General features: G+C 43.0%; 1 protein-coding gene across 3 annotated transcripts; it reads left to right on the forward strand.

Annotated features, from left to right (window-relative positions):
• The first annotated feature begins 63154 nt into the window (after positions 1-63154).
• Positions 63155-240825, forward strand: SPTBN1 (spectrin beta, non-erythrocytic 1). 3 transcript variants are annotated; one of them, XM_081157102.1, is made up of 36 exons: positions 63155-63533; positions 113709-113903; positions 179704-179855; positions 189834-190007; positions 194410-194501; positions 195075-195155; positions 195509-195624; positions 198123-198235; positions 199003-199190; positions 200183-200300; positions 201301-201459; positions 202078-202380; positions 204156-204309; positions 204776-205646; positions 205727-205864; positions 206642-207398; positions 208207-208409; positions 213307-213397; positions 216150-216296; positions 217177-217440; positions 218795-219019; positions 219488-219577; positions 219754-220035; positions 220590-220720; positions 221950-222154; positions 222529-222903; positions 225546-225790; positions 227003-227141; positions 228130-228214; positions 229043-229239; positions 230018-230130; positions 230820-230883; positions 235246-235484; positions 236650-236823; positions 238650-238692; positions 239525-240825. In XM_081157102.1, the coding sequence occupies exons 2-36, from the start codon at positions 113756-113758 to the stop codon at positions 239741-239743; spliced, it is 7095 nt and encodes a 2364-aa protein (XP_081013228.1). In that variant the 5' UTR covers positions 63155-63533; positions 113709-113755; the 3' UTR covers positions 239744-240825. The 3 variants fall into 3 exon arrangements, with proteins under 3 accessions (XP_081013228.1, XP_081013229.1, XP_081013230.1); XM_081157103.1 differs by lacking the exon at positions 63155-63533 and adding an exon at positions 63973-64254; XM_081157104.1 differs by lacking the exons at positions 63155-63533; positions 113709-113903 and adding an exon at positions 142281-142817.
• The last annotated feature ends 16601 nt before the right edge of the window (positions 240826-257426 follow it).

The following is a 257426-nucleotide window of genomic DNA, read 5'->3' on the forward strand; positions in this document are numbered from 1 at the left end:
GGTGCAGAGTCAGCCTGTGCCAGTGCCTTGCCCAGGGTCCCCCAGCATGAGCTACACAGCAAACCGTAGGTGGCTGCTACTTGTGCTGGGCTTGGCAGTGTCCAGGAGAGGCCAAGCTATGAACCAATGCAGCTGCCGCCAGTGCCAGGCCTGGGGCCGCTTAACAAGCTGTATGGGGCCCGCTGCTGCTTGAGAGATTTTAGGAAAGTCCTAAGCATGAGGCTGGAGAGGCCACTTGCATAGAAAAGCCCCTGGAAACGGCCTGGATGAGCTGCAGGTGGGGAGGGCGGGGCCTCCGGGAATCACGGGGCGGGGACACAGCTGTGAGTCAGGCACTGGCAATTCAAACATGGCGCCTGCCTGTGGGCTGTGTGCGGGGAGGACTCGCCAAAGGAGCCATGGCCTCTGCCAGCCCTTCTGCCCGGGAGGAAGCTGCCCCTCCAGCTCTCGCCCGGATCTCAGGCAGGTTAGTTCCTCCCCGAGTGTCCCGGGTCCTTTCAGGCTGCTCCCGGCGCTGGGCTCAGAGGGAGCGTCCGAGTGAGTCCGCGCCGGGCCCTTTAGAGGAGCTGCTGGGGCTCCCGCAGCCCTGCGACTCTCAGCCACAGTCCCCGCTGGCTTCACAGCCTGAAGGTGTGAGGATGTCTCTTCCCAGCCTAGAGCCCTGGGATGGGGGCCTGCTGTGGGGCTGGGACCCCTCACTGCTCCGGGAAACCTCCGCCATCGAGATGTCCTCCCGGATTTAACCCGCGGCACCGGGTGTGCGCCCCCGGCCGCGTCTCCGCCCCTCCTACGGTCTCAGTGCTTCTTCAGCTCCCTGGTTGTGGGGCTTCAGTGCAGCCAGATCTCAGGAGGTTCTGAGTGATGGCTGTTCTGTATTTCAGTTGTGATTTTGATGTGGTTGCGGGAGAGGGCGGGTGCAGCTGTCACCTATGCCACCATCTTGTTTCTCTGGGAATCCCATTTAAAACAAGGTATTTTAAGTAATTAAATTTGAGCTCTTTGGTTGAGGAATGGTATTTAATCAGTTTGGGCATTCACAATTCCTTTGGTAATTGACAGCACTTAAAAAAAAAAAAAACTAGCTCAGGGCAAAAGGAGCATAAGGATTTTAATATTTTAAGTAAAGGCAAAATAATGCTTAGAGAACCAATGAATATACCCTAAGTTTCTCAGAGAATAACTGATTCCTTCCAAAATAATAGCATAGTTTGTTTCCATTTAAAGAACTTAAACATGAACCAGATCACACTTTGGTCCCTTTAGAGAAATGTTATGTAGAAAGAGAAAGCTGGGATAAGCCCAAGGTGGAAAGTAGTGGTTACTTTTCAAACACAGAGCACTGAACAGATTTTAATTATCTTTCTATTCTTTTCACACAGGGTAGATAAAGACAGATTAAGCCAGTGCAAAAGTTTGGCTCCAGAGCAAATGAAATATACATGTCAGGACACCCCTTCAGTTTCCTGTTTGGCTCTCTCCCCACTCTACTGCATGTTTGTGGCACTCAGAAGGCTCAATGCAGTTTTCTACTCTGCATTCTCTTCCTTGATCTGTAAAAAGCATTTATTAATCTTATTGGAAAAAATATTTTTTGTTTTTCTTCAATACCTAATAGAAGATCTAGTGAAATATTAAGTGCTGGCTATCTTTTTATGACACTGATAAGTCAAACTTTCAAAGCTGTTTTTTTTTCTCCTTAAGGCTTTCCAATTACCTTATCAGCATTTAAAAATATCAAAAAGAAACCCCCCAAAACCCAGAAGCCATGAAGGAATAGATCGGATTTATCCATAAAAGAATGTAAAATATTAATATGGACAAAAAATATAACTTTAACAAAGTTAAAAGATAAGTGGAAGAGTGAGAGAAAATATTTGTTGTATATAATGAAATAGTAATATCCCTAATATATAAAGACATAAAAAGCTCTACATAAAGACCTCATACAAATCAGTTAAATAAACTCAAGTTAAATGGAAAATGAACAAAGGGCATGAACAGACCATTCAAAGAAGAAATACAAAAAAGGAAGCAAACAATGTCCAATAATTGCAAAATAAGAGCAAGATACAAGTTTTCACCTCAGATGGGCCAGAATTTAAGATGGTTCATATTAAGTGTTGGTAAGGATGAGGGGAGAAGTAGGTACTTTACCATAATGTTGGGGGGCTATAAACAGGCACAGCTCTTTAAAGGGCACTCTGACAAGGTATCAAGATCGTAAATGCGCACACACTTTCCACTCTGTATCTGTAGTCCTTGTCCTACAGAAGTATCTGTGCAAGAGTGCTTCTGTATGGGCGCTTATTTACTACATTATTTTACTTGCAAATAGCTGAAGAAAACTTCAAAGCTCTTCAGTGGGGAGCTCTTTAAATACATTATGGTACATGTGTACAATGGAATTCTCTATTACACTATTAGCTTTATACTACTGAATATTGTCGCAATTTCTTACAGTAACATAAATTGTTTTTTCATTTTTTTTCTTAATTTATCTTTACTGTTGAAAGTTTTACAGATGTCTCTTTCCCCCCACTGACCCTCTTTTTAATTTTTTGACAAACAATTGGAGAAGTCTGACTAAAAAATATTAACTATATTACTGTCATAAGTATCAACTCATTAAGCTTTGAGGATCCCTAAAAGACCATACTTACTTTCAAATTTCAAGTTCACTTTATGGCCCCTTCTCTTGGCATTGGAATAGAGATACATGTTTTTGAGTTTTGTTTCTGACCCTTTTCCTAATTATTTTGTCTTACTCATTTCCACACATCACATTCCCATGGAAGTAAATCAGCCCTGCCCAGCCGGGCGTGGCTCAGTGGTTGAGTGTCGACCTAGGATCCAGGCGATCGGTGTTTGATTCCCGGTCAGGGCACATGCCCGGGTTGCGGGCTGCAGCCGATCAATGACTCTCATCACTGATGTTTCTGTCTCTCTCTCTCCCTCTCCTTTCCTCTCTCTGAAATCAATAAAGATATATTTAAAAAAAAAAAAAATCAGCCCTTTGGTGACAGTCATACAGGATAAATCAGTGTACATGGTCTGGGGCAATGGGCTGGAAGTGCCTGAGTCAGAAATCATACAGAGTGAGCTCAAGAAAGCCAGCCAGATACTGCACCTGGTGTGTTACCTGCTGTGAATGTGTTTGCACACCTCCCCAGCCAGGGCTAGCATCGTGGGCCCAGGAAGCAAGAGTATTCTAGAAAAAAATTAGCCACACCCCAGGGCTTCTATCAGCTGGGCACTGTAACCACAAGAAATTAGGCTTGGTCTTCCTTGAGGGCAAAGATGCTGCCTTCCAGGATCACTGTGAAGCTCACGCAAGGGTCTGTGTGCCACAGTTTTGTGAATGACAGAATGTTCTGATGTAAGGGGTCTTTCCTACTCACCAACGTTCCAATATACTTTCTGTTTTTCTAATTTCTACTCTCCTGGGCAAGTCTCTATTGAGTAGACAGGCTCTTGGGCTTACAGAAGACATTCATTAGCCCTTGTGGACTGTGCATTTCCTTTTTTAGGGAATTCATCACAACATCTGCATAGATACTGCCCAGTAGTGTGTTGGTAAATGTTTAAAACCCAGATCTCCTGGAGAAACTATGTCCTGGTTTGTAATACTTACCGATTTCTATAGTGCAGCTACAACTCTGATGGCCAATTTAAGACACCAAAACAATGTCACTGAATGTCAGTTGGGAAGAGTACACAAGAACATCCATTATATAGTACTTCCTACCTCAAGAGCAGAGGTAAGAGTAAAGAATAATAGAATATTTAGGAAGTGATGAGCTGTATGTATAACATCTTTATAATATAATTTATTTAATCATAAGTTTATATAATTTAATTTCTAATCATGGCTAGGTTTAACCACCAGCTCACAGAATTCCTGAAAATTTAACAGCTATCTCTTGCAAGCCAATACAAGCTGGGTCCAGCATGCCTCTGACACTACCATACTGCAAGATATTATGGATTCTTTTTCCTGGAAAAACCTGTCATTATTTCCTTAACAGAAACCTAGATCTCCCTATGTTTTGGACAATACGTGTGTCTGTATGTAGACAGGTGTCTGTATGTTGATGCACGTGTCTGTATTTATACCTCCTGGCTCTTGGTGCAGGATGAGGAAAGGTATGGGTGTTAAAGTCAAATAGACCAGTGACTGCTGTGTGTCAATGTGCAATTTAATTAACCTTGAGCTCTTAATATGTTTTCTGTTACATATTATATAACAATATTACCTATGAGACTGTTGTAAAAAGAAAGAGATAAAACAAGTAGAGAATATACTTAAACTCAGAGCAGGTGCGAGGTTTAAGGATTCATATACATAAAACACTTGGCACACAACAAGAGCTTAACACATGTTAGCACGTTTCTCTCTAACAAACATCTCCACAGAACCCAAGGTAAGTCATTGGAGCTATTTAGAGAGACCTGCAGGATTAGGCAGGCTGAACCCAGCTCACCTTTTCTTTTTCACCTGAGCTGGGAATGAGACTGGGAGAAACATGGCTTTATCATCCCGGTACCTGGCAACGGTCTGTAGTTTAATCCTGCCAATTTGAGTTGCCATTGTGGGACAGAAGCTTCTAGACATAGAAGCGTCCTGGTTTTGTGATGATAACACTCCTCTGAGTCACAAAGGCTGGATAACCAGCATTGCTCCTTCTTGGGAAAAATCTGAGCCTCACACAGCTGTGCGGCTGTGCAAGCTTCTCCAGGGTGCTAGGCCTGCCCCTAACTGAGCCTGAAAGGAGTTTTTAAAGCTTTAAATAGGAAAACTATGTATTGCAGCAACTTGAAATCTTCCTAATTACTTAATCAAATCACATGCTTTATACACATTAATGGGTGTGTGTTTTTTTAGAACATCAGAAATTCATCTTAAAATGTTTTAGGGAAAATACGCAGGTGAGATTATAAAAAAAATTGTCTAGAAAGGAAGAAATACAGGAGTGACCACGTTTTCCAGGAAACAAAACATAATTAACAATAAAGTGCAAGGTACTGATTTGAAAAACAAGAAAACTTAGTAACGTATTTAAAATCAGACTAAAGGATACATAACAATTGACAAAACAATAAATAAAAAAGAACTATTCAATGAAGGGGTGAAGCTGGAATGCCCTCCCCTTGCTCGATCTGTTTCAATTAAAGCCCCTTTTCAAATCCCAGTTTCCCGAAGGCTCCAGCAAAGCTTTACGGACACACATCTGAATTGCTGCAGCTATAGAGCCTGTTGTCGATACTGCTTGGTTTGTCCTTTCTTTTCATTCTGTACTGTTGTCCTTTGTAGAGATTCAAATAGTCATATTTAACATTTGTCTTTGAGGGCAGAAAACATGTACTGTACTTTTACGTAACTTCATGTAACAGGCAATTCAATTCATGAATGAATAAATGAACCAAAGAACCAACAAATGAATGAACAACTATGAATCTAGACAAAGTATAACTTCTCTGGCCCTCAGTGTCCTCATCTGGCCTTACACAAGGAGATTACATCGATTCAACTTAAAAAAGGCTTTTGCTATAAATGTGGTTTATTGGAAGTGATCTGGCTGCTCCTAACAACCCCTCCTCACCCACTTGTAAAATCAAGTAGCCAGGAAAGGAGCCCTGGTATTTGAGATCTTACCCTTTGATCTTTATTTCTTCTCTAGTTCCTAATTTCTCCAGGACAGTTTTCCAAAGTGTGGCTGTGTGATCACCTCATCAGATCACCTGTGGCCCTAATTAAACATGCAGATTCCTGGGCTCCATGTACAAGCTATTGGAGCAGATTCTTGGGGGTGAAGTGAGGTCAGGCCTGCATCACCCAGGTGACTCTTATGTACTCGAAAGCTTGCGACTTACTTAGGAGAGGGAAGAGAAATGTGTTGTGTGTCTCCTATATGCCAGGTACTTGTTTTTATTCTCATACCACCACTAACAGTAGATTTTATTTTCTTTCAGTCCTAAGTCTCAGACACTAACATATTGATAGACAAATTGTCAAGGACCCCATGGTGAGTTAGAACTAAGGCTGGATTCCAAAGCAAGTCCATCTGACCCATGTCCTCAGTTCTTTCCATGACAACACAGTACCTACCCCACTTCTACCCAGACCATCTTCTATTTGTATGCATTCGAGAGCCCAGGTTCCAGCTGATGATTTTTATACTGACCCAAAATGACCTCTGAGATGCTACTCCACAGCTCATTTTCCCTAAGAGCTAAAATCTCAAAAAGCAACTCAATTTACTTCCAACCATCAGCACTGTTTATATACTCTGGCCATAGCTTAGAGACGTATAATTCAGTTCAGATCAGCCAGTCATTGCTAGGCCCTAAGCCAAGCACTGGAATCTGAAAGAAACATTGACGACTGCTTTCACTAGGTCATGTGGCAATGTAAGAAGACTCTCTTGGCAAGGGGTGCAGCACTGCAGGAGGATGAGAGCAACCTTGCCAAGCCTGCCCTACCAGGGGCGGAGTGTTGGAGGCAGCCTCTAAGATGGCCCCCTAATGTGGAATCTCCTTTCCTTGAGCATGGTCTGGATTTAATGACTTATTTCTACTGAAAAGATGATGGCAGAAATGATGTTATTTCTGAGATTAGGTTATAAAAAGACTGCTGCTTCCATCTGGTGTATTAAAACAACAGGACTTGATGAGGCAGGAGGAGCAAAAATGTCCAGATTTTTGGACTGAATACCTGGATGGACATGGCGTCATTTACTAAGATGCTGAAGATTACATTAAAATTGTTTAAGAAGGAATATATTCTTAATCATTTTAGATTTGGATGTGAAGTTGGAGATCTCTATGTGAGAGACAAATAAAAATGTCTGCTAAGCGGGTCAGATTTAGTTCTGGAACTCAGAAAAGAAGTTTGGGCTTCAGTATAAATTTGGGAGTTTTCAGAAGAAAAGAAAAGTTCCTGGGAATTTCTTATCCACTTGTGAGATACTACAGGGGGACCATGTGCTTATACCCTCTCCCCCAACTGCAGTACCTCGTGAGCTAGGTATGGGTCCTCCACACTTGCCCCCCCGCACAATTACATCCATGCCATATGGATGTGATCACCCATATAGACAGATACTGCCATGGGAACATGGGCACAGAATACGTAGCTGGTTTCCTTCTTTCCTTTATAGATATTGTCAAAAATGGGTTTCTCTGGTGATATCTTTTTTAGTCTCCTTGTTTCCCTGACTACAGGTTGAGAATGATGAAAAGCCTCTGGGTGTTTTTTTAGTAGATATTTCTCCACTGAGCTTGGTGGCTGAATGACTATTCTCCTAGTCCTGATTCAAAGACTATTGTATTAATTGTATCATTCATCACTTGCAACTGAATCTCAGAATATGTCTGCATAAAACACCACCCTGCCCTAGAATTTAAGATCCTTTTCACTGCATCAAGTTCAAGCTCCTCTCTTGCTTTCTTGGGCTGAGGTTGCCCCACCCATCTCTGCCCAGACCTTCCTCTGCTACCTCTGTTCCAGACCCAGGTGATATTTCTGACCTTCATGCCTTTGTTCATGCTGGTTCTAAGGTGAGATTCCAATCCAATTACTAACTAAATTACTATGTAATTTTGAGCAAGTTGTTAAAATTCTTCATTCACCATAAAGAAGCTCTATTGATCACTGGAGCTACCATTTACTGCCCTAAGTATTTTATGCATGTTTTCTCAAATCCTCCTAACATGCATCAAAAGGGATATTATTGTTCCCATTGTACAGATGAAGAAACCAAGACTGAGAGAGGCTAAGTAAATTTCCCAAAGGTACACAGCTAGTGAGAAGCAAAGGACTTAGAACCTGTGAAAAGAAAACATGTATTCCTCTACTTCTCTACTCACTTCTGTGACAGATATGTGGGGTTTTCTCCCACACCTGCCAATCTCCAAAACCAGCTGGGCATCCTTCAGTTGGATCTAGTTCTGACAGTAGACTTGGAATCAGCATTTGGCTCCCACAAGGTGAGGGCTCTGTTCCACAAGACTCCCCCACACTTTGGGTGCCAACTGCACATCCCAGGTTGTCATCCACACTTCTGACTGGCTATAAATCAGGGTTTCCATGACGCCCTCCTTGGGTTCAATAATTTGCTAGAATTGCTCACAGAACTCAGGGAAACACATTTACCAGTTTATTATATTATAAAGGATATAATAAAGGGTATAAACAGCCAATGAAGAGATGCACAGGGCAAGGTCCTGAAAGGTCCCAAGCACAGGAGTTTCTGTTCCCATGAAGTTGGGGTGCAACACTATCCTGGTATGTGGATGTGTTCACCAACCAGGGAGCTCTCCGGTCCCCAGACCATATGGATTTTTATGGGGGCTTCATTATGTGGGCATGATTGGTGATTAACTCAACCTCCAGAACCTCTCCCCTCACTGGAGGCTGCTTTTATTGTTCTTTACCACATAAGATAATTATTTGCATAAATGTTTTTTGTTCTAGTCTACAAGTTACCTTCCTTTTTTAAGTAAACATCAAATGTGTGATTAGAGTATCCTTGGTAGTATGAGTTTTGCTAGAATATCTCAATTAATTCTCACAATAACCCTATAAAGCTGATTCTATTATTTTTCTGATTTTTCAGATGTGGAATCTGAGATAGAGCGGTTAAGTGACTTGCTCAAGATCACATAGCCCAGAAGAGGCAAAGCTGGTAAGTGTTCTGATCCTCAAATTCAAGCACTTAACTGCTCTGATCTGCTCCCTCTTGTGATCCTGTATCCCATGCAGCACCCAGCAAAGTCTCCTGCATACAGTTGTTTAATTAATGCCTGTGACTGCATGAATAAGTGAATGAACAAATGGTAGCATGTTATGAGGGGAAATGTCATGAAAGTTCACAAATAATCAAAATACTCTGTTGTCCCGTAATATTTTTTCCTCTTACAAATGCCCCTTTCTACTTGTATGCATCTGAACTTTAGGGTGTTAGTGGTGAGGACATATAAAGAGATTCATTCACTGGATGAAAAGCATGCTTAGGGAATTCTTCATAATGGCTGTATTTTCAGAAAAAGAGCTACAAGTGCTTCAGGACATCAAACAAATTCAGGACTTCTCTGAGGAGCCGACTCATTAAGGCAAGCTGCTGAAATCCACAGGCACCTTCTAAGGAGAGGACAGTCACTACTGTACCGAGGGTGTCCATCTCACCAGAAACCTGCATTCACTCAGAGGGGCTGGCCGGGAACCTCGGCAGCATGACAAAGGCCCAATTGTTCACTGCAGAACAACACGATAGTGCAGTTGAAAGAGTGGGTGCCCTGTGTACTGATGGAAAAAGGCATTAAATGAGTCCCTGGCACCACCACAACAGGTCAGCCTTAACAAAGATGGGGACAGAACTCTCTGCCAAAAAAACGGTCTCAGCAAGCTTGCTCTATGAGTGAAAACTCTATCAGATTTAAACTAAGAACAGCTAAAGTTCCAAAATATGCAGCCAGGGCACCATGGGAAAAAGAAGACTATCCCTTCCTAGGGAGGGTAGATAAGGAATGAATAGTCCCCAACTCTTTTCATGAAAGCAAAGCCTAGGTCTTCCTTTCTAACTTGTTCAGAAAGGCATTAGCTTCAAGTCACCACCCTGTTTCCACCTCAAGTTCACACCTATGTCTCTTCCAATTCCCTCAAAGGAGAGCACAAACTTTCCATACTGCAAACTTTTTTTTTTTTTCTGAAGTGAAAATTATTGAATGTGGTTAGCTTTGGGGAGAGGAAGCAGGATTGGAGCAGAAGAAGGGAGACATTTTTTGTCCCTTTTTTACCATGTGTACTTATTAATTTCATTTTTATAATGTTAATCAGAGCGAGGGTTGACCATTTGTGTCTTAATTTTTTATGATTGTTTCAAAAGAAATCAAATATTTTTTTAAATACAAACCTCTGCCTTAAAACAATACTTATTGTTCCTGTAAACAAAGCCTTGCTTGTCAGAGAAAAGTGCATTCAAGTGTGTGTTCCTTGGAACAGAGTATTACAGAACACCTTCACTGAACAGGAAAAATAGGGGGTAATTGAGGGGTTTTGATTTTAGTATTGCTTAACATGGTATACCCATATACTACTCTTATATATAGATTCATGGTTTCCAACTCAGGGTGATTCCCACCCCCAGAGGACATCTGGCAATGTCCAGAAGCATTTTTGATCATCATGACTTGGGGGGGAGGGGGGTCCTGCTCGCATCTAGTGGCCAGAGGCCAGGGAGGCTGCTAAATATCCCACAGGACAATTCCCACAACAAACAATTACCTGGTCCAAAATGCCAACAGTGCCCAAGTTCAGGAACCCTGATATAGGTATGATGATTCCATTGTAAATATATAGAAATTCACCCTAAAGTTGTGCTCATGGAATTACTGATGAGATGGGGGAGAGAGGGGATCATGTCTTCATTGTCTGAATGACACACCTAGTGTGAGGTTGAGATTGGTCAGATTTGGGGACAGCTGTTTGTGTTCGTTCTTCCTGGTCATACAAGGCACTGGATAAATGCTTTGAAATAGAATTGAATCTATCCTTTATTCTTTGCTCATTTTTTTAAACAAATATATGTTGAATCCCTGCTATGCTATCAGGTGAACACAGCTTTTAAGAGAAATCACTCTTCAATTATGAGCACATCTATTCTTAATAAAAAAGAGAAGTAACTAGGCCATGTCTGAGTATTACAATCAATAGTTTGGCCAGGAAATGTCTCTGGAGATCTGATATGAAATGAGAATGAAACTGAAATGTTTAGATATCTTACATACTAAACCTGCATACAATTAATTTACGCCTGGCTGATTTTGGTGTTGCAGTCATTATAAATAAACTCCTATCCCTTTGGGAAACCAGGTCCACATAACACATCAATACAGGGGGCTATAGGAGGCTAAACAAACCAAGTAAGAATTTAGGCCTGAGACATGGCCGGCAAGAGCTTCTGATACTTTCACTTTATATTTCTGACTGGTCCCCACCCTAACCAGTTGTCTCCAGACAGGCAGTGCTCTTGAACTTCCCTCCACAGCTAGAATAGCCGGAAGGACATGAGTGTGTAGTCCCAGGGGTTGGGCCTGGCTCCTCACTCTGAATGGAGTCATTAGGGAAGTTCCAGAACTTTCCCTACCTAAGCAATCATTAATCCACACTTAATTCTTCCCCATTGAAGTAAGCCTCATAAAAATAGTCTCCCTTAAATGTAAAGAAACCACAGCAGGATGAATTCTCTCAGAAGTTATAATGATTGTAGCATTACTGACCCATGAACAATTGAATTATTTGAATTAGTGCCTAAGAACACAAAAGAAGCCCCTGTACTTTTTCACAAATCCCTGTGGAATTTCCCATTCCAACAAAAGCAAGTTACACTTTTTTAAAAAAATTAGTAAGAGCAGCATTTCCAACCACCAGTGTAATCACTTGATAAGCCTTTCTGTTGATTATAATTCAGAAAAAAAAATTTCTAATAAAAAAGAAAAATGCAGCTACAAAGTACTAAGATCAGAAAGATATATTTGCAAAAATTATATTGCAAATGTAATTCTCTGCAGTTTTTGGTTGCCTTCAAGGAACACTTTAAGTTGGAAGAGCAGCACTGACGTCAACTCAACTGAGCCCAAACCAAAGCTGAGCCAGGATTAGCAAAGCCCACTGAACTGAGGTCAGAGTAGGTCCAGCCTGACCTCCTGCTAGGCAGGAGTCTTAGTACGATTCTGTCTCAGGCAGTCCTGGCTGTGACTGCCTCTGGTTGACCCTAACCTCCCACCCTCAATAGTGCTTAGCTTAGAGCCTACCTCCAGTTCTAAAGGTGACCAAAGCCCTGGTCAGAGCCTACAGCCTACTGTCAGTCTCAGGGTACAGGATGCCCTGATCTGGCCTGGAAATAGCCCAGACCCTTTGGGGCCGTAGCAGTGGATGCTGGGTCCAGGGCCAGCCAAGGAGTCCCAGATCAATCCCACAGCTACTCAAATCCAAGAGCTTTGACTGGAACCAGAAAAATTATGGGAATGCAGCAAACCACTGCCTACCTTCATCAGCCCCGGGTCCATCACAATAGGTGTTCAGAACCTCTGGCCCTATGTAATCAATCAAGACAGACAACTTCTACTAAGAACTAAAAACTTGGACAGGCTGTCTGGCCTTAAATCATGCCTTGGTCACTTTGGAACTATGGAACGAGTTAAACCTCAGCATGCTCCTTGACTTTAACTCATTCCAGTTTCTCCAATGAGAACAAAGATAACAGAAGTTACCCACCTGCCGCGCAGCTCACTCCATGCTGGGCTAAGCGATGTGTTTTCGCCCTTCCCTCAGAATTCCCTTTCACTTATAGGTTTAACGCAAACGCTGTTCTTGTTAAATGATGGCACACATATTTCCTTTAGTTAATTTACTATGTGTTGGGCAGTGTCCTAAGTGCTTTATAAACACGAGTGTATTTATATATGTACATATATATGTACACCTACCACAAATTGTATACAGGATGGGATGCACAAATTCCAACAAGGGGTCAAAGTTTTTTTAATATTTTTTTGCTAAAGTAATGTGTTCCAATTTTAAGATAAAGTTTCTTACAGAAAAAGTAAATCCTCTTGCCCCCTTCCAGATCCATCCGCCTGCGCAAACACCACGGTTTAGAGAGTGGCAGAAGCCTCCTGAGCAGAGCACGATAAAAAGGTCTTTAAAAAAACCCAAATCTCAAAGCAAACAAGTAGCATGAGATAAACAACATTTTTTCAAGTAAAGAAAAAATTAAGAGATGAAGTGGGCCGCAACGAAGGAAGAGGCTCATGAAAAAGGCTTGTGGAAGAGGCAAATAGCGCAGCTGTCGCTGAATTTTTAATTAACTCTGTTGCGGTGGGAATGGGGGAGAGCCAACCATCAGTCAGCGCAGACCTGGGGGACAGTGTGAGACTTCAGGCCTTCCAGAATTGGTTAGTGAGTTTCTAATAGTAAAATAGGGATGGAGAGCACCTAGCACTTCCTTTCAGCAGACATTTCCTTTTAAAAGTTGAGTCACATGTCCTTTTGAAAACAGTCCAGTCACCTTCTGTTCATGTACCCCAAGGGTCCCCGGGATTGCACCTGAGCAGACTACCAATGCAAAAGGGAAACCTGGAAACAGTTTGTCCTCTGAGACCCAGCATTTTCCAAAAACCTCTGTTCTCCGGGGAGGTGTGCAGGAGACATTTAACCCCACCTCCAGGAAGGTTTCAAAGCAAAGGGAAGCGCACAGGTGCCCTGGAGAATGGGACCTGGGGTGGTCAGCACCAAAGGGGTCTTTTGTGGAGCCAAAATGCACATAACATAGTGGAGAAGATTCTGAGTAGAGGGATTAACTGGAAATTAGAGAGGGGAGTATCAGGACAGACATGTGCTGTAAATCCTCCAGGATCACCACTGCAGCCCGCAGAAAGAGGAAGGCTTCAGCCTTCAGGGACCACTCTTCCAGCTGCAAAATGTTACAGACTGAGTGTCTTTGTCTTCCAAGGAAACCAAAACAAAGATCAAATAATGGAGGGGGTGGGGAGTGGGCATACAGACTCCTTAGCTCCTTGAACTTAATGTTGCATGTGATTTGAAAGCTTTGTTGTATCACAGAGTAATCAGTCTCTTGGCCTTTTAAAAATACATGCGTTGTTATTTCATATCTTCATAAAGAACTCTTAACCACTCCCCATAGCTAATTAATAATTCTCAGTAAATTCTCAGGTGTTTTGACTTAAAGTTCAAAGTGTTGGAAATAATCATGGGACATGATTCAGAGGGTGTTTGTCTAGCAGGGGTGGGGAACCTTCTTTCTGCCAAGGGCCATTTGGATATTTATAACATCATTCGAGGGCCATACAAAATTATCAACTTTAAAATTAGCCTGCTATCTTTGGTCAAACATTTAATTAAGTCACCCTTAATGTGATGGCTGGAACTGCTTCTCTTTGGTGAGGCCTTGGCAGAGGCAGACCAAATGATTTCCTGAACCATATATGCCCCCAGGTCTAAAGCAATGGTTCAGCACCCTGGCTGCACATTAAAATCACCTGGAGAGATTTAAAATATTGATACCTGGAATCCACCCTCAAAATTCTGATTTAATTGTTCTGGGGAAAGGCCAGGTGATTTGAATGTGCAATAGCAACGAGAGGTCTCTGATCATTGGGATCCTAATCCCTTCCTTAATAACCACCCCTTTCTATGAGGTACACAGAGAAGAAAACAAAACAGCCCTTGGTCAGGAGCTTCGGCTCCCAATCTCACTGCAGCACAGTAGTGAGCTAGGCTGGACCTAATGAAGAATGCTGCTGCATGTACCCGAACAGCCGAAACCAAAGCGAAACGAAAAGCTAACTCCCCCGTCCATCCCCAACTCCAAACCCAAGCCTCAGTTGTTGCCACTCCAACAAGAGGGGCAGCCACGTGGACATATTTGCAACTCATATTTCCAACCAAGAAAGAATGAGTCTCCCAAAACAGAAGGAAATACAAGTCAACAAGAAAAAGGCAACAACCAATGGAAAAATGAGCAAAGGATATAAATAGTTAATAAAGGAGAAGACTCTAAAGACCAATAAACATATGAAAAGATCCCCAACTTCTCCAGCAATCAGGGAGACGCCAATTGTAATCACAAATGAGATAGATACCATTTCACACTTATCACAAGGATTAAAATCCAAAAGTTTGGAAATACCAAGAGTTAGCAAGGATGTTGAGCAATAATTTCTCTGATATATTACAGATGGGCTATAAATTTACACAACCACTTAGAAGAGCAGTTTTGCAATATATGCCAAAAAGTGTGCATCCCCTCTGAGGATTTGATTTCCCCTTCAGGTATTTAAAGCTCAGACAGGTACAGAAGGAGATATACACAGGGTGTTCATTGCAGCATTGTTTGTAATGGGAATAGGTTGGAAGGGTTAATATCCTCCAACAGTGGAACAGCTAATTGTGGTTTCACCACCATACAATGAAATCATATACTCAGTTAGTTAAAATGCATAAAAAACAGCAGCTACATATTCCAACACAGATTAATTTAAAACATAATGCTGAACGAGAAGTGCAAGTTACAAAAGTCATTTTCAGTATATCTTTTATGTAAAACACATAAACAAATATGTAGAATTATAAAAACAGCAGGAAAAATGCACATGAACAGTAAGTTATTACCTTTGGGAAGAGGTAATATCCACAGTCGAGATTGGGAAGGCATATCAACTGCAACTGAAATGTTTTCTTTCCTTCCTTCCGTCTTTCCTCCCTCCCTCCCTCCTTCCTTCCTTCCTCCAGCCTTCCTTCTGGTTTTTCTGTTGTTTTTTATCTGAAGCACATGTAGCCAAATATTAACAATTTAAAAACCTGGGTATAGGTCAACGTATGCTCTTATATTTTTATCTTTATCTTACTGTACATCTGAAATACTAATTAACTTCTTAAAAACTTTGTAAGAGAAAAGAAAAAAGCCATGAGCATCTCTTTCAGTAGGTAATTGGATGTGTTTTCTCTCTTGCTTTAATACTGAGATTGCAAATAGCTGAGGTGCAGCCTGCTGCTGGGCCAGGATGCACTTGCTGATGGGGCGGAGACTTCAGAGGCCCAGGTGACCCGTCCACAGTCATCAACTACTTCAGGCTCCTGCAGCAGCATCAATGTGCGTTCATTAACTCCGCTTTGTTACTCTGACTTTCAGAGTAACACACAAACCCTGGAGTGAAGAAATCTCTTTACTTATATAATTGGTGTTTTATGTGGGATAACTATTTGAGTTATATTTAACCAACATTTGATGTGTTTCAAATGCTCTGGCCCCTATAAAAGATCAGGTTATGAGTCATTCACGAGCAAGTCAAGGGAAAATTGGAAGCAGCTGGGGAGCCAGTGCTGCGGGGCATCTGCTGGACGAGAAAACCGAGAGGAGAGAGGCAGTGGGCTGGTCAGAGCCTGCAGCTTTGTCATTGCTGGGGACATGGCCTTGGTCTCTTGAATCCCTGCCCAGTGTTTGGGGACCCCAGGCTGCCAAGGTGTTCCTTTTTATGGGCAGATGAAACATCCTCTGGGGAGAAAACTAAAAAAAGTTGAAGCTTTTTTGCCCATCTCTTTTTCTCTATATGGCACTGTTTCATTTCTAAAAATTATAGAAACTATGCTATTACACATTTAGGTAACCAGTTTATTTAAGAAGCCTCAACTTTAAGAAAGAAATATAAGAAAATGGCATTACATATTTTTTTTAATCACTGCTTTCAATCATGTCTTGTCAAAACATCCTTTCCATCCCTCAGTGTCATTTTAGGTAGATTTGATGTCTCTTGGGTCACTTTTAGTTAACAAAATTTGTCCAATCATATCTCATAAGGGATTCAAATCTCTTCTAGCCTTCTCCAGAGTAGGCTTGGAGTGTGTGTGCATGTGTGTTTGGTGGAGGGGATGGGACCTGCCAGCCCCTTGATTCTCAGGAAGTTGTGACAGGGGAGGCTCCGGAAATCTGCTTCTGTGGCTTGTGATCCTCTGTTAGGGACGGGGAGGGGGGTCACCAGTATCACACTGTTTTGTTGTGATTCTCTCTGAAACTGGAGGCCTCTGTTAATTTCAAAGCCCATATAGTGTCTGGGCCAATTAAAAACAGGTGCCCCAGGGAACCCTCTGGAGTGGTGGGAATATTTTATACCTTGTGCTGCTCTCCCCTAAGGCATCAACAGGAATAGCCCAGGCTCTTCAGCCAAGCCCCTCAAGGCCAAGGGTACACACACATGGATTTTCCAGGCTCTGCTGACATCCAAGCATACAGGGCACCTGGACACCTTCCCTGATTCAGCGTAGCTGCAAGGAGGTTGAGTAGTTCACAGACTCAGTTAAGGCCTTGCTTTTACTATGAGAGGAATCTGTTTTATTTTATTAAACCAAGATGCCTTTGAATCCCAATGAATAATTTATCAGCAACTGCATCAATGTTCTTCAGTGGGGGAGCTAGGCAAAGAAGGAAAAGGAACAATGGGCCTCGCCCATCCAGGTGGTGGTGCCTACAGGTGAGAAAGGAGGCATTCAGAGCATTCACTCAACAGCTATTTTGTTTGGTTGGAGGGAGGAAGGAAAAGAGTACAAGGAAGTAAAAATGACTGTTCTAACAAAAGAGCTTTTTTTAAAGAAAGAAGGTCATGGCCCTGGCTGGTGGCTCAGTTGGTTAGAGCACCGTCCTCGTAAACCAAGGTTGTGGGTTCAATCTCGGTTCAGGGCACACACAAGAATCAACCACTGAATGCGTAAATGAGTGGAACAACAAATGCATAAATAAGTGGTCTCTCTCTCTGACCACATCCATTCTCTACAGCCTTTACCGATTACCCGACTCACTTTTTTTTAAATCAGTCGTTTTTATTGAGTACAAAGAAAGCAGTATAGTTGCAAATGTTGACCATTCATAACATTACATAAAAACAACAGATTAAAAAAAACACACACATCAAAATATGCTTATTATTTTCGTCTCAAATACTACTTTAGATTTGGTTTAATTAAAAATCTTGACTCTTTATTGGACAAAAATCTCATCTTAAGTACTAAAATATTATGCTACTGCCTAGATATAATAAAACTGGTTTTTTAAAAATTGATAATTGTATTCCAAACTGAAGGGTTTGACATGCAATAACATTGCATGTTTAGGCACCCTGGATTTTGGTGCCTTGATACATTTATGTTTTTGCCTTTCATAAGTCAATGAAAAGAGGATCATATTTTAAACCCTAGGTGTGGAATTAAAATTTACGTCTTTAGCAGAAAAACGTATCTGAGGCCCCGACTCACTTTATGAAAGCTCTGGGTAGTGATTCTGTCTGTGGCTAGCCTGTGTTTTAGGTTCCTTCATGCCAAGAGAGATGTGAGCATTCTACCCCTGAAAGGAACCCGTCCTGAAAGAATGCCATTCATACAAAGGGGCAGGTTTGTTTGGCTCTTTGGGCGTTGTAAGAAACCTTCTATTTCAGATGAAACTTGAGAAAGCTTAAGTCCTTTCAATTTAGAGACCTTAAGCAGTTACAAGGCTCCATTTCTTATGAGCTTTTATTTAAAATTCTACTTTTAGTATCCAAAATTTTAAACCTTAGAAGGGTGGCCAAACATATCTCTGGATAGCAACTGATTTGAACTATAAAGATCTTGAAATAATCCATGGACTACTTTGGTTAAGCACTTCAATCAGTGTATTAATGTCATTTCAGTATTTTTATGTTGCTGAGATATTCAGTAATAGATGTGTTCTGTGCTCTGAAGATGTTTTCAGTGTGCACTGCTCAGCAGTTGCAGAACTGACATGCAGTCCATATTAATTACACTTACACCTAGTAAATGTAAAGAGCTAGCTCTGGCAAACATTGAAAAGAATGTTCTGGCCCTGGCCGGTGTGGCTCAGTTGGTTGAACATTGCCCCATGCACCAAAATGTCACTGGTTTGATTCCTGGTCAGGGCAGATACCTAGGTTTGGGCCTTGATCCCCAGTTGGGGAATGTGCTCCCTTCTTCTCCCTCTCTTAAAAAAAAAAAATCAATAAAAACATAAAGAAGAAAGAAGAAAGGGCAGGGCCGGGAGGGGACGGGAGGGGAGGGGAAGAATGTTCTGAAGGTAATTCAGGATATCCAGGGATAAATATTTGTTTCTTTATAAGGTCAACAAGATACCTTTTTACCAATTAAAGCATATATTTAATTTTTTCCTGTTAGTTAAAATTTTCATGGCATTAATTTCCCTTTCAAATGTGCAATCATTGTTTACATTTTTATGTCATTCATATTAATTAAAATTCCTCTCCCCTTAAAATATTATTATGAAAACCAAAGTATAATGAGTCCCGGCTTTCTATTCAAGTTGTTAGGAGCAACCTGGCTTGCAATGCAGAGAGGAAAGGATGAATCACTATCATCTTCTCAGACAAGAAGCATATGGATCTGAAATATGTATAACAAGGGCAGGTCACGGGTAAGTGCACTATAGGGTGATGGTATGTATGCAATTAGCAGGATGCACAGCCTAATGATATATAGACATAGTGACAGTTGCAAATAACATAAACCTCTGCAGCTAAATATACATCTTTCAAATGTCTCTGAAACGTTTCAGAATGTCTGTCATCAGCAGTTATCACAGTATTGGTTCTAAAGAACTACCATATCCCTTTGTGAAAGTGAGCAACTGGTTCATTCCACCCATCCGAATGGGATTCAAGGCTCGAGTTTCCCATTAGAGAAAATATGAGAGGGTGGGGGAAGGGAGAGAGACAGAGAGTGTGTTAGGAATTCTAGGAAGCCAATCAGAAATCTACCACTGGGACCCCCAAGCTGCTAATGATATGATACTAGCAGATCATGGATCACAGTACATCCTTCAGTTTACCCTTTGGATGATTTAGCAGAGGCACCTTCTGTAGAGACATGGAGATGCTGAATCTCTTTCCTTCATAGGGAGACTATGAAGATAACTCCCTGGTTTTATCTCCTGCAATATAACCCCGCTCCTCACTCCAAGGGATGTCAGTGTAGACCTGAACGTCCTCTCATCTGGAGCTATTGCTACTAAAGACACCTCAAGGAAGCCTTTCCCTTCCTCAGGACAGTTCATATGCCTTTAGCACTTTTATTCTATTCAAGGTGTCTATTAATTTTCTCAGTATCTTTTTAATATTTTGAAAAATTTATGCTGGGCTCTTGGCTGTTATAGACTCCATCTTAGATTCTTTTTGTCATGTAAAGTGAAAATGCTTGCGTTTTCCGACCCTCAAGTAGTCTGGCTACTTGACTTTATTTTTTTTAAAACATATCTTTATTGATTTCAGAGAAAGGAAAGGAGTGGGGGAGAGAGAGATAGAAACATCAATGATGAGAGAGTCACTGATCGGCTGCCTAACCCACAACCCCGGCACGTGCCCTGACCGGGAATCGAACCCCGATCTCCTGGATCCTAAGTCGATGCTCAACCGCTGAGCCACCCCTGGCCGGGCTACTTGACTTTAAAGTACATTCAGTTTTCCTTCTGGAAACACTAGCGAGATACTAGTGTTTCTGCAGTTTACCTCGCTGCCTTCTTCCTCTCCGTGGGGGATGTGCATTGTGTCAGTTTAGCTACGCTGGGACTACATTTCCCAGAATTCCGCTCCTTTCTCAGTTGGCTTGGGTCAGAAGAGAGCTTCCGTTTCAGATTCAGAAGGCAAAAATGAAGCGGCCATATTCTTTTTGTGCTCAAAGATTGCTATTGGCACGGGGTACAGTTGCGACCCACAGATGTTATTGCAGATCTGGTGGTTCCACTGGGTGGTGTGGAGCACCCACAGCTCCTCCAGGGCCCAGTGCACTCTTCTCCGTGCGAGGGTCACCAGCGTATCCTGCAGGTCACCTGCATCAGAGACCTGGAGGCTTGTAGATAGTTGAGAGTCCAACTGGAGGCCCAGGCATCCTTGCAGCTTCTGCCTCATCCTCACACATCTATGCTTCCCCCACTTCACGTCATCTTTCCTTCCTGACTGCCTGTCTGCAGACTTCAAGTTCCAGTGCCAGAGGCAGAAGCAAAGCCTCACAGAAACTATTTAATTGGCTCCCATAATTGAATACAGTCAAATCCCTAAAATAAGTCCCTTACGATGTCACCCCTAGCGATTATGCTTCTCTGGTAAAACCTGGATGGATGCACTAGCTTTACTTGATTGAGTCCATTTTGGCAAATAAAGGAAAAAGTATTTAGGCTACCACTGTTAAGGTCAAACTTACCTGTCCCTTAGTCTCACCCGAATGGGGAATCCCCCATCACACTTAAAACATTTCTATTTGGGCCAAACACCTAGAATTTGAACCAATGTCATCTGCTTCCTTTCTTGAGCTCAGAGAAGTTTAAGGTTTTTCAGCAACTTTGCTTTTGGTTCTCTGATGTGAGCATTGAGTGGCCAGGGTATAACCATCTTTGAGTGCCCGCTGACAGTCTTTCATTAGAGCTAGGCAGTTCAGGAGCCCCAGGGCCCCCTGATCTGCTCAGTGAGCCTCTCTAAATTACTTGGCATGTTAAGAGGCCTTCTTGTCCGACCAGAGTGGCTCAGTTGCTTTGGTGCACTGTGGTCGTCCTGTGCACCAAAAGGTTGCTGGTTCAATTCCGGGTCAGGGCACATACCTGAGTTGTGGGTTTAATGTTTCTCTCTCGAATCGATGTTTCTCTCTCTCTCCCCTCCCTTCCAAGCCTTCTTAGGAAAAACAATAATCTCTTTGGGCAGCCAAGCAGTGAGAATTTATTTGATTCCTCTATATGGGTGGGTCTGTTGATTTTAAAGGATATGTTTTAAATTACGAGAGCTGCCCAGAAGCCACAAAACTACATTTTGGTTACATGCATGTTTATGCACAGAGAATTGGTGAGATCTGGAAAACACTTTAGGAAATCTTGGTATTGTTCCCATGGTTGAACTTTCCTGAATATAATGCCTTTTTTTAAAAAAACGATGAGTTTCTTTTGGATCAGACTTAGGTATATAGGTCATGACTTGTACAGGATCTTAAATAACCCCAAACCTAGATGAGTAAGAGCTGTTTCCAAACACAGCTGCTTGACAATGAAGATCGCCAATGTTCTTTTTACGAGGGGAAGGAAAGGAGATTTTCAGCAATCTGTTTTCTTTCCTCTGCAGTTTGTTTTTCACTCAGTCCAAGGATGAAGACTTATTTTTTGTTAACTCCAAATATCCATTCTTGAAGTAATTTTTGGGTGGTCTTACTACCCCTATCATCTTTACACTTTAGCTAAATTATGTTGGATTCACTTTGTATAAGTTCAAGCAAAGAGACTAATTAATATCAGTCCAGCTAGGTTCAACTATATAATCCTGGCAGGAAAAAGGTGACAAAAATGGAAGCCAAACATTACCCGAGTAAAGGAGACTACATCTTTTGATGTTATCTTCCATATTCAAGTTTATCGGTGTGGATCATCAGAGCCTTGAGAGTCCCTAGGCTATAGCAGTCTGGGGATACACAGGGGCTCATGCATGTAGGGGTCCTGGGGTGTTCATACATATTACCTATATTTTACTGATCTGAGTTCAACAATAATTGCTTGGCACAGGTATCAGATAAATGAAGGTCAACATTTTTGGCTTTCTTACTGAGAAAGGCTGTTAGAGAACATAGCTTAGTTGTACAACAGGCATGTTCCAGATTGTCCCCAGTCACAGGCACAGCTGGACAACCTCAGCCCTTACACACAGGGTCAAGGACTGTCCAGCAAGCTTCCTGCATGATGAGGAACAGATGAGTCAGGAGTGGAGAGAGAAAAGGAATGAGCCGGGTATGCCTCTCCTGGGGCATGCACTACTCTTCTGGGAAAACGGGAGTAAGAGGTGGGGAGAGAGGCCACGGTGTTGTTCTAGGGAATTTCCTCCCCATGCATACTGCTGACCTTCCTGGGCTCTGCTGCTGTCTCCTACCAGGTTCCACCATGGCTTCTGGAGCCCTCAGGGAACCTGAAGTGGCCCAATAATCTTTAACAAAGCAGGAGAGAATGTTTTCATTCTTTTTATATTTTTGTGGTGGCATCTTGCTAACAAAATCCCAATTATGCTCAGGCTGGCAATGTAACAAGCTAACTATTTTCTTCCCCAGCCCCCTTGCATGAAGGGATGGCCATGTGACACAATTTGGACCAATGAATCATAAACAGAATTCTCTTGAATTTTTCTGCTTTCCAGATTTTAAGTGCATATATAATTAGTAGTGGCCTCTCCTCTAACTCACCTCTTCCTGACTTAGATTGGGAATGACTGAGTTATAGACACCTTGAGGAGTCAGGGATGAAAACTGGACATTAAGGATGGAGCAGCAGATATATAGAAAGAGACCAGGTGCCTGGTGGTAATGTTGAACAGCTGAGCTAACGAAGCATTAGCCTACTCCTGGATTTCTTGTTATGTGAGAAAACAAAAACCAAATAGAAAGGCATTTGTGTAAGACACTTTGAAATGGGTTTGCTGTTAGTTTCAGATAATTGGGATCTGAACTGATAGCAACCCCGTTTCCCCAAGCAGCTTCAGGGGGGAACTTCATGCAGCAGAAAAGGGTGATGGAGGCCCCTCACCCTGTCTCTTCCCACATCCCCCAGCCAACCCAAGCATCCAAACCAACACCAGTGACCACGGGGATGACACATGTTGTGGCCATTTCACCCCTATCCCTCATCAATTAATGACACTGTGGGGGAGAGCCAATTTCTTCACTCTTATCACCTTTGGGCTATTTAAAATCCACTCTTGCAAGCCAAGGATTCACCACCTCATTGACAATAATCACAGAATCCATTCTCCGGGCTTTCTTGTTTAACCTAAGAGTCAGCTAACTTGCTACGTCATTTACCATTTAGAAAAAACAGAATAAGTGAGAACTGTGTTTCTAACAAAGCTTTCACTTATAACAAGCTATTTTGTCACCAACTTCTCCAGCTTTTAGGCAATCAATTCCCTTCTCAGCAAACTCAATAACTAATTATCATCTTCAAAACCAGATTTGTATTGAGTAGAGACAGAGGATGAGTTGAAGGGATTCCCAATACTAGATCAATAAAGAAATCACATTCATTCCCTAGGAAGCACATCCTCAAACCCCAGAGAGCTCCAAGTCACATAATTGATCAGTATTCCATGCTAATGAAAGAAGTCAGAGGGTATCAGGAAGGAGAAAAACAACCGCCATATCATAACCTAATTGACTGCTTTTACAAACTTGAAAAAGATTACAAGCCAAAAAAGACATTTGGATTCTTGTCTTATTTTAATCCAAAATATTAAATAATAGTTGTTTTACCAAGAAATATTAACAGATTCAGGGAACCTTACAACAAATAATTACATAATAGGTTTTTTATTTTTCACTTCCTTCTGTAAGAGCATAACATTCTTTTAAATTAATCTGTATTTGTTTTGATGTTTCCTGTCACTTTGTGGTTTCTATATACTTGGATATCTCTGTGCACCAGTGAGTCTTATTTTTGTCTGGCTTTATCAATTAGAATGTTTATCAATCAGAATGCTTTGAGCTGCAAGTAACAGATAACCTAATAGTGCTTCAAACCAAAAGGACATTTATTGTTTAGTCATCAAGAAGTCTTGAGACAGTCTGTCCTTGAATTCGTTCAGTGACTTGGTGAAGTTGTCTAGTACTAAGGGTCTTCTTATCATTCTACCCTGCCCTCTTCAAAGAATTGGTGATATTGCCAGACGGCTGCCACAGCTTCCAGAATCTGTCCTCCGAAGCAAAAAGTGAGAGCAAAACAGCAAAGGCAAAAAGGATTTTGTTCATGGGTCTCACTTCTTTATCAGGGAGGAAATTTTTTTTCAGCAGCACTCCAAAGGCTTACCCTTGGATTTCACTGTCTAGGAAATGGGTCACATGGCCAGAGTTGACAACAAAGGGGGCTGGGACATCCAATATGGCATTTTCAATCTTTTGTATGGGAGACAGGTGAAGAGGAAGGGCGTTGGGAATAGTTGAGTAGGCCGTGAACATCTCTGCCACAGAGTATAAACTTTTAGAAATCAGTAATTGCATGTTTTTATTTTCTGTGTCCTTTTGCAATAAAACAAAAAATATATCAAAACAATAGCAGTAAATATATTCAAATAGTACTTTTAAAAGAAAAAAAAAAATCACCCATAATTCTATTCCCCTGTTTTTTCTTTTTTGGGTATTATCTTCTCTTTCCATACTCCATATTCATAAATATTTTTACCTATTTACCACCTAATTCTGTATTTCTTTGTTTACTATGACATAATAATAATTTTTCTACGTATTGTTCATAATTATAATTTTTAATGGACAAATAATTTTCATTAAGGTTTATATATCACAATTTACTTAACCATTTCCCCATTACTGAGCTCATAGATAATTTTCCATATTTTGGCTAAAATAGACTATACTACAATAACATCTTTTTGCATGTAATTTTTTTCTGCCAGTAGATTATTTTTTAAAATACATTTTTATTGATTTCAGAGACAGAAAGGGAGAGGGGGAGAGAGAAACATCAATGATGAGAGTCATTGATCGGCTGCCTCCTGCATGCCCCCTGCTGAGGACTGAGCCCGAAACCCAGGCATGTGCCCTGACTGAGAATTGGACCTCGATCTCCTGGATCATAGGTCAATGCTCAACCACTGAGCCATGCCAGATGGGCATAATAGATTATTTTAAGTGTAAGAAAACCCTATGAATATATTTATAACATAAAATATTGTCACAGTCTCATGCAGCCAGAATGACTGCTATAGTTTAAAATTCTACTAGTGATATATATATTTGAAAATTTTATCAAAACCTCACTACTATGGTGCTAATCACTCTTGACATGCTTTTCTTTTTCTTTTAGCTGATTCACCAACTATAACATGCTACATTGTATTTTATTTCTATTATTTTCCTTTTTCCTGCCTGGGAGACCAAGAGACTAAACCAGACAAGGTAGATTTTATATGACCATAGTTGGGGCAAGATAGTTTCTTACTCAGAGCTAAGTTAAACTAAAATGCTAATAGTCATTTGAAAGGTATCCTGAAGAGTGAGAGAGATTTTTATATTCTACCTGTTTTTTTTCTAACTATAAATTGAAACCTTATTACTTTGATAATGAATATAAAGCAATTACAATCTATTATTTTACTTTTAATGAGCTGATGTTTGATAGTACTACTCCCACAGGTGTGAGAATGAAGAAAAGGGTCCCAATAGGTCATCAAAACATGAATGACAGGAATACAGAGAGGAATATACAGCCAAGGTTTGGGGAGTGCACAGAGATCAGAACATGAAGCAACATGCTAATCGAGCAGACGGGACACTTGAAACAAGGGCCTGCAGGCAGCTGGTTCTCGTGAGCTCCTGAGCAAGGTAGGAGACAAACCGGACTTGTCCAAGGCAGAAGGGAGAACAGGTTATTCCTCTGATTGTTTCTTCCAATATGTTTTCTTACGGGTACTGATTCATCTTGAGTGAATTATCTATTTACATCCTAAAATGTGCATTTGTAATTATAATATTTATTCATTCACTCCACAAAAACTTACTGAGCACCTCCTGTATACACAGCATTGTTGTAAGCACTGGGATGCAGCATTCAACACAACAAACTCCTTAACCAGAGAGGAAGGTTACCTGCTGTGAAGAAATGAAAAGAAGGGTAAGGACAGAAAGAATGTGTGGAAGAGGAAACCTCTCTCAAATAGCAGGTGGAGATGGCTTCTCTGATGGGGTGACATTTGAATGGAACTATGAAGTGAGGAAACGAGACATGCAAATATCTGGGGGAATGGTTTTCAGACTGAATGAAGAGGTGAAGAGGTGCGAAGACCTGAGCATACTGGACGTGTTGGAAAAAAGAACAAGTCCAGTGTGCCTGGAGTGAGGGACAGAGTGGTAAGGGACATGACTGGAGAGAAACCTGGAAGCAGGATCCCACAGGCTCTCATAGGCCAACATAAGAACTTGGGATTCTGTTCCCAGTATGAGGTAAGGTAGTTGGGTTTGCAATGACTTACATTTTAAAGGAGTCACAAGTTGCTGTTTGGACAATAAATTTGCTGGGGATGTTGGAGGCAAGACTGAAAGTTGAGACCAGGTGGAGGTTACCGTGGTAGTCTAGGCCGCTTGCACGCCCCCCCTGCTGGGGATCGAGCCCGAAACCCTGGGATGTGCCCTGACTGGGAATCGAACCTCGATCTCCTGGATCATAGGTCGATGCTCAACCACTGAGCCATCCCAGCCGGGCATCTTCTACTGCTTTTGATTAAAACACTTCTCCTGCCCAATGGAGTTATTTTAGTCTAGAAGATTTGAAATCCTTAAAGTCAGATTTTCTTATTACCTTATTTCTTTACAAGCTTCTTCTAGCTTTGAGCAGTCCCTTTGACTTGTAAAGCAAGTGACAGTATTGTCAAATCAATCACTTGTTATCTTCTGAAAAGCGAGAAATCTAAGACGTTAAGAACAGCAACAAGCACATGATTCTGCATCTAAGAGCACCCACAATTAAAAGAGTAGACCTAATATACACTATATATACATGTGGAATTGTGAATGTTTTGCTATGGAGATTTCATTGCACAGCACAGATCTGAAACTCATGGAGAAAGTCATCTTGAATGGGTGTTATCTTTCCTTCAGCAGTTCAGAGTATATATGGAGCTCACATATATTTAGTTACTATAATAATTTGTATTTCTGTAGCATTTTTCCATAGAGAAACTCTGAACATCATTTCATTAAACACCGAAATACTCCTATGAGAGATGAGGAATGAGTATTATTCCTACTCTATAAATGAGAAAACTAGTATCCCAACACGTTGACATACCCAGACGACCTGTATGAACAGGACAAGTCCCTTTTCCTCTTCTCCTTCTCACCAGGCAGTCTTTTAGACTCATCCAGGAGTCTGAATTTAGCCCTCAGTATTTCAGCTGTTCCCGGAATAGAGCCCGCCAGAAAGTAAAGCCTGATTCCTGATGTTCACAAATCCACCCTCGACTTTACCATCACTAGTAACCATGGGCTTAGCCTCTGCCTACCTCTAGGGTCATGTGGTCTCCGGTGCTACAACCGCCCTGGATCTACCACATTTCACTATTAAATGTAAATTGCCAGTCACTTACATTTTGTCTAACCTTGTTAGAGAAGCTGAGCTGTGCATCTCTAGGGAGTACAGTAGCAAATAACAGAGCAGCAAAGGATTCCTTCTTGCTTAATCTCGATTTTGGTGCCTGTGAGTGATGAGCGATATTGCTGGATGTTAGGCATGTGGGATGTTCTGGAGGAATAGCTGACATCTGGATAATTACAGGGTGGTTGGGAGGATTCAAATGAAAGGAAGTATCACATGTGAAGTGTGTTGGTACTTGCTCAAAGAAAATGTTCAATAAATGCTAGTGGTTGCTATTAGTATTTGTAGGTTAGCTGGTAGAATTTGGAAAGAGCTAATAATGGTTATCGTGGTTACCATTTATTAAATTAGACTTATATCTCACAGTAAGGTTACAAGGTCATTATCATTTCCCCTGTTGCACTGATGAGAAAATGGCAGACTTAAGATTTGACAAAGTTTTCTCTGATTTTAGCAAGCTCATTCATTCATTTGCAAATACTTACTAAGCTACTGTGTACTAGACACTGAGCTAGGCTAAGATGTGAACAAAAAAGACATGGTCCTTGCCCTCAAAGGACTTGGAGTCTAGGGAGGAGTACAGACAAATCTCAAATGTCATGAAGTCCCAAAGCCCACCCATTCTTGCCCTGCCACCTCGAATGCACCTCTGCCCTTCTCTGCAATCTCCTAAAATAAATTCACTCTATTAGGCCAGGAAGAAAAGGATATTTTACTGAAGAATGCAGAGGTGAAGGGGTTCAGACTTCACAACACACAGGATTCCTCTCCCTAAGTCCCCCAGAACATCTTTGTCCTTCCAACCACATCAATCTTTAATCTCCTCACCCCACTCTACCCCCAGACTCCCAGTCCAGTGGCAGGCCCCTGGCCCAGGGCTGCCCTACGGGCACTTTATAGCTCTTCCTTCCTGATCAGAGTACTTAAATCTTACATCTCAGATGTCAAAGGTCCTCCTATTAGCAAGATATCCCCTCCTTGGAAGATGGCCAGGGGACTGTAAATACATTATATTTTTCTTCTGGTCCTACAAGTAAACAGGCAGATCTCCTGGGGTATGATTCCTGTGTTAGAAGAGCACACAGAGGGACTTGGAATCTGAACTTAGGGCAGCAGGGCAGGTGTCCTGGAAAAAGTGGACCTACCTCGACGTCCATTGTCCAGCTCTTGGTAATTACTTTAACTTGCTGGTGGAGATTGGAGAAGGGGAGATACTCACACCTTCTACATGAAGCCCATATGTTTTTGGGGGGGAACAATTCTACCCTCCACAACTCAAGTTTAAGCTAAATAGCACAATTGCATCCCTAGCAACAGTTATTGATTCAGGGGTGAGCAATATTGGTTCAGAGGTTAAAAAGATGTGGAACAGAGAGAGGCAGGGGACGGAGAAGTCCTGGAAAAGAAATGCTAACGTTTCTTGAATGAACAGGAGTAAGGAAGCCCACCAGAATTATTCAAACTAGTCAGTCTTAAACTGTTGCCCTGCTTTGCCTTGCCTTTGACTTTCCTGTGGAAACCCCAAAAAATACACTGGCCTAGGCTTTTCCTAACTCCAGCTTCTGAACAAAACCGGATGCAGCCCGGCCGGGCGTGGCTCAGCGGTTGAGCGTCGACCTGGGATCCAGGCGATTGGGGTTCGATTCCCGGTCAGGGCACATGCCCGGTTGTGGACTTGATCAATGACTCTCTCATCATTGATGTTTCTATCTCTCTCTCTCTCCCTCTCCTTTCCTCTCTCTGAAATCAATAAAGATATATTTTAAAAAAAAAAAGTGGTTCCAAAAAAAACAACAACAAAAACCCGGATGCGTCTCCTGTGGTCCTACATGGCATGGTGGAGCCTCTTTAATCAGGAAACGTAAGTACTAAATTCTTTCTTCATTGGCTTCGATCTCTCTGTGTTGTCATGTCACTCTACAAATTAAGATCCCACAGGTACACTTCAGGACAGCTACCAACCTCTGGACTTCTTGTAAAGTGAGAATAGACCCCTAATTTATTTAAGCCACTGTTATTTGGATTTCTGTTACTTGCAGTCACATAGTCATAACTGATGCAAGGAATATTTGATACGAAGTATCAATTTTAAAAATAGCTAAGTACTCAATATATTCCAAATGGATTGAGTTAATTTTTTATTATGAGAAAAGTACAGAATAGTGAATAAAAGATTTAGCACATCTGTGAAGAACTTTTTTTCCTTGAAACTTTATAAGGAATCGTAAAAAAAGAGATAGGTAAATGCATACATAAATTTTAAACTTCTGTACAATGAAAAACAGTAAAACATAAGAAAACAAAATGTAGAATATTAAAAAAATACGTCAAATATGACAGACTATAGGGTCATAAATAAAATATAAAGGGATCTTATTCAAATTTATTAGCTATATTTCTTCACTCTGATAGATAAATGGGCCAAGAATATGAACAAGCAATTCCCCAAGAAGAAATAGAAACAGTAAATAAACACCTGAGAAAATGTTCAGCCCTGGTAGTAATGGAAGAAATGCAAAGTAAAGCAACCTTGAAATGTCACTTGACACCTACTAAATTAGCACTGTTTAACATGATGGGCTGGCAAGGTGACGGTAATATCTGCACACTCAATCATTTCAGGTGGTGCTACAAACTAGTCCTACCATGAGAAAGCACTATGGCAAGCGTGGAGAAGCATCCCTGCAATGTTTCTTTTGACCCAGTAATTCCAGTTTTTGCAACTAGCACTAAGGAGGGTAATTCAACAGAAGCAATGGGACACCCTCAGCACTGTTCTCCAGACTCTTAGCAATTCAATTAAATTCAATTAACATATATTTTACACCTTCCACCTGCCAAGCAGAGGCAACAGGGAATCAGAGATTAAAAAGACACTGTATCTGACCTCAGGGGGCTCACAGTCTGGCACAGGAGTCAGGTAGGTAAATAAATACATTACAAAATAGTACACTAAGTCCAGCAATAAAAACAGATGAAGTTGATGAGCCAGGTCTTGATGGTGGGGGTGAATGAGCAGAGAGCAGTCAGGGTTGAGAGGCGACGTACGAAGGGGACAAGGTGTACCTCTAGAAGAAGAGGCACAGAGAGCTAAAACAGGGACAGTGAGTACCGTGGGAATAGAGATTCCAGGAGGAAGCTTGTGGATAACTAAGATTTGTGGCAGAGTGGAATGAGAGCTTTATTGCCTTTGTTTGACACCTATAATAGCAAAAAATGGAACATTCTTAAATCACCAACATTGGAAAGCTCTCATTATGAATTATAATTCACAGTGGACTTTATCCTACCATAAGAATGAAAATTATGAAAAGTATATAAAAGACTTTAAAACATTTACCATAGGGAGGCAAGATAGCTGGAGGGAGAGCAGCTGGTCTTGAAAACCCTAAGCATTGCTCCAAAATTCACCTTTGCTTCTCTTTTTTCTCAACTTTTATTGAAACATAATTCACATACAATAAAATCCACTTATTTAAAGTATACAAGTCATTGCCTTTAATATATTCACAAAATTGTGCAACAATCACCACTAAGTCCAGAACACTTTATCACCTGAAAAAGGAACCCATTGGCAGTCATGTCCCACTCCTCCTGGCCTCTACCTGCTGTGTCTGTAAGATTTCCTAGCCTCACCTTGCCCTTTGAGAAGCCTCCTGAGCCCCTGCCGTCCTCCCTGGGCCTGAGTATGTAGGGGCAACACCTATCCAGTGCTCTGGCCCCAGTGCTGATACTGGCTCTCCCCCGGGTGCACTTACTGAACACAGGTCAACACCACTCTGCTAAAGGCTCAGACATAACACAGGAAATTAAACACAGACTCGTGTAAAACTAAAATATCTGCTGTAAGAACGGTAGCTTGCTCTGTGGGGCTCTCAAGGTCACCATCCTAACTTGAACCCCCTCCAAGGCGAGCACCGCCTTAGCTCCCACCTCCCAGCGTCCCTCCTTGATGTCTAGAGACAAGAAGACAGCAGGACCAGTGACAACCAGCCTGAGGGGAGCCTGGGGGAGCGGGGGGGGGGGGGGGGGGCGGGAAGCACCCCTTCCGGACTAGCGCACGCAAAGGAAATCTGGTGGTGCGGTTCCACCTTCCACGCCGGCACTCGCAGGAGCACGGTTGGTGTGGGGGCCGGTCTCTGGCTGCCTTCGCCCAGTTCATTATCTCCCTTCCTCTCCAGCCTTATCGCCTGCAAAACACTGTTTGGTTCCTTTCCCAGGGACACTGAGTGTAAAGGCCGCAGTTCCCTCTGGAAGTGACCACAGACGAGTTTCCTCGCAATGTGTGTTTACTGTGATTTCCTGACAAGCTAAGGAGGAAGTCGCACATTTGCCAGTGAAGTTTGACCTTTTTGTCACCACGGCGCATTCTCTTTGGCGGTCTCGGTGGTTAGAAGAATTGATACCTCTCTCCCCATAAACCGCAGCAGTGACTCATGGCCTGACTCGAAGACTCCTGACACACTGTGAAGTGAGACGGGAGGACCGCAGCGTCGTGTCGAAAGCACAGACCCAGGGCAGCGGGTCATGTGTGAGGAGGAGACTGACCACACATCAGGAGTCAGGCCATGTGGGTTTGGGCGTAACCTCTGTTCGCAGTTCTCTCATTAATAAAGCGAGAGCTGGCATAGAAAGAGGCCCCAGCAGCTCCTGCTAGAATGAAATTCCCCGGTTTCTCTAAATTAGTAAGGTGAGGACCAGGTCTCATTGCTTACTCGATGTCTGGCCTCGGGGTCCTGGTGAGAGAGAAAGGAAAGGGGGGAGTCACAGGAGGGGAGAGGTGGGAACAAGGGGAGGGAGAAAAGGGAACAGAATGGGATGAGTGGAGAAAGGAAAGAAGGGAAGGGAACTGGAGGGGGGGAGGGAGGACAGGAAGAGAGAGAAGGGGAATGGAGGGGAAGAAACAGAAATAGGGAGGGGACAGGGAGAAGAACGGCAAATTATTAAGAAAATGGAAAGAAGATGGGAAGAACACTAACACTTCTGATGTCCTACTAGATAGATAGCAGTGCTCAAAACCACCTTCAAAGTAAGTACTGATACTGCTCTTTCACCAACGAGGACCTGAAGTTTCTGATTCTTCATGACCCTCTCCTGCATGTGGAATAAGGTATACGCCCTCCCCCAAGGGATTTTGATGCAGCTGGACAGGCTTTGAGACAAGCTGGGCTAAGTAATTTACTCAAAGTCTCACTGAGTTAATCATGGTGCTGAAATTCAGACTCAGGCCCATCCAGTTCTGAGACCTGTGTTCTTTCCACTCTACTGGGCTGAGAAAAGAAAACAAAGAGAAACGAGGAAAGGTTTCAGAGTGGATACCTCTCCATGCATGTAATAAAAAAATGGGGTAAGAAACCCTCTCAATGAAATCCACTGTCAAAAATTAAAAATTTTTTTAAAAGGAGGAAGGAAAAAGTAGGCTGAGTTAAGTAAACTCTATTCAGTTCAAGAACAGATTTAAGATGAAATCTCGGAGGCATTCTAGGTATAGCAAACCTGATCCATAATTAACATGTCACCCTCTGCACTGGGTTGGCAAGTACTCTGCCTGCCTTCTTCTTTAATAGGGACATAGGTTTAACAGTTATGCCTTTTCTTTTACAGCACATTCACAATCTCTATAGCATTTTCACGGCTGTGCTTCCTTTTGACTCTTAATAACAATACTAATAGGTGGAGTTCAAACTGAGATTTGAGAGGAAGGCCTCACTTTAATTGCCACACTGCTACTTGTGAGCTGTGTGACCTTAGGCTGGTTAAGCATCCTGAGCTTCAATCTTCTGTCCTCTAACATGGGAATTTTAAAAAGTTACCTACCTCGCCCTGGCTGGTTTGGTTCAGTGGTTAGAGCGTCAGCCCGCAGACTGAAGCGTCCCAGGTTTGATTCCAGCCAAAAGGCATGGACTTCAGTTGCAGGCTCGATCCCCAGCCCCAGTCTGGGTGTGTGCAGGAGGCAATCAATTGATGTCTCTCTCTCACACCGATGTTTCTCTCTCTCCCCTGCTCTCTCTCACTTTCACTCTCTCTGAAAAGCAATGGAAACCAGTATCCTCAAGTGAGGATTAAAAAAAGAAAAAAGAAAGGAGTTCATCACCACCAGACCAGTACTACATGAAATGTTGAAGGGTCTTCTTTAAGAAGAAGCTAATGAACAAAAGAACCTGACAAACTAAATAGATCCAGAGACATTGACACAGGCAACAGACAATCATATTTCAGAGGGAAGAGGGATGGAGGGTGGGAAGGGATCAACCAAAGAAATTATATGCATATATGCATAACCCATGGACACGGACAATAACGGGGTGAAGGCCTGGGGAAGGAGTGGGAATGAGGTGGAGGGGGTCAATTTGGGGAAAATGGGCCACCTGTAATACTTTCAACAATAAAGATAAATTTTAAAAAAGAAGAAAAAGAAAAAAGTACCTACCTCATAGGGTTGTGGTGATGACGTACTTCATAGGAAGAGAAAGTCTGCTCACAGAAGATATGCAGAATGCAAAGGACAGTGGTTGGAAACCAAGTTGTAAAGAGAGAAAGAGAGAAATAGCCTGGGCCCAGGAGCATTAGCCAGCAGTATCTGGAAGAAGCAGGGGTGGCTGGGACATGTGTCATAGCCCATTAGATGCCACTTAAAGAAATTATTAATTTAGGGCCCAGGGGGGCGTTGGGTGACTGTAGTCATACATAGAAGTGAATAACAACAAGGACTAAGTGTTCTGCCATTTAATTGACCTACAGGTTCCTGGAGGACAATAAACAGGGACTCAGTGTCTGGCTCACTAGATAAACAGCAATAATAACAGAAGTCATTATGGTTCCCATTTGGAACTCTAGCTCTGTAGGGTGCAGTCACGTAATCCACTCAAGTCAAAAAATAAGAGAATTCAATTAGCAGCTGCCCCCCCCTCCCCATCCCCTCTAACAAAGGAAAGGAGTAGAATTTTCTCCCACACCCTCCCTAAGCCATGGGGGTGTCTCTTGAGCTTCTGAACAGCATTCAGGAAATGAGGCTGTTCAGTAAACTGATACTGAGAACCACAGGTCCCCTGAAGAGCTTAAGTGGGAAGTAAGAGTAGTGGCTAGGTTTGAATCCCCAATAAAAGCAAAGTTATTCTTCCTACTTAGTTCCAGTAGAAATTGTCATATTTTAAATAAACACTGTATAATATTTATGACTTAGAATCAGATTCAAAATCTTATCGTTTCTTTTCAATCCTTACCTGAGGATATGTCCATTGATTCTAGAGAGAGGAAGATAATAGATAGGTAGACAGGGAACCCAAAACCTTTCTCTGTACAGGACAAAGCTCCAACAAACAGAACCACACTGGCCAGGGCAAAATCTTACCTTCCGATGCAAAGAGCAGTCAAGCTTTTTCTGTTACTCAAGACAAGCAAAGGAAGTTGGTTCCAAGCTTCCTGGGCCAGAGAATGTCTGCCCAACATGCTCCTCCTAGGAACATCTTGAAAACAAAAGGACTCCCAGGGCCTCTCATTTCCCTTGATTACAGCAGACCCTGTTGGCTTAAATCCTGTATGCTACTGGAGATACATCCCCAAGCAGAAGAAAATAAACCTGGTGATCCTGATTTATTTGAATTTTAATAAAAAGGGTGCAAAGAATCCTGAAGTTTTTGCTACAAGATTCATCTCAGCTGAATGCATATTAGTCTTTCACTTATAGAGCAAGTGTCTGTGAAGAGGTAGGGACAGCAAGAGAGAGGGGTTGGGAGACTAGCTGTATGTTGATGGTGGTCATGCCTTTTCACTTACAATCTCTTAACTTTAATTTCCTTAGCTAGATAAGCAGAGTATTGATGATCTTTAAGGTCTTTTCTGGTTCTAAAATAACATGATTTGATGTTTATAACTGTGTGATTGGGCAGAAAGTGGGAAAAGGTCTGTTGCTCAAGAATAAACTGGCTATATCATTCAGTAGTTGAAATGCTCAAGATAACTAGTTTTAAAAACCCTTGGCTAGTTATTTCAGCAACCTTAACCACTTACTGGCTTGACCATGAAGCACTCTTTTTATTGTTTAAAATAGCTTTTCAAAACAGCTAAAATATCTTTAAAAAATAAGAATAACCATCTTTGATCAACTGATCTCCATCACATACTCTGAACTTATTTATGGAGAGCTTGAGACACACATCTCACAGGGTTATTCTATAAACTCTCCACTCCCTACATGTTACTTCCTCAGCACTCCTTTCCAAACTTTGTCTTCTTTCACTGTATTTGCTGTCCTTGGATGGTTTCACCCTCAATCCACAATAGTGTGCGGTCAATGTTAACAAATGGGGGTTTTCAAAAGCCCAGATTTGTAGTGTTTGCTGATTTCTGTGATGTAAATACTCGACCACTGCCCGTCTCAAGCTACCAATCATTGTGGAGTTGGGATTCGATGCACAAAATCAAGCCTTATTAGTGGTAGGAGCCAGCTCCAGTACACCACCACACTTATCCCTTCTCCTACCAGCTCCATGCTGAATCAATCTCAGTCTCTCCCTCCCCCCTCCCCCTTTCTCCCTCCCTCCCTCCCTCCCTCCCTCCCTCCCTCCCTCCCTCCCTCCCTCCCTCCCTCCCTCCCTCCCCCTCTCTCTCTCTCTCATTCCTTCCAGACTCAAATGCACTTGAATGTGACATCTTCTCAACATTATCAAGGGCAAAATGGACACATAATCTTCCTATAAATCTTTTCTTCTATTCCCAGCATATCAAGGTAGCCATAGATAAGAGTGAGTGGCCCAGCCTTTGAGAAATATGCCAAACTTGAATTATTGTGTGAATGCATCTTCTGAGCAACGGAATAAGACCACATACTGGTGTGTGGGATGGAGTATTTCCCAGCAGAGAATGGACGTTTCTGCTCAATTGTCCTGTGAAGTGGTTTCTCTTAGAACAAGAAATGGGAGGTTAGGAATGCTTTGAACTGGAGGAAAGATCTAGGACCTAAGGCCAACTAAGTCCAAATATGAGATGCCTAATTTGTTCTACAGCAGCAGAACTGCTATCACATGGAAGTAGTGAATGGTAATACCAAGTTTCTGATCTAGCAGCAACACAGAGGCTGAAAAGGCAAGGCAGAAAAGGGGCCAGTTTCTTGAGATGCCAGACTAAGGCAGCAATTATGGACCTGACTAGTCTCTAGAGTGGACATCCCATTTACAAGGCTGAAATGGAGAGCCAGAGGCAGCAGTCACTCTTAAGTCAGCTGAACAGAGTGGGGATCTCAGAAGGGCATTAGCAGTAGCAGCAGCCAAGCAACAAAATTAGAAGGTTAGAGGGGAAGAACCCAAGGGACTTTTCTGTAGCTCCACTATGAGGAGTTCCAAGAAACTTTTAGAAATAACTGACAGGAGCTGGCCTCCAGCAAGTAGTTCCGTGAAGGCTCTACGCTATAAGAATTTAGGTCTCCTGAGGGAGAATTACTATGTTGTAGTCACAGCTAGTGGGGCCACTGTACTCCCTTAGATAGATTATTTGCCATCTATATCAAACCTTTTACTCTGAAGCCTAAGCCTGAAAACTGGGAGTCATTCTGTATTCTCTGACCTATCACGTATGATCAGTCACAAGGTCACTTAATGGTACCTATGATTCATTAATTCCTTGCCCTGGACTGGGCTACCGGTGGCTTTAAGGACTTTCTGGGTATTTTCTGCTATACTTTTCATCAGTTAAATATGGGCGAAGAAAACTGAATGATATAATCTTGTCGTCATCCTCAATAAAGTACATTTTTACATTCACTAAGATATTGCCTTTAGAACAGGATACATTTATATGTATTCCACAATCACATGTATTCACAAAGAAAACAAAAGAAAACAAGTGCTCATCAGACTTACATTTTGTTCATTCATGCAAGTTTAATAATAATAAACATTTTTAATAATAAATTGTAGCTTCCGGCTTTCACTTTAATTTTAATCAATGCTGAATCAAATATATTTGGAGTTTATATGAATTTTTTACGAATAGGTGCTTTACATTGTCTCATTTAGTAACTCTAGAAGGAAGTTACTATTTTTATTAATTCTTTAATTTATAGTTGAGGCAATGGAAGTTCAGTATGGTAAAATATGAAGCTCAAGGTCACACAGCTAGTAAATGACGGAGCCAGGGTTTCAATTTATGTAGTCTGACTCCAGGGCCATCCTTACAGCCCCATGTTTAATTAGTCTGCCAACTCTCTTTTCTATTTACTGACCTAACCCCTTCTATCCAGCCCAGCTGGCCTGAGTTTGTTCAGGCTCTCATAAATTCTTATCTAGATTATTCCTTTAGCTTTCTCATTAGTCACCTTGTTTCTAGTCCTGCAGCTAAAATACAAATCTGATAATTTCCCTCTCTTATTTAAAACACTTTGAGGAGTAACATACAAATTAAACTACAGTGTTGATTCTACTACTCGATTAGTCTGCTTGGGCTGCCATAACAAGATACCACAGACTAAGTGGCTTAAACAACTGACATTTATTTTCTCAAAGTTCGGGAGGCTGGAAGTTCATCATCAAGGTGCCAGCAGGGTTGGTTTCTGGTGAGGAACCTCTTTGTGACCTGCAGGGCTGCCTTCTCACTGTGTCTTCACGTGGCCTTTCCTCTGTATGAGTGGGGGGGGAGTAACAGAGAGAGATATCTCTGGTATCTCTTCCTCTCATACAGGATGAGGCAAAAGTAGGTTTACAATCGTTTGTATGGAAAATAGTGCAATAATTAAGAAATAATAATAAAGAGTAAACTCTATGTTTTGTGTACTCACAAGTGTAATCCTTATTTTTGCCCCACCCTGTAGGGACACCAGTTTTATCAAATTAGGGCCCTACTCTTCTGACCTCATTTAACCTTAATAACTTTCATAAAGGTTCTAACCCCAAATACAGTCACATTTAGGGTTAAGCCTTTGGCATATGATTCTGAGGTGGTTGGGCACAATTCAGCCCATAACAACTACACATACACACACACCAGAATGGCTAAAATGAAAAAGGCAACCTCAACTGTTGGAAACTGGAACAACTGGAACTCTCTCATACACTGGTGCTGAGACTCTAAATTAGTCCAATAACTTTGTAAAACTGGCAGAATCTGATAAAGCTGAACATACACTTAGCTTATGGCCCAGAGACTCCACTCCTAGTCATTTTATCCAATGGAAATGCATACATATATGCACCAAAAGACATGTACAAGAACGGGCACAACAGCACTATTCATAATAGCCTCAAACTGTTAATAGGAAGAATAAATAAATTATGGCAAATTCATACACAGAATATTATACAACCACGAGATCGAATGAGCTACATCTCCACACGGCAGAATGGATCAGAAACATAATGCTGGTTGATAGAAGCCAGACACCAAAGAGTACATACTTTTAAAATCCACTTAAATAATGTTAAAAAACAGGCAACACAAATCTATCATGTGAGAAGCCAGGTTGGTGGTCCTCCTTGGAGAGGGGAGTGGTGACTGGAAGGGAACAAGCCTAGGCGTCAGGGGTTCTGGTTACATTATGATCTAGTTTCAGGCTATGCAGCTGTGTTCAGTTCATGAAAATTCATTAAGCCGAATATTTATCATATGTGCACATTTCTGCATATATTTTACACTTCAATCAAAGTTTTTCTTAAAAAATGAAATATTCTGAAATATATTCATCCCAGTATAAAGTCCCAATACTTCAGCCTGGCCTAAAGTCCTTTGTGACCTGGTGGTCCCAGGCCAACCTTTCCAGCCCTATCCACACCACTCCTAGCCTAGACTCCAGCCAAAACAAGCCCTAACGAATACCCACAATGCATCATGCTCTTTCATGCTCTCCCCCTGCCTGAATATCCTTCCCATTTGCTCTACCTGGTTGACTCCTTTTTAAACTTTAAAAATTATCTCAGGCTTTATCTCCACCAGGTAGTTTTCCCTCACCCCATGCAATCCAGGCTGAGTCAGGAGTCTCTGCTCTTTCATCTCTTAACAGTCTATGTACTTATCACCCTTAGTACACTGCACTGTCATTTTGGGTTTATAAATCTGTCTTCACCACTGGACTGTGATGTGATAAGGGCAGAGATTGTGTCTTTTATCTCAGCATATTCAGCACCTAGTGCCATGCCCACCACATAGGAAATGCGCAATGAACAAACAGCAAATAAATAAATAAAGGCAGTAATAAAATTTAGCTTACATCTTGATTTTGGTACAGAATTTTTCTTTAGTCATTCTATCAAGAAAATTTTAAAAGAAAATTAATCTAATATGGCAGCACAGATTATATACCATGCCCCAAATTTAGTTTGCAATGAGTGCTTTGTTCCCCATGAACATAAATGTCAGGGAAACAAAATACACATTTCTTAAAATACATAATAGTAACACTGCCCATTCCCTAAAGACTGTCCAACTCTACAAAATGATTGCATTCCTCTGGAATATGGGTGAAGTGTTAATGTCCTTGGTTGGCTTGAAACTCAAGAAATTCTTCTAACATCTAGATTGGCCATGTTTCTTGGTGGATCTGCCAAAAATTCCTCAGATATCCCGGCCTGGGATTTATGAACTGAGAGGTTTATGATATTTCAGAGTGTAGAATAGGCTATTGTTTTACATATTAGACAAGTCAAGTAAATGCAATGAGAGCTGTGACTGGGCTTAGGGCCCAAAAGTGAACTGAGTTGACAAGAGCCATATTCTATGCAAGTTCCAAGAAGGCTCAAACCAGGCAAAAAGCTAAGCGGTGATCATACCGGATTCTCAACAATGTTTCTTCTTCATCTGAGTTTGGGCTCCAGGTCTGGCTCCATAATAGAAAGCCAGAAGAGGTATTAATGAGAGGAGGTAGGACGATAAGGATATTGACATGAGGATGATTCCTGATAAAAAAGGGTGAACAATTTGCAACAGAACAAGCACAGATGTGAAACCTGACCTCAAACTGCTCATCATCCACAAAAAGGCAGGCAAAGGTAAAGAGGAAGTAGCCTATTTTAAATATGTGCACAACCTGGTAGTGACCCTAGGCCCGCCTTTAGGGCACCTGCCCACCCCCTGCCGGATTAGAACCTCTCACCCACTCCACCCCAAGGATCCAGCTTGCAAGCTTATTTGTACTGTCGCTGACTCTACCCATCCTCTTGAGCTATTGGACCGGACATAGACCCTGGACTCAAGCTGCGCCCATCAGATGATCTCAGTTTGGAACTGGGCTGCAGTGAAGCCAGTGCTCCGAGAGAGGACCTGCAGGGCTGCCTGCCCAGCCATATGGGGTGGAAGGGAGTGGGGAAGCACAGAAAAGTGGATGCAGTGATAAAGAAGAGATACAATAAACCATCGTGGCTAGGTAGGGGGTTGCTGTTTTTATTCCCAATCCTCTAGAGCGGGGTGGGGAACCTTTCTTCTGCCAAGGGCTATTTGGATATTTATAACATCATTCATGGACCATACAAAATTATCAACTTAAAAGTTAGGTATGAAAAAAGGTCCTAAATTTATTGAATTTTGAGTCCCACCTGTGGTTGCCTTGGCAGGGTGAGGCCAAATGATTTTGCCGGCCAGATAGTACCCCGCCAGCCGGACATTCCCCACCCCTGCTCTAGAGAGATATCATATATTCTTTGCCCAAGTCTGGCCTGCTCTTTATGACAAAACACCACGTTTACTTCATGCTAGTTTGGGTGGGTTTCTGAAGTCCCAGTACTAGGACACAAGTGCTCTGGTATTAGCACAGGAGGTCTGTCCCTATTCCCCCAGTGCCCTGGAAAAGGACAGAGGTGTGACTGAGCTCAGCCCTTACAGCCACTGCCTGCTGGAGTTCTAGCTCTGAAACGCCAGGTGCTGGTGAGCTGTTGGTTAGAGGGGATGCTACATGGTTCTTTAAAAAAGGAAGCATTACACCATGTATGATGACAATACAAAATTAAGCCTCGGAAAATTTCAGTTTTGATAGCTAGCACAGGAAATTGCATTTATGTATGGAAACTAAATTTAGAAGCCTGGATGGATTGACAGGATCCCTCCTAAATCCTTGTAAACAGCCCGTGCCAGGTGCCAGGAAGTCACTGCAGTAGCAGGGACTGGCTAGGTGGGCAGGCCCTCGGCTGTCCTAAAGTCTGAAGGAAGAAAAAGGCCTTTTCTCTATGAAAGTTATTTTTCAGAAGTCTTATCTCTCAGGTTAAGAGAGAATTAACACTTTCTGCAAGAATTTATTTTCAAGACAGTCCCCATTTTCTCCCAGCTTTGAGTCCATAAACAAGGAAAGGGTGTGGCCATGACTTAGATTTGCTTGGGCAGTGTTTGTTTCCCTGGCCAGCTGCCCGAGAGCGAGGCAGGACCCAGCGCAAAGGGGGGAAATGGGAGTGGGTGAGGCTCCTTCCCCCACCCACTGTGCCCCCCACTCTTAGGGTACCCTCCTTATCATGGTGTTCCTCTATCACTTGAAGTCCCAGTGACATGAAAACTGGGGTCTGAGGCAGAAGAATGACATTAATAGTGGTTCAGTAGGGAAAGGAGGATGGAGTTGGGCAGACATGTTTAAAACCCTGTTACTACCACACCAGTGCTACTCTCAGATCCAGGCAAGAGGGCCTTCTGCCCTTGGCCATGAGTTCTAGAGGGTCCTACTGTGGTCCAGCTCAGGTGTGAGCCATCCCATGGAGTGAAGAATCCACCAAGGAAAAGAGACATGCCCACCCAGTCTATGTCTCCCCCTCTAGGCCATGCTCCAGGTACTGAGACAACAGAATTCCCTGTGGTGGTCCTGAACCCACTTCCAAGACCTGTGCAGGCCTCTTCATAGGTGTGTCCTCCCAAGAGTGTGTATTCCCTAGATTTCAGGCTGGCTTAGGGGCAGCCATTTGCAGACAGTATGGACAAGAGTTGGATGGTGCCTACTGGAGGACAGGTATGTGAGCTTCAGAGGTGGGAAGAGAGGGCACCAGGCCAGGGACTGGGCTGTGACTCTGTGCACCATCTCTTTCTGGCTCAGACCAAGAAGTCTGAAAATTCTCAATCTGAATCTGGCCTTCCAGGATGTCATGAAGGTTTATTTTTCAAAGTAGGAGAAGAGAACATACTTTATTTACCTGTTAGCTTGATGTATAACTTTTACCATGGAATATGGGTCTATATTTGTACTCTTGCTCTAGGCCCCCCAAACGTTAAGGGTGAGCCATGCCACCATTTCAACACTGTGTGACCTTAGAGAAGTTACGTTAGGTCTCTGAGCCTGCTTCCTTATTTGCAAAATGAAGGCAATAACAATAGCTGTTATTATGAAAATTTTAAATGTAATTAGTTCTATTATTGTTATATGCCCTTTGGCAAGTTACTTAATCTCTATGCCTCAGTTTTCTCATCAGTCAAATGGGAGGATACTAATAGTACCTGTTTTATGGGTTGTTATCAATTAATGTAAGAGTCTTAGAACAGTGTCTAGAGGGGAGTAAATGCTATGTAAATGTTAGCTGTCATTGCTGTTGTCCTTGTTGCTGTTATTATTATCCACTGTCCACTGCTACCAACTGGACTATTGGATTAAAGAAAATAGCATATGCAGTGTGTAGGTCACAATGAGACACTCCTCTGCCACATTTCTGAGTTACTTTGAGACTTGCCTCATACTCTAGATTCATCCTGTGATTTCAAAATCCCAAGACTTCTTAGGAAGTATGAAGTCTGCTCCTGCTTCCAACTGCGACTGCTGCTTTGGCCAAATGTAATCTGATGAATACAAACTAAGAGTCCTGTCCTGGGATAACCCTCATTCTTGTCTGTAAAGGGCTTTGAGATCCACTCAGAAAGGTGCAAAACAAATCTTAAATCTCTGAGCAGAGACATGGTGGTGGCAGCAAGTGAGGAACGGGGGAGGGACATTGGCCCTTCTCCTGAGATTCACCGATTGCCAGTCCTTGCTATGGAAGCATTTCTGCAGCCCTGTGCCCTGGCAGACTCTCAGGGCTGGGCTGGCTTTGGGAATTAACTAAATATTAATTTTGTAACTATTGAGAGAGAGCTGATGCTTCCTAAGAGGAGACTTAATCGCATGGGAACTTGTAAGCCACAGAGAGCTATAAAAGGGTTTCCCAACAGCAAGCTCTATTGCTTTCTGCTATACAACATTGCCTCTATGGATCAGCAGCTCTTTCTTCTGCTCAACACCCACTCCAGTTGCTTCAGTTTTGTGAGGAATCAGCAGCTTAGACACCAGAGCTCTCCATGGGAGTGAAACTTCAGAAGGGTACAAGGGAGGCCACTAGCAAAGCATCAAGCCCCCAGCTCTTCACTCCAGGAGCATCCTCTCCCCAGGGACCCATTGCAGGGAAGTTCTTCCTACATCCCCATGCTCTACAGACACATTGTATCTTAGGGATGCTCTATTCCTTATTCACATTAAAGAACAAGTAACAAAGAACAGCATACAGCATTATACTCCTCTCAAATATGTTCATTTTAAAAAGACCTAAGGAAGCCATAAGCTAAAGAAATAAGGCAATTTCAGACGACAGAAACAGGAGAGGGTTTTTTATTAGAGTGGTGATCCTGGGGAATGGCAGGCCTATTCCAAAGTCCTTTTCACCTCTGAATCCATTTATTCAGCCTAAATGCTTTTCTATTTGTGCTTTCAGGTATGATATCAGGAAGTGACTCCACAGTTCACTGGTATCACTGTGGTTTGGGGCTGGTCACACAGCTATCCCCCAGGGCCTATGAGCAGTGACCACTAAATCCCTGTGGTCATGGTTCCTGTCAAGGCCTTTGCTTTGGAGTCCCCCTCTCCTTAGGGTCAACAGCTTAGAGTTCTACAGCCAGGGAGTCGTGCCCTGACCATCTCTTATTTGTGTTTGGTGGTTCTGGCCACAGACACGCACTCCTACATCATAGCAATGGGACCATTTTAATGTATAGAAAAATTCTAGAGGGAGGAAAAGAGGCACTATGGTTTTACGAAGGAGGGTACCTGCTTTGATTAGCATGAGTGGTGCCTTTGTTTTTAAAAACACATTTGAAGCAGTTGAAAATATGCAAGCTGGTTTGCATGCTATGTTAAAAAAGCTCAGCAATAAACTATAAACGTCCTTGTGATATTTCTTAAAAGAAATAGTTCCTATGTGTGAAGAGTAACCACTATTCCAAGAGTGAAACATCTGAGCTATTTAAATTCCTCTGCAAAGTATGAAAAGCAAATTAAGTAATCATGCCACAATCACTCACATCAGAATGAGCAGTGCAGTTGTTTTGTGTTTTTCTTTTTCTCTTTTAACTGGTGGGGTGGTAGGGGAACATCTAGTCTGATTGTCAAAATTCAGTCAAAATCTCTAGCCATTAAAAGTTTTTAGGATACATGATACCCCTTAACAGATGATTAGCAAGGATGAATATTTTTGTGGTACAATCAAATCAACATGTACTTGATTACTGACTGTTTGCTGTGTACTACAGAATGAGTGTCTATAAGGCCAGGGTGTGGGGAGACCATTGTGTGTCATGGGTGTGTCCATAAAGCTGCAGAAATATTTTTCTCAGTGTTCTGTTTATGAAACCTAGTTTGTTGGACAGCTGCTGAGGAGTCGAACCAAAGGATATGATAGCTACTATTTTTATCCATAAGACCTAATTTAAACAAATTTGTCGGTGGTGCAATAAGCCATATTCTATGCCAGCTCTTGTCTGCTCAAAAGAAAACAGAGATATCTCTGTTTATTTCCCACGAAGAAAAAGTTTTTATTTACTCTGAATGTACCTTTGTTTATTTATAAAGCTGTTTCCTGTTTTTTCTTATCAAAATATTTCAGCTGTAGCTTAACAAATTAAGTAGGTGTAAGAGCTTCTGTCCCAACCAAGTCAGATGAGTGTGTTTAATCAGTTCTGAAGCAGATCCACAATGTTAGCAAATGAGGCACTTAAAAAAATAAACGGGGAAAACATTTTTATTCTCGTATCGCCTATGGGAAAAATACAGATGGAAAGAATAGCAATGATGAAACAAAATTAATATATCTATATTACATAACAACCAAAAAAAAGGTCCCATGTCACATTTATATGTTTCCTTTCAAATAATGTGCATGTTATTTTTTCCCCTCTTTAAATATTTGTTTATGCTTGAGTTGTCAGCCTTAAAGGCATAGGATAGATAATCGATTTCTGCCCCTTTAAGGAGACTACATGTCTCTGCCCAATGCCATTATGTGTTGATTTCATAGTTTAACACTCAGAAAATGTGTTTTTTTTCTCTATTTCCTATTTCCTGGCTGTGTTAGGGGCTGAGGGTGGATATCTTACTTTTGCCCTCACGTACAGCCTACACGTGTGAAAGCAAATTCCAAGGAAATGTATTCTAATTCCCTCCAGCAACAGATGAAAATGTTTTGTTACTAGAGACTGGATGTATTCCAGTTTGCTGACAAATCCAGCTCTGGGGTATCAAAAGTTGGAGACTTTTTCCCCCTGTTTCTTTCGATAGGGGAGTCAATAATATTGAACAAGAAAGGATTATGTTAGTTTTAGGCCAGAGTGAAGACAGCACTTGGGGGAGGTAAGAGAGTTAATCATGTGTCCTAAATTGAGCTGGTGGCAATGTACTTGGTGCATCAGTTAACTAATCTTTAATTTTTGTACCAGGCACAGAGCCAGCACATCCAGTTAACTGGAAGAGATGATTAAGGAGAACGTTGTAAAAATGCTGAACATAATTCACTATCACCAAATTAGGCATCTCGGAAACTGACAATTTTGCTCAGATGAAATGCAATGACATGATCCAAATTGTGAGGAAAGGAATCCAACTTGGTTGGGATAGGAAAGACAAAACAAAAACAAAGAAATTTTGGCCCACTAGTCACTTTTGTTTGGAAACATTTCTAAAGGTTGATTTAGGCCCACAGTGCACTTAAGAATGCAATCTTCAGGCTACCATTGAGTGGCCATGGACCTGAACCCAACTGTTAAAGGTGGGAGAAAATTAAGTGGACAGAGTCTACCTCCTGAAGATACTCTTCTTATCAGAGCTTCCTGAGACCTTCCAGAGTGATTCGTTCCAAACCATGTACAGTCACAGGGGAGAAAAAGGCAAGATTTGGCCAGCTGTGGACATGGGACTTAATCATCTACAGCCTATTCCCAACTTCAAACAATTGCCCACAAGTTTAAGAATTTTACCTTAATGTATCTTAACATAGTTTATTTTTTGAAAGAAAATTATCACAGAGAAAACTTTTTAAAAACCACTTTCCAATCATATATACAGAGTGCAAATGTATTTGTATGAATACATAACATATATTTTATTCACACATGTAGGTACCCTGGCTCTATTCCTTATATGGGAAGTTCAAAGAGAAGGATCTATTTTTTTTTTTTTAAAAAAAGATATCTTTAATGATTTCAGAGAGAGGAAAAGAGAGGGAGAGAGAGAGATAGAAACATCAATGATGAGAGAGTCATTGATCGGCTGCAGCCCGCATCCCGGGCATGTGCCCCGACCGGGAATCGAACCCTGATGGCCTGAATCCTAGGTCAACGCTTAACCACTGAGCCACGCCCAGCCGGGCCAAAGAGAAGGATCTAAACATGGCTTTTTTTCTAAGTTAGGTATATGCTTCAGAACATGTTTCATAAGATGTTACTTAGGTGCTTCAATTAACCGGAAAAAATAACTACACATACAGAAAACAAATGGCCAATTTCTTTAATATAGAACTGAATCTTACAAATCAGTAAGAAAAAGATAAACATCCTACAGGAAAAATAGCCATAGGATAGATATAGATAGTTCACAAAAAGGAACAAAAACAGGAAATAGACATATAAAAGTATACTAAACTTCGCTCATAGTTTAAAAATTCAAATGATGATGGGATAGCAATTTTCACTTCCAATATCAAAGACTAAAAAGAGTGGTAACACCAGGATAAGATATGAAGAAACAGTCACTCTCATACACTGTTGGTGAGCATATTAATTGATCTGTTTTGTGGTAGTAATTTTACAATATCAAAGTTGACCCAGAAATTTTACTTCTAAGAATGTAACCCACAGAAAGATTCATATAAGGACACAAAGACAGATGTACATAGATAATGGTTGCTGTGCTGTTCCTAAAATCTGAAAACTGGAAACAAACCACTAAGAATGAGGTAGATCTATACAGACTCACTCTGAAAGTGTTCCAAGATATGGCAACAAGGAAAAACAACAAGTCACAAAAATGATATGGTTTCAGTTTGTTATATGCAAAGGAAAACTAATGGTATATATACTAAAATTTCTGGGGACAGCATTTTGGAGCACTTTCCATGTTTGTACTATTTGATCACACATTAAAGGTAAAATAAAAGTAGTTTTAAAAAAACCAAAACGGTATGAACATCACTTAAGTACTTTTCTTGCCAAGTATGTTAAATCTGGATTTCAACATGAGGAAACAATCACATAAAACCAGGTTGTGTGATATTCTATAAGAACCAGTCCGGACGCCTTAAATTTATCAATATTATAAAAAAAATTCTGTTCTAGATTAAAACTAGTGAGGTCACTCACCCGCCTTGCCTTACTGAATCCTCGCAATGACCCGCGCAGGAGGCAGTTGGCTCCATTTTACAGACTTGGAAGTGGAGCCCGGTGGGGTGGGGTGGGGAGGGGTGGGGACGGGTGGGGGGAACAGGTTGCCCCACCCCCACCCCAAGGCCGCCCCGTCTGGATCCTTCTGCATCATTCCCCTGCTTTCCTCCATAGGTAGACTCATGTCATCGGCATGATTGCCAAAAGATACACATTTTTTTTTAGATTTGTAGCAAGTAAAACATGCTTATACATTTTATAATCTTTTAAACATACCTTCTCTCTCTTAATATCATATTATTAAGCTTGTCCATTTTGCTGCACAGGTTGCGGCTGTTCATTTTGCCCGCTGCCTAGCGCTCCCGGGGGCCTTACGTAGCTGACTCTCCCAGTCCTCGGTCGTCGGGTACCAGGCTCCGGTCACCGCCACGTGGCTTTTGCGGGGCGGCGGAGCAGCGGGCTCACGCAAATGCTCTCCTTCAGGAGGCCATGTTTCCAAAGGGGTGGCACCAATCCGCTCGCCCCCCTGCTATAGACAAGCATCTGATTGGTCCACATCCCCGTCAATGATTGGTCGATGTCTAGGCATGTGATGTCCACCTGGCCAATGAGGATTAGAGGGCTGTCCAGAGGGTGCTGGGAAATTCACTTACTCCCGGAAGTGACTAACCCTAACCAGACACTAGCTCCCTCTGCGTGCAGGCGTGATGTTCCCGCCGCCTTGGAACCACGGGAGAGCTGGGAAGAGCAGGCCTGGGTCCTAGTCGTCCGTCGCAGAGTCCCTGAATTAACCACCCCTGGGGCTGCTTTGCCTTTGGACTTGAGTTTGTTTCAAGGAGCTGTGGATTTCCTTGTTTTAGTCATTCCGGTTGGGTTTTCTCTGACTTTCATGTTTGCTATTCATTTCAGCTGTTACGTTCAAGTGCCTCCCAGCCCAGTTCTCCAGCAAGTCCATGGTGACTCACCCTCCTTTCCAACAAATTCTCTTTCTGTGTTGACCAGCCAGAAATGATTTCGGTTACTTGCTGCTTAGAACCCTGATGATACAGAGGAGAGTCTGAACTCAGGCTTGTCTGCCAGTGAGCAGAGGTTCTGGGAGAGGAGCAAGCGGGGTGTTTCAGGATGGACGTGAGAGAAGGTAGAGCGGAGGCTGGAGCTCCAGGCGTTACCCGCTCCCACCGAAGGTCGCAGTGCAAGGACACAGCAGGGGTCAGATCCTGGAGGGGCTTGAATGCCAAGCAGAAGAATGTTGATTTTATCCTTAAAGTCACGAGATTTTGACCAAAAGAGTCACTTACTGAAATGTATATTTTAGGGAGTTTTCCCAGACGGTGTTTAGGCCTCTGGCCTCCTCTGAGCTCCCATTGTGGGCCGGTCAGGTCCCAACACCATCTCAGCTAAGCCACACAGCTCCAAGGAAGACATTATTCTTTTTCCAGGAATCCGGGAAGGGACTGCCCATGGTCGCCAGCTGCTCGGGGCATAGGCTTCCAGTGTGTTAGAAAAGAGTTGGCACCCCAGGGCTTATCTTAGCCAAAATCACCCACGCTGCTCCAGGAAGAGAGAAGCCTCTGCACCGATCGGCAAAATGTTTCTATAATCCGTAAAACCATGTGACCAGGTCACTAGCTTTAAGGCTGTCTTAGCTGAGGTCTGCCGAGGCTGAGAAGTGACATTCCATCTTTCTATACTGCATTAATTTAAATAAAGCCTTTTCCAGATGATGAAAAATAAAATAACTAAAGAGAATCGATAACTAAACATAATGTGTGATCCTTGATTGGATCCTGAATAAAAAAATCATTATAAAGGACTTTTTAGGACACAATTGCCTTGGTAAATCTAGATGAAAGAATAGGATTTCTAGAACTATATTTTGGGAAACACAAGTATAGAAAATACCCCTTTAACTGAAATGTATTGTGCCCCTCCATGCTAGATGTGCCCATGGACATATTATCTCATTCAATCTTGGTTATTCATAAAAGAGGAAGATGATTTCCTATTGAAGCTAAAAGTCTATTAGTATGATGTTAAGGGATATCAATATATTCCATTTTAGAGTATCTTATTTCTAGATTTCCAATTAGTGCCTAGATGCCAACTAGAATTTATCATTAAGCTGGGGAATTTCAAAACTGGAGGGTATCTTTGAGGTTACTTGGGACCAATCCTCGTTATTTTTCAGGTGAGCAAAGGGGACCCAGATAGTATAGGTGATGTACCCATGGTCAGTTAGAAGAAAAATGGTTTGGGAAATCTTGCTTTCAAATTTAATGCTCTTATAATAAAAACATAAAGATTTATTTAACACTTGCTGAAACGGACATGACATAATAATGGCCTGCCTTGAGATGTTCTCCTTGCATGGAAAGAACCTGCATGGAAAGAGGCTTAACAATTGAGGAGGAATTTCATGATGATCCTCAAGGAACAAAGAGCCTCCAACTCCTAGCACTTGTAATAATGCAGGCAGTGGGCTGAGTCCAAGCTGAACCAAGACATGCCCTTTGCTTGACTTTTTTGTTACATAAGATAGCACTAGGAGTTCAAGCCAAAACATTTTTCTACCTAAAACACACACACGCACGCACGCACACACACACACACACACACACACGAGAAAAGAACTGAGTGATTATGGAAGATGGATTACAAAAGTTCTAAGTCCTTTACTTATCCTCCTGATAAACATTTCCCTTGTAACATGTTCCCAGCAGGCCTCTTGTCATCTGATAAAATGATGGGAAGGGCATTAAATCATTTTTCCCTTATAAAATGTGTATACCTCTTTCTTGACTGGACTGAGACTCCAGACTTACATCCCCTATTTTACATCTCCCTCTGAAAAGAATCTCCTTACCCATACCGTGCATTTAAGGAAATCCAAAAGTCCTCCTCCCTAACACGATTTCCCTAATTGGCTCATGCCCACTCTCCAGGGGCCAATGGAATGTCCCAAATTGGTGATGGTGAGAGTGTGACTGCTCCTTGTGGTGGGGCAGGTACTGGGGGTAGGGCAGGCAAAGGACTCTGGAGGGCACAGGGAGTCACAAAGGTGTTTTAGAGGTAAGCCTAAGTCTAAATAGTTGGAAGAACACATACATTGCCAAGTCGAGAGGCTACTGAGGGTTTGGGACTGAATGGAAATAGGCTTATAGCACTGACAGGTCAGGGCCAGGCTAGAGGGTGTCTTGGAAAACGGTCCCAGATCCTAGCTTGCAAATGTGGCACATCACTGTGGTTGGCAGAGCCTGGTGTCTTGAATTGGCTGATGTAGCCGAGATCAGTGGGCCCGGAAGAACCACTGGTCGGTGAACAATAGCTAAGAGGAGATAGGGTCTGGAATGAAAACTGGATCCCCACATCCAAGGAGGTCAGCAGGGTGTGAAGTCAAGGACAAACCCATTTGGGGTCCAATAATCAAGTCTGACAAGGGAAGAAGAGAACGCAAGCATGAAGCCAGGGGAACGGGCAGCCACAGCGGTCAGTGTCACAGGAGCGCCATGCAGTGCTGGAGGCTGGAGCGACTCCAGGGCCAAAAAGTGGGTGGTACAGCCGCTCTTCATTCTGTTTCTGCTGAATGGGATTTGCTTTCTGCCATAATTAAGTACCATGAGAAATTTTGTTTATTCTGTTTCTTTGTAATTAACTGGGAGTATGAAGGTGAAAAGCATTTGTTCATGGGGACGAGCATGTGCGTTTGAGTTGATGGGAACACCAGAATTTCAAACATGCAGGCCTTCCTGCTGGAATGCGTTTTAGCGCAGTAGGAACGGGGAATACGGCCGAAAGGATGCTCCCTGGTCAGCCACACTGAGTTCTCCCACCGGCTGGGTGGAGATCCATGGGTCAGGCCCACGGGAGCTCTTTAGAAAAGCGCTGCGAGAATGCACACATTTCAGGGAGGGTGGGTAACATCTGCACTCAAGAGGTCCGACAGCTCAGCTAACATACAATTGTGCTTATGCCCCGAGGGAACAGAGTGAGGCAGCTCGGGTACTGGGGAAGGCTAGGTTCCCAGCAAGAGAGCCTGAGAACACCGGGCACCAGCGGGGCAGGGGGAAAAAGGCGCCCTAGGGGTGCTCTGGGGCCTGCTCAAAGAGGTGGGTAGAGAGTGGAGTCTAGCTGACGGGGTGCCAGTCTACATACCTTTACCCCAACTTCTGCCACAGTAGGTCAACTTCTCTTAACTTTGCATAATGGGTTTTTATGATTTTCTTTCATTTGGCTTTAGGGCATTTGAAAACCACCTCCCTATACCAATAGCACAAGTGCCATCTGTGTTCTCAGCTCTGTGCTGGATGCCGTCTTGGTTATTCATGGAGGAGTCTGCAGCCTCCCTGGAAATCCAGGTTTATGTAACGGCGAAAAGGAGCGAACGAGATAAGGTAGGACTGAAGTGCTAAGGGATGTGTTAGGGGCTACAAGTGACTCACAACTGCACAAAAAAAAGAGATTCCTGGGTTATGGGGGTAAAGGGCCAAATCAAAAAGTAAAGAAATTTCTACAAAAAAAAAAAAAGAAGAAGAAGAAGAAAAAAGTGGTATTTGAGCCGAACCTAAAAGGAGGAGAGGATTTGAATCGGGGAAGGTTGTTCCAAGCTGAGAGAACAGCAGCATGGACAAAGGCATAGAGATATGAACTCCCAAGGCCAATTTGGAAAATAGTAAATAGAGAAAACACATGGATGACTGACAGTGTTTTCCATTCTTCAGATTACTTATTCAGACTGTGTCCTGAGCAAGAACAATTGCCTGTGGTTTATAAATAGGTCCCAGTTATTTTAAGAGAGCGTAACACTGATGGTCATTCATGGAATATTTCAGAGACTTCAGTTTTCCAAGGGCCAGGAGAAAATGTATAAGTGCGTAAGAAATGGTCCAACACATGAAACACCGTTAATAAAACCTAAGGCAAAGTTGATGTGGAAACTTGGTGTTCCTATTCAGGTACTTGTCTCTCTGTCGCATTCTCCTGCCTGGATTTGCTCCTAATTTACTATGCAAAATGCCTAAGGCTTCAGATGACATGTACCTCTGGAAATAAAAGAACAAGAATAGAAATTGGGAGATAAAACAACAACAACACAAGAGATGAAGTCATTTGTCTGAGCTCACAGGGAGAGTGGTGCCAGAGTTACAATCAGGACACCCATCTCAGGTTTCCTTTCACCCAAGGTCTTGAATACAGAATTTTGACCCACCTCTGTAACCAAAAAAGCCACCAAAATTATACAGAATTTCAGTTCCTGTGATTCCTAAGATGAGAACCTTTTCACTGTTTCATAGGTTGGGGATCCCAACTGCCTAGACTTGAGAAACATTCCAATGCATATGTACATGTTATATGGTGTCCAAAAGAAAGAAGATATTTATATCCATAGTTCATTAGGGTAGGGATGAATCTATATTTTGTTGCAATTAGCGTCCTCCTCAATTTTCCATTAAAGTTCTATTTTCTAATCTGTTTCACTAGTGTTTGCATCACTATATATTGTTCATTTGGGCCTAAGAAAGATTTGGATAAATATATTTATCCAAAATTATTTGTATTTGTACTTTTTCTTTGGGTTCCCCTTACTATAGACTGAGGGCAAAAAAATAAACTGATGATTATCCTAAATAGTCTACCTTCCAGTCATAATGCAATTGGTAAAAGAAGGACCCTGGAATTTCATTCACAGCTCTGAGTGATTAAAATAAAGTTTTAATAACAGTAACAGCTGCAGCAAAGTACTTTCTTACAAAAAATTTCTTAGGAAAAACATCCAACAGTCAATCCTAGCTCACATCTGAAGAGATCACTGTCAAACATCTCCAGAACTATGAAATAACTCTATTTAATTTGTGATTCTACAAGTCTTTGCAAGAATTCGGAGTTGCACCCACCCTAGCTCTCTAAATAAGACTGAGCATTATTAAGAAGCTTTCTCATTCTTACAATTGTTCATCACATTGGGTAACAAAACCATTACCAATAGCATTTCTGGCCATTCCAAAAATCTTCTCAAAAATTCTTAAACTACTCCAAGAATTGAAAAGATAGCTTCACCCAACTTATCAAATATAATAACAACTGCCTACAAAAATGTCCTTGGACAGGCAAAATTTGTAGCCAGTCAAAGGGGGTTATTTTCATACAGTGTTTAAGATGTGCAGAATCCTTCCTTAACAACAAAGTTTTTACATTTCATGAGGATTTGGGGAGGAAGGGGTGAAGGTATTTTTTTTTTTTGGTATTATTTTCTTTCATAGTGCTATGATAGCAACAGTGGATTATATATTAAACCACCAGTTAATTAGCAATGAAGTTCACAGGCATAACCTAGACAAGCAAGCTGTACATATATTTTAGTTTCCAACATCCCAACATCTTTACCTTGGGGTATGAAGGAACTAGCATAGAAATTTGGAGATTTCTATTTTAGAAATAAAATCAGGTTTTTCTATTTTGATACCTAAAACAAAGACAAAAAAATAAACAAAGCACACCAGTTTTCTGAGATGTGGTACCTTAGATAACTTCTTTTCTGTGCAGCCCTCAGGAAGTAATAAGAAAAGATCTCTAGGTTGTATTGAGTGAAAAAAAAAATCAAGGCTCACAACTGTTTGTAGTATGCTACCTGTTGTATAATAAAGGAAGAGAAATAATAAGAATATACAGGGTGTCCCAAAAAATGTATACATACTTTGAATAATTATTAATTCCAGTGGGTTCAATCTGAAAAGAAAGAAACATCAATTGAGCTATCAGCTGTTAAAGTGACTATACATTTTTGTGGGACACCCTGTATATTTGATTTTGATTATATATGTCTAAGGAGACAATGGGCAAGTACCCTGGAAGAATCTATAAGAAATTTTAAGAAGTGTTTTTCTATAGGGAATTGGGGTAATGTATGGAGTGAATAGGCACTGGGTGAGTGTGAGAATTTCAATGCAAACCTTTTAGTACTGTTTTGATTTTTAATCAATATGTGACTGTATTTAACGTGAATATATTGACTACTCAAGAAAACGCTAAAATTAAAAGTGAAACCTCTGATTGTGACAATGAGTCTTTTTAGCAAAAACAGATGTTTATATTGTTTATTTTCAGTTTTCAATGGGGCCAGGGAAGAACTAAGGAATGATTTACTAATTTATTGCTGCAGCTTTGTACTGGGGTATAATCCCAGTACAAACTTGTCTTTGGGAAGGTGAGACTTGGCAGTTAAGATATTCCTGGAGTTTTCTTCTGAGGCCAGCCACATTGATTCTACAGTTCATGCACCTGATGCAGATGGTTCAGAAACCAGGGGCCTACATTCACCTGGGATGTAGCTGGAGACCGTGCGAAAGTCTAAGGGCCACAGTGTCAGCACCGCTGTTCGTTCTGGAGAATCTGGGAAAATCTGTTGAGGAAGAGGGGAGGGTCAGCCTATTGAAATCTTGTATCCTCTTGGAGGGCAAACTAACAGAAATGACTGGAGAAAGCTCTGATCTTCTCCTAAGGATAGTTAAATATAGCAGTACCTACACTATTATAACTAAGACACAATTCAGAGAAAGCTTTCAGATAACTTTCCTAACCTCCTATCAAATCTACCCCTCAGATAGCATAAATCTTCCCACCAAATGGGTGAAATCCTAGGTTCTCCTCAAATTCAGTTAGCCCACCACCTTAAGAAACTTAGGTCTATAAGTATTTTTTGTTCCTACCACATTGTCCCATAGCAATTAGAAACCCAGTGCATGATTTTCTCAGCTTGCTGTGGTCCAAGGTCCTTTTTGGAGAGAATCCTGAGAGTGTAAATTACTTGCAGCTGAGCCAGGCCCAGACCTACCCAGCATGTGTTGCATCAAACCCCAGCACACCCGCTTGGCTACTCCTGGGAAGGCTTCAGAAGGGCTTTTCAAAGCAGATCTCGTAAAAACAAATACTCCACCTCTACCCCCATCTCCTGTCCCCTTCAAAAAACAAACAACAATACTGCTCTGTTCACCAAACACAGGGGGATTTTCTGTTTAAAGTATTTTTTTCTTATTCCATATTGGCAGCACTTATTAAGAAGCGGATGGCTTTCAAGTTGGGTGAACTTTGAAACATAAGCACATAGGAATCCAGGTGTTCAAAACTTTTAAAAACTTAGATATATCCGTACAGCCTTCATCTAAAAAACATTTTTTTAAAGTTTTATTAAAACTATGCCAATTTTTTTTTTAAAGTATGCCTTTGACTACATATCTTGAGTTATTATGTTTGCTTTTAAAGCTAGTAATAAAATGTCTAAGATCCTGCTTCCCTTTTCAAACTTTTGGAAACAACTTTGATGTCAGATGGACCTGGGTTTGAATTCAGTTTTCATCACATATTCAGTCAGACCTCAGGCAACTGATGCAACCTCCTTGTGCCTCAGTTTCCTCATTGGTAAAATGTGAATAATATTAGTAAGCTCCACAAAGATTAGTTGTGAGGATTAAATGAGTACAGTAAATCCTCACTTAATGGCACTGATGCATTCTTGGAACTGTGTCAAAATGATAAAAAATGAAACCAATTTTATCATAGGCTAATTGCTATAAACAGTAGTTAAGTTCATCAACATTATAACGAAATTACATTGAATGAAACAACATTATTCCAGGACCTGCTGGACATGTAAAGTGCTTAGCAGGGTGCCTAGAGATATATGTGAGTAGTAAAAATAATGTTAAAATAATTATAATTATTATACCTCGTATCTCATTTGGGGGAAATGCTTATTAACAGAAATTTAGCAAATATTTCCTTATTTCTGTGATTCTTTAAGGGCTCCAACCTCAGTCTTAAAGAAAGGCTTATCATTAAACTTGAAATCTTGCTTGCTCTAACCCATGTGTAAAAGAAAGAACCCAAGAGAAGAAACCAGTCTGCCAACCATGAGAAGCAAGCAAGAAAAGAATTTCATTGCCTCCATGGCAAATGTCCAGATAGTGTTAGTATTTTTTGTCATCCTCTGAGAATGAGATGTGACATTTATGCTGTGACCCTGCATCCCCGCACATGCAGTATCTGAGGGCATAGAGTGGGAAATGATATCCCAACATTGGAAGTAGGATTGGAGGCAAGATCTAACCACTCAATCCAGACAGAACACTTACTCTTCAAACCAGCTACATGTTAAACTTTTCTCTGTGGGGAAGTGATTTTTCTCTCTCTGTCTCTTTGTTCCTCACCCATCGCCTATGAATTTCTGCAATTTCTTGAATGAATTCTAGGCATCAATCTAGCCCACTTCTGGAATCCTTTACATAGGCTGGCAAACTACGTCAAGTTGGGAAGTTGGGGGTGGCAGGTGGTTTATCTTGAGGCAATGGTACTCTATGATTGCCAAGGTCATCTTTGGACTTCCAAAAGAGTGACACTAGTCATGAAGATATTAGCCAGGCCTGCCTTCTGCTCACAGAAAAGCATCCTAGTTTGCCCCCTCTCTAACCCAAATACCAAGGCTATTGTGATGGAGGCACTATGGGAAGCCTGGAAGTTGGAAACAACCTCACGTTGGAGTTCTTGCTCTGTAGCATATTCCAAATTCTAGTTGCTTTTCTTCAATTTTCCCGAACCTAAATAGCAAAGATGACAATTACTGAGGCTCCAGTGGCAATGTCTGGAACAGAGTTGTCCAAAGAAATATGTGAGCCATATATGTAATTTTAAAATGTTGCAATAGTACTACTTGAAAAAATAAAAATGGTGAAATTAATTTTAAAAATAAATTTTATTTAATCCATTATATCCAAGATAGTATCATTGTAACGTGATATTTTAAAAATTGAGGTATTTTACATTCCTTTTTTTAAAACTGTCTTTAAATATGATACATATGTAGATTTTATAAAATTCACAGTTAAAACAAGTAGATTCAAGTACCCAAGTTGTTCTAAACATACTTAAGTTTTCTAATAACTAAGCCAATAACCAATTTTTGAATTTAAATAAAAATTAAATTAATTAATATTAACCCTCTTTCCTTTCCCTTCTCCCAGTCCTTGGGAACCACCAATCTGTTTTCTATCTCTGTGGATTTACCTATTCTGGATATTTCATATAAACAGAATCATATAATGTGTGGCCTTTTGTGTCTAGCTTTTTCTCATTATGCTAAGTGTAGATATGCTAAGTATGCTACACTGAGAGTACAACGTACTAATACACTGTAGAAAGTAGCAGTGCTTGATTCCTTTTATGGCTGAATAGTATTGCGTTGTATGGCTATACTACATTTGTTTATCAGGTTAATCACTGATGGACATTTGAGTTGTTTCCACCTTTTGGCTACTGTGAACAGTGCTGCTATGAACATTCGTGTACAAGTGTTTGTGTACCTGTTTTCAATTCCTTTGGGCATATAGCTTGGAGTGGAATTGCTGGATGATATTATAATTCTATATTTAACTTTTTGAGGAACTGCCAAGCTATTTCCATAGCAGCTACACCACTTTACATCCCCACCAGCAATGTACCAGGCTTCTAATTCGTCCAGATTCTCACCATACTTATGTTCCATTCCCCACCCTACCATTTATTGAGATATAATTGACATACAGTTTAAGGTGTACAGCATAATGATTTGACTTCTGTATATCATGAAGTGATTAACACAAGTTTAGTTAATATCTATCATCTCATATGGAACAAAACAAAAGAAAAAGAAAAAAAATGTTGTCCTTGTGATGAAAACTCTTAGGATTTACTCTCTTAACAGCTTTCATATAGAGCCCACAACAGTGTTAACTATTGTCATCATCTTGTACATTACATCCCTACTACTTGTCTTATAACTGAAGTTTGTACCTTTATCTAAATCCCCTTTCCCCCACCACAAATTTGATCTCCTCCATTAAAAAAAAAGTTAAATCTATCATAGTGGGTATGAAGTGATAGCTCATAGTGGTTTTGATTTCCATAGTGACTAATGATATTGAACATATTTGTATGTGCTTGTTGGCCATCTGCATATCTTCTTTGGAGAAAATTCTATTCAACTCTCTTGCCCATTTTCGAATTGTTTATCTTTTTTGCTGTTGAGTGCTCTTTATTCTGAATATTAGATCCTTATCAGAGGTATGATTTGCAAATATTTTCTTCTATTCTGTAGATTGTCTTTTCATTTTCTTGATAATGTCCTTTGGTGCACAAAAGTTTTAAATTTTGATGACATCTAACTTGTCTATTTTTTGTTACTGTTGCTTATGCAGATCTAACAGTTCATTGCCTAATCCTTGAAGAAGCATGTTTCAAAAGAAAAATATAATACCTTTATATCTGGAAAAGGACATACTTTGCAGTTTTATTTTACTTTGAAACTCATAAATTTACATTAACCTGCTAATCGGTTGATAAACAGTCAGTGTTTCTTTGAACATATTCACTGAGTGAAAGGCCACTTGTTTTTTGCATAAGCCACAGGTATCTGATACACACTTTAGTTTTCTTTTAAGTTGCTTAAAAACTTAGAGACATTTGCAAAGCAACCTGGACTCGAAATATTTCAAGGTTTTTATGATTTCCATTCCTCTCGACATTTTTATTGCTATCTTGCCCACATATATTTTGATGGCAATATTTTTAGCCTTTAATCGGACATTTCAAAAAATATGCAACATAGTTCTCACTGAAACACTCTTTTCACACTCATATTTAATTGGTTTATGCAATGCTTAATTATACTTAGTGTACTTATTACATATATTAAGTATAACTGAAATAAACAAACTTGGGAACATATACAACTGACTTGTTAAATATGTACCACAACTGGAGGGACCTGAAAAATACAGGTGTAGCAGAGTATATAGCCTACTAGGTGTGCGCCATGGACATCAGTCAATATGCCTGCAACACAGAGGGAGTGAACAGTGTAATCCAACAATGGGCACCTACTCTACTATTCTAGAGGTCTAAACTCAGAATTACTTTAAGAATTCTTTTTATATTGTAGTAACATACATAACATAAAACTTAGCATTTTAACCACTTTAAGTATACAGTTCAATTGCACTAAGTATATTCACATTGTTGTGCAACCATCACCACCATGCATTTTTAGAACTTTTTTCATCATGCAAACAGAATTACTTTTTAATAATTAGTATGTGATGCCCAGATACACAGTTCTGATAAGCTAGTTTCTAAGCAGATCTCTCCGGCACACAGTAGCCATATAAATAAACTTGGGAAGCTCACTTGACCTATCAGTGTCTCAGTTTTCTCATCTATAAAATAGGCTTAATATGTATCCCACAGAAGTGAAAAGAGGAAAAAATAATATATTTGCTAAAGCACTTTAAAAATTGGAAAGCATTTTACAGTCACTACTTGTGATCATTATTATTAACAGAAAATTTGAAGATCCTTTATATCCGCAAAAATTTTGTAATAAAGTACTATTTCTGTGGGAAACAAAGCCATATCTAATGGCATGCTTTTAAAAATGGAGAGAAGTTACAGACAGGATATCGATGAGTCTTAGGCTCCTTTAAATCAACCTTGATTCTATTGTGAGGATAACAAACTGCAGCTCTGAGAGTTTTGAGGACAAGCCTTTTGAGTTACCACCATTTCTAAGGCTTTTTATCTTTCCTAGATTCTTGCCTTCCACAGAGATATGTCTTCTTCTATAATCTCCAGATTTAGACTGTCTTTTTAAAAAAATCCTCACCCGAGGATATGGTTTTGTTTTGTTTTTTATTTTTAAGGGGAGGGGGGAGAGAGAGGGAGGGAGAGAGAGAGAGAGAGAGAGAGAGAGAGAGAAATCAATTGGCCGCTTTCCGTAGGTGCCTGGACCTGGGATCGAATCCGAAGCCTAGGTGTGTGCCCTGATCAGGAATTGATCCTGATACCTTTTGGTGCACCGGACCACACTCCAACCAACAGAGCCACCCCCCCCAGGACTAGATTGTCTTTTCTTTGACCTGTTACTTCCTCTTTGCTCAGTGGTACAATGGAGTCTTCCCGGTGATGATTTTTTTCCACCAAAAAGGTAAGAATTTGAAATTGTGAGCAAGTATTTATAGTGCAACTCTGAATCCTTGTCTTTCACATTTTTGGAATACTTACTGCCACTTTGCTTGAGTACCTTGCAAGGTTGTGTGGCTTTGCTCTTTTGAAGGAAATTTTTTAAAAAGTGAGTGGGAATGGAATGGGGTAGGAGAGGTGACTCATCCATCAAATGAAGATTTATTCAAATACTATTATCTGTGATAAAGGAAGCAGTTAAGAGTCACCTTTTCAGAACAGCAGTCACTGGAAGAATTTAAACAGGCATTTCCGGGTACTGGGGTACTGCTATTGTTTTCTTTGGTATTTCATTAACATTTTGAGTGGGGAGGTACTGGGGGCCTTGGCCCAAAATAAGTGAAAACAACTTTCATTACTGGTGTTACCTAATCAGGGCAGCCACTTACATGTTGCTTCTGTTCAAGTCAATTCAACAAAAAATTTTTGAGCATCTCCTAAGTGCCTGCTGTGTACAGTGAACAAAGAACCCTGCCCTTGGAGAGTTCACCTTTTGGCTGTGTTAATCAACCTTCTGAGAAAAATGTTAAATTATTTGCCTTCCTCAATTTTTTTCATATATATCAAATGTAAACATTGGTACAAACATTCAAACTGATGATGAAGGCCTAAAAGGAAGAGCCCACTTCCTGAATTGCTGGGACAATTTAATTTAATCTTTTAAATTACATTAAAAAATACATACAAAAAGATAAACCCACCAGGCTTCCATTCCACTGATTTGATATAAGCATGATCTAAACTATTTGACTGTCTTTTATTTAAATTTCTTATTCAGGGGTTGAGGGTCAGATCTTTAGGGAAAAAGGCTTGGGGCTTTTCAACCAAGGGCCCTCTTCCCCTGGAAGCTTACAGTGCCACTGCTGGGCACCTACCCAGCAGGCAGAAAGTCAGTTTCTCCAGACTCTGCTTTCTAAAGAGCATTTCTAGGGGTGGTCATGGTGATGACACCATCTTTTCTCCCAGCAGTGGTGGTTCCATAATTTCTACATAGCTTGGCTGATGGGGTGGACCAGATGGTTGGGACGGGGCGTTGGCGCTTTATGAAAACGCCCGGTGTCATCGCCTGGTACGTGGGTAGGGGGAGAACTCAAGCCCTCGAGCCTCCGGAGCCTCCGCCGCCGCGGGCGCCCCTCCCCAAGTGTGGCTTAGGAAGCGCACCCGCTTCAGGCGCAAGTCAGCGTTTGGGCCACAGGCAGGGGCTGGAGGAGTCACTCGTAGGATCTGTTCCCAGCTACCCTGAGGGAAAGGGTGGGGGGAAACACTCACAAAAGAGGGAGATCTTGACTTCACCGAGGAACAACCTTCCCCTCCTCGCCCCCCAAGGTTTCCCACGGAGGGATCACCACGGCTCTTCATCAGGCTGGATGGAACTCACATGGCAGCACCACCACCTCGATCTAAAACCAAATCAACCAAACGACGCTCTAAACCTCCCTCGACACAGACTCTCCATCGCCTTCCAAACGCCAACGTCGCGGGCGAAGAGAGGCTGCACATGTCACGTAGAAAATTAGGCTGCCCCTTCCCATGGAGGTAATCGAATTAGCCTCAAATTAAACGTGAAATTGGCCCTCGCCGGCAGTGCTGAGGGGACAAAGCCCCCATTGTCCTTTTGCCCAGGTAGCCCAGGCGGCGGTGCCCACCCTGCCCAAGCTGGCCCCGGCCAGTCCCTGCGGCAGCGGCCGAGGTCGGCGCTGGGCCGGGGCAGAGCCTCGGCTGGGCAGAGCGTGGACGCGCCCGAGGTTCCGCTCGCTGGCGGAGCAGGCGCCGGGTGGGCGGCTGCGGGGCTCCGGGCAGGCGCGGAGGGCAGGCGAGAGGGAGGATCCCCGGGAGGGGGAGAGGAGGAGAGCGGAGGAGGGCGGAGGGGGTGCGGGAGAGAGCGAGTGCGCGCGCGCGCGTGTGCGCGCTCCCTGGCCCTCTCCCCGCCCCTCGCCCCCTCCCTCGCTGCTCCCTTCCCTCGTCTCCCCGCCCCGCGCTGCCGCCCAGCCCCCGGAATCAGTGCAGCTGTTGCCGTGCAGGCTGCGGATTCCTCCAGTCCCTCCCTCGGCCGCCACTCCGCTCGGAGCGAGCGCGCAGCCCCACCGGTCCCGTCCTGTGAGCCCCGGCCCGAGCCGCGGACAGCCCCAGCCGCGGCAGCCCCGCGGAGTCGCCTCCCGGCCCACCCGCCCGGCCGCCGAGGAGCGGGAGGAGGACGGGACCCCGGCGCCCCCACCCCCCCATCCGTGGGAGGTAGGTAGGGGGTCTGAGGCAGAAAGATGCCAACTCACTGGGGCTGCCTCCTGGCGGGCTCCGGGGCGGCGGGCGGCCGGGAGGAGGGCCGCGGGCCCTGGCCGGGAGGGCGCCGCTGCCCCGCTGCTGCCCTGCTCCCGGGGAGCGGCGTGGGGGCGGGGAGGCTGCAGAGCCGGGGCGGGGGCGGCGCGGGGAGCCTGGGTTTCCGATGCTTAGACGTACTCGGGTTTTGCGGGGCAGGGACGGCAGGCCCCGCGTGAGGCAGCCGCAGCCCCGCGGTGCGCACCGCGGCCGCGCGGCTCCATCCCTGGCGCAGAGGCGCCAATTCCTCCTCCCTGCCTCGCCGCCTCGTCCCTCCAGCCCCGCGCAGCGGCCCCTGGAGCGGGGGTGGGTGCGGAGTGGGCAGCGGCGAGGGTGTATTTTCGGCCGCCCTCCCCCTAGTCCTGCGGGTGGGAGCGGGGGCGGCGTTGACAGGGCCGGGATCGGAGCCTAACGGTACGGAGGATGCGGCCAGGCGTGGTCCGGGCTGCGCCGCGCTGCAGCTGAGCCCGCGGCGGCGTCCCGGCCCCCCCGCCGCCCGTCCGCGCCCTCGCCCTCGCCCCCCTCCGCGCCCGCCCCCCGCCTTCCTCAGTCCCTGCTCTCCCAGGGCTGGGCGTGAGCCGCCTGCGGACTCCGGGCCGCCGCGCCCGCCCTTCAGCAACTGCCACCCTCTCTTCAACAGGTTTGTGCCGGCGCGGGGACCCTGCGGGCCTGCCTTTGGGGTGGTGGGCTGGAAGCTCTGCTCGTCGTCACTCCTCACACCCCGCGCGCGACCCTCTTTTGGGGGGTGGGGGGGAGCCTTCTCTTTGTTTTTTTGTGATAGGAAAGATGCCAAGTGCCTGCCATCCAGATGGAGAGGGGGAGTGTTGTGGGGATCGACACACAGCCTTGTCCATTATTCTTCGTCAAAAGCCAGGCCAGATAGTGAGAGGGCAAGTGTGAGGGTGCTTCGGCCGAGGAGGATGGATCCGGTGGGCTGATTTGGGGTGGGATATGCGTTTTTGGCAAGATGGATGGCTCCCGGTGTCCTCGCCGTGATGCAGCACAATGCAGCAGCATCGCAGCCTCTCGGGGTGCTCGCTGGCGGGGCTTGGCACGGCTGCTCGGCGCCTGCGGCCCCCGTCCGGCCCCACCCAGGCCCGGGGCTGCCCTTGGCCGAGGCTGGGAGCTGCTCCTACCTTGTCACGCTGCTTCGGCCGTACGTGGCGTCCCGAGGACCAGGTCCCCCGGCTTTGACGGGAGACTCTTTTCTTTGAAGTGCCCCCTCCCTGCCTGCCCGTTGGGCTGTGCTTGGATGAAGGGGCGCCCTGCCGCGCCAATGCGGGCGGAGGGAGCCTGCCTGCAGCTGCGGACGGCAATCTGATCTCCAACCTGGGGACCTGAGCCGTGGGGAGGGGCTGGAGGGAGGACTCGGACCCGAGCTGTGGGGAGGCCGCGGTGCAGTCAGCATTGGGAGTCGCAGCGAGTTTCCGTGGATCACCCATAATTTGTAACCACAACCGATCGATTTCTTAATGTATGAAAAGTTGATGTTTATTGGAGCTTCATAGCTATGACGTTACAGTACCTCCGTCTTTGGTCAGTACGAAGAAGATGAATTTTTCCTACAGGAAACCATTTTTTGAAATGAAACGACTCATCTATTTTAGTTTTTATGTCCCTGAGACATTTCCAAAAATATTCAGTGGTCGAATAGATTGATTTAAAAGGAACTTGTATTTTTTGATGGGTAGTTAATGATTAACTCGTATTTGCTTTGCTCTCCTCATTTGCTTTTTCTGTAAAACAAGTACAATTACATGTTTGGGTGTTTTATTAGGGATTATTAGGTAAATGAGTGTCATGATTGGTGGTGAATTGGTATTAAGACTTTTATAAATTTAGATAGCCAAGTTAGTCATGATTAATGGGATTATGATGGTAACTGACTTCATTTATGTTTGTTTATATGTATTTTTGTATACATATTTTTTGCCGGTGTAGCTGGGGAGGGGGTTGAGAAGGGCAGACCACCAGGGCCTCTGAGGCAGGTATCTGGTCAGAAGGAGATGGTTGCCAGTGTTCTCATCTGTTTAGTCTGGGCTACTACACAGGGAATGTCCCTTCTAAATGTTACCTCTTCAATTCATGTATTCAGTGTGGGATGGCAAATGGGATACATTTCAGCTGTCACCCTAGGTTCTTCTAAACTGTATAGGTAAAAAAGGGAATTTCAGTATGCTAACTAGAAGGAAAGGTCAATGTTTCAAAGCAAGGTTTATTTTTTAAATCTCTAATGAATCCAAGTTGGTGGCATTTGATTTCATGGTAGCTCTGCAAAGTAGAACTGAATGCAGATTGTGTGGTTTAATGTTCATTATTTTGAGTTTCTTCTGAAAGAGAGCCATTAAAATATGGAACTTTTTGGATTTGGGTTTCATCATTTTGCTGGTTGTATAAAATAGTGTATAAAGATGTTTGGGAGTATTGTTCCCATGGATTATCCAGACATTTCGGATTTACTATGTTGTAAGAAAATATCCCGTGTTGATGTCACAGGAGGTTTAGCTGTTCTGACTTAAACACCAGGTGCAGAATTCTGTTAGGTTAAGCTATCTGTAACTTTGTCATCTCTGGACTGTCCAAAACCTTCATCTGAGCAAATGAAAAGTATTGGGGCAGTGAAGAAACTTGGTCATCTCCTGTTGTGCAGGCTGTCTGTGAAGAAAGGATCTCTTGGGTGAGAGTATTAACAACTGTGTGAGATGTTGTAGGAGCCAGTGAGAAGACTTCACTCTCTGCTTGTGGCACATCCTTAGCAGACTTGGCATTGACAGCTTTCTTTGGAGGAGTTTGTTGGAGTGGTTATTTTGTCTTGCTGTATGAAAGTATGACTTTACATGTGGAAGTACTGTTTTGAGATGGAAGGATTTTACTACTACTAAACAAACAGACATGATGAGCGGAAATTATTTGATGTGGTTTTTGTTGAAATAAACTTTTCATTTTAATAGCATATTCTTAGAGAGAATTTTAAAGCCCAACATATATTTTTTTACATGCGGTGATGTGATGCTCCTTTAATTATGTTGGGCACTGACCAACAGCTGCATTATAATTGGGCTTTAATTAATGTTCTGTGGATTTCCTCATGGTAGTCCTGGTTTTTTCCTGCGAGACTATTGTGAATGTAAACCTTTCTTCCATAAGGAAAAGGCCAATACTTCCTCTGAAAAAGTTGCTTCTGTAGGTCTGTGGAGATGAGTAAAACATCTCATGGAAGTGTCTTATAAATTTTCAGTCTTTGCTGTTTTTCAAAGCATATTTTCTTTGCAAAAAACCTAGTTTAGTACTCTTGATTCTTCTGATAACAATTGTCCTGTATCCAAGTTCATATAGTGTAGGAATAACATCATCAATCTCTTTATTTTGAGTGAAATTAAACTATCCCAGTTAAATCAACCATTACTTTTAAATACCACCGGAGAAGGCGTTTTCCTAATATCCCTTGCTACCCTCACAATGAGGTTCATGGACTGAAAACATTGGGATCTCATGGACGTTTGTTATAAATCAGATTCTGAGACGCCCCAACCCCAGACCAATCATAATTTGCATTTTAGCAATGCCCCTAAGTGATTTGTATGCACATTAAATGGAGAAACTGCTCTACTTCATCTAAGGTACTTCTGTATCAAAAAGTTCCTTCTTATATCTTACTTTTGTCTTTTCTTTTGCTCAAATATCAACACATTTTCTCCCTTGTGTCACTAAGCGGTGTTGAAGAAAGTGATGCATTCACTGTAGATTATTTAATACAGAAAACCATTATAAAGTTCTTTAATATTTCGGTGGAATAGTCCTGTTAATTATAGAGATTAATCAGTTTTTGGGGTTTCTTTCTAAAGTTGGTAAACACCCCCAGCCCCCCAAAAGGCATTGATTTTGAGACAGCAGAGTTGGAATCCAGGAAGCCCAGGGTCCCCTCTGTCCCCTCTGCTCCCTCTGCTCCCCTCTGGCATCTTGTTCTCATTAGCTGTTTCTCCTAGTATATTCAATATCCTGCCTTTCTGGTCCCTTCTTTTCTTAAAGTTGATTTTTATTAAGTAACTGTACATACAAAATAATGCTCATAAAGACCAGTGGACACTCAGGCAGCTACTGCCTAGTTCAAGAAGAAGAACCTTATTATATATTCAGAATCCCATAAATATCCCTGTGTCATCCCATCTGAAGCAACCAGTGTCCTGAATTTCATGCTTCTCATTTCCTTGCTCTTCTTTATAGGTTACCCTTTTTAAAATACTTAATTTTGTAAGTTTTTGAACTTTATATAAATGAAATTATGCTTTATTTTTCTGTGACTTACACTTTTAGATTAATATTATATTCCTGAGATTCATTCATTTTGTTGTAGTTCATTCATTTTCACTGCTGTATAGTAATCTACTATGAGTTATTCCTTGTACTGTAGATGGCCATTTGGTTTAATTTCACTTATTTTGCTGTTATAAAAGAGCTGCTATGAATGGCTCTTCTATATGTCTCTTAGTATATATGCAGAGATAGACACATGCATACACATTGTCTGTTTCTTTCTCTCTCTTTTTCTCTTTCTCTCTGGAATGACATTTGCTGGATCATATGTGTATCATCAACCTTACTAGATACTGTCAAAGTTTCCGAAGTGATTATACCAATTATATTCCCACTGGTAGGGTATAGTGTTACTGTTGTTCCATAACCTTGCCAGTACGTCATTTACCAAAGTTGAAAATGCCCATTTGTGAAGTTCTATCACCGTGTTTTTTATTTGCAATTTCTATGATTATTGAGGTTAAGTACCTATTTATATTATTGGCCATTTGGGTTCCTTCTTTTGTGAAGTCCCTGTTTAGTCTTTTGCCTGTTTGTCTTTTAGATTTTTTTCCTTATTGATTTGTAGGAGTTCTTTATGTAGATTGCTTACTAATCCTTTGTGGATTATATGTATTGCAAAATTTACCTCCCAGTTTGTGTGTGGGTTTTTTTTCTTATAAAGGTACTCTGTGGTTTCTTTTGATGAATAGTCATTCATAATTTTGGTAAGTTATAATTGGGTTTTCCTTTAAGGTTTGTGAGGATGATTTTGATGTTACAAAAAAATTTTCCTTCGTTTGGAAAGAGCCTGGATTTTGTAGTCAAATCTGGGCTCAAATCTTTTTTTAATTTTATTTATTTATTTATTTATTTTGGACTCAAATCTTAATGCTATTGTATACTAGTCATGTGGCCATAGCTAGGCTCTAGCCTTGAGCTAGTTTATTACTCTCATAACCACAATTTTCTCATCAGTAAAATTGAAATACTAATACTCATGGTTGTGAGACAGCCTTGTACAGTGCTAGGCATGTAGTAGGTGTTCAACTGATAAAATTTTCGTTACTTGCTCCTCAGATTGCCTAAGCTATATGAGCCACTGACCCCTTTTGAAATGCTTTGCAAAAACTATCTTAACATTTTTGTATCAAAAGAGCTATTAAACAGCTTATTCTTTTATTTTTTTAAAAGGTTGTATTACCATTGGAATATATATTGATCAACAGAGGCTGTATAAGATTATTTATTGGAAACCCTTTGTTAGGTCATGTTTCAACTCTTGAAAGTAGTATAATTACAGTTCTATTTACCAAGAAGCATTTATCTAATATTCTCCCTTTGCTGCTACTCTAAGATTACTTTGCAATATAAATATATATATATTTAAACTTTTTAAAAAAATATATCTTTATTGATTTCAGGGAGAGGGAGAGAGTTGAAACATCCATGATGAGAGAGTCATCAGTGATCGGGATGGAGCCTGCAACCTGGGCATGTGCCCTGATCGGGAATCGAAACTTGATATCCTGAATTCTAGGTCGATGCTCAACTGCTGAGCCACGCCTGGCCAGGCGCTCGCTCGCTCGCTCTCTCTCTCTCTCTCTCTCTCTCTCTATATATATATATATATATATTTTTTTTTTTTTTTTTTTTTTCTAGTAAATAACTGTTGGTTACCTTCTCTGGCTAGGGCTTGAAGTTGGGTTAGGGTGATGATGTTGTAGGCTGGCTTAAAGTTGACTAAGGATTAGTTCTTGAATCCAAGGACTTTATAATCTGTATAGATTATACTCTGTATATGTACACAGAAGATAAAACACTTTTACTGACCAGATGTGTGACTTCGGCAAGCCATTAACCCTTCTGGCCTCAGATCTAAATTTATAAAATGAAAATCACAGATGAAATTATAGTAGGGGTTAAAACATGGCAGATGGGAACCGCTCCCACTGTCCCTGGCAAACTTGGAAAATAATCATGGCATTCTTTTTCTGCAGAGCCGAGATAGAGCCTCGGTAACATTCTTAATACAGTGTTGTAGGCAGTAACCAATTGACCAGATCTGGCACTTAGATTTTAAGATCCTGTAACTTACATAATTCTGTGATGATAAGATATTTGAGTAGCACAGCATTTCAGCCACGTTCAAAATACAGTGGAACAGGAAGAAACTAGAAGCAAGGAGAAATAAAACAGGTTGTTGTGGTGGTCTAGATGTTAAGGGAGCAAGTTATGGTGGTGGCTGCGGGAATGAGGAGAGGAGAGATGGGAGACAGGTTGTGAAGGCCCAATCCGGGGCCTACTGTAGGGTGAATGGATGGGACCTGGTGGATCTAAGTGGGAACGACGAAATAAAATGATAAAAGTTTCAAATTTGGATGATGACAAAGAGCATGGTTAGCGATGGTGAGAGAAATAGACAGTTAAGGGGAATGGCGTATATTTGGTTGGGAAGAGAATCAGTTTGTCTTTAAACATGCTACTTGAGCTTCCAACAGAACCCTTAGTGCAGTTAGAGGAGACAGGTCAGTGCTAGCGTGGCTGATGGGAGGCCACTGGATACGGGCCTACTGAGCTTTAGGCCTGGGAGTTGCACAGTAGTCAATCCAGGCACTGACTGGCTAAGCAACCTTGGGCAAACTGCCTTGACTTCTCTGCATACCTCAGTATCTTCATCTGTAAAGTGGCAGTGCCTATCAAAAAGGGTTTTATTAGCCTAAAGGAAGAACTGAAAACAAGGACGAGATTTTTAAAAATTTAATTTTTCATCACCTTTTATCCACTTTATGCCCTCTACCACCTCCACCCATCCCCCTCCACCCTAGCAATCACCACACTGTGGACAGAGGATTTTAGACAAGGATTTTCTTAGCAATAATACTAGTGGGAAAGCGAATGGGGCATAATCAAATAAATTATGGCACAGTCACAGAATGGAATTCAATGTAGTGCTTAAAAGAATGGTTTGGAAGAATAATGCTGAAATGGGAAAATACTAACTATAATATTCAGTGGAAATAATCTGTATACAAAGCTGTATAATGTACAATCCAGTTTTTTGTATTAAATAAGACTGGATAGAAATACTTAAAATGTTAATGGTTTGCTTTGGATGGTGAGTTGATGGGTGATTTCCTTTCTTGTGTGAAAGGAAATTCCTATGACTTAATGTTTCACATTTTAAGTGTTGAAATAGTTCACACATAGAGAAGAGTATAGTAGATAATATAGATTTCCATGAGGACTATTTTTTTAATCAAAAGCAGTCACCACTTTAATTTTTAAAAAAGGAAAGAAAAAAGCAAATCTGGCAAATTGTAGGTCATTGTTAAGGAATAGTTTAAAATTCCAAAGGGTTGTCATATCTGCCCTATGTACTTATGTAAAAGCAGTGGCAAAATAAGTAAGTCAGCATCTTAAGGGTGTGGGTCTTAGGGAGAAGGAGAGCATTCAGATGTAGTAGAATGCTAACTTGACTCTCTACACTCCTCTTGCCAGCTTCAAAAGTGGGGAAGACCAGGACTTGAGTGTTTCCAAACCGCATACTTCCGTGGAGGGAGGAATGGAATTCCGTGACATACTTGTTCTCACTTGTGGGAGCCCTGAGTACTGCTGGAGCTAATTTTGTAACCATTTAGACCATCATGTTTCATTAGAATTGGTCGGGAATGTAGATAAAATTCCAACTGAAAATTTTAAAAATGACTCCTGATTTAGATTACTTCCAGTTAATGGTTTTTCAGCCTTTGAGAATATTTTAGGCTAAGAATGGGTGGAACGAATTTTAATGATATCCTTGCTTTTTTATATGAAAGGAAATTCCTATGTGATGTTATGTATATTTATATAAACATATGACATATCTATTCTATCTTATCTATATTGCATAGGTGAGGTGTGTGTGTGTGATTAATTTCCAGTTTGAAGGGAGGCAAAGGGCTATTTTAAGACTTTTCAGGTGGGAATATTATAAAGAGAATATTTTGAAGGTGAATCCCAGGAATGAATCATGGCCTTAGCTGGTGGAGGACATGTTTGGGAGAAAATAGTACTTTCTGTTTTTATGGTCCAAGTCCCCAAATGTATTGGCACTTTATAAAAGGTGGCTTATAAAAATGAACTAATTTACTTTCATGAATTTTGTATCTATTCTGCCATGAACTTTACTTGATTGATTGAAGAGGGTTTCAAGATTAAAGTGTCTTTTGAGATATGAAAGTAAAATGTTACAGTTTTAAGATTGCCTTAAAATTGACCCTTGTTTATAGGTGTCATAATTGCATTCTTAGTAAACTCTAAGCTGTGAGAGTGAACACCTGAATGATTCTTTGAACAGTCTGGCATCTCTGCTCTAGAATCTAGAGTTCCCTGCTCATTCTGATCTTTAACGTAAACTTGAAGCCATTGGTTGGACAGTAAAATCTGTATCAGAACATAACTATAGGTTTTTACTCAACAGGTAAACTAGGATGAAGTTTGGAATGATATATAAATATAATAGAAATTATTCTTTTAAATATATATGTTCAGTGTTTAATTTATGCAATTATATATGTCCGTGCTTAGAAAGTTCATTAGCCTAACAGAGATTATCTCTGGGTGATGGGATTGTGGAAAAGTTCCAATTTAATCTCTCCATATTTTCCAAACTTTTGGAAATGCTGAACAGTAAACTCTTGCTTTTTATCAAAAATATCCTAACATGGTAACAAACCTTATTTTAGCTGGCTAAGAATGAAGTAAAATGGTTAATCAGATACATACACCTTCTGTTCAAATTTTTTCTACCGTAACTTTCTGAAAAGCAGTATTAACACAGAAGGTGTAAAGAACCCTGAAATGTTGAAAAGATTTTTCCATTTCACATTTCAGTGTGCATTTTGTGAGAGCCTTGCCTGAAATGGTACTTCCATGGAGTGTGGGAAAAGATGTAGGAACTGAGCCCCACGGGAGCCTCTCAAAAACATCCTCCCAGAGATCAGCCCTATGGCTACTGCCTTTGGCTCTGGATGGAGTTCTTGTTGTTCCCTACCGTCTTGGGTGGCTGTTTCAGGGGTAATTTTTGTCCTAGTGTGTTTGCCTCAAGGCCAAACCTAACCGGTCAAGGGCTGCATATTTTTCTGGAATGTTCACCAGCTGTACAGCGTCTTTGGGGTAGGAAAATTCATGTTCCTATCACAGTTTAGGGCCTTTGAGGAGGTGGGGTTATCTTACTTATTTAAAGGGGAAGGAAAAGCTAGATTCTTCTCTAAAGCAGTGCTTATTTATTTTGTTCTGTGGTGGTTAAACATTTTCCATTGTATTTTTTAACCTGTAGCATAGGAGTGCTATTTTTAGTGAGAACAATAGCCTTAAAAGTTAAAATATCTTCTTTACCTTTTTAGAGTCCCTAAATTTTTGATAGTCTGCTAATATATAGAGTGTATAGTTTTACCCTGAAAGGTTTCTGAAGAATATATACTTTTACAAAGGTGTAAATTAGCATAAGTCATAAGAAAACTTTTAACTTTTTAAAATAATATTTTCTTTTTTATTACCAAAATAGTAAATATGTATTGTAGATCATATGGAAAATAAAAATGAACACAAAGAAGAAAATTAAAATCACTAAGTGAATTCAGTGACCCTATAAACTTGCAGTTAACATTTTGATAATTATCCTTGAAAACTTTTTCCCTCTGCACATATTTGTTCACCTCACAAATAAGGGTCAGTTCTCAAATCTTAGGCTGAAGATGGGACGTTTTGACAGTCTGAAGAATCACTTGACGTTTATCACTTCCAGTTCGTACATGTAACATGGAAAATCATACAGTCTCATTACTGGTCATATTTAAAGCTATGGAATAAATACTGTGTGTTGCCCTAACTGTTTTTAGTGGTGGAGGTATTAAAGAAAAATGGTGAAGAATAAAAAATTTGCTTATTATAGATGCTTTTCTCCTTTTGGAAAAAACCAAACAAACACAACAAAAAACCACAAAAAAACCTTTTACAGTGGAAAAATACCAAAATTAAGTTCTCATTAGATAATGTGTGCTTTCTGTTTTGTTTTGAAAGGAATTCCCATTAGAGTTGCCTTAATTCCCTTGAGAGACATCTCTGTATGCTCTGGACAACATCTGATTTTACTTTTGTCTTCAGATTTCAGACTTTGAAACAGCTACCCCATAACATGTCGCAAGTGGAATGGATGTGGTTATTATAACCTTGGTTTTAAATGTAATAAATTTTACTGGACTGGATTTGGTTAAAACTGTTGAAAGCGTACACTAGAGCTCAACTTTGTATTAACTGAAGTCTTTAAAGTTCTACCTTTGGAGCAAGGGTCTGTTTCAAGGAGAAAAGGCAGTGTACATATTTGATTATATTAAAACCCATTCTTAATTTTTTTAAATTTTATTTATTTATTTTTAAATATATCTTTATTGATTTCAGAGAGAGGAAAGGAGAGGGAGAGAGAAAGAGAGAAACATCAATGATGAGAGAGTCATTGATCGGCTGCCTCCCGCAACCTGGGCATGTGCCCTGACCAGGAATCGAACCCCAATCGCCTGGATCCTAGGTCAACGCTCAGCCGCTGAGCCACACCCAACCAGGCTAAAGCCCATTCTTTAATCCCTGGGACATCAGATGAACGGAGGTGACTCACTGGCATTTCTTTGTTGACTTGTTTCTAGCATTTGGTCTCTCCCTGAGGAATGTGCAAAAGTGGTTTCTTCATTGTGCTGAGGGAAAGAGGGAGTGGGAAGAGGGGAGAAATACCCTTTCGTTGGAAGAGAAAGAAAGCCTTTTCAGCAGTTTTTATGAGGTACTTTGTGGTTGGTTATAAGTCTTATTTGGGGTGCTGGGCCCTGAACAAAAGTGGCAAATGACCTTCTTCTCAGGCTTAAACAATGAAGACCAGTGGTATCTCCTTTCACAGTTTAGAGGGAAAATCTGAGCTAGGCTGGGTGATGGATAGAGCAGGGTTGGGTGATGGAACTCAGCTACACTAGTAGACTTCTTTTCTCTAAATAAGGGGTTCTTCAGAAACTCCCAACCTGATGGGAATCATTCCCTTTGAGGGTGGCTAAAATCCATCAAGGGAAATACCTGATGGTTAATGGGCCTGGGCTGTCTGAAGCCTGGAGTAGGGATCTCAACTTGACTTCCAGGCAGCTGCAGATGTTGGGGTCCAGCACTTGGGGAGACATCCAACTGAGACTGCCCAGTCTGATCCCTGTGCCCCAGGTTAGGGGAGAGCAGGAAGCTGGAATGTGGCCTTATCCGGACCTCTGGCTGGATGAGCACACCTGTCACTATTTTAGGAGGTGAGTAGTGGTTAGAGGTATCTATCGGGTGACTTCTTTGAGAGGGGCCCTGGTCCTTCTCACAGCAAGGTTGACAACTCTGTGCTGCCAGCTGTCCCTAAATACCCAACTTATCTTCTGGGGCGGAGTCTAGGGCTCCACAGTCCTGGAGCAAAGACATTTGTGAGCCATTTGAGCAGGAAAGAAACCAGTGCATACCTTGTGTTTTATTCTTTGTTTTAAAGGTAGGTGGTTTTTTTTGTTTGTCTACTTGTTTTTAAATCAACACCCACTGCTAAAGGAATTCCTGAGTTTTCCTGATAATAAGGACGATTTGTCATTTTGAAAGGCTTGTTTTGCTTTTGAAGTATGTGTTCCTGACATTAGCACCAGCTTTCATCCTAGTTCTGAAAAATCTCCTTTGATTCATAAAGGGTGGAAATTTAATTAGAGAGCAGGCTAATTTATTGTCTTGTTCCTGAGGAAGACTATTGTCAGTTGAATTTTGTACAATATACATTTCCAGCTCTGCAGAATTACTTTGTTAGTGTATGTTTGCATGAATATTTTATTTTTAATTATAGTATATATCTCCGTTGGGTTACACCCTGGTTACAGAAAGCCTATTCACATGAACTAAATTATGTCTTCAGTAGGTCATACTTGAGAACTGCTTCTCAGTCTTCTCAACTTTTAAAGTAGATATTTAATGTAAAGAGTATATGGATAGCTCGCCTATCACTGGAATTCACTGGAATGTTGTGCAGCTGTGCAGAGCATGAGGATCAAATGTGCTAATTAAATATTTTTTTAGCAAGAATGGAATGTAGCAGCATGTGGCTAACCATTCCAGTTTGTTTTTAAAGAGGATTTTTTTTTTTTGGCCAAATATTAACAATTGGAGAGAATGTTAGCTTAGAGGAGGATGCATTGCTATGTTAAATTGTTCTTTTCACAGAGGTAATGAGATTCATTAAATACTAAGATTATCTTTTAAAATGTACCCTGATTAATCATCTGCCTCAGAGTATAGTCAGTGGGGGCATGGCTAGGGTTTGGCATCTACAGTCAAGGTGTCCCTTTTTAAAGATTTGATCTCGCTCTTCCTCTCCGTATCAGTTATCCCTCCCTAGCTGGCGAGTCCTCAGCTTTCTTCAGGCAGTGAGGTACAGTGCTTCCCTCCCAGTTTGAGCAGTATTCTGATGCTTGTTTGGGGGACTAATATGGATCATTTGGACTAAGCTGCATCCACAGCTTAGTGTTGATTTGATTTTTTTTTTTTTTAAGCCAGGCATTGTGTGAAGTGACCTGGTGGGAATAAATGGCAGGTTGGTTGTGTAATGTGGCAACATCTTACTTAGTGTGTTTTTAGAGGTAAGTGGGATGTGATTCCAGCAAGGCTGTGCATAAGAAGTTGGAATGTGTTGGAGAACGGCCAAGAGATTGGGAGCAAGCTGTGTGACAAGCACTGATGCAGCCTCGGCCTGCCTTAAAATAGCTATAGTTTAACAGAATATCTGGAAACTTGTCATTTCACCTAAGCAAAATCACTCCTCTAAATGTATCACCAAGAACTAGAGATAGTTGCTTTCCTCCTCAGCTTAGCAAGGTTTATTTTAATTTGTTTATCTTTTAGTTCCAGGAGTCTTAAAAAAAACCTCGTGAGTGTATGTAGGAAAATACTTCTGTGCAACTTCTGATCTTGCATGGTTTTACCTGGGCTCATTAGTAATGCATTATTTCAAACTTAACGTTGAGGTTCCCCTGCCCCACCTACTACTCCCACAAAATATGCAGTTTTAATGAAATTGGGGCCCCAAAGGTTTAAAAAGTCCTATTTTTTAGTATGTGTGGTAGTCTTTTGGTTATGAATTATGGATGCTTGAACACTAAAACATTGTAGAAGCAGAGAAAAAGGCACTTTTTGACTTTGTATTAAGTTCATTGGCAGTTTGTCTGCAGTACTTGATTCTTGCTTGTATTTATTTTCTAACTGTGGTCTCTCAATTTTTTTAAAAACTAGATAGGCTTGGTTTCTGTTTTTTTTAAGTCAGAGTGCTAAAACCAAAGCGGGAGGGGGTGCAGTCTTCAGGAGGGTTTGAGCCTGCTAGTGACATATGAGGGTGGGTGGTGAGAGGTGGATGGAGGTGGGGACTGCCAGCGGGGATAATCCAAGCAACTTACTAGTTTTGGATACTGTGAAGATGAGATTTTTAAAAATGCAGTATTTGGGCGAGTGAGTGGAAATAAGAACAGAGAGGGTTTGGATGTTAAATATAATATGAAAACAGTGAGTGAACTTTATCTTGAGGGGCTTAAATACAAACCAAGTTCCTATTAAGAATTTCTTTAAAAATGATATTAACAGATATCTTAATTATCCTATAATAAAGTCCATTAGAAACTTGGACTTAGACATTGTACTAATTTTATAGCTTTTTAGAGTAGCCGCCAATAGCTTTGTTTCTCTTATATTGCAGTCTTCAGATTTATAACTCTAAATTTTGCTTTACTTTTGGTATCTTACATATATTTCAGAGGGTGTCCTCTTGAATAGAAACATTATTTCTGGCTCTATGTAATTATTCAGAGGTTTATAGTTTATAATTATTAGGTCTTTGGTCAGTAGAGTTGAGGTTATATTTTTTAGGCCTGTTTTGTAATATATAAAAAACATTGTGTGTTTTTAAAATACGAAAATTATTTTGTGGAAAACTTGGAGACACTTAGCTTCTTTAGATATATTGATCTTTTTATGACTGGATGGCAAATGAACTCTATGGTATTGTTGACATGTTGGAAAATACCTTTATTGAGCCTATGATTTCTAAATTGTTAAAATTATGTTTTTGCCTCTCCTTATAGACATTCCCTGTTTTGTTTTAAAATGTTTTTATTGATTTCAGAGAGAGAAAGGGAGACGGAGAGAGAGAAACGTCAGTGATGAGAGAGAATCATTGATAGGCGGCCTTCTGCACACCCCCTACTGGGGATCAAGCCCGCACCCGGGCCTGTGCCCTGAAAAGGATTCGGACCGTGATCTCCTGGTTCACGGGTTGATGCTCAGCCACTGAGCCACACTGGCCGGGTGACATTCCCTGTTTTTTAAACACAGTCTTGGATAGCCAGAATGGTAAATTGAGTTCAGGAGATGTGAACTATGGGCTAGAACCATTGGTTACCTTTTTACTTGAGCATACTGTTACCTGATATGCTTGTATGATCTTGCTTTTGGATAGTTTGCACCTCAGACTGTTCATTAATTTAGACTCTGCATTCCTTTAATCTTGCAAGAACATTCACTCACTCACTATAAGATAAGCAGGCAAACAGTAAAATATTTGAATATCCCTTTTCTGGATTATCATCTGAATTAGGAAAATCATTCATTTTACTATTACACATGCACATTGGATGTTATTTTCTCTCTGTGTGTGTCTTTTATTGGCACAAGCTCATGAGACCAGGAACATACAAGCTTATCATTTGAAATACTCCAGACATAAAAACTGACAGAATTTGCTTATGTGTTGGGAGATGTGCAGAAGAGATCTGGAGTTTTAATTGGCTCTTTGTGTAGTGAGAAGGCAGATGGAAACATGACAGAAATCTGCTGCAGATGGCAACGGACTGGACAGGTGAGGACTACATGAAAGTTCATACCAGGGGTAGGTGGAGTAACGGGTTGGTTTATGAAATGCTAGCCATTTTAGATGTTTCTACAGCTGTTGTCAGCTAGCCAAAAATACATTGAACTTCTTGGGATGGTAAGAGCTTTGCTGTCGGAATAGGCTTACATAAAATAATATTTCAGATGCCTATGAAGATTTCTAGTGCAACATTATTGTAACAGAAAAAAATTGGTAATAACCCAAATGTCCATTGTTGGTAAATTAGAGAAAGGAATATTATAGAGGCAGTGCAATGTAGTGGTTAAGAGTGCTGACCCAGGGGCTGCCTGTGTCTGAATCCCAACTCCACCATGGACTCACTTTGTGACCTTGACTAAGTCATTAACCCTTCACTGTCTCACTTTCCTCATCTGTAAGATGGGGGCAATCATAATACAGACCTTAGAGGGTTATTGTGAGGATTAAATAAATTAATATAAGTAAAGTGATTAATGCCTGGCAAGACTACTAGTTATTATTGTATTGATAAAATATTATTATTATTGAAAACCTTCTAATAACATAATATCATAGGAAGGGGTGAAAAGGGAGAGCACAAGATTATATAAATGGTATGATCTCAACTATGTAGAAAAGCATACAAAGAAAAAGAGATAAAGAAATTTTCCAAATGTTAATTTTTGGAGGAAGGAGAGTGGTGAGATTGTGATTTTTGTCTCAATGCTTTTCTTTCTCTTTAGTGAAGGGCTTCTCAGAGCCTTTATAAGCTTAATAGGCATTCTAGGAGAGAGAGTAATATGTGGTATTTTCCAAACTTAGCTGATCTTGGAATTCTTTTTTCCCCACAGCCTTTCTTAGGCTTTGGGATGCACTAGTTTAATCTGTTCTTATACACAGCAAAAATATTAGAATTGCATTTTAATTATTACATACTTTGGGAAGAAACTTTGTTTTCATTGTTTGTTAGAAGAGTTGATTATTTGAAGAGTTTGGTTTCTACTATTATGAACCAAATTGCAGGCAGTATTTTTTTTTTTTTAAATGTAGTCATTATTGGTTACAAGTGCCTGTGTTGAGTCCATAGGGTTTTTCTTCATTTAGTTGCTTTTGTGTCCTAAATTTACCATTGAAAAGAGTAAGGTAAACAAACCATGACCATACATCTTAATGGTTGTAAAGGATTAAATTGGTTTGAACAGGTGGCCCAAACACACATAACTTTTTACTGGCTTCAACATTTTTTCTTGGTTCTCTCTGACTTTCCATAACAAATTTTCTGGAAGTTTTGACACTACAGAAATGAGGGCTCTGATAAGAATCAGGGAGACAACTTTCGTCAAGAGGTATTAATTTATTTCTCTACCAGGTGGTTTCAGATTTAAACACGGCATTTGTTGCTAGGGATTGGATACCTGCATATGTATCAAATCTCAGTATGGAAGTTTTCACTTAAATGTGACTTTAAACTTGATGTAATAAAGCTTTAGGTAAGAAGGATCTCCTCCTGTTTCATAACTATGCATGAGTAAAACTTTATAATGACTAACTCTCCAGACCTGAGTTTATGGCTGTTTTTTGTTTTTGTTTTTTTCTCATGATGAATTCAGTTTCTATTAGAAATCACGTGAAATCCCAGCTGAGAATTTATTTTCATTTTCTTTTCTTTCTTTTTTTCCCCTCCTTTGTGAGAGAAAAAAGTTGTGAAGAGCAATTGCTGTTTCGGGACAGGAAACACACTGTTAAATGTATCTGTTAACTCAGCAGCCCCCCATTCCCCCTTTCCCAGTGTCATTGTAATGAGGACTGAGCAGTAATAAACTTCAGGAAGGTTTGGGTAGAGCACTATTTTCACATTGTAGGCTGCAGCTTATGGTCAGAAAGACTGTAGAGGATACATAGAATTAGAAATTTCAGAGATGGGTGGGACCCTGTAGATCTTAGCACATCCCACACCATTGTGTAGAGAGGAGACTAGCTCAGAGAGGCCAGGTGAAGTCACACAGCCTCATGCAGTGTTAAGGACTGAAATCACCATGTTAAGTCAGTAAGCATTATTCTGAGCCATTTGCAGATATATAGGAACAGTCAGCCTCCTTGTGACCATTTTCAAAGTGCTGAAGTTTCAAAGTCATCTTACCTCTGCTTATTTGGACCACTTGTGATGCATTTAAACATTATATAAGAGGTGAGCTTACAAATTAATGCTCTTGTTTGCTGTTTTCATGCTGTCAAACTAGTATTAATGTTTACTGGGAAAAATAGATCATGTTTTACCAAAGATTTTTTAAAAAGAAAATTTTTTTTTTTTTTAATCAGGGAAAGAAGTATGGAACTAAAAATCAGCACATACTGCATGTCCACCTTTGTCTTAATAAAAATAGCAAACAACTGTGTCCTGGCTGCCTGAGCCAGACTGAAAGAAGGTGAAGGTCATTCCAAAATAGAAAAAGATCTGGTTAAATATTACTTTGATAAGTTGAATACGTTTAAAAATTTTCAGACCCAGGGATGTGGACATAGGCTGACTGAGGAATTCTCTCTGCTCACAGATGATTTGTGCTGTATATTATCAATGATTTAAAATGGGATAAAGGACAGTTCTGAATAACATGACCCTCATCTGTCCCCATACCCCCACCCCACATGGATTTGTAACCACGTAGGAAATCTATGATATGATTGAGTAAGAAAGTAAGAAAGAAAGTAAAGTAAGAAAGTTAATCCCATCTTCCCTTGGAAGGTAAGCTTTAAGAGGGGGTATCTTTCAGTGGTTGGGTCCTGTTTCTGGAGCTACAGTACCTGGATGGAACCCTACCTCTGCTAGTTACATGGTCTTTGGTATTTACTATGTAAAATTTATATAATTTATCATCCAAACTGGGTAATTTATGGGAATGAAAGGGGACACTAAATAATTGTACTAGGACAGCAGGCATAAACTTGGATGTCTGAGGCAAACCAGGCACTATGATCACCCTAGTCTTATCAAATTACCCAATCTCTGGGTCTCAGTTTCTTCTTTTTATAAAATGGGTCTAATGATAGTACTCACTTCTTAGGGTACTAGGGTTAAGTGCAGTAAGATATATAAAGTGTTTGAATGTTGTTTGGCATATAACTGTTCAATAGAGTTAGCTATTTAAAAAAACCACGCTACTATTTAGGATACTTAACTCACAGAGTAATCACTTACATATTTTGTTTACTTAATGTTGTCTTCATATGGTTTCTTCATAGCAAATTTTGCTTTTCATTTTATTGAATGAGTAACATTTTTACTAATGACTTCTTCCTTTCCTATTCAGACTTAATTACTTGCTCCATCTGAGCCCTTTACTCAGATAAAGGCCCTGAAAATAAAATTTACTTTTACTTTGTCAGCTACCCATGTATCTGGCACGTAGTTCTATAATTAGTGTCTATGGTCCAGGAAAGGATGGACATTGGGGCACTTGATTATCAGGTGGTGGCTAAGTAGTATCCACACTGGAGACCACAGTTTTTACAGTTAACCTTCAGCTACAGGAATGGGTAAATAGTTGAATGGGTGGGGAGTGCCAAAACTAGATCTCCTCCTTGCCTCTTTCCAGTTTGGTTTTCCCAGCATAGTGATAGGTAGGGTTGCCAGATTTAGGAAAAACAAAGAAACCAGAATGCCCAGTTAAATTCAAATTTCAGATAAACAGCATATCTTCTTTAATAAAAGTATATCTCATGCAATATTTGGAGCACATGTATACTAAAAATTCATTGTTTATATGAAATTCAGCTTTAACTTAGCATTCTGTATTTATCTGGTCATCCATTATATAGTCTAAGGAGACTTTTTACTCTATTCAACATAACCCACATTCAAATGTGTATACAAAAGTATAGTCCAGTTCCTATTATTAAGTACTGTGTTAACTTTTAAAAAGCCCATGTTTTTCACCCTTAATTGGGATGGACATTAGATAAGTTTTTACTGAGTAACTGCTGCTGGGTATCCACTCAGGCGAAGGTAAAAAGGAATTCAGTGAGATTTGCCACAGCAGGGATTACATTTGTTCTGTGAGAACTTCTTGGCTTTGTGTAAGGGTGGATTTAAGCCAGCTCTTTCTACTTGGAGGGAGAGACTTATTGGTTAAGGTGACTTATTGAAGCATTGGAGGTTCTCGGTTTTGAGATTGAATTACTTTAGTAATAATCTGGGGAGAGGGAGTTTAATCTTGGATGATTTGTATTTCACTTGTGAATGTAGAGGGAACAACTTTTATTGTCATTAAGAGTCACCTTCAAATACCCTTCCCATTAAAATTTTTTCCTGTTTTTGACTTTCAGTAGTACTGCCTAGAAAATGCTGGTGAATTTTTTGCATCAGCCTTGAAACTCTGTTAGCATTCATTCTGAAGGGCACTGCATGCCTTTGGGAAATGATGACTGGAATGATTAGGGTCTGTGGAAACCCGAATGTCTATTTGCATTTTTTACACTCTGGGTATGATGCCTCTGTTAAGTCAAGTCTCAGAGAAAAAGCTTCACCAGGTTAATGATACACTTGGTGAAATTAGTAATGGCCAGTGAAGGTTGAGATTGTGTTTATTGGAGGAGAGTGAGCCAGAGCAAATGGGTTTGGGACCAACACTAGCTTTGTAATTGCTGCCACTTAAAAAGTTTAATGTACCCAATGAAAAGGCACAGGTTTCAGATAATCCTTTGCAGACAAATAAATGTACAGTAGTAGGAGCTTACTATCAGGCACAGGCAGTGCGTGGGTGGATTAGCCTAGGGGGGAAAAATCCAATTAGAGCTGTTTGTTCAGAGCACCAGGTTTGGAGATGTTATTTTGTTAACTGGTGGCTTTCCAGAAAATAAATGGTTTCTGTATAGACTCATGCTTAGCCAGTCTTTGGATGTTGATAGTTACTTTGATAAACTTTTTCCCTCCTTTTTTTACCTTCCTTTCTGCACTGTCTCCTCTTCTCATTGCTTCCTTTAGTGGCCTATTCCCTTTGATTTGTCCTAGTGTTACAGGATTGATTTGCATGATAGGTGGAATATTTGGCCTAATTGTTTACATGGCTTAGTGTTTGTATGTGTCTGGTTGGATGAGGATTGGCTTTAGTGGTAGAACTTTTTACATTATAGAGTAGTGACTCTCCGTCTTGGCAGCACATTGGTGTCACCTGAGAAGCTCCTGAAAATGCAGATGTCTGGGTCTCCCACCCCCAAAATTTTGACTTAATTGTCTGGGGGTATTAAATGGGCACTGGAACTTTTAACAGATCCCCAGGTGATTCTAATGCATAGCCAGGTTTGCACTCTATTCTGTGGTCTACTCTCAGAAGTATGGCTCTAGGCCAGGCTGTCTGGTGCTTACATTTAAATTAGGTAAAGTTAACTAAAACTAGAAATTCAGTTCCTCAGTCACACTAGCCACATTTCAAATGCTCAGTAGCTCCTTAAGGTTCATGGCTACTACCTTGGACAGGGCAGGTATAGAACGTTTCTAGCATTACAGAAAGTTCTGTCGCACAGCCTAGATTTAGGCTGTCTGTGGGAGGTTAACAAAACAGGGCAGGAGCAGTGAACATTTGAGAAGCCTGACACAGGAAGGACAGGCTTGGAATAGGGCTAATCCAACAGGACCTGCCCGTACTGAGTTACCGGGTACGTTTTTAGCAGCCTTTTTCTCAATGGTCTTTTGGCACCAGAAGCCCTGCAGCAGTTGGTGCAATGGATTATGTGTCACATCTTGCTGAAAGGCCGCGTTTAAAGCAGGCTGGCCCAAGGGGTGTGGTAAGGACTGAGGGCAGGACAATGTGAACTCGGAGGAGTCCAGGGCCTGGAGGAGAGAATTAAGCTTTATTCCTGCAGAGCTGAGGAGTGCCCTTTAAGGAACTGAAGCTTCGGTATTTGGTGTAAAACCAGGAGAGAGGGGATGTTGTCCCTTTTGTTGAAGAAACACTTGCCTCAGTTGTTTGCCTCTCCTGGTTCATTTCTAGTGCATGTGAGAGAAGAATGGGTGCTAGCACATTTTTCCAGTGAAATAAAGCTCCATGTGGGCCCCCGTGTTCTTGGAGGGGGCATTGGGCAGGGAGGAGTTGAGAGAATGGGATCAAACTAAGCCATTTTTACGCAGACATCTCATAAAAATCCAAGTAGGGTAGGTAGGGTCATGGAAAAGAGAAAAGGGTAAATGAAGTTTGCTGAAGGATGTGGATTTTTCTAAATGATGCTTTCTTTGCTCAGGGACGTCCTCTTTCTAGAATCTGCCTTCTACAGAGAAACCCTCAGGTTGTCATGAGGCTAGCAATCCAGTCTGTATCTTCCAGGCTCAAGGCAAAGCCTCCTCTCTTACATTTCACCTGACATTAGTATCTCCTCAGGGACAGATTTCTGTTGCTTTTCCCTGAGCCCACCAAGAGGAAATGCCAAGTGTTCATGGACACAGAATGAATGAATCAGTGCATGACCAAAAGGATGCAGTGGTCTAGGGGTGCGAGTCACAGTGGCTTAATAGGGCCTGTGAGTCACTTGAGGTTTTCCTATTTTGTCATTGTCTGCTGTTAATCTGGGGTGAAGTTTAAGTGCCTGTTGCAGGTGTCATTTCCTCACTTTGTTACACTTGTCAGGTTAAGTGATTTTGATGGGGTTGTATCCAACTCTCAGTATTGACGAATGATGCAGCATAGCACTGCCTCCCTTCCCTCTGGGGAGTGAGTGATCAGGACCTCTTCCCGATTACTTCCACTCTGCTTTTGACTGCTGGAGAAGAGGTGTGTTTCCTTCCTTTCCCATTGTCAGTAATTTTTATATATTTTGTTATATATTTTATTTATTTATTTTAAATCCGCACCCAAGGATATGTTTTATTGATTTTAGAGAGAGAGGAAGTGGAAGGGAGGGAGGAAGAGAGAGAGGAGAGAGGTGAGCGAGAAACGTTGATCGGTTGCCTCCTGTACGCACTCCCACTGGGGATCAGACCTGCAACCTAGATATGCGTCCTGAACGGGAACTGAACCTACAACCTTTTTGGTGTACCGGATGACGCTCCAACCAACTGAGCCACCTAGCGAGGGCTATGTTTTATGTTTTTTGAATTATGTTCAACACTTTTATTTTGCCTGGTTTTCTATATTCTTTTTCTTCAAGCTCAGATAGCTGGATAGGAAATGTTAACTTTTTTTAAAAAGAGGAAAATAGAGATTGGACAAACGAAAAAGAAATGCTAAGAATAAGAAAGCAAGCATTGATTGATATCTTGTGTTGTGTAGGAAGCCATCCTGGTAACTCTTGAAGACGGTCCTCTATTGCTTGTGGATTTTGGAGGTCTTCGTAGAATGAATTTTAAAGGGCAAGTAGGAAACTTATCTCCAAGCCCTTGAAAATTTGCATTCTTAAGTACTATAACCTTTTAGTTCTTCATATAGATCTTGGTTCTCAACAAATATTTAAAGTGCAGATAAAACAAAAGGTTGAAGTGGTACCTTAGTGATCATTTTGTTTGATGGTTTCCAGACATGTACATCAGAACCACCTGAGAGGCCTTAAAAAAAATTACAGGCTCTGGCTACATCCTATCCCCGGTGCATAGAATTACGAGGCACAAGGCTCAGGAATCTGTATTGAAAATTTGTAGGTGATTTCGGTGAGCAGCGAAGTTGAAGGACCACTGGCCTTATTGACTTGCCTCAGTTTTCAGATGAGGAAACTAAGGAGGTGAACTGATTTCCTTGCAGTTAAAGGTAGCCAGAGGGAGGGCTAAAGGGGGATGGTTAGATCATGGACCTTTCTAAGGTCCCTTTCACCCCTGAGAATTTCTGACTCTGGTTTTACCTTAGACTGTTGTGATGTCTGATTCATAACTGTAGTCTTTCTGAAATCTACTTCTTTTCTTTTTATTTTTGGCAGTGTGCTGAATTCTCCTTTTTTATTCCCAGAGTGCTATTTCTTGACTCATTGTAAAGGGTGGCCTGTCACAGGTCCTGATGGTCACACAAGCTGGGCGTGAACTTTGTGGGTGATCTCTGGGGCCCTTTTTCTCAGATTTCAGTTTTGCATTATCTCATCCTGGTGGCTTCTTTGTGATTTACAGTTTCCTCCCTCCCTTCACCATTAAAAAAAAAAAAGTTCTATCTCTTGATGTATTTTTGGCTGCAGAATAACTCCAGATGGTACTTTTTGTATAGGGAAAAAAATAACAGAATAACAGAATTTCGTGAATTATTTTCCTACTTTCAATTTTAATGAAGTTATTAATCTTACAAAGGACTCATTTTGTAAAGAGACTAATCACTGAACAAGCACACTTGTATATAATATTGAATTCCTTTGGCAAAAATTAAGAGTATTGTGACTGACATTGTTACATCATTTGTTACTCTCTTATGTATTTAGCATCACATGCTAAAATAACAATCCAATTTTCTAGAAATAGAAAATTAAGAAAAAGAACATTTAATATTTGGAGTTGGCGCTGAGAAACAAGTGCCAAAAACGGGATCAAATAAAACAATGTAATTGGAAGTACTTTGAAAAATACTTGGAAATGTACAGATGTAAGTTACTGTTTTTAATTTATTTTTATTTTTTCTTTTCTTAATCCTCACCTGAGGACATGATGAGACATCGATGTGAGAGAGAAACATTGATCGGTTGCCTTCTGTATGTGCCCTAACTGGAGATTGAGCCCTTGCAACCCAGGTACGTGCCCTGACCATGAATCCAGCCAGTAACCTTTTGGTGCAAGGAGTGAAGCTCCAACCTGGCTGGTGAGCCTCACCAGCTTGGCAGTTACTGATTTTTAAAAAATCATAATTCCGACTTGAGAACTCACAAGATTTCAAACGATTAAGTGCTTTCACAAGGAATGTTTTGTATAATATTACTGAGTATGTGGATTATTTATAGAAAATGTTCTTTACTTTGAAATGGCCTTTTCATTGTTGGTTTTTTTTTTGGATTTTTCTGTATCAAGGAGAGAGGACCTGTGATCTATTCTCTGAGCCTAAAATATTTTGAGTTCTAGCTGTGTTTCCATAAGACTAGGAGAAAACCTAAGATTAATCTGCATAGAGCTGCCTCAAGAACCTGTTTAATTTTGCTGGGTTGATGATGCAGAGGGTAGAAGACATCTTTTTGGAGAATTTATAAACAGATCATTTAATTCAGAAAGTATTTAAGGGGTCTCTTATAGTAGTGCTTTAAGGGTCACACAAAAAAAGGGAAAATAGGACATTTGAACAATCTTGCAACCACTGAAATGGTAATGAGAGAGTTCTTTCAAAAGGCAGTTTCTCAGAAATTTCTGATTGGGAGTAAGCACTTTAAAATAACTGGATGCTTTGATTAATCTGCCATGTCTGAATTTCCCCTCAGACTATGGATAACTGCCTCAGAGTAGCATAGATGGGTGTGGAGCTTCCGTCACAAAGTGGAGTGCTTCCCATTGCTGGACTCTGCTGGCACCAGGGCACAGTTCTGTCCTCACAGGTCAAGAGTTCAGAGGAGAAAATGGGGAACCAGAGACAAGTCCTTGTCATAATTCGTATAAACTGCAGGCACTAAATTGGGGTGTGCCAGACTGGATAGGGACAGTTTTCTGAAGGAGGATAATGCCTGAGACACAGCCCTTGAATAAACATTGTTAGCTGGAAAGATTAGGGTGTGAGAGAGTCTCAGGCTGAGGGAACAGCATGTGCAAAGCCATGGAGAGAGGAGAAAGTGATGTTCTGTTATGGCTGGAGCAGAGGGAGTGAGTTGTGGAGTGAGGGGAGCTGAGGCAAGGAGAAATTCTTGCATGTCTTCAAAGGTTCTACCCAAAAGATGAAAAGGAGGGGAGGTGTTGAAAGATTTTAGGCAAGTTTGTGCGTTTTTCAAAGCTCTCTAGAGCTCCAGTATGGAAGAGAATGAATTTCAGTAAGGCAAATGGCAGCGTAGGCAATAATTCAGTCAAGAAACTATGAGGGACTTCACGTAGGTCAAGGTTATAGTTTGAAATTTTTATTTTTTGCTCCAGAGAAATTGTTAATAAATCTGACTGACAGGAAAAACTGAATCCCCAGGGCATCATAATCTGTGTCCAAATCCATATTCAAGGGTTTTAAAGATTGCCCACATCATTAACAGGACTTTATAATTTTCAAATATGTTCTTTTTCAATTATCCTACAATTTTGTAGAAAACTTTTATTTCCAACTAGATATTATGATCTGAACTGTTGTGGTCAGTATTCTTGGTGAACAACTGATGGGTAATTGTTGGTCATATTATGTAAGAATAATTTTTTTGAGTAATGTTCCTGAACAGTTGCACACAAAGTAAAATTTTGAACATCATATTTTAAGTGCCTTATGGCCATGCACCATTTAAATTAATCCTCTTGGAACTTCTGTGGGTTGAAGAGTCATTTTTAAGTAATTTAATTCTCATTTTTCTCTCTTCTAAACCCTGATTTTTCAAATCAGGCTTTGCATATAGGTGCTTAAAGAAACAAACATTCAGCATTGCTGGTGAACGTAGTTTTTAAGATGTTTCCAGGGGAATAATGTGGTACTTTAAGAGCTTAAAAAAAAACACAAAAAACCTATATTTGTTTTGAGGATACATTGTAATTTTTAAAAATAAGCTCTAATTATGAAACTACTATATTAATGAATTTTCCTGTAAGCCCAGTGATAACCCTTGTTAACCCTTTGGTATATTTCTTCTTGGTCTTTTTTATTCACACTTGCTCACATGCATATACTCACATTCTTACACCACACTTTTCATATAATTGTATTCACTTTGTGGCATCATGAGTTGTATCCATTTAAAAAATGTTTTTTAAAAACATTTTCATGACTCTGCAAATGCCGGGTTCCTGAACCTTTAGGTTGCCTTCAGTTTTTTTGCTACTATACAAAGCAGTGATGAGCATCATTGCATTCAGATTTTTATCTGAGTTCACCTTTTCCCATTGATTCGTAGGAGGGCTATAGCTGAATCTAGGGAGTTTTATTTAACACCCGCCGCTTCTAAGGCTGTACATTACCATGACCTCCTTGCAGATGTCTGACTACCCTTTTGTTGGCTGACTTACTCCTGTGGCAGATGCTTTTAAACTTAAGCTGGTAGCATTTTATATGGGATTTGGGTTTTGCTACTTAAAATGTTGGCTTCTGGGGCATTTATGTAAATCACAGTACTCTTCATGCTGAGGACACATGGACATGTGCCTATGTCTCCAGCAAACATACTCCCAGCCGACAGTAGAAATGTAACTGACTACTGGGTGAATTTCCTTTCTTTTAATGTGGAATGAGAATGAGATTAATTGGCTTGTGTAAACTAGAACAGAAAAGTGAATAGAATTAATAAAAGCTGCCAGACTGTTTATTTCTCTTATGCTTTTAAACACAGATTCTTTTAAAATTGTGTTTAGAAAATTGTGCCGTTTAATGTGTCTACAGAATATTGAGTATAGTATTACCAGAATATCTCATCCTTTGAGTTTCATTAGAACCAGTGAGCCTATGTCAGTGTTTTCAGTTTTCTTATCATTTCTTCTATAGTCTGGATTGCACTTAATTATTATATCCTATAAACCATATGCTTTTATGTGTTCAGAATTTTAATAGGTTAAAGTTGGATCCCAGACTAAGTGCCAAGATAGAATATTTCTACCTAAAATTGCTTTTCTATTTTTAGCTCACATTGTATTTCCTGCTGAATAGCCTCTTAAACAGGAAGCCCTTTAAGTCATGCATCTAATTTTGGGTGCCAATAGGGTGCCTGTCAAAGGTGCAGAAAGTTAATATAACTTTCCCAAAGTCACATGAGCGGGTTACTGTCTCTTCTTGGAACACATAGAAAGAAAGGGTCCTTCTTCAAGACTGATACAATCACAATGTCTCGTTCTTTCTCACAATACCACTGTAGAGAATTAAAGAGAAAGAAGCAATTAAGTGGTGCCATCTGAATCCTGAAAAGAACACGGCACAATGTAGGGGAATTGGGCAGTGGACAGAGCCCAAATTTTTATATAACTGTAATTAATATAGGCATGACTCATTTGGAGTTAATGTCAGATGTGGAGATTGGATTTTTAAAGTTACAGAGAATGATTATTCACATTATAAAATGACTCATCCTTTATAAAAAAGATATATTCTCTCTCTTTTAAGAGGATATTCCCCTGATGAATTTGGGTACTTGCCTGCTCATTGTTTTGTGTGTGTGTGTGTGGGGGGGGGGGGTTAGTTGAATTAGAATGACCTATGATACAGTTTCTTGAAAAATTATATGACCTATGATATGACCCAGGTGTTCTGCTCCTAGGCATTTACCCAAGGGAAGTGAAGGCACATGTCCACACAAAAAGTCTCACACAAATGTTCATAGCAGCTTTATTTGTAGTAGCCCCAAATTGGAAACAACTCAAATGTCCATCACAGGTGAACAGGTAAACTGTGTTACAGCTGTACAGTGGAATACTGCTCAGCAATAAAAAGGAATGAACTATTGCTGTATGTGACAACATGGGTGAATCTCAAAATAATTATGCTGCGTGAAGAAACCAGACAAAAAAAGAGTTCATACTATATAAGTCCATTTATATTGAAGATATAAACAGATCTGTAGTGACAGAAAGCAGATCTGTGGTGGTTTGGGAGTGGGAGGTGGGGATATGTAGGGGTGGGCTTAGAGGAACAGACTGCAGCGGGGCTTGAGGAAACTTTGGAGTGACGGATATGCTCATTTTCTTGAATGTGGTGATGATTTCACTGTGTATACATATGTCAAAACTTATCAAATTGTGTAATTTACATCTGTGCATTTCATTATTATATGTCAGCAATACTTCAAAAAGTCCTCTTTCCATCTGACTCCTGGCTCCACCACTCTGTTGTACCCCACCCAATCAACTCACCCTCAAGAACATGGGGAGGAATGGGCCAACAGTTGTAGTCCAGTGTGCAGAATGCTGTGCTAGATGGATATGGGCACACAGGGTCCAGTGAGAGCCCCCCTTAAGAGGTGAGCTTGAGCTGAACATGAGGGGTATTTCAGTGGGCAGCTAGAGTCTGGGAACTGCAGGGGGCTTGGGCTGCCAGGACTGAGGGTGTGTGTGGGTTTGTGGCAAGGGATGAGACTGGGGGAAAGCAGGGGCTTTGTGTGCTTATAGAGTTTGAAGCTTCATTTTGCAAGCCCTGGGGCATCCCTGCTGAGTGGTAAGTAAGGGAAAGACAGACTCAGCTCAGGGCCCTTGTCTCTATTGGGGGAGGATTAGGAGGCAGGCATCTCAGGCTCAGAACTCAAGGAGTCCTTGCAAGATGCTCCTCCCAGTCTGCCCAAAGAATGTTCTTGCCAGAGAGAACCTTGTTATCCAAGTGGGATCTGTCTTGCCAGATGGCTCTGCTCTGTCCAAGACACTGCATACCACATTGGAATCCCACCTGTACAAATACTTAAAGTTTCTCACTTAAAAAAATAAAAGTGATCTTTGTAGAAACAAAGGAAAATACAGTTTTCTTAAGAAAAATTAAATAATTTAAATTGCCATTAATACCACCACCCAATACTAACTTCTTTTATCATTTTGGTATATATTATAGTTCAGATAAATGTATGCTTTCAAACAAAAATAGAATCATAATATGCAGATTTTGTTACCTGCTATTTCATCTGAGCATCTTATGTTTTACATATACACATAAAATGTCATTGTTTTTATTTAATGCATGAGAGTCCATATATTATATATGTCATGATTTATTTAACCAAAGCTCCTTTTTGGGATTTTTTTGTTATACTATTTTGTTATAAAATTTTTTAAATTCTGGGGAAGTCAGGATTTTATTATTAAAAAGGTAAATCGAAGAACGTACAATTTACTCAAACATTTTTTTTGGTATATATTACAGAAAAATAGTTTACTTGATATTATAACTAATAATATCTGGATATTATAACTAAATGAAGGGGAGGGATGTCCACTTCTAGAATTACACATGGGTACGTACATACAGTGGTTCTTTGTTACCCAGTGATAATTATTTCATCTCTGCTGTTCACAGAGAGTAACCACCATTGTGAACTCTGGTGTGAACTTTGTTTCAAAGGAAAATTTATTTCTTATCAGAAATAAGTTAAAAAGTATAACAGTAATGTTTTTTAAATGTTCTGTGTCTTGTTCTAAGCATTTTACATGCAGTAATTCTCAAAACAATTCTGTGAGATACAGGTTTATCATTCCTGTTTTACAGATAAATAAACTGAAGCACAGAGGAGTTAGTAAATTAACCAAATAAGTGATCAATTTAGATAATGAAAACATATTCAGTATCACGCCACTAGTAAGCAAAGACATGCAGATTAAAATAACAGAGTTATCACTTTAGAGACCTTTGGTGATCTTGACCATAATGCCTGTTGTTGATCAGGGTGGAGGGAAAACAGGCCTACCCATACAGTGCTGGTAGGAGAGTCCATTTCTGTAGAATAATAGGTTTCTCTTCTAGAAACTTATCCTAAGAAAGTAGTGGTCAAGGTTACGATGATAATATGACATTCATGAAAATATTATTGAGAATAGTGAACAACTTGTGTGTCTTATGAAAGGGACTTGTTTAATAAATTATGCTATATCCATGCTGTAGAACACTGCTCAGCTACCAAAAATGATGATTTGGGCATATGTTTATGGAAATAGTTGTTCAGGAAGTAGTAAATGGGGATAAACATACAGTGTGGAACATGAAGATCTGACATCTGTGCACACGCTGTGCTCCTGGTTGTGGGTATTCCGCCCCCACTAGGGAACCAGCACACCGGCTCGCTCCCTTGTTTACTGCAGTGCCAGAGAAACTTGCCATCTCTTGTCACAGCATGTCCATTCAGGGAATCCCTGGAGTTTCTGTGGGAAACCCTCTGGGGTTCTCTGAAAATAAGCGTTATAAAAAACGCCTGGCTTACAGCAGGGAGAGAAGGAATGAATATGTTAACTTCATTTAACAAATGCAGAAACAGAATGTTACAGCTGGGAAGTCCAGCCACAGTAGAACTGCGGCTTAGTTTTGTTTTTCCAGTCTTCCTCTAAGCCCACTTGGTACCTTCTTTCTTCTTCCTTGAGACTTCCTCTTTTCCTTTTTATTGACCTGCCCCTCAGTGCTAGGACTTTACTTTTTTTCCTACCAAAATTTACCATTCAAATGAGGGTCTCATTTCCCCTCAAGTCCTTTTGAATTCATATATTACATTGAACAATAACTTGGTATGTTACCCTTCTCAGGTAATTGAGCTTTCAGAACTGTCTTTTGTCAAAGGTGTAACTATTTGGGAATTGCAGATATTATTACCCCCCCCCCCCATGGCAGTTCTGAATCCTCCTTCAAGACATAGAATTTAAAGGTTGCCTTGATACCAAAAGCTTTGTTTCTTGTGTTACAGAAAGAACCTTGTGTGGTGTGCTTTCTACATTTTGAAGAATGTCTGCACATATTTTGGGAACTGGATTTTTGGGAAGGACTACCCTCTGGCTGAACTCTGCTTGCAAAATCCATAAATACAGGGTTTCGGCCCTTTACAGCAGGACAGGTGCAAGTGTGGGCCAGTGACCTTGCAGCCAGAGACCATTTCTGCTAACATCCTGCCAGGGCAAGAGTAGAGAATAACAGAGGAAAAAAACAAAGTTTCTAGTTGGCTTTCCTGTTGAGGACTGTCCATCAAGCTGCTGTTGACTGGTTTTTATATATTTATATATTTTTGCTTAAAGAGAAGGTGTTAGCCTCAGTTGGAAAGACCCTTTGTGTTATGTTTTTCCTAGATTAAGGGAATGGTGTGGAGATGGGGCTTCAGGGTCTGGAACCAAACCCAGATTGAGAGGCAGCAATAAAGTAATGCCTAAGAGGGTAGAATGGTGCTTCCAGTGGGGCTTTCTGTGATGATGGAAATTTTCTTGTGGCTTCTGAGTACATGCATATGGCTAGTGCACTGAGGAGCTGAATTTTTAATTTTATTTAATTCATTTAACTTAATAGCCACATGTGGATCGTGGCAACCATGTTGGACAGCATAGGATACACACTGAAACTAGGCCACTTGGGTTTAAAATCCTCCACTAACTTCATCTCTTTGACCTTGGACAAGTTCCTTGACCATTCTGTGCCACCACTTTCTCATCTGTAAAGTACAAAAGATAATAATGCCAACCTCAGAAAGTTATTTTCAGGATCAAATGAGTTAATATTTGTAAAGGGCTTAATTAAGCCTGGCACGTAGATCTATATGTGTTTGTTAAATAAGGCAGGTATACATATATCCATAACATTAAAAATTATAGCCAGATCCACACTGTATATTTTCTTTCAAGAAACTCCCACACATTAATCATCAAAGCATTTTTCCTAAAACTCTTTAAATACTGTGGCGATCAGAAAAGTCGTTCAATAAATATTTATTGAGCCCTTACTTGGTAGCAAATGCTGTGCTGAGTGCTGAGATAACACATCGTAGGGCAGGAGACTTGGTTCTTTTTTTTTTCTTTTTTTTTAATATATCTTTATTGATTTCAGAGAGAGGAAGGGAGAGGGAGAGAGAGAGATAGAAACATGAATGATAAGAGAGTTGTCATTAATCGGCTGCCTCGTGCCCGCCCCGACGGGGAATCGAGCGGCGATCTGCTTCCATCCTAGGCCGCTGCTCGCCTGCTGCGCCACGCCCGGCCGGGCCAGCCTTCCCTCATCCTAGTAAAACAGGTAACAGGTAGCAGAATTTTTTCATCTAATGTTTATGGACTTTTCGAAAAGGAAGGGACTTTAGAAGTAGGGTAAATGTTCAGGCTTAGACCCAGAAACCTGGAGAAACTTTGCGCCTGTCCCAGGTGAGCCAGCTGGGACTTCATCTTTCATCTCCTGACTATTAGCTCGAGCCTCCCTTTGCACCCGTGTGCCAGGTGCGTCCCGAAGCGCTCACTGCCCACTCCAGAAACCTTGGCGTGAGATCACCACTTGGCCTCTGCTGTAAAGGACTGATCTTTCAGTTCTCAGAAGATAATGATTGTTCCCATGTATTGGGTCTTTACAAAATAATGGCAGTACTAGAGAGTAGTTTTTTTTGTTTTATTTTCTGCTTAACTGAATAAAATTTGGACACCCATGTTGGCCCCTCCATTTTTTGTTTGTTTAACTTTACAGGTTCATGAGATTGAAAAGTCTTTGTTGGACTATATCACTCCATTTGGTTTGTATGAACGTTTAAAAAATAATGTTAGCCCCAACATTTATGAAGTACTATAATTTTGAACCATAATTGATTTGACAAAAAATGGACATAATGAGGGAAGGTTGACTGGCTAGTTTTCTCTTGATTTGCTTTTAGCACTTGCTACAGTGTGGAGGGAGGGGAAGAGTCGGCCAGTTTGCTTTACATATGAAAAATATTAAAATGTCAGCATGGCCCAGGCACTGACATAAGAAAAACTGTTTAAAGTTAAGTCTCTAAATGATGCCCTAAAAACACATTTGTAATTATCTGATTAAATTAATAAAGGCTACAGGTAATAGAAATAATATGGGAGGCATTTTCTGGCAGATAAAGCTCCAGGAACGTCCACATCTGCACATGATTATGAAGCCCCTGTTGTTACTTTGCTTTCTCCCTTCCTTAGCCCCCATTTCTCACTATGAACTAATAGTACATAATAATAAAACCCTGGCTGTCAGCCAGCACAGAGTTGTGGCTAACTTTTAAGAGCGTTTGCAAAAGTTGAAAAAGCAATACAGCTGTTATACTGGGTACTTTCCAATGGTGGATATGTTTTCCAGATGAAAGCACAAATAGTAATTGAAATGTAATCACTATTGGTGTTTTGGTATAATAATTCTTTTCACTTTTTGTTACGTTAATTGTTCATTTCTTAGGGTTTGTTTTGTGCTTTTTTTGCAGCCTGTAATCAACTAAGAGTGAGAAAATGAATGAATGTTTTAGGCAGTTTTCCATTCTTTGTTAAAAAAAAAAAAAAAAAGGCGAGCAGTCTCGTTTGTTAGCCAAAGACTTATTGTAAATAACCACATAATTTTCGTTTTAGATATTTTATTGTGAAACTCATGTTTCAGGCAGCAGAGGGAAGAAAATCTAAATCCAAAATATAGTGTCCAAATGTCAGAGCTGGCTGGAAACTTCTAGATCATTCAGGCTGGCTGGAGATGCCCCTTCTTTTGAGAGACTGCCCTGCTCAGTGAGGAGCTCACCGTTTTCATCCCTACCCACCACCCTTAAGAGGTGGGAGAGGGGGTGTGCAGGTGGTTTCGTTGATATTTGGGGCTTAGGAAATTTTTTTGTTTTAAACTGGAGGGGGCTCTAGTTAATCAGTACTTCTCCACCCTTTTAAAGGTTGAGCATCCTCCCACACACCAAGAGGTTGCTGATTCAATTCCTGGTCAGGGCACATGCCCGGGTTGCAGCTGGATCCCCAGTAGGGGGCAGGGAGGAGTCAGCCTATCGATGTTTCTCTCTCTCTCTCTCCCTCTCCCTTCCTCTCTCTGAAATCAATAAAAACATATATTTAAAAAAAAAAATAAAAGGTCCTGAAGCCCAGGTATGCCTGAGCCTGATTAAATCACAGAATCACCAGAAATGATTATGATGTGTGGCCAGGGCTGGGAACAGCTGCCCTAGTCCAGTCCTCTTTCTTTAGATGAGGAAACAAAGGCCCCAGGCCTCTAGGTGACTTGTCGAAAGTTCCCCCAACAGGTTTCTAGAAGGGATGTCAGTAGCTCGCTCGGACTCTCTGGTGATCTCCCAAGAGGCTGTGAACTGCCCTGTGGAGAGTTGGGTCAAGAGGCTGCAGAGAGCAAGACCCCAGTGAGGACAGAGCATTGATCTTTCTGCCCCTTTCACCCAAGTAGAAACTGCCCTTGGTTTTCCCACCAGAGCTACTGCATTCCTCAGTGAGAGGCTTGATAAACTGCCTCAGGGGCTCCTATTTTCCCCCCCAGAAACAAATAGGTTTGTAATTAGCTAAATGGCAGCTTCCAGACCAGTTGCTGTTTATCAAAAAAGAGCCTTTTGAATAGTTGGTCCAATTCTGCATATCTTAGAAGCCTCGTTCCCCCCTTTTAGTAAACGGTAGATATCATGTAGGCACAGTGTTCGGTACGACTGATAATTCCTAATGCTAAGTGTATCCATTAAGGGTAACTTAAACCAATTAAGTGCTAACCTGGCTGGACAGTACGGTGTGTGTAGGTCTGTGGTCTCTAAAAAGAGGGTTGGACCAGGCGAACTCTAAGTTGGTCTGTCCTAAGCACTTCGTGTCTGAAGCTTTGTCTAAAATGCCCTCCTTAGCTGTGCACTGGAGGGCAATCCCTGGAGGGTGTAACCTGGCTTGCCCTCACTGGGTACCCTTGGGACACTCCACCTTGGGGATAAAGCCTCTGAGGACAGGAGAGCACAAAGGAGGGGGTCTGGGGAGTTGTGACTGAAGAGGAAGCTGAGATATAGAGCAACTTGTGTGCGTAGAGACTTTTCTTGAGAAAAGTTTGATTACATTTTTGATAAGTTATTTACAGTTCCCGGAAAATTTGTAATGCAGGTGATTATTAGCATATTTTGGAAGGTTTGATAGAAAAACATTCACATTGTAAAGCAAGACTAGATTAAAGGGCTTTGGTTCATTTCTAAACCTGCTGTTTATTTTTGTAATGTGACAGTATCTGTTTCCAAATGTAAAAACTTAGAGAAATGAAGAAAAGAAAAATACGTGTTTTTTTTTTCCAGGATGTCAGTCAGAGAGCTCACTCATCCCTTATCTGAAATACTCACTGGTCTCTGAAGTGACCCCATCCCCCTAGTGTGAGACTATGGCCGTGATGGGGAAGCTGGTGATTTTCTGCTCTCTGGCCCAGAAGGCCTCACCCCTGCTATCGTCTTGTTAGGGGCCAGTTACAAAGACCTAAGGAATGCAGGCCAAACTGGGCAGCCGGCATCAGTTTAGCACTTTGGGATGATTAGGCTGACACCCTGGTCTGACTTTACCTGCTCACCCCTCCTCTGTGAGCAGTTGGTTTACATTTGAGACGCCTTCTCCTGACGTTGCTGTCTATTTCTGGCAACAGAGGCACAGCAGAGATGGAGGATACCTCCTGCCATTGAGAGGAAGGGAAATAAATATCCACTTCAGAGCCCACGCTCTGAGGCTGAGCTGTGTGCGCATGGGTGACAGCTCCCTGCCTGCCTTTCCGCAAGGCTCTGTACACAGAGAAAGATCAACGGACTTAGCCTGAAGTCAGACAGTGCTGTGTTAAGGAAAAATCTCTCCCAGTGCAAAACCAAGGGCAAAGTGACTTTGCTGGGGTTTTTTTCTTTTCCAGTTTTGGAATGTATGCTGAAAGTGAGGGACAGGGTTGGGGGGCTCCTCACCCCTCCTCTGTAAAGTCTGCTGAGCTGGTTAGCAGGAACTTTCTGGAACTTCTAGAGGGAGGTTCCTGGAGAGTGTGTGAGTGGTGAGCAGTCTGGTTGAAGAGGGCCAGCACTTGTTGGCTTTGTCCTCAGTAAGAGTCAGGAGGGAACTCTGTACAGATTCCTGAGCTCATACCTCAGCCTGCCCGCCTGAGAGGAAAATGCACTTGAATCACTGCCATGTACCTACCTCTGCGGTCACAAGGCAAGGAGAGAGCTGATGGTCCCTGCCCGTGTAGCTGGCATCTTTCCCCTGGTACTGCAGAGGGGTTTTAACAACTGGGTACATTCATAGTCTTCCAGTCAGTGACCCCTAAGTTAAAACAAAAATCCTTTTGCTGTGTGGAGCTTACTCTGTTGAGGTTATTAATTTAAATTAAAAAAAAAAAAGACATTTTTGGATCCTGCTTATCTAGGCTCACCTGTCCCCAAGATTGGAGCCTCCATTCTAATGTACTGTACTCAGTTTCTTTGTATAGTCCATTTGGAGATATGAGGATGATTTCATGGAAACCCTGGATAAGCCATTGGCTGCCTTCCTGTTCTCAGAAGACTAGCCATAGTGTGAAGGGTCTCTTTGCTCATCTGGTTAATGCCTTTGCAATCAGAGCAAACTAAGGAGACTGACATCCTCCCTGTCATCCTCCTGCAGGCCCAGTGTGGGGCAAAGTGTGTTTTAGAGAAATCTGTTTGACATTGGCTGCCTACTCCTCCTAGAGGATCTGAGGGATTGAGCAGAATTTAAAAGTTTCCAAGACTCTGAGGCAAGAAATCATCATAAGCATGAAAATGGCCATCCTTGTAGGTCACCATTTTGATCCATGCTCTCTCATCACTAGTCTCACAAACAGGTCGTGTGTTTTTTTAAGTCTTTGAACATATCAACTCTCTTTGAGCAACATGGCAATATCAGAAACACATGCCCATCACCAAAAAGCAAAACCAATGTACTTATGGCTGAGAAACTACTAAATGCCTAATCTTCATCATTCTGTTGCTGAGTGTGGTTACAGGGAATGGCTTTCCCATCCTTTCTTGATGCTTCCAAATGTATTCAGTTTTTTCAGAAATATTTTGGTGCTGTCATGATATGCCTGTATAAAATGGATGAGATACAGACACTTCTGGGAACTGCATTTAAATCAGCCATATAACACAACAAATTCTATAGCTGATATGGTACATTGATTATTTGATTTGATTTGTCACCAGCTTATCTTCTGAGTATCCTCATTATGTCAGGACATAGCTGCAAAATGACTGATGCTGGATACGGGTGCATTGACTTTTAAGTACACTAGGTGGGACTGATGAGTTTGGATCCCTTCATTATACCAAAAATCTGATCAGGAAGTTCACAGAGTAATTTCTTAGGGAAACTGTTTAGAATGCAACCCCCCAAAATGAAGAAGCAAAGATAGGTTTTCATTTAAGTAGTATAAACAAAGGATGTGTGAAGCATGAGATGTTTTATCTTCTGATTTTCTGACTTTTTAAATAAAAACTTTCTGCATTTTCACGCCTATTTAGGTAACAGGAATGTCTCCACCTTTTGCAAAAGACAAAATCCCAGACTCAGTAATGTGCCTGGGTGACAGTGTGTCACACCAGCATAGGCAATATTTTCAAATTAAATTTTTTTTGAGTGGACGGGTGTTTTACTTGGTACCTTTATATTTTAAAAAGTGTACCATTGCCTAAAAAAATAATTGTTTTGATAAATATTTCCAATGGTGCACTTAATGTTTCCATCAAAATGTCAAAGCTGCTTTTAAAACTTTTCACCCATTTTTTAGTGGGGTTGTGAAACCCAATGAAAATGTTTATCAATGTTTGCAGAAGAATACTTGTGTTTTAAAGAGTATGCAAATATTTTAATATGAAAACACCCCAACAAAGAAAGGTTATAATTAAAGTAATAGAGATTCAGTTATAAATAGGAATGGAAAAGTTATTCTTATGAAACATCCTCTGAACCCCATCGAAGAGAGAGCATCATGCCTACCTTGGGAACCAAGTTTTGAGTACTGTAGAATGGTAAACATTGTGGTTAACCAAATCCTAGAGGCCTGTTAGTTGGAAGGGATCTTAGAATCCCTGCAGCCCAGCTTTCTGTACGGTTCTTGTTCCGCTCTGTGGCTGCCCTGTCAAATGGTACATCCCCACCCTGCAAGAACCTCTGGTAATACTGTGAACTCTCTGCTGTCTGGCCAGCCCTCAGCATTTTTGGAGAGCTCTGGTTGTTAGAAAGCTCATTCTAACCCTGAGTATGAATTTGTGGCTCTCTGCCTACCAAAGAGGCTGTGCCAGAGCCCACATGAGAACTCCTGAGGCCACTTAAAGATTGTTGCTCAGTGTCCCTTTAAGACTTTTCTCTCTGGAGGTGGGGGTGAGGTAGGGGTGAGACCTGGCTCCTGGGCTGGAAATCCAGGTGCCTTACAGACTGCCTGCCCCCTTCTGGACACTCTTGGGTTAGTCATTACCTGGGGTTTTCTAACAGTGAAGTCATCTAGGACTACACTACCTTCTGCTGGTGCTTCATATTGAGCTCACCACCTTTTCTGTGGACCTCTGTCAGTTTTCACCTTTTCTAACCTTGGGTAATTTAAAAATCTAAATGTAGGACTATATATATGTGTTCTTGAACAATTTTGACTCTCTTCTTGGTCCAGGGTCCTCTACTGTACGAAGTTTATTTTCTGAAGTAGTGAGGAAAGTACTGATGAGGCTTGGGCCCGGGGTTGTGCACCTGCCCCACCACCCTTTAATCTTTGAGTTGGCACCTGTTGAACATGGCTGTTCAGCCAACAATGAAAATTTGATTTGGGAATTTAGCCTCTGTAATTTAGAAATTTGAAGTTGCCACTTGAAGCTTTTCCTTTGCTCAGTGAAGGAAATTAAACATTCTAGTGTGGTAACTACAGTACCAAAAAAAAGTAAAATGTAGATAATTCTTGATCATTTGGGGGTTTATTTTAGTTTTTGTTTTTAACTATTTACAGCCTTCATTTGCACAGATTTACCACTGGATAAACTGGAAATTGTTTTCTTTTTGATACAGCAGATTTGGTGGGAAAAGTGCTTATAAAATACCCTTGAAAGATGAGAAAATTTTAAGCATAAAGTTTATTAATAAAATGCTTCCCTGTCTACTGTGTGCTGGGCATTGTATCTAGGGAATGCATTGATTTAAAATAAAAAGAGAGAAATGCCTACTCCTGGCTGGTGTGGCACAGTTGGGTGGGTGACGTCCCCTGCACCAAAAGGTTGCTGGTTTGATTCCCAGTCAGGGCACAAGCCCGTGTTGTAGGCTCAATCCTGGTAGGGGGCATGCAGGAGGCAGCTGATCGATGTTCTACTCTCACATCAGTGTTACTCTCTCCCTCTCCCTTTCTCTCTCTGTAAAAATCAATTTCAAAAAACACAAAACTTCAAAAAAAAGAAATGCTTAATAATTCATCAGGATTGTAGTATATAAGGTGAGATCATTTAACAAATAATCACACAGGTAATTATTTAAGAACTGTTAGTGCATGCTATGAAGAAAAGATACCATCAAGAGCACATAACAGAGGCCCTGGGCTGGGGGTGGGAGCTTTAAGAGAATCTAACTAGAGGAAGGCTGACCTGGTTCTCATGTTGTCCCAATCTTTAAAATCACAAGTTATTGAGAGATAGCAGTTCCATTACTAATGAGATTAAAAAGCCTTCCTTGATTATAAGAAATGTCACAAAAAACACCACTAAAATATCCAGCCACTGCTGGGGTGCCAACCCCTGATTTTCTCTCTGCACAAAACCATAGGAGGGTAACAGAATTTGTTTCTCTCCAGGTCTCTAAATTGCCCTACCATCCTTTAAATTCTTTAGTGTGTTGCAGAGTTGGACACACACAAAAAAGAGCAACTTCTTTGAAAGCACTTGGAGGCAGGAAAAACCAAGTGCATAGATATTTGGGGAAGTGGGTTTATTAATAACATATTTCAAGGAGATGAAAGTAGAGGCTTGATCTTGGTTAGGCAAAGAATTCAAAGATGCAGTTTCCAAAGTCACATCAACAGGGAGCTTTTGAAGAATTCAGAGTGGTCTGGATGTTCTAGTTTTTGTTCTTTTAAGCCTCTTTCCCCTGTTTGGAGAACAAGGAAAATTCCTGATTTCCTTTGCTCTTGAACCTGATTGAGCACTTCACCAGCTAAGACCTTTTGTCATTTTCGAATAATTTGAGCAGTAGAGTGGGAGCCAAGCACATCTGAGCTTCAGGCCCATGCCCCTGTGCTTTGAATAGGCTGTGCATTATCCTGTGCCTTTCTGAGAAGTTTGGTGAAATGCTGGGTTGTTGGCTCAGTTGGTTGGATTATGGTCTGGCCCTGTGGTAGATGTACTTGTGTCTGGTCACCTAGGATGAGTACGTGCTCCAAGTTATATATCAGATAGCTCCTGTGATGCTCAACTTACGGCAGTATTTTAAACTCTGGCTCATTTTTCTTGTATATCAGTGTTTAAATACAGAGAGGGGCAAAAGTAGGTTTACAGTTGTTTATATGGAAAATAATATAAGTAATAATATAAGAGTAAACTCTGACTTTTGTATTCTCAACTGTAAACCTACTTGTGCCCCACCCTGGGTTATGGAAAACCAAAGTGAATCCCCACATTTACTTTAGCTGATGTTTGTTTACCAAGTTTGATATCGAGCACTTTTGGAACCAAGCTTTTAAACAGTAATGTGCAGCATTTGAATGAATTCCAGCCTGATACATGGTAAAATTGTGTTTAAAATTTTTTTTCAAATTGATCAGGTTTAAACAAATTTTAGTAATAGAGGTTTGATTGTATTAAAATGGTAATTATTTGAATGGTTTTTCTGGAGTTGACTTCACTTCTCCTTTTTAGGTTCCGTAGGCCAACCTTTACTTGTGTTGTTTATTTGAAAGGTTACAGATTTCTAAGTAAGTTTGGGAAACATTTACCAAGCATACAAAGGGGGAAGGCGTGCTGCTGAAGCATTAACCCAAGCAATTGAAGTTGTTTGAACTGCTCTCTCAGAAAATTTAATAGTATTTAAACCTTTGGAAATTGGGAGATTATTAGAGAAACCTAGGATTTAGATCATTTTGCAAAGGGAAATGATTCTTAAAATATGACATACTAAGGTAAGTATGTTTATTCATCTCAAGTGATATTGTGAAATTAGTGATTATTCCATTCCTATCCAGATATGACCTGGCTTATTTTGCAACGTTGAAAATAAACTTATAAAAATTCATTCTTTGCTAAATGAAACTGAGTGAAGAGAAGGTTGCTCCTTATATAACAATGAGAATTTTACTGGGGTCCAGGATACATATTATTTAGGCAGAAAGAAGCATTGTGTTTTAGAGTTAGATTGTTCTGGAGTGACACTGTTCCTCCTGCCTACCATTTATTTCACAATTGTTTTTGAGCAGCTGCTATGGCTTAAGCTAGTGCTGGTAATATAAAGACGAGCAGAACAGAGAAGATCCTGGTTCTCATGGAGCTTAGTGTATGGGTGTGTGAGCCTAATTCATCATTTCATATAGTGTTGCTTTTCATTACTAGTTTACGTTTTTTCATTTGATCAATGCTCCAGGTATTTGAGATACAGATTTTTCTTGATAGATATGCAGAGAACTTAGGCACCCGGCTGCTCTAGGAGTAAAAGTTAGCTTCCCATATAGAAAGCACGTTATTTCTCCTCTGTTGTTCAGGCACACACGATACTGATTTATGCAATTTTACAAAAAATAAGGCAGTGAAATACCAAACTCACTGAAAATTCAGGGTCAGCATTTTGGTAGCAATGCCATGAAATCTCTATTGTAAAGTAATTTAAAACTATCAGGAAGTAAGGGAAAGACCAAAATGGTTGTCGGCCATAAGATCAGTGCTAGATCTGTGTTGAGTTAATGATTTCAAGTTTTGCTTCTCCCTCTAAGGAGAACAAAAACAAGGACGGTCTTTAACTGTCAGGTATGTGCAGATAGCCATGTACTTAGAATAATTTTTTAAAATTTTTGTTTGATTCAGGGTAGGTTATTTTGAGATTTATAGGTAGACATTGGAAAAGCTTAGTTTTCTCTCAAAATCCGTTTTCAAAGTAAATCTAGTTTTAAAATACTTTATGGCTTGCAGATTTATATTTAGAATCTAGATTGCATCATACGGGGAGGGAAAAGAAAGAAGATACTTTGTTGAAAATTTTAATGTACAAATAGTAAATGAGGATAAATGAGTATGCAGAATATTAAGAATTTTCATTAAAGGCATTCAGAAATAAGTCTGTTCAGTATTTTACTGTTCTTTGTACAGTTTACACTAAAACAGAGGGACATGCCCTGTTATTCCCCCTACATTATACTCTTTCTTATTGTAGAAATGTAGTCTTGGTCATACTGTGTAATATAAATTCTTAAGCCATAAAGATTAATTCTTTTTAATAGGTTATTTTAAAATAAAATGGATTATGATCAGTAAATTTTTCTCTAGTGAGATCTTTAAAAATAATTTTCTTTATAGTAAGGATTAATTTTTCTCCTCCAAACAGTAGATCCCGGTGTAACCTGCCCATGTTAAAAATAAAAATTTGTTCCTAGAGCTTTGTTCATAAAACTAGAACCAGCCTTCCAGTGGCATCTTTTATCTGTCTAAGGAAGAGTCTGTTTCTGAATATTGGAAATGAAGGTGTCTTAGTCCATTTGGGATGCTATAACAGAAAATACCTATTTTCTCATTTAATTAAGAATGTTGAGTCCATTAGATATTTTTCTCCTATGGACCACTATTGAAGTTATTGTGCCTTAAAATGTAGGCTAAGTTATTCATTTAAAGCATGGGCTTTGGAGTCATACACATTTGTTAAATCCTCTTGGCTTCCTCATTTCCTTGCCAAGTTACCACAGAAATCCTTAGTTTATTCATCTGTAAAATAAGGCTTATAATACCTACCTCAGAAGGTTGCTGGGGAGGACTGAATAAAAAAGCACCATGCCTGCATTAAAGTAAACTAGCAAGAAAGTTAAGTTATTTATAATAGTATTAGAGTTTTCTTGGGTGTTAAACTCGTGAATTCTCTGCATTTTAAAGATTAGATTGAGTTCTGGTTCTGGGCTCAGTGGTGATAAAGATATTATAGATGTGGGGCTGATAGCAGTGTGACTTGATTCAGGTGTTTAATTCTTAGGTAGGCCCCAGTTTCCACATTTTATTAATTAAGATAGAAAACAAAACAAGTTGGTTGAAACCTCAGATATGCCAATAATCCTAATAAATGTAAATGGATTATAGTTGCCACCTAAATGACAGAGACTCTTAAATTGGATTTTTAAAATAAGAGGCATACCTATGTATGTCAGACTGACGAATCTCAGAGGGAAAGTGTGGGTGGGTGGGGAGAAATTAACCAAAGAATTTATATGCATATATGCATAAGCCAAGGACACAGGCAATAGTATGGTGAGGGACTGGGGAGGGGGGTGGGGGCAGGGTAGAAGAGGTCAATGGGGAGAAAAAGGGACATCTGTAATATTTTGAACAATTTAATTAATTAATTAATTAAAAATAAGAGACATACCTAAAACAAAATGACTCAAGAAGGTGAAATAAGAGAATGGAAAAAAATATACTAGGCACATATTATTATCAATAAAAGTAGAATTAGTGTGTGATTGGGAGAAAACAGGATATTTTATAATGTTAACAACCTACCAAGAAGATAAAATAATTACAATTTTGTATGTATTTAGGGAATTATAAGGAAAATCTGATAAATTCGTGATCGTGGTGGGAGATTTTAACATATTCTGTTACTGATAAATGAGACATAAAAAAGTTAGTATAGAGTATTTGAATACCACCTTTGCTAACGAGGTTTAATTATTAAGTCTCAGAAGGCCCTTCTCTCTCAAAATGGTCTGATTTTAGGATTTTTGGCCAGTTTGTACAGCTGCGTCATGCTTTTTGTACAGTCTAGGTGTTCCTGTAAAACTGCAAGCAACCTGGATAATTTTAAAAGTGAATGATACTGTTAAATAGTAACCTTCAAGGCCGAAAGTTCTTCTGAAGGAAAGGGTTTATTGAGCCATATGCTGCCAGAAAAAGAACCAGGTCCTGGGGTGTGCAGTCTAAACCACCAGCAGCAGGGCTAGATGGAGAAGACAAACACGTGTGCTATCCTGGTATTAATGGGCTCTTTTATACAGTGAGTTTGGGGAAGAAAGATGGAAACTGTTTCTAAAGACTTTACCTTGCTATAGATAAGGGGGGATGGGAGAAGGTGAAGCGGGGCCAGTTCTGGCATAGGTGTATAGTGTGTAAGGAAGGAGTGTTTGCTACTATTGTACTGTTTATGGGCCATAGTTAGGAAAGTTCAGGCAGAGGCATCCATCTGGTGGTTGGCTATTCTCTAGGTAACAGCAGAAATAGCCATGTCTTGTTTGTGAGCAGAGAACTTGGAATGTCTAGGATGGAATTTTGGGCCTTTATGTGGGGCTAGCTCCATGAACATAAGTAACAGTAAGTTAGCCAAGCTTATTCATCGTTCTGGTTCTAGGTGTGGTTTCTTGCAGAGTCTTCTTTATTGGCTGTTTCATAGAAGCTGCAGGGTGCCGTGGCAAGCAGATTGCAAACAAGGTATGCCTCCTCCCTTGCTGTCCAGCCTAGTCAAGAGGGTGGAGGCAGAACTCTGTCAGGTCTGTTTCTGGAAAGTTTCAGTCACAAAGTTTCGTCCCTTAAAGTCCCTGAGCAGAACTTTTTTTGTGTGTGTGTGTGTGTGTGCAGGTAACACACCAGCAGTCCAGTGTGTGCTTTTTTAAGTCTTTTATGAGTAAAGTGGGAGGGTTTTAAGTGTCTGCAGAACATTTGAGTCTGTGGATTTTTCCAAAGAAATTGTTAACATATGGTTTCCTTCTGAAAAAAAGAATTGGCAAATACTAGTCACCTTTTTAAAATTTTTATTTAATTTATTTGAGCCTTTAAATTAAGATTGGGTATTAGCGAAGTGTGTGTTTGTATATGTGTATTTATGTTCTCTATCTGTTGCTTTAATCTCTGAAATCTGAGTAGTTCTGACAAAAAATAAATTTGTTTCATAAATAAAAACTAAAGAAGGGTACTTAAATTTTAATATGTACGTGGAGAAGCACCTTATTAAATATGTGTTTGTGTTCATTAGCAGCCTTGTCTAAAATGTGGCTTCTTGAAAGCACAGTGTTTGCCAGGTCCACGTAGCTCAGAGGACCGTGTGTTTTGGGATCTGTGACAGACAGAGATAGTACCACAGTGGCGGCTTGAATTGACATCCCTTCTTCGGCTTCACCTTCCAGTCCTCAACCTACCAGTCTTTTACTCACCCAGCCAGCCCACAAATAAATAATTAGGAAGTACTTAATGTTTCTAGGAGTTGAGAGAGATAAAGACAGTGTGATGGGGACATGACCCCAGGAGTCTGTGTCCTATTGACAATAAGTCAATAGAAATTTAGTAATTATGAAACAGTCTTGTAATGATAAGCGATAGGTCAGAGGTATATAAAGTGTCTGGGAGGGAGTACCTATGCGGGCTATCTAAGGCTGTCTAATTTAGACCAGGTGGTGGTCAGTGGTTAGGTGATACTTCGGATAGGATTTGAGTAGAGAGCTTCTTTCAGGTAGTAGTTTTGGAGGTGAAACTAGGGCATGGTCTTTCCCTCAGGAGCTATAAAGAAGAGCTTGGAACAGGAATTGTGAGCTTAAGACAAGGATATTGCAAACAGGCTAGAGAACTGGGCAGGGCCCCTCATTTCTCTACAGAGGGCTCTGGCATTATTCTGAAGGCTTGCGGATCAATTTTGAAGGCATGGCCATTGGTAGGTTTTGGTCACAGGAATGAAATGATTAGAATGATACTTGAGAAAGTTCCCTCTGGTGGCAGTGTAGGGGAATGGATTAGAGGTTAAGTTAGAGGTGAGGCTCACAGTAAGAAACTATTGCTTGAGCTAACTCATTGGATTTTCAGGAGGTACAGCAACCATGGGGCCTGAATATGAGAGAAATGAGAGTGTCATTCAGTGAGGGAGTGATAGAGGAAAAACAGGGCTTGCAGGGAGGAATTATGTGTTTAGTTTTAGACACCAACTTGAGGATCCATAGGAAATTACTGCATTTAGCAGTCTAGGGAGCAGTAGTCAGCCCAGGGTAGGAGCCAAGGACCTGTGTAGGTAACATCACCCAGGGATTTTTGTAGAGTAACAGAAGAAGGCGGGGGAGAGAAGCTTGGAGATAAACTATCAAGAAAAAAACCTATGGTCTAATACCTGTGTGACATGGAAAATTGATTCGGAATCTTGGAAAGTAACAGAACAGATAAAGTCTTTTCTGTCTGGGCTTTGCCAGGTATTGACTTTCAGAATTTTAATCAATAAAGAGGACAGCTAATAGAATGCTCCAGTGTCTTTCCTGATGGTTATGACCTTGTGGTAGCATATGCCAGGGCTGTAGGAACCTCTTTGCCTCATAGGTCTAGGATAATCATTCCTCATCCATTTCTGTCTCGCTCTGCCAGTTGGAAGAAATAAAATCACTGTGTTCTTACTGAAACAGTAAATGATAAAGCTTTTGGAATTTCTTTGTATTTTTTTTGGAAAATTCTAGTTCATAGGACATAAGATTTAAAGAAGAGAAATTTGGCGGAGGAGGCTTGGCTTTTTTTTACATATTCCTTATTTTTACACACACATGAGATGAAGAAGAGAAGTGAAGGTAGGGATATACTTTTAACCATCTTCTCAAAACCAAGCCACAAAAAACATGGGTATTATCCATAACACACCCAGGATATTATTGGATTTTAGCCATTCAAGGATTTTTAAATGAATTCCTGCCATGGTGATCAAGTTAGATGGAATCTGGGCCATCACTGAGCCAGTAGTTAATGAGAACCCTTTTCTAGGAGAGAGGATTGTGTTTTCTTATGCCAGCCTTATGTAGTCCTAGTAAGATTTCCTAATGGCAGGACCATCAGGCAGAATTCCAAGGTGGCCAGACCCCCTCTCTTCTCTCCTAATCTTCCCACAGCCGTTTAAGAAGTACAGATTGCTTCACTGGCCCTTGGGACACATGGTAGCTGATAGCACCTTGGGAGAATCTAGCCCTTTATACACAACCTCCTGGGGACACCTATATGTGTGCCCTAAACTGCCTTCCCAGCTGGCACAGCCCTTGTTGAAATGGGTGGGAAGATAAGGATGTTTGTAGCACACTGGTTTTTCTGGACACCCCACGCCATGGGCACACTCACCCATTCATGCCCTTTCCTTGACTCTGACTGTTCCTTCACCTTTGGGTCACTTTGTTGTTGCTGTTGACTACCTAGGAGCACCCTTTCACCATTGTCCTGGTGGGGATGTGGGACGTTTTGCTTCTGACAGTGCCCTGAATATTAAAATGTCCCTGATATCCAAATTCTTAAACACTCGAGCGAAGCAATCAAATAAAAAGAATAACTTAATAGCATCAATGTTTCTTTTGTACACAGAGTAGTAAGAACTTCTGCTTCCCACTCTCCTCTTTGTCACGATTAAAAAGAATTCTTAGGGAAAAAAATGTACTTTCTCTGAAGGACTTGCTTTTAGCTTAAGGAAAGGATTAACACTTGCTTGTTGAGAAATTTGTGGGAAGTACTTGGTGATTTGGGGGCTAAATCGATGGCAGGGAAAGATTCATAAGGGGGAAAGGGTTGTAGTAGGGCGTACTCAGGAGTTAGATGTGGTGAAGTCCAGGCACAGGTTGGTAGCTGCCCTGCAGACTGAGGTGTGCTCTCAGTGGTCAGCAGGTGGCACCAAATAGCCAAAACAAATCTGGACTGAAGTGGTTAGATTTCACCTTGCGTTGGGTGAAATCACACTTTCTGTGCTTTCAGAAATTTGGTATTAATAGCACTTTCACATTTTCCCCCCTTAGAGATGGTATCCTCCAAGGCTGAATTTTATGAAAGTCTTTGGTATTGATCTAGTCAAGAAAATTAACCATTTCCAAGTTCAAATGACAGTCTCAGGTTTTGGGGTTTTTTTTGGGAAGAGAGTTATAACTGCATGCCAAGAGCAATTATAAGATCACTCAGTAGAATATACTTAACTGGCTTAGGTTTTGGAAACTTTTTTGTATTTTTATGAAATCTTATAAATACATTGCTAATGTAATTATTAAAATTACTGATAAATTTATGTTGTTGGGATTGATTATGTCTGCCTGGCAAGAATCCAGGATTTTACTCCCATCCAAGATGTTTCTGTTGGAGCAAAGATGGGTGACTATCTGAGTTACAGGTGTTTGGCTCAGTCATACGATGGACACAGTGTTTTTTCCTTAGGAATATGTAGGGTGTATTGGCGATGTTCTTGGATAGCTTGTGAGAAAACAGCTAATGACAAAAGGGCAGGCAGTTCTGTGCTTGTGCCACCAATAATTATACTGTTTAAGGTGGAGTTTGTTTGTTTCAGCTTAATTTATTTGCCGTGGAAACCTGGTTGCATGCTGGAACTTGAGAAAAGCTACATTTTAAGCACAGTAAGAGAAATGTTTCACTTCAACATATGTGGTTTATTTTCTTTGCATGGTGGCATCTGTGAGGAGACAAAATCAGCTCAAGTGATCATTTTGTTGTTGCTGGATGGCAGGCTGGTTTTATTAGTGCACAAGCTCTAGTGATTAGACCTGCTAATTCTAGTCTGTGTGCATATTCTTGGTGCACGGCAAATGAATGAGGCTTTCGCTAAATGAGCATCCATTTATTATTAAAATGTGATAATAAATCATTGAATCTTAAGATGGGGCATTGGGACAGGACTGGATGGGACATATTCCTACCCCTAACTTCTTAACTTACCTAGATAGCTTTGTATATAAAACATTCTGGAATTTAACTGCACCAGTAGGAATTAAGAGCTCATCCTTGCCTCCTGGATTGTGTTTTCCCTGCAGCACCAGGATTGATCTTTTAAAAACATACATCCAGTGGTGTCATTTATTAGCTTAAAGTCGTGCAGTACCTTCCATCACACTTAGGTTCACAGAGCCCTTTGTGGTCTGGCCCCACATACCCTTCCAACCTCATCTCCTTGTGTCTCCCCCTGCCCACGGGACAGACTCCAGACACACTGACCTCTTCATTCCTCCAAAAAGACGTGCTGTTTCTCAACATAGGGCCTTTACACAGCTGTTTGTTTTGCCTGGAATGCTATTCCTTTTGACCTGTTCCTTTTTGAGATCTCAGTTTAAATAAATACCTACTCCAAGAGGCCTCCCCTGACCACCAGATCTAAAATGTGTTCTCACTATCATATCACTCCACTTTTATTTTATTTTCTTTCAACTATCTTGCCTTTTCTTGTGTGCCTTTTATCTGGCTCCTCCTACTGAGATAAAAGCTTTACTAAAACCTGGTCCATATCTTGTTTACTATTATCTCTAGCAACTGGAACAGACTGAGCACTAGTAAGTCCTCAGTGCATTCTGGTTCAATGACTAAATAATAGCTGTATTGAAGGGAGAAGCTATATTCAAAGCTAACTGTATTTCTCAATTCTCTGAGGGTACTTTAATAAAGACAGCAGTGGGCCAAAAGTTGAGGCCTAGGTTCTTATTCACCACTTATCCCTGGAAAACACTGTGACCATGGGTGGATCCCTGGGGAGTGGGTATTGGTGTTGGTAGTAAGAATTTATAACAACACAGCAATATAAATAATTGCAGTCATTATTATCTACTATGCACCGGTACTGTCCTTGGTGTCATTCATTTACTATCTCATTTAATCTCGGGTACCAGCTTTCTAATATGTAGATGAGATGTTTAGATGAAATTATCTGATCTCTTATATAACATTTTCTGAATCTCCAGAAGTTAAAAGATTTTGGTTTATGGTGATACACAATAGGAATAAATGAATTCATTCAGAAGCCCCAAGTGGCTGTTCATCCAGTTCCGATAAAACTTTAAAATTGTGAAGTTTAGTGCTCGCTTCGGCAGCACACACACTAAAATTGGAATGATACAGAGATACATGAGCATGGCCCCTGTGCAAGTATGACACACAAATTTGTGATTCATTCCATATTTTTTAAAAAATTGTTAAGTTTAAACTTCAGAAATAAGGGAGAAAACTCATCCTTCGTTGGGCATCTATCATCTCATTCAGTCCTCTCAATGACCTGTAGAGTATCTTCTCTCTTGATGGTTGGGGAAACTGAGGCTCAGAGATGTTAAGTACCTTGGCCAAGGTCACACATGTGCTATGAGGCAGTGCTGAAGTTCAAAAGCACAGTTTTGATTGAATCCAGAGACCTGTTCTTGATATGTGTGAATTATTTTTCCTTCTCACCTTTATCCAGGTAGGTTTATGTAAGGACTCTACACCCTTTAGACCACTAATTAGATTTTTCCTTTTCTTTCTCACAGAACTCTAAGAAGGAGCTGATGTGGAGGAGCAGCTGAGACAGTTCAAGATGACGACCACAGTAGCCACAGACTATGACAACATTGAGATCCAACAGCAGTACAGCGATGTCAACAACCGCTGGGATGTGGACGACTGGGACAATGAGAACAGCTCTGCGAGGCTCTTCGAGCGGTCCCGCATCAAGGCTCTGGCAGGTAAGTCTCCTTCACAGCCCAGCCCTGAGGCCCAGGATGTGTTACAGTTCCTTTAAAATCATCCACCCTGTCTGTCTCCCTTACAAGGTTGGCTCACTTCCACTTAAACATGTCCCACAAGAGCAAGCTGACCATTTCGTAAGGTAACCAGTTCCACATTTGGAGAACTGTCACTCCCTGAGGCCAAAATGATTTAGAACATAGTGATTTTTATAGCAGTTTAGAAAGAGCTGCCCTGGAATTTTAAGAATTTGCTTATTTTTGATGCATCTTACATTTGAAAATAACGGAGCATAAATATACAAACTAACCTGTGTACTTGGTCTACCTGACCTCTTACAGTAGACTACTTACTTTGACCCAGGTTAGTTAGTATCACATGCCAGGGCTTTAAATATAAAAACCAATAGCTTAATCTTGTGAGGGCACATTTAAGGCTATAACAGGTAAGTTTGTTACCGATTCAGTAGAATTAGCAGGGACACATCCTTACTTAGTGATTTCTCACCCCCTTGTTCAGTTGACTACCTAAGACACACTTCACTGTGGGGTGGGGGAGTGTTTTGCCCTGAAATTGCCCTTTCATTTCTGTCACAATGAAAACTCAGCAGTACTTGAATATATGTAAACCAAGGGTAAGAGTGGAGTTTATGCAGTGCCTTGCATCTATATTTTGAGATTTCAAATAAAATGGTCTCCAAATGAGAAAAGTTGCTTTATGATTTTTTCCCCCTAATGTCTTTAATTATGACAAGTAAATCATAGTCATGACTTAATCAGGTGAGTTTACTATTAATTGTGAATATAGCTCACTCTTCTTTGTTGCCTTTACAGTGTAATCTAATTATGAGGCACATATAATTTAGAATCCTCTTGATTATAAGTAAAAGGAAACCTAACTCAAAGTGGTTTAAAAGGCAAAGAGAATTTATTGATCAAATAGTATACAAATTGGTTCTTAAGCAAGACTTAGTCCTGGGCTTAAGTGGTGTGACCAGAACCTAGTCTCTTCCTCCCACTTTTTGGCTTTACTTGCTAGTGCGGGTTTATTCTCAGGTAGGCTCTAGGGACCCTGTAGTCTCAAGGTAGCTGCCCCAGGTCCCAGATCTGTCTGTAAGGACATGTAGCAGGAAAAAAGCACCTCTGCTTCCCCAGTGCTTATACCATGGTCCTGGGATCAGTCTCACTGGCCTGATTGATCGTGGCTTGGGTTGCGTGCCTCTCAGAATCTCTCCCACTAGAATTAGAGAAGAGGATATGCTGACTGGTATCAGCTAATCAGGATCCACTCCTAGAGTCATGGGGGTTTGGGGGAGCTTGGGAGGGATCAGTCTCACCCAAACAGCCTGGCTAGAAAACTCAGAATATAACAGGGAGAAGGAAAAGGACCTCGGGGAGGCAGCCATGTAAATGCTCTGGGGAAATCATTCCGCTGCCTTAGGATAATTTGTTTCTTGAGTGGAAGTGATTTAAAGATCTTTCCTGAGCTTGCCTGATTTGAGGGCATAAATGAATGATTAACCAGATAGTCACTCTAGAATTGGAGCTCTATCTTCTAGCTTATTCATTAACATGGAACCTTATGGAAACCATGATCCTGGCTTGTGCTAGTGGATTGATTTGTACTTTAATCTCTTACCTCTTCTCCAATCTTCATTTGAACCTTTAGTTCAATGTGATGTTGGTGGCCAGTTATCTTTGGCTGTGAGTCATTCCCTTTCTGACCCCAGGCTATTAAGTATTATGTCTCCCTTTTCAGGAGAATTTTGCTTGCATACTGCAGAGCACTATCTTTCTCTTTGTGTCTGTTCTTTTCTACAGTTCCAGACGAGAGGCCGAGCTGTCCTTGGTGTTGATCAGTTGTTTGTACACTTCCTGGGAGATCTTTCCCTCTATGTTATCTCAGTCTCTGAACTATTACAGTTATGATAATAATAGTAAGCACTCAATATGGTACTTACTGTGTGTTAGGCCCTGTTCTCAATGCATTCATTGTATATATTAACAGTTAATCCCATAACAACCATGTGAAGGAGATTATTATTATCTACCATGTATGGATGAGGAAACTGAGGAGTAGAGAAATTAAATAGCTTACTCAAGGTCATACTGCTGGTAAATGTCTGAAGGCAGAGTGGCTCCAAGTGCATACTATTTTTCTGTATTCAGTAAAATACAAAATGAATCAAAGCTCTTCAGTGTAGAGTTTTGATAATGGGTAATTGAAACGTGCTTTAAAAAATTATTTGAAGGCTCAAGAATGCATCCTGTGATTTAGAAGAAGTCATGAGTAACCACACGTGTTATTGAAAAGAAAATGTGCTGCCTCTCGGTTAAATGACGTTAAAAAGTTTTTTTCAGTGAATCAAGAAGATACCAGAAAAACCATCTGTTTATCAGAGGAAGCTATCTTATTATCTGACTTCCCAGTTTTCTGTGGAACAGAAAAAAATCTCTGAATCTTACACGCAGATAGCAGGAGGAACTTAATAGTCCAGCAGTGTCTAGAGCAGGGGTTCTAGAATTTGAGTGGGCAGCAGAACCACGTGGAGGTCTTGTTAAAGCACAGATTGCTGGGCTTACTCCCAGAGTCTCTGATGCAGGAAGTCTAGGATGGAGCTTGATAATTTGCATTTTTAAGAGGTTCCCAGGTGATGCTGAGGTGGCTGGTTTGGGGAATCACATTTGAGGCTGGTGTGTAGAGTATTGATAGTTGCCTGATCTACTTCCTTGGGTGTCTGAGACCCTTTCATCTGGACCCAGCTAAAGTCTAGGGAGAATTAAAGTATCAAACCCAACAGAGTTACCTCAAAGATGCACTTTAGTCTGAATTCCGAGGTGATTCACGAAAGACATTAACAGGAATTTATCTTTTTACAGTGCAGTGCATCTTGTATTGATGGTGTCACCACCACCTTGTCTTGTGTCCTTTACTCAGTGGGTTTAAATGTGTGTATCCCTAAGGCAATAAGGTGAGGTAAGCTACTTGCTCCTTTGTCTTCAGGAACTGGTTTTAACTCTGGTACAATAAGAAATAAATTTCGTTTTGTCCCCAGTTCTGACCCAGAACTCCTAAAACCTTTGGAATTTTTTCTTTTCTTTATTCATAAAGAACCTCATCACAGCTGGATTTGTGCTAATGAGGTGACTTAGGGTGAGAACCCCCTAGACAGCCCTAAGTGGACAGGACTGATTGCTGGAAACACCAAGTGATTAGAAGGTGAGAGTTTTCAGCCCTACCCACCAATCTGCAGGAAAGATGGGGCTGGAGATTGAGTTTAATCATCAGTGACCAATGATTTAATCAATTGTGCCTACATGATGAAACCTCCATAAAACCACTAAATGTGACAAGGTTTGCCCGGCCGGGCGTGGCTCAGCGGTTGAGCATCGACCTAGGATCCAGGCAATCGGGGTTGATCAATGACTCTCTCATCATTGATGTTTCTGTCTCTCTCCCTCCCTCTCCTTTCCTCTCTCTGAAATCAATAAAGATATATTTAATAAATAAATAAATAAATAAATAAATAAATAAATAAATAAATAAATGTGACAAGGTTTGGAGAGCTTCTGGGTTGGGAGACACGTCAGTCTGCTGGGAGGTATGGAAGCTCTGCCCCCTACCATACCTTGCCCTATGCACCTTTTCCAGTTGGCTGTTCCTGAGTTATACACTTTATAATAAACTGACAGACATAAATAAAACGTTAGTTCCTGCCCAGCCAGGCGGGGCTCAGCGGTTGAGCGTCGACCTAGGATCCAGGTGATCGGGGTTCGATTCCTGGTCAGGGCACATGCCTGGGTTGAGGGCTCAATCCCCAGTCAGGGGCGTGCAGGAAGCAGCCGATCAATGACTCTCTCATCATTGATGTTTGTATCTCTCTCTCCCTCTCCTTTCCTCTCTCTGAAATCAATAATGATATATTTTTTTAAAAATTAAAAAAAACGTTAGTTCCTGAGTTTTGTGAGTTGTGTTAGCAAATTATTGAACCTGATGAAGGGTTGTCATGGGAACCGCTAAATTTATAGCCACTCAGTCAGAAGTACAGTGGCCTGGGACCAGCAACTGGCATCTGAAGTGGGACAGAGCCCTTACCCTGTGGGGTTTGCCCAGTGTAGTGTGTAATATGGCCTTTTTTTTTTTTTTAAAGTAGAAATTAGGCCTGTAATCACTTGTCAAGTTCCAATTTATCGGCACAAAGATGAAAGAGTGTGAAGTTGGTTCATGTCCAATGCCCAGTGAGCTTTGAATCTTTCCATTCCCCTTAAACTTTTTTGCTTGAAAGCCTGACTCGTATCTCAGGCACTCATCACCCTTCCTGCTCCTTAGTAGTTAGAAACATCAGAGGGAAATAAGTGGAATGACAGAGAACTGAATTCTCCCGTCTTCATTATCTACCTAGAGCCTCTCCTGGTAACAACTGAAAACACCAGCATTTTCTCAAAGTAGAGAAAAGCTTTATCTGAAAGCATTCCCTTCACACAAACTGGGTGAATCGGGAGTCTCACAAGCTTTCAGCTTAAAAACATTTAAGACTTAGGCAAGTTTTAGGGAAAAATTAGTATTAATATTTATGATGGTCACATGTTCAAACATTTTATATGTACTAGGCCAGTGAGATACATACTTATGCCTAACCTTGAATGTGCTACCATTCAACTTCAGAAGGAAGATAGGAAGAGCATTGGCCCATCACATTGTGTAGTAGGGTGATCACAGCACGCTGATTCAGCCCGGAGACCTGCAGAGCGCTGCGGAGGGATGTTTATGCATTCTGTAAATGATTGCCCACTTCCCCGGACAGCAGGCCCGCATTCCTGACCTCTGACCGAATGGCCCCAGCAGCGTAGGACATGTGGTGATGAGAAAGGGATTCAGAATAAGCTGGCCTTTGGGGAAACCAGCATTTTATTTGAAATGAAACTAAAACATAAAACTTTATTAACAGTTTCCAAGAAATGTAAAAGGCAAATGTTTTTTTTGGTAGGTGATGTGTGTTTATGGTTGTCGGATATATTTTGTGGAATCCACACAAATTAAGGGAAATAGGAAAAGTAGTCTTTTAAAAAGTGCAACATTTAGCTTGAAAATATTGATAAAGTAAATAGAATTAATATTTTTTCCATCAACACTCATAAATAATGAATTTTAAAAATTGGGAAGATATACACCAAAATATTTAGTGTTTATTTCTGAATAATAATACAAATTTTTATTTCTAAAAAATAATGGTATATAGAGGTGGTAGGAGAAAGCTTGTGTATGAATGAGCATTTTTAAAAAAGAAATTAGCCCTGGCCAATTTTGCTCAGTGGTTAGAGCGACAGCCCTCGGATGGAAGGGTCATGGGGTTCGATTTCCTGTCAAGGGCACCTACCTTGGTTGAAGGCTCGATCCCTAGCCCAGGTAGGGGCTCGTGCAGGAAGCAACCAATTGGTGTGTCTCTCTTGCATTGATGTTCCTCCCTCCCTCCCTCCCTCTTTCTGGAAAGCAATGGAAAAAAACATCTTTTGGTGAAGATTTAAAAAAATAAAAATTAAAAATGAGATTACTTTGGGGGTTGTCACTCATCAACATTTATAAGCTAAAATTTTGTGTAAGAACCTTTCTGCTAAGCTATGAACATGGCAAAAAATTGACCTTGAATTTACATGATTATGGATACATCAAGGACAAGTGATAGCCATAGTAAAATGAGGTACTAGCACCTAATTGTATCTTTCACATTTCATATATAGAGTAAATAACAATAATTCATGGCTGTATTTATAGGCCAGGCTCCTTTAAATATAGGCATTTATTTGAGTGACCAAGAATTTTGGTGGAGCATTTAATCAGCTAAAGCAATAACTTACTTTAAATATCCAGATCTGTGCTGCCCAAAAGAAATATAGTACTAGCCCATTGTGATTTTAAGTTTTTCTGTTAGATATTTCAGTTAGTCAACTTATCTAAAATATTATCACCCCACATAATGAGTATAAAAGTTACTAATGAGATACTTTACATCTTTTATATTAAGCCTTTGAACTCCAGTATGTATTTTACTACCCACATTTCACATGGTCAGTGTCACATGTGGCCAGTGGCTGTGGATTTGGACAGTGCAATTCGAGTGTCCTCACATAGACACTTTGATTGGCTAAAACTTTGTAGATCCTGCTCAACAAAAGGGCTTTAAAATATTCATCAAGTATTTGGTCTTGGATATATTTATGAAGCAGTGAGTAGTTGGCCACTTGTGATTTTAAATTTTGATGAGGATTAATTCATCAAGTGAATAATTATTTTAAAAACAAACACTTCTCCTTTTTGTGCTTTTCAATACTAAACATTTATGAAATGGATGCAAGGTAGTAGCAAAGACAGATGGAGCCCTCACAACATCTACACTCCGTTCTTTCGGCTGAAAACTTCTGCTCTACTCTCAAGCACTGTTCTTGGATGCAGAAGCAATATCACACTTGTTTAAAAATGCATATTCCAAGGTCCCCCATGTCCCCATAAATTGAGATTCACTGTTGTGGGAAGGAGCACAGGAACCTGAATTTTTAATACATATATGATACACTTTGAGAAACACTTTCCAGGGACAGGCCTAAGTGCTCTCACTTAATACTCACATCCTATTATCCTTGTAAATGAAAATCAACTCTTTATCTCTCCTTTAAAATATTAGTCTTTCCTTTGCCTGAGTAAGTAGGTCCCAGTTTATGTTTTGATATCTTGATACTTGAGAAGGCTTAATATTCTCCCCAAACTGAGTACAGTACTGCCTACAGTCTGGGAAACACAATTTCTGTGATCCGTGGCCTCACGACAGCCCCTGTCTGGGTGGGTTATCCTCCCCAAACTGAGTACAGTACTGCCTACAGTCTGGGAAACACAATTTCTGTGATCCGTGGCCTCACGACAGCCCCTGTCTGGGTGGGTTATCCTTGAGGGAGAAGTGACCGAGGGTCTCCCTTTCCAGCCCTGATCACTCTTTAGGCCTTTTAATTTGTACTGAAGAGCAGAAAATTTCTCTGGGCCTAAATTAGCTCTCTGGTGCTAAGTAAAATTAGTGGAGACACTTGAAAACTATATCCTAAAAAAATTTTGTGGTTATAGATAAGAATATTCAGGCACAGGCTTTCTCAGGGGAGAAAAGAGCTGGATTCTATACACTGAGAACAAGAGCAGAACTTGTCATCCCTCTCTCCTAGTTGACTGTAAATTTCAAGCTATCCTTAAAGTTATGGGCCTAAATTATTTACTTAATCCCCAAATAGATAGACTTGCATATAGATAGAAGAAAACTTATTTTAAAACTGTAAAAGATTTTTAAGTTTACCTCTTTTTTTTTTGAGAGATATCAATGTTTTTTCTACCTACAATCATGAGTTTTTAATTAGGTGGTTTATATATATATATTTTTATGGTCTCCTATTACATGGTAGTTTTACTTAGAAACTTTGCAGAGTAAGACTGTTAATTCACATCAACCACTCCCCTTCAGAACAAATATATATAAATATTATATTTGACTTTTTCTAGTAAAAGTACAGAGCCAGCTTGCTGTTGAATATGTAAAGAGATCTATAAAACATGGTCTGGAATTATCTAAATAGGAAGATAAAACCTATTTACGTGAAATATTAACTAAACGTGTATGCAAATACCAAGAAAGTAGTATAGGCAATTAGTGCTGTAATAATTGAGAAAAAAGTATTGATCACAAGAGGGAAAAAAATTTAACTGGATGGGGTTGAGTAATGTAAAGACCATTGGAACTTGGAGAAAGAGAGAATGGGCCTTAGACCAGCTGCAAAACAGAAGAGGCTGGGCTGTAGGACCCCTCTCATAAAGCAGAAAGTCATCTTTCAGCTTCTCAAGATGATACACCACCTCAATCTTGGACACATTCCTCAAAAATTAAGCTAGAGCTTTTCTTATTTACACACCCACAACTCCGTTCAAAAGAAACACTTTTATGCCCCAAGGGAAAGGCTTCTTGCACGATGGGATAGATTTTTATAGTCAGCGTTAACAGGGATTTAATAGCTATCTATTATTTCCTTCATTCACTCTTGAGGCTGTTTCCCTAACTTATGCATTATTTGGAATTATTTGTGAGGCATGGTCCCTAGTGTATACGAAATACACCCACCCATTATTTGTGAAATCTGAATCCGAAAGAGCATTTCATATCAAAGAGGTTCACGAAAAGCTATTGAGTAGAAAGTCTGTTTTGGGTCATTAAATGTCGCAGATGATACCCTCAATTTATTTTCTATATACATATCACAGTAGTTCTCTGACCAGAGGAATGCAGGGATCTTTTCTTTTCTGGGTATAGTTTCCTTCCCCTCTCTTTCTCCTTACACAGTCAATGACCCCATCCTCACTTTTGAAGTCAGCTTGGGTTCCTGCTACTGTTCTTACATCCCACAAATTCTGTTCACACCTTGGCCATGGTTGAACTTCCTCAGTAGGTAAGGTGAATGATCCTGGCTGGGAGAACCAGCCTACTGGTTCCTCTCCTTCAGTAAACCTCTTTCTTGCTCTCAGTCCTCTAGAGCGCCAAGTTCCACTCCTCAGTCACCTCAGAAAACTTCCTTTGATTCACCCTTGGTCTTTGTCTTAACTTCTCTTCCCACCCGACCAGAATCTTTTCCTTAAGTCAGCCTCTTACTCTTGAGGAACTCCAATCACCATTTCTATGAGAAAGTCCCGCAAATGTTGTGGTTGATTTATTATTGAACTTAGGGATATAACTTCTCTTTTGTTGGGGACTGCTTGAATAAGCAAAAGAGGAAAAACTTAAGATTTTTCTCCTCTCTTATGCTTTTCCTGTTCTCTGTGTGCCTGGGGCGGGCGGGGGTGGGGGGGGTATGTGCATATGTATGTGTGTCCTCATCTGTCTGTCTCTTATATAGTTTACATACCATAAAATTTACCCTATAAAGTATACAATTCAGCGTTTTGAATATACTCAGAGTTGTGCAGTCACCACTAATTCCAGGACATTTTTATCACCTTCAAAAGAAATCCCATACCTATTAGTCATCACTTTGCATTTTCACCTCCTGCTAGCCTGAAGCAACCACTAATCTACTTTCTGACTCTGGATTTGCCTGTTCTGGACATTTCGTGTAAATGGAATCACATAGTATGTTGTCTTTTGTGACTGGTTTCTTTCACTTAGTAAAATAATGTTGGCTTTATTGGACATGCTTTTATTGATTTGGGGAGCGTGGGAACATATTGGTGTGAAAGTGAAACATTGATCAGTTGCCTCTCACACGCACCCCAACTGCGGATTGAACGGTCAACCTGGGTATGTGCCCTGATCAGTAATTGAACCCCCCGAGGCCTTTTGGTGTATGGGATGAAGCTCCAACCAGCTGAGCCACAGTGGTCAGGGCAGTGAAATGTTTTTAAGATTCATCCATGTTGTAGCATATATCAGTACCTCATTTCTCCTGCTCTTAGTGAAAAAGAACAGAGAAAGTTCTATGAGAGCTACCAACATCATAATACTGTGATTTTTATTTGGCAGTTGCCTGGGAACAGGTGGCAGGTCCATTGTAGGCATCTGAAGTACTGTAGACTTAGGAACTTTTTCATTTACCCGGATATGGTCATCAAAAAGCCTACTGATGGGTGTTTGGTGTGTCATATGTTCCTATTTGTTGCCTTTATTAAATTCACTATACAGTTTAACTCCTTTGCCAATTTTCTACCAAAGTGGGCCTGTGAGCAGGTACCAACATAAGAAGATAAAAATAAAAAATATAAAATATATATAGGGCATTTATAAAGTCCTATACACTTAAAAAATAAAACATGTCATGATAAGAACAAACTGAAAATGTCACAAGGTAGGTTTTATATTAACAATCAATTCAGATATCTGCGGTTTTACTTAACCACCATCTTCAGTGGTACCCATTGAATTTAATTTTCTAATTTATAGAGAAAAATGATGCTGGGTAGATGTTAAGTAGTTTTTTAAAGTACATTTTGATTTTTGACACTAGCTTGATCAAAGATGATGATTTTGATTATTGAACTGTAATATTCATCAGTAGTTTGACGGGATCATATTAAATAGTAATCCGATGGGAGGTGTCTGAATAACAAGCATTTGGTCTGTGTCTGCTGATTGGCATCTCTGAAAGGAATCCTGCGTTCACAGTTATTTTTGGTTAGTCCTTTCTGGTTGTCGAGAACAGAGATTCACTTGAGTTATCTGAATAAAAAAAGATAAGTGTGCAGTGGGTAGGGAAGGAGAAGTGGAGGGTTATTATAGAGTTTCAGATGCACGAGACCCAGAAAACCCATTAGTGATTGAGAGGCTGCTGTAGGGCTGTGGGCATTCATCATCTTTCAGGTGGGTCGTGCACCTCATTGGAGCCCCCAGCAGAGTAATAGTACCCGCTTGCTAATAACTCAGCTCACACATGGCTTTGGTGTACTATAGTTCAAACTCTCTGTCCTGCCAATCTTTTTTTTCTCTTTTGACCTTATAGCTAAATGACTCAATATGCTAGTTTTCTCCAGTTCAGATTCCTGTGAGGTTGAGCATGGCGATTGGTGAGCATGGAGATGGGGCTCTGCTATGCCCAGATAATCCTTCATACCAGGTTAAGAACAATGTGGTATTTAAAAGTGATTATCTTTAGAGGAGGTATTCACAACGCTGGTGAAGAGCAGGAGGCCATATGTGTAAAACACACCAGCCCCATTCACCTACAGCTTTGAGGGCATTTGACTGGCAGTTGGAGGCTGTGGTTGGCATTTCTAATGCAGAATTATGGTGGAGGAAGGTACTTTATATTATTAGGACTTTGGGGGAAAGATTTTGGGGTATCTTGTGTGATCAAGGGAAGATAAACACAATCTGAAGAAAAGGCAAGGTGCAGACAGGACCCGTAACAACAGAAATTAAGGCTTTCCATCTCTCAATTTCTTGCTTTTGTCTCTGCGCCTATAGGTTGTCTTCAGGTGACAGGAAATAGGGTTGCCATCTGCCCCATGACTTTGTTATCCATCAGTTCCCTCATTTTCTGGTTCCAGTGGGAAACATTGGGGGTGTTTGATAGGGAGGCTGTAATTTACTATGCTTTGGTTGGGGGCTGCTCCTGAACCAGTGGACAGTGGTGTGGGGTGTGCAGGATGGAAGAACCAGGCAGCTTTTCCTGGAACCACATGGAGCTGCACCTGGAAAGGGGGTGGGTGCTCGGCAGATGACAGTAACAATAAATTTTCACAACACATTTTCAGATGTATTGATGTTCTTGACTCAGACAAAACTATTTTATAAAATGGCAAGGTGTGATGTTCATTGACTAATTGCTTCCTTTAAAAATAAAAGCAACCAATAATGCCCACCTTCCTTTAAGATCTTCAAAACACAAAGCTAACTAAGAGAAATAAACATTAGCATTTCAGTCTTTAGAATATGCCTCTAATAAGATGTTTCGTTTACACCTAAGTTATTAACTCATGAATTTGCTTGGCGACTTATGTGACTTGGAAACAGTCTATCCCATTTGTTCTTCTTGGGGGCCTCAAGGACCCAGCACCATTTAGAGTGTGACAGGTGTCCTTTAATAGAGTGTCATTCCAAATTTTTTAGCAGTATGATGATGTAAGTACCATATTAGCACGTTCCTTACCCACATGTAATCTATTTTGGGGAAATACACTGTGTGTATAAAACAAGCAATAAATGTGACAGCATTACATAAAAGTGCAGTGATACTTCTCAAACACCGGAATCTTCGCCTTTTCATTCTCTGGTTGATAAACATGTCCATTTGCTACAGGTAGGTAACCTTTGAGGGAATTTGCTGAGCTCTGCATTTTTACATCTTTTCCTGTGAATTTTCAGAGCCCTGAGGTAATGATGTAATTGGATGATGGGTAATGTTATTGGGTGAGGCTGATAAAAATTTTGCCACACAGGTTTAAATTTCTGCAGACTCCTTAGATTTGTTGAACATGTATGTGAAATTGCTTTATTAGCCACATGATTGTGTCTGTAGGCATCTTAAGAAACAGATGGACTGGAGTCAGGGAGACGCCGTGCCATTTGCCAGGTCCCCAGGCCCTTCCTGCATTGCATGTTACCTGTAGGCCCTCTCCACTGTCTCCAGCCTGAGCCCACAGCTGCTCCATGGAGCCATCTTACCTGTGCGGTCCACACTGACCTTTTCAAGAACCTTATTTGGCCTTTGTTATTCTGTACCCTACTTCTTTGAGTCTTACTAGTTTCCTGTGTGTGCTCAAGGTGGGTGTATCTACATTTTCTCTAGCTGATTACTGAACTCTTTGAAGACAGTGACAATGAGCAATATTTCTTTCAGCATTCCCTACAGCAGCACCTCAGCTAAGCCTGAATTCAATTAGATGCTTTTACATTGTACATTACAATGCCATGTGTTAGAAAAAAATCCAAACACTACAAAAGTGGACAGTGAGTGTTTCCCCTTCTCTAAACCCATCCCCATCCCTAAAGATAATTCCTTTTAAAAGTTTGATAAATGTTTTTTGATATATTTTCTGTGTACATTATTGAAAACACTTATTTCCCCCTCCAATAATGAACAGAAGCAGGACCAATTGATTATTAGAACCTGGAGTTTAATCTTTCTTCCACCAGAGAGTATATACTTGTCTTGGATTTTCATTCTTGCAGTATCTGATCTCCCTACTACGATGTTAATTTTCAGAGATGCTTTTGTATGTTTGGGACATTGTAAGCCAGTACAAACCATTACACAGCAGTTGGGACATTCTCTACACTGTCTTTTCAGTTTGGCTTCCCCTGCCTCCTTTTGTGCTGCGTCTGCCCTTAGCGTTTACCCTTTTTGGTCAAAAGAGTGAGAGGTTTGTTTGTCTGCTGTTCCTTCTGGACCTTTTCTCTCCTCTTCCATGTTTCCTGGATCCTATAGATGCTTTTTGGGGAAGGAGGGGCATCTCTAAAGAGGCACCCACTCATAGGTTAGCCTGCACTTTTCCTGTGTGTCCTCTTTAGCCTTGAGTGAATGCCAGCAGTTGGCATTTGATAATATACAAGTTTATAAATGTGGCCACAGTTTTCCTCCTGGAATCCTGTTTTGTAACTTGAAGGACATAGGGTATTTGGTGAATGTGGTGGCCAACCATGACAGGGAATGGAATGCTGTAATTGTAGTTTATGGTTCTTAGAATACTTCCATTTCCCTACGACAGCTAAAAGCCATTCATCTGTCTCTCAGGCTAGGCTACAAACAGGCTAGAGTGCTGTTGTCATTTTAACTGATGTGTACTTTAAGCCTTTTCCTCTGTGGTTAACAGCAATAAAAACAATCTAGGAATTTCTTAAGTCTAAGGGGTCATTGCCATGTCGTTTAGCCAGTTTGGCCCTGTGGTCAGTTTTCACCTTTCTCTCTAGCCAGGCATATGGCTTTGACAGTTCTATGGATAGATAGTCCCAAAGCTGTTTCATATACTGATTTTGGAGAAGTTGCAGACCAAGTGTGTTAGGCCTTTATATATCTCTACTGTAAAAAAACACTAAATTTTATACCTGGAACCAGTCGCTCTGCAGAGGATTAGTGTGCGCTACCAAGCGTCCACCCTGCACACACCATCCCTGGAATTGTCTCCAAGCATTTGAAGGAAGACCAGTGTTAGTAGGGATGCTTGTAAATAATGTAGAGGTATTCAAGACTGCCTTGAGAAATACAGGATAGAGGGAGGCAAGGTTGGAGGACACACCTGATACTAATTCGAAACCCAAAACTCCGGCACTGAATTAACAGGTGTGCTTGTGTAGCTTTCTTTGTGCATTTAATGAGCCATAATCTTTTTTTTTTTTTTAACTTCCTCACGTTTAGGGAGCCATTTTAATTGGCACATCCAACACCATTATTGTCTAAACTGAATTTTTGAAAGAGGGTAAAGGCTCTAATGCTTTAAAAACTGGAGGACTTCAGAGTAACTGTATTGATCTAATCTATAGCTGACCTAAGATTGTGAAAGAAAAAATTTTGAGCACACTATCAGTAAGAAATACAGTTTACACAGCAGACTAGTTCATACATACAATTATGTATGTGGGGTAGTTGTGTGTGTATCCACTTGCATTTAAATTTCAGAAAGTAGTGTTTACTTGTAGTATATGAGTTGCCCTGATATTTACATGCTAGTATCAATCCACAAGTTAGATTTTATAACTGATGGTGGAAAACCCTGTGGTAGCAGGTACATTTAAAAGTACTTCTAAGTAGTCTCTCTTTTTAAGCTTTGTGAATCATGATTATTAGAGTGAGGTGGTATGTGATTTTTTTTTGTTTCATTCATTTATTAGTAAATGAAGGCATGCCGTTTTACTGAGCACCTACTATGTGTCAGGCCCTGTGATTAGCGTTAGAAATGTGGAGATAGGGGATTAGGTGAAAACAAATCTGTGGTCAGCAGAAGAGATTTATCATTCTCACAGAAGAGAGACAGGCAGGCAGTGTTAGTAGATGGGATGGGATTTTAGGCCTAGCAAGTGGTGCCGTGAATGGCATGATGGGGCCTGGCTTTCTCAGGGAGGCACATGCAGCAGTGCAGAGAATTCAAGGTAGAACTATTAGGAGTGGACAAGGAGGGCCTTGAATGCCATACCAATGAATTTAGCTTTTATCTGTTATTTCAATATGTAAAATGGCAAACTGGGAATCACCTTGGTTGAAACAGAGTGCCCCATCCCTAGATTTCTACCCCCGGGAGTCCTGAAGCCCCTAGTGACTTCATCTGAGGACAACTGGTGTGGGTTCAGGGAATGATAGGATCTGACTTGTGTGTCTATGGGAGCCAGCTGGGGACACAGTGGAGCGTGCCTTAGAGAGGAGAATGGCTAGAGGGAAGGAGGCCCATGTTTGTCCTAAAGATACTGAGGCGGTGGCCAAGGGCTTCAGAGAGCCAGGATTTAAACTGTTGAACTTGAATTTAGGACTTGCTCTTCAGTGGGCTGTGGACAGTATGAGAAAGGCAGCAGGGGAGAGCGTGAGTTTGGTTTTGGTTTATGAAACCAAACTTTGGTTTATGCCAAGACTTTATTCTGGATGCCATAAACTTGGGGTAGATGAGAGTTGTGTGGGGTATTTTGGTCACAAATCTATAAGGCTCTGTCATGTGGCCTCCAGTTTTCAGGATTTTACCACCTTAGCTTTCGTTCATATTAGTCTACATTTTCTCCAGCCTTTGGAAACTGTATGAGCCCGAGGCTCTCACAGTCTGTCTGTGTGCATGTCTGGAGGACCTCCCAAGGCCTGAGCACCAGGTGTGCCTAGTTTGGCTCAAGGCTGACGCTGAGATGGGAAGAATGACTTTAGAGGCTTGGCGTCCCAGAGTACACCCCTGCTCTGCTACTTCACTGCAAGTTAGTGGGCAAGTTACCTCCGTATGCTGAGGATTGTAATACCCACCTTGTCGGCTTGTTGTGAGAGCTTCAAGTAATGTGGAAGGTGGCTGGCTCATTGTGTACACACAGTCAGCCTATGAGGTGTTACAACATTTTATTATGAAAATGAATCTGAAGACAGGGCTCTTCCCTCCTTCTACAAGGAGGCCTTCCACACTGAGAAATATTATATGAGTGCAAGGTGGGAAGATTAGAAGTCCAAGTGGAAAAGCAAGACCCCTGTTCCGATGGCCTAAATATAGTGGTGGCCTGTGGTTTTGCTGTGGTGTTTAGAGGGCATTTGTGACCCCCCACACCTTTTCCTGGGAGGCAGGAAGAGCACTGGAAAATACTCTTATTTTTTTATTTTAAAGACTAATAGGTTCTTTGCATTTTCATCTTCTTTTACTGCATTTACCTCTTGTAGGTTTGTACTCATTGCACATTAAAATGATTATAACCCTAAACATTCATTGAGAGGATGATACAGGGATAAAGTATAATAAAAATATTTAAAATCTATTTTTGAAGTGGAGGTTGAGAAATTGATTTTTTCCCACTGCCAATGGCCAAGAATGGAGGGAGAGAGAGAGGGAGATGAGAGTGGGAGACCTGTAATCCTTGGAGGCAGAAGAACGTGCTCAACATAGAAAATCCAAGTCAGATAGGCTGGTTGTACTGGAAGAGGTTGGTCCTTCTTGGGGGTTGTGTTGCTTTAGTCTTCTCTTCGTCTTTGTTGAAGCAGCTGTAGCTTGGTATTGGGATAATGAAGAAGTATTACTAGGTTTTCAGGGGGATTATTTATAATACTCAAAATTTATATATCACTTTCATCTTGGAGAAGATTATAAAAATAGTACTATTGTATTAAGAGCAGTCTTTGGTAGGGGCATTAGCCACATTTTACGGATTTCAGTCTGATATTTTCTGAATTGGGTTATTTGCCCCAGCCTGTCTGCTTTAGTGGTACTGTAAATCAGAGGCCCCTGTCTTCCAGGGTGAGAATTGAATGCCTCTGATGCCTGTCTTTGACCTGTCTTTCCTAACTCTCTTGGGAATTGCTGTCCTTCACATAAGTATTTGAATGGCCCTTTAATTCATCAAAGGAAAAAAATCTTGTACCTCTCCCTGTAATGACTCCATACTAGAGAATTATGAGTAACCTTTTGAGATACCTTGAATAAACTTACAAGATTAGAATGGTTGGAGAAACAGAAATTAGAACAACATTTTTTGTTTGTTCTAAGGAATGACTACTCATTTGATGACTTCAGTGATGACTGAGCTTTTAGAACCTTTCCCAATAGAGCCAAACATTATTTATATTTAACAGAAAAAACTGAGAGTAAAAAGTCAGATATTTCATAGTATTCTTTTTGTTTATGACTCTCAAGCATAAGAGAAGTGTGCCCAGTTTAAAAAGGGAGGCCTGTTGACCTGTATGGGAAAAGGGTCTGTTCTGGCTGGTGTGGTTCAGTTGGTTGGGCGTCGTCCCATGCACTGAGAGGTCGCTGGTTCAATTCCTGGTCAGGGCACATGCCAGGGTTGTAGGCTCAGTCCCCAGTGGGGGGCATGCAGGAGGCAGCCAATTGATGTTTCTCTCTCATCGAAGTTTCTCTCTCCCCCCAACCTTCTCAGTCTCTCAAATCAATCAAAACATTTTTTAAAAAGAGGTCAAACATTTATTTGTGTTAAATAGTACACTAAAAAGATAATGACAGTATGAGTTACCTTACAAAATATGGAGATATAAAATATATCCTAGATATGAGTGTTGGTAGGTTGTACAAACAACCTGAGAAAATTTTCTTGGACAAGGGGTATATTTTTATTTAAGGAGGTTGAAATTAAATAAGTGAAGGTATCCTAAGACCCCACCAAGTGACAGGAGTACCGAGTACCTGGGTACTTTATTTAACATGCCTACTATTTCATTGTTGTTCTTCTGTTAGAGAAAAGCCAACAGATGGGCATTAAATCTAGCGAAAACTTTTTTTTATGTCACAAAGCTTTTTTATGGCCTTTACAAAAGTGGTGTCAGATGGGGGCCATAGTCAGCACTGTTACTGTGGTCGGGAGATCTGGGTGCCGCTGGGCTTGACTGGTTGAGACTTTAGAGAAATTACCTTGCCTCTCTCAGCCTCAACTTCCTTCTTTGAAAAACGAGGGGGTGGCTGGTTAAAAGGTCCCTTAGGTCTCTATTGTGTGTGGGCTCCTGGGGAGTTAGGCTGACTTCCTGTGGTTACCAAGGTGAGTTTGGCCTCCTTGCCCAGTGGTTTCTGTGTACACAGGGAGATGCAAACTGTGTGTGGTTATAGGGAAGATAGCAACCTTTGTCTTTCTCCAGGAAATGGTAAATGCCGGGTGACTGACTCAAGTCCTAGTCTCATGTTGATTTTTTTCTTGTTAACTTTTTATGTTTGATGAGTCAGAAATACTCTTGGAGAGTATTAACAAGACTTTGATTATAATCACTTCAAATTATAGGCGCCTTTCCTGTGTAATGATTTTTGCCATTTGCTTTTCTTCCTTAATCTTTAATAGGCAGACAAGAAGAATAGTGCTTTTAATCAGTAGGAACCTTAGTTCATTGCTTCCTGAACCTTTATTACCTTAAAATTATCCTTAACAGAAATCTAGGTATGTACCCACATTGACAGGATAGCAATATTCTTTAGCTAGGTGGGAAAGTCTAAATCTTTCAGGATAGCTGATGGAGTATCACAAAACCTTAGGATAAGAAAAACTTGCCTGTTTAATGTCAGCCAACAGCCTGCACATGCACACACATACACACATCCAAATTGTGTAAATATGGACATTCCTGCTTAACTATGATGTGTTGCTACTGACTATTTCTAAACTCCACTTGATTACTTTTGTGTTTCACGGACTTGATCTCAAGCATGGTGACTAAAAATCAAGTTTTTGAACAATTTCATGAAGGTTGGCCTTGTAGAGATCATCCGGCCTGCCACTAGTGGTAACTCTGGTGGTAAATGGAAGTTTCTCTATAGCACTGTACCTGTGAGGCTTGGAGGCAAATTGGAGTCAATGACTAATTTATTAGGCCTTTGTTGTAAAAATGAGAGATGGCCTAGTTCCTGTAAAGTGTTTTTTTCTTTTTAAGGGTTGAATGGAGGGCTTCGAGGGTTCAGTGATTGGTAGATAGCCTACGAAAATGTTTTGTTTGAGCTTCAGTCATAGAACATAACACATGGCTGTAGATCTGATATTTCTTCCCATGCCCAGCAGTGCATCCCTCTCGAGTCTGTACTGAAACTTTTAATTTTATTTTATATTTAATTGTGATTAAAAAGCATACAACATAAAATGTACCATCTTAAGCATGTTTAAGTGTACAGTTCAGTAGTGTTAGCTATATTCTCGTTGTTATGTAGGAGACTAAAACTTTTTCCTCTTGCAAAACTGAAACTCTATATCCATTTAACAACTCTCCAACCCCCACCCACCACCCAGCTCCTGGCAACCACCATTCTGCTTTTTGTTTCTATGAGTTTGACTGCTCTGGATATGTCATAGAAGTGGAAACATACAGGATCCATCTTTTGAGGACTAACTTATTTCATACTATCCTTGCAATGACTTAGCACAGTGTCCTCAAGGTTCATCCATGTTGTACATTTGACAGATTTTTTTCTTTTTTTAAGGCTGATAATATTCTATTATATGGTATATACCACATTTTCTTTATCCATTCATTCTTCTAGCTCTTGGCTCTTATGAATGATACTTCAGTAAACATGGGTGTGCAAATATCTCTTTCATATCCTGCTTTCAGTTCTTTTGGATGTATACCCAAAAGTGGGATTGATGGCTCATATGTAATTCTATTTTTAATTTTTTGAGAAGCTCTCATACTGTTTTTACAGCAGTTGCATCATTTTTCATTCCCACCAACAATGCACAAGGGTTCCAATTTCTCCCCTTTACTACAGCTTTTATTATATTAAAATAAGGTATAGTGGAGAGAAGTCACCATCATGGTCACAATTCATGTGTTTCCTGGTAGATGGTAATTAAAAGGGTGATAGAAATCGTAATAAAAAGGTGAGTGGAAAGGTGGTTATAGGTGAGTATGGCAGGTTTTTGTAAAAAGTTTATTAGTTTTTCTCTGATCTTCATTCTCTACCTGTCATTAAAATTCCAGTTATAATGAATAAATCCATTTGTCAAATTTTTTTAAAAAAACTATATCTTTATTGATTTTAGAGAGAGGAAAAGAGAGGGAGAGAAAGAGATAGAAACATCAATGATGAGAGAGTCATTGATCGAGCCCGCAACCTGGGCATGTGCCCTGACCGGGAATCGAACCCTGATCGCCTGGGTCCTAGGTCGACGCTCAATCGCTGAGCCACATCCAGCCGGGCTGTCAGATGTTTTTTTAAAAAAGCCTCATGAGTGAACTATTACCTAAACATCATAAGAATAATAAGAAAAGTCCAGTGCAGAAAACACGGAGAAAGTGTCTTTGTTTTTTGCTTTTGTTTGTGTTTTAAATCCTCACCTGAGGATATCGATTTTAGAGAGAGAGGAAGAGGGAGAAAGAGAAACATCGACGTTGCCTCCCTTATGCACCTCGACCAGAGATCAAACCCACAGTCTGAGTATGTGCCCTCACTGGGTATCAAACCTGCCACCCTTTGGTGTTTGGGACAATACTCCAGCCAACTGAACCACACTGGCCAGGGCTAGCTCTCATCTTATTGTGAAGGAGTAAGGTGTGGACTAGGTTGGGTTACATAGGGTGGAGTAGGCTCTGCAGTTCATCATATGGTGCCAACTCCCGCACAGAGCCTTTGCTGTGTTTTCAGGCTTCTGTTCAGTGTTCAGGCTTCTGAAATGGCTAAATCACTTTGGAATAACTGTTCCAAAGAGGACATTGGGCTATGGGGTGTGGACTGAAGGTTACATAAGACTTGCATCTACCCTAAAACAAATAATGGTATATTTCCAAGAGCATTATATTCGGAGTACCTTAGAGACTTTCTGTTTGGTTTTTAGGAAGAGAATTGGAGAAATGCAGGGACAGTTCAGGGTCACAAGGCCAGTCAGTGTCAAAAGCTGAGACTGGAGTCCACTTTTTACTTCTGAGTCTGTAACCGGTGCACTTTCCATTATTTTAATTAGGGAGATAAGACTGGAGCACTAGAAGAGATAAGCAATACTCTAAGGCAGGGCATGATAGGTGCCAGACGAGGGGGGGCTGACAGTGTACTGGTATAGGGTTTCTGAGAAGGAGCAGTCATCCCAGCTAGGATAATCTGGGAAACCTTCCTGGAAGAGAGAAGTTTGAGCTGGGCTTGAAAGATGAGTGTACTTTAGGCCAAGAGGATAGGGGAGCATCACGCGCAGAGGCATGGAGATAGGAAAGCCCAAGACAGGTAGTGGGGCACTGATCAGTTTGGCTGGAGCAGAGGCACAGGTAGGAGGCGGGAATGAGGACTGACTGTGATTGAGCATCTATCTTGTGTCAGGCACAGTGTTATATCATCCTGAGTGAGGGAATGACGTCCCAGCCATGCACTTGTATGAGGATGTCACTTCTCCCCATCCCATCTGTGTACTAGAGACCTGTCCTTCTTAGAGTAAAAGTCATTTACACTTTGATCTAGTGGGAAAGTTTCTGGTTTGAAATAGGGAAAAAAAGAAAAGTGAGAAGGACTGTCTGTTTCTGTAAAGAAGGTCTCAGAGGCAGTTGATAATATTTAATTCTTCGACAGTAAGTCTGGAGCCTGCCTCCCACTTAACAGCAGCTGGTGGGCCTTGGCGCTCCTGAGTGACCGGGCCGACCATGAATTATTCAGGGCGTGTGCCCAGTGAGTGGCTGCCTAGCAAAGTCCTGTGGGAAGGAGGCTGCGCTATCTCATTGAGAGATCGACAGGAGCTAAGGAGGAAGAGATGACTGCACTCTTAAAATATTTCACATTTTAACATGCCAGGGCCGCACATACAGTTCCGTAGCCCTGAAGCTGGGTAACTGGGACCTGGTTTTTAAAGAAGCTGTCACTGACCTCATTTGTTCCATGCTACCACATCTTTGTATTTGCATGTTCTTGCCTGCGTGTGTGCGTGTGTGTGTCCTTTTTCCTCAACTAGGTTGAAAGTGCCTGCAGAGAATTCCTTTCTTATAATCTTGTGGGTCCCTAGAAGGGCTTGTGCTCCCATGTGGGCCTGAGAACATGTTGGATGGGTTGGCTTTTGCTCTCTGTAGACCAGGGTTTGTGGGGCCTGTATTTGGAAGATGAGGTTTGCATCCCCCCACCCCCTTCTTATCTGTCCTTTCCCCGCTGGGTGCCTGTGCAACCTCTGTTTCACCTTCTTTCATTACAGCCTGTCTATGTTAAGCTCCTGGAAAAGGTAACATGGGTGGTAATACCTGAGGGCAGGGTCCAGAGGCCTATTTTACATGAAGAGCAGATTCGTATTCGCTTTTTCCCCATTTCTTTCCCATGAGCTGTGCTACCAGGAAGCAGCGTTTTCACTTTCCTGTCAGCTGCCTTGTAACACTGGCCCCCTGGATGGCTCTGAACACCCGTGTGTCAGCCCTTTTCCCCCATGTGGGGGGTGGGAAGCAGAACCAGGAATCCTGGGCAAGAGCAGGCCTGGCCCCAGCTGCATTCCTCAGCTGTCCTTTTCCTTTGAACCACTTTACTGTAGTGGAGGAACCCAGGCTTGGCTCTGTCTGGCTGGTGTTACATTCACAGGCATAGCAACACCTGTTTGCCAAAGGTGGTGCCTCCGGACTGGGGCATACTTTTGTCTACACGGGGAAGCTTTACATGTGTAGATAACAGACAAATAAGAATGCAGGGATAAGGATCGCCTGGGGTAGCAGACCAAAGAAGCTGCATTCCTTCCCCAGGACCTTGGGTGTGTGTTGTTGAGTGTGACTTGCTATTTTTCTCCTTCTCAGCAGAGATGGCAGGTGCTTTGTGTTTGGTTCTGCTGTGACCACTTGAAGAAGAAGCAGGAAAAAGACATGAATAGAAATTAGATTTGCCCTGGTGCTCCACAATCGGCCATACATCTAGATTATTTTGTGGGAGGTGTATGTATATAGAGGGAGGGAGGGAGGAGAGAGGAAGAGGGAGAGGACCATTCATTCCAAGGAACACAGCAGTTGCTGCAGGTGGAGAAATTTCTTTAGCCTTCCTTTTCATTTTTCTTCTAGTTGTTCTAAGTCCTGGAGTATCAAATTTAATAGCCCTACCGCAAATAAACATCGGCCTTTCAAAAACAGGCCTTTTATCACTCGTTTCATAGTGATTATTGTGTCCTTGCTTATATCTGAGGTGTTATTGCTTTTACATCTATAAAATATGGTTTTGAATATCCCTTTCTAAGTGCATAATGGGGTGAGTTAAAGAGGAGGGATTGGGGTTTGTGACTACTTCCCCTGTGGAGGACTGGTCCAGCCATTCCCAACTGCCCTTATCCACAAAAGTAAAGGGGTGACCTTTGGTTCCCAGCCTGGGATCAGTGATTTCATGTGAAACTTACAGCATCCTCCAGCTAGTAGCCTGGTAGCCTCCTGCGTGAAGAGATGGACAGAGATGGGTACAATTAGTTTTTGAAATTTCCTCTATGAGGAGTTTAAAGACTACTAATCATAGCTGCTAGGATAGTCCTAAGATCTGGAAATGGCAATACAGAGCAGCAGAGAACTTGGCACAAATAGTTTATATGTGAAACCTTATTGTTTTTTGTCCCTTTCTGTTCCCACCACTTCTTTCCCAGTCCTTGGGTTGGTTTTTTAAGTCTTTGAATGTATACAAATCCCATCACATTTTAGCTTTTTGGCAATCCTCTTCCAGACATTTTCAATCTTGCTAATGTTTAGATGTTCAGGAAATGAACACTCCATAGTTTACCCTGTCAAACGTGCTGTAATGCAAGAGAAGCAGTCATCTCCCCCCCTTTAACCTCCCAGATTACATAAAGCCTCTTGGAACAAACAGAGGCTTAATTTCACCCCCTTAGTGTTCCCATTCACATGTTACATGCTAAATCATACAGAATCGTAGTGTACTGGTCCAAGAAGTATGAAAAAAGGAATCAAACTAAACCAAACGAGACCAAACTACCCATTCACAACAAGAGAACCCTCAGAGTAGCTACTTCTGTGTGAACTAGCAGAGAATGTGCCTGATCCTGAACCAAACTAAGTGGTTTGCGTGGAGGCTCGCTTGTGTTTTAGGTTTATCTTGATACCATTTATCAAGTTTAATGGTTTTTCTGAAAAGCTTAGAGACTATTAGTAAGCTGACATTATACTCTGATTTCATAGGAGAAATAGCACTGTACATGATGGGTCTGGGGTCCGGGTGTGGCTCTGCCACTCACTAGCTGTGGGACCCTGGGCAAGGCACTGTATGTCTGAGCCTAAGTTGCCATGTTCCTTGTCTGCAAAATGGACACAATACCTGCCTCACAGGATTAGTTACTTGAGAAAATGTGAGAGCATTTTGTAAGCTGCAAAGTACTGGAAAGATGTGATGTAGTTATGGCCATTCAGTTTATGTAGAGAGGGATGATAATTGGGACTACAACAATAGTTTCCAAGAGGGGGAAACCCAAATCACTACATTTAGAACCAGGACTATTTTATGGCCGTAGATTCCAATCTGTTTGATTTATAGGGGAGGATTGCTAGCCCTAGGGGTGGTCAGACACAGTTACTTAGTTTTTTGGTGCCACTCAGGAGTTGGGATGATCTTGAGTACCTGGCTCTGGACTTGGGTCTTTCCACCACAGCACAGAACTTGTAATTTGCGCTGTCTGCTCATAGCCACAGGGACTTCATTGTACCTTTTTGGCATTACATGGATGCCGGGTGCCTGTTACTCAGTCTTCAGTTGCTATGATCCCTTTGCTGACTTTGCCAGTCAGTCGTGCCTGTCTTCCGTTATACCTTAGAATCTTCGTGCAACTTGAAGGCGGGCACAGCCACTTATAAGAGTTGGCCATGTGTTGATATTCCTGATGTGGGTGAGGGACAGTAGCTTTTTAGCTTAGAAAAGATTGAGAGGATATGCTGAAATTGCAGGGTCTGTTTCTAAAGAAAATTTAGTTGACTATTGAACATCTGAAAACCATCTCATTCTCTTTAATGATTCTATTCATATACTCTGTGTTTCTGCCATAGGTGTCTTCGGGATTCTTCTTAGATCGGTATAAATAAAACTGTGGGTAGGACCCCTGACCTCTTGCTTTATTAAGTTAGAGTTGGGCCAACACCTTTAAATTTCTTCTTTCCTCCTCAGAGTCTGTTCTTTTCCCCCTACCTCTGAAGGTAAGTGTCCTGCTAAGGGTGACTGCTCTGCCCATATCTAGTCGAGCCATTTCCCCACTGGCCTTTTCCTACTTGGGCCAGCTTAGTGCTGAAACCTGTGCACAGAGGACGTGCTCAACTGGACCCTTCCCCCGCCCCCCTTCCCCTGGTGCTGGGCTCCTATTCACTAGTCCTCTCTTCCCCGCCTCTGCCGTCTTCTTCTCTGACTCCCTGTAACCGTGCTTCAGCTTTTATTTCCTTACTGACCTGATTCACACACTGGATCACTTTCCTCTGACTTCTAGTTCCTTGTGCTTGAGTAGCTCTCTCTTCTCTTAGGTTTTATTCTGTAACTTCTTTGGTATCTCCACTGCTGTTTCTTCTTCCTTCCAGTCTCTGGCCTTCCCCAGGGCTCTATGCTGTGCCTCAGTCCTCACTTCCTAGATTTAAGCCCACTGCAGTCACAACCCTCGCTCTGTGCATGGGACTGTGTCTTCAGCCTTGAGCTGTAGTTCTGCATCCTTGACTGCTTCTGGACGTGTCACCCCATGGTGTTGCAGGTAATTCAGATTCAGCCTGTGGAGAAGGAAACGTTCAGTCCTTTGTACCCCGGAGCCAACTCTAAGAGCCCAAGAGTCATCTTCAGCCCTTGCCTTTGAACCTACCATGTACAGTCTGTTACCAAAGTCCTATGGACTCTTGTATCAGTCCATTCCTTTTTGTTCCTGTTGTCACAGCCTAGACAACTTTGACCTAGACAACTGCAGGTACCACCTAAGGGACCCTACTGCCTTCAGGCTTTTTCCTTTTACCCATTCTAACCTAACACTGCCAGACCATTCATCCCTAGAACCCAGCCCAGCCCCCATCGTCCTTTGGCTCAAAAGTCTGCAAAGGTCTCCAGCCCAGACTTAGTTCCAAGCTTGCCTGTCATAGCTGACAGTCCCTTATGCTCCAGACAAATGGTAGCACTCATTGGAGCTGCTCCTGGGACAGTCTAGTTGGTGCCTTTACCTGTGCTACTTTCCTCCACAAGGAGGTATCTTCCCCCTCGTCCAAGCCTGTTGTTATCTACCAGCATTTCAAGGTCTGGTCAAATGCCGTCCCCTCCTGGAGCTGATCCTGCCTGCCTCCCTAGGCAGAGGTACCTCCTTGTCCTCCGAACTCCCCCCTCCCCCCACCACCCCAGCCCTTATTCTGTTCTTTTGGTATTGGATTGTTTGCATATTTGTTCCATCCAATTTGGCCAGCAACTTTGGAGGGATTCAAAGCACTGGGCGGTGTGCCTTGCATGCAGTTGGTGTCCAGTAAATAGTGAATGGAATCAAGAATGAATGCCTCTGGCTGCCTTTACTGCCTCCCCACTACTGAGTTGGTGGTGGTCAGATGAACCATCCGGATTGTGCGCTCTCCTTCCCTGGTGCTATCATACCAAATGGATTCCCACTTCTCACCTCTGGCCCTTGAAGGGTTATAAACCCTCCCCAGCGTCAAAACCTGTCTTTCCAATACTCTGCCTGGCTGACAGTTTGTCCTAAGTCTGCTCTTTAAGATTGAGTGTGGCTACACTACTGATCCCAGCCTCTACCTCGATCACATTGTAACCTGGCTCATTAGAAAGTTTATTTCACCTACTTCCTCATACCAGAGGGAGCTGAAAGGGAGTCTCTGAGAGTAGTGACTCATACTCTATTACTTAAGTGGCTTAAAGATTAAAAATAAAGGGTTGTAAATTGGCAAGAACTTTGCAGTCTCATTTTCTGTGCCTATAGCTGAACGTTTAGAGACTTACCATGTCGTCACCAGTGTACTTCATAGTGAAGAGGGACCTGTTAAGGTCTGAGGAAATTCTCCATTCTACTCTTTGCAGCCTTGATGTGATTGGGGGGGGGGCAAGAAGAGGTCATTTTGAAGAATATACTTCTAATTTTGAATAGTATGATCACTTTTGAGGCATTTCACATCATCCCCTTAGTGACCTTGTAGAGGTAGGCATTAATTATCCCTGACAGTGAGGTTTAGAAAGAATCCAGGGTTTCTTCTAAGGTCATAGTTGATGAAGAGGCCTGGCCAGGTCAGGACTTAGAAACTCAGGTATTGGAAATCCTAGTCAAGTGTTTCTTCCAATACTTGCATTTTGCCGTCTTCCTGAGTTGCACTGGCAGCTAAAGGGCTTTAGAAAATGCTATACAGTGGTACCTCGGTTTCTTAATGTAATCTGTTCTGGAAGACCGTTCGAGTTCTGAAACATAAACCGCGGGATCCACAGCTGACAGCCAGGCCTCAGGATCTTGCCCTCAGTGGAAGCCGTGCGACTTCTGAGACGTGTTAGAAAAACGAAGCGTTTACTTCCCGGTTTTCGGTGCTCGTAAACCGAAATGTTCGTCAACGGAGACTTTCAAAAACCGAGGTACTACTGTGCATCTTGGATTATAAGAAAGGGCTTTACAAAGCTAGATTGACGCTGGGTGTGGATCGCAGCAGTGGGAGTTCAGAGTTCAGTTAGCAGTTAGCTGGACTCTAGGTTTGTTTTATCTCTAGCCCTGGGCAGGATGCAGTTGCTTGAATTACAAATGCCCAGAGGACTAAAGTAAACCAGGGGTGGAGGCCCTCCACCACGTTGGTGCAGATTGGAATCCCTCAGGAATGACATTACCTTCTTCAGTTCAGTACAGATAGCTGCAGGGCTCCATGCGGGAAACACCAAATTAGTAATTAGTTGTCTGCCTATAGTTAGGAGGGGGGTGGGGGATGTACGGGGGTAGATTATTTTCCAAGAATGTATTTTGATTACTGTTATTTTCTATATAGAAGATTTTATTTCTGGTTGAGCTTGGTGGGAGCAACAGCTAGAGAAGAGAGTTTTAAAAATTTGAAGAATACCAAAGTTCAGAGACCTCGTTTTACAAATCAAAGTAGGATTTTAGGTACATTCCTCTCCTCGTTTTCCCCCATTGGTTCATAACCCCCTCCAGATCGGGGATCCTGGAGCTGTTTACCTGTGCACGGTCTCCCACAGTGCCTTTGTAAAGTCGGCGCTCCTAGAAACCTTGCACCAAATCACTATTACAGGGCCCGAGTTATCCCAGAAAACCTCTGGCTTTTAGCATCTCGTGAACGCGACAGAAGTCTGCCGAGAAGTCTCTCCCGTGAGCCTGACTTCACCCCGGCCCCGTGGCTCAGCGGTGCCGAGCGCCTGTTCCCCGCGCTCGGCCGCCTGCCTGGGCCGCGGCCGCGTGGCTGCGCCCGCGCCGGGGGCACGCGCGCCCAGGTGCGCGGCCGCGTTATCTTCCCGACGCTGAATAGTGTATGAGCCGCCGGCCCGGGACCCGCGGGGCTCCTTTCCCTGCCGGCTGCCTCCTTTCAAGTGATAGTAATCGGAGACTTTTCCGTTACGTGAAGCGCTCAACAAAAGATTGTAATTTCAGCAGCTTTGTTTTAGGAAGGTACCACCGCGGCGGGCGCGCCCGGGGCCCGGCCGGGGTCGGCGGCCCGGGCGCAGGGGCGGCGGGCGGGTCGGGGCGCGGGCGCGGCCCCCGGCCGCCTCGTGGTACGGCCTGCGTTTCCTCTACAATGCTGTTATGCTAATCAGGTGACATCACCGCCCGGCGCACCGCGAGTGGCTCCTGATTAAATTACAAACCGGCGGCCGCCGCGGGCAGCCGGAGGAGGTGTGTGCGCCGCTCCCGCGAGCTCCCGGGCTCCGCGACCTGGCCAAGCCTGAGATTGGCCATATTTTAAAAAAATTTTAAGTAGGACTTGCGCCTTCCTCCCTCGATCTTCCCTCCCCACCTGGATAATTGATTTCAAGCTTGTAGCCAAGGGCCACAAAAGGAAGGAGAGCAACAAGGAATTAATGCCTGAGTGGTAATTACCGGCCGGGCTAAGGTGGACTCGCGTGCAGCCAGCTTCCTATCAGATCACCCTGCTGGACTTTCAGACCGGAATGGGGCTGGCCTAAGGTCCAGTCCTTTTCGCAGGGGCCGGGAGCCAAGCCTTGCGGAAGCCGCTGCTTGTTGGATGGGGGTAGGAGGGGGCCGGAGCGGGATCTCCACCGTGCTGCCCGCCTGGGCGTTCCTCGGGCCATAATGGAATTGCAGAGGACTTCCAGCATCTCTGGGCCGCTGTCGCCGGCGTACACGGGGCAGGTGCCTTACAACTACAACCAGCTGGAAGGGAGATTCAAGCAGCTACAAGGTAAGCCCTCCTCCCAAAGGCCGGCCTGCCGGGGGTTCGGAGGCTTTATTTATGCCATATGGTACGTGACCCTAATCGAGACGGGCGGCCGGCCGCTCGGCCTGGCCCCACAGCCTCTGGTTGGCTGCGAGCACCCTGGTCACCACTTAAAGGAGACAGTTTCTCACTCTACTTCAGGAAAGCCACCATTTGGAGTCCCCCTGGCTCTCCAGTATCCTTTTGGCTCTTTCGGTTGTCAGGTATCTGCTGCCCACTCACTGCACACACATTTTCTGTCCTAGATATCTTTGCATCTCAGTAGATCAGTGCTAATAGGCAAGTATTTGATTCTTGGTGGCTTCTGTCTCCCAGCCCCCAGCCTCTTACCTCTTGGAAGCCTAAAGGTGTAAAGTGCATTGCTCTGCACCCAGTCCTGTAGAACAATAGCAGAGGGGAGGAGGGAGTGGTCTTTTTGTTCCTAAGCCTGAGTAAATTATAGTTTTGATTCCGAAGCTTAATTTTAACTCTTTTATGTATTGTGTTGGGGGAGAGCCTTCCCATCAATTTAGTAGGCTGTATAATTTATAATGAAAACCAGTTATTGTCATTTCAGTACTATAGGTTGGATTAGTTGGATCATTAGTATTTCTTGGAGTCTATATTAGTCTCAAATAATTGAATGAATCCAATATTTTACCGCACATATTTTTTTGAAGAGCAGGCTCCTGTGCACAGCAGTGTGTGGGGCCACAGGCCTAAAGCCTGTGGCCAGGTTGGCCCCTGTGGCCTTTGGCTGTCCCTGCCCAGCCAGCAGGCCTGGCCCAGCAGTGTCTCAGAGTGTATATATGAAAAATAATTCATAACTCAAAACAGAACTCCTTCCAATTGAAAGCCTCTGAAATCAAGTAATGGGCCGGGAATGGCTGTAGTACCGTGAAAAAGTAACCTTCACAGACTGTGTATGTTTCTTATTTTAACTCTTTTCGGTGCCACAAATGTGGTTCCTGTGAGGAGGAGGAAGGAAGGAAGCAGCGCAGTCCTAGAATGTTTTCATTGGGAAGGGGGGAGGACATATTTCATTCATAGGTTTATTTGTCTTGTGAAACAGTTGACAGTAATGACACTTTTCTGGAAAACAAGAGACAGAGCAGGACGTGATTTTAAACATTTGCTAGGCTGTGCTGCATTCCTTGAGCAGTTAGCTGAAAGGAAGCTCCATTCCCTCCAGGGAATGGGTGTGTGCCTTTGGCTCCTTCCTCTTGAGCTCTTAGAAGGTAAAATTTGCTTTTTTGGAAAATTTGGCGGGTCAGGGCTAGTGGGGGTAGCTTACAAGTAGTAAATAGAGGGAATGGGAGTGTGTTCCTTGTATTCTGGGTCTATATTAGAAGCAACCCCCCAAGAGTTTCAGGTCTTGAGAGTTCAGACTGTAGCTCATAGAGGGGCCCCAGGCTCCCCACTTCATTGTGTCATACTCCAAGAAGGAGGCACCCAAGGGGAATCCTCCATCAGAAAACCAAGGAGAAAACAGAAGAAAGTGTGGGAGGAGTATACCCCCCAGGCCCATCTATAACAAAAGGCTGTTACTCTGAAAGGTTTGAAAATGGTTGTAAAACTGCTCACTGAGAAGGGCGGAGCTTACACACACAGGAAATGTCTTAAACTGTCTTCTCTGGACAAAGTAAAATGTAAATTAATTACCGTGTGTTCCTGAGATTTTACCTCACAACTGTTTCTCAAGGAAATCCCTTTGAAAGGGGATGGGCTTCACCTTTTTATATGGTGACTTTGTGTGTGTGTCACCTTTGTCCCCTAATTTAGATTTAGTTCCAGATAACTTTCTTATTTCTAAATATTGTGGTTTAGGAGTTGCATAAGTTTAGTGTTGGTATTTCTATAACAGAGAACCACCCATGTTGAGGAACTGAGAAAGGGTGGATTAACTTTCAAGTATGGTGGATCCCAGGAGAATTACAAACATTTGGGATCGTCCTTAGTATAAATTGGAACTCATTGCATTTTAAGCCATTTTAGGAGGATTTTTGATAAAAACTTTTTCTCATCTCTACCTCCCACCCCTAGTTTGCTATTTTGTTTAGTATTTGTCATTCTTCCAATCAACATCATCTTTGATAGCATATAGATTGTATCTGCTGATTTAATTTTACAAAGCTGCCTTTTTTTTTTTTTTTCTACTCTTCTAAGTATAATCTTTCCTAGCACTTGCAATCTAATATTGGCAAACTGCTTCTCTGAATCTGTATTAATTTTTTTAAACTGCCTCCTGTATGAACTTAGTCATTTAGCATCAATGTCTGAGAGTACTATGATTTCATGGGGGATACTTATGCATTTTTGCTGGTTTCAAATATTTTCACACTGGATCATAAAAATCTCAGGAGGGACCATGGGATGAGATTTGAGGTTCTAGCTAAAGGAAATATGGTGTTAAAATGAGTCTGGTCTATTTAGATAAAATAACTTCTAGAGATTTATGGGTAAGCAAATAAATGTGATCAAAACCTTAGTCATTTAAAGCACTGAGATGTTGCAAGTGTCTGTCATGCTAATAATGCTTTTGGCCGAGGAGAAGAGAGAGGACCTTCTACCTCTGGTGGCTTCAAACATTAACCACAAACATCCAACACTTAATCCACACCTCACAGACACACCCAATGCCTTTGCTTGCCTGAGCGCTGTCTCAAAATTTTCACCTGCAGAACTACCACCTTCCTCAATTAGTTCATGTATCTGAAAAACTTGGATTCGTTGTTTTGTTTTTCTTTTTTAAATAAGAGAGAATACTGAGACACAGCAAAACTCAGCCTCACATGTTTAGATGAATGTGTTTGTAGTAACACAGAGGTTCAGGATATATTTTCTCCCGTTTCATATCAGCCAGTTTAACTCCTTGTAGGAAGATATTTCTGCTACTCTTCTACTCAGAAACTAATTTGTGCCTGTTGTGTAAATTAAATTCCAGACTACTAGTCCTGGCTGGGTGGCTCAGTTGGTTGGAACTTCGTCCCATATACCAGAAAGGTTGAGGGTTTGATCCCCAGTCAGGACATGTACCAGAGGTAGCTGATCCATGTTTCTCTCTCACATTGATGTTTCTCTCTCCCTCTCTCTTCCTTCCTCTCTCTAAAAAAAATTCAATGGAAATATATCTTCTGGTGTGAATTAACAACAACAAAATTCCAGACTCCTGAGCTTGACGTTCAGGATCCTCCCCCAAACAGTCCCACCCCATGTACTGCCTACTCCAGCTCTTACATTCAGATCGCATTGAGTGCTTACCGTGTGTCAGGCATGTCAGCGGGAGCTTTATACAAGGTGGGGCAAAAGTAGGTTTCCGGTTGTTTGTGTGGAAAATAATGCAATAATAATAAATAACACAATAATTAATAAATAATAATACAAGAGGAAACTGTTCCGTGTACTCAAAACTGGAAACCTGCTTTCGCCCCACCCTGTGCATGGTTATCTTAATCTAGTTTTCATGACAAACCTATGAGGCTTTAAAGATGAGAGGATAGAAAGAATCAAATAACTTGTCCAGGGTCACAGGCAATGATGGGCTGAGGCTGCACATTGTTTTCTGTAGCTTTCTCTTCCTAGACTTCTACATATTAATATTAGTATTTTATTTCGGGGGGGGAAGGGGGTGACATTGTGAAATGCCCACACTAACCTGAGTCGTCCTGCCTACCTTGCCCCAGAGCACTGATTCTATTGGCTCTGACAATGGAATTGGAATAAAGACAGGATCTAGTTTGAAAAGCATCAGAATGAACTTTTTGTGACGCCTTCTTTGCAGCCCACCCTGGCATTTAACACCTGATATTTCTGGAGAAAGTGCGTTTTTCTCTTAGCTGTTCTGGCTCAACGAATTTATTCCACTCTCCAGAAAGAGTTACAGAGTCATCTGTCTTCATTGAGGCATAGAGAGATACTAAAGAGTTTTCAGCCATGGGAATATATTAGTACTCTCAAGTTTATTACATGCATCTCAGGGTTGCCTTGTTGAATTTCTTCATTTTTTTATTTTAATTTCTTAACTGTTAGGGGAAGATTTACTGTTTTTATACCTGTAGATCATGAAGAAAACTTGTTCTGCAGTTTTAAAGAACTTTTCAGTTACGGAGCCTAGATGTTTGTCTTGCTTAATTTCTTAAACCTGGTTTTACACCTGTTTGTCATGAAGAAAATTTTAAGTTCTTAAATATAAAGTAATAGCCCTCAAATATTCCTCAGTGTGACAGTGAAGAGTTGGTAACAAATGATATTCCTGTTTTTGTTTGGGGGGGCAAGATTTATAAGAACATTTTTGGGTTTAATGAAAGCATAAAGATTGGCTTTTTGGTTTGGTTCCCTCCAATACTGTGGTACTATAGTCTTCTAAGTCCAGATAACTGGGATAAAGATGTCACCAATTAAAAACAAAAAACGACCCCTTTCACCAGTTTACCAGAATTTCAGCTCAGAAATTAGAAGTTCCTAACAGATTTGTGAACTAGAATCGTTTTTGAATGATGTAATAATAATTATTATTATTGTGTGTGGCACTTAATGTCTCACCTTGCTTAATTAACTAAATGAGAGTAAAGCATTCAGCATGGGATCTAGTACTTAGTAGATTCTAAGTAAATGTGCATTTCCTTAGCACTAACAATACTGTTGGGTAGATATTCTCTTTTATAAAGAAACAGGTTGGATTATGCTCAACCAGTATGTTTGAAGCTATCTCTCCAGAATCCAGGTTTTCTGACTCAGAATTTGTTGTTCCTCCTATAGGACAACCATGACACCCTTTACCCAGATATCATGAATTTATTCTGGTGGCATGGAAAATTAATGAGCTCAGAACTGCTCAGATTTCTGGACATGTGGTACTCTCAGGTTTTTGGTGGGCTAGGAACACTAACAGGCAAGGGAGTGTTGATTCTTTTAGTTTATTTCCAGTAGTTGACTGGGATAATCATTAAAGGACTCTCGGAGGCAGCTGCGAAGAAGAGGAAGGTGATAACACTCTCTGAGGAAAAACTGCCACTTTTTAAAAAAATTACAGTTGACGTACAATATGTATTAGTTTGAGGGTACAACCCCATGATTAGACATTTATATAACAAGTGATCAATAAAGATAAATGATCAACAAGGATAAATCTGTTACCCATCTGATACCATACATAGTTATTACAATATTATTGACTATATTCTCTATGCTGTACTTTACATCCCCATAATTACTCTGTAACTTATCAATTGGTACTTCTAAATCCCTTCCCTTTCGCATTCAGCCCCCAACCCCATTCCTCTCGGCATGCATCAGTCTGTTCTCTGTATCTATGAGTCTGTTTCTATTCTGCTTATTCATTATTTTGGGGTTTTTTAGATTCAACATGTAAGTGAAATTGTCTGGCATTTGTCTTATTTCACTTAGCATAATACTCTCTAGGTCCATCTGAGCTTTTGTAGATGGCAAGATACCTTTTTTTTTTTCGCCTTAGGAAAGAAAGCTTTTTAAAAAAATTTTTTTTAATTAGGTTGAATCATACACTCCATTGTGTATACATGCACCACTTCTTTATCCAGTCATCTATTGATGGACACTTAGGTGGCTTCCATATCTTGGCTATTGCAAATAATTCTGCTGTAAACATATGGATGTATATGTCTTTACAATTTAGTGTAAGCTACCAGTTTTCTTAGAGTAGTGAAATAATGCGACTCTAAATGTCCTGACTGCTCGCCTGGCCAGTATGCGCAGTGGTTGAGCGTTGACCCATGCACCAAGAGGTTGCAGGTTGATTCCCTGTCAGGGCACATGCCTGGGTTGTGGGCTCAATTCCTGATGTGGGGTGTGTAGGAGGCAGCTGATCGATGTTGATGTTTCTCTCTCATTGATGTTTCTGTTTCTCCCTCTCTGTCTTTAAAATCAATGAAAACGTATTTTAAAAAAATAAATAAATGTCCTGACCACTGAGGAAGCTTTCTAGAGAGAGTGTTATCTCTATTTTAGTCTCTTTCTGTGGTTTCCTAAAGCTAGACCCTGATAAGAGCTCTCCTCCCTCCCAGAACTTGGGATTTGACTCCCACCAACCTTCCTGTCTCCAGCTCCTACTACTCTACTCGACGGTACTCATGATTTCTAAACCAACCCTGCCTTTCCCACCCTGGAGCACGTGCTTTCCTGGTTTCTTTCATAGGGAATTATTTCTTGTGTAAGGACCATTCTTTTGAGCTTTAGTTCAGATGCCATGTCATTCTAAGTATTTCCAGAGGGAGGGGAGGTCAGAATCCCTGCTTGGATTCCCTTCCTTTAAGGTTTAAGCACTCGGTCGTTCTGTGATTTTCACAAACTGGTTTTGGTGGTAGTTTGAGTATTTGCCTCTGTTTTCCTTACATTTCACAAAGTCTGGGAGCAGAAAAACAAAAGTCTGACATAACCCCTTACTTACACGTAGCAGTCACTAAGCCTTTCTTAGAGAGTAAATAAATGAAGTTAATAAATATGGGCTACTTTATTGCAGTGGTTCTCCAAATGACGTCCTCAGGTCCACAGCATCAGCATAACCTGGGAACTTGCTAGAAGAATAAATTCTCAGGCCCTACTTCTGACCTTCTGAGTCAGAAACTCTGGAGTGGGACCCAGCAATAGGTATTTTAACTCGTCCACCTGGTGACTGTGGTGCACACTAAAGTTTTACCATTTGTATGATCTTTGTAATTGATGGGGTGGGGTGGGGTGGCTATGGGTGGGAGAGACTGCATATATTGCTTCCAAATAGGAGCATATGTCTGATTTTTCACTGAAGAATGAAGTCTTGTGAAAAAGTATGTTGTAGAACAAAATTGTGTAATACTAAAAGAGGCATTTAACTAATTAGGAATGGGCTCTATCTTGGTAAATCAGAGGGGCCATTTAATTTAACATCTGTACAATAAGTTACCACATTATCTGCCAAATGGAGGTCAATTGTCTACCCCAGTTCCCTTACCAAGTTGGGATGTAAGTTTAGAAAAAAATAAAGATAATAATATGTGTGGGTCTGAGGACAGTTCAGTAAGGCATCTAGTTTAATTCCATTTAGATTCTTAATTTAAAAATCTGTTGGATTTAGCCTTAAAAACAGAAATTCCAGCAACTTGGCCTCTGGAAGGGAGGCAGCTGGCACCTGGCTGTGGCCCTGTCTTAGCTATCTGAAGATCTGGGCAACTGTCCTCTTCTGAATACCTGTCAAGTTTACCTTCCAGGGTTGTATTGAACAGCAGATGCCATAATCTCTATGAGGTTTCCTTGAAAACGTCCATGTACTATTAAAAATATAAACTAGAGTTATTGTTTCCATAATCTTTTTTTTTTTAGAAGAAAACTTCTACATACGCATGAACTCTGAGAACTCCAGTCTTGTACAGCAGTTTAAATATGGGCTTCAGGGTTTGTTTTCCTCTCTTCTGGAGAATGAAGTGAACAGTGACAGAGCTTCACACTGTTTACAATTAATGGTAGATTCACAGCTATACATCTGTTCATACTGGAATTACATTTGTGCACTATCAAAATAAGCCAGGCAGATCTCAGCCACTTTTAGATATTGGTACCTTTTCTCCTTTCCTGACAAATTTCTATCAACTCTTAGGCCCTGGCTATGAAATACTGATGATGGGGGAAATAAATAATAGGGACATGGTAAGCAATTTTTAACTTCATCATTCTTTGCTAGATTGGCTTAATTCTAAATTTGGCCATTGTTAAACCATTTCATGGTTGCAAAGGGCTTGCCATTTAAGTGCTCGGTAGATGGTCACTAATCTAGGCTACTTTAGAGCAACAAGAATTCTAAGAAGTAAAATAAAACTGACTTTTAAAAGAGAGGGCTTGCATTTTTGTTTAGTCTGTTTGTTTATTAACAAGTATTTATTGATTACCTTCTTGATGAGCACCTGTCCCCTGGTTAGAAAGTGTTTCAGCTATGCTGTAGATGCTGGCTGAGCTGACCCATTAGTAGAATGCAAGTGGAGAAATAAACTTATTCCAGGTGAGGGACCCAGGCAGGGGAATTTGAGCAGGCTCAGGGCAGCCAGTTTAGCGTGCAGAGAAAGCAAGGGCTGGTCAGAGGGGGTTCTAGAAGGATAATTGACAAAGGCCAGTGGATACATGGTCCTCTAAATCAGGTTAAGGAATTCGGAAGTAAGTCAGGCAGTGGGAAGCTACTGAAGGATTTTAAATAGGAGAGTGCCTTGTTCTGACTTTAAAAAAAAAAAAAAAAGAAAGGATGGTCTGACCCCTGAGTATGATTGTTTTAGAGGGTAGTGGTCAAGTGAGGAGGCAGGAGACCAGTTAAGAGGCTGTTGGCATTGGCGGGGTGAGAAACTTAGAAACATCACAGCCTCCTTGAATTTTGGACTGCAAAGTACTTAAAGAACCTTGTTACTCAGTGTGGTCTGTAGAGGGCCTGCAGTTTGTTAGAAATGCAGTGTCTCAGGCCCACCCCAGCCTACTGAGTCAGAACTTCATTTTAACAGGCTCCCCAAGTGGTTTGTGTGCACATTCAGGTTTAAGAGGAAATAATCTCTACTTGCTCCTTTGTGCAGAGAAGGAAATAGTCCCAGGAAGGTTATGACCATCTGAGGTTTAAGTTTATATATTTTATATAAAGTCCACATTAAAAGTAGTTTTGTGGGGTTTTTTTTTTCTTTCTTAAGTAAACTGGATCATTTTAACTAACTATAAAAATAATCTTGTATCCAAATGTATAGAATTTAATTAAAGAAAGGTTCTTATTGCCCTAGGAGATTACAGGGCTTTAAAGTATGGTTGGTTAATTCCTAGTTTTGTAAGTCTTTGTAGAATTTGGCTGGGATTTTCCTACTTGCTAATCCTGCAGTTCTAGAAATTTGTGAGGTTAAAAAAACAGTTTCTTTTCATTTACCATTTTGGTGTTAATGGAGAAGTACAAAAATACTCTGGGCCAGTTTTCTCTAAATTCTTCCAGAATGTCACCATGGTGTCCTGGGAAGTGGAGGCTTATTAAGTCCATACCTGCTTTATGACTTCAACTTTTTATACACTTTCAAACTTTTTTTTTTTTTTAAGTAGAAATACCTCCCTCTTTCCCCACGCTCCATCTTAGTAAATTGATGCTATGTTAAATGGATGTTGCTGTTCTTGGAGTTGGTTAGACTTTAGCCCAGTTTCACATACTGTATATAAAATTTACCTAGCGCTGCCTTCAGGCCTTGGTGTTAAAGGTGGATTTGAAAAACACTAAATATCTGTTCCGTAATATAAGTGCTCATTTCCTGTGAGTCTGCAGGTGAAGCTTTAAAATGACTGAGTATTGATTAGTTGGCGAGAAAAGGCACCTGTTGAAACTTGTGGGCTGGAGGTTTTTGCCCCTTAAAAGAAGAAGGAAGAGGGGTGGGAAGATAAGTGGCTTCTGTTCCTGACTGGCACCACTCCAGAACCCTCCCAACAGAGGAGCACAGGCAGTGAAAGCTGTAGTAGTCAGGAAGTGGCTCAGATGATGTTCTTTCAAAAGAAGGGCTGAAGGTCATTAATGGACAAAGTTAAATTTTTAGCTCTCCTTTTTATTATTCCAAAATTCTTTTTACATATTTATTATTTCACAGCCATACTATGACACCTTCCAAAGAAATAAAAATGAAATAGTTTATAAGATCCTGCAGTCCTAGCAAATTTTAACTTTCCAGTAGTTCTTGTCTGTGTGCATATACAACTTAACACTATTGTAATTATTGTATAGATTCAGTTTTGTCTTGCCATCCTGTTTCTGTTATTTACTTAACATTATATCATAAACTTTTTGTACGTGGTTATTTCTATGCCTTGTGCCAAATATTGCCAAATTGCTTTCCAAATCGGGGCAGTTTATTTACTAATCTGAGCCTGTTTCCTCATCTAGGGGATAAGGGTAATACAAATTCTATGTCATAAGATAATTTTAAGAATTAGTGAGATTATTCACAGAAACTGTGTTTGGGCACAGTACCTGGTACATAGTAGTGGGCCCGCAATAATCAATGACAACCATTATTACTATAGGTCCTGGTAAAACAAGGCCCAGGACTGGCAGGTGTTTTGAACTTGAGTTGAGTGTCTCAACCCCACCTCCACCCCTGAAGCCTGCTCTGGGTGTGGTTTCCTTTAGAAGAGTGTTTAGTTTGCCTGAATATGCACCCAACTGAAACACCGTTTTTTATGTTTCTCTTTAGAAAGTACACGGGGCTGACGGCAGTCACTTGAGTCTGTGACTTGTGAAGTAGGTTGAAGGTCACAGTGGTGGGGCCTCTTCCAAGTTCATAAAAAGCATGTGGAGCAGTTACTGCTGAAGCCAGAGCATCCAGTTCTTTGTCAGAGAGAACTACTATAGCCAAATTAATATTGACTGCCCTCCATAGATTGTTGAATGCCTCTACTGTGTTTGCTTTTGAAAGGCCTTTCTTAGCCTTTCTCTCTCCCCCAACCTTGTTTTCAAGGGCACAGGGCCTTTAACTAGCAAATCCAGTAATCACAGTAGCATGGAGACACAGGCCAGCCTACATCTGGTTTCACAAAGGCTTTGTGAAAGATCAGGCCTTAAAGTCCCTTTTTAATGCTGAAATGATGTAAGGGGAAAGTTAATTTGAGGATCACTGAGGCACACTTTATTCATGAAGAATGGTGAGCAAAACATAAAAAGTCTGGAGGCTCTGCTCTTCTCTGGTAGCAAGGAAATTACGTGGGCTGTGTTATTATTTGGGAGAATTTTGTCAACCCCCCACTGAGAGTGCAATTGTGATGGAATTTTGGAGTGACATCTCTCCGTTTAAGCACTGACTATCTGCAGGAGTGAGTGAGTGTGTGTGTGTGTGTGTGTGTGTGTGTGTGTGTGTGTGTGTGTGTGTATTTTGCCTGAAATCCGTATATAAACCACAGACATCATTTTGGTGACACTGACATGTAAATGGTGGTTATCTCTTGGAATGTGGCCTTAGCATTTTGAATTAAATGTGGGTTTTTTGGTGTGTGTTTTTTTAAGATAAATGTTAAAAGTGTACTTTGAAGTGTAAAGTATATGGAGTCTGCAAGTCAGCTTCAGCTATTTGACTGTTAAGTGACAATGAGTTTCTGTAGATTACTAACCTGAATGTATGGTAGTTGAGTGATGGACGGTGCCCTGATTTCTATTGAAGGAGATGTTTATTCCTACAGAGATTTAAACGACCTGCTGTTGTAAAAAATCAGCCTTGCTGTGGCAGAGGGAGATTATGCATTATCTGCGAAGGACTGTCAAGCAGATGCAATCCCAGCTGCACTGTCTGTGGTGGAGAGTGGGTGGGGTGGCTAGGGGAGCCAAGGAGGCAAGTGCTCAGAGCCCTGCAGCCAAGGTGTGGTGAGGAAGGCTGCAGAGGGCTGTCCAGGCTGTGTTCAGTGTTAGGACATTTTATCTCTCACTTCAGAAACACAAGGGTGGTAGAAAGCACATGGGCTGTGGAAGTCACATAAGCCAGCATTCAATTTCTGGCTCCCGTGAATTCCATTGTTTCATCTGTTAAAAACTGGGAAGAAAAATCTGTAAAAACCTTGGGGTGGTTGTGAAGCTTAAATTAGAACTTTGTTTTAGTAGGTGACCAGCTAATCCTGGTTTGCCAGAGACTTTCTCTTTGTTAGCACCAGTTGTTCTGTGTCGAGGGAATCTCCCCCAAGTCCCAGACAAGCCGGGCAGTGGGTTGCCCTAATTATATATGAAAGTACCTATTACTCTGTATGGAGGATAATGTCTGTGTGCTTTTTCATCCCTGTATTCCTTCCTAGTGCTTGGCACATAAATAAATGTTTCATAACTAGAGAAATGAATGAATGAGTAGAAGAATGAAGGCACTACTACATATATAGTTGTTCTAAAGTGAGTTTAGTCGTTCCTTCTCCCTGGTGCCTCTACTCCCCTGAGAAAAGAGATGGCCTCATCAGGCGCATAATGATGTTTTGAATGAAAGAATGAATCACACGGTAATGATTTTGGCTCTATGATGTGGCTAAGCTATAACTTCAGGTGGGGCTTATCTGGGTTTGTCTACTTTTTTGGTAAAATGAAATTTGATAGGACCCTAGGGACCTCCCTCATATGGTCCCTGATCTCTGCAGGATGCTGGGGAATTTACTTTGGTTGGTGGGGAGAAGACAGGACTAAAGTACTTGGAGAAATAGAAGCAGTTTCCTAGAAATTAGACATCGGGTTGTCTCTTCTATTTTTTTTTCTCTTTTGAATGGGGTAGGCATTCCCATCCTGGTCTAAGAGTAGTTGGACCAAGAGAAAGTTTGTTATGTAATGTAATGTAGTCACATAGCAAAAGAGGTAAAAGTGTAACCCGTGAGACAAATCCATTCTTCTAGGTGTGGCAGCCATTCAGAGTTTTATATTGTGTGACTGTGAAATGAGTGGCTTTTCTGGCTGCCAATATGCCTTCGCTCACTGTGATACTGCATGAGTAATGCTCTTCTAGAAGCCAGGCAGTTAATAGGGCTCTTAGCATATAGAGGCAGGGCCTCAGATTTAGCAACCGGATCAGTGTGCAAGCTCTGCCTTTTAAACTATAGGAATATCTGCAACAAAAGTAATTTTTGCCCAAGAACTGCTTCCCAGCCTTCCTTCAGTGCCTCCCACTTCCCCCGTCCCCCTTTAAAAAAAATCTTTGGTTTTCTTCAGCAAATATATATGATTTCAATTTTGAGATGGGAGGTTATTTTTTACTTGAAACACAAGGAAGCAATTTTTAAAAGTCATACTCATTCAGCAGTGGGGTTGAGTATAGCCAAGCTTGGCTAGGAATTCTTGGCCACAGAACCACATACTGCAGTCTTTTATCAGGGTAGTAAATTCAGATGGCTATGGGGGAAGGGAGAGGGCTGGAGTTGAGGGAGGGGCAGGAGAGCAGTGACCTGCTGGGTGGGGCTCTGGAGTGGCTGCCTTTGTGAGTGTTTGCCACCAGTGGGCTGGGCGGGCCAGGTCCTCAGCTCAGCCATTGTTGTCATGTAGTGATGCTGAGTTGACCTTCCTTACCTCATTTTCCTCTGAGCTCATAGTTGTCTGCAATCATAAATTATGTCATGGGTCCCCACTCCCTCTTTGATAAGATCAGCTCTGCTGCTCAGAGTTTTCTGGGAGAGGAAAATGAGGCACAGGTCACTGTGATTCAGCGGCTGATTTAGAATCTTCTCTCTGTTCCCTGTTCCCCAGTAGGAATTCACATTGTAATTTCTTTGCTAGGTTCCAGCCTGCATTGAGAACTAACCAACAAAACTATTGAAGTAGGAGACCTGGTCATTAGAATAGCTGTTGGTGTTACTCAAGCCCCGTTGAGTATTCTGCTTAAGGAGGCCTCTTTTCCAGGCTTTGGGGTAAAATTTCTATCCCTGACAAACAAGTGGAGAGACAGGAAAATATACAGTCTTGAATGGGTGAATATAAGGGGGGGGGAGTGTTATACACCTACAAAATGGAGACCACCTGCCCTCCCTACTCAGGGGTTGCTGTGAGACTCAATTACATAATGTGTGTGAATTCCCCGTGAAAAATACGAATTCATAATCAAATCTAAGAAATTTGAGGGTGGGGAAAAATGGTGAGGCCATCTTGTTCTCAGGTCCACTCACTTGGTCTGGTGTCCACTGGTGAAGGAAACAGAGACCTTTTCAGCAGTAATGGCCAGCATTTGCTGAATGCTTATGTACCCGGCTCTGTGCCATTTATGCTGTGCATTACCTCACTGCACGCTCAGAAGAATGCTAGAGATAGGCACAGCGTTATCTCTGTTTACAGATGAGGAAACCAAGGCTTGGAGAGATGAAGTAACTTGCTCAGTGTCTTACAGCTCGTCGGCTGAGTGTTCACAGAGCCCACTCCACACTGCCTCTCCAGAGATAGTTATCTTCCTGGGAGGATCTGGGTGTGGCTGGGTGTGGAGGGAGCGGTTGGACCACGTCTAGAAGCAGCCTACGCATTTTCTTGAGTCTGCTTTGAAGCAGCTTCCTCAGCGCCAGCTCCTCAGAAAGCATTGACCATCTTTATGATGTGGTTTCCTTCCTCCTGTCTCTGGAGGTCAGCTCCTCTCCCCCAGAGTCAGAAAGCTCATTAGTTGCTGTTCTGGAGCCGCTTGGTCCCGCCCTGTGCTCAGGACGGGGCATGCTGTGTCACCACGTGGTAAGCCAGTGGTGCTGTGAAGGTCTGATCAGTGCAGTCTGGCTTGGAACCAGAGGTCATGCCCTTTCTACCACATTGCTCACGAGTCCACTGACTGCTGTCATGTAGAAGTTCAACCACAGGCAGCTTCTGCACTGATCGTGACTTTACAAGGAATGGTTTTGTGGGCTTTCTGGCATGAGGCAAATGTGAACCAGGTACCTTCACATACATATTAGTTATCCTTTCAGCAGCCCTGTGAGGTAGGTGATGTCACACCTGCTCTGTGGATTGAGAAATCTATGGATCAGAAAGGTGAAATGAGGTGGCTTAACCAGCAAGTGACAAAATGGGTGACTGCGAAATTCTGCAGCAAGAAGGGGCTATTTTCAACATTTGAACGTAAAGTGTGTGCTTTTTCCCCGCAGGTAGAGGCAAATAGCAGGGCACAGTGTACATGTCTGTCAGCACATGGGTAGATTGTATGGATTTAAGTTTCATTTTAAATTTTGTTTTGTGTTTAAGATGTGTATTTAATCATTCTTATTAGGGATTCGGCCAAAGTCACAGTCGTTTAAACAAAGTGTGACACTTAACCTGGCAACTAATTGAATACACAGCTTACAAATTGAATGCTCACTCATCAGGTTTCTCAGGCATCACTTGGTGATAAAACTGTTTCTATTGATGAGTAAATCCTTCCATTAAAATCAACAGCCTGGCCTTGGCAGAGTGGCTCAGTTGGTTGGAGTGCTGTTCCGTGTACCAAAAGGTTGGGGGTTCGATTTTTGGTCAGGTCACATACCTAGGTTGGGGGTTCTATCCCTGGTCGGGGCACATATGGGAGGCAGCTAATCAGTGTTTCTCTTTCACATCGATGTTTCTCTCTGTCTCTCGCTCTCTCCCTTCCTCTCTCTCTGAAATCAATAAAAACATATCCTCGGGTGAGGATTAAAAATCAACAACAACAAAAGCCCTAATGTAGTCTGCTAATTTGCTTATCATTGGTAGTGCAAGGGCATAACATTATGGGGATGGGTGACACACCTGCGTACCTTGAAGGACAGAGCTGTTTGGTAAATGCAGTTAGAATATTGGGACGTTGAGCCAGGTAGCAGTCGAAATTCAGGTGATACTGAGCCTTAGTGTATCAGGATCTCTTTGCACATAGCTATAGGCAAGCATATAGGTAGACCCACTGCTAGTCTGTGAGGGCTCTGGATTTTGTTACAGATGAAATACCTTCAGCCAAAGATCTCTCGTGATGCGAAGATGGTGGTGACTCAGTGGTGGCCAGGCTGTGACAGCTCAGCTTCATAGTGTTCATGCACTCATTTGAATCTGTCCACAAACCTCTGAACCAAGAGGAGAGGGGAAATGTGTTTACATACATTTGGAAAGCCGGGTCCCAACATGCCCCTGCTTAGGCAGTCATGAAAATCTTAGGCTTTTTTTCTTTGTCTTGAGTGAGACAAGAATTAACCTGTAGCACAAAAGAAACATTTTTGGATGGGTGTATAGAGCAGCTCCCAGAACCTGGTTCAGCTTAGGTTATGGCAGCAGAGTTAGAGGGAGAGGTGGGTGATGGTGATATTCCCTTTCTGCTGCTGCCTTCCTCAATTAATGACTGAAAGCTAGAACACTGATTGGTGGGAGGTGTGCCTAGGCCCAGGAAGATAGCTGTTGGCTCTAGTTGTTGCTTCAATTTTTTTACTTTAGTGGTAGAAGTTATCTAGAATTTGTCCTCAGAATTCAGCTGGCAAAACTTGGAAGCTAGTTGCTTATCGTGTGCTCTCAATGCTGTGTTGCAGAGTTGGCTGTTGGACTAGAGTAGCCTGTGCCTCCTAAATAATGAAGAATAAGTGTTAGGGATGAAGGAAGGCAGGATAAGTTTTTAGAACACGTTTATAGCTCCAAGATCACTGAAGGAACCCTTAAATCCACCCAACAAGCAAGTGAGGGTGGCGGTGGTGAGCATACTACAGTGCTAAGGACACTGAAACAGAGGTGTGAAAGAGACGGCCAGGGCATCAGATTACATTCTAAAAGAGAATAGTAGAAAGCGGCAGGTGTACTAAGACATGCAAATAATATCACTTGGTTGTGGGATGAGAGAGGCTTTTGGAGTTGATGTTTGAGCTATAACTTTGACTAGGATTAGGATTAGGTAATGAGATGGTGGGTGCTTGGGAATGGGGATGGGATATGACCAGAGGGAGACAGGAAACAGTGGGACATGTTGGGGGAATGACTAGCTTCTGCCTAGGATATGATGTATATTTTTTCCTTCTATTTCAATTATTAATGCTTATTATTGGGACTTTTGCCGCCTCTTTGTTAGCCAGCATTTAGCTCGTATTGGCACAGGTACAGGGAATTGGATGCTTAGCAGCTGATATCAGTGACATGACCTTGCACAAGTGACTCGCGTCTCATTTCTCTCACTGGTTAGAAAAGGTTGTTAGGAAAAAAAGGGAAAAAAAAGAAAAGGTTGTTAGGTCATCAGGTCATCATATCATAGAGATTTGAAGGCCCCTGTAAATAAACGCATGGAGGTAGTACCAGTAACCAGCGGTAACTTTCATTTCACCAAATGCTTCTCCAAGGCTTTGCTGGGTAGATACCCACTACTAAAAAAATGGTAGCTTCTGTGTTCTCTGGGCTCATGGAATCAGTTGTGTCAGGAAAATAGGCAACTGAGGAGAGGGAAAGCAAAAGCAAAGGTAGAGCCTCATGTAGAGAGAAGGAAAGCAGGTCCCAGTAGTGATAATAGTAAGACAACTAAAACTTCTTGATACTTGCAAGCACTGTTGGAAGTACTTGGCGTGCATTGATTTGTGTGCTCCTCGCAGCGTCCCTGTAAGAATTATCTCCATTTTGGAGGTCAGGAAACTGAGGTACAAAGAACGCTTTGCCCAAGGACACTTAATCAGTAAGTGGTAGAGTGGATTCCAGCTCAGCAGACTGCCTCTGGAATCTGAATCCTTAGCTGTGTGTTGTCTTCATGATGATTGAGGCCTGTGCTTTTGTAAATCTCAGATTAGCGTTTCCAGGACCTGGAAACCTGGATTTGGTAAGAGGAGTGGCTGAGAAATGGAAATTCCTGATCCTATTCCAACTGTAAAGGATTTTCTGAGACTTTCACTTTTTTTTTTTTTTAAATTCAAAATATTATGGATGTCCTTTTTTCTCCCCATTGACCCCTTCCATCCTTTCTGTACTCCCTCACCACACCCTTGTCTGTGTCCTTGGGTTATTTATATATGCATATAAATTCTTTAGTTAATCTCTACCCCCACACACTCCCCTACCCTCTCCTTCCCTCTGAGATTCATCAGTCTGATCCATGCTTCCATGCCATTGAATATATTCTATTCATCAGTTTATTAAATTCTTTAGAGTCCACATATAAGTAAGATCAGAACAAAAGAAAAAATAAACAAATGGGATTACATCAAACTACAAAGCTTCTGCACAGCAAAAGAAATCAGCCTCAAAATACAATGGAAACCCATGGTATGGGAGAACATATTTGCCAAGGATGCATCTGATAAGGGGCTAATTTCCAAAGTGTACAAAGAACTCATTCAACTCAATAATAGGAAGACAAACAATCCAATTAAAAAATGGGCAATAGACCCAAATAGACACTTCTCCAAAGAGGACATACAGATGGCCAAGAGACATGAAAAAAATGTTCAACATTGCTAATCATCAGAGAGAGACTTTCACTTTTAATTGGTGGTGTAGTGAAGGGCCGAGTAGTGAATGCAGTGTAGAAATCAAGCCTTGCCTTGTCTTCCCTTTGAGAGTAGGTTGCTTTGGTGATTCTGACAGAATTTGAGGGGTTCAGCTAACTGGGCCGACTCCTTCATTTTTTTCCCCCCAGTGGTACACCATTTCTGTTCTAGCAGTATTGAGTTTTTTTGTTTAGACATTTTGGTTTTGGTAGTGATGTTTTTTGGTTTTGCCTGGTGTTTAACAAAACTATTTATAAAGAGACTTTGAGAACCTAGAATGAAGGGCAATAGTATTGAAATATAATTTTGTAGTTAAAAGTGTGATGCTCAGTCTTGAGACATAGGCTACACAGAAGGTAACCCTGGAGCGATTTTCAGTGGTGACAGCATTACCTAGGAACATGGAGTTGGGCCAAAACCCACATTTTCAGTTCAGATTCTTGGACTTTGCTGATTTTTCTTGACTTTAAACATTTTCAGCTGTTGGAGCATTTGTTGGTGTATTTAGGCTGAGTTGCCGTTTGTTCTATGATGTCCATGTGTGAATAAAGTAGATAATCCCTATTTCTGGTTCTACTGCTGCTGCCAAGCGTAAGTGAAGACTTCCAGCTGCTCTCTGCATTTTGTTTTCAGGCCACCTTTTTAGTTTCCCCCTAGTAGATATAAAAGTAGTTTGTAAGGGGGCCTCCTTACTTGTTATACCCTAAAACCACACGCTTGGTTTTGTTTGTCATCCATTGTGTTTAAATTTGGCATAAGAGAAGCAAGTAATTTATGTTCATTGTTTATACCCACCTCGTTCCAGAAATGATTCCATTTGGCTTTGGTAAGTGTCTCCTGATGAACTTTTTTAAAAATGTGTGTGTGATGATCATTCTGCTGCCTGGAGAGTCTAAAATCACAAGACTCATCATAGGATTGCTGGGTGGGTGAACACTGGCTTTGTTCTTCTTTGGCTTCCCTCTCCAAAAAAATGTGACTATCTTTCTTAGACTGAAGGGACCATGTCACTGCTATATGTCTATTTTCCCCCCGAATTCTTCTTTTAAGAGTACTTAAGGAAAAATCCTCTTATATGACTGTGTATGTTGTAAACTTCCATTTTGATCCCTTTTGAGAATAAAGCTTATTTTATGGGTTTAAATAATTCAAGTGATTATCTCTTTTACCTCTTTTTGAAATGCAATGTACTTAAAATGTCAAATGACAAGCATGAGACAGAATGAAGTATAACAGTTTGCATTTGACATGTGGTACCCCAGAGGTAAGAGCGTCACCCAAAGAGAGGTGATACAGCCCCAGATTGTGAGCTACCATTTTTTTTATTGATTCTGTGGAGCTAATAGCCAGTGTGTGTCTTATATATGGGTAAATCATATGATATCACAAACCAAACGTTTCTGAAAACACCTAAACTCCCCATCTTTCACATTTACTTGTAGGGACTATAGCACCCAGTGAGGGTGGCTCATCTTTTGATAGTAGGAACAGCCCAGCAACCTTAACACCAAAACTGGACAAAGCAGCTCCTCAGCTGGAGCACATGGTGGAAGATTGGCCATGTCAGGGGAGTTGAGCGTTGCTGCGCAGTCCTGCTTTTGAATTGGGGAGGTACACCTGCTGGGTGGGGTTCTGAAAAGGACCTTTGTGAGTCCCAGCAACTCCTTACAGTCCGCCTTTGGCCTTAGGGTATAATGTGAGTCTTAGAGAATGGATGAGAGTGCAGGAACCCGTCCTAGTCAGTGTGTTAGGACTAAAATGACTGTATTGTTTGTCAGGTCTTGCAAGAAAGTACAGAGTGACAGAGAGATCCTAAAAACTGTAAAAGCAAATAGCCTATAGCAGTTAACTGTATTTACTTTGGAAACAAATTATAAACCCAAATTTCTGTGCTGCACTTGAATGAGTGTTTATTCTTTCTGGGGTAAAAGCTGCTCTCAGGTGTTAATAGGACAAACCTGTGTTACCTTCTTTATGTAAATCATTAACGGGAATATTGTCATTAAAATATTCGTTAAAGCGGCACATGAAAGAAGTCTCCAGGCTGGCCCCTGTGGGGAAGGAAGCTAAAGCTGAAAAAATTCAAGTAGTCAGATAGAACCCCAGAATATCCTCTTCATGACAGTGATGGCTGCAGGGCTGTTTTTCTTTGAGGTAAAACCCTGCGTGAAGGTTACATGACTGTTGTTACTTAAGGACTGGATTCTGCTGCTTGCTAGTATGCTGGGTGGTGGGGGTTAAAGGAAGAACTATAGGGGCATACCTTGGAGAGACTGATTCGATTCCAGATGACTCTGCAATAAAGCGAGTATTGCAATAAAGCAAATCATAATCTTTTTGCTGGTGGAGGGTCTTGCCTTCAATTTTTTAAAAAATGCAACACCTATGAGGCCCAATAAAACAAGGTATGTAGCCTAAAAAACATCTGAGACTTTTCGGAAACCAGCAGCATTTAGACACCTCTGGCTCACGTTGCTGGGCACTTTTCGCTTTTAATGCCCACACTGGCTCTTCACAGCCTGTCTCTTGAATACATGAAGGGCAGATTTACCCATGATACTGGGAAGGCAATTTGAAGTACAGGCCTTGTGCACTGGGAGGACCAATAGTATTACCATCATCTGTGTGGGGGGGTTATAATCATAGTATTGTCAGATTATCACTCTTTTAATTCAACAACAACAACAAAAAAGCCTTCCCTCCTTCATAGTTTCTTGCCAGTACCTAGTTAATTCTGAAACGCTTTGGGTTCCTATTGCCCACTTCCAAAAGTACCAGGCCTGGAGGTAGCCAAGATGAGATAAACCCCATAACAAATTTAATAACAGATTTAGTGATAATACAAGTAAGTGTAGGATGGAGAGCAGAGGAGTTGACCATAGACACTAAGTGCTTCTCCTTTGTGATTAATAAACCTTCTAATATTCTTACTATTGGGCCGGAAGGGATGCTCTGAATTGAGAGTTCTCAGTAAGGGCTTCAGTGAGACACAAGATGGTGACTATCTAGCTTGCTCTGGACACTCGCGTCCTCTGGTGTTGACAGAATTTGGTGTTGCATTGAGATCATGGCTGGTGCAAAGCTGCCACTGCCTGTGAACTCTCAAGGTTACTATTCCTGCTGACAAGCCAGCCCTCGGGAAGCCTAGCACTGATGTTTTTTCTTTGCCCTTTCCTTTTAACCTTTATTTGCCCTGGGCCCAATTTGAGGCTCTTCAGAATTTTCTTGGGGGTATATCCCCCACAATTAAAAATAACTGTCCAAGGCCTGAGCTCATAATAAGAGTAAAACCCCTTTTTCCTTGTCATTACTGCTTCCTCCTTACTGACTAATTAGTCAGCTGCTGAAGTTCTCATTAAACTTCATTATTCCTGAGCATCTGTCTATAGGAACCACCTCAAGATAAAAAGAGGAAACTCAGCTAAACATTTTGTTGCTGCTGCTGATTACCCCAAGCTATACTTTTGATTAATTGCTCTGCTTCCTTCCAAATCTGAATGAGGATGACCTTTCCCCATGCCAGATAGCAGGCGTTCCACTCTCCCCTGGCTGCAGATGCTCTGCTCCGTGGCGTGGTGCCTGGGGTACCTGTAATTACCAGTTCCAGGAATAGGATGGCTCTGAAAACCTAGGTAAAGGAAAAACACACCTGGAAGTCTGTTTGTGTGTACCCTCGTCTTGTTCAAAGCCTTCAGTCGATATCGATGCTTTTTAAAAAACAGATTCAATCTTAAATTATCTCATCTGTTTGTTAAAATACATGATGGCAGAACAATCACAAAGCTAGTTTTCTTGGCTCATTGGTTCCAGGCTCTAAGTAGGAAGTTAAATGGGAGCTGGGATGGGAGAGTAGTGGATGTTTCTGTGCTGTGGCTGCAGGTGGCACTTGAAAGGGAAAGTGTTCTTTGGATTATAGTGGGTTGGTGGTGGATGAGAGCACCTTGATATGGTGCAAGATGAAGCACACTCCTCCCTGGTGGAACTGAATGAACAATTGAAAATGAGGATTTTTTCTGATGAGGGCTTCTGCATTGAATTATAAGTAAAACTCCCTGTGCTAGAATTGTCAGGAATTAAGGTTACTTTAAGAGATTCAGTCCTGTGTGCTCCCTTTAGGTGGGGAAAATCCCGATTCACATTCTCGCTAGAACACTGTTTCATGTCTGGCAGCATAAGGCTCTTGCTAGTGTCCAGTTCTGTTCAGAGCAGTGTGGGCTGTGCAGGCAGACCTTGGTTCAAACTCCCGGGACTCTGCTTGCTTTATGACTGTGGGCAAGTCACAGAGCCTCTCTGAGTCTTAGTTTGCTCTTATGCAAAATATATTTAATGGATGATAAGAGTACCTACTTCACATGGTGCTTTTGAGAATTAAATAGGTTAGTGACATACTTAAAAGAGTGCTTAGCCCTTAGAGTAAGTGGTATACCTAAGTTTGGGGGGTGATTAGGAGAGATGACGGCTGGATTCTCTCATCATTTAGAATCCTGTCTATGGAGCCTCCCACTTGTGTAGCTGAAACTCTGCTAAATCAGCCCCATTGGGCTCTGATCTTCTCCCTGCTGCTGATTGGTGATGGCACCTTAACTATGAAGCCTTTACCCCACAGTGCCTTGCTCACCCTCTCGTCACCTGTTACCTTGCAGTATAAATGATCTGTCAGTGAGGCTGGTGCATCATTAAACTGAAAACTCCTCCAGCATCTATTCTTACTTCTCATTGCTTAGTTAAGTGATTTACAAATGCTTTTAAACACTGGAATTTGTCTTTCCTATAGATGAAATCTGAGGTGGAGCCTCAGTAAATATAGGGCATAAAATGGGAGCTCTTCTGACCAGAGTGCAAAGGGAGAAGGTATTTGGAGCCTGACCTCTAGGCTTCTGCTTTGTTCCTTTGACATCCCTTGGAAACTTACTCCCCTAGCATCTGTAGACCTCAGTGTTCCTTCAGTGAATGTCACTTATTTTTGTATTAATCCTCAGTGTCCCTCTCTCTTAAAAGGAAGTATTCGTATTTTGTATTTTTTTGCCTTATTTTGCTTATAAGTGTCGTGTAAGGTTAAATACTGAATTGCTATTCTCCAGAAGAAAGATACGAAAATTCAGAGTGGCATTTTATTTTAGAGTACTCATTGAAGACAGTGTTCACATATGACCTTTTGTGGTGCCTTGGGAGAACTTGCTTTCCTCTAGCGAGTACCCTTTTTATTCCTACTCAGCAATCTCAGACATATTAGTGAACATTACCTCAGTTCTCTTACCACATAAAAATGAATTGTGTGTTTCCCCTCAAGTGGAAATGCCCTTTAAATATTTCAAAAATGGTATGTGTTCATTTTTTTTAAAAATACAGTGCAGTAACACAAAAGTGGAAATGCCTCCCATCTTTGGTCCTGGCTTGAGCTAATTATAGTTAATAGTTTGGAAAGCATTCTTCCATACCTTTGTATGTAGTTAATTACATTTCAATATGTGTATATTCATCAGATCGGACTAAATATATACACTATTCTGTGAATGACTGTGCATTCGTGTCCTCTTCCTAAGCCTGTGTACTGCAGGTTTGCCTTACTCTCTTAATGCACACGCACTATTCTTTTGTATGGTTGCATCGTGTTTTAATTCAACCTGTTCGTATACGTTAGTTGGTTTTGCCTCTCCTGTTTTGTTGTTCCTATCTGTATTTTATAATTATTTTTAAAAGTTGCAGTCCTTATCCTGAACATCTTTGTGCATTTGCATGAGTATTCCTAGAAAGTTAATATCTGCAGGTGTGATGGGTAGATGGAGGGAAGTGCATGTTTTAACTGTTGATATTGCCCACTTACCCTCCCAGCCTCATACCAATTGACTCCCTTTTCTCCGTCTTCAGTAAGTGAAAGGATTTGTTTTTCAAGTCCAAGGAATAGAGTTTATTTTCACTTACTTCTGCCTAGTCCTGAAAGAGGAACTTCTGTCTGCCACCCCAGCGGGACCTCTGTGGGCCTCCAGCCCTTACCACCCAGTTTCAAGATTATCGTCTTTAGAGGGTCTTATTGAGGAGAAACAGCCAAGGTCTACATAAAGCAATAAAATGCCCCTGAACAAATAAATCAGTTATAGCTGTAGGCTTCCCAGGCAGTATCTAGGTAACTAGCGGTAATACTCCTCCTGTGACAGGCTTGGTTTACTCTCTCCCTCCCCCCCATAAACTGACAAAACGACCAACAGCCAGGACCCCACACCTGCTGTAAAGCACCGACTTCTTGGATGACTGGAGATAAAGCCTTGCTTGTTAGGGATGGGAGTGACACAGGGTGGGGTGGGTGTGCACTCTGGGAAAAGGTAATGAATGATCTGTGTTCTATTTTGTGGGAAGAGATTTGCATGTAGTAAGCAACACTGTGCAACCGGTTTAAGTTTCCAAAACAAATAGAAAACAGAAAAACCAATCTCCCTCTTTATGGTCCCCTCTTTTGTTGCTTTCTTTTTTCATTTGAAAAAAATTAAGGTAGATAACTCGTAAGCTAAGAAGATTCCAGGTCACACCTTGTGCATTGTCTTCTACAACACTGCATTTATTGCTTTGATTAGTGTTCCTATTAATGAAAAATGCGCTCTGATTTAAAAAATAAAAACTAATATACACTGTTAACTGCCCTGCCCACCTTTGATTAGTGTGAGGGATCCTTTGGTGCCACCCCACCTGCTGACTGGGCCATCCTGGGGGGTGACTATGAGGTCACTTCCTCCTCCAGCTTTTCTGCCCTCCTGTATTAAAACCAGGCCATGTACCTATATGGTCTGCCACCAAAACTCTGCTGTTTGGCTGTGAAAGAAATCTTGTGTAACCATTTATCGTTTGGGTGAGGTTGAGGAAAGCCACAAAGGAAGTTAGCAGAATTGTTTTGTAGCCTTTGACCTTGTGAATAATAACTTTCTCTTTTTTACTTTAAGATGTTTTAAAAATAACTAAATGGTAGTTGAATATGGTTATCCTTTATCTGGTGCTGTGAATTCTCAAGGAATTGAAAATTGCTCACTAACTTTTTAAGGAGAAATCTCTTAATGCTTTTAGGTGCCCTTCACAGTGCCTTCATACCTGCTTACTCAAGAAATGGTTGCTCATTGGTTGATTGACTCAAGGTGGAAAAAAAAAATGATTGTAGGCTTGTGTGGCTGAATGCTGGGTACCAGTGTGTACAATATTTGCTGTTCTACATGGAATAATTTTTTTAGGCAGTGAAATAGTTGGCTAAGTTAAATATATAATTGAGGATTGGGTCAGAGCTTTTCATTCAGTAAATAACTTCCTGAATGAAGAACACTCAATGAAAAGTGAAATTTTGGTTTGATGCGCTGAGATATCACTTAGAAAATAATGTTAAGCTCTAAAAGTCCTTAGTTCAGTCCACGGAGCAGCTCATCTTTATAACATTGTGCATTTTGTTTCTGAATCTCGTCAATACCATTAGTTGGATACCTTCCCCCCCAAACACACATAAAGGTTTGGGAATATGTGCATATACAACAATAACTTTGGAGTTTTGCCATTGAAATTGAGACAGTCTTATTTAATTTATCAATCTGCCATTTCAACCCTGATAGTTTAAGGGGTCTAGGTGACTAATTGGTAATGTTCTTTAGGACAGAAACTGGTTTTTAAATTCTTTTGTTTCATTTGTTTTTACATATAATTTCTCTCCTCATTAGGTGGAACCTTGTCATAATTTTGTAGTTCCAAGTGATAATTCAGCATCACTGTGGCTTTCTTTTGCCTCAAAATTCTAGGCCTTTGCAGGTTAAATTTACATGCGTAACCCTGTGTGGAGGATGTCCATGATACCTTATATTATCTTACAAGGGTGCTTCCATAATTCGTTCAGGAAATGATGGTTTTAGTAAACGCTGTGCTGTCCTTGAAAAGCAGACAGCTTTATGGTGCCCTTTAGGTCTTTGACCCCTCCTTCTTGTTGGTGTGTCTCTGGTTTAAAAGAGTCTCTTGGATCTTAGCTTTTTGGACTCCATAAATTACTACAGTTGCTTTGGGCATCCTCGTTTCGCAGGAGAGCTGTCAGAAACTGTATCGAGTTGCTGGGCTGGCAGTTGTCTTATTGGCAATGTCAGCCTCTCTGAAAGCATTGAGGAGTATTCTCTTGTGTCTTGAGTGTCTGACAATAATGTGACTCTGGTGTGTGAAAGAGAGTTTTGTTTTCTTCGCTGCACTGTCGACCTTAAGAAATCTGGAGAAGAGAGAAAAATCATAAGCGAGGACCAGGGCACACACTGCTTGATTTCTAATATGCTAGGTTAGACCAGCTATATGTCCACAGAACAGGACGGCTACCTTTTTTGTACATTACATGAAAAAAGCCCACCTCCATTTCATCCCAAGGCTCCTATAACAAAAATCTACCTTTAGCCCTTGCAAATGAAGTACAGGTTTTACCTTTGCCAGTGAATCTGTGTGCCACATGGTAGACTGGCTTAGAAAATATTTACTGTTTCTTTAGTTGTTGCTTAGAGAGGTCATGTACAGACGCAACTTCCCACCTGCCTCCCCAGTATGCTACAAATTAAATTACCTTCATAAAGTCTTATCTGTAGTGTGCCCATTATGGTTATTGCCTTTTAAAAAGTGCTCTCCTAGTTAGTCTGTATTCATGTTAGCATTCTGCCATCTACATTTAATAATTAAGGATATGATATCCATTTAGTTCCAAGTTTTTTCCATCTTTGGGGGATATTACAAGTTACCCCCAGTTCACCTTGCACTTAATATTTTTCAGTCTCCTTCCAGGGAGGATTGGGGGAAGAAAGATGATGACACTGTCCATCAGAGTAAGAACTGAGGACCCGAAGCTTGTGAGGACACACTGGGAAATTGGGAAATCTGGCCTCAAGCCACAGGGCTCTGCCTCATCCTTTGAACCTCATACCTTTGAAGGAAGGTATGGCCTTGAGTTCCAGCCATGCTTTGTCTCTCTTGGCAGCTGGGGTGCACTGTTAACCCTGAGTGTCAGGTAACCAGATAAATACCCTTAGCTGGGGAGGGGGGAGGGCCCTGAGCTCACCTCCTGACTGACCTGGCAGTAACATAATTTTAAAAGTGGACATGTGGCTATTGCACGTTTAACAGTGAAATTTAAAATGGCCCCAGTACGGTGACTTGTTCAGAGCAAGCACTCTGCATATTTGCTGAGCTGATTGATCTGAAAATGGAAGCTAACAAATGGGATATGGGACCAGTGACGTAAAATGTTTTAAACCAGGAACTGACAAACATTTCTGTAGAGGCCCAGGTAGTAGCCACATTAGGCTTTGCGGCCACATAAGGTATCAGTCATTCCTCCTCCAGTGCCTCCTTTCCCCACCCAGCAAAATGAAAAACTGTTCTAGCTCCCAGGCTGTATGAAAACAGGCTGCAGGCTGAAGATTGCTGTTGCCTATTTTAAATTGATCCTTTCATTTAAGAAGGAGCTGACCTGGGGTCGATAGCTGTGGTTTTTTTCCTATTGTTTGGGATTCCTCAGGGGAGTGGATATGGGTTGTGATCCTGGATGTGCCTTAGCTAACCATGTGCCCTCAGGCAGATAACTAAACTTTTCTGTGCCTCCTCTAGTTAGAACTAATGGTTTGTGATAAACAAGGTCAAGTTAGCGAAAATCCTAACGTGAACCCACCAGTGCCTAGGAGCAGAGTAGGTAAACTCCTTGGTCCTGATTGTCCCTGGCTGTGGTTTCAGGCTTATTTCCTGCTGGGCTGTCCTGCAGAGATGGAGGGTGGCAGATTAGCAGGCTCATGGTATGGCCTCCTGTATATGAAGGCAGTTTTGAAGTGTCCCACCCATTTTCAGGCAAATTTTGGAAATAGTTTTGTAATATTTTTTCATAATGTCCTTTTTCTGTTTATTTATGGCACTTTTCCCCTGTGGCTTTAGCATTTTACACTGCTATTAATTCACCCTATAGCTCTCATCTTAGGAGAGTTAGTGGTGATACTCTGCCCATTTGCTTTCAGCATTCATCCCTACCATAACCCCCGCCTCCTCCACAGACTTGACTTTTTGTGGACTATGATTTTAAGGGGCTCACCTTGAAGTGACAATCATGACAGGCAGGCAGGACCCCTGGAAGCTGCCCTGCTGTCTCTGTTCATTATCATAGGCCTCTTCTCAGAGGTTCCTTTGCAGTGCCTTCGTTTCCATGTTGGCAAAATTGGGACTGTGTTGCTCAGAAGAAAAACCCCGAGTAAGCTCCCAGCAAGGCCTGCTTTGCAGATCTAAACCGTAGGTTCAGGGTTATATAGAGTTTATTGTTGTTCTGTAGTCTGCATATCAGACTGTTAAGTATTAGCAGAGAATTGCATATTTGCTACACATGTATTTAGAACAGATGTTTACATGTGTTTTGTCCATGAAGTGGCTTAAACTGTTAAGAAAAGCATTTTAACTCAATTTCTATTTATATACACATCAGCAAACATAAGTTAAAGGCCTCCAGACTAATCCAGCATAAGGAGGCCTTCAGTCTAAAGATTAGTTTCCTTCCTTTTGCTGCCTCAAGATAACAGTTGGGTCTCTATTATCAATACAGCCAGTTGCCTGTTTCCGGTTTCCTGCTTGCTCTGTGTATTTTGCATGTTGCTCATGGGAAATGATTTATTTATTTTTTCAAGCTAAGGCACATATGAGGACTCCACCCAACTATAATCTTTTGTTTCCAATTATAATTCTTTTTTTTTTTTTAACAACTCAAGAATTGAGCTTTAATGGATGCATTGTTTAAAATTAGTATAAATTAAGTCTTGTGACTGTTGGCCAGTTTGGGTCATGTTAAAATAATGCTCTAAAACGCCCTTACGTGTTTCTCAGCTTTACTCTGCTCTGTGCAGGTATGTGGTGGCAATTACCCAGAAGCGAAACAGAACAAAAGCAAACATTTGTCTTACTTTTAGGTTAGTTCTGAGCCCCTTTTAATCTGAAAGACAGTGCCACAAAATTGCAGTTTTATCATTTATCAGACATTGAGGAACAGTGACAAGAAACAGTTCAGTTGTGCAAGATTTTTAGTGTTGTAGGTTGATAACATTTAACTACTTAGGGCCTGTCTATGTGATTTGGAATTTCTTTCCTCAATTTCAGTGGAACAACCAGCAGCAGCGGGATTATCAAGAGCATATTTATTGGACACTGGAGGTTTGCTGATCGGTTCAACAAATGTTTATTGTGTACCCACTCTTCCAGGCATGTGCTAAGGCTCTAAACAGATGCAGAGTTGGTTCCTTGGAGGCTAGTTGAAGGGGTAGGACACAGGATACGTAATAAAAAGATAAGAGACCAATCCCATCAAATGAAGGGCCTGTTGGAAGAGCTAATCTTGGCCTGGCTCTTAAAGGACAAGAGAAATTACCTTCCAGAATTAGGGGAATGGTATAAGTGTAGGTGGAAAGAAAAAGGAATGTGTCAGGTGAGAGTTCAGAACATAATGAATACGAAGACCCTTTTGGGTTGGAAAACAAAGATGATATGTTAGGGAAGGTCCCAGAGGAAGCAGGTGCCCTGGGAAAGGCTGCTCAGGACCACTGAATGTCAGGCTCAGAGATTTGGACTGTCTTGTGGGTGGCTGGAGGCCTTTGAAGGTTTTGGCACAATGGTGTAACTTTGAAAAACCATTGCTTGGGGAAGATGAGTATGGCACTGATATTTAAGGTGGGTAACAATGGGAAAGGCACAAGGCAGGGGACTCCAGTAATTTTGGAGGGTGGCGCCTGAAGCCATTCTAATTGTAGTGAGCTTTTTCTAGCAAACACCCCAAAATAAACTAAAATCATACTCTTGGCAACTGATCCTGTACTACTTTGTAATATCTTTCTTTTATTTTTTAATATCTCATTTTGTTTCCCCAGCTAGACTTCTAGTAGTTCATTGAGGGCAAGAGACTTTGTCTTAGACATAGTTCTGCATACAGTGTGCACTTCATAAATATTGGAGTTTATAAATATTCTCAACCTCAGATTAGGATTAGTCCTTGTCAGCGAGTTTGTACGGTATTGTTGATTTAAGTGGCCAACCATGGATGTCTTCATGGGATGATTGCTTCATCGTCTCCTTTTGATTTCTTCTCAGTTTCCATCCTTGTACCTCCTTTCCTACTGTGAACCCTAACCCAAGTCTAGACTTAACTTAGCTATGTGTCTATACAAAGAAAAATAGCACACAGTTGCCAATTCTTACTTAAGGTAGGCCATATCTTAGCACAGCTGAAGAAGATCCTAATGGAAAATATTCTTGGATTACACCAGCAAGTTCAGACTATTTGAAAAGTCAAAGAAATATTTGCTCTTTTAAGCCAGGTACAGATTCAGTCTTTGGGGGAATAATGAATGTTTCTGTATTTCCCTTATTTTCCATCCAGAAATGTTCCATGCTTTCAGACCTTCCTTCATCCCTGGCTTCCACTCTTTTTTGCAGCCAGAGCTGTGGCATATGGTGAACATGGTTGTATTTAGCACTCTGCAGAGGGTGTTGCAGAAAGAGGCCGTACAATCATTTCCATAACAGTGCCCTCCTGCTCATCAAAGCTATTTCTAACATGCTAACTCATGCTAACACAGTGTTCATTTTTCCAATTACAGCAAATTCTTCAGAGTAATAAATAAACATCAAAGCACCATAGTCTTCCAATATTGATAATAGTCATTCCCTAAAAAAGAGAGGAAGTCAATTATGTACTTCTAGAAGGGGGTGATGATGGAGAGGATATTCACAGTCCTTTGGTTAAAATTAAGCTAATATGTTTCTCTGTTCTAAGTATCTCGTCCTCTTTCTCTAAGAAATCTTCTGAAAATAACAAGCCATTTATCAGAAACATAAGACAGCCCGGCTGGGTGTGGCTCAGTGGTTGAGCGCCGATCTAGGATCCAGGCGACCGGGGTTCGATTCCCGGTCAGGGCACATGCCCGGGTTGCGGGCTCAATCCCCAGACGGGGGCCTGCAGGAGGCAGCTGATCAATGACTCTCTCATCATTGATGTTTCTATCTCTCTCCCTCTCCTTTCCTCTTTCTGAAACCAATAAAGATATATTAAGGAAGGGAGGGAGGGAGGGAGGGGGGGAGAGAGAGAGAGAGAGAGAGAGAGAGAGAGAGAGGGAGGGAGAGAGGGAGAAAAGGAAAGGAAAGGAAAGGAAAGGAAAGGAAAGGAAAGGAAAGGAAAGGAAAGGAAAGGAAAGGAAAGGAAAGGAAAGGAAAGGAAAGGAAAGGAAAGGAAAGGAAAGGAAAGGAAAGGAGAAAGAAAGAGAGAGAGAGAGAGAAAGAAAGAAGAAAGAAAGAAAGAAAGAAAGAAAGAAAGAAAGAAAGAAAGAAAGAAAGAAAGAAAAGACAGTGAATCTAGATACTTAGAGAAGAAAGTGTAGCCAGAGAGAGAGAGAGAGAGAGAGAGAGAGAGAAAGAAAGAAGAAAGAGAGAGAGAGAGAGAGAGAGAGAGAGAGAGAGAGAGAGAGAGAAAGAAAGAAAGAAAGAGAAAGAAAGAAAGAAAGAAAGAAAGAAAGAAAGAAAGAAAGAAAGAAAGAAAGAAAGAAAGAAAGAAAGAAAGAAAGAAAAGACAGTGAATCTAGATACTTAGAGAAGAAAGTGTAGCCAGGCATCCTAATCCCTCTTAACTTGGCTGAGCAGCGGGAGAGACAGCAACACCCAAGGACACCAGCATGTACAGCTCTGCCACTGCTGACCCGTGAGCAGCCCTGAACCTCACCGACTCTTGTGTCTACCTCCCTGAGAGAGTGCTGTGCACATCTAGTGAGCTTTAAGAAAGTATACATTTTTATTCAGATGTATGATGGTGTTACTGCAGGCATGCCATTTTATAAAATTCTGTCTTTAGGAAAGAACACTGTAATAGAATTTTACTTACAATTCACTCCTTCCAAGGATCAGAAGCTGACCTAGATGCTTATGTAGCTGTTTCCATTCACTCGAAGTTGGGTTTATTCATCTGCTTCTCAGGAATTCTCATTTTCAAGGCAGTTGACTGATTCATCTCTGAGCCTGTGGAGCTAAAGATTTGGCTGGATCTTAGAACCACTTGTGGTTCTCTGGGTTCCAAAGGCATTTTGGTAGAACTTGTGGTTATGGAAAACTTGTTTTGAGAGGAGCTTTAGGGGTCCTTCCTGGCTCCCACCCCTGCATTAACACAGAGACTGCTTCACCAAGCTCCCTCCCACAGAGGGCTTCCTTTCTTTCTGCCCTTTCTTCTCTTGGTTCCCCACTTTTCCATCCCTGGCCTACTGATGCTGATACTAACTTGAATCAGTAGGTATGCAATGATGTCCAGGCTGCCAAGAGGTGGTAGTGTCCTCGGAGACCATCTTGTTGTGTCCCCCTCTGCCACACTGAGACAGTCATTGCAAAGAGGTGTCATTGAGCAGTGTTTCACCCTTGAAGGCCTTACGTGGAGGTGTGAGGAGACCCATTCTCTGTAGTTTCAGAAGTAGAGTGAGACTTCCTGGGCCACAAAGACAGATCTAGTCTTGATAGAGACACCATCCCAACAATTGGAGTCACCCAAGGGCTGGAGCAGACCCTTTACAAAATAGGACTTGGGTTAGGATGGTGAGATTATGGGTGATTCCATATTTTGTATCACTGAAATATGTTTTGTGTTTATTTTTGTGTTTTGTTTTTTTTTTAATGCTGAGCTAGAGGCATTATTGCATAGTGATTGAGAACTAGGTTTTGGAGCCAGCCTTGCCAGAGAGTTATTAGCTCCTGCCTCATTGAATAGTTATAAGGATTGGGACATAGTAAGTGTTCAATGAATGCTGCCATTATTTTAATAAAAAAAGAAAGAACAAGTCATTTTCTTTTTATACAACTAATAATCTCCTGCCACACACATACAGTTTCCCCCTCTCTGGGACTTTTAAATAACTGGCCCAGGCACTGTAGAAGGGAGTGTGGGGTTTTTTTTTGCTTTTGAAAGAAAGGTGTGATTCAGATGACTTTAAAGGCTTGTTACACCCTGAGATTATGTGATTCCATGATCCCTGATAACTTTCTCAAATGGTTTGGACTGATGAGATGCTGCCTTGCAGGGGAGAAGGAGAAGGAGCTGATTTAATGAGCAGTCACGACAAGCTGGCACTTTGATGTGCACTTCGCCTCCTCTCAGTACATGCCAGAGCAGCCCTTAGCTGAGTCCCCCTAAGTAAATATAATTGGGGGTGGGGCAAACACAGCGGAGAGAGACTCACAGGGAGCAGGTCAAGCTGCCTGTTCCTTGGCACACCACCTACTGAGTTCCGGGCAGGGCTGGGTGGGAACCTGCCTCAGCATCAGGCTCAGCCATATCAGCTTCTTGGGAGGAGATGCAGGCACGATTTGGCTTGATGAACAGCAATACAAGGCCCTGAAAAAGTAAAAGGAATGGAAATGGTGTGAGGGACAGAAAGGCCCACTGTCACACCAGCCCAGATGGAGCCCACCCGCAGTTCTCCCTGCTGCTCCTGCAGCGGCTCCTCTGCCTTGCAAGGAAGCAGCATGCCCTTTGTGGAGTGGGCCTGAGGGCACGGAATTTCTGCTGCCACCAGCCAACGTGCACACCGGCAGGATAGAAAGCCCTTTTGATGTAGGTAATGAGAGTAATGAATGACTAACACCCCAATTCGGCTGTCCTTCTCAGGGATGTCCCTCTGCCAAGTGCAGCCTGAGACACTGTGAATGCCAACTCCAATTGGTGTAAGCCCAGAATGTCTCAACCAGGGCTCCTCAACCCAGCCTGGCACTGCTGACACATGGGGCTGGATAATTCTTTGTTGTGGGGGCTGTCCTGTGCACCATGGAATGTTTAGCAGCATCCCTGGCTTCTACCTACTAGATGCCAACAACACCTGCTCCCCCCCCCCCCCCACACACAGTTGTGACAGTCTCTGGACATTGCCAGATGTTCCCTGGGGAGCAAAGTCACCCCCAGCTGAGAACCACTGATCTAAATAACCAAATCAGTACAGAGCTTGTAAGGGTTCCCTTTCCAATCACCAGATTTGCTCCTGCTTGTGGAACTAGAAGTGGTTTCCTTCTGCTACTCCCACTCCTCACACCGCTCAGGCACAGTGACAGCAGCCTGAGCTTGGACACACGCCTCTGGACTGCCTTCCTTTGTCTGTGCCAAGGGCCTCCTGCTCCTCCTCAGGCAGGCGCCTGGCCTAATCTGCCCCTGCCTGGCTGCGTTGGGATCACAGGGGTGATGTCACCGTGCCTTCCCAGGAAGGGTGGAACAAAGGACGGAGTCCCCAAGGACGTGCAGCCTCATCCTCAACTGGGCCTCTGGGTAGATTTTTGCCTTTTCCTCTTGCTCCTTCCAGCCTCAGAAGTGTTTGTGTTCACCAAGTGATCCATTGTAAGGAGAGGACACACTAAGCTGGCCGGCCTTTGTGTCTCCGGCTGAGCCCATTTCCTGCCCCTTGTGTGTCATGAGAGTGTTGGTTCCGGTCCAGCCCCTGCATGGAATCTTCCATGCCTTTTCCATTGGGGTGGTGTGAGCCCTGTGTGATTCTTCTAGCATGCTTATGCTACCTGGAGCCAGCTTCCGAAACTGAGGAGAGGAGAGAAGTGGGGAGCAAGAAAGAGGGCTGGAAAACAAGACTTCATTCCTTTTATTTTGTTTAGTTTTTTAAACTTCTCTTTCTCTTTTTCTTTCTTACCTTCTTCCTGGAGTTTCTGAGGACCACAGCAGCCCCCAGGAGCCTTCCCACCACAGATCCTCAGCCTGTATTATTTCCACTCGGTTCTCTCTGTTCCACCCGTGACCTCTCTGTGGTCTCCTCATGGGGAGGGGTGGGAGTGGGGTGATAACTCTTCAGGACAGGGTGCCGTGGGGGTGCTTTTACTGTCTTGAAGCAAATCCTCAGAATCTCCTCATAAAGGAACCTGCTAATTCAGAACCTGAAAGAAGCTTGGGTGTTTCTGTAATGTGAGATTCACCCAAGGAGTGACAGTTGGCTGACTAACACATTGTGTGCTTGTTTATTTAGAAATGCCTTAATCCAAGCGAGTTTTCATTTTGATCTTGTGCCCTTGATAGACTGGGTGTGGTAGTGACTTTGAGCCCCAAACCCTTTAATAACAGCCTAGGATGCCCATCAAGGGCTTTATGAAAGATATTGTTAACTCCAGTGCAGCACATAAAAGATATTATAAAAAAAGTTAGTTGACCCTAAATACATCTGAACCATACCTAGGACAACTTAATGTGTCTGTGTATTCTGATCTGGATCTGCTCTTTCAAAACAGCCAAACTTAGGCCAAAAAAAATTGAAAATACAGCTCCCTGTGTCACTGTCATAAAGTTACCATCCATCAAGATGATTGTGTGATTAATAATGCATGTGATCTTTTCTGTGTGACCTATCGTGACGGTATTAGTGCAGCTCCTTTTTCAGTCTCCAGTGTGCCCCTCACTGCCTTTTTCTTGTTCCCCCAATCCTGTCCTTTCTGATCCTTTGTCTGTTTTTGGTCTGCCTTTGTTCCTGGGGAAAGGTCCTTTTTCTCTCTGGATGGGCTGTTCCTTTAGGGAAAGGTTGGACTGGGAGGGAGCTGCTGGCTGCAGCAGGTGGCCAGCTGTCTTGGCAGAGGCCCCCAGCTCCCTCACCTGCCAGGTTGGCAGCAATAAAGGCTCATCCCACGTTGTCTGTGCCTCCCTCCCTCCCTGCAGTGGGGTGGATAGAAGCCTCAGCAAAACCTTCCAGACAGACCTTCCCGGGGTGCTCTGGCCAGCCTGGGAATCTGGTACTCCCAGGCTTCCCAGCACATGCCTCAGCAAGGGTGGCTTTTTAGTTGTCACCCAATGGTGTTGAAATACATAAAAATTGTTGGGATCTGCCCCCCTTTTTGCAGATTAATGCATAAACATCTTGGTGGGTTTGGGCTTGCACTGGAAGGAGTAGATTTTGGGTCCTTTTGGTGCCGATTCATATTCATGGAACTAGAAGTGGGGTGGGTAACTGTAGAAAACAGTCAGGAAGCACAAGTGGGTGGGTCCAGGGCACATGCTGTGGATCCCCATTGAAAGTCTCAGCAGCCTGCATGTAGAGCATTCTACAGCGGCAAGACGATTGGAAGCCTATTTGTTAAGAGTGAAGGGCCAGTTATGGGAGATGTGTCTAGAATTTGTTTTATGCTTTGAATTGGACAGCACTTGATCACTGAGACTTGAAGAACCTAATATTGTTCCCTGGATGATTTGGATGTACAACTACAACACTTTAGAGCATAAACTAACAGTTACCTTTTCAGCGAATGGTTGAAGTTTGGAGGTGATAGTTGTCCACTCATCTTAAAGAAGAGGACACTGAATCCAGGGTCTCAGCACAGTTTTGGGGAAATCTGGGGCCCAGGCCCTACTCTTCCAGTGCCTGGCCAGATCTCTTTGAACTCTACCATGTTGCTGCCATTTTCTGTGTTGTTCACAGAGCTTGTGACTCAGCAAGTGAAAGGGTCGTTGCAGATCAAGGTCATAAGTGAATTTATCTTATTAGATGATGCCTGATCCTTCGTACAGGGAAGTGATTTCTGAATGTCTTCCGAGCTTTTCTATCCCCATGTCCTCCCATATTCTGTGCTTCTCCCACACTCATCTTTTGAGGAACAGTAGCTGTAACATACACATTAGAGAGTTTGCCAGTCAAATATCAATCCATTGGACAGGATTGCAAAAGGACCTTGCTATAATCTACTGTACCCTGCCATCTCTTCAGCAGAAATGGGAGACAGTGAAATGAGTGAGAACAAAGGATATTCTGCTGGTGGTATGCTTAGGGGCCCAAATATTCAAGGATTGCATGATTCCTGTATTCTCCAAGAGTCGATCGTGCTTAAGAGGAGCTAAGTAGAGGTTTCATTCGAGTTCGGTTTTGTTTTCTTCCTTTGGCTGGGATCCCATGACCCTGCTGGCACAAAGTTGCTGCTGCCCTTTCTGTGATTGATGGTAAAGCAGGATCTCCTCTGCTTGCAGATGAGCGTGAAGCTGTGCAGAAGAAAACCTTCACCAAGTGGGTCAATTCCCACCTCGCCCGAGTGTCCTGCCGGATCACAGACCTGTACACTGATCTTCGAGATGGACGAATGCTCATCAAGCTGCTGGAGGTCCTCTCTGGAGAGAGGCTGGTAAGCGTTGGGATGTTATTTAAGTGTCTTGCAGCATTGGTGGGGTAATATTTTTGAAAAATCTAGCAGGACTTCCCTCCTGCTAAGTTATGCAATTAATGGTTGATGTTTTCGAGGAGAACCTTGATAAGTGAGATGAGCAAGTTGGGGAAAGCTCCTGCATAAACATCCTGAGCCTTGGTGATGCTTCTGAACCTGTAGTAAGGTGGCCACATTCTGGTAATTTGCAAGGTTACTACCTTTGGTCAGAGGTACCTTGGCTGGTGTCTCCCATTAAACAGGTCATGGTGCTGGTAATTGAAGGGCCAGGCTGGGGCTCTGGCTCCAAGATGAATCTGTAGCCCACAAGATCATGGAATAATTTTAGATTTGTGTTTTATTGCTTCTCTGGAAAATCTGAGCTGCCGTTTTAAAGTGGCAAGAATTGAATTCAGTAGTCTCTGACGTTTTTTGCTTTCTTCCCTGCACAGTTTTTATTTTGGGGGTGGAGGGAGAGGCTGGTGTTTTGTCGTCTCCTTGGAAACTCGGAGCTTTTGATGAATTCACCATGCCTTTTCTGGCAAGGGAGTTTTCAGCCTGCAGTGAAAATTGTATCCCCATTTTGTTTCCCAGAGTTACCACAGCTGCCTCTGATGTGACTTTTGTTTATGAACCTTAAACCAAGGAAGCTTAAGCCAGTCTCTGTAACTGACCCAACAGGTTTTGTCACTTCTTGGTTTGAAAATGGATGCTGTATTCTACCAGAGCCCATGCAGTTCCATAGGTGGTGGGTGGGACTGAGCCAAAAGCTGACGCCTAGGGATACAGCCCCACATCTGTAGTGACATCACCAGGAAAATATGCTGGCGGTTGGCAGGGCTGCCAGAAAGCCTTATTTTTAACTTGATCTCCACCCTGTAACTTGACAGCCACATGGCTCTGTGCAGACCGACCCACACACCTCTGACCACAGGCAAGGACCTAAGGTTGTACCCTGCCCTGTTATTAGCTCACAGACAGAATTGCCTTGTTGAGCCTGGGTAAAAAGAGAGTCCCAGTTTTCTCTCTCCCTGTCCCTACGTTCAAGAACAGGGTCCTCTGAAAGAGAGTAAGGCCCCATCTCATCTGTAGGGAGTTTTGTCCATGGCCTTTGTTCCCTGTGCATGAGGATGTGGTTGCCTCATTTTCTTTGGGAGTTTGTGGGTCACACTAGACAAACTAGATTAATAAAGGAGGCTTCTCCCTAAGACTGTGGTGGCTGCCTAAAGGTGGTTTGTAGGGTGACAGTGGGGGCAGTGGGCCCACATGGAAAAGGCAAAGGCTGGTCATTGATTGCATTTCAGTTTGTTTTTTGAAGTGAGTCTTCTTTGAGAGCCTAGGCTAGAATTATTGTAATATCCACCTTTAAATATAATTTAAAAAAAAATATCTTTATTGATTTCAGAGAGAGGAAAGGAGAGGGAGGGAGATAGAAACATCAATGATGAGAGAGTCATTGATCGTCTGCCTCTTGCACGCTTCCTACTGGGGATTGAGCCCACAACCCGGGCATATGGCCTGACTGGGAATCGAACCTGAATCTCCTGGAATCGAATCTCGATCTCCTGGATTATAGGTTGATGCTCAACCACTGAGCATGCTGGCTAGGCTAAATATAATTTTTGTAACCAGACTTTTTCCCCTACTTCTCAACCTTTTTTCCATTAATGTTTAGCCTAGTATGATTGTTTATTGATATTTTTTGAATGATGTTTTGAAAGTAGCTAAAAAAATCCTTAAAGGTCATGTGGATAGAAATTTGTTTGAACATTTATTTTTGTCCAATAGGATCCAGTCTTACAGGCTGTAGGGAGTAAGTTGTTCACCTTAGAAGACCCATAATTCTTTTATTCCAAGAAGATTGTGTCCTTGATAATGTCTACATAATAAATGGAATTAGGCCTGTTGCCCCTTTTTTTTGAACAGGACAACAAAAATATACATAGGTAGAAAAAAGCAACCAACAAAGCATCATTCTTAGTTGTGCATGGATACTGCCCACTCCTCTTTTTATTTGCTGCTGGCTTTTTAAAAAATTTTTTTTGCAGTAACCCATCGACCTAGGAGAGTAGATGGGGAAGAACATAAGATTGCACCATCTCCCACCTCTCCTGTGGTCAGTGCCAGAAACAGTGTTTAGCAATGACATACCACTTTGTCAAAACCACAAGTGCCTTTACTTCTTTTATTATCCATTCCTCACAGCCAACCCTGATTATAGGTTGGGCAGTCTGATTAATCTTCTTATTCCATAAATAAGGATCCCGTAGATAGAGTGAGCTAGAGCTCTGGTTCATTTCGACTAGAGATTTTCAGCCTTTTTGGCCCTGTGGTTTATTTGGTTCATGGAACTTTCTGGAAGGGACACAAACCCTCTCTGCTGTTGGCTGCAGAGGCTGCCAGGAACTCAAGTTAGAGACCCTCCCTATAGACCAGGACCTTCTTGAGGGCTTGTCCCAAAGGATCCTTGCATATTCAGATTCCACAACTAATGAGGTGGTTAGAGCTTCCAGGCCTGGGTAAATTAATGTCCACAGCTAAGGGCGTATCATCAGATAACATTCATCCAGCACTGGGCTTTCTGCACCACTGATCCAAACCCTGGGTAACATAAACATTTGCACTCCATCTGGAGCCTTGTGTCAGTCGGCATTTTAGCCTTAGCACTTAACCACCGGCTTGGCAGTAGGTAGTAGATAAATGTGCAAGGGCCCAGAGTATCTAAATTGACTTTATTGATAGATTCTTGGAGCCAGTTCATCCCTCTTTACAGAGGAGGAAATTTGTCTGATTTTTTACTGAGCAAAGTTCAAAGAAACATTAGTTTAATGATCCAGACAGTTTCTTCTAACCCCAGCCTGCATTTTGGCTCAATAAAATTTGAGTTAAATTTGAACAGGTTTTAGGTAGATACTTGGGTTATTAGGGTTGATTCTGATGTACTGGGAAACACCAGAGGGCAGAGATCTCCATCTTTGGTTCTGGCTTGGGCAGGATCCATGTCCAGAAGTGTCCCTTTCTCTGCCTCAGGTATGTCAGCTTATGGAGCAATGAGAAAATTGAGGCTGAGCCAGGAAGCTGCTGTTAATTGGGATTGGGTTGATGAGAAAGACTATTCCTTTTCAATATCTTACTTTGAAATTTCTATGCATTATAACTCTTCATAAAGGCCTCGCTTTAAAATTCCCTAAAATATACAGACCCATCCTTGACTTTGGCATCATCTGAGCAGGTGAAAACGGCAAGCACAGAAACTGTGCAGGTCTCTTTGTTATTGATCCCAGGGCCAGGGTAGAGCAAGGCTCAAGGGGTGAAGGTATGTCTCACAGCAACACTGACATGTGAAGGGAGTAGGGCCTCTGGCTTAACTAACATTTGAACGGAGTCAGGCCTGGACTTTGGTGACAGAATAGAGCCCACAGGTCATAACCCAGGTTGAAGCTTGCCTATGCCTGCCCCTTTTCTCCATGGGCCTCAACAGTGAAGAATAGTCCTAAGTCAGAAGGCCAGTTTCCTGCCTTGCTCCTGCCAGCCTGAGACCTCACCTCTGACTGCAAGAGGACAAGGTTTTTAAGTGAACGCCTCTGCCCTCCCCCCAGCCCTCCCCGTTTCCAGTTGCAGCTATCACTGGGTTTTGCTTGCCTGTTGTTTTCCTGATATTCTGTCTTCTTACTCTGTTAATCAATCTCAAAAAAGAGAAGGGGCGGGGGTGGGGTTTTTGTTTTTGTTTTGTTTTATTTTTTTGCCACTGTTAATTCCAAAACAGGCTGAGCTAGTTGGAAAAGATAGGTTTGCTATGAGATTTGTTAAGCCTTAAATCCCACATTGCTCTGCTCCAAATGAGTTTTACATAAAGCCTTTGTTAAGAGAACTATTCTGGTCTGTATTGTTGAGACGGGTTTTGTGGACTGGCCACAGACTCTACCTGTTGTTTGTAATATCATTTGTGTGGGAGAATTTGCTTTTGTCCTAAATAAGCAGCCACTAAAGAGTATCCCCATTAAATTGAGGTCTTATTGCACAAATGCGAAAAGTGAATTTATAGTAATGGGTACCATACTGTAAGGTACCAGATGACTGGCCCTAAAGCCCTGGAGTTCAGAAGGGAAACAGGTCTTCTGGATGGGGTGTCAAGGAACCCCAGTAAGTAAGTGGGTGAGGTTTCAGCTGGATCTAGGATAAGAGGTTCAGGTGTGGATAGTGAGAGCATATAGCGGTTGAGTGTTGGCTGGGAGGCAGAGTCATGAGAGCATTTGGGGACTGGCATCAGGGAGGAACTGTGTAGGGAAAGCAGCCCGGCTAAACTGGAGTTTGTTTTTGGAAGGAGCAGTGATGGTGACTTAGTATGTATTGTTTTTAGTGTTTATTGTCACACATTGTCTCATTTATTTCTCATAGTTTAATGAAGTGGACAATTTATGTTTTATAGAAAACACAGGCAGAGTGACCAGGGTCTTGCCCAAAGCCAGTGTTGCTAGTAAGTAATATGACTTGTACTCCAGCCCTCTCTACTGTCTGCTGGTCCCCTCCTTCCCCTGTGAGCCCTCTTGAAGGAGAAGGTGCTCCTTGGGAATGAGTGGGTCTCAGCCAATGAGGAGACAGGCAGGAATTAGTATTGTTCCCTCACTGATTTTAATTGGACAAGAATCGTTTATACGCTGCTCAAAGCTCAAAGTTTGATGTGTAGAGAGGTGTTTGGGGACTTACTGTGAGATGAATTTACTATATATCATATTAGAGGAGATTTTGGAAATTAGTGCTTCCCATTCTACCCTCCTTATAAAGTAGAGGCGTGTGTATGTGTAGTGAAAATTGATTTGTGATTAAAAGATGAAAGCATAAGCAAGTGTTCATCACACTGTTGTACTGAGACCAGTTAGTGTCTTTTCTGTTTCTTTTTTACCTGAACAATAAAATCAGCAGGCACTTCAGAATTCACCTTGCATGCTAGTAAGTCTTACATCCTCCAACACAGAGATTGTATGTTATAGCCGGAAGTGACTTTGAAAGCCCACTAAGTTAGACCCCTTCATTGCATAGGTGCTGCAACTCAGAGTAAGCAGCATGCAGGGCCATTCAACTGGTGTGTGGCAGATCTAGGCCACAAGCTGGCCACTCCCAATGCCCAGGGCTAGTGTTCTGTCCACCCTGCAACCCTTGGAGAGCTGTTGCTCTGTGGCTTCAAGATGGCTTTGGACACTCATGGAAAAATCCCAAGAGAGTGGGGGTTACCAGGGTGGAACAGAGTGGCTTGGTTCCCTCCCGGCCTCCCAAAACACCCTGCCAGGAATCCTCGCCATGTCTCTTCTATTCAAGGAGGTTGAATCAGCTCCAGGAAACATGTATTTTCTTCTTTCCATCTCTAGGTTCTGATAAAAACTCTGCCATTGTAATTATACCATAGTTCTGCAAATCCTGATAGCCACAGGATATAATTGACCCAAATTCAAGGCTGGGTGGGCAGCTGGGGTAGAGCCATGGACCAGGAAGGGGCCACCCAGCTCCCATCCAGCCCCCAAGTTCCTAAGGGCAGTGGGTCCACTTGGACAAATTTGACCAAGGCTACACCATGTCTCAGAGGTAGGGCTTGGACTAGCCGCTCTAGTAAACAATTAGAATCATGTTGTGAGATGCTAGAGGTGGTTATTTAGCCCTTTAATTCCCACTCCTTCTTTGGAGTCAGAAAGAAGATGGGTCTAGAGCTAGGTCTGGGATGGAGCTGTGGTTGATAAAGATTTGGGACCAAAAGGGAACTTGGGGAGGTGAAACAGGAAGAACATCTACAAAACACAGGAATACTGGCCATAGTGTGGGAAAGTTGTTAAAATTATTTAAGGGAGAAACAGTAAAAATAGGCATTTCCTCAGAGGAACCGCCTCCCTGCCTCCCCCCCCCCCCCCGTTTCTGAGTCACATGTGAGTGTGGTATTGGTATTGATCTTTGTCTCCACATTAATGACATTTCAAACTCCCGGTCAGAAATGCATATGTTGCCTTGGGAATGAACCTGTGTCACACTAGGAATGTGACAATAATAAATGGAGGCAAGACGGAGTGCTCCTTCTCCCTCAGAAGTAGCCACTCTTAGGGCGAGGCTTAGGAAAGTGTTCATTACGGAGAGGTGCACCCACCCCCCAGTTCCATTGTCTTTGGTTTTCTCCATTGTTATTTCTCCTTCCTTTTGAGAAGATGGAAGTTTAGTGATATAAATAGCTCTTTAAAAGGATTTAAACTGTCTGCCAGATGGATACTGAGTCTCTATTTTCTTTCATGTGGAAACATGTACCACTCTTGGTTCTTGGTGTGGCATGAAGAGCGTGAGCTTTGGAATCCTGGCCCACTACATACTAACTGGTTGCACAGATTACGTCATCTCTTTAAACCTGTGTGTTCTCATCTGTAAACTGACAACAATAACTATTATTATGCAGTGTTATTATGAGGATTAAATGTGATAACAGATATACACCACCTAACAAAGGTTGCTCAGTAAATAGCAGCCAAGAATTTTTAGATCTTGTGGGCTATGCAGCTTATAGGACCGATGTGTTTCATTCACTGTATAGCTCAATGAGATCATGAACAATTGCTAAAATTAATTTCCTGTAGTTATTGCTCCCTAAACTTACCCAAGTATTGTGCCTTAAAACGTTTTGGAAACCCTCTGAAGCAAATAGAAAGAGCACAAGACTTGGGAATTCGTATACTTGCATTTTAGGGATTTTTACTCCCTCATTTGTGCCACCGGCACATCATCTAACCTCACCACGTCTTGTTTATTCTTTTGGTTTAAAGGGGGTTGATATGCCACAGAAGATGAGTGAGCTTCCATCGAGATGGAGTGTGGGGAAGTGCTTTTATACAGGTGGTCTAGTGAGGTGCTGAAGCAAGTCTCCTAATAGCGCTCGCTGCACAGTAGTTAGCCTAGTGTGAGTTACTAGCTACAGAGCAGTAATAATTAAAGTATCTCTGAAAAGTCATGCTTTTCAGACTTGTTTCCCAATCTCCTTTGAATTACTAGGTATATAAGCCCCAAGTATCAAGATTTAGGTATTTTCATATCCTCTCCTCTCCTTCATCCCATCTACCCCTTCCTCAGGACACCTCCCAGCTACACTTTTCTCTACCACTTTTTTTCCTTTCTGGTCAGGAATTTAATCTGGGGTATTAGGATTAGAAGAGTAAGAATATCATCACTATTTGGGGGCACATTTGCTTCTCGTTTTAAGTTTGCCTTTCATTTGATGTATATCAACTCCTGGCTCTTAGTAGGAGAGTTCTCTCTAGACCCTAAGGATTTGATATTGCCTGAAGGAGAGCTATGTTATTTATAAACAGTTTGAAGCCCAAGTGGCATAGGGAGAGGGGAGAACTCCCCCCCCCCTTTTGAAGTAGAATTAATTGTTGGGAGGAAAATACTTGAGGTCTCTTTTGCTGGTAGAGATACTGTGGGTTTGAGAACACCATAGTGATTAGTTTACTGATTCATTTATATGGCAGCCCTTTGAGATAATTATTGATATTATCTTCATTTTATGGGTAAGCAGTTGAAAAGTAAGGCACTAATTTGCCAGAAGGTGGGGAAATTGTAACTCCAACGTGGACATTTTAACATCAGAATCATTATCTTCTCCACCTAATTGCCTATCAAAAACATATTGTGTGTATCTGGTTTGCTCATGTTTGATGTTTTGGAAGATGTTAAAGCCAGGAGCAGTAGGAAAATTTAAAAACACACACACAACAACTTAGAGAAAAGTAGAGCCTCCTTCCCTCCCCACGCCCAGTCTTGGTTTGATTTTGGGGAGAATTGCCCAAGAGACCAGGGCAGGGAGGTGTTTGTTTCCTGAGAGTTTTCCATTTCCTCTGGCTTTTGGAAACTTGATGTTTGTTAACATTTGAAGGAGTCCGGTCATTTACCCTAAGAGGTTTGTCTGCCATTTTTGTTTCAGTTCTTTCCTTTGTCCCATGTTACAGTGTTTCCTGGTGGCTGGTGCTTGCCGGGGACTTGAGTTGCATCTAGGTCTATAGTAAACCATCCTGAGCTCTTCTGGCAGGGCCAGTCAGCACTCACATGGATCCCTGTGATGTGGCCAACTTAAAGAGGCTGTTGGGTGTATCCTTGAGGGAGAGCTTGCCAGTGTTGGCCTCAAACCACTGCTACCGAAGCAGTCACAGAACTGGCGATTGAGCCTACCTCCTTTCTGTTTCGATGTAATGTTGTCATTTGACCTAACATAAGTAACAAATCTCAGCATTTCCCACATACCTGGAATAAAATAATTGGGAAGTTTCTGAGAGAAAATGCCTTTTGTTGGGGGTGTTGGTGTGTGTGTGTATGTGTAAGGAAAGCTATCATAATAGTGTAAAAAGCTTCACTTTCAGAGACCTTTCTTTTTCCATTGCTATTATTTGAAAATAGAATCTGCCACTGTGGTAAGGCCTCCGTTTGTAATCTTCTTTCCTCAAGGTTAAAGCATGTTCTTCTCCGCTCACTAGTTTTTTGTAGGAGAGAAAGTTAAAACAAAACAAAACAAAGACATAATCTGAGACTGGCTACTTAAAATGCTCACTTGTTATCCAGGTCATCTTCCCTTCAGATGTTTTCCATCTGGCAAATAACTGAAGATCTCAGCTGCAGAGGGGAAGTGGGAGACAGGCAAGACTTCCCTGTCCTAGTGGCTGCTGCCCTGGCCTGGGTGTGCCTGGTTGTGGCCGCCTTCCCCCAGCCTTCACACAGCACACACCATGCCCAGCCCACCTTCATGCAGTTCACTGCATGTGGCCTTGTGCTCTGAACCAAACCAGAAGCCACTGGAAATATAGCGGGCTTATAAAACATTATTCCTGCTCTCAAGAAGCTAGTAGTCTAGTTGGAAGTAATAAGAGTGATGTGTGAAACAACAGCAAAAGAATAAGATAGATGATTAGTTTCTGAACTCTGTGGCAGACGATAATTGCACAGAGTTGGGAGAAAAGGGAGGCCTGTGAGAACTGGAATGGTTGGAAATGTCTTTGCGAAGGAAAGATGTGCCTTGTGCTGAGCCTTGAAAGGTGGGTGGGGTATGGTGAGATGGCCAAGGAGACATGGGGGAGGTAGGACAGTAGCCACCAAGTCAGCCAGGCTGAGTACATTCTTCTGACTAGCGAGGTGTGTGCAGCCTGTTGGCATCTGTGAAATGGTGGATCAGCCAGAGGTGCAGCCTCTGCTAGGGGGTGAGGGATGGAGAGGGCGTGAGCTTGCTCTCAGCACAGTCTAGATGATAGAGACCCATTGAACATTTCGTGTGTGTGTGTGTGTGTGTGTGTGTGTGTGTGTGTGTGTGTTTTGCTTTATTTTAAATGTTTACTCATAACTGGGTAAGAGGAAAGGAGACATTTGGGATACTCAGGTTAGATTACTCACATTCCCCCCACCCCGTGTCATCCTTTCTTTTCAGTGAGTCACACCCTTTACTCAGTTCCCTCCCCATCCCCTGCACAAAACCACCTCATTCTCCTGATTCGGTGTGTGTCCCCTCTTTTTATTATGAGCCACCCTTAGGAAACTACCCAAACCAGCAGATGGCAAACCTAATTTTAGCGTAGAGCTGTCAGAAAACCCTCAAAGGTGTTTTGCATCTGCAAAAGACTGTGTGGATGGCAGAGGTAGCTCTGAACGTCTACGAAAACTGGGTCCGCTTTTCTCTAAACTTTCGGTTTCTCCACGCATTTGTAAATTGTGTCGCTTCCATGATTAAACAAACCTGTAGAGAGTAATTGGTTACCATTCCTTAAGTAACTTTTCTAAGCTGTTAGATAAATACTGTCCTGGGACTGAATGAGCACACTTGGTTTTAAATGTTTTGGTTTATGTAGGAGAGTGTGGCATGAATGGGCAGTGTGAACACTGGGCAGTAGCCCTGGGCCTGTCTCTGCCCGTTGGATGATCTGTTTCCACCTTCTGCTCACCCATTTCTAGCCTAAACCCACCAAGGGACGAATGCGCATCCACTGTCTGGAGAATGTGGACAAGGCCCTCCAGTTTCTGAAGGAGCAGAGAGTCCATCTTGAGAACATGGGGTCCCACGACATCGTGGATGGGAACCACCGGCTGACCCTCGGCCTCATCTGGACCATCATCCTGCGCTTCCAGGTAAGGGCCTTTGGCCAGGGGATTCTGCCTTCCTCTTGGGTACAAGCTTCTTGTGAAGCTGTTCCAGAGACACCAGGAAGATGAGGTTGAAATGGCATCTCAGATTCAGCTGTGCGGGGCTGTGTGTCACATCCAGCTGCCCTGTAGGCTCAGCTACCGCATCCTTCCTCAGTGTTGCTGGCCCCTGAAAGTCTTGGTTCTCCTGTCAGATAAGGGGGCTCTGGCTTGCATCCCAGCTTACCACTTCACTGGTACCTCCGCTTTCAGAAGCAAAGGTATAACATGCGGTTGATGCTCAGTTACTAGCACTAAGCTATCTGCACGTCACTAGATTGTAGCAAGTATTGTTGGGGTCGGCGAGAACTGGCACCAGGTGTTAGACCAGAGGAATCAGACCCCACCTGGGTTCAGCAACCTTGGCACTTGAATCTAGCTGGGAAAGAATTCAGAGCCAAGACTCAAACTATAAGAGAACACTTATTTGGAAAATCAGAGGTAGAAGTAATTTATAGAAGAAATGGGCTTAGGAAACTAGTTACAGAGATAAACGAAGAGCCCTTGGAGGTTGGGAGTGAGGATTGTAAAGGTAATACACCTGTGGGGAGGCGGAAGCGAAAGGGAAAAAGGCTCAGGGCAGCTCCTGGGAGGGAGAACATGCTGGGTCCTTGGTCCGAAGGGTTTTAACGGTGGAGATTTTAGGGGTGGTCCCAGGGGAAGATCTCAATAGAATATTCAGCAATTTTCCAGGTGTGTCCTTTCAGGGTCGGAATCTCACCGATTGATTGGTCGGCACCAGGCAGGGGTCATTATTCAGTGCAGCTGATCCTGAGGTCAGCCTTGGCATGGCGTTGCTTGTCTGGTTTTGCTGCTTTTCTGGGCCTAGAGCTGAAATATAACTGAGGCCTCTAGGAAGGAAAGGTCCGGGGGTCCAAACTGCAATACCAGCCATATGCTAGGGGAGGAAAGGTCACCCTGGGGATGAGGTACCACCCTACAGTTGTCCTTTGCTAGGCACCCAGGGCTTTCTGCCCTGGTGACCTCCTGTAGCTGGCCCATCATCCTTGCTCTGTTTATGCCTGTCTGCCTACCACAGTATCATAGAATATTCTTAGGAGAAGCTGTTTAGGATTATGACACGTGTGTGGACTCCGTTTTCATGTCATTCTCCTCTGGATGTGAGGAAGCAGTGTTCAGGGGAATGTGCACAAAGCCTCAGGCTTGTATGAGTTGATAACGACATTGTGGGTTTGTTTCAGTCTAGGGGAAAGCTCTAAGTATAGAAGTACTCTGGGCCAGAAAGTGCTCTCAAGGTCATCTTTTCCATTTCCTTCACTGTTGAGGAAAGGGAGGAGCCTTGCCCAGGATCGCAGCAGCCAGGCAGGCAGGGCTACAGCTCAGGCTTCAGCCCCTCAGGAGAGAGCTCAGTAGAGCTCATTGTCTCAGGACTGTGAAGCACCTCAGGGTGCCCGACTACTGGTTCTTCCTGCTGGAGAAGTCTTCATGGTCATGCTTCTCAGTTTAACATTGAAATGCAGGAAACACTTCTTACCATAGCGTCAGGTTACTCTGCAAACAAATGTCCCACCAGGCCCGTCTCCTCCTTGGCTGTGTTCTCTGTGCCTTTCCTTCCTGTTCCGTCCCTTTGATAAAGTCTGATTGATTTTTCTGGGTAAATGAAAATCTCACCAAAAAAGGGCAAAAACAGAAATCAAATTATAGCTGTCTTTGTAGTCTTATTAAAACTCTGAGATCACCCTCGAACCAATCCTTTTCCTTCTCGTTGTTTCCCCTGGGATTGGGCTTAAGTTAACAGTGTCTGTGTGTGTGTGTGGGAGGAGGTGGGGGGGCTGAGCTAGACAAAGAAACTCCCTGCATGGGTGGTTCCCCAGCCTGGCTGACCACCTGACTCCTTAGGAAAGCTTTTTACTAATTCAGAGTCCCAGTCCCAGCCCTTGTGATACTAATTAAGTAGGTTCCGGAGGGAGGGAGCCCCGGTTGAAGATGACATCATTAATGGAGTTAATTACAACAATCAACAACTTCATTTTTAAACAGAACTCTTATGTAGATTTCTGTCATTTAGTTTTGAATGATTTTAAAATGGAGTGAATGACATTAAATTCTCTAATCATTGCTCTTAATTTTAGGCCAACAGAGGTGAAATCAGCAGGACACTCCTTGAGCCTCACCTCAGTTTTGTAGAGTAAAATAGTTCCGTTCCCATTGCTTTTGACCTGAAGTAATCAGAGCATGGAAGGGTGTCCTGAGGGTAGCCTCTCCACATCGGGTCAGTGCTCATGTTGGTGAGCTGGCAAACGCAGCCCTTTCTAGGATTCCCAGAATTGGGTTGAGTCATTAACTTCCTGACAGCTTGCCCTTTTCTGTACTTGAACTTGTAAATGCTGATGGGCACTTTCTTTCCTTAAAGGCAAGAAATATAGGCTGCTGATGTCACTGCATGTCCTGCATTGTTGGTGTCTTACAGGACCCAGGTTTATTAAATCACCCATTCATCAAGTACAGGGTGGGGCAGAAGTAGGTTTACAGTTGTGAGTACACAAGTTTATTCTTGTATTATTGTATCATTTTCCATATGAACAACTGTAAACCTACTTTTGCCCCACCCTGTTTACATCCACTGTGCATCAGTCAGGCCCAGCTCACATTCTGCCTCCTCTAAACTTCCCACATATCCACAAAGATCTCTCTTCGCCCCAGCTCGTTGAATATACAGCCTTGTCTTATGTTACATGTGTGTGTCCCTATCGCTGTCCCCAGAGCTCCCAGGATGCAGCCTGCCCTGTCTGTACTTACCGGGTGTCCATGAGATGCTGCTGATGACACACAGGTGTTATGCTGCTGTCCCTTTGAAAGAGAGTAAAAGGTGGTGTGGGAAACTGGAATGAAAGTCTTTGAGTTTGCCTAGTCTCAACAGGCAGCTGTCTTCATCCCAGAATGATAAACCGTGCTTCTAAACGAACAAGTCTGGAAACAGATCCCGTTCTTCACATAGAAGCATAAGAAAGTTGACAGGTTAATATGTAAAATCCCACCTGCCTTTCCTGGTGAATCTGTGTCGTACCCCCTGTGTGTTACTCTTTCACATTTACTTTCTGCATGTGAACTGAGAATCCCAAAAGCGTTGGGTGTTTATGCAGACTCAGACTTCACATACTTACTATAGTTAAAAATGGAGAATCTTTTAGAAGTATAATTATTCCAATTTCTAGGTGATTTTCTTGTTGAACGTTCTAACTTTTTAGTCTTGTGTTGACATACTTTACCCTCCTTGGAATGATTGGAGCTGAAAGACAGTGGATGGCCTCCTAGGCCAGTACCATTCACCCCCAACTCCCTGCCCACATTTTATTATTATAGGCAAGACACTGAAGACGAAAGGGTGTGAGAGCATTGGTCTAAAATCATATAACTGCTAGGCAGCCCCTAATCCAAAGAGCTGGCGTTTACAGGCTTCTTGCTATGAGCTCAGGACATCATAGTCTTCATTTATGTGAGTGCACAGCAGCGCCGAGAGACAGCCACTCTCTGAATGGCTGTTCCCCAGGTGGGAAGCTGAGGAACCGCCCAAGGACATACAGCAGGTGCCAGAGCCTGTGAGTGGCTATTGAGTGCAGATTGTCTTAGACCATTGGAGCTGCTATAACAAGATACCAGGGAAATTTATTTCTCACAGTTCTGAGGGCCCTATTCCAGATTGAAATCCTCACATGGTGGAAGGCACTAAGGACCTCTCTGGTCTCTCTTATCAGGCACTAATCCCATTCATCAGGACTCCACTCTCACGACTTAAGCAACTCCCAAACGCCCAACCTACTAATACTGTCACCTTTGAGGGTTGGGATTTCAGCATAAGAATTTGGAAGGGGTGTAGATGTTCAGACCATAGCACAGACCATGGGAGCACAGCATCTCAGCATGCTCTCTCTCAGAGTTTGGGTCAGCCTTCAAGCAGTGGTGCACATGCTGTCCTCATCCATGAAGGACACACCCTGGTGTGAAAAATGTTTGGTTATGAAAAAACTGAACATAATAGTTTTCTGAGGTCTGATGAGGTTCAAGGTGTACCATATGAATCACTGTGCTGGCTTCTGGTTGAAAGGGTAGGCTAGCCTGAGGATGGAAATGACCCCTAATGGGTTCTGGGAAGTCATGCAGGTAAGTTGTCCTCACTTCCATCTCATCTCTGCGCAAAGTGGAAAGTCTCATTCTGGCTGGTGTTCCTCTGAGGCACACCCTGACTTCAGAAAGCAGTTTTCGTGGCCACTCAGAGGAGGTGGTCTACAGGGCTGGGCTTTGATCTGAAGTTTGCTCTTTATGTATATGTAGACCAGCTTTTCTGTGGCTGTCGTTAATTCGTCTAATATTTCCTTGTAAATCTTAGATCCAGGATATCAGTGTAGAAACAGAAGACAACAAAGAAAAGAAGTCTGCCAAGGATGCGTTGCTGTTGTGGTGCCAGATGAAGACAGCTGGGTGAGTGTGAGCTCAGCGGCTCGTGCCGAGTCGCCCGGGACTGAGTTCCACCGCAGTCATCACTTCCAAGGTGTTGACAAGTGTCTCTCCCACGGCCTCCATTGAGAAGTCTTGTTAACTCGCATGCAGTTGATACACTGACCTTTTAGCCAGCTCTCAGAACGGAAAGAGTTCTGATTTATATTCTGGACCTCTCATCGCCACAATCGGTTTTCCTTTAGTAAGGAAGCTCCAGAGAGCAGTATATCTTGAATTTTAAAACTCTGAAACCATGTTTGGGAATCACATCCATGATATTTAAAAAAAGTTATGGGTTTTCTCCTCCCTTTTATTTCTGCTGCTTTTGGGGAGCTTCATAACTATAATGGCCATGATCAAAGATAAATGTGGAAACCATAAAGGGGATCAAGTTAGATAGGAACCTTTAATCAACCACAGATACAAAGTTAATCAGTATCGTATAGAATGGCTGATTAGATTGGGGGTAGGTTTCAAACACGGGGAAAATTTTTAGGGAGGTAAACTTATATTTGGTAATTCTGTTGTTTTTCTCTTGTGCTTTGCCTTTGCCAGGTACCCCAATGTCAACATTCACAATTTCACCACCAGCTGGAGGGACGGCATGGCCTTCAACGCCCTGATACACAAACACCGGTAAACAGTTCTGGGGTGGAATGTTTACCTTCCTCTAGAGCAGATCTGGGTGACGTTGACCCTCATACCCATGGTCTTCAGTGTGGCACCGTAGTGGAAATTCCTGCATTCCGTGTGAGGAAAATGTGAGAGGATGTGTCGAGTCTCCTGATCGAAATACACCAGTCCTCCCATTATCCTCAGTTTTCTAAATAAACTTCGGAATGTTTATTCAAAAATCAGGTTTCATTCATTGATGATTAAGTATTATCATGAGTGGTGACTTTAAAATTAGCTTTGGGAGTAATGGTCGTATCTAACTAGTCACTGGATGTATTTTCAAACCATTTTGTCTGTTCCATTGTTCCACACAGGCCTGACCTGATAGATTTTGACAAGCTGAAGAAATCCAACGCACACTACAATCTGCAGAATGCATTTAACCTGGCAGAGCAGCACCTTGGCCTCACCAAACTGTTGGACCCCGAAGGTAAGGACTCGGGAAAACAGGTGGGACCTTCAGGGTCTTCAGCACTAAGGGCTTAATATAAGATCTGCTTTGTATGTTTTATTTGTACAGTGTGCTTTGGGAATTATCCAAGGAAAAGGAGCTTAATTTTGGTGTGAGAATTATTTGAGGATTTGTGCAAAGGCCTCAAAAAATGAATATGATTTAAATACGTTCTGAAGGAGAAGGCGTGCCAGGCAGAGGGACTTGCATGAGTGAGGAGTGAGGAAGGCATGATTTGGGGACTAACCGTTCACTAGGAGTGATATTTAGAATGATAATAGGAAATACCAGTGGAAAGGTAGGTGAGGGCCCAGCTGGCTAAAATTTTAGAGGTTATTCAGCAGGCAGTGGTTAGCAGCTGTGCTCAAGGAAGAGCGCCTGCTGTGGTCTCTCAGTGAACGGTGTGGAGTGGGTGGAGATGGAAGGTAGGGTCCCTGTGAGGAGACTGTACAGTGTTTGCTCATGAACAAGAGTGTAAATGATGAAGGTGCATCAGGAAAGGGGAGCATGTGGGTTGAAGAAGGTGTAACACTCAGTCTCTTATGGCTGGCTGCTGGGAGGCACAGAATCACGTCCTCTGCACCGACTTGATCTCTTTCTACTCTGTGAGTCCCTGCAGCAGGGTCCCAAAGACGGACGCAGGTGACATGGAGTTGACCTATGTGGGGGCAGTTCCCCAGCTTGTAGCTCCCTTGCTTAACAAAATCCTAATTCTAGGCTTTTCGGCATGAGTTATCATAGGTACTTTTTTCAATTTTGAGACGCATAAGAGGATTTTCGGTAGTGCTGAAGCTTTTTAGACCCTCTTCCCTGTGAGCAACTATTAGAGAGAGGAAACTATATGTGAGTGAAAGTTTAAAGTTCTTATAAATATAGAACAGGAAGTTTAACTCCCCAAGGGCAGATTGAGGTCATGAGGCTGACAAGCTGGCTCCTTGCTTTTTTCCAGTGCATTAGATTCACTGATATGTTCACTACAGGAAGCTGAGATAAAATTATCTTCGTGCTAACCCATTAAATTATTTCTCAACATAAACAGAAAACTAAAATTCTTTGGGCTGTGATAAATCTTTATACTTAATCCCTACCATACTATGGGAAGGCATTCTTTCTTAGCCCTAGCTCTTTGATAAAGAACCTTTTATTTTTGCAATCACTATGACAAAATCTTTTTAATAACTTGCTCATTAGTTAATCTTTCTAATCACTGCCCAGTATGAAAAGGGAGTATGTTCTCCAGATCACAAGACAAGGAACTAAAAAAGGCAGTTGATGTAATGTTACCCTGTGGGTTTGATCTTGATTATTAGTTGTCCTTACTATTATTAGTTGTCCCAGAGAGCCATTAGTTAAAATACAGCTATAGACAAGTTGCTCACTCCTTCCCCATTATGTGAACATTTTGTGTTTATAGAATAGCATACAAGCCTGGCATTTTTCTCTCATTTTCCTCCAATTTGCTCTCCTTGGAGCACACTTTGATGGGGCTGAGCAGACACCAGAATTGGTCACAGGGCCCTGGAGGGAGAGGGAGCAGTACCTGTGTTTCTGGCTCCCACTGTCATTGGCTGCCTCTGTGACACTGGGCAGGGACCTTTCAAGCCTTGTATCCCACTGTTCTCATCCTTAAAATAGGAGAAACAACCCTGTCTCTCACGGGGCTGCCAGGAGGATAGAAGTGAGGCGCGTGTGTGAAAGTACATTGAAAAATAGACTGATCAATTAAGAGTCATCCTGTGTGTTCTCTTCTTAAACTATCCCAAGTTGAGTACTTTACTCAATAATGCCAAACCCTGAAGACTTACTCATTGCCATCTTCACTCACTTGCTCCCTCTCTCAGTATGTACTGACCACACACTTTGTGAAAACAACACACTGGAAATTTGGGAGGTGGAGTAACTAGCACAGGGCTTACCAAGACAGAGTTCCTATTCTCAGGGACTTAGTCTTGCAAGACAAATAAAATGTGCATTAATAATTACAGTACCTGGCAGAAAGTAGACCGTGTCCTTATGAACAAAGTCCTTAGGGGAAAAGAGGGAGACCAGAATCCTGGCTCTAGGGATCAGAAACGGCTGTTGGAGTGGTAACTTTTCAGTTGGACCTTGAAGGCGAGGGGGAAAGTGATAGAGTGTGGAAAGCCATTTCAGGCAAAGGGAAGTTGAGAATAAAGGGAAGGACTGTTGGTAATTCTGGTGTGTGTATGGGGAATGGTGAAGATTCCAGTTTGGTGTAGATATATAGTGCCTGAAAAGAATTAGTAGTCTGTAGAATTAAAAATGTCTAGAATAGTGCTGGGCAATTTGTGGAAGCCTAATAAATTTTCAGTGGATGGAAGAAGGCAGGCATAACTCTTGAAGTACAGAAAACAAAGACACAGACCTGTTCAGTGTTGACCAATTGCTCAGGGTCTTCTTGCTGCCTGGGTGGCAGCCCCGTGAGCACAGTACTGAAGGAAATCTCTTCTGGGTTACAGACATCAGTGTGGACCACCCTGACGAGAAGTCCATTATCACTTACGTGGTGACATATTACCACTACTTCTCTAAGATGAAGGCTTTGGCTGTTGAAGGAAAACGAATTGGAAAGGTGAGCTCAACACCAGTTTTATAAGTTGTGAGACATAGTTAAGATTCACATCTTAATGGACTGCCTGCCACTGGGCTCCTTGCCCTCTCATGAATTCATAAATGCAGCAGTTTGGGGTGGGCTTTCCAAATGGCAGGGAAGTAGGGAGAAGCCTCTTCATCCCAAGGCGTAACAGAAGGAGGTAGGAGTTCAAAATATTTCCTAAAATATTTAGGAAAGGATGTGAGGAGAATCTCAGACCCAGAAAGCATACCTCCCCTCACCCTTACCAGGAAGTTGGGTATTCAGAATCCGACTGAGCCCGCTAATGTCATGGGCGTGAAATCCTACTTCCCACAGTTATGCTTTTTTCTCATCTGTCTGATGTTTGCCTGCCATGTATTTCAAAACACCTCAAACCAGATGACCTTGTCTTCTCAATGCAGTAGGAGTGGAAAATTCATGGGACAGCTCCAAGCAACATAGAGCCCTTTTTTTTGTTTCTCTAAGGATTTGGGAGCTTAGGCAACTGGAGTCATTCAGACTCTTAAACCCTTTGCCTGGGGGTTGGGAGGTTCCAGAACCAGTACCAGTTGAATAAGCTGTTCTTGCTCACAAATAATAGCCACAGTGCATGCCTATTAACAAAAGGTTCCTGGAGTTCAAAATGGTTGAGCCAGATTAGCACAGAACCCTGTTTAAGTGTGCACGTGCTCATGTAGGGTTGCAGCCACGTTTTCCTTGTGTCGTGATTTGATCGCTTCCATTTTTCTAACTCCTGTTTACAGGTGCTTGACAATGCTATTGAAACAGAAAAGATGATTGAAAAGTATGAATCACTTGCCTCCGACCTTCTGGAGTGGATTGAACAAACCATCATTATTTTGAACAATCGCAAATTTGCCAACTCACTGGTTGGGGTTCAACAGCAGCTTCAGGCATTCAACACTTACCGCACTGTGGAGAAGCCACCCAAGTACGATGCAAACTGGGATTCATGGCCGTTAACATGGGAAGGGAGATCACTGCAGTCACAGGCCCCTGTTTTCTGACTTGCATGATCTCATCTCTGAATGCTTCTTACTCCTTTCATCTGATCCTGTGTCGCTGAGATTTATTACATATCATGCCCTCTGTGAGCCCTTTCCAGTATTGTGCCACTGATGAGACTCTGAAGAACTTGTGCAGTTCCCCAATCCCTTATCCAAAACACTTGTCCCTGATGTATTTCAGAATTCCATATTTTTTTGGATTTCAAAGAAGTGGCAGTTGTGTGTATGTTGTGTACTATGACTTTAGTTGGGTCTGGGCAAGTAACCTGTAATCAGGCCACTAATATATCTGTAGCAAAATGTGTAAATGTTCATGTTGTGTTGGAGAGGGATAGACAATAGTTTTGCTGCCCCCAAAAGTTTGGTTTTTTTACATTTTTCAAAAATTTGCAACTGTGGAATAAGGATTGTGGACCTTATCTCTTAGCTATCGTAGTTTGAGAGTCATTCCTCCTTTTTCTGAAACTCCACTCAGTTGAGTTCCTTACCGAGGTCTCTGAAACCCATTGAAAGTTTCATTTGGTAATCATTTGAACTAACTCTTGCTGAGTGCATTCGACTGTGCTCTCAGAATGACGTAAGTTCATTGCCCAGGACTTACGGTCTAAACCTTGAATGAGGTGATTAATAAAAGAATGCTATTGTGTACCCCCCAGATACAAATCTCAGTAACAACAAACTCCAGCCACACAAAAAAATTCCACAGTTGGGCACACTTTGAGGTCTGTAATACCGAAAAACTAACACACTCCAATTTCTCTAACATGCGTTTCACATAAGTCAGACCAGAGATAAATGGCTTTTTAAATTGTGTGGCTGGGTGAAATGTGTTCTTTTGCCTGAAGCAGATTAATACTCCCCTTGAAGGAACAAAATATAATAAATGATATTTATGGTTGCTTTTTTCTGTGCTTAGATTTACAGAGAAGGGGAACTTGGAAGTGCTGCTCTTCACTATTCAGAGCAAGATGAGGGCCAACAATCAGAAGGTCTACATGCCCCGGGAGGGGAAGCTCATCTCTGATATTAACAAGGTAAAGCCGACCCACCTGGTCCTGCTTGGGCCTGCCCTCCTGTAGGCTTCAGGTTCTGTCACCGGGTTGTGATCGCTCAGAGGGAAAGGGACTGACAGGGGCCATCCCTGTCTGCTGAGTTAAGGGGCAGCTGTTGCTTGGGTATTGCAGAAGGTCAGGGAATACTTGCCTGAGGCTGGCCTATTGTGGGTTTGGGAAGAATGTTAGATTTTTATCAAACCAGTTTGGGTTCTGCCTGTTTACCATGTTACATCTGTCATGCAGTTGACTCAAACATCTTTAAATTGCGGAAAGGAGAACACAAAACTTTATGTCATGTATCTGGAATCTCTAGAGGCTCAGGCTTGGAATTTGGGCTCCTTCTGTCAGAGAAGCTGTTAAACAATTTCTGTTGTCATGCCTGTTACGTCTGCAGTTAGAGAATTTCACAGTGGGCATTATTTCCAAATACAAATTTGGAAAACCTAGAACTTTGGTCAGTTGTACTCATTTAGACTCTTTTAAGTGGAATTTTTTAAAATGTCATGAAGTAAGATGGGTTTCATAGAAATGAATTTAATATGTACAGTCAGTCAGTAAAGATTTTAGGGGGGGAACCTCAGATGAAGTGAATTAAAAACAAGTGGCTCAGGATGGGGTGAATGAGAAAGTCACAGTAAGATTTTTTCTGAGAAAAATCATTTGTCTTTTTTATATGATCAGAGCTGTTGAAAATAATTACTTTGCTTCCTCTCAAAGTAAGAGATTTATTAGTTTTCTTGCTCCATATCTGCAATGGTTTGTTTTCCAAGTACAACACAGGATCTTTGGATTTAGATAAGGGAGAGTGTTCCCAGGAGGCTAAAATGAGAGGAAAGTATTTTTTCCTCAAGGCTCAAGAGTCAGTGAGGATGGGAGCAGGACTTCCCTTCTAAGTTCTTGGGTCTTTTTGAGAAGTAATAGCTGTTGACTAGCCAGGGAAAGCTTGAACGATGCAGGAAACCGTTCTTTCTCTCCGCAGGCCTGGGAAAGACTGGAAAAAGCGGAACATGAGAGAGAACTGGCTCTGCGAAACGAGCTCATACGGCAGGAAAAACTGGAACAGCTCGCCCGCAGATTTGATCGCAAGGCAGCTATGAGGGAGACCTGGCTGAGTGAAAACCAGCGCCTAGTGTCTCAGGTTCTGCTCCACACCTTATTCGAGAAACTGCCCCGGGGTAATCTAGGAATATAGGCCATACCCCGGGCCATAGGACGGCTGCTTGTCAACAACCCGTATCTGAAACACCTCTCAGGTCTTCTGCCCACTTCCCATGAAGGGGATGTTTATAATTTTTAATATACTGTTTCTTCTGTTTACCTAACTTTTTATAGATCTGGAAGCAGCTCAAGCAGAGTTTGTTTAGAGCCATGAGTGTGTGTGAACTGTTCACATTTTTGTAGTTTTTAAAAATTCCCTCGTTTCTTCAATCTTTGACCGACCAGTCCTTCAAGGCAGTTTAAACGGGTCGTGAAATAAATGTAAATGGCGTTCTTTTCTGCTTGCCTTCTCATAAGCCATCACCTGCTCCAGGTTCATTAAATCAGATGCTAGTTACGAGTTGTACCCCTTTGTAAAGTGAGAAGTTGCTGATTTGCTTGGGGGAGGGGTCCTGGGGAAGGCAGAGACCAGCCCCAGGGATGGGGGAAACCTCAGGGGGCCATGTTTGGCTTTAATATCACCAAAGACTAAGGTGTGCTCAGGATTCCACCTCTGTTCTGTTTCTCTGTTCCAATCGGATGGCTTTTTTCTCTGCAGGACAACTTTGGATTTGACCTTCCTGCAGTTGAGGCCGCCACGAAAAAGCACGAGGCCATTGAGACAGACATTGCCGCATACGAGGAGCGTGTGCAGGCTGTGGTTGCCGTGGCCAGGGAGCTCGAGGCGGAGAACTACCATGACATCAAGCGCATCACAGCGAGGAAAGACAATGTCATCCGGCTCTGGGAATACCTGCTGGAACTGCTCCGGGCCCGGAGGCAGCGTCTTGAGATGAACCTGGGGCTGCAGAAGATATTCCAGGAAATGCTCTACATTATGGACTGGATGGATGAAATGAAGGTAAAACTCGACCGGAAGGAGGCCACAGCTGATGCAATGAGGCCTCTCTTTTCTGGGACCCACTCAAACCCCCAATATACATTGTGCCCCTCATCTAACTGCGCACTCCACAGAGCCAGAGAAGGGCCACGTTACCCATGGGGAGATTGTTAGCTTATGAGTTAAATGAGATGTGATGAGTGAAAAGTTGTAAGTTAGACCAGTTTTGTGGCCGGAGGTTTCCTACTGTGATTTAGATCTAATTATATATGTTCCACAGTAGAGAATCAATCAGATTGGCTTTTTGTGTTTTTAGTTCTTTAGAGGTACTCTAAATTTCCATCTCATTGATGTATGTGTAAGTGGCTGTGGTGTTGGGGAGGGGGCCTGGGCAGGTGGTTTGGGCAGGTGGGAGGGTGGTAGCCATGTGGACGGAGTGCAGGTTGAAACCAGGCAGCCAAGAGTTTACATTGTGAGAGCCAGAGCTGCCTACCCTCCTGAGCCTCGTTCTTTATCTTTAAGTGGAGGTGGTACTTCCAGCTACCTCTCCCGGTTATAGCGAGGACTAGTGCAGTACTGTGTGTACAGATCATAGGACAGGGCTGGTTGGAAATGGCTGCCAGGGCCAGTTTGTGCTTCTCCTTCCATTGTTGACAGCACTGAGTGTAGACATCAAGCTTTCCCAACCCAGGAAGAGACCTGACATTTTGCCAAAGCCTCGTGCCCGTTCATGTTCTCTGATGCCGCCATAGAAAGCTCACCCATGTCACGGCTCGCCAGCTGAAAGGCGTTTAGTCTCGTAGTGGGGATGGAACAGGGCAGCTTTGGGGTCATTATCTCAGGACATTGTGTTCCATTCCCAAGCTTGACCTTCTGCAGGGGCTTTCCTTCCCGGGATGTAGCCCTCACCTTTGCTCACCCCTTGAACCATTCCTGGCAGTGGGGCAAGGTCACTGATAACATCAACCTTCCCTCTTACAATCCTAGATTTATGGTGTTCTCACATGTAGTCTGTCTTGACCTCTTAAAATACAAATGTTCATAAAATCTAGCAGAGAGGAGTTTTTTTTACAGTTCGTGGTGCACATTTTAATTCAGATTGTATCAGGGAGTTCCTCAGAAGTAAGCATGAAGTAGAAATTCTATCTGGAGAGGATGCGGGATAAGGCCCCCAAATTGGGCTGATGGGAGAAACAAAAGAAAATGTTAGTGAGCTCAGACTTAAACCAAAGAAGCACTTTGGTGTCCTATATAGCCCTGAACTCTGTTCTTACTTGGTGAAAGATGTGGCTGGTAAGCTGCTCACTAGACCCTCCTTCCATTGATTGTATATGCCTCGCAGAGCTGCCAGCAAGCTCTGAACTGAGGAAAGCATCCCTTTAAACGGGTTGGCAGCGTATAAGAGATTTCTTTAAACTTGGAAGTGAAACAGCTCTTATTACCTGTTTCTTCTTCAGTAGCTGTTGCTGCAGGTTTCCTCTTGGAGCCCCAGTTTACGTTTCACACTGGTTGCCCCCTCCCCCTTTGTTTCCCATCCTGTCCTCAGTGGAGAGCTGACTTGCTTATTCCAGGGTAGATGGTCCTTAGTTTCCCGTGTCTCCCCTGATGCAGGCTTCCGCGTTTGGTTTGCTTCGTCCTGGTTTGCGCATCATATTCTCCCCTCAAGAGATGGGAAGGGTGGCTGGCTCCGTGGAGGGTGCAGCTTGGTCGCTGGCTCTCAGCTTGTTTGAAGATTATAAGATGCCAAAGTCAAGGTTGACTTCACAGGTGCCCTCTCTGTTACCTCTTGTGTATAGGTGCTATTACTGTCTCAAGACTATGGCAAACACTTGCTTGGCGTGGAAGACCTGTTACAGAAGCACGCCCTGGTGGAGGCTGACATTGGCATCCAGGCAGAGCGGGTGAGGGGAGTCAATGCCTCTGCACAGAAGTTTGCCACGGATGGGGAAGGTAAGGATACACCATTCCAGTCACCAGAGGCACCTCTTTATAGGAGTAGACAGGTTGTGTATGGCAGTGGGGCTTTTGAAGTGACTGTGCCGATGTAGCTTCACAGTGGGTTTGTCCACCTCCATGCTGTGGGTACATGAGTCAGTGGGGTGGCCTTCTGAGCACTTTAACCCTTTTCTTGTTTTTCTCAAATGGACATGTCTTTTCCTTAAATACTCAAGTGCTGCTTGGATTTGAGTGGCTTGATGTTTGGCAGTGAAACTTTGCCAGACCACACTTAATATGGCTGTGTACCTACAACCTGGTGGACATACTAATACTAATCATTGCCCCTCTCTCCGCTTCCAGTCAAGATCATAGAAAGTACTCACCTCATAGCATGGCCCTGCTAATCTAGTAGTAAGAACAAGCAGGAAACCTATGCTGAACTCTGTCACACCCCCATTCCTTCCTTGGCATTCAACAGGTTACAAGCCCTGCGACCCCCAGGTGATCCGAGATCGTGTGGCCCACATGGAGTTCTGTTACCAAGAGCTTTGCCAGCTGGCTGCTGAGCGCCGCGCCCGCCTGGAAGAGTCCCGGCGCCTCTGGAAGTTCTTCTGGGAGATGGCAGAAGAGGAAGGCTGGATACGGGAGAAGGAGAAGATCCTGTCTTCTGACGATTACGGGAAAGACCTGACCAGTGTCATGCGCCTGCTTAGCAAGCACCGGGCCTTCGAGGATGAGATGAGTGGCCGCAGCGGCCACTTTGAGCAGGCCATCAAAGAAGGGGAAGACATGATCGCGGAGGAACACTTTGGGTCCGAGAAGATCCGAGAGAGGATCATCTACATCCGGGAGCAGTGGGCCAACCTGGAGCAGCTCTCAGCCATTCGGAAGAAGCGCCTGGAGGAGGCCTCACTGCTGCACCAGTTCCAGGCAGATGCTGACGACATTGACGCGTGGATGCTGGACATCCTTAAGATTGTCTCCAGCAACGATGTGGGCCATGACGAGTACTCCACCCAGTCCCTGGTCCGGAAGCACAAGGATGTGGCGGAGGAGATCGCCAACTACAGGCCCACCATCGACACGCTGCATGAGCAGGCGGGCGCCCTCCCGCGGGAGCATGCCGAGTCCGCGGAGGTCAGGGGTAGGCTGTCGGGCATCGAGGAGCGCTACAAGGAGGTGGCAGAGCTGACACGGCTAAGGAAGCAGGCGCTGCAGGACACCCTGGCCCTATACAAGATGTTCAGTGAGGCTGACGCCTGTGAGCTCTGGATCGATGAGAAGGAGCAGTGGCTCAACAACATGCAGATCCCAGAGAAGCTGGAGGACCTGGAGGTCATCCAGCACAGGTGAGGGGGGAGGGGTGCCAGCCTGCCTCTTGTGCCAGTCGTGACCAAGGAGGTGACTACCCTGTCAAATTGCCTTTCAGATTTGAGAGCCTGGAGCCGGAAATGAACAACCAAGCTTCCCGGGTTGCAGTGGTAAACCAGATTGCGCGACAGCTGATGCACAGCGGCCACCCAAGTGAGAAGGAAATCAAGGCCCAGCAGGACAAACTGAACACGAGGTGAGGGTGAGGCCAGCGGTGTGTGGCCCCATGTGCGGGGCCAGGGAGGCTGAGGTTACTTGCTGAGCTGTGCTGTCAGGAATTTCCCATACAGGGGCCACTGGCATGTGGTGCTGATGTCACCACACTGGCATCTCCCTTTCGACATACCCTCATTTTGCAGGAAGCATCTGGGATGATGTCATTCAGAACAGTCTGGCACCTGCCCCTCCCCACATCAGAAGTTAGGGCCTTGGTGAGACATCAAGGTGGCTCCCTTCCCTATCCCTTTCAATAAAATGATTTCCAGAACAAAGTTTAAGATGTTTGAGACATAATTGGCCAGTGAAAGTCCTGATTGCCAAGGTAGACCTTTGTCTTGGTCTGATTTTTTTGTTGAGTACACAGCATTTGAATAGGTTATGGCAGGATAGCCTCAGGTCCGAAGGCCACTGTCAGGTTTTGGGTTTGGAAAATGTCGTCAGGTGCAGCTCAGGGATGAGTAAGATGTGTATGGCAGACATGGATTAGTTGACTTTGTGGGACAGATATATTGTCACAGCTCATGTTGGAGCTCTTTAACAAGTCTTTCTTCCTGTCAGACACTTCCAGGTTAAATTGCACCCCTGAGCTGTTTCAGTAACATTTGATGTCCATATACTGAGATGATTTTCCCAAAAGTCACAGCAGAGATGGAGGCGGGGGGAGTGCAGCTTTGACCATCACTATTAATTCCATTATTCAGCCACGAGCTGCTAGCCTCTCCCACAATCCTCTCTGCTGCCCCTGCACCCACAGGTGGAGTCAGTTCAGAGAACTGGTTGACAGGAAGAAGGATGCCCTTCTCTCTGCCCTGAGCATCCAGAACTACCACCTTGAGTGCAATGAAACCAAGTCCTGGATTCGGGAGAAGACCAAGGTTATCGAATCTACCCAGGACCTGGGCAACGACCTGGCTGGCGTCATGGCCCTGCAGCGCAAGTTGACTGGCATGGAGCGAGACCTGGTGGCCATCGAGGCGAAGCTGAGCGACCTGCAGAAGGAGGCAGAGAAGCTCGAGTCCGAGCACCCCGACCAGGCGCAGGCTATCCTGTCTCGACTGGCTGAAATCAGCGACGTGTGGGAGGAGATGAAGACCACCCTGAAGAACCGTGAGGCCTCCCTGGGCGAGGCCAGCAAGCTGCAGCAGTTCCTGCGGGACCTGGACGATTTCCAGTCCTGGCTCTCCAGGACCCAGACGGCCATTGCGTCGGAGGACATGCCCAACACCCTGACTGAGGCAGAAAAACTCCTCACGCAGCACGAGAACATCAAGAATGAGATCGACAACTATGAGGAGGACTACCAGAAGATGAGGGACATGGGTGAGATGGTCACCCAGGGGCAGACCGACGCCCAGTACATGTTCCTGCGGCAGCGACTGCAGGCCTTGGACACTGGATGGAATGAGCTCCACAAAATGTGGGAGAACAGGCAGAATCTCCTCTCCCAGTCGCACGCCTACCAGCAGTTCCTTAGGGACACCAAGCAAGCCGAAGCCTTTCTTAACAACCAGGTAACACTCCTCGTTTCCTTTGCTTGCTTCCTCCTGGACCAGGCCTGGTTGCCGTTAGAAACATTTTGGCCAGAGCTGCTGGCTTAAACACACCTGTATGAAAGTAGAAGGATGGTTTCGAGACTTTTTTCTTCCTGACTCCCAAGACATTGAAACCCATCACAATTCCTGTAGAGGACAGGAATTGAAGATTCCCTCAGGAGCTGTCCTGCCTTGCAAAGTGTGGTTCTGTTTCAGCTACTACTGAGGACCCTTTATGTTCACAGTATGTCCTCAGAGTATCTCATTAAATTGACCTTTTTTTTTTTTTTTTTTTTTTTTTTTAATGATCGGCTGTCTTCCTTGTTCTAGGAGTCAGGGACTTCCCCCAGTGACACACAATGCAGAGGTTAGAGAAAAAAAATAGCTGAGGATCGTCAGCAAGATCGGGGTGGTTAATCTGTTGTAAAAGTCAGGGTTTGGAAGGAATGTTACTTTTGCCTTCATGGCCACATGAGAGGACCCTGTGGCTGCTGCACAAAGCATTGCTTACTTTCCTCACTCACTCTGGAGAAAAATTTAGAGCATTTAACCACTTAGGGAAATTTAGTCACTTGTGGTGTCGCACTGTGTTTTTTCCCCTCCCAACTTTTTGTTTTATCAAATTCATTGGCTTATTTCCTATTATAATAAGCAATGAAGCAAATATGGTGAGGTGTGTTGTGTGGAAATGTAGGACACAGGAAAGTGTGTCTCTGTTGTGCTGAAAGTGAGTAGCATTTCATGATGTCATGTTCTTCTGTGACTGTTGTTTTTTTTTTTAAATAAGGAATATGTTTTGGCCCACACCGAAATGCCCACCACCCTGGAAGGAGCTGAAGCGGCTATTAAAAAACAAGAGGACTTCATGACCACCATGGATGCCAATGAGGAGAAGATCAATGCTGTCGTGGAGACTGGCCGGAGGCTGGTGAGCGATGGGAACATCAACTCAGATCGCATCCAGGAGAAGGTGGACTCTATTGATGACAGGTACAGTGTTCAGAGGTTCTTGAGGGAGTCTTGCACCCGGGAACTCTCAAGCATCTTAGTCACTGGCCAGGAGTCTTTGGGACTATAGGTCTAAATTTCCCAATGGGTGGGATATGGGCGCTTAGCAGAATTTAACCTGCCTATCACAGAAATCATTGAGCAGCAAATGGCTGCCTGAAATTGTGGTACTCATTGTAAGACATGCACAAGTGTCGACAAAAGCAAAGGAAGCCTGGGACACCAAACGAATCCTTACCCAAAGACCTGTGAGAGCAGTAATGCTGAGTAGCATTACTCAGGTAGCATTACTCAGGTAAAAGCAGGGCCCTTCCAGAGTTGGCACAAGCATGTCACCCGATGGGACCCTGAGAGCCAGACACTTCCCCTGCCAAGCGCACATTCACTAGGTCCACAGACTCCTCTGAAGCCTGTCCGAAGGGATTGGGGAGGACGGGGAGGTTTGCTTGTCCCAGTACCTGGCAGAGCCACAAAGGAACCTTATCAGGCCTTTCTTAGAAAATTGGCTTGCGTAATGCTGTAATGGGATCTTGTTCATGAGGAGAGAAAAGGCCCTTTTCCTCTTTGCCAAGGCGTCTCTAAGATTGGATGCTTTTGTTTTTTGTAGCTCAAAGATTTGTCTCCCTGATTGAAGGACTGTTTGACCTTCCCCCCTTATTCTTACCCTGCCTTTGTTATTAGTAAATGGGAGGTCAGGGCAGGTCAAGGTTTGGATGTACCAGCATGGGGGCCAGCGCTTCCAGCCTGGTCTTACCAGTCAATAGCCTCTATTCCAACTGATCTTCTCTGGTCCCATATTGGGCTGGATTTAAGGGCTTATTGTGAGACTGGTATCATCGGGAAACAAGCTCTTCCTCAAGGCTTCTCCTCTGGCTCCAAGTGCAGTGAGCAGGAAGAAGCTGCTGCGAGTGTTCCCTTGCTTACAATATCTAAGAGGTCCTCTTGAGACCTGGGACCCTGGGCCAGATTAACTTTTTATGATTTGGAGTAGAAAGGGGAATTCCTCCTTCCCCTAAAGCTTCTCCCTGTCTCTTTTGCACTGATTCAGAGCCTATAACCTGTGTTTGTTCTAAGGGTATTACTATGGAATAGAGTGTAACATAAATTATAATTTTGTATCTTTTAAAACAGCTACAAAAGAGAAAAATTCCCTCTATCAAGCCCTTTTTTTTTTTTATTATTATTTAATATATCTTTATTGACTTCAGAGAGAGGAAGGGAGAGGGAGAGAAAGATAGAAACATCAGTGATGAGAGAGTAGTCATTGATAAGCTTCCTCCTGCATTCTCCCAACCAGGGATCAAGGGTGCAACCTGGGCGTGTGCCCTGACTGGGAATCGAACTGAGATCTAGGCCTCACTCAACTGCTGAGCCACGCCTTGCCAGGCAAGCCCTTCTTTAAATGAGTGAGAAGCAGAGATTGGGCAGGCATTCTTAACCTAGAGAAAAATAATTTCCCTTCTCTCTAATGCTCCCCCATGTTAGGGGCATACAGCTGATTTCTTGATGGCTGGCTTGGCCAGTAGGGACATGTGTGCTCGCGCTGGACTTCAGCTGCCTCGCCGCTTCCCCGGTGTATTTATACATCCCCTGGTGCTGCAGCTGCGCAGGGTTGTTAGAAACAGGTGGTGGTGTCAAGACGGGGGACTCCTGGATATGAGAGGACATTTCAGCAGGCCTCAGCTTCAGCTTAACCTTCCTTTTGTCCTTGACTGAGAGCCTGGGCTCCTGGGGTTCCAGAGCCTCCTTAGGATTTCTAGTTTTAAAAAGAAATGGAAAGAGGATTCTCTACTATCCATAAGCATAAGGAAGATGGGGGAGGGAGTCACAACTTGCACTTGATCTGCTCTCAGGAGGACTATGTTTTCTTATTTCCTCGGTTGGTGTTAACTGAATTCTGGTTTCACTTTAATGTCCCCAGAGGCCTCAAGATCTGAAACTGACCCAAGGATACTTGTCTGTTGTAAAAATATACAAGTCTTAGTTCCAGGTGCTATAGGGGCACAAGCTAAGTAAACATCTAAGCCTTCAAATCTGACCCCCCTTCCAGAAACATTCTGAGGCTCTCATGAAGCTGTTCTCATAGAATGCACAGTCATCATCATGTTCTTACATTCCGGAAATCTTATCAATTACCACTGGGTTTGTTAAAATGAGAAAGTTCCAGAACAAAGGCACTGACTCTTAACAGATGTGGGTGGGGCGCCAGTGGCCTTTAAAGTGCTTGTGACTGGGTGGAACAGAGCCTGCTGTCCCAGCCTGCCCCCTGCTTCCTGGCTCAAGTGGGAATTCTAGCCACGGGGAAATCCTGGGAGAGCGAGGAGCAGCATCCAGCTTCATGAAGCCAGACCCTGTCTCACATGGGTAAAAGCGCTTAAAATTCCCACCCATTTTACTCAGACACCTGTGGTTCTGTACTTTTCCCAAGAACCACGTTTAACCCAGCACCTCAGACCTCATGATGAGGGAGCTTTTGAGTCCTGTCACGGGGTTAGGAGGTGAGAGGTAGAAATCAAGCAAGAGGTTTAACCTTGCCGCCAAACAAAGCACTCTTAGGACTGTGGGAAACTACGGCCAAGTTTTATAGAAGGTCCTTCCCTATAATTAAATCCATGACCCGGCTTTGAAAGACTTTCCTGAGTTTCACTTCCCATGAGCGATTTCAGTCGCCCCTAGCAGACAGTTAAGCCACACGCACTTCTCTCGAGGATTTCCTGAGTCAGCAGCAGTGTCAGCTGCCTGTGTAGCTGTTTTCAGTCCACCGCACACATCCCTCAAAGGCCGTCATCTTGCCCTTCCCGTAGATCTGTGTTATTCGGACATAGGGCCCTAAGTCACCTAGCTTTTCCTTCTCCGTGGTCCCACTGTAAGAGGAAGATTGTCGGGCAGATATCTGCTGGGCACACGTGAAACTCGATGGTCTCCGAAAGGCATTCAGCATTCTGTCTGATGTGTTTCCTCCCTTAGTGAATCTCCCAGACAGTGTGAAGTTGTTTTTATTCCCATGCCCTATTGTAACTGCCAGTATCTGATTCTTCTGCCCGTCCGAGTGCTTTCTTGGGATGCTGTGGAAGGGTGTGGGCTCTTCATTCGAGACCTACTAAAGGCAGGACTCATACTGTCGCTAACTCCAACTCAAATCACCTCCTTCCAGACAATTTGCTTTATCTCAAAACTTCCCACTAATGGTGACTGGAATTCAAGGGTAGAGCACTTGATGAACTTTTCTTGATGTTCCTTCCCCCTCACATTTTTAGATGACTTTAGCCCAGATTCAACAACAACATTAAAAAATTTTATTTTTATTTTTAACTTTTGGTCTCTGACAAAGGATAGCAATAAAGTGAAGGGGATTGGCCTTTACTTATTGTTATAGAAGAGAAAGAATGTCCAAAATTAGTGGGGGAAATATCTTTAATTTCATCCCTAGCACATGCCATTTTAGTTTTTACCTAACCTGTGGCACAGTTTTATATTGTTGAATTATGCATGAGCTCTTTCCATTTAGCATTATATAAGAAGTATTTTTCTATTTTCGCATTTGTCTAAGTGGTATAAGCATGTTAAGATTCATTTTCCTGGAGCTATGGAACCCCTTTCAGGTAAAAATTTTAAAGACTCATTAGATGTGTCAGGCACATACCTAGCAGTATTACTTCCACTCATGTTACTCCTGTCGATCTGCAGTCATTGGCACCTGCAGGAGCAGAGGGTGTTTTCCTTTAGTTCCCAGGCGGGTAACAGCTGCAGTGCTGCCACTACCACTTGTTTCGCCAGCATTCACTGAGGACCCGTGTGGCACGTGGCATCTCTATAATGTCTCCCTCCCTGCTCAGGAGGGTTCTTTAAAAGTCGGCAAGTGCTCACCAACCTGCCTCGTCATTGTGGAGAATCAGACTTTGTGTTCTTTCCCATCCCACGGGGACTGGCAGGGTCGGATGAGAGGCCTTGCCCAGGCACGTGAGCAAGAAAGGGTTTTGAGAATCAGAGTGAGAAGCTCAGACCTCCCCGTCTGCAGATGCCTCTGTCCTTTGCCCCTCTGAGGGCGCTACATTTCGGCCAGCCTGCTGGGTTACGCAGCCGTGTTGGGAGCTGCGTGATTCCGGGTGTGGGACAGCTCCCCCCGTTGCAAGGAACCATGGGAAGGCAGCCCTTGCACAGCACAGTCTCTGGTGGAGAAACCAAGCCACTGGGTGCATGCAGGGAGTTTGCCAGTGCGTTCCGACACCTCCATGGTGTGTGAAGAAGCCTGTGTACAGTGTTCAAGCAGGCTCCCCGTTTTCCCTTCACCAAGTTCAGCAGCTCCTTCCAGCTCTTACAGTTTTTTCATTTAAGATTTTGTGCTTTAACTTCTTTAAACCTTGGTTACACTTGTCTATTAATAAAGAGTAGGTTTGACTGGTAATCTCACAGGTCTAAATAAAAGTTTTCATTTCTGGTTTGTTACTGTTTTTCGTGAGTTTTGCTCAAAATGGGAATCTGTTTATCAGGAAATACTAATTATCTGTATTTTCTTAGCCATGTACATGTCTTGTCACCCAGTTACAGGTTTCTTGAAGATATGTTTCTAATTCTTTCACAGTGCCTAAAATGGGGATTTGTACACCCTGAGAGCTCAGGTTTTTTTCTCCCCTACCACTAGATTAGGAAGCACCAGGTTTGTGTGGCTTAGGTGTTTTGCTCTTTTGTACCATGTCAAATGGTACAGCATTTGGAAAATGCTGAACTCTTTTGTTTATGTTATCTCCTTGACATAATTGAGAACTGTAAGCAAACTGTTTCCAGCATATATAGGAACCCAGGAAAGACACTGAATTATGAAGTCTGTGTTTCAAGATTCTCTAATTCCTTTTTTCAAATGTTCTTATTATTATAACAGACATAGGAAGAATCGTGAGGCAGCCAGTGAGCTTCTCATGAGATTGAAGGACAACAGGGATCTTCAGAAATTCCTGCAAGATTGTCAGGAGGTATGTCTCCCTTTCAGCTCTCCCTTCCTGGGTTCTGGCAAGAGCCAGCCAGCATTTGGCAGAAGAGCCCCTGGAATAAAACTGAGGCCAGAAACTCATATCACATGATCTTCAGGTGAAGCAGTATGATACCACGTCAGTTCTCCAACCTATAAGTCACCACTGAGAGTAACTAGATTATTATAATCTGGAATAGGATAGTCTAGAGCTGTGCTGTCCATTATAGTAGACACTAGCCACCTGTGGCTATTTCATTTTAAGTTAATTAAAATGAACTAAAATTAAGAATGCAGCTCTTCCATCTTCCAGCTGTATTTGAGTGCTCACTAGCCACCTATGACAACACAGGTGGAGACCATTTCCATCGTCTAATAACATTATACCAGACAGTGATGTCCTAGGATAGTTTGTGACCTAAAAGCATTTAATACTTTAACTGTTTAAAGCGATGTCCATTCTTTCCAATGGAATGGAAGGGAAAGAACTAAAAAGAACTGGAAGTAGCTACCCAGTTAAAAAGCAGAGATTTTAAAAGTAAATACCAAGTTTCTTACTCAAGACCTTCGAATATCCATCGCTCAGCCTCCTTAGATTCGTGTCTAATATGCCAAGAGCAATAAGCCTGATTTCAGATTCAGAGTTTTAACATGTGGTGTTAATCTGGTGGTTCTCATACTACTTTATGCTCCCTTGGTACATGCATAAACAAACTTAGAAAACTAGCCAGCAAAATGCGGTCTGTCTGAAGGCTTAGCTGGAGGAAAGCATCTGGCTGACTTCACATGTGAGTTCAGGAGCGCATCATATTTCTCTGTGTGCCAGAGAGCAACGGGGTGACCCTGTCCTCTGTATTTTTAGACTGAATTCCCTGAGGCAAGAGTGGGGTGAAGAATATCCAAGTGAAGCTATAGGGACCCTGAGTGGGGAAAGGGAGGAGGGGGTGTGGGGACGGGGTTAGGTTGTATGCTACGAAGGTGCCTCAGATCATCACAGCACCTTCTGCGCAAGTTGTGGCTGTGTGTTAAAGGAAATAGGACGCTAATAACAGTTGTGTTAGATCATCTGTGACAGAGCAGTCTTTCATGTCCATTAAACTGTGGTCTTATTGTGAATCTGGCAATGTGCTCCAGTAGCTAAACCTTAAGAAGGAAAGTCCCTAAGCTACTAGTCTCTCAGCAGCACATTGATGAAGCTTGGTCTCCAGGGAATTTGCCTGGAGCCAGACAGGCTGAAGACAGGAGTGCCTCTCCAAGCGACATTCAGGCATTAATAATCCATTTGAATAGGATGCTTACTTAAAGGGGCATTCATGTCCCAGAACAGAGCACAGAGGAGAGGAATGGGATCTAACACTGGCTGTGTGGCATTGCACTTGGGTTGCAGTGAACACCAAGTGGCCCTTCACCATTGAAGAGCGTGAAAGGGATCAGGAGGCCTTTGCAGCCTGGGCTATGCCTTCCACAGATTGGAAGCCCCTGTACAACCTTGATGTTTCCTTCAGAGCCCCATCAATGACTTGTTTTAACTTCGGGCCGTATTTAGGGAGGATAGGGGATCAATGAAATTCATTCACCTGACCCTGGTGAGACCTGGGCTAAATTTGAGATGAATGCCCGGAAATGAGCAGGAGGTTGAGAGGGCAAAAAGAACCCTTGGGAGAAACCCTGTTGAAATTTCCAACCCGTTTTCCATTTACATAACTGGATTCATAAATAGGAACACGTAGGAAAAGTAAATAGATAAAATGATAGTCCTTCCCATGGTCCCTGAAGATGTTTGCTTCTGCTTTCGGGCTGATGCTATATTCTTGTGTGTATCTTCAACCTGGTCAAACAAAGAACTCTTCCTGGGTTCTCACTGTGTATGGGATAGGAGCTGGGGCCCTGGCATGGCCAACTACAGGCAGGCAGTGAGGAGCCTGGTGGATCGGGATGAGAGCCAGCAAGAGAAGTATGCCCAGGGCCAGGGCTGGGCTGACTCCCAGCCTGAGCCCCACAAGAGAACTCCCTTTTCAGGTCTTTCAGCAGCTGGCAGGCTCTGGCTTCCCAGAGTCCAGATCCAGGTCGACATGTTGGGTCTCAAAATCCAGTCCTGCGAAGCGGGCTTGGTCTGAACGGAAAGCCCTTTGGAGAAATAGTGGCTGTAGAAAAAGGGATGAAAGTTACTCAAAGTGAAGGAAAGGGCATCAGTGAGAGGCCATCATTGTTGCCTTATTCCTTCTGTGAGTGATTTATGCTTTGGGACATTCCCATAGATACCCCTGTGAAGGGGAGGGAAGGATAAGAGAGGAGGAATTTTGGTGGTTTTATAATAGAATTAAAAGAGTAAAAAATTACCAAGTGGAGTAAAAGACAGTTAATCGTGGTTAGCATGGTATAGCTGCCACAGGTGTCTATATGGAAGGGAAGGTTGTGACTTGGGCTGGTTAGGACAGAATTTTAAACAGGCGTTAGGGGGGAACGCTGGCTAAGAGTGCCAGACAGTTTGAAAGCTGGCTCAAAGAGCTTGTGTGCTCCTGGACTTAATGTTAGATACATAGTCTGCAGCATGGCTCAGGTCCATTGTCCATGCAGTGGAACTACCTGTCATGGCAGGTCAGAGTTATAAAGTCAGTATTTGGTTGTCTTTTCACATGGAAGCATGTGCAGTGTGCCTGGTATGACATAATACACCTCTTTCCAGGCAGAAAAGGGGCTGATGACTGTAACCACAATCTCTGAAACCTTCCTATTCTGTTTTTCTTTTCTCCCAGCTGTCTCTCTGGATCAATGAAAAGATGCTTACAGCCCAGGACATGTCCTACGATGAAGCCAGAAACCTACACAGTAAATGGTTAAAGCATCAAGCATTTATGGCAGAACTTGCGTCCAACAAAGAATGGCTTGACAAAATTGAGAAGGTGAGTTGACTGATGAGGCTGACATTTCCACGGTGTGGCCCCGGTGAGAAAAAAAATTGGGTGAAAATGAGCCCCTGTTTGTTTATCACATTTTCCAACACATCCGAGTCCTTTTTGACCAGATACAAAAGTTACACAGTCAGTTGTAGTCCCCTGTCCACTTGTCAGTTCCTGACTTCAACGCAGCAGAACCCTACAGCTGGTACATAGTCTCCATGTGTCTTCCCATGAGTCCAGGTCTGGTTTCTGTTGTGGGTCTCACCTGCCTCACACGGTGGGCTGTAAGCCCCCAGGCAGCGTCCCCACTATCATGACTGTATTCTGTGCATAGGACTGTGACGGACCAATTAAATTCACTTGCACAGAATTTAGAAATATTACATATTTTTAAGTTTCCTTATTTTTCTTGTGTGAGTACCATATTCTAGTTACTAATAATTTAAAATGTACTATATTCTCTGCAGCCATAAGCATAACCAAATGTGAATGTGATGAAGTTCCTCACCCTCCCATCTCTTCTTTGACACTTTTTATATTGTTTCAGACTCGTAACAGTTAAAAGACTGTATTATGGTCTTTTGGGGGTGGCATGGAGGGAATGGAGTCTTAGGTTATTAGCATTAAATGTCCCATTGCCCCAGTTGAAACTATTTCAGTGTGCGGTAATCATTTCTTGTTTGACTCTAATGGAAGCCGGTGCGTAGACTAGGTCATTGTCAGTTTTATCGAGCAGTAACTTCATGGAAAGGGTGTGTGTGTGTGGTGGGGTATTGTTGAATGAATGGGTAAATCACAGATCAAATAACCTTAGGTTTGTTTTTCACAGTGACATTTGTTCTCTAGCAAACTATTTATAACCATGGTGGTTTGTGTTTTCTAGGAAGGAATGCAGCTCATTTCAGAAAAGCCCGAGACTGAAGCCGTGGTAAAAGAGAAGCTCACTGGTTTACATAAAATGTGGGAAGTCCTTGAATCCACCACCCAGACCAAGGCCCAGCGACTCTTTGATGCAAACAAGGCTGAACTCTTCACCCAGAGCTGCGCAGATCTGGACAAGTGGCTGCACGGCCTAGAGAGTCAGATTCAGTCTGATGACTATGGCAAAGACCTGACCAGCGTCAACATCCTGCTGAAAAAGCAGCAGGTGAGTGGGTGGAGTGACCACCTACTTTGACCTGTTTCTTTTTTATTGTCACGGTCTTAATTCACCCACTGTGTTCTCCACCATTCACCTTCTGTGTGAAGGGATTTTAACCCAGCAGTGTTTGCTCCAATAGCATCATGGGACATTTCCAGAACCAAATGGAAAGAAACAATATAAGTAGAAGTATTGGGTGTTTGTGCCTGGGAATACTTTTTTTATCACCATCATCTTAGTTGATGGATAGCACCACCATTTAACAGTTGAATAAGTGTTCATTTCATTCAGTTCTGCAATTTACATGAAGGAAAGTAATCATGTTTGCAAATATTACCATGTAATGTCTAGATAGGTGATGGTTATCACAGTTGTCCAGTGTGCAAGAAATCTGAATTTTTTATATTATGATAGAGCATTCTATGGGCAAATGAATTTACTTCAAATTTATGAGAAAACAGCTGCAGTGGGCTTGAGAAAGGAGGTTGGTGCAGAATCTTCAGGTGGCTCCCCTGGCTGAGTTTGCATTGTGGCCAAATTCCAGGCCCAGCAGTTCTGCCTAGAGCCAGGTGCTGCAAGAGCATCTTTGCCAAGTACCTGGTCTTATTTCTTCACAGTTACACCTACCCTTCCTTTTGCTAAATAATTTGGCTACTCTGCTCTTCAGGTTATTAGGCATTCTGGAGTTTTTTTCCTGGGAGGTTTTTAGTGATATCTATTTATCTCCCCAACCTACAGAGGGAGTCCATTTCTCACCAGATTTGGTTCCCTTGTATCTAAGCTGTCAGGGTATATGGTCTTCCCAGTGTGGTGTGTCCTGAGTGAGACACCTATGCTTTCAATTTTGCCCATTTCCTTCATGTAAACAAACAATATGTTTTCAGCTGATTATCCAAGTATATAAAGAAAGAATAATCAGCTTTCTGACTGAAGAAATTGAGAGAAGATGATAGCAGTAGCTCTCCTTGCCTAAAAGAACCGGAACCTCAAGACTTGATTCCTTCCTGATGGCTACACTGGCTTCCAACATCGTTGTGGCTTTGAACAGGCAGATGAAGACTCTCCTTTCCCATAATTAATTCTTTTGTTTTCCCTGTTATTTTCCTCCCAACTTCCTGGCTAAACCTGAATATCCTCCCAAATTAAAAAATCCTAGAAAAGAGTTTTTTAAAAAAAATCACAGAGTGGAATGCTAATTGATAGTGTGATCCACGTTAGGAAACATTTCTTAGGCTCTCCACTGTATAAATTCATATTATTCAATCTGCCATTTTGGCCAGTGCCCAAAACAAACGTCTTATAGGACTGTCCGTGTCGCCCGTGTCTATGGTGTAAAGGTGGGTCTGTTTTCTGCCCTCAGATGCTGGAGAATCAGATGGAGGTGCGGAAGAAGGAGATTGAGGAGCTGCAGAGCCAGGCTCAGGCCCTGAGTCAGGAGGGGAAGAGCACCGACGAGGTGGACAGCAAGCGCCTCACTGTGCAGACCAAGTTCATGGAACTGCTGGAGCCCCTGAATGAGCGGAAGCACAACCTGCTGGCCTCCAAAGAGATCCACCAGTTCAACAGGGATGTGGAGGACGAGATCGTGAGTAGACCCTGCCGCATGAGCAGCTTTTCCGTAGACCTCCTGGCCTGTTGTTGGAGCCCATGTTCCCACCTCTGTTCTCACCACACGGGACACGTTGGTGAGCCGAGCTATCAAGGCCGATATTATGTGCATTCTGAGGGTTCTTTCCCCGCTCACACGAAATGCATCTCCATTTTTCTGTCTGTTTTCCTAAAGATACTCTGGTGTCTTAATGACTTTAGAACAGTAATTTTCAAAACAAATGAAGAACGAGGGCTCACAGTAAGTGCGGATGAAGTAAGGTTTGGGAGACCAGCACTCGCCTGTGTCCGACCAGAGCAGGGCCAGCTCCTTGGCTGCCCGTCCCAGGAGGATCAGACACGGTTCTCTCAGGCTGGCCTCCCTGCTACTCCCTGCTGTACTTGCTCACGTCCAGTATTTGTTCTTTTTGAGTGCTCCTAACCACTTCCTTACAATTCTCTCCAGTTGTGGGTTGGAGAGAGGATGCCTCTGGCAACTTCCACGGATCATGGCCACAACCTCCAGACTGTGCAGCTGTTAATAAAGAAAAATCAGGTAAGCGTTTGTGCTCGGGCGAGCTCAGTGTGGTAAACAACTGCTCCAAATTAGAGGGCAGAGAATGTGAGAGAGCTTTGAAGCCTTGCGCTTTCTCTGTGGCCCTCTCAGCTTGGCATAAACAGCGTGCTGTTGCTGTTTAGCAAACCTCTTGTGTGTGTTCCCCGCTCCCGCAGACCCTCCAGAAGGAAATCCAGGGGCACCAGCCGCGCATCGACGACATCTTTGAGAGGAGCCAGAACATCATCACCGATAGCAGCAGCCTGAGCGCCGAGGCCATCAGGCAGAGGCTCGCCGACCTGAAGCAGCTGTGGAGCCTCCTCATCGAGGAGACGGAGAAGCGGCACCGGCGGCTGGAGGAGGCGCAGCGGGCCCAGCAGTACTACTTCGATGCCGCCGAGGCCGAGGCGTGGATGAGTGAGCAGGAGCTGTACATGATGTCTGAGGAGAAGGCCAAGGTGAGAGAGGGTTCTGACCCCCCCAGAAAGGAAGCTGGACGCATCCTGGCCCCGGAAGATCCTCAGACCCAGCCTTGACCTGTCCCTGAACTTTTTTGCTGATGGCTGTGTCTTTGAAACATTTCATTGCTGTAGAAATTTGCCAGAATCCTTCTTGCACTCTTTTGTTACAGGGTTACCTAAATTTTACAATATGCATGATACTTTTAAGACAGTTTGCAAGTATTTTCAGGTTCCAGAATGCTGTTGGACCCACATATCTGTTACACTGTGAGGAGCTTCAGACAGCCAGTACACACTTCCTGTGCCCAAGTTTTACTTTATACCCTAGAGGGGTGTTAGTCGTTCTGCGTTATCCTCACGTTGGTCCTTCACACTGTCCAGTCCACGTTGACGCTCTTGAAGTGCTTCTGGTTCCACCGCCCCTGTCACACTTCTGGGGTTTTTCTTAAAAGTCCTTCCTCTTGCCCCACCGTGTAGTCAGACTGCTTCCTGTAAGGTGGTCTTGGGGCAGAGGGGACGGCGGTGACTGTGACCGTCCCCTTTCTTTGCAGGATGAGCAGAGCGCCGTTTCCATGTTGAAGAAGCACCAGATTTTGGAGCAAGCCGTGGAGGACTACGCAGAGACGGTGCACCAGCTCTCCAAGACCAGCCGGGCCCTGGTGGCCGACAGCCATCCTGAAAGGTGATGCCATTTGTACAGATGAGACCAGGCTATCAGTTCTCCCCATGAGGGCCTCTTACTTCACCCCATGCAGAAGCAAGTGGTTGCATTCATCTTGAGTAGCTGGCACCAGAATTTTTAAAACAGACCCAGTAGGCCTGTGCTGCATCAGAAGGCCAAACCTGTTATGTAGGAAATTGCTCTTGTCAGTGAAATATCTCCTCTGGTCAGGGCCCTGTTGAAAGGTCATTGATGACATGAGTCAGAAGTGCAGAGTGATTTGCACAGATAAGGTTATCAAAGCACCTACCTGTGGATTAAAAAAGTCATCCAGTTTAGGAAAGTAATTTCTAGTTTTAAGAAGAATAGGATAGTTTAGTTACTAGTAGTTACTAGTAATTAGGAGTGGAAAACAAGGACACATGGGCCTATTAAGTAAAAGGGCTCCCAGAAAGAACAAAAGGATACCACCTCCTACCCCGTACACACCAAGTCCTAGAAGGCCTAGGAATAAAAAGATAAAGGTGAGTGTGTGGTGCTCCCGACTCTGTGCCAGGCTCCTGTATTAACTTCAGTGGTAGTCATTTTAGGCTTTAAATGTTTATAGCTGCCTTTTATGACTCAGAAAGGAAAAGAATTGGCCGTGTGCGTCATCCAAGGCACATTGGAGATGGGGTCTCTCAGGTGCTCATGATCAGGATTCCCAGGAAATAGGCTGTTCTGGTCTCCAGGGCCAGGCATCAGCAGGTCCTCGTGTCTGCTTTCCTGTCACAAGACAGGATTCTGAGGAGAAATTGGAGGCAGGGAGAAGGGTGCAGTTCACCCAGGGCCCACGGGAGCAGCAGGGCCTGCCCTCCCAGCCGAGAAGTGCGAACAGCCCAGAGCAGGTTCGGGTGTTTGCCAGATGGAAGTATCATCTGTCCCTTTGGCAGCATTGTACTTGAGAATGTGAGGTGGCTCCTGGATTTTTCATTAACTTTTAACGTCAGAGGAAATCCTGACCTGCAGAGCCAGCAGTGCAGTTAGTCCTGTGTGTCTGTCCCCCCCCCCAACATGTCAGCATGGCCTTCAGCCTTAATTACCTCATTTTGTTTAGATGTTGGCCTTTCTTGGAGTTGAAGTCAAACTTTAGAGTTTTACTTTTTAGGCTAAATACGTTAACCAGAAGTTCCTTTTCACCTCATTTGTTTTCTCCCTGAAGGAAATTTGACATTTAAGGTCCTTTTCCCCCATCACCCTCCCCCTTCCAGTGAGCGCATTAGCATGCGGCAGTCCAAAGTGGATAAGCTGTACGCGGGTCTGAAGGACCTGGCCGAAGAGAGGAGAGGCAAGCTGGACGAGAGGCACAGGCTGTTCCAGCTCAACCGGGAGGTGGACGACCTGGAACAGTGGATCGCGGAGAGGGAGGTGGTCGCAGGGTCGCATGAGCTGGGGCAGGACTACGAGCATGTCACGGCAAGTACTCCAGGCAGAGCGTGAGTTGGGTGTGCAGTGAGCTGTGGGTATGGTAGGCCGCTTGCATTCTTTGTCTGTGAGCAGATAAAACACCCTGGATGCAAAGGTCATGGGATTTAATTTCAAGTCTGCATTTTTATCACTGGGCGACTCTGCCCCTGTCTGTAGTAAAAGGACAAGGAGCCAGTCAGTGCCCTACTCGGGCTCCAGTGAATTTGAAGGAAGCCTGATCGATAAGAGGCTTTAGAGCTAAGTTCTGTTGTCAGGTCATGCATAATAGCCTACTCGTTTCTTTCCAAAGGACATCCAAGTGATCAAGAAGTAAAATGTTCACTGTATTCTCACTGATTTCTTTACGCTCATCTCCGTTCCAGATGTTACAGGAACGATTCCGGGAATTTGCTCGGGACACGGGGAACATTGGGCAGGAGCGTGTGGACACGGTCAATCACATGGCAGATGAGCTCATCAACTCAGGCCATTCAGACGCCGCCACCATTGCCGAGTGGAAAGACGGGCTCAACGAAGCCTGGGCGGACCTGCTGGAGCTCATTGACACGAGAACACAGATTCTCGCTGCCTCCTACGAACTGCACAAGTTTTACCACGATGCCAAGGAGATCTTTGGGCGCATACAGGACAAGCACAAGAAGCTCCCTGAGGAGCTGGGGAGAGATCAGAACACAGTGGAGACCTTACAGAGGATGCACACCACCTTCGAGCATGACATCCAGGCCCTGGGCACCCAGGTGGGTGGCAGAGCTGTCCTGGGGTTGGCAGTTTCTTTTTCCAGAGAGAGTCTCTGTGCATCTCTCGCCATTCCTTGACTCCTCAAAACATGCCTCAAAGAATGGCCTAAATGAAACGCTCGTGTGTGTGTGTGTGTACACTTAAAAACGCTCCATTTATTTGGGAGAACTTATCAGTCCTAAAGTTCTACATTTGCCACACCTGCAGACATCGTTAGGGGAACATACTCATGATTGAAATAAACCAGATGCTCACACAGAACCCTGGCAAGTGACAGACTTCAACAAGAATTTGTATTATGTTGTCATATCCATCCAGAATAATTTCCAAAATGATGCCTTATTATTTTCTGTCAGCCAGGGTCTGAGTTATATAACTGAAAGAGGGAAACAGGATTCTAATATTTTAATATGCTTGGTGTTTCCCCCCAGTGCAAAATGTCCAAAGCTGTGTAAAAATGTTTGACAAAGTGGTAACAATGTAACAGTAAGAGTGTGTAGTACTCTTACTCTCCAGGTCGCTCTAATCTCCGCACTGTTTCTTGTTCAATCTTATGTCTTTTAGATAAAAAACAAACTATTCCCCCCCCCCCCCCCCCATACACACAAATTTCATGGTCCTAGAGAAGAAGTCAGTTTTATTATAGATACAAGCCCTCAGTCTGTCAGGGGTTTTGTTCTTGTCTGTTAAGAGCACATTGGTCCTATAGTGTAGGGGTTGGCAGACTTTTCTTTAGAATCCCAGATAGTAAACGTTGTCAGCTTTGTGGGACATACCATTCCTGTTGCAGCTTCTCAGCCCTGCCATGTAGTGTAAAGCAGCCACAGACAATGTGAAAATAAAGGGGCATGGCTATGTGTTGATAAGTCTTTATTTATGAAACAGGCCACCCAGATTCAGCCACAGGCTTTGGGGTTTGCTCCGTGGAGGAACCACCTTCACTGCCATTGTCTCCTCACTTATCCTTGATTTGCCCCCTCCTAGAAGCAGAGGGAGGTCATAGCTGGGGCTCTGTTCAGATGAATACTGCAGCTTTTCTACCAAGGAGGCAGATGCTGTTGAGGGAACATATAAAAGAGATACGCGGAGTGGCGAGGGTCTGCATTGCGCAGAATCTAAAAGGGCCTGCCATGCATAGTAGGGTTTCTAATCTTCACAGCTGGTGGACTCCCCAGCTCTGTGGAAACTTACCATTCAAAGCTTGTCAGTTTCCTGTTCAGAGGCCTTCATGGCACATAAGGTCCCAGAGCAGCATGTGAAGGATCTGTAACGATGCAGTGGTTAGAGCCAGGGTGGACCCTGGCATGAGTGGGGCCTGCCACTCTGTATTGCTGCAAGCGTGACTTACCTCTCAAACCTTGAGTCCCCTAAGGCCTTGAGGGTTGAAGTGATGCCTACAAAACGTATGCCACAGCAAGAGCTCCGTGAGTGTTCTCTGTTACTATGTAACAGGAGCTATGCAGAACTTGTGGAAAGCCTATAGACGAAGTGATGGCAAACCTTCCCAGCACCAGGTCTTTCCTCTGAGATGATGAAGTTGCTCCCTCATTTTGTCATTAAATCTCTTCATCTTGTGGGCCCAGAGGGATGAGGGAGCCCATCAAGGATCCAGTAGCATCCAGGGCTGACGGTCTCCACCTCACCATACTCGTAGGAATGTACAGAGCCCTCCCTGATGTTTTTTATGGCTGCATAGGTGTCTCCTGTGTGGAGGTGCCCTCATTCATTTAACCAGTCCCTCAGGTGCATTGGCTGTATTTTCAGTCTTTTTGCTTTTGCAGGCAGTGCTGCAATAAATGGCCTTATGTGCATTTCATTTCCTAAATGTGCAATAATATGTGTAGGGTAAGTTCCCCAAAGTGAGATCATAAAATTACAAAGGGATGTGCTTTTGTAATTCTGGTAGCTGCTGCCCATTTGCTTTCTGTAGGAGCTGTGGTCTGTTGTCTTAACAGCAGTGAACTAGCTCACTGACACATAAATCATCCAACTAGAAGCTTGTGAGCTAATAGATGATGAATTATTGTATCTCTGTGTAGCCATTTGCATTTCCTGTTTTGCAAAGTTTTTTAAATTTAAGTTTTGAAATTTGCCTAGTTAAAACTCTACCTTCTTTGGCATCAGTCTCTTTATTTCAACTGTATTAGATGCTGTATTTTTATGTTTTTCAAGTTGAAATGTCCCTTTGTGGGAGCTCTTATAGGCAATATGTAGATTGTTTTCACCAACATCACATAGCCATGGAAAAGGTGTTTTCAAAAGTGCGCTCTTGGCAGTTCCTCATTCATGATTTTTATCCTAAAGACCTGTGTTTTCTGTATCATCCTTCTATCCCAGGCCACCTCTAGGGGACTGTTCCTGACCAGAGTCCCCACCTGCGTTTCTATAGCCTTTCATGTCCATCGATTATGCAGAACTATTGTACTTCAGTATGTTTATAGTAAACTTGGGGTTTTGTGATTGGATCTCCCTGATGAGACTGTGAGCTTCCCCAGGTCAGGGACCCTATTATGACAGATATTTAAGCAGAACAGTGCGGTGTTGAAGCAGAACAGCATTCAGCGTGTGTGTGAAGGGACTGGTGAAGCAATGGAGCCAAGGCCCGGTGCCTGACCTGGCTCTCTTCCCCTGGGCTTCACAGGTGAGGCAGCTGCAGGAGGACGCGGCCCGCCTCCAGGCCGCCTATGCGGGTGACAAGGCTGACGACATCCAGAAGCGGGAGAATGAGGTCCTGGAGGCCTGGAAGGCCCTGCTCGACTCCTGCGAGGGCCGCAGGGTGCGGCTGGTGGACACGGGGGACAAGTTCCGCTTCTTCAGCATGGTGCGCGACCTCATGCTGTGGATGGAGGATGTCATCCGGCAGATCGAGGCCCAGGAGAAGCCAAGGTAATATACCCTGCTGCCTGGGCAGGAGATCTAGTGAACTTACCCCAGGCAATATGTAGATGGGATCTTCCAGAGAGAGCCAGGCCTCGCCTGGTCCTTCAAGGCTGGAGCAGGGTGGGGAAAGTGTGGGGGGAGCCACACTGCTTAAGCTGCCTCCTGCACACGGGGGGCCCAGTGCTGTCACGTCCTCCCCCTTTCTCCCCAACCTGCCCCACGTTCCATGCCCACCGTGTCCTGCCTTTGGGCATGACTAGCTCTACCTCATCATTGGAATCAGGTGGCTTCCTGAGTTCTTTCTGTGTCTTGTTAGATTAAAAACCACTCTGTCCCTCTTCATACACTTTGCCGAAGGTGTCTCTCAACCCTGCATCTGCTTTAATGGTGTCTTCAGATGATTATTTAATATTTGTTCTGTATCTTCCCTTTGGCTGTGTTCATGCAAGCAGTGAAGAGAAGCTAATAGACAAGCAAGCAGGCCCATAGCTTCCAGTTCACCCTGCCAGCTCCAGCCCTCGCCACTGAGAAAGGAGCTATGTCCCAAGAGAAGAAATACATAGAGAATATAATGTGTTAATGTAATGTATATGTATACTATAACATGTATATAACATGTATAAACTGTATTTCCTAGATCAGACTTCCCAGTCTTAGGTTTTGGTTCCTGAGAAGCTCTCTCAGCTCTACCAGTCATTGATTTCTAAGCTGGTTCCCGCTCTGTATGTTTCTTCATGTCCAAAGAAGGAGAGGAGATACCAACTTCTCTTTTGAACACACATGTCCTGAACCTTTGGCAGCTTACTCATTGGGGTATGATTGGGGACATACGTTAATGCTTCTGTACCTTTTTGAAGAAGGGTCTGAATTGCATTGCAAAGTAAGTTTGAACCCAAATCTAGTGGTTTTTCCGGCCTCTACCCGGCAGCCATTGTGAATTACTCATGCACGCGCACACACACGCACACACACACGCACGCACACACACACACACACACATAGATAATAGTCAACGCACTCTTAACGTTAGGCTGCCTAGCTGGTCCTGAATTATACTGTCCTCACACTGTAGCTCCTGTGACTCAGACTGTGAATCACACCTCGAAGGTAAATTGTGCCATCGAACAGTTCCCTTCAAATTAATTACGTGTTTTGAAACCGACACATTTATTTCAAAAGCTTGATCTCCTAAAGGAGGTATTATTTGTCTCATTTTAGGGATGTCTCATCTGTTGAACTATTGATGAATAATCACCAGGGTATCAAAGCTGAAATTGATGCTCGTAATGACAGTTTCACAACCTGCATTGAACTTGGGAAATCCCTGTTGGCGAGAAAGCACTACGCATCTGAGGAGGTAGGGTGCTGTTTGCCCGGGGCCCTGGGCTGACTGAAGCTGGTGTTAAGATGTAAAATGATGCCCTGGCTGGTGTGGCTCGGTTGGTTGGAGCATCATCCCATGCACCGAAGGGCAGCTGGTCTGATTCTCGTTCCGGGTACATACCTAGGTTGTAGGTTTGATCCCCAGTGGGGGCATATACCAGAGGCAACCGATTGATGTTTCTTTTTCTCTCTCTCCCTCCCTTACTGTCTGAGATCTGTAGAACATATCCTCAAGTGAGGATTTAAGAAAAAAGATGTAAAATGACTTTTCTGAGTATCTATGTATGTATGCGCATGCATCCACAGAGAAAAAATATACTTATATTTACATATACATATGCATATACTTGCATATATTTCAGAACTTAGTGCTTCTTTCCTGGTGTGTAGAAAATATAATTGCTCAGACTCTGAGCAGAGCCAGTAAGTCCAAATCCCAGGCACAGCAGACAGTTTTTTAAGGCCCTCTGTTGAGGTTTCGCTCTCTCTTACCTTCATCAGTACTCTACCCAGGCGACACCCCTTCTCCATCGCATGTGCCCCAGATCAGTTTGCTCTTCAGTGGGCGATCACTACTTCCAGTTAGAGTGAAGGTAATAAAGACGTAAGTGGTTAGTCTGTGTGTGGCCCCTTCAGGGGACTGGAAGTTCTCAGAGAGGTCAGGGCTTTGCCCTTCTTGCTGTCTCTCTGTCCCTCCCTGAGTGTTTGCCTAGGGAGCCCCAGAGTCTGGAGGGGCTCAGTGCAGAGTTGGCCTCCTCGTGACACCATAGCTCTGGGTGGAGCTGGCCTTGCTCTCAGCCCACCCTGCTTTTCTCTGCTCTCCCAATACAGAGAGACTAAGCCGTCCTGAGGTACTCCTGGCCCAGTGGTGGTTTTCTTGTGTGAAGTGGCCTATCAAGGGGAAGACTGGAGGATGTGGTCCATCCTGTTAAGTTGTCCCTGCGGTACTTCTTTTCTTACAGATCAAGGAGAAGTTACTTCAATTGACGGAGAAGAGAAAAGAAATGATTGACAAGTGGGAAGACCGATGGGAGTGGTTAAGGCTGAGTAAGGACATATTTGGTCTCTCTCTCTGCTCCTTTTGGGTGCCCTTGAAAGCTTGCAAGTTTATTTTCCTGCTTTAGTTGATTTGATGTGATGTTATCACTTAATGATGTTTGGAATTCTAAACCCTTCCTTTTTTAATGCTCTATTTCACCATTGTGCTGAGTATTGTTAAGTAGTTCCCTGTGGCATATTGTTTTTTATTCTTCATCTCATGATTGACCTGTGTTGTGGGTGGGTCTTGGATGTTCTTTGGGAACAGCAGAAATAGGTGTCCCTCTGGAAGAGCACAGAGCCCCTCCTCCTCCAGTTATCTTTAAGAAGGATTATTACTGCGGTTTCAAGAGGTGGAAAGTTGGCCTGATAGGTCTTATATTTGGTGCTCTTAGAAAGATGCGAACAAGACAAAACAAACGCTAACAGCTGACTGTTCTACAAGGAACTGGGCATCATTCTAAGTGTCTTACATGGTTTTCTGTATTTACTGCCCACAGTGACCCAGAGGTAGACTCTTTTCATCTCTTTTTATAAAGGAATATACAGTATTGGGAATAACACTTAATAATTGGTATCAACACAAAGTAGCCCAACTCAAGTGTTATTTGTACACTTTGCCGTTCTGTGTTTGGGGCTCTGGGCCCCATCCTTGTGTTGTAAGCGCATTCTCAGACGCCGAGGTTGCTGACCAGAGACAGAATCCAAGGGCCTTTTCTAAAAGGGGTAAAAGACCTGGGGAAGGCGGTGGTGCAGGTAGCTGCCACCAGACGGCAGTGTCATCCCTGGCTGCCAGCCACCCTGCTCGCCAGTGCTCACTCTCTGTACCCTGTGCAGTTCTGGAGGTCCATCAGTTCTCAAGGGATGCCAGTGTGGCTGAGGCCTGGCTGCTCGGACAGGAGCCCTACCTATCCAGCCGAGAAATAGGCCAGAGCGTGGACGAGGTGGAGAAGCTCATCAAACGCCATGAGGCTTTTGAAAAGTCTGCTGCAACCTGGGATGAGAGGTTCTCTGCCCTGGAGAGGCTGACAACGGTAAGTGGCCACCAGAGGTCGGATGCTTGGCCTATGGGTTTTCCTGGCAGCCTCCTCTTCCTGCTCACCTCTTAGAGAATTCATGTTATTACTCTGCTTTTAAAAGCAGTCAGGATCTTCCTGAAATTGGTGGCTGTCTTGGTTCAGGACCTGGGGAGACTCTGGGGCTACCACCTTCAGTCATTTCCTGGGCACCTAGATTTATGGTCACTTAATTCGGTTTCTGCAGTTCTGGGGACTTAAAATGTACCTGTGTACTCTTGTGCTGAAACGGAACACTTCTGGTGTTCATATTGCTTATGAAACGCCTTAGTTTCCGTTAGACTATCCTTTGACTTTTTTATGTGTTGTTTGGGTTTTGGCTGAACACGAATCACTGCAGCTCTGTCTCAGTGGTGTCTGTCTGAGCTCATGGGAAGGCCAGCATGAACCCTCATGCTCAGATAACTTTCTTCCTAAGCAAAGTTGAGAGCTGCATAGTTCGTTTAGAAATAAAACCCAGTGTCCCGGGGGCACACAGACAACCCATAGGAACTGTGCCAGCCCCTGAAATAGACTTGTTTCATCACTAAGATCTCATGTTTCCTGTAGTTTTGACTTGGGGCTGCAGTTCCTATGATCCTAATACCGTTTTGCTTAGGGTGTTAGAGCCTCTGGTTGGCCAGTGTGATCCAGGGTAGAAAACTCGGGCCAGAGGACTGCCTGAGTTCACCCAGAGCCCTGTCCTTAAAAGAGGCAGAGTTGGGGCTCTGCTGAACGTCACCATGTTCTCCCTCAGTTGGAGCTACTGGAAGTGCGCAGACAGCAAGAGGAGGAGGAGAGGAAGAGGCGGCCGCCCTCGCCCGAGCCGAGCGCGAAGGTGTCTGAGGAGGCCGAGTCCCAGCAGCAGCGGTGAGTCACGGCTCTGCCGCCCGAGTCTTAGCATTAGTGGCAGTGAGGTTCAGGGAGCATCTTTTCTCAGCCTGCACTGTGTGGCCTAACCACACGCTTTTCCTGCTAATTGCTGCTTTGGAACGTTGGAATGTTTGGAGTCCCTGCGAGCAGCCCTGGGCAACATTTGAGAGCACTGGCTTGTCCGGTCACAGTGCTTTGTGGGCAGCGGAAGTGGAGTGTGACAGTGCCCTCTGTGCTGCACACACGTGCTCACGCATGCGCATGCACACACACACTCAATTTCCGTATGATTAAACGGAGGGAGTGAACCACCCAGATTTCCAGCCAGTGATTTTGTGGTGGTGCTTTTTGAAATTTCTGGGTGATTCCCCATGAAGGACAGGAATTACTCTACTTCTGGAAGGCTGGTTGTTTTGCAGTAGTAAGAGCTCTGTGATCAACCCTAATGCTACCTTGGGGGGGAGGGGATCCCTGCAGTCTCCTCTCTGTCCAGAGTTGGTTTGAAACACTTAGAAAGTTTTTTAAAAGAAATTAAATTCTGTGAAAGAGGGTTGTATGTGTTTTTCTAAGAGAAAATCTGTAATAAAATTGGCTGATGTTCTCTCCTTTTTTCCCTTCTGTTTTTCTCTTTTCTCCTCTTTGCCTTTTCTTCCCATCCCCTGTCCTCTTGCCCCCTCACCCAACAGGGATACGTCGAAAGGAGAGCAAGTTTCCCAGAATGGTTTGCCAGCTGAACAGGGATCTCCACGGGTTAGTTACCGCTCTCAAACCTACCAAAACTACAAAAACTTTAATAGCAGACGGACAGCCAGTGACCAGCCATGGTCCGGACTGTGAAGCTCACTACCATTTGTCAAGACCACTCTTTCCAAATCCTCATGGTTTGACCTTTTGGCTTCCACCTCACCCACAGTGTTACCATTTTACTTAATTCATAGCCTTCCTTGGTTTCATATTTGTTTGCGTTTAATTCATGTTTATTTGAGTCTTTTAACGGATGGATGCTTAGTTGCCTTAAAGCAACATACTTACTTTTTGTTTATTTATGTGAGCTTTTTACCTTATTGAGATTTTTACAGCAAAAGCCTTACATGAGTAATTGCAATTTAATGAGATTACAGCAAAATGAAGAAGAAAACTAGAATCCTACAGGTATGACATATCCAGTTATACTAACAGGGTGCAGAACTGCACTGTATGTAGCCTCCTTTACAGATGTTATTAACCTACAGCAGTTTCCCCGTAACTAGGAAGACCGGTATATGCGGAAGGAGACTTTAAGTGCTAAGATTAAAACCTAAAGTCAGCTGTGTGACATTCCATGGAGGGTGCATTCATTTATTGAAAATGACAAAGAAAGAAAAAGGTTGCATCTATTGGGAAGCTGTTTGAATTTTTAGGTACAGCATCTCAAATGTTTTGAGGTCCTCAGATCACTTACTACTTTTTACAAACCAGTTCCTCTCTTATTTTTTCCTGCCAAGTCCCGAGTTGAGGATTCTAGACTGACTGGCAGCAGATAGTGCCACCAGCCTCAGGAGTAAAGTGCCCGCTGATGGCTGCGCACTTTTGCCTCGGTCACTGGGCACCACTGGGATGCCGCAGATGACCACAGTTCTCAGCACGTTTCGGAAGCCTGCCTCCCGGACTTCCAGGCCTGTCTATTTGGCCGATGACTTCAGGGTGTCAAACTATTTAAGTTTTTCAAACAAACGGAGCAAAAGCCATTCTGGTTCACCCTGATTACTTGAACGATGCCTGCAGTGGACCACCCCTAGGAGCAGTTGCACGCCTCCTGGCTTCAGAAGTAATGTTAGCACCTCTGTAGACAGACACTCCGTCCTATGTCTCATTACAGACCTGATTCATTTCTCATTTTCTTAAGAAAATGAAGTTTTTTTGTGGAGTTCTCTCATAAGGAGTCTTTTAGGATGGCATTTGTCAGACCACCAGCAGGGATTGGAAATGTTTTAACGGGAATTCTGTTCCTTAGGAATAGAAGCTAATGAAAGAGGTGATTTCCTGGTACTGATCAAGACAAAACCAAATCCATGTGACATCAGAACCTCATGAGACATTCACTTGCTCATTTGCCATATTTAGGTGTTAGTGGAATCAGAGACCTGTTTTGATATGTGTTCTCCATGAGTTAAGTCTGATTTGTCTTTTCATTTCATGATGCATGTCTTTTTTTTCTTTTGTCAGGATAACATCATGTAGACCTTGTTTGTTTTTCCTTACCTCTATGTACATATCTATCTACTTGCGATTGTAGATGGGTATATAGATAGATGCCAAGCTTCCTATGTTCTGGGGGTAGTGTGCACCATTATTGGGTCTCTGCCTTAAAACACACCAAATTCCATTTTAGAGGAAAACCACCGCTTTGTCTTTGGCCTTTAGGGAGCCCTGATGTGTGTTCCTGGCTCCAAATTATGTGTCACTGATTTATATGTATATGTGATGTTTCCATATATGTGTTTAAATTTTGTATCATCAGGACTAATACCCAATTTTATGCTTTTTGTATTCATAAGACCAAAAAAAAAACCCACAAAACCAACAACCACCACATAAGCACACAGGGAAGGAGTGCTGTGATGTTTTTGGCATTTGTTCTCATGCCTGTTTTTATTTATATTTTTAAATTGTGGCTTGCCAGAACAGATTTTTAATTACAATTGGATTGGAAGAAGAAAAGCCTTTTCATTCTTCTGAGTTACAGTGCAGAGACTCAAGTTAATGAACTTGAAAATAGCGTTGCTTTGTGTACTTAGAAAACCAATCGGGTGTTTCTTGTGCTACTAGTTGTCACGTTGCATTTGTGTTCACCTTCTGATTTAAAGATCTCAGGTGTACCCAGCCACTAAAGCACTCTGGACTAATCGCTAAAGAGAAGCAAGGGGGGTGGGGGCGGGGCGCGTCCACGTGTGCCCATGTTTGGTCACAGCGCTGCAATTTGCTTTTGGTGTTTGTCTCGTGGTGTGTTGCCTGTCGGCATGCTCAAGCACATGTCCATTAAAATTCATTTGTTCCTTTTATTTTCCTCGTTTCCTTGGTTAGTGATTCATTTGCATAAACATTAATTATCTCTGCATACTGGTTTGGGGTTTTCTCTTTCCTTCTAACTCCAAAGAAAAAAATTTTTGCTGCAGAATTTCCCCCAGGAGAGGCTTCCCCGGCCTTCACCTACCCTTGAAGTCTGACCACGTACAATCAATTGTAGCCTTTTTCAAGTAAACGTTTCTCTGTCCAGGTCCTCTCTGTCACTAGCAGTTTTGGAGTCGCACCTGCAGCACTAATTTTTTTTAACCTGATTTCTATACACACTAACTCCATGTCTCCCTGGACTCACGCCTGGCACAGGCCTTCCAGACCAAACTCGTCCCTCCTCCCCACCAGAAACTTCCTGAAAGCTCACGCACAACAGATTTGTCAACTTTAAAATCCACTCATTTTCTTTTGACTCAGGGTTTTGTTTTTTTTTTGTCATTTCCCCTCCTGCATCTCTCCTTTAAAAGTGAGAGACATACTTAAATAGCCTTTTGCTCTTAAGCACGTGTCCACAGGCTGTGACTTGCAAGGCCAGGATAACCACCCGCATCTCCCCTCCCCCATGCCTTTCTGCCCTAGGAACCCATTCTCCATACTGCTCTGCGGGTAGAGGGTCCCAATCAAAGACACCCTTAAATCACATAGCCTCTAGTCTCACCCTGAATCCTGATGCTAGCGGTGATCCTTTGTGTAGACGGAATATAAATTTGTGACTCCGGTCCAGCCACTTAGATGAGGCCGAAACGAGAGATCCAGTCCTGAGAGTTGACATATCTGAGTGTTCATATCTGAGTGGTGGCCAGTCTGCGTTCATCCTGTTGAAGTTTTTGCTGCTGGTTGGGTGTCATTTTGGTTCTGGGCAGCAGTGGTGGGGGGCATAGCTAATGATCGTTGCCATTGACACCTCCATGTCTGTTCGTGTACCAGGGGAGCCAGGTTGTCTGTAATCCACTAAAGTGTCAGCCACACCCAGCTTTAGTAACTCGCTAATCCCACGCCCTGGGTGTATCGGCCAGGGGCTGCTGCAGTTAATGGTACACAGTTGATGGTACACAGGCCGAAAGCGATAATGAATCGAGACCCTACTGCATTTCCCAAGCCGCAAAGCCATGAGGGTTACACTATAAATGAGCTTGGGAAGGAACAGCTCCCGAAGACGTCTCCAGCCTGAAGGGTCAGAGCCGCTGGAAGCCTGGCGGTCTCTGGGCCTTCGCGTCCCAGTGCAGCAAGGCAGCGAGATCCAGCAGCACGTGATGGGGAAGGCCCTGGTTCTGTCTTTGTTTGGGGGTAAATAGCCGTGTGGTGCTGAGTGACTGTGATTGGCTTTTCCAGCTCCTTTAACACAAACTACAACCCACTCACGATACAACTCCGGCAGATGTGGTTCAATTGATGTTTGTTGACTTGCCTCATTTCCTTCCAGCTCTTACATTCCAAAGTCTAACTGGGATGGTAGCTGTGAAATGCATGACTGTCGTCCTAATTTCTGCATGTGTTTATGACGATGTGTTGAGGGGAGGGGGGGAGAGCCAGGGAGCATTTTCAGAAACCAGAGGTCTTTCCTTGTCTTACTCCGGGGGAATGCTGTGTAGTTCTGATAGAGTTGTCTATCGACCTGTTTGTGAATGCCCTTTCGCTTCAACTTCCAGCCCTCCTGGTGGCGTCCTTGGATGTAAGGTGGCTGCTGTATAACGTCCACTCTCTCATATTTAATACGTGTGATTGTGACTGTTGTCCTTTTGTTCTAAAGTAACCATGAGAGGAAATGATCCGAGTTACCTTAGAGAAAATGGATTGATCAGAGGGGCAGAGTGCAGTAAAACTCATACTGGCATTTCGCTTTTCTCATCTCCCCGTGAGCGGGCGGGCATTAATCCCTTCCCACCTTCTAATGTCCTTGGTGTCCAGCTGGCTTTGTGGGATGTGCAATGGTTTTACTGTACTGCCTCGATCTGTGCCAGGCATTTATACACAGCCACGTGTGCGAGTCGGTCAGAGCGTATGTGGTCACCCCCCTGCACCACGGGGTTCACTGAGTAGCCTCTCTGCTGTCCCTAGATGGCAGAGACTGTGGACACGAATGAAATGGTCAATGGCGCTGCAGAGCAGAGGACGAGTTCCAAAGAGTCCAGCCCCATCCCCTCCCCCACCTCCGATCGCAAAGCCAAGACTGCCCTCCCGGCCCAGAGCGCTGCCACCTTGCCGGCCCGGACCCAGGAGATGCCTGCGGCCCAGATGGAAGGCTTTCTGAATCGGAAGCATGAGTGGGAGGCCCACAACAAGAAAGCCTCAAGCAGGTAACAGCAGCAAAGGCTGAGTCAGTGAGGAGGGAGGTCAGCCGGCCAAGGCCAGGGTGGGTCCGTCTCAAGTGGAAAGGGGAGTGTGTGTTCATGTAGTTGGCTTGTGTGTAGCTTCCTGGGCAGTACATTCGCAGGGCTGACCCTGGGAAGGGGAAGGGGAGACCCTCTTACTCACTGAGGGGAGAGGGAGTTAGAAATGAGTAGAAATAGAAAATCAGGCCTCAGTAGTTCATCCTGAGAAGGAATGCTGCTAGGTTGCTGTTGAGTCTTCCCTAAAGGGAAATGATTTCACCGAGATTTTCCTCGTGAGGTTTTTGGAGACATTCACCATTTCCCCTGCCTTATCTCCATGTAAGCCTTTATATTTGTGATCTCCCAATAGCCCTGTTTTTATTACCTATTTTACAGGTGAGGAAACTGAGGCCCTAAGAGGTTAGGAAAGCTCAGTCTCTATAGAAAGTTAGTAAACGGCTTAGCTGGGGTGAAACTCACATCTGACTTCATAGCCTCTGTGCTTAACCGGTAAACCAGGCTGGCGGGGACCACCCTGTGCAGTTGTGCAGGCTAAATATTGAACAAAGAAATCCCGTCTGAGAGCTGCCATCCACATTGAGGACATTGACTTACCACGTGTGGTTGTCTGTAAAGTCTCTCGTTCTCATTAAAATCAGTATATTGAGACAGTGTATTATCATGGGGGAAAGGACAGCTTTTTCTAATTCACCCAAAGGTTCCATTCATACTGATGTCCCTGGACCAACCTCCCTGTGAAGGCACCAGTCACACAGAGAGTGAAGCTGAGGTGGGAGAGCTGCCTGAGGACAGGCATGTTTCACAGGAGCCTGGCCTGTGTCCTTTGCACAGGAGGTGTTGCAGCAGGGAACCTAACACAGTCTTTCCCATCAGCCAAGAGCACCTTGACTGAATAGAAGGAAGTACCGTGTTTCCCCCGAAATCCAGGGAGAGAAGTCACCCCCAAAAACCTACCACTGCAGCAATATGTTCCCTGTCCCAGGAATCCATGGAGGCATTTTGTTCCATTTGTTTGGTTTTAGCAGAATACAGGAAGGGCTTTTAACAAGAGGTTACAGCACATTGCACGAGGATCATTTTCATATTAATCAAATTCTTAATTCTTTGTGTTCCTTTCTTTACTGCTCAGGTCCTGGCACAATGTTTATTGTGTCATAAATAACCAAGAAATGGGCTTCTACAAAGATGCAAAGACAGCTGCTTCTGGGATTCCCTACCACAGCGAGGTCCCTGTGAGCCTTAAAGAAGCCGTCTGTGAAGTGGCCCTTGATTACAAGAAGAAGAAGCACGTGTTCAAGCTCAGGTGCGCGCTCGGAGGGTGGGCGTGTGTGTGTCCTCATGCCAGGAGTTGGTTTTCTTAGATCCTGTGATCGGTTGGTTCTCCTATGCCATTTATTTACTTGTTTTTACTTATTTATTTATTTTAACATGTCTTTATTGATTTCAGAGAGAGGAAGGGGAGGGAGGGAGAGATAGAAACATCAATGATGAGAGTCATTGATCGGCTGCCTCCTGCACGCCCCCAACTGGGGATCGAGCCCGCAACCCGGGCATGTGCCCTGACCGGGAATCGAACCCCAATTGCCTGGATCCTAGGTCGACGTTCAACCGCTGAGCCACACCGGCCAGGCTCCTCTGCCATTTAAAAGGCCCAGGGAGGAGAGGTGGGATGCAGAGAAGAAAGGGCAATGGGAAAAAAAAGACATCTGTAATACTTTCAACAATAAAGATAAATTTTAAAAAAATAATAATAATAAATAAAGGTTAAAGAGAAACAGGAAAAAAATCACCAAGAAAGTGACACACAGGTGTGGCACACATCTTGGTCCTGGGGCCTGGCCAGTCCCCAGCCTCCCCGTGGTTAATGGGGCAGCTGAACATTGAACAAAAGGAAGTTTTGTTTTTATGAGCCGGAAGTTAACTTCCCTGAGAGAAGGTGAGCTCTTCACATCTCACAGCTTAGGGAAAGCTTAGAAAAATAGTTTGCCCATCTTTCCAGCTTATCTGGACTCATGAGCTACTATTCCTTGTTCATGAATCGTCTAGTGATGGGTCAAGTGTATTATCCTGGAGCTTGATGGAGACAAACAGGAAGTGCGTGTGCAGGGCCCGGGCTCCTGTGCCTTCTGACTCCCCCAGAGATGGTCCAGCTGCCCCTAGACTATCTAGTTCCGAATGTCTCTACCCTGTAGAACACCCGTGTGTCCCCACAGTGGATCCAAGCAGTGGAAATAGGCAGAAAAAACAGTTTATTTTTTAAAAATGTAAAAAGTGTATGTGTTAGTGGTCATCCAGGATGTTACTTAGTATAATACTTTGATCTGTTGCTTTGGGATCTGAAAAGCTCTGGACTCTAGTTACGTGTGTCTGGTGCCAGTGGGATTAGGCCAAGGACTGCAAATGAGAGTTTCAGATGTGTGATTTACTGAGCTCTGTTGACGAGCACTGGAGGGCTCACAGGCACTTTCCACGCTGTGAGGCAGGCACGGACAGCCAGCTCCCTGGCTACCTCCTTCCTTGTACGCGTTTGCTGCAGCTTCAGAGCGTTGGGGTGTTGGTGAGGGCACGTACCATATTCCCCACTGGCAGCGTCCCCTTCTTCTTGACAGCAGTGGAGAGAAGGGGTGAGCCCTCCAAGCTAGTGGCTTCTCAGTGTCATACTGATGGCCTTGCAAGGACACTTTCCTTCCTCCCGAGACATACATAAGAAGAGAAATCTAAGAGACCATTTTGGGTGTCTGTTCAGAAACTGGTATTTATAAATGTGGGGGATGCAAGCTTAGCAGAATTTCAAAAGGGCTTATAAATTTTAAAGAGCTTTCACTTGAATTCAGTTTAGAGCAGTGGTCAGGCATCCAGGTGGTCTTAGCCAGGTGTTATTTCATTTGGACTATTTTTTTAATCCTTCCAGTGGGTTGAAACACCACGTTGCCTGTGTAAATTATATTGGCCCAATTATATGGCTTCCTGATGTCCAGGGGTCCACCGCTGGGCCTGTGCGCGCCCCGGGCTCAGTTGCTGATGTGTGATTCCTGGGGCCTGTTTGTATCCCACATGTAGGATATGGGGGTTGGGGCTTTTTTTCCCCTGACATTATATTGTGACTTCCTTTCTTCCTTCAAATTACAGACTAAATGATGGGAACGAATACCTCTTTCAAGCCAAAGATGATGTAAGTTTCTAAGATTCTTTTCTCTCAAATACTTAACACCTTGCTGACCAGTCACGAGATAACTCGTGTCTGCACTTACATTAAGTAATTTTAAACACCTTGCTGACCAAAGTAGCCAGCCACATGGGCGAGTTCTGGCTTGAAACAGCCCGTCGGCAAGAGTTTGCCCATGCCTATGGCATGGTAAGCTTTATTTGTAACGTTCGTCATACAGGTAATGATCAGTGATGGCATTTGTTGTCAGGTCTCCATGGTCACCAACACTGGAAGGTGTTTGGTTCTCCTTGTGTTTTAGGAGGCAGTGAATGTCATCTGCCCTCGCCATGGCAGGAGAGCTAGTGCAGGGTCCCTCGGAGCCCACCCCCTCCCGGTGGTTGAGGCACAGTGAGGTGGTCCCAGTCAGGAGCCTCCCACTGCACCCCCGCCTTTACCCACCCATGTCGTGACTGTTCCATCTCGAGGGAGAGAGAAAACAGCATGTACAGTGCTTTAAACTGGGAAAGTCTCCTGTTAAATTACAGTCTCATATGTCAAATATATTACAATTTAAAAGAGGGGAGCAGCTTCTAGGGTGATACCCCACAGATGGAGACCAGTCTCCCACCTCTTCCCAATTCCTAGGATCATATACAAGAGTGACGACCTTCAGGTTGTCAACCAAATTCTCCTGAGTCGAGCCATGTTCACGCTAAAGCAGAGGTTCATTTGGGACCCGCTTGCCCCTGTGCGAGCCCTGTCCCGAGCCTTCCAGCCGAGTCCCAGGGGTCAGGCAGCTGGGGGGGGCGCCTCCATCCGTCCCTCTGGCTGAGTCTCGCCCGCCCGTGCCCCCCAGGAGGAAATGAACACGTGGATCCAGGCCATCTCCGCCGCCATCTCCTCCGACAAGCACGAGGTGCCGGCCAGCGCCCAGAGCACGCCGGCCTCCAGCCGGGCGCAGACCTTGCCCACCAGTGTCGTCACCATCACCAGCGAGTCCAGTCCCGGCAGGCGGGAGAAAGACAAGGAGAAGGACAAGGAGAAGCGGTTCAGCCTTTTCGGCAAAAAGAAGTGACCCCCGCCCCCGCCCTCCCGGCCTTCCCGCGAACTCCAGCATGCGAGCTCGGGGCAGCAGGGCCCCGTGCCTGCCGCTCCTCAGTGTGGTTGGTTTCTCTTTTTTTAATTTATAGAGCATTTCTGGGGGTGGGGTGGGGGAAAACACACCTAAACACTTTATCTCCAAGTTACACAAGTTTGAGGTGCAGAGGGAAGACCAGATTTTTTTAATGAAATTATATAGATTAGATCTCAATATTTAAACTGTTCCTCAATTTTGTGAGGCTGTGTTGGAAATAACTGGCCTCTAGTGCTGTTGGTATGCAAGGCAGCGGTGCTTAAAACAATATTTCCTGTGCTCACCACAGACAAAATGTACCAATTTCCTGACACCATTCTCTGCCATTTACTCCCGGTGGTTACCTTGAGTTTTGACTATTAGAAGTGCCCGCGACGGGATTGACCTTGATTAGACAGACAGTGTACTAGGACCTTGCTGCAGTCATGTGCAGCTCCATGCTAACTCCACAGACCAAACCCTTCGTACCCGGCAGCACTTACTAACACACGACACGCGGCTTTCCCGCCGCAACTGCAACGACGGTCACGAATGTCGGCATACAAGAAGGAATAGAAAACTGATACTGTTTTAAATAATCTGTAATTTCCTTTTTTTTTTTTTTCTGAAATACATTATATTGTATGTTTGAGATAATTCTAGTACAAAGTATAATAAAACTAGATGTATAATAAACCCTTTAAATCATTGGTAAGTGTACAAGTGGAACTGAAGCATTTACTGGACAAAGTAATGTTATTCTAATGGTTACTTGCTCGTGCGTGGCCACACTGTGTTATAATTTGCTTCATTACCTTGCTCTTTGATACATAGTGTGCATTTCTCTGTCACTGTAACGATTGTAATGACAAACTTTCATCTTACTGCACAATCAAAACGGCATTGATAGGAATGAACTCCAGAGGCCGGGCCTGAGCAGGAAGGTGGTCGCTCGGGCCGGTGCTCAGTTGTATGACCTGTACCTCTCAACTTTTGCCCTATCTGTTAAATATATGCTATGTCATTAAATGCTTTTAAATCTACCACGGTGGGTAATTGTTGTTTTTCCTCTACCGCGCACACGCCCCATAGGGAAATTGCAGAGCAAGAGAGAGTAAACGGGACACATTAGACAGTCCACCTGGGTCCTGTTTTGCATTCTTGTAGCAGCTTTGAAAACTACAGGAAACAGAGTAATATCTATGGAATGTGTGGCAGCCACACACCCAGGTTTTATCTTTTATTTATAAAGAAGTTATCTGGAGAGCTTGCTAAATAGCTATGACGCAAGGGTTGGCAAATTTTTTCTGTAAAGAGCCAGAGATAGTAAATGTTTTAGATTTTGTAGGCCGTGCTCTGTTGAAATTTCACTGTTGTATAAAGAGGCAGCCACTGACTATGTGAACAACTGGGCATCCAGTCCATTTCCTGACCCCGGACCTGCAGTTAGGTTTCTCTAAGAAACTCTGGTTTCTTTTCGTTGAAAATGGTATTCTAAAACCATAATTTATGTTGCTAGCAATGCTCATTGCTTCTCGCTGGGTTGGTCCTTGTTTCTAGGCATATCAGTAGATAAAGCAAAGAAAAAACTCATGAGTTCATACTCAAATTCAGGATTGTGTGGTCTTTTCAACCTAACATTTCCTGTATTATTATCATTTTGACTCAGAATCATGACTCTCATAGAATTAGAAGATCCTGTAATTGTGCTTTATCCCATATTACACATAAACCAAATAGCAGTACTAATGCCACCAACATAATTACTGAGAACGGTTGTTATTTTTTTAATTAACCTTTTTTTATTTTGTGATTTGTAGATTCCCAGGCAGTTGTAAAAAACAATACCCTTTACCCAGTTTCCCTCAGTGGTAACATCTTGCAAAACTATAGTACGAGATCACATCCAGGTTATTGACATTGATTCAGTTGAGATACAGAACATTTCCATCACCACAAGGATCCCTCCTGCTGCCCTTTAGAGCCACACCTGCCTCCCAGCGCCACCCCCGCTCGCCTCTGGCAACCACCAGTGTGTTCTCTCCGAGCTTCAAGTTTGTCCTTTCAAGAATGTTGTATAAACAGAAGCGCCCGTGATGTTACAACCTTTGGGGATTGGCCTTTTTCCGCTTGGCATTCTTCTCTGGAGGTTCATCCAGGCTACAGGTGTGGACGTATCCGTTCGTGTAACCATTCACTTGCTGAAGACCATCTGGGCAGTTCCCAGGTTTTGTCTGTTACACACACAGCTGCTGTAAAGATATATGTGCGGGTCTGTCTGTGTGTGAACCCAAACCTTCATTTCTCTAGGACAAAAAAATGCCCTGGAGTGCTGAGGAGATTTTTTAAAACAGTATCTACCGTGTCTGAGCAAATGGTCCTTTCTTCTCTGCATCTTAATCCTCGGGTAGTCTTAGTTCTACAAATAAGTGTATATTAAATGCTCACCAGTCTTTACATGGGTGTTTCCTGGTCGTTCCCTTGGTGGTAAATGTGTGTTTTAAAACTAGCTGCTGCTTGCGATCCCCAAACCGTACCCCTCCCACCCCTTATTTGTGGCCAGTTCTCTGGATCCAGCACTTAAAGTGCAGTGCTCTTTTGTTGCTTTCAGGACTGAATAAAAATTTCCCAAGGGAGAAATAAATGTGAGCTTCAAAGTTTTTCAAGGTTTAGACCCAACTTTAAGAGCACAAGCTGCCCTAAAAAAAAAAAAAAAATGAGAGCTTTTGAACTTAAAAAAAGGCCACAAGAAAGAATTTGTTATATGTTTGGAGTTTGGAGTTTTTTTGTAAAAACTCAACCCCCTTCTGAAAGAAGAGATTCAGGAAATGGAATTGGAGGGACCTACTCTCCCTCTAATTTAAATTAGGGATTAAGGTGTGTGAGAGATTGAGGCTTCTCTTCCGTGCTTTGGGGCTATTTCCACTCGGGCTGCCGCAGCGCCACCAACTCCGGAGGCTCCTGGGAAGTGGGCCGATTTGGGAGAGTTAAGTTAGTGGGTAGGATTATTTGGTGGCGTTCAGGAGCCTCATTTTGGCTGTTTTCCCTGCGGGGGTATGAAGACACTTTCCCGGGAATGCCCAGGTTTCAGGAGGCGCCGGGTGGGCCGCCTGAGCTGGGCTGTCAGACCGCGGTGGTTTCTGTTAAGGGCCGGCTGGTCAGCAGCAGGGCAGGGAGACACCGGAGCTGGCAGGGCCCCCTCGACTCCGGCCGTCCCTGCTCCCGGGAGCCTGTTCTCTGTCCCGGCCCAGCGACACTCCCTGAAGCGCTGCCCCGTCGGCCTCCAGAGCTGCGGGGACTTGCGCAAGTCTCCCCTTGGCCTTCGCTCCTCCCTGCAGATAGTTGGGGACCCGTTGCGGGTGGGAATGGAGGAGGTGGAGCAGCAGTGGAGTTTCCTGAAGCGGATGCTTCAGAGGGAAAGGGAATTTTCTCTTACGTAAGCCCAAAGGGACTTTCTCCCAGGGCAGGGCATCCTGCATTCCAGAGCCCCCCCCCCCCCCCCCCCCCCCCCGCAGGCCTTGGCTCCAGGCTCCCCCTTCCCCTCCCTGGAGAATCTGCCCAGCTTCCCATCACCACTGTAGTTTCCCTCTCACGGTGAATTATTTCCAATGCTGCTGCTCTTAAGCTTTAATTTTGTGAGGGAAACAGTCTCTTAAGGTTTTAACTTCCCAGCTGGGGCCCCCGTCTCAGGGAACAGGCCCACAGCCTCAGTTCAAATGGCCAGAGAGCATCCGGCAACGGGTGTCCGCGGGGTTCAGACCAGCCCTCTCCTGCTGCCATCTGCTACGTGTCTGTCACATCTCTACCGTCTTCGCTGGGTGCACAAGATACTTCATTACTACACCCGGTCACTCGGCCTCTCCCGGGGAAAGGGGGTGGGGCTCTGTGCCCGGAATGGTGGGAATCACAGCACTTCACCATCCAGCCAAGTAAGTGTCCCCTTGTCACCCTGGCACAGCACCCACGGGGGCCAACTTCCCTGGAAGCAGCCCCGTGGGGCTGACAACACGCCAGACTCCTTACGTCCGCCTCGTCCTGAGCCTGAGTCTGTGGTCTCTGGAAGGAGATTGAAGAGGCGACGTGAGGAACGCTGCCCTCCGTGAATCATTTCCTCCCCCTGCCAGGAGGAGGCGCTCTATTTTTTCCAAAGATGATTTTGTTAGAGCCTTCACAGTTCAATAACAAAATCCACATCCAAATGGCATAAGCAACAGTTTGTCAGTTCACACAACTAACACAGGTTGAGGCAGGACAAGTTTAAACGATTTGTGCAGAGCGTCTCAATCTCATCAGGACTCTAGGTGTTTTCCCTCAGCCCGGCCCTCCTCCCTGGGTCAGTTTCGGCCTCAGGCTGGCTTCCTTCCTGGTGACAGAGCTGCTTCCCGTCAGGAGGAAGGAGAGGGGCTCCGCCTCTCCCCAACATAGAACAAAGCCCCGAGTTTCACTCTGAATGGATTAATTTAGGTTTTGCATCACCTCAGGTAACCAGGGTGCCCTGGTCTAATTCAAACCACAGGCCGGTACAGAGCAGACGTGGGTGGGCCCCCGGTGTCCATCACCGGGTAAGACTGAGGGAACCACCTCGGAGATTAAGCATCAGGGCTGGCTTGTGTGCCGAAGCCCCCACAGCCTGCCTCCTGTGTGGGAGGGAGGGAGGGAGGGGGGGGAGGGGGGAAGGAGGGGAGGGGGGAGGGATGCTGGTCCATACAGGTGGGGTTTGAGAAATAGGGGAGGCAGAACTCTGAAAGCCACTTTTTCTTTGAAAGGGGAGAGGCGGTGGTGAGAGGGACCTCCTCTTGGAGTCAGGCTTGAAGCTCTTTGCCTTTTAAAGCCCATTTGCTAACCTGTTCAAGCTCGCCCCTGGGTTTTCCCTCCAAAGAGCTTGTAGCTGCCCAGACGTGGACTTGTCTGCATGCTGAAGTCCTTTTGGGATCAAATTTAAAACCAGATAAAGAGCACATGGGACACACAAGCATTTGGAAAGAAGAGAAGAGGGAAGGAGGGAAGGAAGGATGGAAGGGCCCTCCAACGAGCTGGGTACCGTAGCCTCAGAAAGGTGACAAAATAAACCAGGGCTCAGCAAAAAACCCATGTCTGTGTTTGGTGTTAAAAAAGTAAAAGAGAAAGATGAGCCCACAGCCTCTGTGGACAGGTTTCTTAAATGTCCTTCACGCCCAAAGGATGCGAAGAGGAAGAACCATTGGAGCCGACGGGCTCCCGCTGAGGTGGTCAGAGGCTCACTCCAGCTCCCGAACTGGCCACAGGGCCCCTCTGTTCTCTGACTTATGTGGTTTCTTTGCTCTGATGTCCGACTCTCCCCACGGTCTGTGCATCTTACTCCTTGGCTGTCCTTCCCACATGCCTAAAATCCCACACAGTTAAACATCATATGCACTTATTGTGTATAGTATTTCCACTTAAATTTACATCGCAAATGTGTTGCCAGGTTGCTACAGAGACTTTATGGCTCTTCAAAGGCTGTCTGTATATCATTTTCCAGGGATCGACGCACCATTGGTTATTAAATCGTTCCCCAAATGCTAGGTGTTTAGCAATAAGCTCGCTCCCCACCGGGTAGGCCTGCGTTGCTAAAATGACAGCTCCGACTTGGTTCTTCCCAAGGGCAGTTCTCTGGGGGCAGAAACTCCCTCGAGGTAGGGCCACCTCACAGCCCTGTTCCCCTTTAATCACCTCCCTCCGCTCTGTAAGGGTACACAGCCTGTGGAAATGTTCTCCCAGGATTTGTTGCCCTTTCTGCTCTGGGCCTTGACCTCAGCCACCCTGACAGTTTCAGGAACTTGACATTTCAGGAAACTGGTGGTGGGTCTTTATCCCTTCACACCCATAAAGATCTTCCCGGGTCTTAACACAAATTTTATCATTCCCAGCCTAACACATTTTAAGGCCACTTCAATAGTTTCTCTCTCATACAAACACACAAATAAGTTTCACACCTTGCCACATTTTCTTGGGAATTGCTAAGAACATGTTTATAAATTTTGCTTCATGGTTCTGTTACCACTTAGTTACTAGCTGTAAACAAGGGTAACAGTCTCGCCATAAAAACAATTGTTTTTCTTTTTTGAGCCTGCTTTGAGTTCCTTTGACTGCCAACTAGGGTCAACTTTCTCTCCTGTGTTTGACATTCCTTTTTCCTTTTGAGAAAATGATCTGTTCATACCTGATTCATAGAGGCTTCTGAGTCACAAGCCACAAAAACCAACTCTGGCCAATTTAACAGAAAAGGAACTTATTAAGGCTCCCAGAGCACCAGGCTTAGAGTTTTTACAGCCAGGAGCGGTGCCCAAAGTTCTGCCACAGGTTGGCCTCCTTGAAGCCGCCACTCGGCACAGACACTGCGAGGGCCCATGTCGCATCCTGCTACGTGCGGACCCTGCCCTTCTGCCCTGGGCCACAGCAGATCACCCAGGAGCTCTCCTCCTTCATGTCACCAACGTCCATTCTAAGTCATGTAGGTGCGTACAATTGGCAGACACAGTCCATGGACCTCCTCATTGAAAGGAAGGCTGGGAAACGGATCCTAATTTTCTTTTTTTTTAATTCTCACAGGAGGATATTTTTTCCATTGCTTTTTTTTGGGGGGGGGCGGGTAGAGGGACATCGATTGGTTACCTCCTGCATGCGCCCTGACCCAGGCCGGGGATCGAGGCTGCAACTGAGGTCCATGCCCTTGGCCGGAATCGAACCAGGGACCCTTCAGTCGGTGGGCCGACGCTCTTACCACTGAGCCAAACCAGCTAGATCAAGGATCCTAATTTTCCATAGAGGGAGGTGGTGCTTCAAGAGGCGGTGGATGCTGCAAACATAGGAACAGGGTAAAAGGCTGGTGTCTGTACTAATTTCCCTTTGCTGCCTTAACAAGTTACCATAAACTGACAGCTGAAAACAACACAGTTTTATTCGCTTACAGCTCTGTAAGTTAGAAGATGGCCACAGTGGACTAAAATCAAGGTGCCAGCTGGGTGCATTCCTGTCCAGAGGCTCTGGGGGGCTCCCCTTGCCCTTTCCAGCTCCCAGAGAGGGCGCAGTCCCGGGCTTCGGTTCCTCCGGCCTCAAAGCCGCCACACGGCACAGCGCTCACAGCGCAGCCCTCGGGACGGGGTCGCCTCTCTCCTGCCTTAAGGACCCGTGTGATCGCACTGCTCCAGCCCACACAACCCGGAATAATCTCCCTGCTCTAAGGTCAGTGATTATCGACCGCAATTCCTCTTTGCCGCGTAATGTAACATATTCATAGAGTCGGGATTCGGACCTGGGACCCTTTGGCGGCGGGAGGAGCCTTGTTCTGCCCGTCACAGTTACCCAAATGCCCAACACAGCTTCCTTAGGCACTTACTTATTGAAGCCACTGATTTGGTTACAAATTGAAATGCTTTCTCTAGATTTTTACCCTTTGTCAGTTATACAGAATGAAAATATTTTCCCCAGTCTGCTCTTTTGTTTTGGTATGGAATTAAAAAATGTTCAAATATTAAGATCCATCCCCCCCCCGACCCCACCTTTGTGACTTTATTACTCCAACTGAGGACATTCATCTTTCATAAATCTAAAAACATGGTTATTTGTGCTTTCTATACAATGTTTACACTTCAATAAATTCTTTTGAAATTTATTTGGATGTTCTTTATAAGGAGTGCCTCTAACTTCATTGTTTTCCCCAATAATCAGTTATATCAGTGCTATTTAGTAAGCAATTTTCACTTACCCTCTTTCCAATATTAGAATTTTAATATCTGACTTTTATTAAGAACCTAATATTTATTCAATGCCAGGTACAACTAGCATTATTTAATTTTCTCTCATAGCAAAAACACCAAGTGAAGCCAAGCCCATGTCTATTTTGATCGCAGTGAATCCCCTGAACCTACCTAACTGCCTACGCTTAACACCTGGCAGGCACTCAATAAGCACAACTAATTATAGGATCTCCTAATTCATACTGATATTAATTAACCAATTAATTAATAGAGAAGGGAAAATTCTCCCTTATAATAGAAATTCAACAATAAAAATAAAAGAAATTGTGGAATTAGAAACTCATCAATGTTGCCCAAAATATGGGGCGAATTTCATGACAAATCGTATATTTACATAGTCTCAAAGTGTGTTTCTGGATGTTGCTTATTAATTATGAAGAGGGAAAGTAGTAACTTTATCGTTAAAAATCTTGGGTGCCCCGTTAACAAAGCCATCAGAATTAACATCACTCAATATTGGTAAACCAATGTTGTGGGCCTCCTGATACGCAGTGAGGACACAGCATCCTTCCTGTAACTTCCCTGCCAAAAATGCGCAACCGTAATCTAATCATGAGGAAACATCAGACCGAGCCAAAATGAGGAACATTCTACAAACTAACCGGTCTTCACTCTTTGAAAATGTCAAGGTCAGAAAGGCAAAAAATGACTGAAGAACTGTTCCAGATGAAAGGAGGCAAAAGAAACTTGATGACTAAATGCAGTGTGTGATCCTGGAATGGATCCTGGACCAAAAAAACCCCACAAAGCTGTGAAGGACATTACAGGGACAATGACGAAAACTGAAAATGGAATGTGGATTAGAGAACAGGTTTGTATTGATCTTGAATTTTCTGTGTTTATATTGGTACTGTTCTTACGTAGGAGAATGTCCTTGTTAGAAGAAAGGAACTGAAATATTGAGTGGAGGGTTCTTGTGCCTGAATCTGACTATATATCTTGTCATCAGAATATTGTCACGTTGGCGTCCAGTTCACCTTCCAGGCCCAGAACAGAGCTGGGACTTCACTGAGCTCCCAGAACGGGGTGTAGGCCTGTTTGTGCCTGCTTGCTGCTCCACATTGATACTGGGGACAGAATGCAATCTAAGGCTTTCTTTCATTATAACATGGTAGTGAGGTTACAAGGGAGGCCATAGTCATTCATGCGGTGAGTAACCAAATCGTTTTAGGTGAGTTTGTAACAGCTGCTAAGCCTGTGGTTAGCCAGGGGATGGCTGTCTTGGGGAGCTCAGCACCCCATCAGGAGGGTCCTGCTCCCTTCTTTGTGGACTAGCCACTGTTTCTTCTGGGTGTCCTCCGCCGCTGGTGGGCAGCGGAGCTGGATTGGTCACGAGAGGGATGCTCATGCTTCGTGACCTCTCACTCAGGGGGCCCCTCTCATGGCCCTATGCCTGATTTTGTGTTCATCATTTTATGCTCTTTTTTCCTTGAACCCCTCCTTCCCTGCAAATGTATAAACTTCAGGTGTCTAAAAATCTGCTGGGTGGTTTAGGTTCTGTCCACAGAAGGCTCTGAGGTGAGTCAGAACCACGCTTTAAGCTTCACGGTTACTCTACATAAAGCTGGAAACTCACTCCCCGATCTGTTTCTCACCCGGCGCATTGTCTATCCCCAGAGGTTCTTCAATAAGAGAAAGTAACAACATTAAGACACTCCAAAAATAAAACACATTATAAAGAGGCCCCAGATGTGAGTATAAACCCCTCTTCCATTACAGATTCTCAGGGAGAAATTGAAGTTTCAAGATTAGACCTACTAACCTGTTCAAGTCCAAGACAGCAAAGTCCAAAGGAATTCAATTTCCAAATCAAATTACCTTGCCTGGGTGATTTAAAGTTCAAATAACTGAAAGTTTAAAATTGATCAAATCCCTCTTCCATGCACCCCCAATCCCTAACGGCTCTGTCTCTGATGGAGGGGTCTCTCAGCCTGCACAGAGCTGAGGCCCTTGTGGCAGCTCCAGCCCGGGACATCTCTTCCAGGAATAGAAGCGGTTCCTTAAGGCACAGACTTGGTTCTCACCAAACTGAGAAATCGAGCGCATCTCTAGTCCCTGGATCAATTTTCTCAGGAAAATCTCAGGATAGAGACTGAATATCTAAAAGAAGGAGGGTGGAAGAAAAAAGTCCCCTGTTCCTTTGTAGTGAACCCCAGTTTGAAACTGTTCTGAGAGACAGGAGGTCCTGGGGAGCAGCAGCAGTGAGCAGATACAAGGCCCCAAGTGCAGCAGGGCACATGCCTTCATTCGGTGCATTTACTGTGCGCCTAAAGCTGCCACCACCGTCAGGCTCCGCGGTGAGCAAGGCAGGCGGAGCCCTGGCCGAGGCCACGGGGCCTGTGCACCCCAGACGCCGTGTGGTCAGGGTTTGCTCAGAGCTTGGGGGGAGAGCGGGTGTGCCAGGACAGGACTTTGACTTGAATTCATTTCTCCCAATGAATTCTAGTGAACTGTCAGTTTGTGCTCATTTTATACCAGAGCAAGTCACAGGGAGAGCAGCGTCTGGAAGGGGGTGGGGGTGGGTGGGGGGGGAAGGAGCCACTGGTTCAGAAGATGCGAGAAGAAAAGCCCTCAAATACCAGCTGCCTCTTGCCTTCCAGACACCAGGCTGTGTGGGCCTGAGGGCTCCTCCTGGGAGAGGGGTGCGCTGAACATCCTGGCATTTATTTCTGGTCCTTTAGCACCAATCTTATCCCACTTTAGTTTTACTTTCCTATTGTAAAAAAATAAAAATGACCCTTTTCTGTCATCTTCCTGCTGCTAATTTCTCCCCCAGGCCTTCAGGAGTTGGAAGGCAGGAAGTTGCAGCCGTTGCCAGGGAAAGTCTGACTTTTAAGTGCGGGAGCAAACACAGAGTACAGAGAAGGGATCACAAAACCCCTTTATTTTACCCCGCGACACCTATCAGCCCCTACCAAGGCTTTCTCAGTGTCCCCCCTCTTCAGCCCCTCCTGCTAGTCCCCTCGGGGTCCTTGGCCCTGCCCCCTGCAGGTCCTGCCACCCCTCCCTCCGTCCTCGCAGGCAGGGGCTGGGCAAGGCGGCTTCTCCCATCACAGGCAGCGTTGTTGACCGTGTCTGCTCCTGGGATAAAAACACAACCAGGGCCCCCTTCCACGTGTATCTAGAGGAGTGTTGCAACGATGAAGACCAAGAGGGCCCCGCTTCTTGGCGGAGATGAAAGGAAGGCGATGTGGAGGTCGCCGCAGCAGCACCAAGTGACGCATCTCCCTGGGGCCACCTGCAACGAGCAGCTGCACAGCCATGTGTTATTCTCATGACTCAGGGGCGACTCCGCTGCCCGGGAGGGCCGACTGCGCCACACTGTGTCTCAGCTCACGTCCTTGCCCTCCGTGGGTGGCGTGGTGGGCGCTGGACCGTCCGAATGGCCTCCAGGCCTCCTTCCACTGGGCCTTTCGGGGATCTAGCCCCAGGATGAAGCATTCCGACAGGCCGCGCCCCCGCACGCAGGTGCTTCCTAAGCCTCGGCTTGCACCACGCTTGCGAATGTCCATTGATCAAAGCGAGTCTCGTGCCAAGGCCAGAGTCAAGGGCATGAGTACCAGGAAGTGGCTTCATCCGCACCAACCTAACAGCCGTACAATGCTTTTCCTCCAATATCTTGTTTGAAAGGATGAGCTTACTCCCCCCTGACAAAGTTACTAGTAAGCAAGCGAAACGCTAAAATAAGTGCCAGAGATCACACAGGTGACGTTTCTCTAATTTCCAAAAACAGGTCTCAGAATCCCAGAGTGCAGCTGAGGAACGTCGATTACAAAGGTAAAATGTGTAAACTGCCGCATAATTTTAGGAAGTGCCAGCTTATCCATCTCATGGGGGACAAGCTTTACTATGTCGATGGGTCCTTTTGACTCTCCTCGCCCAGGGCTCTTAGGAGCATCTCTGCCTGGCCCCAGGCTTCTCTGCAGAACCTGCCATCGGGCTGAGGCAGGGGGAGGGTGGGCATGGATGGGGGGTACAGTGCCACCCTCGTTGCTACCAGAGGGCTTCAGTCTCATTGAGAGTAAGTAGACCGAAATGAGAAAGGATTCCATCAAAAGCAAAGCATTCAAATTCAAAAGACAACTCCATGTAGAGGTTAAATAATTTATTAGTTTAGAGATGATAGAAAGAAAATTGAGATTTTGTAGATAAATTGAACAGTTTAGAAGGAAAAACAAAACAGACCAACCAAATCAACAGACTGACTAAATCTCGACCAGCTGTGAGTGGGCAGATTGGTTGTTAATGTGAAAAATTATTTTGACAATTAAAAAAAAGTTAATGACAGTGGAAAGGATGGATGTTGAAAGAACTGCTCCAACCCTAAGATAATTAACAATATCAGGAGGGAAAGGCAGACAGAGATTATAGTAAAATAAAACCAGCATCTCCTGCAAATACAAGTAGGTTGAACTTGCTCACTGAGGTCGTGTAATTTGGAAAATGGTGCTTACTTCATTCTCTTTTTGCCCCTAATAATTGGAGGAAATGCTGAAATAGAAACATGTATTGGGGTATGTAAAATCTATTTAAAAGAAGAAATAGGTGGTAAAAATGTGGCCTTCTGCATGAATTTGCTTTATGTAATTTTTACTTAAAGCAAAAACTGTAAAGATTCTAAATGGCAATTAAACAGAATAGAGTGATTCACCAGTCATATTATTTGATTGCATCAAAAACCCCAAACAATTTGCCATTGTAGCAATGAGTCAAAGATATTCAAATTATATTCTACTGTTTAGCCCTAAAAGTATTTTTTCCTCTTGTCTGGGATTAACCAATACCAAGAACCAGGCTTCTTCCTAAAAGATGGTGAAAGAAATGTTTTGGTAAGTCTTCCTAGATAGTGCGGACAAGGCCATGGTGGTGGTTTGGCGATGACTGCAAATTTCTTGAATGCACAGTGAGCGTCAGGAACTGTATTAAATGTTTCACATGTTTATGCTCAGTTAATCATCACCCCCATTTTACAACTGGGGAAAATGAGGCACAGAGATAGATATTAAACCACTTGTTTAGAGTGACATGTTTAGTAAATGGTGGAGATGGGACTTGACTCCGGATCCAATATCCTATTAATTTCAGAGCTGTGTTAAACAGGGCTGGGGTGAATAAACCTGGGGGTTACCGCAGCAACCACAGGAAGGAACCTGAAGAGTTGTTGACATGCTCAGCTCAGTATCTATCTGCCACCCCAATCTTCTTCTTTCTACTCAACTCTTTTTTGCTACTGCTACTTTTACAAAGCAAACCAGCTATCCAAATAGTCCACCCTTTAAACTAACAGGAGACTAGAAAAATATAGTCCTGTAAATATCATTTATTTATACTTTTTTTCTTTATAGATTTAGTAGGAAAATAATTTCTGTATTTTCCATTTTATTTACTTATGTATTTATGTATGTATGTATGTATGTATGTATGTATTTATTTATTTATTTATTTTTGTAGGACATAATTCATTTTTTTAGTTGACAGTATTACAGATGTATGCATAACCAATGGACACAGGCAATAGTGTGGTGAAGGCCTGGGGTCGGGTAGGGGCTGGGAGGAGGGAGGTAAAGAGGGAGAAAATTGGGAGACATCTGTATTTATTTCCATTTAATTTAAATAGCTCAGGTTGGGCTCTTGGGACACAGGGAGATCCCAGTTTTAAAGACAGTCCTCTGTCGCCATCTTGTGGAAGAGATATAAAAATTTCCTTTGTCTTGGGCTGTCAAATTTTAGCACCTTCCGGATTCAACCAGACTATTTACTATGTACAACGAGATAAACACAGAATTAAAAACAAATTTCACAGTGCACTTTGAAACATCCCAGTATTTCAAGAGGATCTAAAAGCTAGACCACAGTTTAGAGAAAGGAGTGTACATATTATGATTCTTACATTTTAAAAGAAAATTTGGGCTCTTCCTCAATTCTAAGGCACTGAACTTTGTGTGTGTGTGAAGTGTACCTGTAAGCACAGCCCTTGCTTTCTAAGGTTTCTGTCCAAGGATAAAAGGACAAACTGCACCTTTCCAAGGTTATTCCTGTCGCTGTGGAGCCCCTCTGTTCCGTCGGAACAGATTTAGCTCTTTGCCGGCAGGACCCTGTCGATGCTCATTCTGTCCCCGGGCAACAGCGGGTTTCTGGCCCATGACAGGCACTCCGTAAACCCTCGTCGAGTGGATGTTTTCCTTCTTGTGCTCCATCACTAATCAACCTTTGCTACACAGTGCTACCTCGGTTTTCCAACCTCTCCGTTGACGGGTTTACCAACGCTGTAAACCCGGGAGTCAGTGCTTCGGTTCTCGAACATGCCTCGGAAGTCGAACGTGCCCCTCGGCCCTCCGCTGAGGGCGAGATCCTGAGGCCCGGCTGTCGGCTGTGGATCCCTCGGTTTTCCAATGTTTCAGAACTCAAACGGTCTTCTGGAGCAGATTACATTAGAAAACCGAGGGACCACTGTATAACTGCAGATTAACCTTGTTTTATCAGCGAGCACACGAGATTTCTCCAAAGAAAGTCTGTCTCCAGGATTAAAAAAAAATGTCTCTTGATTTTTCACAGGGCCTAAAATTCCATTATGAACAGCTCACCTTTTTTAGTGTTCTCCTTTAAGAATATCCTATTAAAATGTTCACTGTTTATAGGAAAATTAACATCTTATGTGCTGGTAAGTCTAATTTTTTTTTTTTTTAATATATCTTTATTGATTTCAGAGAGAGGAAAGGAGAGGGAGAGAGAGAGACAGAAGCATCAATGATGAGAGAGTCATTGATCGAGCCCGCAACCTGGGCATGTGCCCTGACCGGGAATCGAACCCCGATCGCCTGGATCCTAGGTCGACGCTCAACCGCTGAGCCACGCCCAGCAGGGCTGGTAAGTCTAATTTTGACTGGGTCAAGGGCAGCCTAAAATTTTGGGTACTGCAGGGATCTTGAAAGATGATTGGTTGAGGTCTGGGAAGAAACTACAGTGGTACCTCGTTTTTTTAATGTGATCCGTTCTGGAAGACCGTTCGAGTTCTGAAACGTTCGAAAACCGAGGGATTCACAGCCGACAGCCAGGCCTCAGGATCTTGCCCTCAGCGGAAGCCGTGTGGCGTGTTCAACTTCCGAGGCGTGTTCAAAAACCAAGCATTTACTTCTGGGTTTACTGTACTCATAAACCAAAATGTTCGTCAACGGAGACCTTCGAGAACCAAGGTACCACTGTATTAGAATTGCTACTTATGGCATCTTTAAAATGTCTTTGTTTTACATGAATTATAAGATACATAATTTATTAATAAAGTAATATATGAATCTAATGTATTGTTATATGTTTACACATACATTGGAATATCCACTCATAATTTTTACTGATAAGTCTGAAGAGCACCGGTAAAAATAGGACTTGGGAATCGGGCCTGAACATGAAGTCCAGCTCTGTCATTTACAGGCTGTGAGAACTTGGACAAATCTATAACCTCTTTCTGCCTTTTTTTCCTTTTTCATAAAGTGGAGATATTACTATTACTTTTGCAAGGTTATGGTGAAAAGCGAATGTGTTAACTGTAAAGTGTTCAGCCCTGGGCCTACAAAATGTTAACAGTTCCACAAACACAGCTGACTCCCTGGGCGTGGGACCTGTGCAGTCACACAGGGCCCCGCACTCAGCAGGGCCTTGAGTTTGGGCTCTGCTGTCACTGTCTTGAAATTCTTAACATTTTTTTAAAATAGTTCATTGATTTTCAGAGAGAGAGAAAGGGAGAGGGAGGGAGAGATAGAAACATCAATGATGAGAGTCATTGATCAGCTGCCTCCTGCACGCCCCCAACAGGTGATCAAGCCGGTAACCCGGACATGTGCCCCGACTGGGAACCGGAATGGCAATCTCTGGGTGCATGGGAGGACCCCCAAGCAACTGAGCCACACCAGACAGGGCTGAAATTCTTAATAATTTTTGAACATGGGCTTTGCGTTTTTATTTTGCCCTGGGCCGTGGAAATTAGGTACCCTGTTTGGTAAAGGTAATTGTCATTGTTGGTCTGAATAAATTTGCCTTCCAAGTTTCCTTAGCTCAGTTATAAAGCTTCATATTCTGGTCCACATCACTATTTAAACTTCTTTAAACCACTAAATAGAGTCCGTGGAAGCCGAGCAATCTTTTTTATTTTTGAATCTTTTCTGAAGATATAATTTACATATGAAACTTAACACATATAAGTGTACAATTCTGTTGTTTTAAGACATTGAGATATAACTGACAACATTGAAGTATATTGGTAAGATTAGCCCGGTCTCTTTAAAGAGCCCTAGATTGGAATAGCACTGATTCTACCTGGTTTTCGCCAGACTTTCAGGAAGAATCCCCACAAATGATGTGTGGTTAAATTGTACTACTTCCCCGAAATACATATTGCCAGTAACACACTAATGCTCCTAATTAACCACAACATTTTAGAGGTAGAAGAGATCCTGCAGATCATTTTGGTCTAGCCCCTTCCTTTTACAGCTGAGTAAACCAGGACCTGCGAGATCAAGTGCCTTGTCCAGGGCCAGGCAGAGAGGGGCGAGGGCTAGAACCCAGGCCTTGTTTTCATTCCCTGTGCAATGAGTCTCTCCTCCTCTGTTCAGATCCTTCACCTTTTGTCAATGGAATAAAAAACCTTGCTAATACCAAAGATTAGGTGTTGGTGGGTACCAGCAGCAACATATTTCATTTTTTTTGTCCTTAGAGATATCCTTGGGAATGTATAGTCGATCTTCCATGTTTTAAAATCAGTGTAGTTTTAATTTGCATTTCTCTTATTGTCAGCATTTCTTTTTTCATATGATTAAGGGCGAGTTTTATTTCTTCTTTTGTGAATTATTAATATTTTCCCATAGAATTAATGGTCTTATTTTTTTATCAAAAGAAGCTATATATTAGAGATATTTATCCTTAGTGATATTGATTACAAATCTTTTCCCCAGCTAATCATTTTTCTTTTCACTTTCTTATGATATTCTCTGCCATGCAAAAGAGTTGTAATTTTTTTGTAATTGAACGTATTGATTTTTGCCCATATTACTTCTGGGTTTGTTTGCATCAGAGTTATTAATGTTTTTTCTGGTTGTAAGTCAATTAGCTCGTGTTTTCTTTTAGTACCTGATGATTTTATTTTTACATTTATATCTCTGAGCCATTTGGAATTTATCCAAGTGTCAGGGGTAAGGAATGAATCAAATCCTTCTTCAGAGTCAGTTTTAAAATTCAGGACTTTATAAAAGAACAAAGGGACCTGTTCGGGTTGTCCACGCACATTCCCTGGGTAGTCAGAGTAGAGCAGGGAAGGCTGCAGCGGTTCCCCGAGGCCACTGGAATCCCCCTGCTCTGGCGCCTCCCCCCTGGCTCCCCCCCCATCTTCTGGTGACCCTCATCCGAAGGGCTCTTACCCCAAGCAACTGTATGCTGAGAGACTCCTCTCTTTCGCTCGCCCTCTCTCCCTTTTTTTTATTGTTTGTTAACCCTCACCCAAGGATATGTTTCCATTGACCTTAGATGGAGTGGAAGGGAAGGTGGTAGGGGGAGAGAGAGGGGAGAGGGGGAAGAGAGAAACATCCATGGAGGGGGAAGAGAGAAACATCCATGCAGAGAGACGCATGGATTGGCTGCCTCCCCACGCACCCTCACGGGGCTGGGCATCAAACCTGCAACCCAGGTACGTGCCCTTGACGGGAAGTGGAACCTTACCCCGTGGGTGTGCCGCCAGACGCTCTAACCCTGAGCCACACAGGCCAGGGCCCCTGGGGCTTTCTTCTTCATATTTACAAATGCTGCTTCGGAGTCCACGCTCAGTATGGACCTTTGCAGAGGGCTTTGCTCACCTCCCTGTCGTGCTCTTTACTCTGAAG

The sequence above is a fragment of the Miniopterus schreibersii genome (assembly GCF_964146895.1).
Source record: "Miniopterus schreibersii genome assembly, chromosome: 13".
Lineage (NCBI taxonomy): Eukaryota > Metazoa > Chordata > Mammalia > Chiroptera > Miniopteridae > Miniopterus > Miniopterus schreibersii.

What these genes read in the sequence shown, in the direction of transcription:
- SPTBN1 (XM_081157102.1), top strand. Translation starts at nt 113,756, where the DNA reads ATGACGACCACAGTAGCCACAGACTATGACAACATTGAGATCCAACAG. An exon ending in GGGATGTGGAGGACGAGATC is followed by an intron (nt 219,020 to 219,487) that starts GTGAGTAGACCC and finishes AATTCTCTCCAG; the next exon opens with TTGTGGGTTGGAGAGAGGAT. An exon ending in AGGACTACGAGCATGTCACG is followed by an intron (nt 222,155 to 222,528) that starts GCAAGTACTCCA and finishes TCTCCGTTCCAG; the next exon opens with ATGTTACAGGAACGATTCCG.